Source organism: Topomyia yanbarensis, chromosome 2, assembly GCF_030247195.1.
Source record: "Topomyia yanbarensis strain Yona2022 chromosome 2, ASM3024719v1, whole genome shotgun sequence".
Lineage (NCBI taxonomy): Eukaryota > Metazoa > Arthropoda > Insecta > Diptera > Culicidae > Topomyia > Topomyia yanbarensis.
Window position 1 is genome coordinate 393,569,585 of NC_080671.1, and position 288,358 is coordinate 393,857,942.

General features: G+C 39.5%; 6 protein-coding genes across 17 annotated transcripts in view; 4 read left to right on the forward strand and 2 right to left on the reverse strand.

Moving 5' to 3' along the window:
* The first annotated feature begins 12,918 nt into the window (after window positions 1-12,918).
* Window positions 12,919-13,412, forward strand: LOC131681767 (cytochrome c oxidase assembly factor 6 homolog). The gene has a single exon (XM_058962799.1). It carries the CDS (start codon window positions 13,075-13,077, stop codon window positions 13,333-13,335), a length of 261 nt encoding a protein of 86 aa, XP_058818782.1. The 5' UTR covers window positions 12,919-13,074; the 3' UTR covers window positions 13,336-13,412.
* Window positions 13,352-13,903, reverse strand: LOC131681766 (N-alpha-acetyltransferase 38, NatC auxiliary subunit). Its single transcript, XM_058962797.1, has 2 exons — window positions 13,767-13,903; window positions 13,352-13,707 (listed from the first exon to the last, which is right to left on the reverse strand). The coding sequence occupies exons 1-2, from the start codon at window positions 13,815-13,817 to the stop codon at window positions 13,432-13,434; spliced, it is 327 nt and encodes a 108-aa protein (XP_058818780.1). The 5' UTR covers window positions 13,818-13,903; the 3' UTR covers window positions 13,352-13,431.
* Window positions 13,904-25,185: 11,282 nt separating this feature from the next.
* LOC131684827 (uncharacterized) lies at window positions 25,186-132,537 on the reverse strand. 6 transcript variants are annotated; one of them, XM_058968019.1, is made up of 5 exons: window positions 132,485-132,537; window positions 131,540-131,874; window positions 26,453-26,648; window positions 25,819-26,386; window positions 25,186-25,754 (listed from the first exon to the last, which is right to left on the reverse strand). In XM_058968019.1, the coding sequence occupies exons 3-5, from the start codon at window positions 26,624-26,626 to the stop codon at window positions 25,528-25,530; spliced, it is 969 nt and encodes a 322-aa protein (XP_058824002.1). In that variant the 5' UTR covers window positions 26,627-26,648; window positions 131,540-131,874; window positions 132,485-132,537; the 3' UTR covers window positions 25,186-25,527. The 6 variants fall into 6 exon arrangements, with proteins under 6 accessions (XP_058824002.1, XP_058824003.1, XP_058824001.1 ...); XM_058968020.1 differs by having other exon boundaries at window positions 132,432-132,532; XM_058968018.1 differs by having other exon boundaries at window positions 132,419-132,532.
* On the forward strand, window positions 59,258-59,968 carry LOC131680824 (PHD finger protein 14-like). Its single transcript, XM_058961535.1, has one exon. The coding sequence runs from the start codon at window positions 59,258-59,260 to the stop codon at window positions 59,966-59,968; it is 711 nt and encodes a 236-aa protein (XP_058817518.1).
* A 12,801-nt stretch (window positions 132,538-145,338) lies between the features above and the next one.
* On the forward strand, window positions 145,339-184,877 carry LOC131684829 (segment polarity protein dishevelled). 7 transcript variants are annotated; one of them, XM_058968024.1, is made up of 4 exons: window positions 145,339-145,658; window positions 165,085-166,920; window positions 181,094-181,405; window positions 184,167-184,877. In XM_058968024.1, the coding sequence occupies exons 2-4, from the start codon at window positions 165,240-165,242 to the stop codon at window positions 184,187-184,189; spliced, it is 2,016 nt and encodes a 671-aa protein (XP_058824007.1). In that variant the 5' UTR covers window positions 145,339-145,658; window positions 165,085-165,239; the 3' UTR covers window positions 184,190-184,877. The 7 variants fall into 7 exon arrangements, with proteins under 7 accessions (XP_058824007.1, XP_058824009.1, XP_058824011.1 ...); XM_058968026.1 differs by having other exon boundaries at window positions 165,085-166,899; XM_058968025.1 differs by lacking the exon at window positions 145,339-145,658 and adding an exon at window positions 164,804-165,000.
* Window positions 184,878-200,916: 16,039 nt separating this feature from the next.
* The window catches only part of LOC131684830 (titin-like), a 650,991-nt gene continuing 563,549 nt past the window's right edge, over window positions 200,917-288,358 (forward strand). Inside the window, exons 1-6 of the mRNA XM_058968031.1 lie at window positions 200,917-201,868; window positions 255,472-258,868; window positions 265,576-265,690; window positions 265,763-266,458; window positions 266,517-266,745; window positions 267,155-267,301. Coding sequence (XP_058824014.1) covers window positions 255,480-258,868; window positions 265,576-265,690; window positions 265,763-266,458; window positions 266,517-266,745; window positions 267,155-267,301 — 4,576 coding nt within the window. The 5' untranslated portion in view covers window positions 200,917-201,868; window positions 255,472-255,479. The remainder of the gene's footprint in view (window positions 201,869-255,471; window positions 258,869-265,575; window positions 265,691-265,762; window positions 266,459-266,516; window positions 266,746-267,154; window positions 267,302-288,358) is intronic.

Here is a 288,358-nt window from a genome sequence, read left to right on the forward strand (position 1 = left end):
GATACAGAACACTAGATTAGGATTGTCGCTGGCATCAGTGATAGGAACATCATTGTTTTGATTCCGGGATATACCTGTCAAATAGGCCAAATAAAAAAAGCAAAAAAATAATCCTCTATCGTCGTTTCATAGCGACGAGTCATTTTTGTTCGTTTTAGCCAGCAACACATTGGCCATTCTTGGCTGATGTATTTTCACTAATTAGAATGCACAAATTATCTAAAACTGTACTGAATTTGGTGAATTTTCATTTCCTTGTACGGTATATACAAACTCTTTCATTTCATAACAATAACAGTCGAAAATTTACACCGAGAAAATTCGTTATATTGAATATATTGATTTCACACATAATTTTATGCAATTTGTAGTACAACATAAAAATTATCTGTCACGCATAGATACCATGTGAAAACTAATGAAATTATAATAGTATGCCACATAGAAATTTGTTTCATAGCAGATATCACATCATTTTTCTTTTAGCCTATTATTTATTCTGGTGTAAATTTTATACATTGGACATTTTCGGTTTTGAATGCTTAAAAGTCACAGCAGAATAAACGAGACTGAAATGAAAAAGGTAAACTCTGCATTTTATTAATTTGAAGTTCAACTAAACGGTTTGTGGTTACAAGCAGACCATATTTTTCTGCGTGTACCAAAAATGCGGACCAAAGACTTTTACTAGAGAGACTTTCGATACCTTGACAGATATATACCGAAAGCAAAACAAACATGTTCCGAGACGACAACAATGGGAACACCAGCGACAATCCTAATCTAGTGTTCTGTATCTACTGGTTGAATCAACATTATACGGCAGTGGTTTATTATCATGCGTTCTATTATAGAAAACCATGAGCTGGAAGCCACTTTTAGAATGTCGATGGTGGTCTTCAGATATTGTAATGTAGCGCAGCGATCGAGGCTATGCAGCTAGAATACAACAGTCATCTATGTGTAGTAAATAGTGTAGAACATGGCAGTAATAAGTTACTGATTTTCAACGTATACTTATTATAAAGAGTATACAGATGTATACTAGGGTGACAATAATTTATTTGAAAAAATCTTACAACCAACACCACCTGGCGTCGTTCCAAATCATGAAAAATTGACACTGTCAAAATTTGGTTAACTCTAACCCCTTCTCCAAAGAGCTTGAAGTTTGTATGGGATTTTTGACCAAAATGTATTCTCAGTTTCAAAAAATCGCCGCTAGACGTCGCTGTAAATATCCGAGCGTGGACCTAGGAAGGAGTTAAGCTTTTGCAGATTTTGGCTGTGGTCCACTGGGAAATTGATAACAGTCTATTATCTTTCTCCAAACAAAACTAGCCTAGATGTCGTTGGTTATCCTGCGGGTTGAAGTATCTCAACCAAGAATTGATCCGCCGGGTTCCTGTTCCCATGTCGTAAGAGGCGACTAAAACAGGAGTCCTCAAGTCAGGGTGTTTCTCCGTGCCGAGGATGGAATGGCTTTCAGGACTAAAATACGCCAGTCGGGCACTGAGTCGTCGTGGGTCTTACCCTTGCTGTGTTACGCGAATCTCTGACACGGTGGACGTTTGATTCTTCGCAAATCGTGGGATTCAAATCATGGTCAGGTCCCTAATACCCGCTTCGGGATTAGCTATAGGCGATTATAAGTCAACGTGCTTTGTATTTTCTAGTTGCTGCACAAAAAGTGCCGATGATGAAATGTGCAGTGCTGTGATCGAGTATGGTTAGAATAGCACAAATTAATCTTCCGCATAAACGTACAGCAATTATTAATCTATACCGCCTTGTGCAGGAAGGAAAAGCTTCCATAGCTTTGGTTCAAGCTTCTACAGCTACTTAACCACGTCTGCGTAGCTTTCAACAAAAATGGCATGACAAATCCACGTAAAATGCCTCGTGCATGTATGCATGCGAATAATGCTATTGACGCATGTTTTATAATCGATCTCACGACTCGCGATATTTGTGCTGCCACGGTCAATATGAACGTTGATAACATAAACAAGAAATACGTCTATTGTTCAGCATATTTGCCGCACAATGAACCATCACCTTCTGATGATTTCAAAGGCAGAAATAGGTTTCCCCTCATACTCGGCAGTGATGCAAATACCCACCACATAATTTGGGGTAGCTCAGATATCAATTTGAGAGGCACCGATTTATTGAAATACTTTACCCTCAAAAAGGCAACGGGTCTCAGGGGCCCGGCTAGGTACAGTTCCTTAATTTCAAAGAACTTGTAATTTAAATACGAATGATCGAGCGTTTTCGGGCTTTCGATTTTCTCTCTGATAAAACGACAAAAAAGAGGCATTTGGTTTCATTGGGTTTTAGAAATGATGCTTCTTGAAGTCACAATTTTTCTTGCCTCAATGTAGGAAATCGCTATACATGTTGGATGTAACTCTCTGCTCTGACGGTATTACGCATGATTTGGCAAGCTGGCTCGTACCAAACGAGCTCAACCCGTCGTTATCTGATCATAAGTACACTACCGGTCAAAAGTTCGCCCTACAATGTTAGGGGGGAAGGGGTGGTAAGGGTTTCAGCGTAAAAAATCAGTTTTTTTTTGTCATTTTTTTCGAAAGTTGGGTGAAGCGAATTGATTGAAGCTTTTATACATTAAACCACGTCATTTCAATAACATCCTGTAATTTTTTTTATGCAAAAATATCTACAAGCGATTCGGTGGCGATTTTTTTTTGTGGAGCGTGTCTGGAAAAACACGATTTTCGGTGTTCACTACCATTCAAAAACGATTTGACCGATTTATTTCAAACTTTGCATACACATTCTATTTTAAAAATAGTTAACCCCTACGTTGAGTTTTCGTGATAATTTCTCAATTAAGCGGGCTTTCTACTCATAAAACGTCGGAATTTCTCTTGAAAAATAGCAATTCCGCCATTTTATTAGCAAAAAAAACCCTTTATTGAAAAATTATCTAAAAAACTCAACGTAAGGGTTAGATATTTTTAACATAGAATGTGTATGCAAAGTTTGATATGAATCGATCAAGTGGTTTTTGAATAGCAGCTAACACCGCAAATAGTGTTTTGCCAGAGATGTTCCACAAAAAGCGTCGTCACCGAGTCGCTTATAGATATATTTGCATGAAAAAAATACAGGATGTTATTGAAACGATGTAGTTTAATGTACAAAAGTTTCGATCAATTCGCTTCACCCAACTTTCTAAAAAAATAACAAAAAAACTGTTTTTTTACGCTGAAACCCTCCTTAACGTAATATTGCTATGATTTTCTTAATTTATTAGTATTAATTATTATTATTTATAATTATTTTTCGATTCATTTCTCTACGATATAAAATATGTAGTTTTTTTTCACTTTTCAATAATGAGACGATAATCTTCGAATTAGCTTAATTTGAATAGATTTTTTTTCGATAGTTACGATTTTCAATATAAAAATTTTTGTACTCATTTTTAATAAAGAAAAACATAAAAAAACATTTTGGAATATAATTCTTGGAGAAAGCTCTCGCAGCACTAAGATGTTGAACGTATTATGTACTCGACGCCAGTGCGGTAAAATGTCAATTTCGAACGAAAATATTCGTTTCAAGTGAAACTGCGAGTGAATGCACTGTAAGCATATCACCACTATATCAGTTGACTTCTGCTGCCGTCTTCGTTTGAATCACTCAGAGTTCACTGTCAAATGAATAACAGCTTCTGGTTATTTGACGTTTTTGCCTGTTTAGTTTCTATTGAAAACCAACGTCACATTAGCACGGTCTCAGCTTATGGAAGTGAATCATTCCAATGAACCACACCCAAATGAATATGAATGAACACTCACTGACATTAAAGACGCTGAATTAGTGAATAAAGACTCGCCATCTTATCCCAACTAAATAAAATAGCTTGGCAACATTATTTTCTGCAAACTAGCACTACTGTCACAGCGTTGACTTCAGTTGACTCGTATACCACAGGTACCACAGAGTTTCAACGTCGATAATTTTTTCATCATGAAGTGCTGTGTGAAGTTTTGTACCAATAAAACTACCGACGGTTTAAAAAATATTGGTTTTTTCGCTCCCGGTAAACTACGACCTTCGTGCAGAATGGGTCCGGCTCTGTGGTTTACCAAAAAATTACAACATTATGGAGAGCTGCAATGGATGAAGCAACTTTTAGTAGGCACCGCAATGATAAAAGTTATATGTTTTACCTTGCCTTAAAGATTCCATTCAGAAATTTATTCAAAATATTTTAACTCACTATCACAATACTTTCCAAAATTCATTCATCAGATTGAAACATTTGACAAGTCTTCTATTCGATTGGAATGGCATTGACAGGTCTCGTGCTGACATGGAAAGGCACTGACAGATAAATGGTAAACAAACGATTGACGTGTCGAGTCTTTATCCAGAGGGATACAGCGTCGTTAGTGAGAGGATTCAGAGGGTTATAACACAGACTAACAGACATAACACTCGAACATAATGCTTCGCCCACTATAACAGTAATTTTAAATATATTTGTAGTTGGGACTGTGGCCGCTTTTGAAATTATGGCGTCACTGACATATGAGCAAGTATACGGGGGATACACCACTAGTGAAAAATTGTTCCCAAGCCTGAGGGGCAACCCACCAGCAAATAAGTGTTTGGGACCGTGAATAAAAGGTGGAGCTAGTGTTCTGGAAAAATTGCCGGATCGATATTTTTTAAGAGAATTCCCACATAGTGTTATGTCTGTTAGGCTGTGGTAAACTAGCAACAATGAATTTAAAACTGGCATCACGGAAGATCCCATAAGATTTGCATGGGCTTCCTCCTACACTTCCCCTCACAAAACCCTCAGGCTTGTTTGGCTTCGCTAGTTTGTATATAAAGTGTCTGTAACATAAACAATCATTGCATGAACGGTGCCTTGCATCTTTCCCCATAGGTACTAGACAATTAAAAGAACGTCGATTTTTAGTAATTTATGCGCCCTTAATCCTGCAAAAAAATAGTTTTATTAATGGGTATATGCCCTACAGTCATTAAGGCTGTGAACCATTTAACTGCTATCAGCTCTAGATATTATAACTATCCAAATGTCAACATTTGAAACGGGTCGCTCTCCTGGTTAACCGTTGTGTGTCCGACGCGGTACCCGGGTACCTTTTTAAGTTTCAATTAATTAAATTCCTATGTTTTATCCATAGCTGGACATTGAAATTTTGTGACATCTTAGAACTTCACTAAGTCAAGTTTTTGGGTTAATAATATTGTTGATATAGTAAGGGTGGGAGTGAGGAGGGGCTCCTGAATTTTTTTACTACGTAACAGGCCGACGTGGATACCCGGGTACCCACAAAACTAAAATGCTCGTAACTAAGTTAATATCCAACCGATTTCGATACTTTTGACCGTTTTAGATTCAGAAACTCACCCACTTTTGGACTTGGTAAAAATGCATCGGGTTACTTCATTCGGTTCCCGGGAATCCGGGTTTCCGGAAGCAGGGGTGGCATTCCGCATCTCGATTCGAGTGACTCGATTCGAAACGTTTTGAAGTCGTTTCGACTAAATTGTGGCATTACGTATCGCATTCGACCAGAGATGCCAGGTACTTTTTTCAAATGTCTGCAATAATAATTTCAAAAGTCTGGGAAGAACAAGAAATGTCAGGAAAGCTAGTGTAACCAAAAGCCTTTATATTCAAAAATCTGCAAATATCTGCAACAAAACTAAAAAATCTGCAAATATCTGCAACCAAACTAGAAAATCTGCAAATATCTGCGTCATCGAAAAAATCTGCAGCTTAAATTAAAAGTCTGCGAATTTGCAGACTTGTCTGCAAATCTGGCATCTCTGCATTCGACCAAGCGTTCGAGCTTGTTAGATTTCGGTACTAGATTTCGACTGCCTGTTCGAGCGCAAACTGTCAAATAAGAGTATACACTGAGAAAAAAATATTTTTAATTCTGCTACGAATAAGTTTCATAAAACCAACTTTGGTAAAATATAGGAATTGTTTTAATTTATTTAGTTTTTAGTTGCTTATTGTCGAAATACATATGGATAAGTTTCGCAAATATAACATTTTTTTCTAGTACACAATAGGGGCGAGCACTTTGAAATAAAATCGATGTTGTCAAACATCGATCCAAAAAGATCCGATGTTATATGGAAATGCGATTTTTTTTCTTTTATGTACGAAAAAAAATCTACCCTTTCTAAAAATATTTATACTATATAAAACAATTGATAAAAGAACGAATCATTTCGTTTCATTGACGAACAATAGTTTAGACATCGACGATAACTTTCATGCACCGTACAGGCCAATCAACGTCAAATTTACAAATAAAATTTTAGTTCATTCCAAATTTTTTCTTGCATTCTTTAGCTTAAAATATTTGACAGGTATTTTTGTTATGGCTGAATATAATATTTACTTCAAGGTATGAGCTTTCAACTTTTGAAGTTAGAAAAATTGAACATTGTTGAATCGCTGATAGCTCGGAAAGTATTTGATGCATGGAAAAAAATAAATATAAAAAGTTGCATTTTCGCATGAGCAATTTTTTAAAAGTTGGATCATTTTTTTGCTTATTTTTTCTTCAAATAATAAAAATCATTTTAGAAATAGTGTAAAAATTTTGCACTGGATCTCAAAATGTTTTGCGAGATAACATTAAAAAGGGCAATTTTACGTTAAACGCCATGTTATGGGTCAGCTTTAACTGAAATATCTCGTAAAGTAATAAGGTTCTCAATATAATTATAAATGTTTTCATAGAATAAAAAACTTATTAGTCCAAGCTTGTTTTTTCAATATGTTTCTAACATTTGCAGAATTCATAACATAAATAACAATAAAAACTATATCAGATTTTTATTGGTGAGTTCATTCGAAAACGCACTTTTTATTAATAATAAATTTTTTCGCACAACTAAGCGTTATCAGTGGTTGAAAAATGGTTCAATTCATAAAATTCAAAAGCTCATAACTTGAAAAAAATCTATCGTATTCAGCCAAAACAAAAAATAGATGTCAATTATTTTGTGCTAAGAATGCAAGAAAAATTTTTGGTAGGAATTAAAATTGTGGTTGTAAATTTGACGTGGAATAACCCGTTCTTTAAAAAAGTAAAACTACTCAACTTTTCGGTCATCAAGATGCCGTGAATTAGACGACAATGCACGAAAAAGCTTCGTTGCAGAAAACGAGTAATGATCTTGTTCTTCGTATGATAATTTTAATTCCACCGAATAATTTTTTTCAGTGTAAACAAAATTGCAGTTTGTTTTGTTTTTTTCCGATGAGCGTCAAATTCACAGAATAAAAATAGTCATAGTGGTAAATAAATTGACCCAAACACGTTCATAATGTGTTCACGCCACTCACCCTCACCACCTTTTTTCAACGCTTGGGCATTATTTTAGTTTGATATAACTATATTCTTGAAATTCTTACCACAAAATTTTAATCGCTGTTTAAGTTGAAGCACCGAAACATCGAAATGCCTAGCTGGTAGAGTCTATTATTCGGACCTCAGTCGCATGATGGAATGTATTATCTGCAGAATGGGTTATACACAATTTTTCTTAGATTAAATAACATATTTAATATCTAAATAATTGTTTAAAACAACACAACTTCAAAACCGCTTTTCTTAAATCTTTTGGAAAATAATCATTGCAAGTACTGCCCTTTTCAATAAAAATGGCTAATTTTGCATTAAAATTTTGGTTTTCAGTGTTTTTTTTAGGAAACTGATAGCTTCCAAAAGAAACAATTTTTTTCAGCAATTAATAACGCAAAAATTTAAATACTAGTTCGTTAAAATAGCCATTTTTAGTTCAAATAGTCAAGACAGAAATTTGTTTTCGTGTTTTTGGGGTTTTCCGTGTACTTGTTAGTTAATTATTCTATTATAGCACACAATTAGAGATAGGGAGAACACAATCAAAATGAAGTGTTTCCAGAAAGCAATTGAGGTATAGTTGGGAGCAAATGCATCAATTAGATTATAAAATTGTTTGAATCACCACTTTGAAATCAAGAATGATTGTGATTCTTTACATCTATCAAATAGCGATTAGACAAATCAAGGTGTCTTCAATTTGCTCCATCGATTTGTTTTAACACTTTTTTATAATTACTTGGTGTAAGATAATTTATTATCAATGTTTAGTATTACTTTTTTCAAAAACGTTTGTTCCTGATGGTGAAAATAGATATAACATAAAGTAGTTCAAAGGACGTGGGAGCTTTTTACACATTTTGGTAATTTTATATCCTCTAAGTATTCCGAAATAGAAACACAAATCATAATCTCGAACGACAGTCGAATGCAATACAACTATCGAGCGAATACGTTCGACTCGAGTCGCTTTCGAGTTCGATTGTTATGGTTCCATAATGCCAACACTTCTCGATAATCTAGTACTTTTTCGAGCGAACTCGAACGAAAATTTACTTTCGAGCTTGGTTCGAAATACATAATGCGAAACAAGGTCGAGTCGATAGAATTTTGATCGAATCGAGATGCGTAATGCCACCCCAGGTTCCAGTGCTGGGGTACAATTTGCGAACTTCAATGGAATACTAGCAATATGGGTATCAAAATTCTTGGAATTGCATCAGTAGGCTGTATCTCGTGGTTTTGGAACCATTTGGTGATTTGACCCCGGAACGGACATTCCGGAGCAGGTTCCCGTGGGGCCGTGAGTGGCAATTCCATTCCAATTCCATTTTTCAAATTGCCATAGGGTCCTGTAACAATAAAAAACAGACTTCCGAGACAATTTGAAGAGTTTTGATACTCATATTGCTAGGACATTATTAAAATTTACAAATCATATCCTATTACTGGAACATTACTCCGGAAAATCCGGATTACCAAATACCAGATCCATTATTCCGGTTCTACCGTACATAATCAAAAAGTAGACTAGTTCCTGAATCCAAAACATCTAAAAGTGTTCAAATCGGTTAAAGGAAGCCATAGTTATGAGCATTTCAATTTGTGGGTACCCGGGTACCCTCTTTGGCCTGTTAAAGGTGTTCTTTTTGTTGGGCACATAACTGTTAAATTCAACCATTTGAGAAAATAACTCTCAAACTGTCAAATTCTAACTAAAAATTAAAAAAAAAGTCAACTGATTCCCAACCTAAGCGGTTAATTTCACTTTTGTAAAAAACTGGTTATATTTTACGTAACAATTTTTTAGAAAGCGATTTCTGCTATCCAGAGGTTCATGGTTCGGCTTGAGCGAGACGTTTTTCTTTTTGAATTCGAAGACCATATCTGATACAGTCGTGATTCGCTGGTTGAACATTTTTTAACTGGACCGCTTTTTAGTCGGACCTCCGCTAGTTGGACCATTGTCCAACTCAAAAGCATCTGAATGTCAAAACCTTATGTCAAATTTACTTTGACAATCAATCTGACAATTATTAGAGATGTGAATAGATGCAATTACACTACCAACGTCTCCTTTGTTGAGTTTTTGACATCTGTCAGTCGGTCCAACTAACGAATCAAATTCGTTAGTTGGACAGAGGTGTGGCCCAACCAGCGAATCACGACTGTATCTGATCTGAATCATCCACCGGGAGATGAATTACTTTCATTTAGGCAAATTAATTAGTTTAACCCATGCCAGGGGGATAATTACGTTGTTTACTTGTTACACAGCAACTGTCACTAGATACGGTGAACGTGTAACTCACGATGACATCCTGTTATCAAATTCCAATCATCTATAATGCGCTGGGTTGTCAGTGCCTGTGGATATGTGTACATGTGTGTTGTAAAGCCATCATGGTTGCTAATCAAAATTAATTAACAATAAATCACATAACAATGCTGAGATGACGCAGCTTTCATGTGCCGTCATCGCGTGTAAAACAAACAAGACTTTCTGCTAGGGCTATACAGCGATAAGTGTATAATTATGCTTGGCTCATATCGATCATCGCCGCGTGGCAACAATGAGAGCACCCATTATCATTGTCTAGGCTGAAACATTCACGCGATAATTGCATTTGATCAATCACAAAGAAGAAGATTTTAGAGAACAATCGCCCATGCTTTAATTTAACGACACCCTGATGCTACACGGTGTAGCCGAAGTTATGCAAATGCAACACATAAACATCATGTTGGACATTCTGATGAGCAATCCCTGTGTGGCATGTGTTGAAACCGCGAAATGTGGTGGGAGTCGAACTCAAATTGTTTGTCGGGGTCAGGGTAAAATATATTCCGTTGATACGTGCAGTGGGTGGAGGCAAAAACGCGAGTGAATCTTATTGTATGCACAATCCAGATAGTGCAGTGGATATCTTGATCAAATTACCATGCGACCGCGAACTGTTTGTGGATTAGTGGTTGTGGGTTACGTGCGAGATCTTCTTTGTCAACCAGCGAAGGTGTTGAAAATTGAAACGATTTGCGGCCTGGCAAGATATACATTTGCCAACGTTTGGTCTATAGTTTCTGGACCATCCCACAAATTACCTAAATCAGTAAATTCAATTCTGTTGGGTTTATTCCAAAAACAATATTGTTACTAAACTGATCTGTTGATACTAAATTGCATCAAAACATTATATTGTCAAAAGATACGTAACAATTCTACGAAAATGTAAACACCTACTCGTGTGGCACTATTGGTGTTCCTTGGCAGTGCATTTAGCCACATGGGTTAGCATTTCTGACAGTGATCCCAGCAAAAGAATAGGAATCAAGGTATTTCAATTGAAGGAAGGTGTGGTCGTGATAACACAGACTAAGAGACATAACACTCGAAAACAATTCTTCGACCGCTTTAACGGTACTTTAAATGTATTTTTAGTTGGGACTGTTGCCGCATTTGAGATTACGGCACCACTGCGCAAGTATACGGGGGATAGACCACTAGTGAAAAATTGTTCCCGAGCCTGAGCGATAACCATGTTACAAATGAGTGGTTGGGACCGTGTATAGAAGGTGACGCTAGTGTTCTAGTAAAATTGGCTGATAGTTATTTTTGAGGATTTTCCTCATAGTCTTATGTCTGTTTGTCTGTGATGACAATTCAATTCTATAAAATAATTACGATTACGTATCTCTAACATCTACATCGGACAAAAAATCAAAAACAGTATATGGCTTAATGACCCAATTCTCGAACGCCTGAATATGTAAGCCTGCTTTCGAGAACTATGTAATAACTCTCTCCTACGACCATCTTTTAGGAGCAGTTGACCAACTATTTACGGTCGCCATAGCGCGGTTATAGAACTTAGCGTGTATTCAATAAAACTACTTCAGCATTTGACTTCCACTTGTCACGAAATACGATTAATGCTTCTATTTTGGCCCATCATTAAGTATATAACCACAGATAACAGACGTTTAGGCTCGATTCTAAACGTGTGTAAATACCCGATTCTGAAATTCAGAATAAATCAGACGTCTGAAACATGTTTGCAAACGTTAGTAGGTGGCGCTGTGATCGATGCAATGCAGTAGGAGTGCAGCTGTCAAACACGCGTAGCAAACAGTTGCGTAGATGGCAATAGTGAACCATGGATTTCCAACGTCTATCGATTTGAAAGTTCACACAGGTTTTTTTAAATTTTGTTCTAGCCTAAATGTCTGTTATCTGTGATATAACTAGGTAAAGTATCTGTTGGTTAGGATACAGCAAATAAACTGAACTAAATGAACCAACTGCGCATTTGATCTCCATCCACACCACGCTTACTTTAAATACTCGTTCATTCTTCCATTTCCTCATGAATGGCAACCTGTCATCGATCCCAGTCACTTCGACTTCCAGCTTCGGCAATAGTGCTCGGTAGATTCTCAACGTAGCTTGTGGCATACAATGTTTATACTGCATAGTCCATTTCGTAGTCCATGCGTCACAATGGAACAGTTCGATTTCGTAGTGCGCTCCGATTGGCTGCCTCTTTCAATCTGTTTCCTTTGTCTTACACCTCCGGTTTTTCATAAGATTCCGGCTCATCATCGCGAAAGCTTTCGAACTCTACGCCCGAAACATCTTTATATACCTGCGATTTCACCTCCTGTGCAACATCATGCGTGCCGATTTCCGAATTCTTCACAGGAACAAAGAAAACATCACTCGGTGAGATTCCATTGAATTTAAACTCATTTGCATTCATCTTCATCCGCTGTTCAACGTGTACAAACACGGTGCACCCGAGCGTTCGAACTGTACTCATATCGGGTTTGCATCCTTCCCATAGCTCATACGGTGCCACACGTCTGGCTCGATTGCAGTTGTTGGACTACGGTTCACTAAATAGGTAGCGGCTTGATTCGGCTGATCCTAGAACCACTTGTTTATCCCCGAACCATCAAGCACGGAACTTGTTTTTTTCCACAAGAGTTCGGTTGATTCGCTCGCTTGACCTATTCTGTTCCGGTGTATACAGAATGATCCATTCCATCTCGATACCTTAATGAGGCGACTGTCGAAAGGTTTTAAAACAAATATAACTTACATTAGAAAACAATTTTGGATTTGCTGAATTGTTAAGTTGTCAAATTATAAAAATATCTGCATGCAAGAATATTCCCATTTTAACTCATTCCGGAACCGGTTCGGTTTTCTGAATGGAGTCATTATGGATTCCAAATCAAATGCAACAACCGATTCCGACTCAGAATCGGTTGTTGCATTTGATTTGGAATCCATAATGACTCCATTCAGTATTTCGAATCAAATTCCGAATGGTTTGACCGGATTGTTTTCAGTCATTTATAATAATGCCAGAATCAATTGTACATTTCTATTCGGGATCTCATTCGAACAGCTTCCTTTTATGCGTACAGCAGCGCTGCATGTGTTCGGTGTTCTAAGCGAACCCCCGCCAAGATCAAATTCATAGCCAACCTACTTCATATCCATCAACCTATACTATCCCACAAATGACAGTCCTCACGTCATCGCTCTACCGCTCCGGCACATGAAGATAAACAAACCAACTTGAAAAAGTGACATAAGTTCTAGTCACCGAAATAAAAAATAAATTCACGAAACCGGTAAATAATAAAATAAATCCCGCTTCCCGCTGCGATGTCTTTCCCCGACAAGGAAACCCGAACCGTGTGTTGGTCTGCCCGGGACGAATATTGGGCCTGTCTGGAGCAGCACGCACCAAATCACAGTTCAACATCGGGTGCGCCGGAACCAAAACAGTGTGTAGCACTTCGAAAGCTATACGAGAAACGATGCCCGTCCCAATGGGTGAAGCACTTTGACCGGAAGCGGACTTTCGAGCAGTTTAAGCAGAAAATGGCCAAAGGATACGAACCGCTGGACGATAAGAGTAAATAACATTATTACTACGGTATTCGTTTTTTGTTGTACTTAGCAAACTAAAAAAATATATTTAGATCGTTCAAATAAGTTACGTCCTAAGGTCTAGCCTAATTAATCTACATCAACTTCATCGATTTCAATTGAAACGATGTACCGGCCAGGAATCATGACTAGTCCGAGCACCCGTTCTTCGCCTTCGTTTTCCGTAAATTCGCTGGTTAATCCCAGAATCACATTCGCATCAGCGTCCGTACAGACGAACATTCCGATCAGTATCCTCCCGTCGGTCATCTTAACTCGGAATGTTTTATTCAGCCAGGACTTGAGCTGCTTCCGGCTGGGGTTAGTTTCCTGCTCAACTTCGGCCTTGTGGATATCGCGCTTTTCCTGCAACAGAATTCCACTTGAATGAACCATGGCACCCGGATAGGAATGATGATAATTACCTGAATTTTTCCCCACAATTCATCGCTGCTGTCTTTTTCGTCGCTGCTCATATTTTGAGTTTAATATTGTGTTCGCTGCGAGCAAATTTTAATTGCACGGACGGACAATCGTTTGTTTTGATGTTTCTGCTGCTTGACGTTTATCTGCGTTTGAGTTTTTCAACACCAGCGCCAAAGTAAATAGTTGTGGTGATTTCTGGAAGCTTCGCAACCGTCGTTAAACCCAATTAAGCTCAGCCGGAAATGAACTGGAATTCTGGCTGGTTCCAGTTCGTATTCCGGCTCCAGTGACACAACTGATTCTAGTTAGAATCGGTTGTGTTACTGGAGCCCGTGTGCGAACTGGAACCAGCCAGAATTCCAGTTCATTTCCGGCTGAGCTTTACTGGGAACTTGCTCTGCGGTGTTGGATAGAAGGTGGGAACATTTTTATATCAGTCAGCTCGGATTTATTTTGTTCTATCATGAGCAAGCAACTGAGAAGTAGGAAGTATTGGGTCATTAAGCTATCTATAGTTTTCCGTTCCATTCGATAAATTTTAGGTCCAATATACATAAAATAATATTATTTCAAAAAAAATTTCGTTGTAGCACGTAAAAACGATTTTTTTTTGTTTTTTAAAATAAATCTTATGTAAACATAGACAATCATACATAGGAAAATTTCGGTTGATTACATCTGGCCTATCAAGACAACAACCAAAATGAAAAAACTATATACATTGAATGAAGTTTATGTCAAATTTAAATAACTTTGCTGGGGTTTTGAACAGCAAACCGTTCGGTAATCAATTCAGTAAAACAATTCGGTTACCGAACTCTCCGCAATCCGTTCTCTCCAAACGGCAAAAAATACTGGTCAGTCAGCAGTTTCCTCTGAAAATGGCGACTTGACAGATGATTTACTGTACCTGTTCTGTAAGTTTTTGACGAGGTTCGGTAATGCTGGTACAATTTTGCTGAACAATCAGTCAGTATTTTACTGGATAATGTTTATGTGCAGAAAAAACAGAAGTGCTGATAAATTCAGTGAAAATTATTGCGGGTTTAAGCAAATTATTCAAAAAATTACTGAAAAACGCGAAAAAATGAAAACTTTACCGCAATTTTTTAAACAATTTGCTGATAGCTCCGTAAAAATATCACTTCACTGTTCAAGTCGTCAAAAGAAATTACTGAACAACATTAGGCTGGCTTAGTGTGTGCGGGAAAAACGGGAAAACATGTATTCGTTTTTTCTGACAGGGCATCATTTGTCGTGAAATTCGATATGTCAAATGCTTTTTTTATTCAAATCGTTTATTTGATAAGGCACGTTGCGTTAGCTTAAAGGTACCAATATGTCAAATGCTTCTGATAGTGTCAAATCAAGACTGTAAACATATTTCTTTATTTTAAATTAAAATGTTATTTTCACGTTTCTTGAGTTGGAAAAAATATTGTTGTGATCACGAAAATCAGCTTTATCGATGTATGTAATAAACAAAACGATTTTTTTCTCATTTAATGACCCAATACGCGAACTAACGCTGGATGTCGACCACAAGACGGCATGAGAGTGCAATGATGTTTTTATTTTCATCTGTCAAAACACATTGAAAAGTAAATTTTGAATTTTATAAACTAAATCAATATGAATTAAATGTTATTACTTCTAATGAAAAGTTATATTGATGAAAAATATATGTTTCCTACCTCTAAAAAATATCTTTGATTTGATGGTAAATTTATTTTTCAATCACTAAGAATTCGTTCTTTCGGTTACGGTTTATACTAAAAAGAAAATCCAGAGATTAAAATCTCGGTAGCAAACACGATAGTGGGCCACTTATTATCCATTTATTTTTTTTGATTTTTAAAATAACACCGAAAATAATCCATCCCTAGCGATATCACTACCATCGATATCGCTAGGGATGCCATTGGGTTTGACTGATTTGACAGTCGATGACATACTTATACAGCAGCGTTGGTATTGTGCCGTTTAAACGTTTAAATTATTGGAGGAAAACAAATCGTTTATACGACGAATTGGGATGCAAACAAACCGCTACTGGGATAAAGTCTTAAGTCTTAAGCGGTAGTATAAAAATGCGAGATCTCAGTGTGTTTATTTAAAACGTAAAATATCTCAACAGGGATTACAAAATGAGCGACTTAGTTATATTTTATCATTACTAACGACTTACCTTTCAGTATAGAAGTCCCTTTCCAAAACCCAGGAAGAAAAGTCGTGCAAGGTTTGGATCGTTTATATCTTTTTAGATTTAATCAACTTCTTCGCCATTTTGTCAAAAATATGTCCAGCAATGTTGCATTAAATTTTAGAGTATCTATGTTTATAAAAATATTCCGAAAACTACTTGGATATGGTGAAATGTTCAGCTCATCTCGATCAGAGCCGTCAATATGGTGCACCAACCGAACACTTAAATGATGGAAAATTTTAAATATATGTCCACTGTAGATTTGCTTCATTATCATTCTTGTTGAGCAGTTTAGAGCAAACGTAGCGTCTGCTCAACGGTTTGTACAATACCGAGAAGGAAATATTTGTGAGCTGTACACGGCTGGTGGATGAATCAGTTTGTGTTACCTGTTACTAGCCGAGGTAATTATTTTCATTTCTGATAGTTAGAAAGGAGCATATACAATAAAAATTCAGATTTAAAAACACCCGACCGAAGCCAGTTCGTCATTGGTTTTTGCTAATTTCATGCACCGAGCCACAGCCATTTTGAACAGAAAGAATTGTGATTTTAGTCTGCTTCTATTAGTCAACCTTTTTGGATAGCCGGAGCCTACAGCATCAACCAAGAATTAAATTTGGAAATATATTTACATAACCAACTATTATCTTTCTTTTCGATGGGTGAAAAGTACAATTTAAATCATCTGACTGAAGCTCGTTCGTGATTAGTTCCCGTTGATTATATGCACCGAGCCGCAAATATTAAACAATTTTTGTTCGAAGTTCCACATCTTTGGCGATGTAAGTAAACTGATTTCGTTCGATGGCCAGCCGATTTGACTTCGAGGGTAAACCACAGACTAACAGACATAACACTACGAAAGAATTATCTCAAAAAACATCGATCCGGTAATTTTCCCAGAAAACTAGCTCCACCTTTTATTCACGGTCCCAAACACTCATTTGCTGGTGGGTTTGAGAACAATTTTTCACTAGTGGTTTATCGTCCATATGCTTGCTCATATGTCAGTGGCGCCATAATTGCAAATGTGGCCACAGTCCCAACTACAAATATATTTAAAATGACCGTTAAAGCGGACGAAGCATTGTTTTCTAGTGTTATGTCTGTTAGTCTGTGCTAGTAGGTTGAAATATCGCGAGAAAAGTGTGATTTTGCATAGAAAGTTGTCGTTACAACTTTGCATTTGAAGTATGTGAAGCAAGACGCGAAAAAATACGCCCGTTCGTTCCGCTTAGCGCCTGCAGCGCCGCCTGGACCTGAGTAGCTGATGCAACAATTTCACGGATGGAGGAGAATTCTTCACAAAAATCTCATGAATTTATATATTCAGAGCTGGTGAGATCGTTTCATGTCATTTTTCAATGCTTGTCTACATAAATATATCTTTTTGTAAACACGTGCCAGTATTCTGGAAGTGCGAATATATTGCAAATGTCCCATTGATACGTGGATGTATTCGCGCGGAGCTTATTTTATATGAAGGCGGCCTCAGAATGCACGTGTAGGAACAGGCATTCTTGAAATGGGTCGTTGGATGCACAATAGAGCTATCGCCTTTCATTTCCAAGGCCAAACATGTGTACATCTATCGATGAAAACAAATATATCATTACATAGATGCCGAGAAGTTTCTTCCATAAAAGCACTGCCGGACAGTGGGAAATGGATTGTATACACACAATACCAATTTCACTATAGATTCTTCCTATAGTTTCTTTGGGTGCATAATGAATCCGAAAGTAAGCGGCAAGCAAGGGCGCTTAGGATGGCGAAAAATGACAGCGAAAAATCGCCCAAATCTTGCATTTGATAGCCCCCAATTGCCGAGTATTTAGTGGTAAATTAAAGCGAAATTAGCGCATCTGAGTTGGCAAATAGCCCTCAGTTGGCCAGCAACTTACCCTTTTTGACTGGGATCCAGTTTCCTAGCGATCGAATCCACCGTCTGCTGAGAAAGGGCTGTTAAGCCCAGTGTGTTGGTCCCGGAGCATCCGACTAGTTGACTGCCGTAATGGAATATCTTACCACTGAAATATTGGACTGGCAGGAAACGAAATCCGTAGAAAAAAACACCAGGATTACCCCCCGACAGCTGTAGCTGGGCCATTCGAAATGACGAAGAGCCGCGCAGTATCAAGATTGAAAATAATTCAAGTCGGTAGAATAGAAGGGCGGGTAGGATTTGTTTTGTAATGCAATGTAAAATAAAAATATCAGATAAAAATCCTTACTATAATATAATTGATTAGCCCTGAAAAGGACCATTGCAATGGTTTGTTTTATTGTGGGAGACACAATAGGTCCGTTAACAGTGGTCTATCCCTGAGACGGGACGTGTAAAGTGAAATAAAGTAACTGTCACCGCGAACCGGCACTGGCCTGTCATTGCGAACCGGAATTTTCTTGACAATTTTTATTTTTATTTATTTTTATTTATTTATTTCTTCGTCTTTGGCTAATTCTGCCATACATACTGTTACTTAAAATTATTTAACATGTACAGTAACAATATATAACAAAACAGACAATCGAGCAACATGCAAAGGTAACAATACAGTATTCCAAATAAAATTTAATTACAAATTCAGCGCTGTGGGAGCTCCCAAATTGTCAAACTTTTCGTGAAACTGTCGGAAACAGAGTCCTAATGGCCATGTTGATGGAGATAGTGCTATTTTTCTTAGCCTCGCGTCAATTCCTACTTTGAATGAAATGAACGGCATTAATGCCTCGTCCTTCCATTCAGGTATTCACAATTGCAGCATTAGTTCCGAGTGATTCTGCGACCAAAGTAGCTATATCTTTCTCTTTCTTCTTGACACGCTTTAAGAATAGCCAGTAAAGATTTGTAGAATTACTTGACTCCAAAGAACCAGCAACCCTACACCCTTGTTTCAATCGAGTGAACGACATTTGCGGGATTGATTGAGCTAGAGGTGAACTTGTTTCCGTGAAAGAAAAACGCGAACCAGCCATTTCGGTAATTAATTCACGAATTGCAGCGATTTCGTGTTTTATGTTCGACACTTCTTTGATTATATCAGCACTGTATTTGTCTGTCTCAGTATTCATCGACATCAACAGTAGCCGCAAGAGCAGGGGTAAATGAAGTAGCATCGGTGATCGTCTCTCGTTTATCTCGAAAAGCCTGCATCTTGCGAACGCCGTCCATGATCGTCGTGCACGGGGTACACATCCACCAGATATTCTTGTACTTGTTGCACCAGGTGACCTCTGCAGTAGTCAGCACAACACATTCTGCATGATAATTATCCTGACAAAATCCATCACAAGAAATGGTTATCTCTCCAGCCATGATAGGCAAGGCACATTCGCAGCAAAACATCTACAATCAGCTCGACTTTCTCTTGTTCAATGCAGCTGGTATGATGAAGAATAACGTTCTATTGTTTTCGACTGTATAGAAGCGGTAGTACCGAATGATAGAACAAACGGATAGTTCGTTTAATCGGGCAAAAAATCGGCTTTTTATATATAATATCACCAGCGATGTAAAATGTACGATCCGAAAACAGTGCGCTATAACTGACAAAAGCGAATGGCAACAAAATACGATATGGAAATCGATCGCGCGACTATTTTCCAAGAAAAATCGAAAGCAGCTGACAAACAACCGGTCGGAGGGAATACACATAACACTATGAGGAAATTCCCTAAAAAACACCGATCCGACAATTTTCCCAGAACACTAGCTCCACCTTTTATTCACGGTCCCAAACACTCATTTACTGGTGGGTTACCCCTCAGGTCTGGGAACAGTTTTTCACTAGTGGTCTATCCTCCATATGCTTGTTCATATGTCAGTGGCGCCATAATTTCAAATGTGGCCACAGTCCCAACTACAAATATATTTGAATTGACCGTTAAAGCGGACGAAGGTTTGTTTTCAAGTGTTATGTCTGTTAGTCTGTGGTTAAAGTTCAAGCCATTTTCTTGTAATGGACAGTGTCTGGGTAGTACAGTCGTGATTTGCTGGTTGGATACTTTTTAACTGGGCCGCTTTTTAGTTGGACCTCCGCTAGTTGGACTATTGCTAAAAAGCATCTGAACGTCAAAAACTCGTGTCAAATTTACTTTCTCCTTTGGAGAGTTTTTGACATTTGTCAGTCGGTCCAACTAGCGAATCAAATTCGTTAATTAGACAAGGCTGTGGCCCAACCAGCGAATCACGACTAAATTTTAATATCCTGGCTATAAACAAGGTGTTTTTAGGAAATATATGTTATATGTTGCTTAAATGCATGTACATGTGCAAATATGCAAAGTGCAACGACGATACGTGTAATCACAGAGAACAGACATATAAGCTAGAACAAACATTCCCGAAAAACCTGTGTAAACATTTAAATGAAAATACGTTGAAAATCACCATCGCATACAGATTCGCATGTGTGAGTCGCCGTTGTATCCAAGTTTGCATACAAGTCCCATATAGAGATTGCTGGCTGATCGAAGCGCCGACCAGTGGCAAGTTGCTACTTGCTGTTGTCATTTCAAAGCGACAGTTAAGTTTCTTACACAAGTTGAAAACTTTACTTGTATGTCAGTTCTCAGTGGTGTAATTTTATTTTTGCTGCTCAACAGTTATGGTTAATGTTGTTTTGCACAGCTCAGACAAACGATAACATAATTTATGTCATGTTTGAGCTCTATTATTTTCGGCACAAACCCGTATCTCATCGGCAGAAATCTATGCCTCATCGGAACAGCACTATCACCGGCATTTTCTTGAAACTATTTTGCAAGCGGATTTTTCCCTGCAAAATAACATCAATATCGGGAGGGGAAAAGAAGACCCTCTTCGCATGTCCCGTCCCAGGTCTATCCCCCGCATGCTTGTTCATATGTCAGTGGCGCTATAATGTCCAATGTGGCCACAGTCCCAACTACAAATATATTTAAAATGACCGTTAAAGCGGGCGAAGCATTGTTTTCGAGTGTTATGTCTGTTAGTCTGTGGTACTGCTTCATATCCCCGAACACACCGTCCAGGTGGGCCTTGCTGGTTTCTTGGGGGTCATTACGGCTGAGCTCTGGAAGCGTTGATCGATTTTGAAGTCCTGCGCCATCTCATGACTCACACGCCTGAAGGGCAGGTTGTCGATTAGTATCTCCGTTGCCTACTGATGGCGACGAATTTCTCACAGAGCAATAGTTCCTGGTCGGTAGCTAGGGCAGCCTTCGTTGCTAACCGCTTTCGGCGAGCCATGGCACAAAAAGTTCTGCTCAGCTACTCTCGATGCTGGCTGGTGGCGCAACGACAGTCAAACGAATGATGAGGAAAACCGACCGACCATTGTATAGTCGCGCGAATACGCGCCACTATCGCTCTTTTGTTCGTTGTCATGTCATGTACCTTTCCATTCCTTTCTGCTACTAATACTACCCTCTAAGAACGGTTGGTTTCAAAATCGTCCAATGAAGGACGTTCGTTGGACCAAGTTGGACAACGTCCAAATAACCGTTCAACAAACGTCCATCGTTGGACCCGTGTTGAACGATTTTGAAACAATATTTTGGACATCTCAGTGGGTAGTATAACCAAAACGAATATGCGTCTTTCCCCTACCACCCATTTAGTGACCAGTGTTGCCACACCTGCATTTTCAGCTTTTTATCAATACTATTTCAACAAATGTTGCAGATTTCCGCAGTAAAGTTAGTTCCTTTTAAAGTTGAAGTTGGTTACTTTTAAAAGTAAATAAATATTAAAAACGCTTTTAATCCACCTAACAGTGTGATGAGACATTTCTTATAACTCTTATCACTCTCTTCGGATATTATATCGTTTGAGAACATTTGATGCTTCGCGATGTTTTTGATAACACATACTACATGGGATAGTGGCAGGACTCAGAGAATCACTCAAATCATCATAGGACAACATCAGTGCTAGAAATGTCAAACCAAATCAATGGGAAGGCGAACAAATGGCCCATAAAATAGACATACAAACGAATTATTGCTAATGCTCTGTTAATAAAATATCTAAATTCCTCAATCAATGCATTGTGGTGGGAAAACTGATTTTTCTATAGGGGTTATGTATATTGTACTGAGCCAAATCGATTTTTTTTTAATCGATTTGAAGTTTATACTTTACTCAAATTTCCAACGCGACTGAGAATTAAGAAATCAACGCTTTTTCTTGAAAAAACCCACCATTCAAAGAAAATCAACAGTGCATATTTCCAGACTTGGTTTTATTTCCTATTTAAGAACTATTGTGTTTTTTACATCCTAGATTGCATGATTCAGTGATCGAAACCCAAAACTTCATGAAGTATTTCAAATTATTAAATTAAAATTTGTGTTTGCTATTGAAATTGACAAAATGATTGTATATATAGTATATAGTCCCTTTGGCGATTGTTTACTTTTTCGGTCCCACCATTGAAGTATCGCCATTACGTTTTTTTACAATACCGATTTTACAATTGGTGGCGGTTTGGTGAAAATCGATCTTAATGTCTAAACGGCATAATTCCGAAACTGGATTTTTTGAAGTTTTAAAATTATGCAGAATTAATTTTTCAGAAAATAGTAACAGAGCAAAAAAGTACCAAAGTCCAAAAAAAACAATTTTTGTCAAACGTTTTTTTTTTCGAGTTTACATCAAATCTCAATGTTTCATGCATTATAATGTCATTTGGCATCAAAAATACAAATTTGATTTTGAAAATTTTTCATTTCAGTTTATATAGGAATTTGCTGTGTGATTGCACTCTTCAACTCGTAACTCCGGAACCGGAAGTCCAATCAATAAAAAAATTCAATAGCAGCCGATGGGAAGATTGTACCTTTCATTTGAGACTAACTTTGTGCAAATCGATCCAGCCATCTCTGATGGTCACATTTTTTTCCACATACATACACACACAGACATTTTCCGATCTCGACGAACTGAGTCGATTAGCATATGACACTCGGCCCTCCCGGTCGGGATTAGATCGACGAATTTTAGAATGAATGAGAAAGGCAAAAACATTTTTAGCAAATGTTGAAATTTATGAATTTTTTGGTGAGCAGCTCTATGTTTCATAGACATTAAATCAATTTTAACTTCGCTTCCTAATAAATAAAGACCCTTATTACAGTACAAGTCTACAAAAACGAGATCAATTTGAGGATTATGATTGATTACAGAACTCTGGAATTTTCTATTGTAATGTTTTTAGGCATGAATTTGATATTGATGCTATTAGACAACTGTGAAATCAAGACCAAGAGATCAGTTACATATCAGGACCCCATTCCGACAATTTATCAAAACTCCTAATGATGTTTACAACAACAGGTTATCAATCTACGGATCAGATAATTGTTATTGTAATATTGAATTAAATCAGTCTGCATCAATAAATTTTCAACTTCAATCCAATATTTTTTTTGGGTGTTGTGGAGGGTATGGTATTAAACCCCAAAACCTTCTCTTGGCTACGGCGTTGCTAGGGGTTATTTAATTCGCTTTTCATTTTGCGATATGTTTCAGATCGATCCGATGGTTATAAGTTAGAAAAAATGCAGTCAGAAGGTTCGCACAAATGAACATTTTTGTACTGATAAGTTATCAAGTTCCTTCCAGACAACTTGGATTATTTCTAGCGGTTGTAGATAGTAAAATGAAATACAAAATTTGTTTTAACGAAATAATGTTTGGCTTATTTCAATGGATTATTACTATATTGAACAATAAATAGGCGACAAAGAGTAATCAACAAACAACAAGCCATAACTTTTAAAGTATTCAAAATAGATATTTGAAGTCTTCAGTAAAGTTATTTGCAAAAGTAAGAGCTACAAATTTGCTGAAGGCATCATTTCGATATAATCACTTCCAAAAAAATTTGTGAAAATATCTCACTCATAGGGGGATTAATCAGCAAAAGCACAATACCAAAAGAAAGAGAATATTACCTCCATTAAATTCTCCGAAGATACTATTGATCTAAAATAAGCCGTTTTGGCGTTAATAATAGATTACATGTTTTTGGTCATATTTCTGGCAATGGGAAATGATAAAAATCTTTCGTCCGCATTTAATGTTAAATATCTCTTTTGATAATAGTCCGATTTCAACAATAAATAGCGTGTATGAAAGGTATTCGTTGAAGCTGTCTAAAAACATATAAATTGTTAATCTATATTGTCAATTTCGGCAGATAATTTAAAAAAAACTGCGAAAAACGCCATTTTTACGCATTCAAACATTCATATCTTGGAAACTAAACATCAGAATCAAAAACAAATTAATAGCGTTCATACTGTTTTTTAGTTCTTTCATTTAAAATTGGTTTGGATAAGATCGGTTCAGCCATTGCTGAGAAACACGAATGAGAATTTGTCCGTTACATACACACACACAGACACACACACACAGACATTGTCCCAAATCGTCGAGCTGAGTCGATTGGTATATAAGACTCGGCCCTCCGGGCCTCGGAAAAAATCTTGAAAGTTTGAGCGAATTCTATACATTTCTTTTATAAGAAATGTAAAAAGATGGGTGGGGAAATCTTATGATATTCAACGGAATCATTAGATTTGAAATAACATTTAATGTTTGTATGTTACTGTGCTTCAATTGCCGCAAGGTTCTATCACAGAGAACAGACATATAAGCTAGGCCGAACTTTCCTGAACATCCTGTGTAAACATTTAAATGAAAATATGTTGAAAACCACCATCGCATACAGGTTCGCATGCATGAATCACCATTGTATCCAAGTTTGCACGCAACGTCCTTATAGCATAGACAAACAGACATAACACTCGAAAACAATTCTTCGCCTGCTTTTTAAATATATTTGTAGTTGAGACTGTGACCGCATTTGAGATTATGGCGCCACTGATATATGCGCAAATATACGGGGATAGACCAGACCAAATTATTGCTAGTTGAAAACTACTAAAACTACTGCGAATCAGTTACAAACTTAGAACGGCAAACTAGGACTAAGCAGGCTTATATGGACATGATCGAAAGGAAATGTGAAGAAACCTTTGCCTTCTGTTAGTAGGAGTTGGACGCTCCACCTAAGTCTACCGCATGGTCGTTGATAAAACATAAAACGGCGGTAAAACATGATTATAAGAGAATATGAAAATTAGTATGAATTAACCGCACTAGAGCAAGAGTGTTAGCCTTACGAAGAATTCCGGATAAATATAAAAAGCAGCATCCATTTATTAAGTAGAAATCATTTTCGTTTATTTTCAGTATTTTACATAAAAAAAAGACAAGACTTAAAACAAAGCTCTCGATAGACGTCCTCGTCAAGCTGCATCAGCACTAGGTGCATTGCGGACGCTGATGTAATAATCGGTGTTTACAGTTTGTTCTTTATTTTTGAGCACAAAACATTTACAACAGAGACTTGATTCTGTTATTTAGCATTCCGAAAAAACGGAAGTAAAGGCACAAATTGAAATCTTTCGCTCTCGGAATCCACGGATGGGCCTAAAGTGGGGTGATACACGAAGAAGCGAACAATAGTGAAGTGAATTCGGAACTGAAAAATGTGTCATCAGACACTCTGTACCGACTTCGGCTCTTGCTTGCAGCTACTGCCGCCGGAAATCTTGAACGATGATCGACACGGTAGCCTAACTTGGAATTTTGTATTGGGCACAGATAGACAATAGGTCTCGCTTGGTCGTGTATCGTAAAGGGCTCGTTCGATCACTCCGAGGGCGGAACTGGTCAACACTTCAGCGCTATATTGAGTGGGAACTCCTTCCTCATCGGAGATTGCTTTAAAAAAAATAAAAACAAAAATGTAAAAATTTGCTGGTACCCCCGAAATGTATATCCTTACTGTACGGTATTGGAGCCTTGAACAAAGCCTCGGCAGGGACTCCTCGAGAATCCAACGTTACCACACTAACTCCGTACGGTTTAAGCTCCTTTCGTAGCGCATCAGCACAACCCTGGACCGCATTTCTGGTTGCCGTAAATACCGTTAAGCCATCGTCTTCATTGCCCGAACCCAGCAAGATCAATCGACCTCGGGTCGGTCTCAACAGCCCAATGAAGGCCCGAGCCGTTCTCAGACAACCCATGACGTTATTCTTGAACATGTTTTCCCACTGCAACGAATCCTGCGAATCGATCCGGCCACGATACACCGATCCAGCGGTATTGATCACGGCCAGGATACCCCGCTCGCCGGCGTTCAGATGTATGCCCATCGCTTCGGCCGCCTCCCTCAGTATATCCTCTCGAGTGACGTCCATCCGGAGCGGTACCACCGAGCCGGCAACCGGGGTATCCGAGCTTTCGCGCATCTTCATCCAGCCTCTCAGCAGTTTGGCCGGTAGGGATTCAATGGGATCTTTCATACCGGCAAACACCCGGTGGCCTTTGCTGGCGAAAAAGGTGCAAATCTGTAAGAGTGGGTCATGATTAGAACCTAGTTAAATAGAGTTTAGTATTTTTTGACGAATATCAACCTGCAATCCAAGTGCGGTATCCGCGCAAGTTACAAGAATAGATCCTTTCTGCGACGCGTTACCATCATCGCGGGTTCCACGGACCTTGCAGAGCAGATAGAGCAACAGCGCGCCAGCGATCGAGAAGAGCGCAATCAACTGGATCGTCAGTACCAGAGCCGTCTGGGCCTCCATGATGTTGGGCCAGCGGGTAAACCTGGAAAAATTGAAAGGATAAAAGTGATGGTTTTATTAACATAGCTTCAACATTCTTATAAACGTCATAAGAATTTTTAATGCCCTACGAAACACCTTGAACAATTAATTTATTAACCAAGCAGGTGTTGCTCATTGCATACTGATGAAATCCGAACTCCTTATCCTCTACTGACAACAGTAATAGATTCCTATTATGAAAACATCTATTCCCCATTACGGTTAGATTGCCACGTATAAGATATAGAGATCAAAAAGTGTGATGCGCTAAAACCTCACGATCATACGGAATAAATCGGGAATCAATTGTCATTGGACTAATGCTTCCCAGTATGTACATACGCTTTACGGTCAGGCCTGCCTTATTTTATAGGTAGTTAAAATCAGAATCAGCATTCATAAACAATGCCTTCATTAAAATGCGATCACAGCTTTGTGATTTATTGGATTTGCATTTTCTGCGTCATATATCTCGAGAAGCAATAACCAATTGGGTCGTTAAGCCATATGCTGTTTCCGATTTTTTCCGATGCAGCTAACGTTAAAGACGATGTTTTTCACTATTTTGTGAGCAAAATAAAACATAAAAATTATTTTTTTTAAATTGAATTATTACGACCACACCATCCATTGAACTACCTTGATCCCTATCCTTATGCTGGGTTATCTGTCAAAAATGCTAACCCGTGTGGCTAAATTTACTGTCAAGGAAGATCGATAGTGTCAAACGAGGACGCATTTACAATTTTTCAGAAAATCAATTAAAAATCCTTCTGAAGTTTCAAAGATTGTCCTTACATATTGTTATATTTAGAAAGATGAGCTCTATCGGTTTATGAAATAAAAGAAGAATGTTATTCTTCATTTAATCACAGACTAACAGACATAACACTATGAGCGAATTTCCTCAAAAAACATCGATCCGACAATTTTACCAGGGCACTAGCTCCACCTTTTATTCAAGGTCGCAAACACTCATTTGCTGGTGGGTTACCTCTCAGGTTTGAGAACAATTTTTCACTAGTGGTCTATCCCCCGTAGGCTTGTTCATATGTCAGTGGCGCCATAATTGCAAATGTGGCCACAGTCTCAACTACTAATATATTTAAAATGACGGCTAAAGCAGGCGAAGCATTGTTTTCGAGTGTTATGTCTGTTAGTCTGTGATTTCATGACCCAATTTCAATATTGTTCCTAATTGGGTCATAAAATGAAGAATAAAATTATCCTTTTGTTTTCATAACCGATAGAGCTTATTTATCTAAATATAACAGTACAGTCGTGATTCGCTGGTTGGACATTTTTTAACTGGACCGCTTTTTAGTCGGACCTCCGCTTGACAATTGTCCAACTAAAAGCATCTGAAAGTCAAAATCTTATGTCAAATTTACTTTGACAATCAATATGACAATTATTCGAGATGTGAATAGATGTGCAATTACACCACTAACGTCTCCTTTGGAGAGTTTTTGACATCTGTCAGTCGGTCCAACTGACGAATCAAATTCGTTAGTTGAACAGAGGTGTGGCCCAACCAGCGAATAACGACTGTATACATGTTCAACCTTTAAATCTTCAGAATGATTTTTAACTGATTTTCTAAAAATATGTAAATACGTTTGACACCATTGATCTTCCTTGACAGTGAATTTATCCACGTGGGTTAGCATTTTTGACAGTTATCCTATCAAAAGGATAGGGATCACGGTATTTCAGTGGAAGGTGTGGTGATGATATCACAGACTAACAGACATAACACTCGAAAACAATTCTTCGCCCGCTTTAACGGTCATTTTAAATATAGTTTTATATTTTTAGTTGGGACTGTGGCCGCATTTGAGATTATCGCGCCACTGATATATACGCAAGTATACGGGGGATAGACCACTAGTGAAAAATTGTTCCCGAGCCTGGTGTATAACCATGTTGCAAATGAGTGCTTGGGACCGTGTACAAAAGGTGTCGCTAGTGTTCTAGTAGAATTGGCGGATAGTTATTTTTTGAGGATTTTCCTCATAGTGTTATGTCTGTTTATCTGTGGTGAAACTCCAATTTTTTTAAAAATCATTTAATTGTTATTTTGCGTCCAAAAATTGAAAAAAAAAGTTCGATTACGCATCTTTAACGTCAGCGGCATCGGAAAAAATCAAAAACAGTATATGGTTTAATGACACAATTCTTATTAGTTTCAATTTGCGCCAGTAAACGAGGTTTCTTGTTTGACACTATTGAACTAACTTCACAGCTGGTTCAAACATAAATGATAAGATACTAAAAATAATAAAAGATAACGTCTGCTATATCTAAAATACCAAAAACAGCTTAATGATCATACTCTGATCTAGCTACTCTATCATATAGCGTGACCACTGACCAGTTTGTCAAGCAGAACATGGTTTGTCAGATCTTGTTTCTCACCCAATATCAATAAATTCAACTACTTTCAACGACAGTCAATTGGACAATGAACTTGTGGGTCCTTCCTGTCGCAAACAGGTAGACTCGACGATCGTCTTTTCCTAATTATAAACCATTAATCTTGGATGATTTTGTCGGATACCCAGCCAATTAACTTCAAAGGGAATAAACAAAAAAACAGCTGATCAGAAACATCTGTTGGAATAGCTATATAATTGGAGATTTTGGACAAATACATTCCTAGACACAACTCTACCATCTGTGAATAGCCCTGCCAGAGAATTACACAATCGTACTCGAGTCTACTCTCATGACTTAACAAGTTTATTCCTCTCTACGGGTAGTTCGTAGGCTTCTTACCGTCAAAGTGGCCAGACCTACCGATTTATCGGTAGTCCTACCAATTTTGGTCTTCCCTACCGATTCACAGACAACCAATGGAAAACTATCGATATTTTCTTATCCATACCGAAAACTACCGATTTTTTATGGATTTTGACCACATCCTACATCAACATTCATTTTTGAGTTGGATTTGGTCTGAGATCTGTGTTTTCAGTATTTTACAAGTCAATGTCAAAAATACGGTTTTGGGACAACTACCGATAAACTTTTAGTGACTTTACCGATATTAAGGAATTCTATCTGGCCACCCTGCATACCGTTGCTTCGCAAGCTATTTCACAATGGTGTGTGAGGACGTTAAAACCTATTAGAATGAAATACATTCAATAATTAACCATAATTTCAATTCACTTGGATTATCATGTACGCGAGCTCCAATCGATTGACAACCGCCGCTTTGGGCGACATCTTTGTTCCGACCCACGAACCGTTGCGTTGCAGCGATAAGTACAGACTGCAGTCAAGCAGCAGCTTGCTCTATTCGCTTCAAAGCGGCGATGAGTGCGACTCATTACATGGATACTTGCACAATGCGAGCATTTAGCACAGACCGCGGGCCGCCGCCGAGGGTGGTGTTTCGAGTGGTCAACACACTTATTTGATTGAGTTTTTCACACGAGAGTCATTTCACTAAGCGAACTTTAGTGAGCGCAATAATTGGCTGAGTTTGCTCTTTTTATTTATCCAGTAATTTTATGGCGTCTCCTCGAACAAAGAGGATTATCACTGAAATATTTGATAAGCAAATTTTCCAATTAAATTAATGACCCTGCAAATCCGCTGTCCTAACTAAACGGCTCAACGATGCATAATTGGGAAATGCTCCGGTAACTGTTAAGGAGTTACGCCACTGTCGAGCACGAAAAAATAGGCATATTCTGGAATTTTTTCTTGACGCAACGAAGAGATGAATCGAATTCCTGTAAAATGGGATTTATAATACGAATCGTGATGCACGAAAATATGGTTTTCAAATGATTTGATCACAATATGGCCGCTGTGTAACATTTCAGCGATTTTTTTTACAGCAAAACTATCTGATAATGAGTTGCAAAGAATCAATTCATCTGATCGAAAAAAATACACTGGCATTTTCAAAAAAACAAAAAAGTATTAAAAAATGCAATTACAAGCAACACTATTTATTTTTATTTTTTGGTAGGGCAAAACTAAAAGGAAATATGTTAATTGTAATTGAACTAGGAAGAAGCTATCCGTAAAAAAGTATTTCTAACAACAACTTTAAATATGCTAAAAAATGTCAATCTATTTGCAGACATAAATATATTTTTTTATGGAATATGATTCTAAATGTCATTTCAAAATAAAATGCTTCGTCACCGAGTCGTTTGTCGATATTTTTGCATAGAAAAATTACAGCACGTCATTGAAATGATGCACTATAATGTACAACAGTTTTGATCGATTAGCTTCACGCAAAGTTCTAAAAAAAGTCGCAATAATTTTTTTTCATGCTGATACCCTTACCCCTCCCTTAAAGTAAAGAGCGTAATTTTTTTCTCTCCAAGAGAATTGCTCTCTGGACTCCCTAGAAATGGGTGGCATGTTTCTTTTTGCTCGGGTGCTGTCAGTTCAATCGAAGATGGCGTCGAAACAGCAAGCACTCCGTAAGCGTGCTTGTTGTACTGTTTTACGAAACGCATGGACATAATGGAAAAAAGTTTACGGTAGGCCACTTTCGAGACGAAAACACGCTCGTGAGTACAGTTTACCGGATCCTGGTATCCCTGAGCGTGAATTGGAAGGCCGGTAGCAACCGTCCACCGAAGATAATGATGAAGAAGAAAAAGGAAGCGTTGAAAAACCTGTTCGACAACAAAACGGAACGAGTTTGCTTCCATACCTTGATTCACCGAACCCTCAAGATGCAGGACATCATCTATCGGAAGAAGACTCGGTCCCCCGAGTACACAGACGAGCAGATAGCAATCGTGAATTTGCAGTGCCGGTGGATGACGAAGAACTACCGCGGGACGTTGTTCGTGCTGGACGACGAAAGCTACATTCCGCTCTCGAAGACCCACATTCCAGGAAATGACAGCTACTGTTCTGGCGACACCCCCAGAAGTAAAATATAAGTTTCAGCATAAATTTGACAAAAAGGTAATGCTGTACATCGCCATATCGGACAGAGGGATTTCAAAGCCGTGGTTCAAGCCGAGCGGTCTAGCCATCAATCAAAAAGTATACCAGGAGGAGTGTCCTAAAAAAATTCTTCTGCCGTTCTTAAAGTAGCATAATGCGGATGGAAAGTACGTCTTCTGGCCGGACAAGGCTTCTTCCCATTACGCCAAGAAGACGCTGGAGTATCATGCGCAGAAAAAGATACCGTACGTGCCGAAAGAAAGGAACCCGACCAACTTGCACCAGTGCCGTCCCATTGAGGATTTTTTCGGTTCCCTCAGTGTCCTAGTGTACAAAAATAATTGGCAGGCCAAGGATACGAAGCAGTTGACCACCAGGATCCGGAATTGTATCCGGAAGATAGACGTCAGTGCCGTCCAGTGCTCTTGTGAGAGCATCGCGACTAAGTACGGCTGACCAGGACCCCTTCTCCAATAATAATAATTGGTCATCAGCAACCTGAAAAGTGGTTTTCAGCGAAAACCGGTTTTCACCCAGTGAAGAAATTGGCCGTAAATAGGTTGATGAGATCATCGTAGCAGGAGATTTCAATCTCCCCAGCATTTCGTGGAGATCTTCCCGCAATGGATTTCTTTACCCGGATTCCGATCACTTCGTTCTTTACTCAGGGGTGGTGAGGCTTCTTGACAGCTACTACATCAATAGTGATGGCTTCCTCTCCTCTAGTGAAACTAGTAGCGCAGCACCCACCATTGATCGCCACGATCGATCGCACCCTGGCGCACGATTACAATGTCCCTCCGGTCCTCGTCTCATACGACTTCCACAAAGCTGATCATCGCAGTATCGCAAACCTCTTCTCCACTCTCGATTGGCTAAATATTCTGGACCCCGAAGATGTTGATACGGCAGTTCAAACATTTTCCAACATTTTACGTTATGTTATTGACAGGCACGTCCCGAAGAAAGGCCTTAACAGTTGATCAAATTGAATTCGCTGTTAGTCAAGTTCCGGTTGTGAGCGAAACTCTAAGCGCTATCGATGTCAATGAAACGATGATTACCAGAGCTTGTTCTCGGTTAAAATCGTCTTTCAATCACACACATATTTAACCTTAAAGGCACACATTAATTTGTGACGGTGATCAGCGAAAGCAGCGGAGTTGGACTTACAGGTGAGTTAATCCTTTTTCCTTTTTTCAGGTACGGCAGATGCAGGTAAGTGATGTTGGTACAGGTGTGACGGACTTTCGGCAGGAACGCCGGCTCAAACAGCAGGTAATTTAAACTAAATTTTCTTATTTCAGCTTTTCTTCACTTTACTACATAATGTTCTTCATATAACTTCAAAATAAAATAACTTCTAATATAAACCTTATGAAAATGTTCTCTATGACATCGGATGACACTGACGTTTCACTTTACGGTCGGGCAAGAAGGTTGCCCAATGCTGTCATTGCTCCTTTTATAGTGGCTCAGTCGGAAACATGTTGTCCCGGAAACCCTTCTCTCTGGTCTAATTTTGGGCATTGGTAAAGATGTCGATGAAATGTCGATGATTGGCGAATTTTGGTGACGATGACAACTAGAAGGCGCTGGATTCTTCTTCGTATGCGAACAATTTGTTTTTTGAAACTCTGTGAAAGTTGTCTCAAAACTTCAATATGTTATTGCGAAAATTTTGAGATGGTTTTCGCAATCTTGTTTTAAAACGACCATACATAAATATTTATATGTATAAATATGTCCAATTCCTTCTGTAAAGAACTGTATCGCAAAATCATAACCCAGTCAACACTTCATCAAAACCTATCACTGCAGGCTCGTTGGACAATTGGTCGCCGGCATGTTAATGAGCTGATCACGACTTATCTACACCAACTGATTCTCCACTTCTTCTAAAAGTTATTTTCCGCTCGTCGTCATCTTCATCAACTAAACCATCGCCATCACCATCATCATTACCATTAACACGCAAGCCGGTTAGTGTTTCTCTGTGTTAGCGTAAGGAATGCGGTAAATTACTTCGTCGCAAGACCTAAAGAGACACCGGTGAGATCCATAGGTTTGCTGGTAGATGCTGGCTTATTCCGCGCACCGTTCAGATACTAGGTTGTCAATGTATGAAGCAAAAGGTGCGCCTTCCAGATCACCCTGATCAACGACGTGCGACGATCAATAAAGGTACACGTTTGTATGCGTGCCTATTATCTCATCGCTCATCGTGTGCCCGTGAGGTGAGGTTCGACCGTTCTGGTCGACAAAATTTTACGACAAATTTATGTATTAATGCGAAATGCCGATCACCAAATCGTTTGTTCAAGGTCACACACTCGCAGTTCCAAAAATTCATTTTCGAAAGCTTCGATAACGTTCTGCGCATTTATTTGGCTGTCACGTCACGACAATCGACGAGGAGCACCTTGAGGGTTGTATTTTTTACATTTCTTATAAAAGAAATGTATAGAATTCGCTCAAACTTTCAAGATTTTTTCCGAGGCCTGGAGGGCCGAGTCTTATATACCAATCGACTCAGCTCGACGATTTGGGACAATGTCTGTGTGTGTGTGTCTGTGTGTGTGTGTGTATGTAACGGAAAAATTCTCATTCGTGTTTCTCAGCAATGGCTGAACCGATCTTATCCAAACCAATTTTAAATGAAAGAACTAAAAAACAGTATGAACGCTATTAATTTGTTTTTGATTCTGATGTTTAGTTTTTAAGATATGAATGTTTGAATGCGTAAAAATGGCGTTTTTTGCAGTTTTTTTAAATTATCTGCCGGAATTGACAATATAGATTGACAATTTATATGTTTTTAGACAGCTTCAACGAATACCTTTCGAACAAGCTATAGATTGTTGAAATCGGACTATTATCAAAAGAGATATTTAACATTAAATGCGGAAGAAAGATTTCTATCATTTCCCATTGCCAGAAATATGACCAAAAACATGTAATCTATTATTAACGCCAAAACGGCTTATTTTAGGTCAATAGTATCTTCGGAGAATTTAATGGAGGTAATATTCTCTTTCTTTTGGTATTGTGCTTTTGCTGATTAATCCCCCTATGAGCGAGATATTTTCACAAATTTTCTTGGAAGTGATTATAACGAAATGATGCCTTCAGCAAATTTGTAGCTCTTACTTTTGCGAATAACTTTACTGAAGACTTCAAATATCTATTTTGAATACTTTAAAAGTTATGGCTTGTTGTTTGTGGATTACTCTTTGTCGCCCATTTATTGTTCAATATAGTAATAATCCATTGAAATAAGCCAAACATTATTTCGATAAATCGAATTTTGTATTTCATTTTTCTATCTACAACCGCTAGAAATAATCACCGAACACTTCCAAGTTGTCTGGAAGGAACTTGATAACTTATCAGTGCAAAAATGTTCATTTGTGCGAACCTTCTGACTGCAATTTTTCTAACTTATGACCATCGGATCGATCTGAAACCTTACGGAAAATGAAAAGCGAAATAAATAACTCCAAGCAACGGCGTAGCCAAGAGAAGGTTTTAACACCATACAGCCCCCCCCCCACCACACAAAACAAAATATTGGATTGGAGTTTACTGGAGATTGGAGAAAATTTATTGATGCAAACTGATTTCATTCAATATTACAATAACATTGTCTGATCCGTAGATTGATAACCTGTTGTTGTAAGCATCATGAGGACTTTTGATAAATTGTCGGAATGGGGTCCTGATATGTAACTGATCTATTGGTCTTGATTTCACAGTTGTCTAATAGCATCAATATCAAATTCATGCCTGAAAACATTCCAATAGAAAATTCCAGAGTTCTGTAATCAATCATAATCCTCAGATTTCTTTTCAAATTTTCAGCTTTTTTCCTACACAATATTACGAAAGCTTATTACACAATTTTTCCTAATAGGTTTGTGAAAATTATAAACTATTTGAAATTTTTTAATAGTTTTATTTTTTATTTAACCGTGATTTTTTAATAAATAGTGATCATCGCTTCACAACGTAGTCTATTTTTCATGGTTTGCAGTGAGCACGAACTCTCGAATTGCTGAACTGAAAATTATGGAATAGAAATTAATTTTTAGTATTCTTTACAGACCCGCTGGTGCCCTAAGACGATTTCGCTAGATTTTTAGAGCACTGTGCACTAGACTGCCTAGAAAAATCATGAATTTTTGAAAACTCAATCGGCCCACCCCTGAGTCGATTCCTAGTCCCACCAGCAGTACTTGTACCAAATTTGAAGCAAATCGGACAAGTCTAACTACCGGACCAACGTGCCTGAAGTTTATATTGGATTTTTCAACAATTTACATGGAGAAAACTCACTAGCTCGTATTTTCGCCGCTAGGTGGCACTGTATGCATCGTATTATCACTGTAAGTGAAAATAAGAAGGATAATTGAATTGTATACAACTTCGTCGAAGACTGCAAGTTAATCCGACTTTGTTAAAAGAAGTTATTAAACTTTTAACGAAGTGATGTGTGAGTCAGTTTTGCATTGGGCCTAGCAGTGCATGGTTGTGTATCAGTACTCGATCCCGCAAACTATATATTTTTGTGAAATAATGGTTAGATTTAGCCGAATAGTATGTTTACAAGAATTATAATAAATAATACGAGTTATGTTTTGGTTAGAAAATTTTAGTTCCACCTGTGACCGCATAGAGGGCGCCACTACTAACTTTTCATAGAAGAGAGATAGAGTATCAAGATGTTCAGAAGAAATACTGAAAAATGCTTGTTCTATAACTTTGTAGAAGACACCAAATTCCTATCTCTCTCCGTTGAAAAGTTAGTGTTGGCGCCCTCTATGCGGTAACAGGTGGAACTAAAATTTTCTAATCAAAGCATGACTTGTATTATTTACTATAGTTCTTCTGAACATACCATTGAGCTAAACCTAACGATTATTTCACAAAAATGTTTAGTTCGTGTGAATCGAGTACTGATACACAATCATGCACTATGAGGCCCCATGCAAAACTGACTCAGACATCACTTCGTTAAAAGTTTAATAACTTCTTTTAACAAAGTCGGATTAATATGCAGTCTTCGACGAAGTTGTAGACAATTCAATTATCCTTCTTATTTTCACTTACAGTGATAATACGATGCATACAGTGCCACCTAGCGGCGAAAATGCGTGCTGGTGGGTTTTCTCCATGTAAATTGTTGAAAATTCCCATACAAATTTCAGGCCCGTTGGTCCGGTAGTTAGACTTGTCCGATTTGCTTCAAATTTGGTGCAAGTACTCCTGGTGGGACTAGGAATCGACGCAGAGGTGGGCCGATAGGGGTCATTTTTTGCCTGTCACCCTACTGTGCACCCAGTGCATTAACGCAAGTGACGGAAGGTTATCGAAAAGATTCGTGAAAATGAAAGTTCCAGTAATGATGATGATTTTCCCAAACGGTTCGTTTTCGTGAGGTTTTTATTTGTTCTTTGGCATTAGCATTAACGATAATAATTCAAATCAAGAATACTACTGGGAAGTCACCTTTAGAAAAAGTCGATGTCGAAGTAAAATTTGAAACTATGCACGCATGTACTTCAGAGATAGCGTGATATCAGGAGCTGCGATTTCATTTCAACGCTTTTTTGTGAAAAGGGCGATACTTACAAATGTAAACATAGGGCTTTTTTCTTACATGCGAATAAGGGCTTTGAAACGCAACAAATTAACCTAAAAATTTTGATTCTGCGATATTGCTTTCTTAAGGCTCAAGTTACCTCAAGGCTTGGTAGTATGCGTAAGAAAAATTGTGTTCAGCTTTGCCACCAGATTATCCATTTAAACCTTTTCAAAACTCTAAAAGAAGAATATCAGTCGATTTATTAGATCATCACGATTCAATTCATGCAAAATATCTGCTGGAAAAACCATCGGCTTAGCTGGATGGTGCTTTTGAAAAAGTGGCTGTGATTTTTTATCACACTACCACACCGAGCTGGGGTACGCAACACAACTGCGCAATGAAAAAACCACAGCCACTTTTTCAAAAGCACCATTTAGCTAAGCCGATGGTTTTTCCAGCAGGTATTTTGCATGAATTGAATCGTGATGATCTAATAAATCGACTGATATTCTTCTTTTAGAGTTTTAAAATGGTTTAAATGGATAATCCGGTGGCAAAGCTGAACACAAATTTTCCTACGCACACTACCAAGCGTGCAATTCTAACACATGCTTAAAAAAGGTAACTTGAACCTTAAACTACAGCAAAAAATACAACGGGCGAAACTGTATTTTTGTTTGTTTATTTAAAGTTTCGCCCTCCACGCTCCATGCAAACAAACAGGGCGATACTTTTTTGCTAGCAGTTTAGAGGCGATACTGTTATTTTCGTATTTTTTTTAGGATTATCAAGCTGATACCAGCTGTAAATAGTAACAATGATCGCTATTGAAAAAACACGCACGAAATCGGTGGTGCAGAACGGTAGTTATTGTAAAAAACGTAAGGGCGATACTTCAATGCTGATAGGTGGGACCGAAAAAGTAAACAATCGCCAAAGGGGCGATATTATCATTTTGTCAATTTCAATAGCAAAAACAAATTTTAATTTAATAATTTCAAATACTTTATGAAGTTTTGGGTTTCGATCACTGAATCATGCAAGCTAGGATGTCAAAAAACACAATAGTTCTTAAATAGGAAATAAAACCAAGTCTGGAAATATTCACTGTTGATTTTCTTTGAATAGTATCACTGCTAGTATCGCCCTTTTCAAGAAAAAGCGTTGATTTCTTAGTTCTCAGTCGCGTTGGAAATTTGAGTAAAATATAAACTTCAAATCGATTAAAAAAAAATCGTTTTTTTGTTTCAGTACAATATATAACCCCTTTAGGAAAATTCAGTTTTCCCACCACAATATAGATATTTTATTAACAGAGCATTAACAATAATTCGTTGGTATGTCTATTTTATGGGCCATTTTTTCGCTTTCCCATTGATTTGGTTTGAGATTTCTAGCACTAATGTTGTCCTATGCTGATTTGAGCGATTCTCTGAGTCCTGCCACTATCCCATGTAGTATGTGTTATCAAAAACATCGCGAAGCATCAAGTTCTAAATGCTCTCAAACTATATAATATCCGAAGAGAGTGATAAGAGTTATAAGAAATGTCTCATCACACTGTTAGGTGGATTAAACACGTTTTTTTTCTTCTTTCGGTCCGACAGTGTCACGCTTGAGCGAAGCAATATTTTGAAGGTTTGCGCTTCACGCTCGTTTGGCTGCTAACGTTGACCGGATTCGGTGGTTATTGTAGTTAATTTTTTTTTTTCATTTTGGCTAAACCACGGAATGGATACAGGAAGTGTTTCACGCCATTGCACCATCGCCTGCCGATTATAGGGTATTGGAAACTTGGCGTGGTGCTTCGTAAGTTGAAGGTGGTGTTTCTGTTTAGAGCTTCTCAGATTTAAAGTGAGTGAACGTGCAAATGTCCAGAATGTGTGAAATTGAAAGGGTGGAAAAATTTTGCGATGATTCATACCGCTGAATTATCAATTGAGTCGACAGCGACTGATATTGATAACCCGCGTGTTGATGTTTAAATAAAAATTTTATCCCGATTTTTGCTGTGTTAAACAACCAGCAAAAATCAGGATAAGTTTTGTTTTGTTTTGATTTAAGTTCTTTTTTCCATTGCGTTAATTTGACACGGCAATTGCGAAAACTTTTTACGCTGGAGTTTTTTTTTACAAAAATATCCTAAGGTTATCAAAATAGTAATTTGTCTAAAACTAACGCAACAATAATTATCATCTTTTTAATCTTCACTTTTTTATTCCTAGCTTCTTTGATTTCATTGTGATCTTATGTGTTTGAATATATTCATTAACATTCTTTTCTGTTATTCACTGAATTTAATACAAAACAGAAATTTTAGAAAAACATTTTGTTTATGCGTAACTTGGGATGAGAGCATAGGATGAGAAGTATAATTTAATTTTGATAAATATTGTTTCTAAAAAATGTATATGAACATGGATTGGTCTTCCTCGGACTTGTAAATAACATACATTGGTCTTCCTCGGACTTGTAAATAATATACTAATTGGGATCTGGCATAACGATATTCAGTGCATGACCAAACAACATGCTCAATGTAGAGGTAATCCTCTCCGCAAGCACGATTATTACTCTCTGCGAGCCACATAGCATCACTGCCGCGCTTCTAAAGTATAATGATTGAACATGAGCGTAGACATCACGCAAAGTCCCGATCATGCCCTTTGAATCATACCTTAACCCTTATATCCTAGCGTATGAAATTTCATACGCAGGACTATCCATCGTTTAACGCGTATATACTGTGGAATTTTGACATCTAACTGCTTTATTATTGGCACTAATAGGATCATTACACCACATGCTTCATTGTGAAGTAAGACAGCTGCCCATTTTTGTCATTTTATTTACATTGTTGAACCGTGTATTGTTGAGGCAAATGGCGGCGGAAAAGTAAGCAAAACATTTAATTGAATTTTATTGTTAGGATTAGTGCTAATAATTCCATTATGTGACAAAACGTTGTCACAGGTGTAAAAGAAGTGTTGTCCATCTAAAAATCCGAAGAAATATGCGAAACAACTTAAAATTTGTTGTTTTTATTTAAGCGTACGAAATTTTTTGCATGAGATATATTCAATCTCAAAACCATTTTAAGCGGTGATTTTGTTTTTCCCATAATCTTCGATACATTTTTTGATGGAATTGAGGATATGACTGCATTTGGCTCACTTTTTGAAACCCTTGGGTTATAATGGGTTAAAGGGTGTACTACATCGAATTTCATCACAGAAAAAAACGCTGTATAAAATAACCCATTGGGTATTTTCTTTTTCAAATTGGGTAGAAGTAGTTTCGAGTGTATTATTTACACTGTATTTTAGTCGCTGTCAGTTTCTGAAAAAATTGAAAAAAAAATCGCGTCCCTATGAAAATCTCCAATTCGCTCATAGGGACATCGGAAAACAACTCGAAATCGTGCAGTCAACGGTGAATCGTGTGATTAAACCAAACTTTGAGCATCGAACGGAAGAAGAAATGCGGTTAGAATGGATGTTCTATTAGTGATAAGGATCGCAAATGTGTAGTAAAAGCGAAATCCCAATGCTTCGATCAGGGATGTGGTCAAAAAGTTGAATCTGTCCAAGTTATTCGTTCAGAGAGCCAAGGACCAAGAGGGACTGCATACGTACAAATTTCAGAAGGCTTCAAATCGTGACGAATGGCAAAATACGGTGGGAAAGTCACGGGCTAAACTGTACACCTAGATGCTAACGAAACCTCATTGTCTCATCATGTATGATGAGACTTACGTCAAGGCGGACTTCCGGGACTACTGTTCTTCACTACCCAGATCAAGTTTGATGTTCCAGAGGAATTGAGGTAGCAGAAACTTTCAAAGGTTTCCAATTAAAACATGATTTGGCAAGCGATCTGCTCATGCGGTAAACGAAGTGCACCGTTCGCGACTACCGGGACTGTAAACGGGGAGATCAACCTCAAGTAGTGTCTACAGAAGCGCCTACTTCCTCGTTGAAGCAACACGAGGGCCCTACGATCTTCTGGCCAGATCTAGCTTCGTGCCACTATTCAAAAAATTTCTGGAGTGGTACGAAGCCAACTGGGTTACCATCGGACCCAAGGCCATCAAAAACCCCCAACGCACCGGAACTAAGGCCGTCGAAAAAACTGGGCAATTATGAAGCAGGCACTACGGAGACATCCGAAGGAGGTCAAATCTGAGGTAGACATGAAGAAAAAGTGTGTTTCCGTACAGAAAAAGCTACAGCCAGAAATCAACATGCCAAAAGCTTACTAATTGGTTATATTTTGTTATCTGAAAGTTTGAAAAGGATCGGTAAACTAGGTAACATTCTACAGCGTTTTTTTCCGTGTTGCAATTTGATGTGGGACACCCTTTATCAAGATAATGTGCAAATAAATTACGGAAATCCTGATCAGGATCCTAAAATCAAGAACATGAATCACTCTACTCGTGACTAAAATATCACGATAACGTGAAAAGAACTTTCCCAAATTGTGATTAAGATCCTGAAATCATGAATATAAATTACACTACTCGTGATTTAACCATCAAAAATCGTAACAAACATCTTGAACTCATGAACAAAAATCACTACTCGTGACTACAATATCACGATAACGTGAATAGAAATTACGAAAATCTGAAGTCCTGCAATATATCACACTACTCTGACAGAAAAATCCGATAGTAAACCCATTAATAAACTATCACGGTTACATGATGAAAAATCCCTGAAATCGCGAATAAGCTCCTGCAATCATGAACATCGCTCTGTGTATGGTCAAATTATGAACAAGGATCATAACAACAACTAAACATGGTTCGAGCTAGTTTTTTGGAAACACAAATAGTTTCATGAGTACGTTGTCTGCTATTCATAATTTCAGGAACTTGTTCACGATTTTCGTAAACTATTCAGTTCACGAAATCGTGATCTTCTTTTCTTGAATTTTTAAACGGATTTTTTCCGTGTACAACTGTGTAGTGAGCTAAAAAACAAGCCGGCCTGTCGACTTACAAGAAGGGCGTAACTCCAAATCGCAACGATAAACAAAACAAGTCGGTTAGAGAGCAACCACGGAAGCTGTACATGAAGATGCTGACGAAGTTTGATTGCAGGTGACGAATTTCGCGCCAAATCGTATTCACAGTTGGCAGCACCCTCTCAGATTTTAATGAAACTTTCTGTACATGAAGACTTTATCACAAACAGCCACTTTGCATACTTTGTTTTTCCAAAAATGATCTAGACTATCTTTTGAAAAGAGTCAAACTTTTTTTACCAATTTTTTCAAATGGCTGTAGTCTAAAAATGACAAATCCTACAAAAAAATGTTGTAGGAGTGATTTACACAAAATCAGTCAATTTTTTTAATAAAAATATTGAAAAATTTCTTTATTGATTTCTACCCTGAAAAAAATCGATTTTAAAAATTTTAAGTCGATTTAGAAAAACCCCATTTTTGATTTGGATGAAATTTTATTCCAAGATAGGTAATTATGTTCCCTACCTACCATCAAAAATCAAGTTGGGCACTTTGAAAGAAAAAAAGTTATTTGAAAAAAACTTTTCTTTGTCCAAACTGAATTTTTTTCTTCAGTGTAATTTTATCGAAAACTAAACCAATGAAAGTCATAATCATCTCAGAATCCAATAATAAAAACTCAGTTCGTGAGAAGATATTGTCTAATTTGGCAGCTAGGAATATTTTTATTAAGGGGCTACATAACTTTTCATTTTTCATAATATCGATTTTTTTATTATCCTTGATAATGTTTTCCCAAATTTTTATAGGGATCCGAGAAATGGATCGAAAGTTTCAGCGCTTCCAAGCGCGCTTCGTCTACCAAGAGCAGTGGTAATTTGAAATTTTAAACTCGATTATCTCGAAACGTCGTTTTACTAAAAATTGTTTTCTGTGATCACAATTGCCGAAAAAGTACTCAATTTATTTTCTCAATCGACCGTATTTAATTTTTCTCGTACTTTATCGATTCCTTTTTTATGCATAAATGTTTGTTTAATGGATAAGAATTTTGTAGTACAATTTTTAGAGCTTAAAACAAATATCACGTGTGACAGGCCATCTGTTCCTGTGGCTTAAAGAGCGACAGTTACATCGTAACCAGGGCCATCAACCAGGAAAGTTAAGTGCAGGAGTGTCTGGAAAAACGTATGTTGCCTTCCTTAAAGCAAAACAATTCTTCCGTTCTCTTTTGACCGGATTACATACATATATAGGCTTAAAGTCAATTGTTCAGGAGGCCATGATTCTGATGTTCAATTTTGAGTGCACGGTTTAGATGTGGGGGCGTGGGCAACTAATTAGTATGTGCTAACACGTTCGCTCAATCGACGGGACGTTCTTTATGATTGCGAGATCATGGACGTATGTGACCGGGTTTGTAATATCGCGAAACGCTTTAGCGTTTGAATGTTATCTTGCGCGTTAAGTTCAACGCGTAGGCGTTTTATGTTACGTGTACTAGCTCGTTTGTTTTTTGTGTCATCTAATAAATATTCTCATCAGCTTTGGATGTGCGCACGATCTTGTATATGTGTAATAGAAAATTGTGTGTGTGTATGAGAGAGAGAATGAGAGAGAGAATAATCTACGAATAATTTAAAAATGGTTTTATTTTTATAACTTTTACTGCATTGATTTTTCGTTCAGATGACTTTAGAAATACTTTCAGATATTTTGAAGGAAAACAACTTTTCTCAATATACTGAACCTTTAGCTTCCTTCGTTATAATGTTATTTTAACTTTTTACTAAAAATAAACTATTTTTAGTAAATATTGCGAGTTATAAAAAAATATCGTACTACCCATTTTTTTATTTTGTATCTTATGAAGTAAGGGGCAGACGTAGCGTAGTTAGTAAATCGATTGCTTTGCACACAGTTTACCTGGGTTCGCCTCCTAACCCCGCCCATAGGGTTAGAGAATTTTCTATCCCGAAAAACGAGGCTTATAACCCTATCGTTAACACCTTTATAATCGGAATAAAAAAATACTGCAAAATATGATATTTTTTATGGCAGAAATGGAATTTAATATTAAATGTTCTGGCTGAGCCGATTTACACAAACTTAGTTTTCAAACGAACGGTATAATGGTCCTTAAAGAAACTATTAAATTTTTAGTTGATCGGACTTTCGGTTCCGGAGTTACGGATTTCAGAGTGCGGTCACACAGAAAATTTCCATATAAACTGGTAATCAAATGATGTCCGAATGATGTAATACATATTCAGATACGTTCAACATTACTTGGATTTGCGGGTCTAGATCACTAATGACCAATCAAAGTAGTTTTGACCACATTGGTCACCTATGACAGATCTTGATGCTCCCGGGGAACTCGCCAAGTTCCCGAGCTAATGTCACACAAATTTTTTTTGCAAACTCTTAACCGATTTTTACAAACTTGAATTCAAATGAAAGATATAATACTTTCAATGACTGCTATTGAATTTCATTCAGTTCTGACTTTTGGTTCCGGAGTCACAGGTTGGTTATTGTGGTCACATAGTAATTTTGCATATGAACCGATACAATCGTAATACCTCATAGGTTTAAAATCTATTGAAATTAACATCAAGTTACTTCGATTCGCATGTCTAGATCACTGATGGCGAATCAAAGATTATTGGAATATATTGTCCACTATCGAAAATTCCGGAAGCCCCGGACTCCGGGGATATTTCTAATCTTAAGCCACTTCGGTGATGACTGAACCAATTTTCACTAACCTAGTCTCAAATGGAAGGTATAGTTGAAGTTCGGTGTTGAACCCTTCATCTACTCCTCCACTTCCTACCTGCAACCCCTCCCCCCCCCCGTCCTTCTTTCACCACCACCACTCTCAGGCCAACCTCCCTTATGCATTCCCTTCATCCATCCCGTATCCTAAAATACGCTAGATGATTCCCGGCGCATCCTCCCCTTCCCACTAATTATATCCCTTCCCTTCTCCGCCATGAAGTTAACATGAAGACAACATTGAACTCACGCTGATTAAGCTTTATAAATATTATATTTTTGTTTGTTTCAAGTATGTCAGTGTCGACATGTTACTTATCAGGTTCGTGACAGTCGTGCACTTATATATGCTTATCAAGTGTGATAACAATATAATGGACATTTCCACAATCTTATATTGAACGTTACCAGGCATTAAATCATAGTTTGGATAAATGAGAAAGGCACAATCGCACCGCTAGGTGGATTAAAACAGGTTTTTTGTGTACTGTTAACAGACAACAGACTGTACCAGAGGACGTGGTCAAATAATTGTAAACAAAGTGCCGATTTTTCTCAAGTCTGCCAGAAAACAAAGAAAAGTGTTACCTCGCATCACTGCTAAGGCCACTGCAAGTCCAGCAATGAGCAGCATAAAGAGCCGTCCAAAGTGTGACCATCATCATCATTTAAAAGGCTGCTCTTGTATGCGATGAAAAATTCTTCGCTGTATTATGTTGGTGAGTTTCAGCCGTTTACGAGAAGCGCAAGCACAAACAACTCGCACTCCGTTTGTAATGATGCATAACCTTAGATCATATCGGGCAGACCGGTGGCGCATGGAACGACACTGGTGCGGAGCGGCACCAGGCACCGCCGCCGCCGTTGTGGTAGAAGCGTGCCAATGTCGAGAGTGGCATGTGAACAACAGGCCGAGAACGAATGAGGGTATGTTAAACATTAAATTTTATTATATGTGGTTTATTATTTACCCTTACACTTAGCAGCTCAACCGTAACACACGACTCACGGCTGTTCTGAGAGACCGGTTTTTCGAGGAACCGTCGCGGTTTAGTATAAGGGGATTGTCTATAGTGTTTCCCTTGTCAAAATAATTGTTGAGAGAACTACAACGTTAATAATTCATTGCCAGGAATGGATTGGGATGAACTGTATGTGTTCGAAATACCCCAACAATCAATTCACTGTGAATATATTGAGAATGGTAGATTCTCAAATCCTGCAATCTTTAGTTTTGTTCAACGGAATATGAATCATAGCCCATAGGTAGAACTTTACCAAATTTGTAGCTACCGAGTAATCAGTGAAACGGTGAACGGATACCATTGAGAATAGTTTGAATCAGTTAAGACCATTAGATATGCTGCTCCTAACATGCAAATTGAGGTTTTTCAATTCCCCTATACATATCTATGCACGCAATTTTTTAGCTTCGTCACACTTCACACCGTACTAATAGTTCTTTTGTGCGAAATTGCCAAGAGAAAGGCATGGCATTCCTCAAATCATCTGGAACGAACTGAAGGTTCAAGAACAGTTTGGTGTTTTTGCTGTTTTCTATGTTTCGTTAAAGTTTACTGTTCATAGCGTCGCCCCGCCTCACATTTTCGTGCGGGGGCCTTTCGCAGTCATTACCGTGAGAATGGCGAGAACAGTGCAGGCTCAGATGCCGCGAAAGTCGTCATCGGTCGGTCAAGAGTATCTCAAGTTCATTGTGTACTGTGTACTGTGGTGTGGACGAGGGACGGTAGTGAAAAAAAACGGTTAGAACCGACAAACGAAAGAGCACTCTATATGCTTTTGGCATTTGATGGGTACATTTTCATGTGTAGATAGTGCTAAACGGTATTTCTACGACGGCGCGGTCCAACTTGAAGATTCAATCGAGATATGTGCGAAACAAATGAGGCATTTCATTTCCGTTAGATGACCGCTCTAGGTTGGGAGGATTTTTTCTGTGTTCGTTTTAGAACGATTGCTTCTAATGGCCTTATAACCCCGAGGAAATAAACAAGAAATCGTAAATAGAAATAACACTTTGAAATATAGAACCAGACCAATTCAAATTTCACAGTGATGCGCATTTCTAATTTAATTAATCCTACGATCATATACAACAAAGTACCTTGTTTCGAATCATTTAACGTTAAACATAGGTTAGTGATTTTCAGAATTCAGAAAGAAATTAATTGTTTATTTATTTTTAATTTATTAAAAATAGTTTTTCTGTGGAAACAATTTTAACAATACTTGTCGGGGCTAGTGAGTGAGCCAAAATACACTTGGAAACCATAGTTTGAAATGAGAAGAAATCTATTTTACGCTTTACTTTCAATTATCAGTTTATCCAAACAAAACATCAATGGTTCTTTTCACGAAGAAGTGAATAACAACAGGGGCCCGTCCCTTGCAGTTCTATGGCTCTGAGCCACGGTGTGCGGATCAAGTTGAGTACGTTGGAGTTATATTGGATTTCAAACTGGACTGGTCCGCTCACATTGTTCAGTCAAGAAAGCGTGCATGGCCTTCGGGTAGTATAAAAAGACTTTTGTGGTCTCAAACCCAAATAAATCTATAGAATTTTTACGACAATTGTACGTCCAATACTGTCATACGGATGCCTTGTGTGGCGGCAGTGGGAAGAGGTGATGGCGGTCTAGTCAAAGCTATCCCAACTGGCTTTTGTAGCGTTGAATGGTCCTTTCACGACAACTCCAACTGCTGCCATTGAGGCCCTTCTAAATATCAGACCATTACACATACATCTTAAACAAGAAGCACTACCATGCGCATACAGACTGAAGGTTACTTGTCTTTGGAACAGAAACCATGTTTTCCCCACAGGGTATTCCATGTGAAGATTCTAACACATTGGACGAAATATGCATGGAGCTCTGTCTGATCAAGTGAGTCGGTTGGTCCAAAGGCGTTGTGAAGTATGAAGTGAAGCCACATCTACCTATCGTAGAGTCAGATATCAGGCTACCTATCGTGCAAAGTAAACAAACATTCTTCTTACGGAGAACATGCAAGAAAAGTATTAGTGTCGAGAAAAATATTGTATTCAGTTTATTATACTTTTTTGTAACAATGTAAAATAAATTACATGGAATAGTATTATGAAAAAAGTGCTATAAGCCACGAAACAGTAGGTTTTCAAATCACTCCCCTGTGTAACTAGGTTGAAGCAGAGTGTATGTAAGGAGAGTGTAAGAGTGTAAGACAACTGTCATGATTATCTGTCAGTAATATTCCAAACGAACAAATGACCTCTCAAAATACATGGATTTGTCTCGTTTGGAATGACACTGACAAATAATCATTGTTCCAATTTTGACAGTGTAGTCACTCTCCTTATATGCACTCAGGGTTGAAGTCACTCAAAGTTACAGCAAAAACTGTGGGTGCCAGGAACAATGATGAGGACATCATTTTAGGCAGTGTTGCGCATTCCTCAGTACGTGACTCTATAATACCAATGCCTTAGCATAAAGGTGCGCAAGGAATCAGAATATATTGGCTTAAATGGCACGTTCCCCGTATGTAGTCGGTTAGAATCCAGCTTTGCTGCAGAGGTATCAGAGATGGATTCCAATTGTGCTCGATAGGTAGACTTTTTTCGACTTCACTCTTTGCGCAACTGTTCTCTATAGACTGTGTATAATACCACAGACTCTAGATCAGTGGCGGATCCAGGGGGAGGGTCTTGGGGGTCCGGACCCCCTGCAAATTTTTAACATCTTGAGAATTTTTAAAAAAGTTTCTTTTTTAAATTCATTCTAAGTTCAAAATCTTTGCAAACCAGATTCGATTACCAAAACTGAGTTTAATTAAATGAGGGTATTACATATTACGTATTGTACAATGAACATTTTAAAGTCGAAATTTTGGACCCCCTCCAAAAGTTTTTTTTCTGGATCCGCTCCTGCTCTAGGTTGGTCGTGTGTGAAGTGAAATCCCCAAATTGCTGTCATTTCGGGACGTGTTTTGGCCGTTTATTCGTTGGAAAAGTGTCCAAAGAATCGTCGGATAGTGGGACATTATGGAATACGGCGGAGGGAAAAGATTCCTGGAGTGTGACGACACGAAAAATCGCTTCTCGGAGGTTTTTCTTCACTGCAGAAATCAGGATCGAAAACAAGCCGGGCGAACGAATACACCTGCGCGCCCTGCACTCAGCACTTCTGTACGGATGATGTTACCGAAAACGAAGGTGAGAATAATCAAGCTATTAAGATTTCTGACAGCTAATTTACAACCACAGATGCAATGTATCGCCAAAGGATTTTGGCAACCCAGGGACAACTTGACAGGTAGTGCTTGTTTCATATATGTACCACCGATTTGATGGTGGCGCTAGTTTGCCTTCTCTATACGAGTACCATCAACAACGAACAAAAAAGTTTCAAGAGAAAAGCGTGTTTCGTTTGTTATGAACGTCGTCATTGCGGCTAGAACAACATTTAGAAAAAGCGTATTCCAAAATGTGGATAAATAAAATTATTATTAGATAATAAATTTATCCCTAACTGGAACCGGCGGCAAGGTTACATAGATCTTATTATAAATTTAGCTGGAAGTCGTTATTTTTAGCAACCGGCTCGCTTGCTTCCTAAAAAATGTTTTGGTTTTCTTGTTGTGTGAAGTTTGTAGTCGGTAAATCATTGGTGCTTTTTTCACGAGAAATATAAATGAAAAACATTTTGGCCAATGAAAGTAAATCGCCAAGTTTAACAATTCGTGAACCTGCGACATCTTGTTTCAAGTTCATTAAGATCGTCAAGAATTCTAGTATTTTGATTTTGAAAATAAACAATATGTAGGATTTTCTGATTATTTATCAAAATTCGATTTGAATAGAATTTGTGTACTTTTATCAGAATTCTGGCAGTAAACCGGTAGTGCTCGCTTTCAGCAAGAATGCTGCCGGGAATGCACAATTTTGTTCTACTCCTGCCAGAGTTTTGTTCGACTTTGGCAATGATTTTGTCCGGCTGATATTGCGATGGTTTTGGTACGGCTCCCTTCAGAATTATTCTGGGATTTTACTCCAGTCTGATAGAAACCTAACGGAATGGCATCTACCAGAGGATTTCATGCCTGGGGAAATGTTGATTCAATCGGAAGATTTTTGGAAATTCCAGTATAAGTGGTAGTGGCTTGATTCTGAAAGTCATTTTCTTGTATTTCCGAAAATCGAATTTATTTTATTCTGGATTCTTTAAATTCAAAATGGAATCTATGTTTCTGTTTAGGCATAGCGGAATGAGAACAGCTTCTAATTTGAACAGTGAAATAAATTTGATGATAGAAATACTTAAATGTTGTATTTTTTACGGATATGGAAAATAATAAATGGGAAGCGCCTTTTTCAAATTTTGGTTCATTCGAGCCGCCATGACATCACAAAATTTGCTTATGAGTTCAATATATGGAAGCTGTCGAATTGTCTCCGCCCTCCGGGCTGCATTTTGGTTTGTTTTCCTCACGAAATACCTAACCTCAACCGGTTTTTGCAATGCAAAATGTTTTCCTCCCGCCTTTTTGGTTTTTAACAGGAATAGAAACCCAAGCAGAGTCTGACAACAAATTGAAAACTAAACATAATGTTGTGATGTTCGGCAAATGATTACTCAGGTTGTTGTCGTTTTGGTCCTTTTAACGCTTAAAAGATCGAAATTGATAGCACCATAATTGTCCCATGACATCAAACAGAAAACTAATTCTACTATCAGTGAGAGTAAATTGATAGCTCATTGAGACGTTAATTTTTTTTTGATAACAAAATATGAATTCACTTTGATGTTACACCAAAGAAATATAAACAAAGAAAATTCTTCTTAGAAACAAGGATTGCAAAATAAGATCAAAATTGATGTCATATTTTAAAAATCTAAAACTGATAGCAAAATAAGATTTAAATTTGATGCTATTATCAAAATATGATTTCTACGTGTTGTAATTTTGATGTTCAACTTTGCTCGGGAAAGTTACGAAAGTGAGACGGACCAACCCACTGAAAATAGCGTATGTATACTATACGGAGAGCTTCATAGCCGGCATGTTTTTTTCTGCCTGTCTTTCGTTGTTTCTGCTATGGAATTTGTGCGTTGCACGTTTTCGGTCTGTTCACTCGTGAGTACTTGCTTGAGGCAAAGAGAATAGTGAAAGAGACGCAGAGTGAAAATCAGTCAAAACGGCAACACTCCCTTTACGATGATTTCAACACTAGAATTTGGTAACCGTTTCCAAAGGCAGCACTTTAAATGACTCCTATTATATTTTGAAAACAAACCTTTTGTCGATCGTTGAATTTGTTTATCAAACGATGTGCATTTCGAAACAAAGAGATGAAATAATTCTAAAACTTGTTTTTACTCATACATAGACTCTAGAATGCACCTTACAATCACGATTGCACTAAATTCTGACGAAAATTCAAATTTTTTTTTGATAGATTTACAATACTTATCTCCTCCAACTCAGGCATGAGTAATGTTTATTTACATTGCACGATTGGTCTGCTCAATAAGGTATTTTTGGCTTCACACTATTCGTCTCTTTTCCTATTCTCTTTGGCTTGAGGTTGTATTCTTGGGTGTGCATGGAAATCGTGGTGGAGAGTGAGTGACGGGAGTGAGTGATGAGCGGGCTCTCAGCTCTGTATGTTTTTGTTTCTGCACACTGAGAAACAGAAATATGCAGAGTTTACATGTTTTCTATTAAACCGAGTATGTCCAATGCGTGTGGTTTGTTGCGCGACAAACGAGAGGTGAATTGAGGGATATGCTGCCGAAGATTAGATGTAGTTCAGGGGGTGTGCGTAGCGTAGTTGGTAAATCGATTGCCTTGTACGCAGCGTATCTGTGTTCGAGTCCCAACCCCGCACATAGGGTTGGAAATTTTTCTAAAAAAATTTCTAACCGGAAGAGGCATACATATTCTAATTTATATACCAATTATATTCAATTAAATACACTAAATACGTGTCGATTTCTTACATCATGTAATGAATCTACAGTCTTATTGTAATGTTATAATCCATTTGATACAAACATTACATTAAAGCGGGGCTGGTTAATGGAACGATTACCTAGGAACACGGTTTGCCCTGTATACGAAATGGGTAATCGTAAAAACACCTACCTAAATTCTGGAATCAATTTTTTTGCAGGTAGGTATATAAATACATGGAAATAATTTTTTTCTGTAAACTGCTGCCAGACAGTTGGAGATGGTTAACACACACAGGGTATTCCATGTGAAGATTCTATATTCCTTCAAAGCTGGAATTGCGTTCTTAAGAATCTTGGAAAGCTTCCAGAGAGGTTTAGAATATGGCGTGATTTGTTCAACCTCTTTCGCGACATTTTCATTTCTTAAGAGTGTGAATCTATGCCTAATTACTTTTTGTAGATCCTGATAGATAAGCTTCATAGCAGGATAACGAGAACGTTTATATTGACGTCTTCGAACATTGTTCAAGCAAATCGGAAGTTGAAGATCGTCATCAATAATAGGAGTATTAAATTGTATCTGTGTTTTTGGGACTGATAAATTTCTAGCATCAACTGTAGAATCACTTAAATTTTGTAATGCCGTATCAATGTCAGATTTATTTTGTAAATCATGATCATGATTAAAATTATTCTCTTTTTCAAATCGCTTTGAGATAATTAAACACTGAGCTAATGGGATTGGAAACAGCTTCTTGAGAAAATGAAAAAATTCTGGAAGGTGATCAATTCGCAGATCAATCATAAAAACTAGTTTACCGTTGAAATTGCTTTGGACATTATTCCAGGATCTGTGCTTTGCCTTAAAATCAGCAACTATAAAGAATTTCGACCGATTTCTGGTAAGTTAAGTCTCCTTTCAAGAAACTAGTTTGCTCACTATTGCATTGAAAAAGCAAATACGCCGCAGCAATAAATATTATACCCAAATCGGTTTCAACTTCGGTACCCAAGCTCTCGATCACCTTGGTGTCAAGAGACGGTAAGACGCAATGTTTGATTCTGCGATTAACCGCTATTACGATTCCTTTGCCGAATCCAACAATTCGATCAAATCGATGAATAATAAAATTAGAGTGACGCTTCAATTTAATATCTGATTTTTAAAAAGCTTGTATCACAACGGTTATATGCACATTATGTACTACCAAGAAGTTGAAAAAATCTTCTTCGCACATTTTTAATGAGCGAACATTCTATTAATATAATTTAATAAATGTAATTTATTATTTAAAGTCATAATTAAATTTATTTATTGCAATTTTGTTAGAGAATTCCCACCCAGTTTGAATAACTTCAAACGTGGAATTTGGCATTCCAGTCGTCAATTGAAACATTGATTGCCACAAGAAAATCATTTTTTATTCCGCAATGCTACCTAGATCGATTGGAACAGAGGAAGCGTTGTATACAAACGAAATTGGAGGCGTGGCAATCATAGTTCTTTTAGCCGTGTTACCTGCCACTGATGCATAAAATGGTGTGACGGATATAATAGATTCTTGTATAGGTAGAGAAGTTGTATTTCTATTTTGAAGCGGATTAACGCGTTTAAACAGGTTTTCGTGAAGTGTACCTGAAGAAACAGGTACATTTTTTATTTCTTGTTTTTGTTGCTTTGTACAAAAAATTATAATTTTTTTCTAATAGGACAAGCCCATAAATTCGGTTTATAGTTTCCGCGACTTTTAGCGAATTTTTATAACTTTCTGTGCTTTCTTTCACTGGATAAGCGTCCTTTGTATGCAAGTTATCATCACAGATCATACATTTGGAAACTAAATGACAACTTTTAGTGCCGTGCTCAAAGCCTTGGCATATACGTCTATAATGTTCCCACTTTACTCGTGCTTGGTACATAAAACTTGCTTTTTCGACTACTTTCAAATTATTAACCTCAGTAAGTTTAAATGAATTAAACAAAGCTCCTGGATAATTCTAAAGCGTGCTGAGGTTTTGTTGCCGCTAGTCTTTCTCTTCATAAGAATAACTTAACAAGGAAAAAATCAAGTAATTTTTTCAATTTGTTGGTTATTTCGTCCAAGCTTTGGTCTTGCGGTAGCCCTTTCAAGATCTTCCGATCAAGGAAATGATGTGAAGGCACGGCAAGGCACAAATTCCCGACTACACACGATGAATGGGTCATTTGAGCCAACGGGTCATTTGAAGTGTTTCATTTTGGTCCCAACATATATATCAAAGTGGCTGTCATATATTGATGAAAGTAATTTGAAAGTTTAATCTCAATTCAGTATTTTATTTTGTCTGAATATTATCGCAATAATTTTTTATTAAATATTTTTACATGTCGATTTTCAAAAAAATACTCAAGATCGTGAGAAAGATCTAAGAACTTAGTGAGCATTAGAAATTTATCATCTTTTAGAGCAGTGGTCTGTGGAGACATATAAACAAGAAAGGCTTACGAAAAAGAGTGTATTGTTTCAGTGCGGTGAAAGTTACCATGGTTCGACCTTTGATTGTTCAAATAGTTACCTAGTGATGTTCGAGTATATTATGTGTGAATCTCATCATGACTATAACAAACCTGAAAGAAGAAAAAATCCAGTAAATAATTAGTAAAGATATAAAATGGCTATAATTTGGTTTATATGGCTTGTATGTAAAAAAAAATCTCCACACCCCAACTTTGAAACCAAATCGAATTACATCGAGAAATTTGAACTACAACGCTACCGCCAGCAAATCAATGGCAATCGAATTTAACACGTCGCATTAAAAATCAAAGAGAAAACCTCGCAAAAAATGCAGCTTTCAGTTTGCGCCGCAGTCAGTCGTCAACCGAAAGTAAAATTCGTTCACCAAATCGGACACACTTTCATTAATTGTGTCCATTTTCGGTAGGCAGGTAGGTCCACCACTCACATATCTATACTGACTGAGTATTCAGTGGAACCGTGTCGGAGTAGCCAGGAGCAGTGCCGGTGGAGCCTACACGGACCGCTACACCCACTCGTACATCAACGAGGTCCACTCGCTCACTCTTCCAATATAGTAGACTAGTTGCGAATTCAACCGATGCAATGCAATCATATTTTCGGGGGTTTATTTTGGTACGTTCATTCGACCTTCAGCAGCAGCAAAAAAGCGGGAATCGCGCGGAGAATATTTAATTGTACGAAACGAGTGCTGACGCATGGAAAGAATATTTCATCATATATTGGCCCTGGGGTGGTGGTATCGATGGTTTTATCATAAGGCAGGTACCAGTTTGTGTCGGATCAATGTACTGCCTCTGGAATGCCTCCTGGACTTAACGAATTAAGTATATCGAGAAGAGCAAGTTTTGAGACCAGATGTAGAAACAAGGTTTTGTGTAATGATTTACGTCCAATAAAAAATTACAATGACAATTCGATTGAAAAGAACAATTGGATTTGATGTTTGGTATTCAACTCGTTAGTAACTAGCACCAATTTGGGAGCAATTTCGTTTGTCTGATCCAGTCCAAATTCAACACAGGTTCAATTAAATTACACACTCGAGAGGAAACTAGTTTGTCAAGCATGTATTCAAAATCTTACTTCGTTCCACCGATGAACTTTTCGTTTCTTTCGACTATATGTTTTTATTTTTTTCCCCCAACAACCTGTCCGACAGCCAAATGACCTTTCTGCGCCGTAAAACCTGTCGTGATTTTTATTTTCATTTTCTCTGCCAAGAAGTTGAATCTGGCACGAAACGGAAAGTGATACTGATGGAAGTGATTCGACATTCGATTGATTGAAGTATGAACAGGTTTGTGGTCGCACCGCCTGGTCCAATAAAACAACAAACCTTGTCACTACCCAAGAAGACGATCCATAGTTGATTTCCTGTTTCAGCCGTTTACGGTTCAATTAATTCGCTTCTTTTCCACTCCCCGCTCGGACAGCTTCCCCTCGGATGGCGCAATGCTTCAATTCAATCTACCGACTTGCCAGGTGATTGCATAATTTTCGCTTTGCGCGATCAGTTCGTGTTGATTCGTAATTTAATTGATCTTACCGTCGGCCGGTCCATAATAAATAAAATATCTGGCCACTTCGTTGGAGATGAGATACATCATACTATAAGTACATAAATATAATATCTACTTAGATGAAGCGCGCAGTACGGTGAAGATCAATGGCCTGCTGCTGGGGTCTTTTTGTGGCATAGCATTAACCTACAAGTAGTAGTAAAATATTAACAACCCACGTCGGACTGAAATGGTATCGACCTACCTACACCATTTTGGACACTATCGCTTTCATCTGCTTAAAATGCGATCGCAAAACCACGCCGAGTTTCTCGCCTATAATAGATCAGGTCTCCATCGGAGCGCAGCGTTAGAGAAACGTTTTTGCGTGAGCTATCTATCAATCGAATGACGAAAGGGTAGGGAGCGGGGTCAATGCATGCAGTGGTGCGCGATCAAAACAAAACCAAAAATCAAACCAGGAAAAAATGGTTTATTTACAAATGAAAACATATCGATGTGGGGTAGCTGAGCAGTTACGTCTGGCTGAGCTGGGCTCGGTCGGTTACACGTAACTTTAACTGCCTGCGTAGCTGCTTGTGTGCGTAAACGTTACATGCGAAGGGGTTTTTTTTATTTGCCCCTCTGTGGTGAATTACTCAATTTCGGCACTTCGCATGTTGGTAGCAGTAAATTCGGAAATTAGATAGTGAATGTGGAGTTGCAATTTTCGTAGATTTATAAGGCCAGAGAACGCAAGTCGAACTAAGAATTATGTGTAGGCAAAAACTTGAAAAAATCATGTAGGTAGTAGGTAGTGCTCAGAACACTATCACGAAACGAGTGAGCAATGGGCAAATTTCCTCATACATGTGGTCAGTGTTATGTCAGACCGGACTAAGTCGCAAAACTTAAAAAAATGAGATAATGACACTACTGGATAAAGAATTCCTTCAGCTACATTCAACTTAATAACGCAGAGGATGCTGCAATTCAAACTTTAAACCCGGTTTTCTCGAAATCAATATTTTGTCATTTAGTCCGGTCTGACTTAACACCGACCATGTGATAGCGTAAAAGGGTGGCTTCTCAAGGAAAAAATAGGTATGTTTCAACGTTGGACACTATGATCTCCGCTTGAATAACTCAGGCACATAACCAGTGGAGGGAGAGGGGAGCTGGGGGGTTGAAGCGTCTCCACTCGAAATTTCCCTGAAAAAGTATGGAGAAACATAAATCTCAGCGACTCTTAACTAACAAGTGTCTTGAGAATAGGTTAGATTAAAAATTGAAGAGAAAATGTTGAAGTTTTGTAGAAAACCGGACACTAAAACTCTACGAAAATCAGTTTTTCCTCACTAGTGATTGTCACGTTTAACAAAATTTGGATATACACAATGCTTTAACAGGTGCACTATAATGTTTATCCTGTTTTCTGATACATTTCTAATTTTTTTCTCGAAAACGGAAAGCCAGAACTTCAGGTTTTTCAGGTGCATATTACAAAACGCACTTTAGTCTATAATAATTGTTTTTAGTTACATCCGAAAACCCTTCCACCCCCCCCCCCCCTTCGGCTCTTTAACCCCTTCATGGTCATAATTTTTTTTTATTTCAATTATTGAGGTTTTAACCTTAAGGTCATTCGCCTCTTCGGGTTAGAAAAATCTCTTGGGAAAAATTTCTAACCCTATGTGCGGGGTCGGGACTCGAACCCAGGTGCGCTGCGTACATGGCAATCGATTTACCAATACGCTACGCCAACCCCTTCATCAGGTCATAATGTTTAGAAACAACAATGCTTTTGGATAGCTATGTCTTCTTAGTTTGGTAGAATTTAATCACAAAATAAGTAAGGCAAATAATTAGGAATCTTACCTTTCATTTGAGCACTAACAGTTATGAATATTGTCAGTAAAACTGAAGTTATCACAATTACTCTGAGTGGATTGCGCTGTAGCAGTGCTGACAGGGATAGATGACGACTACGTTAAATGTAACGTAGGTGTAAACATGACGCGACTACATATAGTGCAGAAAGACATCAATAGGTATTTGCGGAGAGCGACTAAAATGGTGCGACTGGTTACATCTGTTTTCAGTGGCAAACTTGTCCACAAACATCATAGGATTCCAAAAAATAAAACAACTCAAATGTCCTTAGACCACATATTGTTTTTCTAAAAATAGAAGGAAAATAACGAAAAATGGCGTTTTCCGTTTGTCTTTAGTACGTTAAGATCGGGTTTAATGAGCATTTGTTAATTTTTTGTATCACCAATTATAAAAATAAAGATTACTTTGCTAATGACGTCATGTCTGTAAATATTTTTTGAAGAGTTAATTCTCCATAATTACTTCTAGTGGGCTTCTTTACCAAAATGATTATATCAGACGATTTGTTGTATTCTGTTACAATTTTTTTTTCGAAAATACAAATCATTTAAAATTGACTTTTTCGGGATTGTGTGATCTAAACTGTAAATTCTTCTGCGTTTTTCTTCACCCTAAGGTACCTAATATGGAAATAAGACTTTTTTCGAGAGTTGTCCAACTGGAGCTGTAGAGCTAGGTTCTCGGGAGGGCTCCCACTAAAACACTGCTTTAGGCCGATTGTAGTGGGCCGTGATTCTGAATGCGATATTTATTGTACGGTTCAGGTATGTGTGGGCATAGAGACTTCGCGATCGCGTGTATCATCGCGAAGGACTCGAGCATTTGTATGTTAACGCGCTCGATCGCGTGTGCGTTTGTATGTCGCGAATGTTAACGTGTATGTAACTTCGCGTGTATAAATTCTATATTAAAACCGTGTACCTTTCGCATATTCGCGTGTGTTCTAGAATGATCGCGCGCGGACCGTGAATCTGATACCTGATTTTTCGTGTTCAGGCTCTAGAAGAAAGACTCCATATCACTAGAGTTCCCAGTCATATCGCCTTGGAACGTGTTGTCTAGTGGATATGAGCTTTATTTTTTATTATTATAACTAAATGTACGGACCTAGGTTGCGAGAACGGAGGGTAAAAATTTCCAGACGTGACCGATTCATGATCGCACCCTTTTGCGAGGTCGCGTTTGTAACTTCGTAAGCACTAAAACGTTCACATTATTATCGGAGTGTTAACAAGTTTGCGCGATTGCGGGTATAGGTTTGCGTAGATAATCGCTTCAGCCTTCGTGTGTTGACGTGTTTGTCGCGCTCGCGTGTATCTGATTTCGCGTGTATAGATTCGATTTTGTAACCCAGTGGCACATTCACATATTCGCGTGTTCTTGGATGGCCCGCGGATTGTCATTATCCGGACGTTGACAAGAAGCGCAATTGTAGCCTGACTGTTCAGGATTCTCGAAAATTTATAATGATTCGGTCAAACCCTAACCCCGAGAATCCTGAACAGTCAGGCTACAATTGCGCGTCTTGTCAAGGTCCGGATAATGACGAAACGAATATGGTGTTTTGCGACCATTGTCAGCGGTGGTACCATTTCGGTTGTGCTGGTGTTACGGACGATGTGCGTAACGTCTCATGGAACTGCCAGGATTGCGAAGAAGGTGAAGCGGATGGTGCTGGTTCGTCTGAGCTGCTAGAGAAGTTAAAACAGCTCGAAGCGGAAAAGAAGAGTCAGAAGGTTAAAATGGAACGGGAGAAGATTCTGCACCGGAAGCGGCTGGAGATGCAGCAGGAGTTATTTGAAATGCGCCAGCAACTGGAACGGGAAAAGCGAGCGATGGAATTCGAGTACGAGAAGGCGCAAATGGAGAAGAAACTTGTGGAAGACGAGGACCACCAGAAGAAACTCGACGAGATGTGGACGGAAATGGAGGATAAGCTGTTGCAGTTGAAGCTGAAGCGGAACAAGGATACCGGTAGCAGTAGAATGCCGGAAGTCGATGCTCAATGTGTGGGTAAGGACGACTCAAAGGAGAAGAAGCAAAAGAAGACGAAGTCGGAAAGCATACAACCTGGTAAAACAGAGCCTGAGAAGAAAAAGTCGGGAAAAGGCCTGGAAGTGCAGATCTGGCAGTGGCGACTCTTGCTGATATTCGTGGAGCGTACCGTAGGCATATAATACCGAAATTGGAAGACAAGCATACAAGAAAGCTAGCTGGAGGTCCGCCGACGCTTCCGGACAGTTTCCTGCTCGGTCGAGACAAAAATGAAACGCCCTTTGGTCACCCGGAAGTCCCAAGGAAGAAGGGCAGTAGTAGCAGTAGAAAAATGAAGGAACTGAAAGAAGTTTCGGAGTCTGAGAGCGGAAAAAGTTCCGAAGAAAAATCTTCGGAAGAGAACGAGAGCGGTGAAGCAGAAGAGAGTTCCGAAGAGGTAGAAAATAGTGCCGAGGAGGAGGAAGAAGCGGAAAGAAGTGTCGAAACCAAGGAAGAGAGTTCCGACGGAGAGGAGGACCGAAGAGAGTCTCGAAGTAGAAGCGGAGAAATGCAGAGACGAAATAGCCATCATCAGGAACTCACGAAGTCCAGTTGTCCTCGCGCCAGTTCCTTTCCAAAAAATTGCCTACCTTTCTGGCAAGCTGGAGGAATGGCCGATGTTCATAAGCAGTTATGAGACATCGACGAAAGCGTGCGGGTTTTCTAATCTCGAAAACTTAGCGCGGCTTCAAGAATGCCTGAGAGAAGAGGCATTGGAAGCGGTCAGAAGCCTACTTCCATTACCAAAAGCGGTTCCAAACATCATCGAAACTTTACGGATGTTGTTTGGACGCCCCGAGAAACTTCTCAACATGCTGTTTAAAAAGGTTCGAAATGCAGCACCACCGAAAGCAGACCGCCTATCGAGCTTCATTAGCTTTGGGATGGTAGTACAACAATTAACCGATCATCTCGAAGCTACAAGTCTCACCGCTCATCTATTGAACCCGATGCTGATACAAGAGCTGACAGAGAAACTACCAGCAGGAACTCAGCTGGAGTGGGTGCGATATCGAAGGAAGAGTAAAATGGTAACGTTGCGTACTCTATCGAACTTCCTGTCAAACATCGGGAAGGACGTAAGCGAAGTGGCGTCGTAAGGAGAAGCAACCCGGTTCATCGAACAAGGTTTGCGAAAAGATAAATCGAAGCGAGAGCACGAAGGATTTCTGCACGCTCATAGCGTAGAGCAGAATAGAAGTCAAAGTCCACCGGCCAAGGAAAGAAAACCGTGCCGAATTGTGGCAGAATCGACCACCGAATAAGAAGCTGTGAAGCGTTTCGTCGATTACGTCTAGCCGACCGCTGGAATGCGGTCCGAAGGTGGCAGCTATGCCAGATGTGCCTGAACGAACACGGAAACACTCAGTACAAACTAAACTTCCGTTATAATGTCGATTCGTGTAAAGAGCGACACCACCCGTTACTCCATTCAGTGGTATCTGTAATCGGTTCGAACTGCAACATGAACGCCGTCCAACCGAGGCATTCAGTCATCTTTCGCATGATGCCTGTTACACTGTATAATAGAAATTGCACAGTGGATACGATCGCATTTTTGGATGAAGGATCATCGTACACGCTAGTGGAGAAATCACTAATGAACGTTCTGGGAGTTCAGAGTGTGACTCAACCGATTCGCGTAACATGGACAGCCGGAGTTTCACGACTCGAGAAGGACTCTCAAAGAGTAGACCTTAGCATCTCGGCACGAGGATCAAAGCAACGTTTCCGCTGAAAGGTGCACACACGGTGGAAAGTCTAAAGCTTCCACAACACACGCTAAATGTTTCGGAGCTGGTAAAGGAGCACTCTCATCTTCGTGGCCTTGCAGTTGCCGAATTTCAGCAAGCAGCTCCTAAGATTCTGATCGGGCTCAGGAATATTAACTTGTATGTACCGATCAAATCACGAATAGGTCGACCAGAAGAACCAATAGCAGTTAGGTCGAAGCTTGGCTGGACTGTCTACGGGCCGACGGGCATACACCACACGGACACAGGATTAATCGGACACCATGAATGCAGAGCTGTGTCGAATCAAGAGCTTCATGACCTCCTGAAGAGCCACCATACGATGGAAGAGTCAGGGATCTCCGCAGCCTTGCTTCCTGAATCGGAAGAAGACAGCGAACGAGATCTTGAAGAGTATGACGTCTGCTGTGGAAGAAGGATGACCCAAGCTTTCCCGACAGCTTCTCTATGGTGATGAAACGGTTACGGTGTTTGGAGAAGCGCCTTAGTAGGAACCCCGAACTGTACGACAAAGTTCGTGGTATGATAGCCGAGTATTTAGGGAAGGGATACGCATATAAAGCTACATCGGCGGAATTGCACGCGTTCGACAGTAATAAGGTTTGGTACGTGCCTTTGAACATCGTGTACAATCCGAGGAAGAAGAAGCATCGTTTGGTTTGGGACGCCAGAGCAGAAGTGAAAGGAGTATCGTTGAACTCGAAGCTGCTGAAGGGTCCGGATATGTTAACCGCATTACCGGCGGTGGTTTGTTGATTCCGCGAGAGAGTCATCGGATTTGGTGCAGATATAAAGGAAATGTACCATCAGCTGAGGATCCGCGAAGCAGATAAGCTCGTACAAAGATTCCTGTTCCGGAATACTCCCGAAGCGATCCCAGATGTCTACGTGATGGACGTAGCGAGCTTCGGCTCTGCCAGCTCGCCGTGCTCCGCACAATACGTGAAAAATGTGAACGCGAAGGAGTTCCCAAGGCAGTTTCTGGAGGCAGCGGAAAAAATAATAAAAAAAACCACCACGTCGACGACTACTTCGATAGCGCAGATACAGTCGATGAAGCAGTAGGCCGAGCGAAAGAAGTTCGCTTCGTTCATTCCAAAGGCGGATTCGAACTGCGAAACTGGGTGTCGAACTCCGAAGAGTTCCTTCAGGCCATGGGGTACGTTTCAGTGAGGACAAGGAAACGAGTCTTGAGCGAGTATTAGGCATTGTCTGGAGCCCTGCCAGCGACGAGTTCTCGTTTTCCATCGAGCTGAGGGACGATCTTGTGCCGTACATGTCAGGCGAGCGGCTGCCAACAAAGAGAATCGTGATGAGCTGCGTCATGAGCTTCTTCGATCCGCTAGGACTACTGTCTATTTTCACCTTTTACGGGAAACTTTTAATCCAGGACCTGTGGCGCAGTGGATGCGATTGTGACCAACAAATAGCTGGAGAGAATGCGGAGAAATGGAATCAGTGGATTGCGAGGCTTCCGGAGGTTAAAAATGTCTGCATTCCCCGGCATTACTTCCGCGGCGGACGTGACTTGGACTTCAGTAGCGTTCAACTTCATGTCTTCGTCGATGCCAGCGAAGGCGCTGCAGCGTATCTGTTGATTGAGACAGTTGATGGTCTGATGTGTTCCTTGGTGATGGCGAGATCAAAGGTCGCACCCCTGAAGCATCTCTCAATTACTAGAGCTGCAAGCAGCAGTGTTGGGAGCCAGACTGGCAATTTCCGTCGTTGAAATGTTGTGCTTTGACGTAAAGCAGCGATACTTCTGGAGTGATTCGAAGACTGTGCTGTCGTGGATTCATTCAGACCACCTACGATACAAGCAATTCGTCGCCTTCCGGATTGGAGAAATCCTCAGCCTTTCAAAGCTGAGAGAGTGGCGATGGATTTTGACTAAGCTCAACATAGCAGACGATATGACGAAGTGGAACAAAAAGCACTCTATGTGTTCTGATGGGCCATGGTTTCGAGGACCGGGTTTCCTGTATTTTCCGGCAGAGAAATGGCCAGAGCAAGGTGAGATTACGCCGAACGACCAGAAAGAATTGCGGGCATGCTGCCTTTTCCACGACATCAGAATAACAAAACAAGTCGTAGACCCTCAGCGGTTCTCTCGATGGAAGGTTTTAGTTCGGACAGTGGCGTGCATCTACAGATTCGTGTCAAACTACAAAAGAAAACGAGAGGGTCTGAAGGTCAAAGCGATTCCGACGACCGCGAAAGTGAAGAGGCACGTGAAGGGAAATGTACCTACAAATACGTCGTCGCTGACTCAAGAGGAGTACCAGGCAGCGGAGGCGTATCTCTGGAGATCAGCGCAAGCAGACAGATTTCCTGGCGAGATAAAGGTGCCGAAGAAGAACCGAGAGCTACCGTATGAAGAGTGATATCGGCTGGATAAAGATAGCTATCTATACAGCATGAGTCCTTTTCTAGACGAACAGAATGTGCTCAGGATGGCAGGAAGAGCGCTCGAGGATCATCGTTGCCATTCGAGCTCAACTTTCCGATCATCCTGCCAAAAAGGCATCCGGTAACCGACAAATTGCTCGAGTACTACCATCAGGAAATAGCACATGGCAACATAGAAACCGCCGCGAACGAAATTTGGCAACGTTTTCGTGTGCAACATCTGCGGGCGGAGATGAGAAGGATAGCGAAATCGCGCATCTGGTGCAAAGTAAAAAGGTGCAAGCCGAAAAACCCTAGAATGGCACCACTACCAGTGTCACGCATCACGCCATATCAGCCGACGTTCAGCTGTACGGGCGTAGATTTTTGCGGACCGTTTACCGTAACCGTTGGCCGTAGATCAAAGAAGAGGTACGTGTCTTTGTTCACCTGCTTGACAACGAGAGCTATAACCTTGAGTTCGCTCATAGCCTGACGAGTCAAGAGTGCTTGATGGCTATACACCGTTTCGTGTGCCGCAGAGGCAAACCGATGGAGTTTTTTTCGGACAACGGAACGAATTTTCCTGCAGCCAGCAGAGAGTTAGTAAGACAAATCGGAGCCGAAGCAGCAGAAGCGTTCACAGACTCTACAACCCGATGGAACCTTAAATCCGCCCAGCGCACCGCACATGGGCGGGGCTTGGGAGAGGCTGGTACGTTCTCTCAAGAGTTGACCGTGATCGACGATGGAAGAGCGATGAACGACGAAATACAGCTGACTCGTAGTACAAAAAGAGCTGTTTCGAGATTTTGTTTTTGCTATTAGGCACGTCCGAACACTGATATTTCGTTTATGGTGTACGGATCACACTCTGACAGGGAGTAAGTTAATCCATATCACTAGAGTTCCCGGTCATGTCGCCATTTATTAATTGACATGGACCTAGACTGTTTGTACCGAGGATAGAGACTTCCGGAGGTGGCCAATTCATGATCGCGCAAGCGCGGGTGTTTGTAGGTTCACGCTTGCGATCGCGTTTGTAAGTTTATGAGCGCTGAGACGTCTACCTTATCACCGGGGTGTTATCATGTTTGCGAGATCGTGAGCTTGAATAATCGCGAGTGGGTCAAACGTTTGTATGCTGACGTGATTTTGTAACATATTTGCGTGTGTTCTTGAATGGTCGCGCGAGCCGTGAGTCTGATAGTAAATTTAAGGTATACGGTTCAGATTCTAGCAGAGAGTGGGTTCCCTTATAACGCTAGGGTTCCTCAAGTCGTCATCATGAGACGTATTGTCTAATAGGTATGAGCGTATTTTCTTAATTGGTCCAGCTGAAGGCACGGAACTAGGCTTCCAGGATGGAAGACAGACTTCCGGCCGTGACTGATTCGGGATCGTGTGCGCGAGGGCATTTTTGTAGGTTCCCGCTTGAGACCGCTTTTGAGAATTTATGAGTGCTAAGACGTTCGCTATCACCGAGGTAATTGTGTTTGCGAGATGGCGGGGTTAGGTGTGTATGGGTGGTCGCGAAGATCTCAAGCGTTTGTATGTTAACGTGTTTTTCGCGTGCCAGCGTGTATGTGAATTCGCGTGTATACACTCGATTCTGTGACCGTGGTACCATTCACATATTTGCGAATATTCCTGAACGATCGCGCGAGTCATGAATCTTATACTAAATTTCAGTGTGCGGTTCAGGTGCTAGAAGGGAGTGATGTCACCATGTCCTGGTCATGTCACCATGGAATGTGTTATCTGGTGGATATGAGCGTTATCTTTTACTGACCCAGCTGAAGGCGAGTGTAGAATGGCAGTATTAGACTTGGAAAGAAGAGAAAAACCTATTTTAATCCACCTAGCGGTGCAATTGTGCCTTTCTCAATCATGAATCACGAGAATGTGTGCGTTGTTTATATTCATTAAAAGCTTTTAAATGCATATATTACATTTTATTATTATACATCACATGACAACTATATACAGGAAAATAAATCATTATTCGAGTTCTAAAATTTTGAAAAAGAAAAAACAGCCACGGTAATATTGAACTGAAAAAAGGTGCAAAATCGGCAAAGTCCCAAAAAGTCGATTTTTATAAAAAAAAATTTTCGAGATAACATAAAATCTCGACGTTTCATGCATTTTAAAGATGTTTGGCATCAAAAATACGAATTCGATTTCTGAAATTTCATGGGGTCCCCCCTTTGAGAAAAAATTTGAGTTCCGGCTTATATGGGAATTTCATATGTGACCGGACGGTTTAGTCTATATTTCCGGAACCATATAAGCGATCCATACGAAATTTTATAGACATCTATGGGGATATTATAGCTATCATTTGGGACTAAGTTTGTGAAAATTGGCCCAACCATTTCCGGGAAACTGATGTGAGTTCGTAAATTTTGAAAGATGGCCGCTTTTCCCGGGCACTTCCGGAACCGTCTATGGTGGTTAATGTAGTCAACGAAAGTTTGGTTGGCCGTCGGTGACCTAGAACAGCAAATTTAAGTTGTTTGAGAGACATTTTAGCGAAATTTTTACCTTTTTTGCTTTCATCGGAGTATCGGTTTGAATCACAATTTGCTATGTGATCGCACGCCACAACCTGTAGCTCCGGAACCGGAAGTCGTATCGGGATGAAATTAAATAGCCATTTACGGGGACGCAATACCTTTCATTTGAGGCCAAGTTTAGTCGAATCGGTCTAGCCATCTCCGAGAAACCGATGTGACTGTTATTTTGAATTTAGATACTTCCGCCGGGGCTTCCGGAACCGAGGATGGGGGCCAATGTGGCCAAATAGACTTTGAATGGATGTTAGTGACCTAATACTACAAATCGAAGCAGTTGTGGTCGTATTTTGGAAAAATTTTCACCTTTATACATTCATTGCAGAATTTATTAAAATCGACATTTTCTGCGTGTTCGTACTTATCACCCTGTAAATCCGGAACCGGAAGTCGGATCCATTAGAAATTCAATAGCAGCCTATGGGAACGTTGCACCTTTCATTTGAGACTAAGTTTGTCAAAATCGGTTCAGCCATCTCTGAGAAAAATGAGTGACATTTTTGGTCACATACACACACACATACACACACACATACATACATACACACATACATACACACACACAGACATTTGCCGAACTCGACGAACTGAATCGAATGGTATATGTCACTCGGCCCTCCGGGCCTCCGTTAAAAAGTCGGTTTTCAGAGCAATTGCAATACCTTTCTATTGAGAAAGGCAAAAAGACAATAGATGAGAGATTTAATAGATTAGACAGGTACAAGATATAGCTGAAGTTATGATGATCACATGACAAATATAGATTAGTACTTCAAACTCTACTAATACTTGAATAGCCAACTACCACACATAGCACATCCTTTCTCAATTATCTAGTTGTTATTGGTTGATTGTTGGTTGTGAGCTGGTAACGAAAGGAAAAGTATAGAACAGAAAAAAGGTTTACATCAGCCCTCCCGGCCTCCTCGATACGCCACTATCGAGGCGTATTGTAATCAACATGTTGAAGCGGGCTTCTTATATAAATCATCTATAAATATCCTGAGTAGTCATAATGATTGGTGGATTCTTAACATGAGAACTAATTAACCTCTAGTAGTAGAACTTGCTGCAAATAGAAACTAAAAAGAGCGAAGGTCCTTATATTTAGATAACTCTATTGAATCTATTGTGGCTTGATGATGTTTACAATACCGTCAAGCTCATCAAACTGCGAGAGGGTCCTAATATGGAAATAAGACCTTATGTACAAAATCTGAATACGCCAAAAAATTCAATATTCAAATATAAACTCGACTTGTTACTAACTCGACATATTTATTTAATTATCGTGATTCTCAACCCCGCTCGGTGGTTATTATTATATTAAATAATTTTTAAAAATCATCAAATGCTTATAAAACCGATTCTGATGTGCTACACTGCCCATGATCGCAAATCAGTCCCATAAAGATAAGAAATCCCATAGAAAACGGGACAAATATGCGATCATGGGTAGTACAGACAAACGGAAAACGCCATTTTCCATCATTATTCTTCTTTTTCCGAAAAACGAAATGCGGACTAAGCATACTTAAATGCAGTATTAGTGCAAATATATAGCCAATACTGCGCAATGGTTATGGTTGCTTGGATGGAAAGACTGCCTAAACCTGTCATTCCAGACTTGGGAAGCGAAACCTTCGGTGTGCGAAGGCATGGTATTATGACTATGTTATAAATTAATCAATTTTTTAATACTTTAATGCCAAACATTTGAAGTTTCATCTACTGGCATCTATTCTTAGAAGAATATCTGAGTGATATAGTCCAAATTTTCGAAAATTTATAGTGAAATGGCTGACTTATAAGCGTTCAAAACCTAACCACTTTTTGATACGTCTGATTTTTGTTGAATTTGCACCAATTGCACCCACATATGAGCGACCCGTTTCAAATAAATTAGAATATAAAAATCGGAAATAAATTTCAAGTCAGACAGAGATCATTCAGCATAAGAATGGCTCAAAAAGTTCTCACCCGTAAAACCCGGCAAAGTTGCACCTCCAGTATTAAAACCGGTTAAAACTAAACAAATCGGACACAGAAGCATCCGTATATCGTGATATTCATGATTAAAAGTCGGTAAAAAACTACTTAGTAAGAGTCGGATATATTTTTTCCGGTTTTTATGCTGAAGTCTTTTTTATCCGACTCTTACAAAGAAGAATCTCAGTCCGCTTTTTATACTTGAAGTTTATATCCGGTTTTTATATTCTAATATATTTGAAACGGATTTTACGAAGCATATTCTGTTCTATCGACTTTTTTACGGTCGCAAAATCGTAGTCCTACGTCAAAAAAACTAAAGCCTATTTTTTAATAAAACAACATGAAAAGTTTTCAATGAATCCAAATAAAAATGTTGTTCAAGATGCTTCTCAGAGCAGTTATTTAAACAATGCTTAAGTTACAACTTATCCGTTTGCTATTTATTAGGAAGAAGCACCGAAAAATTCAACTTTTGTTATAATATCTAGAAAATGATAAAATCGCGATACCGGTATTTATTGCAAGGCTACTGAATTTTCTAAATCCCAAATTTAAAAGGGCGATATTTGCGTCCGGTTGGGCGCATCTCTGAACAAAAATAGATGAAAAATTACTTCCATATTAATTTTTATTAGGGCTAATCACATTTGTAAATGAACTTTTGTTTTGCTGATTTCTCTAAATCTGTTATAATTTCAACACAGAAAATATATGAATTTTATTCTATGAAGGGTAAAAATGTGAATAAATGTGTTTTTATCCAGAAATTCCACTCGACAGCGGAATAATAAGCGAAACAAGTTTACAAAAATCTCTTTAGTCCTTTTGAAGAATTAATATTGACGTGTCGCTCAACTTTACTGTCGCGCCTTGTGTTTACTTATACTGCGTCATTCTATTGTAGGGTCTTTCATTTCACACCCGTTATAACCTGAAAGTTTTCGTAAGAAGGCCATGAAAGTCTTGTGACGAGATTGCTAATTCTCAGTTCTGACTGGAACTTTTTCCGAGGGCTCACATTTCGCCAAATATGCGTGCAATTGATATCACCACTTTGATGTGAATGAAAAGTCTATACTCAAGCTACACAAATACCATGCATTGGAGTCAAATTTACTGCGATAAACTATGCAAATGACATTGTGATAGGAAGTAGCTGTTTACTCACCTACACCTCCGCTCACGCGAAGATTTCCACCAGTTTTAACAAACATACAAAAACTAAAATATAAACTTTTATTCAGGCTGACATCGGTTACTAACATAAACATCAAATTACCGTAGGCAAACCAAATTGTTGCTTTTATTAGATTTCAATCTAATTTGAAGCATTCATGAAAAAATTACACTTAAACCAACTCATGGCCCCTAATCCACCAACTACACCACCGAAACTGTAGAAACCGTGAAATTAGTGAAAGGGCAACGTTTCAGCGTCTTCTGCATATCTGATTCTCGCATCGATTCATAGTCAATTAACTCAAATTTCAAACCAACCTTCGGAGCTGACCTCTGCACCAGCTTCTAGTCTCAAATTACATCACCCTTGTTCAAATAAAATTCAGTCATCGTTTGTGCTGCCGTTAACCGATTGTCGATGCCAATAAAGACACTGTTGATCGTGGTGGTGATATTGGTTTGATGAAGCGATTGGCCGTGCTGGCGTCTTATGAAACCTGTCTTATTTTTTTCTGCAATTAATTTTTCGAAGGAGGCACGTTCGCGCAAATACACGCACTTGTAGACTGCGACTGATGAACGCAACGACACACCTCACTCGTTTTTTTTGCCTCCAACCGAATGACAAGAGTAGTTCATAACTAAAGGGTACCAGTGAAGTGGTCATATACACATTGGCACTGAAATGATTATAAAATACCACCTTCTGTTCCGATGGGTATGCGGCGTATGGGTACTAAACTATACTCCATCAGCCGCGCTCTGAGTTATGGTTGATGAAACGACATAATAATAACTACATTATTAAAGGCCGGTGAGAAATTGGTTACCGTGTAAAGTAGAAACGAAAGTCAGTTGAAGTTGATAGCTATGGCTAAGACGAGCAGTCAACATGTTATGAGTGAATTTAAGAAACTATTAGCTGTAGTAGTACTTTATGATTAGTTTAATTCCGTCAGCTCCGAATGATCATTGACTTTGGTATTGTTTTCTGAAACGTAAATCGATACTCCAACGCTTTCAAAATAAACATATCCAATGTTCATCCGAATATAAGCGCCACGCCAGTGTTTTAAATCCTGCATCTAACGCTGGAATGTGAAGCGCAGGTTGTCACATGATCGTCAACCGCTGCACATTTCGAAACATCGGCGGATGGGTGCCGCACATCGAAGTTACGAAATGTGAAACCGAGATACAGGCCAAGCCGACTAGTGCATGTCAGCGAAGGGAGACGAAAAAATAATATATGATGGCTCTAAAAAACAAGCAGTAACCATAATAAACAGTAGCGCTGTCCAGTGCCATTACGAGGAACTGGCCTCAAGTCTCAACAAATGCGCATAATCAAAAGTGAAACACGGTGCTGGAACCGCAGTCTGCATGGGGTTTGTTACGGCGACGTCCGATAGTGCGAAGTGGCATCTCATTTGGAAATCAGGAAGTCGCTGCGTGTTGATGTAGGTAATTGAAACTGGAACATCTTGCAGGGGAGGACATGGAGCGTCCATATAATAACGAGTTTGATGTAACACTGCCCATAAAGTCGCGAACCGATTCATCAGAGACCAATTATTGTGCATAAGACATGATATGCATCCAACATAAAGAGCTCATTTTAAATACGTTGTTAGTTACTATGATAATCGCTGTTATTCTGTATATGTGCTTGTGATGTACTGCGTGTTTTGTGTAATATCACCAAAAACGGGTTTAAGAGCTAAGATGGACCCGCTAAAATTGTCGCCTATTAGGACAAAAAAACTGATTTCAAAAAGACCTGTAGGACTAGATGGGATTTATTTTGTCTGAATATTTCAAATAATCACTGATCTCGATAATGAACAGAAAATAAGCTTACAGCAAATATACTGTTTGTTCCAATTCTAGTACCTCAATTGTTTTACATTTACTTATGGAGCTACTATTTATAATCTATATGCTTGTTTGTCAATCTGTTGCTGCTTTTGTCCGAGAAAGAGTTGAAAACGACCAAAGTGAATAACGACTAGCAGCTTCTCTAGTGTGCATTGTTTCAAGAACAAAGGAAACATTGTATTTATTATGCTCACGAATGTCACTTACATTCAGATTCATCACCTGCGCCATTCAGTAAGACTGATATCATTGAACACGTTAGCCCAATTAGAATGTTTTGCAAAACACCCTCAAACACATGGTTGCCAGTAACGACACTGGAAGAAAAATTCCCGTCTTTATGGTAGACGGCAAAGTAGTGATAAGACCACTCGACCTAATACTGCGTATCTCCGTGATCCACTTGTGAAATAAATGTCTCGACACAGAACAGTAGAATTTGTCAAAAAATTACTTGATTCAGTTTCAATTTGTGACAATTGGTGTTTTGCTTGTTTGAGATTTGTCCTACTGGAGCTATAGAACTGGGTTCTCGGAGGGCTCCCTGTTAGAATCGCTCACTACAATTGCAGACGAGACGGGAAATATCACCCTAAAATACTGCTTAAGGCCAATTGCAGCACGCCGCAATTCTGAATGTGATATTGAGTGTACGGTTCAGATGTGCGGGCGTAGGGACTTCATGATCGCGTATATCATCGCGAAGTGCTCAAGCATTTACATGTTAACGTGCTCGATCGCGTGGGCTTTTATATGTCGCGTGTACTAGCGTGTATGTGACATCGCGTGTGAATTTAATTTTGTAGCCACGTGACCATTTGTATATTCACAAGCGCCATTTAGCACATTTCTAGAAAAACGATTTTTTAAAGCTTGAGGCTAAGTATCAGGAATCTTAAAAATGGTTGAAACAACTAAGAGTAGTCAATTGATGCTTTTATCTATTCTGTATTCGTTTCTCAAATATTACGAAGATCGGTTGACTATATTGAGAGTTTTTACAAAAAATGTACACAAAATTTGCACTAACACGTGTCATAGGTGTCTGTTGCTGACAAATTTTGTAAGACGTGTCATAATTGTGCATGGAAAGTATTCGACACAAATAGAGCATCAATTATTAACTTCGTTTGATATATTCGGCTTAATTGGTCTAGAATCAATCAGTGAGCTGTATTTGGAAGGAAATTGGTCAAGAATTTAGACAAAATAGTATTTGGTTACAGTATTGCCAAATATGCAATATTTTCAGTTTAAAAAGATAACTGCATCTTTCTAATAATACATCATTTCAATTTTGAAAATCATTATCCCATTGTGTTCCTCAGAGATTTTTACACATTAAATCATTCAAACTTCAACGTAACTTGAGCCAATCCCAAGATACAGTGATTTGAAGCAAAAAGCTGACAATTTCTCATCGCTTTTCAGGCTATACCTCGATAACCAAGCAGAAAGCGCTATTTTGTAGACATTTTTCAGATTAGTAATGTAGCATATCTAACTCAGTTTACCCTAAAATGGTGTTTGTCATAAGATAGCACAACAGCGACGATGTGTTCTTGAATGATCGTATATTTTTTCAGCGCGCGGTTCAGACTTTTCAAACGTGTAATTGATCCCATAAGAAAAGCTTTAATTAGTAGTACGAGAACTACCTACTTTTTAAAAATATACCAGATGTATAAGCATAAATCGACTATTCGCTCATAGATAGCGGTAGTGAGAGTATTACCATAGATAGGTCATTTTTTGGAGTTTGCTTTCCTTCAACCAAACATTAAGGCTCGATTAAGAAAACCTCAAAAAGTTGGACCATTTTGATAACAAAAAAGGGGATAAAAAACGTGCATGAGCATGAGAGAGAAAGAGTTAGTATTGGGCACGCTTTGCGTGACATAATTTATGAATGGTCCACAATACTGCTTTTTCAATTTTCTGAAATTTATATAGACTAACACATCCCTTTAAACTCATTATTTATGGTCTATTTCATATTGTTGACAACACTGCCGACGGCCGGCTGTCCGGAGTTCAAGTTGGTTTTCATGAAACATACTTTTGATAACCGGTTATCCAGAATTTAAACGCTTTAATATCTACAACATTTACGTATCCCACAGTAAACAAACCATTCAAACTTCTTATGCACGAAAACACAGTCTCAGTCACATCGCTTGCTTGAAGCGAATCCTGACTAACTACCCACCCACTACCCAATTCGTGGTACTTATGGGAGTGTCACTGAGTCGGGACCTTCCGTTAAGTAAGTACCACATCAACATTTCCTTTCACATATCCCAAGTTACGGAAAAAAGGATTTCGGCCGGCAATGCTGGTTCTCAGGCGAATTTCTCGCTTGGACTAGATCAATTGTTATTACCAAAAAATGTTCCTCTAGTAGTCTGGCTGGAAATGAGAGTCATCAGTCAATTTACGAAGTATACCATGCTTACGCAACTCAACACAATACAGAAAAGTAGAATCTGTAACCAGATACTTGAAAAAATCCGGGTATTCCTAACGGTATTCTTGTGGTTAGCACACAGGTTAAAAGCCCTATTCTCTCCTATTTGACTATAAAATTCAAAACACGCCATAAATTACAAAACAAAAACCACGCTATGTAGAATGCACCAAAATCGTTTGCTCACTCCTGTGGGTAATAAAATCCAAATACAGTCTTCATAATCGTCTTCTGGACAACGAAAGTTTACTTAATTTGTGGCTGCCGTTTAGACTATAATGGCAATTCGTAAAAACTGCATTTAGCCCCCCATAAGCCAACAGCCGGCCTTATCAGCTAGAAAGCTAATACTATTGACGGCAGTCTATCTTCTGACCTCGCATAAAGCAGAAGCAAAAAAAAATCGCTACGCTATAACAGGCTATAGGCACCAGTGAATCAAGCCAGCTTTTGTTCTATATCAGTGCACAAACAAATTGCGGAGTGAAATGAGTTTGCCAAATAAAACAAAAGTGCCCGTGCTACGGGATAACACGATTTCGATCGACTTTAATAAAATTCGTGTTAGACCCACAGTTCAGGAAGTGGAATAATTAGTTAAAGTTAAAATGGAGCTTAATCTCGCTGAAGTTACGTACATTCAGCTACACCATGTTAAAAACTGTGTTTTGATCACGTTTAGAAGTTTAGCACAGGCAGAAAACTTCATTGCAAAGAACAACATGCAACACGAAGTCGAATTTAATAACACCCGAATCAAGATCTCCGTGCATATGGAAAACGACATGGTGGACGTGCGTATCCATGATTTGGCCCCGCTCATTACGGAAGATTACATCAAACGAATCATGTCGAAATATGGAGAAGTAGAATCTATTACGAAGGACACCTGGAGAAATTTTTTCACCGGAATTCCAAACGGCGTTCGTATTGTGAGAATGCGAGTGACTAAACCAATACCTTCTTACATGACTATCGTATGCAAATCACCAAAGAAAGGCGTGACCTATAAGCAAACAACGCTAATCACATATCCCGGGCAGACCCCAACATACCAATTCTGTAACCATACAGACCACTGCGGAACAACATGCGCCGAAGCAACTAGTCAAAACTCATCTACTACAGCCAACTCTAACAAGTAGCCACCAACGCCTTCAGATAAACCAAAAACAACAATCCAATTACCCAATAATGCACGAACACAACAATCGCTCCCAAACCAACAACTACCATCGCCAATAAAGAAGCAAATACCGATGAAGACGGATTTACAACAGCGACCCGTAAGAACAAGAAACAAATAAGAACCTCTGATCGTGAACAGCAAGAAAGCAGTACCGATGATGACATGGACGGGAACACGCAGCAGCAAACTGCGTCAACAAGACCTGGCAGACCGACATTCTTAACTTTTTTTTTAATTTTTACTTATTGTAAAGCTTGAGCTTGTGCGACCACCCCTGGCTGCTACTCCGTTATCAATCGGGACTAGCTGAAGTTGCACCAGAGCTGCAAATTTTCAACAGTTTGTTTTGAACTTGAAGAAGGAAAAATTCTCAAATCATGCCCTACTATGTTCAATTCGCAGTAGTTTGTTTCCATTATTCATTCAAACAGCCGACCTGCTCAATCATTTTCCATTCATTTTCAATTTCATTGACCCTATGAATATCTCTTTACTGGGGTATTGACTAGGTTTTTCAAGCAAAACTACTCTGAACATAGTTCTTACTGTCCATGTAAGCTTGAAAACGCAAAACATAACGACATTTAACCTAAACTGGCCTTTACAGAGCAGATGGCAGCTTTGGTTGGTGAATGAAAAAGCATCAATTTGAAATGAAGACGTACGATTCAGTTATGAAAATCCCGCCAACTTGAAAGTGAATGATTGAGGGAGGCTTTGAATTTGAATCATGGTTGCGTTTGATTGAACTGAAAGTTGGCATTTGAAAATGAAAATTTGCACCACTGAGTTGCACAGAAAATCAGTAGATAATTTTATGCTTGGAAGTAGCGAAACATCTTTCATTGTGCAACACCTGGTAATCCTAAAGTATTTTTCATCAATACCGGCGCCGGCCAGGCCCGAACGTAGATCGCAGAAGGAAAGGGTAGGAATGGTTAGTCCTATACTTGCTTTTGCTAGAGGCCGTGTATACTACTGCGCTCTCCACAAGTATCACGGGAGGAGGATACTTTTGTTAGTAAGAGTATAGAAGTTGGATCTACTTCTTCTTTATCGACGTCAGAGAGGTGATTCCACTACCTGGACTAGATATCGATCCACCAATTTCATGGACCGGGGACCAACTGCTTTACTTCCCTTCCGGAAAAAGACTTGACCACAGATTTTTTCGACTCAGAAAAATCCCAACGACGTCGGCTGGAATTGAACACAGGCCAACTGGAATGAGTGGCGGTCACTCTTACCACTCAACCACCGGCGCCGTCATTTTTTTACTTTTAATTATTGTAAAAAAATTAAAAGACCCACGGCTCAGTTGTGCTAACGCATTGAGCCGTTTCAAGTAAACGTTTATATTAAAAAAAATACTATTGACGGCGAGTTCGCGCTCGTGGCTCGTAAATGCAAAAAGCAAAGAAGAGGATCGTGGTCACCAATACAGTTTTAACGATAATGACAGTAACGTTATCGACAACAAGATAGAATTGAATGACCCCATGACGCAGTAGGCTGAATACTCCTAGCGCATTATATTAAACGCACGCTAAAATATGTATTAGCATTTTTTAAGAAATGTCCTGCACACAACCCTCCTTTTTAAAGAAATTAGCTGATCAAAGGTTTCATTGGCGTCATTTTTCTGATTTAATTTAACATCCCAGTTTAAAAATGTTCTATTTATCTCCACGAATTTGTGGAAAAAATTTCAACTACTTTGACTTTAAACGTGAACGCAAACATTCTATTGGTCGCATAGGAACCTCACTTGCATTTATAAAACTATGCGACTAAACCGCACCAACAATTCGTTAGTATTGCTACCAATCGCTCAAGCATACTTGCAATGTTTGCTGGTGTTACTCAAGATATTCTCTTAGGGTCACCATTTATTGTCACATTCCTCAGCGATCGAATACAAATTCGCTCAAAATAACGTGGTTTTGTAATTTGTATGCCCTTTCAGCCTAAGTGATCACATCATATGAGCTGTGTTAAGCCAAAGAGAACCATTTTAGATACTTGATCAAAAAACGCTATGGCATCCAATATAGCTCTGGAAGCACTCACTTCAATTTAGGTTACTCTACCCTAATTCATCTTAGCTCCTGTATTCATCCCACCCATTCGAATACATTAATTAGAGCAGTGTCTGCTATCTTTATTCAACGCATTAGGTCAAATGTTAGGATGAATAAGGGTGTGTTGTACTCGAATTTTTGTTCCGCCCAAATGCAAGTATTTTACATTTTTCAAACCAGATTTTTTATGTTACTGCTTCTAAGAAACGAAGCAAGGCTGCTGATAGGGGAACTGGGGGTAAGCCCGACACCCTGGGTAAGCCCGACACCCCCCGACTTTTCCCAGATATCAAATTTTAAATCATACAATAATGACAGGATATTATTAGTACGATTATTTTAGGCATTTCGATACACATCGATGCCGTATGGATTCATTACACGTCAACAAAATAAACAAAACAAGCGAAAGCAAAGTTGATGCGCATTTGGATGTTATTTTTAGTTGATACATTTTAAGGTTTCAATAACACAAAAGCGTTGAAAATGACCAGTTTTTGTGTCACACATTCTATTCTAGTCTCCATATCGTTATTTGTGTGAATTGAAGATAAGTTTGAGTATTTCAATACTGTTAATTGAGCATTTAACGAAAATGTTCGCTGTTGGGGTAAGACCGACAGTTTATGGGTGGGGTAAGACCGACACGGTGTTAAGTTGATTGGGTTCGTTTTTGAATCGATACAAACAACTGGGTATATTTGTTGTGTTCAATTAGACTATAATTACGTCATGTTAATAATTGAAATACACGGAAACTATGTTTTTTGTCTTTATTTATCAGTATTGTCTAAAAGCCGACCAAAAAAATTAAGAATTAAATTGAACGTGATTCATAGTTATATTACAAGCAGATACGAAAAGTATAATCTAATATGAGATTTTGAAATGATATTCATGAAAAATTTTCATTGACCGCCGGATTATTGATCAACAGTGTTCCGAAAAATCACAACACGAACCGGATAGCTTACTACGAAGCGTGCGTCACTTTTAAGTGAATGAGTCCTAGTAATAGCGTATATAATCTGCTTGCATAACAGCTCTTCCTACTTAGAATGGCTATACAAGTGGCAATTAGGCTCGAAGGAATTACTTGAGAAAACCCGTACCATAATATAAACCATGCGTTAAACATTATTTATTCATAACACCACGCATTCGAATGCTCTTCCTCTTGCTACGCGATGAAACTACAGAAAGCATGCGTTTGCATCACACATACTCATATACACATAATTACACTTTATCACACATACACAATACATTTTTAATGGAAAAAAATTGACAAAAAGAAAGTTCAAAAGGGGGTCGCTTTGGGGTGTCGGTCTTACCCGCAGCGTTTTTAATATGTCATTTTTCTCCATTTTTTGGCAACCAATAATTTTTATTGAATTCAATTTTTTGAAACGCTGAAAAAATATATTTTGTTAAGAACCACCTAAACAAGGATTATGCGCAGAATATAAAATTTTAGGAGCTTTGTAGAATTTTAGAAAAATTATTGCGCTTAAGGTGTCGGACTTGCCCCGCGGTCCCCTACCTATTTTAGCGCAATCCAATCACTGTAAGCCGAGTTACAACCAAAATAGTGTGACATTCTGATTAATGAAATGAATAAGGGTACGTCTACCCTATTTATAGATTTTTTACATCGTTTCCCAACAATCAGAATGACCACAACCGAATTTGACATACTAAAAGGTTACTGACTAATAATTTTAAAATACGACACACTGCCCCTCAAATATATCAGACAGTCCGGAACCATAATCGTTAAATGAACCACTCGATCGAAATCCGTTTCGCATTTCAGTTGAACACTTTTCACACGATTTACATATAAACCTAAATGGCGATTAATTTACCGTTCGCACAATCACCATCACCTAGCAAACCTGTTCGGTCTTATTCAGACTGAGGATAGTAGCCATTCATTCATTACTTATTTCATTCCACTTTCACGCTTCTTTTCATGCACTATTACCTCGGGGGAATTTTTCTTCCTGATAGCCCCGCTCGAGAAAAAAAACATTCCACAACACACGCAGGCATCGTGGTTGAATGCATCATCCCATCATCAGCCCTTTTTTGTCCGAATGAAAGTATCCGTTCAAGTTTAATAATTTAATGGCTTCATTCCAGGAAGTTCCATCAGATTTTGACTATCGGCGAATTGCACCAAAAGCAAACGATTAGTCACAAAACGTGAAACGTTAAACAATGGCCTGTAGAGAAGATACAAACCAATTGGATTGGTTATTGGTTTATTGATAAACAAATTACAAATGTGGATTCACTGAAGTAGAAAATGTATAGCACGAACGAATCGAAAACATGACCCTTTCACTTTTCTCTCTCTCTCCGATGCCGATTGAGTAAATATAGCCGATCGACCAGGACCAAACGAGCCAACCAAATCAAATTCCATCAAGAAACTTGTTTTCACAAAATAATTATTGTACTTGCATTCATTAGTTTGATGGCACTGCAATCATTATATCATTACGCGCGAATCGATTAATAATTATAACAGGACTCAATCAGTTCAAAAATGCATGGATATTACAGGTTCGCGAAAAGAACTGCATTTTGAATGTCACCGCAACCTTGTTTTTACTGGCGTGTGCAAAGGACTAGAAAGATCAGCAGGGGCGGCGAAACACTTTACGCCCGAGTGGGGGGGTAGGGTGAGGGGTCCATTAGTAAGGATTTTTTCCCTTTTCGCAATGCACACGCTTACATTACATTCACATTAAATCACGTTCGTTTATGCAAATGGAATTGTGGCACATCGATGTTTTCAAATGTGTGTAGTGCGAGATACATGCGTTGCACATCTAAATTTTTTGAAATGGCACAAAATTTCGAATGGGTAATTACCCACTCGGTTATTTTCGAGTGGGTAGTACTACCATTACCACCCACGCTTTCCGCCGGCCCTGCGCATCAGTATTGTCACATTAGTTAAAATGTGATAGAAACAAAATCCAAAAAGCTAGAAATAACTATGTAATTCATTCATAAAGCGAATATGAAAAAAAATTGAGCGGTCCAAAAAACAAACATATCATGCAAACACCACATATAACTTTAAAATACACAAAAAGCGCCATCGAAATACCATTGAACTAAAGCTCCATAAACGTTTACTAATAATACCATTAAAGCGCCAGCAAAGTACTATAAAAATCATAGCATATCATTGAAAATTTACTTCTCGTTGTTTATTGAATTAAAATTTCCCATCAAAATACCATAAAAGTTCATCAAATGCGATCTAAATTTTACCTGATTTCTATAAAAATTTAAAATTTACAATTAAATACATTGCCTTAAAATACTATCAAATTACCATAAACCCCAAAAGTACTACAAAAACCATACAAATGTAAATTTTAATGAAAATCGATAAAACACAATTATAGCTCTACTTCATTCGAACACAAACAAATCTGAGCACTAATTTCTGACAGTTTTGGAAATTCGCGAATTCCAAGCGGAAGTAGAACGGATATGATCTTGGAAGATCAGACCGCTATTCTGGCTTCGGAGAAGTATGACCTATTTGCCACTCATTTTTAAAGCGCATTTAATAAAAGAGTGGAATGGGGTCAAAGAGGTATGGGGGTAAATTAGGTATAAGGCATTATCTTTGCAATGTTATTACAGAGGTCATTCAATTAGATACACGCTAGAGAACATCGTTGATGGCGTCGTATATGTTTTCGTGTGTTATTCTGTGAAAACGTGTGAAACGTATTACATTTTGTTACCTGAATGACGTTAATGAATAGTATGTGTTATTTGTGTTATTAACTTTTTTACGTTTTAACGACATTCAATTAGCTAGAGATTACTGGGTAGGGAAAGTTATGAAACTTAGAGCCATAGTACTCAAGTGAGAGCAAGGATGTGAAGTAAATAGATCGGAAAACTAGAAGTGGCAGGGTCATTAGAACAGGCTTAATATCGTACGGGCTTAATCTTTGCCTTCTGTTACTGAGGGTCGAGCTTAGGCAGAATAACTACGAATCACCCGAGTTCACTAACATGTGTCCTGATAAAGGTAGACGTATCTATCTTTACCGTGACAACCGGCCTTGTTATTAACTTTTAGATAGTCATGCTCTTCAAATAAAAACTGAATCGCTGATTTAGCGAGAAACATGATGAGAAATTGTGAGTTTTTTGCTTCAAATCACTGTATCTAGGGATTTGCTAAAGTTATATTGAAGGTTTAGATGTTTTTATGTGTGAAAATGTCTGAGGAACACAATGGCATAAACATTTTCATAAGAAAATCACTCGATTTGTGAGAAAAACACAGTTTTAGTTTTAAACTAGAAATAAAGGATATTTGGCAACACTGTAACCAAAAATAACTATTTTTTCTAGATTCCCTGACTCATTTCTTTCAAAATGCATTTCACCGTTTGTTTATAGACCATATGAACGCAAAAATAAATAAAAGTTAAAAATTGATGATTTTTTTCTGTGGAAAATTTTCCATGCACGATTATGACACGTCATACAAATTTTGTCATCAATACACGCCTATGACACGTGTAAGTGCGACTTTTGTTTACATTCATAGTAAAAACTCGCAACATAGTCAACCGATCTTCGTAATATTTGAGAGATTAATGCAGAATAGATAGTAGCATCAATTGTCTTCTTTGGATTGTTTGTACCATTTATAAGTTGCAAGATATTCAATCTCAAACTTTAAAAATCGTTTTTATTGAAATGTGCTAAATGGCGCTTGTCATAAGATAGCTCAACAGTGACGTACTGCCATCGAATTCTGTACAGCCACCTCGTCGACTCTGTTCGCCATAGCCAATTTACTTAAACAGTTCTGGACTTCTTCAGGTTCCGCTTGATGATGGCCCAATATTCCTCGATTGGGCCGAACTCTAGCGCCTTGCGAGGGTTCTTGTACTTAGGCACTACCTAAATATGGTTTGCGTCATACCACTACATGTCCTTTTTTCCGGAATGGCAGGATTCAAAATCCAGCCAAAACATTAGAAAACAATCCTGTTGCTTCATGAAAGGTATCAGACCTTTTTTAGATGCACTCTTTCACGTTAATTTCCTGGTTGATGGTCTCGGCTGCAATGAAAGTTTCGCTTTCCGAACCACGGGTACAGAAAACCTGCCAAACCAGATATTTCTGTATGAAGCTTCATATGTGTGAAAATATCGGCTACTTTCCCTTTCCGGTTGCCATTACGCTGGTGACAGTTGACACTTTTAACGATTTCGTTAAATCGGCGTGCAAGTAGTTCGGAATCAGGCGATACGCAAGCAAAATTTCGCAGTGTTGGCATCTTTTGGCAGGCAGGCAAATAAGGGGTTTTGTAGATCGTGCAAAGAAATACGTCAAATCGACCAAATTTTGATGGAGAAACCTAAAAAAATTTCAGCGGATTTTAAGGGAGCCGATTTATCAATAAATAATATTTAAGCAGGTACATGAATTTGTCCGGATCTTAGTCATGTTTCACCTAGACTGCGTTTAAAAACAAAAAGAACATTCAATGAAGGGAGAATTTTAAGAGAGAAAAACAAAAAAAATGAAGTACATGCCAAGAAAAAATACTAAATAGATAACAATGAAATAAACGTTGAAAGTTGAAAAATGACATTTAAAATAATGGAAAAAGATTAATCATATGAAAATAGTAAAAAACCTACCAATATCAACTATAGAAAAAACGGAGAAACAACAGAAAATTGACAAAATAGAAAGTATGTACACAATTTGAAGAAATAGCAAAAACAAAATAGATTGAATTGAAACAATCAAATTAAACGAACCAAATAAAAAGGGAAATTGAAAAAATAGAAAAACATTGCAAAATGCTTAAAATAATGAAATCGCAAAATGAAAAATAAAATATCATAAACATGAAATATAGAACAAAGGCCAAAAAGAAAAGTGAAAACAAAAAAATATAAAAACAAAACCACAAAACATACACAAATATAGAAATGACCAAAATTGATCCACTAAGTTAGACGTATAAATAATAAAAATATCAAATGTTTAAAATATCAAAAAATGGAAGGAATGAAAACATGAAAAATGTAATTAAATATTTCAAAAAATAAAATGACCATGAAAAATTAAAAAGTAGACAAATCATGTTTTTTGAATTAACTAATTAAATAAATGCAATGGAATAATAGAAATAGAAATAAATGGGAAAAATTAAATTAGATCGATTGAAGAAAAAAGTAGTAAACTCTTCCCAAATTTTATATGGAACTAGTCCAAAACACACAAAAATGGAATCATAAAAAATATGTAAAATCAAAATGGATAAAATGAGTAAAAATGAAAATTCTAGAAGAAATAGGAAAAATAGGAATATTACAATAATAGGAAATTTAAAGCCATAAATGGGTTAAATAACGAAATAAAAGTGCAATAAAAATTTAAATTAAACAAAACACAAAGAGATTCAAATATGTTGCCGCTCACCGAGACCCCCACGGTGTTCTAACGATCAGCAATGGTTTAATGGTGGAAACAGAGGCACCAGAGATTCACTGGTGGAATAATTTCAAACAATTCTTTACTTCCCATGAAGGTCGACTGAGGAACAATTTTCGGTACTCGACCACGAAAGACGTTGGATGGTTTACTTGTTATATTGGACAAATTTCAAAAGCAACTGTACAACTGCACATGCAGTGGGACTCCGGAAGTCGCGCAAACGGTCCATTGAACGAGCAGCCGATTTTCAGAACAGCGTGCACTCAGTGCACTAGCGCGACTTCCGGAAGGTTAAAAACGATTGCACGATGCCAGTATATCAGCTCTGTCGTCTGTGTTAGGGAAACCCAGACCAAGCAAGCAAATGTTGAAATGAGCTCCAACAAAATAAGATAGTGAGAATGTTTAAATGTTTAAAACATTGAATTCAAAATTGCTTAAATGGGTAAAAAAGGAAATTGCTAGTAATAACATAACAATGAGAAAAATGGGAGAATATTGAGAAAAAAGCAATACAAAAGAAAAGTATAAACTTCAAAACTGATAAATGGAGTATAAAGAAAACAAAAAAAATCAAACGAAAGCAATAAAAAATGATTTTTTTAAGAAAAAGAGAGAAAGCTAAAAATATTAGATATGGAAAAAGGGCGGATATCGAAAATACAAAAATAGATTTATTGGAAAATAAAAATTAAAAAAACACAAAAAGCAATATAAAATAAAACATTAGTGACATAAATTAAATAAATTTCGTGAAATCTATTGAACAAACGGATGCAAAAGAAACCAATCAAACGATAGATAAAATTTAAAAAAAAAAACCTGTTTTAATCCACCTAGCGGTGCAATTGTGCCTTTCTCATTTCTCTAAACTATGGCACGGAGGCTTTTTATGTTCAACATAATTGTGGAAATGTCCATTACATTCTTAGTACACTTTGCACTTATACACAATGGCATGCCAGCCACGAACTTGATGAGCTACGTGTCGACGGTGAAACACTTGAAACAAAAAAATATCATACTCCATTAGCCTAATCAGCATTAGATCAATGTTATCTGCTTGCTAACTCATTTTGTCATGCGGGGATGGGTATGTGAGGAGGGCGAAAGTCCCATGAACGAACGACTCCCCAGCTTAAATTGGTATGCTTTGTAATATAGTGGTGGTTTAAAGATGATGGGGTTGAAAGGGAGGGGTATGAGGTGGTGGTCTGAGGGGTGATTTAAGGAGATTTTTAAAGGAGGGGAGTGAACAGTAGAGGGGGAGTGTAACCCCTCTCCGTAAACCATCAACTACGCCCCTGTTAAAATGCAGAAACCTTAAGCGAGTCGAAAAAAAAATTTGGCCGGGATTAGGTTGACGTTTTTCAGAGTGATTGCATAACCTTTCTATATGAGAAAGGCAAAAACACAAGAGATTAAACGAATTGAAAGAAACGGGATAAATTTTAAAAAATGCACGAAAATGATAAAAATAAAAACCTATTTTAATCCACCTAGCGGTGCAATTGTGCCTTTCTCAATCATGAATCACGAGAATGTGTGCGTTGTTTATATTCATTAAAAGCTTTAAATGCATATATTACATTTAATTATTATACATCAAATGACAACTATATACAGGAAAAGAAATCATTATTCGAGTTCTAAAATTTTGAAAAAGAAAAAACAGCCACGGTAATATTGAACTGAAATATCGGTGTGAATCACAATTTGCTATGTGATCGCACGCCACAACCTGTAACTCCGGAACCGGAAGTCGGATCGGGATGAAATTAAATAGCCATTTACGGGGACGCAATACCTTTCATTTGAGGCCAAGTTTAGTCGAATCGTACTCATGACCCTGTAATTCCGGAACCGGAAGTCGGATCCATTAGAAATTCAATAGCAGCCTATGGGAACGTTGCACCTTTCATTTGAGACTAAGTTTGTCAAAATCGGTTCAGCCATCTCTGAGAAAAATGAGTGACATTTTTGGTCACATACACACACACATACGCACATACACACACATACATACATACACACATACATACACACACAGACATTTGCCGAACTCGACGAACTGAATCGAATGGTATATGTCACTCGGCCCTCCGGGCCTCCGTTAAAAAGTCGGTTTTCAGAGCAATTGCACCTTTCTATTGAGAAAGGCAAAAAGGAAAACAAGGAGCCAAATGTAGAGGAATCCGCAGCTATTCGGACCTACCTAAACAAATCGTCTTTTAGATAGGTAAATGTGAACGAATTTATCAGTTAAAAGTCCTAAATGTTAGTTTGAAACCTCAGCTAGATTTTTCAAACCACAAATATAAATTTGTATTTGATTGAATTAATCCAATTGTGAAAATCATATATTTGCCTTCCAACATGCTGCAATTTAGAATTTAGGCAAGCTATCCTAATAAAATTATACTAATATTGAAACTCTAATTGCATTTTCAAATAAATTGTTATTGAAATAATATTTTTCAGAATCAATTCTTCTGTTTACAACCCGGGCCCCCTCTGCATATACGGGCCCATATATTTGCGAATTGGAATGATTCAATACCCCAAGAAGTGCGAAATCGCATTCACCATTCGCATATCCCCTGTATTCAAATGCCTACTTTCAGACCATGCAGAAGAAGTCGAGAAAATCCAACTTCCGAATAAATTCACAACATTTACATTTTATGATGGACATCACTTCTCTTGGTTTACATTGGAGTACACCTGAGTTATGATGAGTTAATGATAAACTCTTGACAGTTGGGCTTAGAAAGCATCAGTCAAAATCTACTTTGAGGGGCAAATTTCAGAGAAACCGGTTTTGACCAAGCGCAGATCAGTTAACTTTCAAATTATATTTCCAAATTATATTACAATAGCATTACAACATTATGATCAAAATATTTAACAGTATTTCAATCCTACGTCAACAGTTCATACAACCCCATATGACTGTTCCTTGTAGTTTTTTTGTGCGGAGGAGGTTAGTTTCATAGACGGTAAAGATATATGTATATAAATTTCCCACTGTTTTTTTTTATTTCTGACATAAATTGGTAAAGTATTTGGCAACTCGTGTAATAAATCAACCATTTTAAATTTTTTATCCAAACTTCACCGAATATAGATTACACAATTGTTCAAATAAACTCGGACTTTGACAAACTCTTCCTACTGTTTTCATTACGCCGAACTATGCAAACAGCCCCATATTCCGACCTACTAGGTCTTTTATTCGACCAAACGCTTTTAATGAACATCAATACACGGCCGTCTAACTAAACCCAAACGCAGCTTTTCCACGGCTTTCGTAAATGGCAAATGCTACCAACCTATCATCTCTGCAATCAGCACTCGCCGACGGCTACAAGCCCAGTGGCAGGTGCTTGTTTTTGAAACTTGTTTGACGACATTTTTGCGCGCATCATTTCCTCGTAAACTTTGGCATTTGGTAAACGCGAAAACTGTTATTAAGTTGGTGATCAACCATGTGGTAAAGATTCTACATGGATGGTTATTGGTAAGCGGTGTTTTTTAATCTGTACTGAACATACGCGACAAAGGATGCCGAAACAGTACGGTAGAAGCAGATTTTTATGGAGAAATAGCCGAACACGATCTAGTTCGAATCTTTCGAGCAGAACTGCAACTCACTGCCGCCCGGTGCAGTTCAATAATAATCGCCAAGAGCAGTGGTACAATGAAATCGCTATTGAACTGTGTAGTAGTCTCATTTTCCTGGGCCCCCACTGAGTCACCCAGGCGAAAAATCGAGTATCAATTAGATCCGCCAGCAGCAAGCAGCGGGCGGTCCCCGGTATCTCCCAGTTGCAGACAACTTACAACTAGATCATGGCGCAACCGCTAAGTTTCAACGTGGACACCCGATGCTATGGGACCGAATGGTGGCTAACTTTTACCTCGCGACAACTATATGTAGGTACGCGAAGGGGGGATAAACCCAGCGAAGCTTCGCTGTGGCGTTTGTGCATTAGGAAATGTTGTGAGCAAAAAGATTTTCCATTAATGGCGAATGCAATGGGCTTTGTGATTTTCTATGGACTATTGAATAATGTATGTAATCAACTTATAAGGGATTTTTGCTTATTTTCCTACGAACAGCATAACGTCAAGCGTGACAACTTGAAATCGGGCATTTCTTCGAGACGCGGGATAAAACAGGCGGGATGCAAAACTAATGGGCTAATGGTTATTGTGTTCGCGGCAAGAGTCTTTCTTTTGCTTGCTAGGTAAAAACAGAAAACTTAGGTGCAACTCGGTAAGATGAAAATACATATAACCAAGGGAAAAGCTGATTCAGTCCGTGCGCGGGTCATCGATGTAACTTTGCGATTATAAGTATTTGCTGTACAAATAATATTTGTTACATTCGTTGGCGCATTGAGTAACAATCCGTTCAATCTCGATGGATTTGTAGCACTCGCGACTGCGCAATAAACTTAACATATGTTAAATCGTTATTTGTATTGAGACAAACAGTCAATGAGCTTGAATACATCTCTCGGAATGGCATCTGTTTTGCACGATTGTTGATTTTAAGCATTGTATAATCTGTCCGTCTATTCGAATTGTGATTAGTTCTGAACTTTTAGAAGTGCACTAAAAATTCCATTCGTCAAATTTTATATTCTATATTAATTTCATTTTACATGTAAATCTTCTTAAACTGTTCCATAATTTAAGTTACAGTAAATGAAAGTTCAATAGCAGCCACCACACGGGGCAATTAAACCACACAAACCAGTCAATTTAATCAAAATCTTTGCATGTGCTCCAACTCTCTACATTAATTACATTTGGCGAGTAGAAATGTTTTTTGTGTCCGATGTTCGATCATGCTTACATGCCCATTAATAAAATCAAAACCGCAAAAACTGGATACACTTTCTACGGCAAATGATTTATTACCACTTACATATCACGCGAAATGACTAGAACATGATTCTACTAACACATGTTCCAGTTTCTCTTAATTGCCTCCACTGCCGGGGATCTTCGATAGAAAGTAACTTTCCTAGTCCGGTGCCTCCACTCCGAGATTACCCAAACACATTTATCAGCAAAGCAAAGCAATTTTCAATCCTCGTACCGAACGTGCACATCGTCGGCGGCTTCAGTCGGATCCTCCCACGACATCGGTTAAACAGGCTTGCGAATTTTACTATCTTGTAAAATGCGCCGCGGAGTCAGGCTTTTGCGAAACAGATCTGGTCTGAGGTGATTGGGAAAAGGTGTTCGAGAGAGTTAGCATGTACTGGCTGGCACCACGCGCAGCACAAATCTGCGTGAAAGCAGCTTGGCCGGTGCCGATTGCACCTGTGCGGAACGGATTTCCAACGCTTTTTTTCCGCAGGTAAGTACCAATAAGCACTGCAGCGGTGCTCGGTACCTCAAAGATACAGAATATGGAGTTGCTCGGCAGTGGTTTGACTTGCTATGATCAATTAGGGTGATTATTTAAAATGCCACTACACACTTCCCTTTGGTTTCATTTGTCTTTGGATACTCATATTCAAAATAAACCATGCGTTGGTTATTTGAGCAATTACCTTCCTGTATGCAAAATTGTATTCAAATCCATTATGCTAATTATAATGATATATTATCAGAAAACACATGGAGAACACAAATGAATTAAAAAGATGAAAATTTTCGCGGTTTGAAATGAAATATTTTATAAAACTAAAAAGATGTCGACATTCCAGGATATTTTTGATAGATATCGAATTATATTAGATTCCAAATAAATTCCTAGAAAGTACAATAAAACAATTGCTATTTAAAATATGTATCTTAAAGTTTAAAATATGTATCTTAAAGTTTAAAATATGTATCTTAAAGTTTAAAATATGTATCTTAAAGTTGGACAGGTTTAAAATATGAAATAGGGAAAATCTGAAATCATGTCATGCTATCTTCAAACCGCAGTTGTTAGTTACATCATCCATTCAAATAGCTCAGCCACTCAATCATTTACTATTCATTTTCAATTTCAAGGGCCATGTCAATATCTCTCTTCTGGGGTGCAGACCAGGTTTTTCAAGCAAAACTACCATGAACATACATCACACCATTCATATATGCTTGACAAGATTAAACATGTAAGTACTTAACCAAAACTGGCCACCACAGGCTAGATGACGGCTTTAATTGCTGAATGAAATTGCTTTAATTTGAAATGAAGGCGATCAGTTTTATCATAGAAATCCCTCCCTTGAAAGATTAAGGGAGGATTTTATTTTGAATCTGGGTTGTAGTAGATTCAACTGAATGTTTGCATTACTGGACAAAATACAAATCACTAAAATATCGTTATAACATAAAATACAAATCGGAAACTAAACTTGTACTGCCCAAAAATAAATACACTCAGGTTTTTTTTACGCGGGGGATACGAGCCGCGTAAATGAAAACCGCGTAAATGAAAACCGCGTAAATTTCAAAATCCGCGTAAATGAAAACCGCGTAAATTTCAAAATCCGCGTAAATGAAAACCGCGTAAATTTCAAAATCCGCGTAAATGAAAACCGCGTAAATTTCAAAATCCGCGTAAATGAAAAACGCGTAAATTTCAAAATCAGCGTAAATGAAAACCGCGTAAAATTCAAAATCCGCGTAAATGAAGACCACTTAAATTTAAGAATCCGCGATAAAGGGAACCTGATTGATGGATACCGCTTAAATTCCAAAATTCGCGTAAATGAAAACCGCGTAAATTTAAAAAACCGCGTAAATGAAAACCGCGTAAATTTCAAAATCCGCGTAAATGAAAACCGCGTAAATTTCAAAATCCGCGTAAAAAAAACCGCGTAAAAAAATACCGCGCAAAAAAAACTTGAGCGTACGATTTTCTGAAATCTTTATCGGCCCACTCCTGAATGAATTTCCAGTCTTACACCAGCTGTGTCTGCTCCAAATTTGAACCAAATTGGACAAGTCTAGCTACCAGACCAAGGGACCACTGATAAGTTACGTATCGCTATTATTGACGAAAATTGACCCTGTAACAAATAGTCATTTTTTATGCCCCGCTCTCAGCACGTTACAAAATCATTAAAAAAATTGTTTGGTAAAAACATGTTACGTTCTAACTTACTACCCCATATGTAAAAATATGTTATAATTTTTCGACAATTTTCGGTTAAGTTCAGCCGGAAATGATCTGGAATGCTGGCTGGTTCTAAATCATATTCTGGCTCCAGTGACACAACCGATTCTAGTTAGAATCAGTTGTGTCACTAGAGTTGGAATACTAATTCAATATCAATTCTTCAAAAGGGCTAATAAGATTTTTATAAACAAACTTATTTCGCTCATTACTCCGCTGTCGAGTCGAATTTCATGAAAGATACACATGAATCAACTTCTTTACCCTTGGTAGAATCAATTTCAAATGTCTTCTGGGTTGAAAATATATCAAATTAAGACAAATCAGCAAAACAAAAGTTTGTTTACAAATCTTATTAGCCCTATTCTAATGTAGATATGGAATTAGAATTAGCCGGATCCCGGTTCATTTCCGGCTGAACTTAATTGAGCTTGATGATTAATTATCTTCGAAACATGGCGATTTATCAGTTACCTCAGGATATTATAGAACGTCTGTGTGGCTATGTCTACATCGTCGCGTCGATGTATTGCAACACATCCAGAATACTGGCAAAATCGCACTTGAAGTGGCAAGATATATCAGCCAAGGCTTCCAAAAAATTGAAATATGAACAATTGGTCGATGATAAGTCGGACCGGACTTAGTGACACTATATTGATTTCGAGAAAAACGAGTTTAAAGTTTGAATCGCACCATCCTTTACGTTATAACTTGAAATTTACTTTTGCCATAATTCTTGTTTATTGTAACATATTTCAAATTTGGTAAAAGTCAAATGTAGCTAAAGAAATTATTTATATACCATTATCTCATTTTTAAAGATTTTGCGACTTAGTCCGGTCTGACTTAACACCGATTAATTATCGAGTGTAAGATGCAAGGGAGGGTGGTATGAGGCGTGCTTCACTAGCGTTATCAACTTGTATCGCAGGCGCTGACGAAGCACAGATCCAATAAGCTGTCGCTGTCATTTGTGATATTGTTGATCTGCTGAACATAAATTTACTATGGAATTCGTGTTTCGACTATGTCCCATCAGAACCCTACACTAACCTAGTGACAGGACTAAGCCGGGTTGACGCTAGCTCCAAAACCGAAAACACTATTTGTGTTTCTCAGCAGACATCAAGTCCTCCGTGATGTCCCGCAAGAAAAGGAGTTCTGGTTAACCTGATGATAAATAATTAAATCGAAACTTGGCTTGGCTTAGTAAGCTAATGCAATATGCATTATGCCAGTGGTTCTCAACCTTTTTCGTACCACGGACGCCTTAGAAATCACCCTGGGTTGCTACGGATAAACGTCGATTTGGTATGCTATCAATATGTTATTTTCAGCTTGTTAGGAAACAAAACTTGAAATTTCAATAAGCACTCGGGAAATATATTTTTCTTCGCGGTTAGACCATGCACATATATTAAGTTGGGTTTTTAGCTTTATCTCCACCCACACTTGTTCGACGCTGTTCCATTTATCGTTCGAGATGTTTTGAACTTTGAGTCCAACGCGCACAACTAACTAAACACCTCTACCTGAGGTTTTACGGCTGTTGAATGGACATCGATCGCATCGCAGGGCTTTATAACCAGGACCGATCACCTGATTTGATGAGGTTTGGTCGTTGAGCCATGTTTCGGTGAGTTCGATTATGTCGTAGCAATGATTCACACCATCTACATTCTGGTAGTACATTTGCACCGGCGACGAAGCTACACCAATGCGTTGTCTAGAAGGTAGATTCGTATAAGGAAGTATGATAAACTCTTCAGTTGATGAATACTTTCCTGGGGGTAAGGCTGGAAAAATCCCCTCTAAATGTCCCGACACAGGGCCGGGGTGACTGATGACGCTTTCTACGAAGGGCGCGATTGTGCTGGAGGAATTGCAGGCTTCCATTGTACTAAGTTCAGTGCATCCCGACAGCCGTACTTCGTCGAAACAGCAGAGAAGGTCGAACGAGCTGCGGGATTGGATCGATGCTGATGTTCTCCGAGCAAACGAAGTATGATACCATCCGACTTCCAGATAGTGCAGGGACGGCACTGCCGAAATGGCGATGCCTAGATTACCGCATAAAGAAGGATTCACTTCAGGAGAGGGAACTGAACGCTAAAATCCTGAATCACATTGACAAGAAACCCATCCACAAGTTATCTTCGAAAGAGTTAGAAGCTACCAACGGGTTTGATATGTCCAATTTTCAACCCGAACAAGCCAGACAAGACATTGCTAGCATGGGATACAGAAGCCATCGTTTTGACGTAGGACTACGTCTTTGACAAATTTATGGTCATTTTTTGTTAATAACGGTTTTAGGAACACCGTGCTACGTTTGCTACAAGTGTATATGGCCTGCCAAATCAGGTACTTCGGAGTAAATTTCTATAGCTTCATCTGTTTAAAACAGTGATCCAAAGCAAGCCCGTCCTCATCCGTAAAATATTCCTTTCTCGGAAACTGCTTAAAATCCGTTTTAAAGTGGATCTTATCATCAGCGACGCAGCGCTGATGTTTCGTTAGTAGCGTCACAGAGAACAGACAAATAAGCTAGAACAAACTTTCTCGAAAAACCTGTGTAAACATTTAAATGAAAATACGTTGAAAATCACCATCGCATACAGTTTTGCATGCGTGAGTCACCATTGTATCCAAGTTTGCATACAAGTATCGTATAGCGATAGCTGGCCGATCGAAGCGCCGACCAGTAGCAAGTTGCTACTTGCTGTTGTCATTTCAAAGCGACAGTTTAATTTCTTACACAAGTTGAAAACTTTACTTGTATGTCAGTTCTCAGTGGTAGCGTCGCGTTTTGGCAAGATTCTGCTGGTGTTCGTCCCGATTTGGGAGATTCCACATTCCACACCAACATCTAGTTTGTTGGGCCAAGTAGCGCGTCGAAACGTTCGGATCCTATTTGGAATGAACAATCAGCGCTCTCTCGGTTTGTTTTCACGTTCATGGGTTTCATCCTGCTCCTGGCTTGTGGTTCACATCAGATCTCCCATGGCGCGATGCGCCAACCCAGTATTTAGAATGCGAGTGCCCAAAATCCTGTCGGTTTGCTGATTTGTTTTCTATCTGACAACTGACTGATGGATGTAAGCAAACCACTCTAAAGAGAAATTAGGCAAAATTTGATTAATGTTGCTCAAGTTTGAAAAAAATACACAAATTTGAAGGTGTCGTTATTAATATCAACTCACCCTTCATTTAAAATCTGTAAAGAGAATCTTGCTGTACGTTACGATAAAAATGTCAATGTTTTAAGGAAGGTTTAACTGGTGTGATAACATAGAATAGTGCATACAAGATGAACGACGATAAATACTAAACATAATTTGTACAAGTTTCTGGAAATCTGCGGAACATTCAAATGAGGTCTTATTAATGGAACAAAATGAGAGTATAAGAGCAACGAGTTTTGCAAGTGGTACAACCACTATTCAAAACCAGTTCCGTCACCTGGCGCACCTCTAGTGACAAGGACGACAAAAGCATGCCGATGCCGGAGAACAGCTCGATCAACTGCGTTTTTATGAAAATATGGCACCCTTCATATATGGTTTTAAAATCACTTGACAGCTTGATGGCATTTATCACCTTCGAAGGCAGTCAGCAGTGAACGTCTCATTAAACTGGACAGAATATTAATGTGATCAAGTAACTCTTTCTGCGGGTATATATAAATATTTTTGGCAGATTTTTCCCTTTTTTACTAGTTTTTATTCAAGTTAAGATATCTCTCATTTATTGAACAATTTAACATATTTTAATTTTATTGTTTACGCTACAACTGTTAACCCGCTTTCATCACACTAATCTCGTCTCGTGTATTCAAATCATTGTCCCGTTCGGCGGAGCACAGCTAAGAGACACATCTAAACTTTGAAATCTATGTCACGTTGCCGCTTCAAAGAGACGGAACGTGACCAAACGACCGCACATACTACCGTCCGGAGCGCGTCTAAAAATTAACATACCTGTTGTTGCTGGTGACGGGGCGGCCGGTAGTGGACCGACAAGAGTTGGCTGGGGAATTAAATATGTACCTACGAACGACGATCAACCGAATGACCAAAATGTACTTGCCGTAAAGGGGGACGAAAGGGGTAAACAAATAAGTCCCCATCTGTTGAGCTTAAAACCACTGCTGGAAGCGTCCCCGCAGTGCAGAGAGGTTCCAATAAGGTCGCGAACGGTAAAAGACTACTCATCGGCCGAAAGTAATGGTTGCCTGGAGTTGTAAAAATAAAATAAATAATCTAAAATGTGTGTCGCCGAAGCCGCCATCGATGTGAACGATCTGACTAGCTTTGGTGATACGATGGCCGACTTGGAACTGTGCGATTGGATAGTGATGGAACATAATCGTTAAAAGGAAAACTGGGCCAATAGCCCGTGGGGACAGGTTTGAAGCCATGGCACGTATTGAACCAGATATAGAAGTGGCTGGCAAGGAAAAGCTTTCAAACTGCTCTTGCTCTGGACGGCAACTTTGATGTGGATTTTGCAAGCGGTTAAAAGGAAAGACTATCTAGTATGAGAGCGGAAACGTTAAAACAGGAACAGGATACTCCATTACTGGTGCAGCTAAACGGTTCAAAATTCAAGACTTGTTTAACCAAGTGGGCTTTCGGGCTGCATTCAATGAAGTATTGAGTTTGGTTCTATTTTGCAAAATAAACTTGAGTATAGTGCTATTTTTGGATCTATTAGGAAGAATGCCTGACTATTTCGTTAATCACTCAGTCTTAAGAAAAAATATATTAATTAAACTGACCGGTAAACGGTGAAATACTCGTGTTTGAGTGCAACGGAAACTCGAATCGAGTACCCCAAGTATCGTCCTACCACTAGACCCAATGCATTGAACAAAGATGGCAGACGCTGCTCTAACCATTGGCTTCTAATGGGTATGGTGCTAATAAAAACAGGATGAAAATAGGCCCATTGCCCTATGTTTCAATCTCGCTATGATCTCATCAGAAACAGAACTTCTCCGATCTGTGCTAGCAGGACATCATTCATGACCAGTCGTTGGCATGTCAACACAAGTAGTGTTTCTTCTTGGTTTGTTGGTCAAGTTTGCTGCTTTATACTGATGAATAGAAGACATCCCCTAACTTACTACTAATAATTTAGGCTTCACAAATATGCTTCCTGAGGCATTAAACAATTTGATTTAAGTCAAATTTTCTTTTAAGGAGGAATCTTTGCATAATTCATATTTTGTAAGGGTCAAATAATCTTTTTCAGTACGATTCCGAGTCAATGAACTCCTTCCCTGATTTACCCACAAAGTTCGAATTCCGCCCCACTCACTAGCGGCATCGCGACCATCTATACGCAAACACTACACACCCACTAGCATTCCGTAGTGCAAATGTTTACATTTCGACATTCGCAGGCCCATGTTGGCACCGCGTAAAGCATCAAACGTGTACACACCGGCCGCCCCTTGGTTTGACTTCAAAGCGAATGAATGCTTCAATCGAAACGGTACGACGCGACGTACCCACCGCATAGATCAGAAACCGACACAGGTAATTTTCAATTTCCAGCACGATTTACAGTGCTTATAGGCTTCTTTCTTGTCTCTCATTGCTGCAATGCCACAGCGTTCGAATTATACCGACTTTTCTTCTTTATTTAAACCAAAAACACAACGGTCGTGGACGATGGATAGTTCCACGATCGCCGGTGTCCTACACAGGTCGAAAAGTGTTCGTAACTTTGCAACTTATTTTTTAACTACTTTTGATCGCATTTAAAAATATTCGTCGATTTCAATTTACCTGCAAGTGCAACAGGGTTTACATAAAAATACATTATTTTATGTTGTAAGATTTATCGCCAAACGAGAAAATAGGTCATAGCGTTAGTTCTCAGAAATGTAATTTCAAGTGTGTAGATCTTGGACGGTTGTGTCTCGAGCGGTACGCGGACGGATGCGAACCAAAACTATGGAAAATAGTGAATTCTAGCAGTTGTGCTTTGAATGATCACCTGCAGGTTTAATTGGCAATGAACATATTTTTAAGTTCCCTGAGCGTGCAGCAAACCACAGTGAAACTGTAGCTCTCTTAAGATGAATGGCATAAAATAATTTTTCAATTGGGGGGCATTAACTGAAGAAAATATCAATTATTTGTTTTCTTGGTGAACTGGGAGGATTGCAGCGTACTGCTAAATGGTTCGGGCAGGACGAATGAATGAGATTAAAAGTCACGCAAATAAAAATAAGCAAGTTACGCTAATTTAATATCAGTCCATTCCGAGAGATAAATTTTGGGAATTCTGACGAATTAGCAGCTGTCTATCAAATAAACGCCGGTCATCGGTAGCAAATTTTTACGAGGGTTTGTTTAAAAATGCGAGAAACTGAATCAGTTTATCTAATACTATAAAATCACGAAAATAATATAAAATCGTCATTGAACCCGCTTCTGGTTAGTTTTCTGTTTTTCTTTTATCAGCAGCGCAGTTAGAAATTTGATTAGGAAAAAGGGGGTTTGCTTTCGAATTATTCAGCGTTTTATCCGAAATCCGTAGAGTAAATCTAGAACTGCTTCTCAGTCTATTAAAATAATTAAATATCTAATATGTTACCAAAAAATTCTTAGATTCGTTTAAAACCGTATTCTAACGGGAAATTTTTTTCAGTCATGCAGTTAAAAAACAAAAAAAAATCAACGCATTCAGTATTTTGTATTAAAAACATAATGTTTATTCTTCAAAAAAAACGTCAATGAATATTGGATAAGGAATAATGTACTATGAATCAAGAATGCTTTCTCACTACGACGAATGGTAAGTCATGACTAATATACTTGGAATCAAGAACTAGTTCACGAATCTATGAATAATATGGCATGCTTTTGTGAACTATTTCACGACCCCATATGGTGAATCATGACTACTAGGGATCATGAACTAATTCTATAATAACTGAATAAAGTTTTATGATTTTGTGAACTGTTTCACGGGCATGGATATTGTATCGTGGGTAATGTATATTAAGAATCATGAATTAGTTCGAGCGGATTGGAGAGATTCCTGAATAATATTCCAAGTTTCGTTAAAGAGTTCACGAGAAAATATCCAGGTTGATTTAATATTATAACGTATGTGGAATGAAATTTGGACAACGCTTCCAGCATTAAAACAAAAATGCAACCCTGCGCAAGCCACCATACTAAACGTCATACTTTCGGCACAATTATTTTAAACTTCCAGCGTTAATGTTGACCTGCTACCCAGTTAAACTCATTCCGGAACCGGTTCGGATTTCTGAATGGAGTCAGTATGGTGTCCAACTCAAATGAGTCAACCGATTCCGACTCAATCGGTTTCAGAATCGGTTGTTGCATTTGAGCTGGAATCCATACTGGTTCCATTCAGGATTCCGAATCAAATTCCGAATGGTTTGACCGGGTAGGAGATAACATGTGAACAAAATGGCAGCGAACGCCCAATCTGGCACCTAGCTATTATGCCAGAAAAAAGTTTTGACGCAATGGAGAATTATGGCATACCTTTTGTACAAAAGGCTGATAACCCTCCAAATGTACCACAACTGCATCCAAATGAGGATTTCTGGGATAATTTAAAGCAGAGAGTATATACCAATAATTTTCGACCTAAGACTAACAAACATGATAATCAAAATTAAGAAAGAAATTAATAAATTATCAACATCAATTTTTTCGACTACTTTGCAAAAAGTTTAGAAAAGGTGTTTTAACGAAATATTTATACCAAAAGCTATTCACCATAATCCCTATCCAATAAAATATACCTCACGAAGATCGGTGATTTTGCGAAAAATTCGAGGATCACTTGACATGGCTTTACTCTTCTGCAAACTATCGTAAAGCTTCTCGAATGGGCTCAAATGTGTTTCTACATTAAGTTAATATGCTGACAAATATTTTCATATAGAGAAAACATTTAATAAAGGGTTTTCTACAAAAAATGCCTTTTGAATTTTGTCCAAATTTTATTCCGCATACGTTAGGCTAATTAACAACCACGAAAACCAGATCAAGAATCAAGAATCCAGAGACCCGAGTGCAGAGCCTAAAGTTCAGAGTCTAGAGTCTAGTCTTTTATAGTACTGTTATTTAGTCAAATGAGTATTGATGCAGATAAGATAACCAGGGTAATATGCCAAATGAATTCCAAATTCGTTACTGATACTTTTTGCATGTATCAGGCAACTAGCAGTTGGAAAATTGCATTGGATTTCATTGGTTTAGTTTTCGATAAAAATACACTGTAGAAAAATTCAGTTTGAACAAGAAAAAGTTTTTTTCAAATAACTTTTTTTTTCTTGAAAGCGCCCAACTTGAATTTTTGACGGTGGGTAGGAGACATAATTACTTATCTTTGAACAAAATTTCATACAAATCAGAGATGGGTTTTTTTTTGTAAATTGACTTTAAATTTTTAAAATCGATTTTTTTTAGTGTAGGAGCCGATACAGAATTTTTTCAATGTTTTTATTCAAAAATTTGACTAATTTTGTGAAAATATTTCCTATAACATTTTTTTTTGTAGGATTTGTCATTTTTAGACTATAGTCATTTGAAAAAAATTGGTAAAAAAGTTTGACCCTTTTCAAAAGACAATCTAGATCATTTTTGGAAAAACAAGGTATGCAAAGTGGCCTTTTGTGACAAAGCTCTCATGTACAGAAAGTTTCATTAAAATTTGAGAGGGTGCTACCAACATTTGCTCGAGTTGGCGCGAAATTTGTCACTCGTGTATTTTCTTAACAAATGGTTTTCAAAATATTTCAAAACCTGTCTTCAATCTAAAATTTGATTCAGTTAAAATCAATACACATAATTAGAGCATCAGAAATCATATGATTTTAAACATTCATCGTTATGATATTACACATCACTTTCAACCAAATTGGATAAAAATATTTTAAAACGCTCTGTTTCTTCAATAATTCAAACTTTCGTAACTAGTGCTGATTTGGACTTATCTAACTTAATGGTGTTACTGTCGAGGAGAATCCGAAACTCTATAAAACCAGACTCTAATTTTCGTGTGAAGTGTTTGTGGAAATATTTAGTTTTACATATATTTTCATACTGAAAATATGTGCATTAAAATAAATGTAAATTTTCAAAATATTTTTTCTGTGTAATATCTTAATATAATAATATTTTGGAGATCATCCATAAATAACGTAGCATTATATGGGGGAGGGGGAGTTTTTAATTTGGTGATGATGTGTGGCGACAGGGGGGTAGGGGGTCATGTCATGCTACGTAGCTTTACCCGTTTCATCTAACTAGCATCGATTTTTTATTTTTTGCGGGGTCAAGGGGGGGGAAGGTTTACCGTCATGCTACGTAATTGCCAGGGGGGGGGGGTATTTAGGGGTTTGTGACGAAATACTACGACGGGGGAGGGGGGGGGGGGGGTGTTAAAAATCACTAAAAAATACTACGTCATTTATGGATGGTCCCTTGGTGTAATGCTGTTCAAACTACAAATCGCAAACTGCCTTCGTGTGAGCTAGGATTTGTTCATGTTTTAACTATTTTTCATTTGTGTCATCCGGAATTTACATTATATTCAGAGCCATAGCGTGGTGTTCTGGCGCCCTTGGCGGAGTCTCAGTTGTGCGCCCCTTTGGTGTTTACTTTGGCTTTCTTTTTCAGTTCGACCTTCATTCATGTTTGACTGTCGTTCATTTCATGTAAATTCCAGCCACAAATCTTTTATTGTATATTTATGAAATCAGTTGACGCCTGGTGTTTGAAGGCAACGGAGAGAGCATCTATTCAGAAGACTGTATATTAGAGTGCCAATGGCAGATATGGAAAACAGGTGATCGTCGAATTAAATAACCAGACGCACTTCAATAGCATTAGCACCTCGAAGAAAGTATCTTTGCAAAAGTTTAGCTCAATCGGACACGATTAAGGGGTTGTGCAAAACGGCCAAAGTGCAAAAATTTTCATCCGTGAAAAACACAAAAGGACCCAGAGAATATTCAAAATATTAATTCGATTTTTTATGCTTAGGATGTAATGAAACGTTCAGATCTACTACCACCCTGCATTTTTTGGAACTTGGAAAATTCTGGATTTAAGTTGATACTGGGGTTTAACAAAGCTGCTTTTATTTTTTCTCTATGCCATATGTCTTCGAAATGCATGAAACAACATATCTTGCATCTTCTCATAAAAAAATTGTTTTGACGAAGTTGTCTCTCTGCACCTTTTAATTTTTAAACTGAGACCTTCAAACAAAAATAAAAAAAAATGTTTTTTTAATGTGCACCAGATTTCGACATTTCATTGATTTTTAAAACATTTGACATACAAAAAAACTGCATTTAAAACTCAAGTTCCATCTCAATTCAAGAATTTTCATATATCGTGCAAAGATAGATGACCACTTTATTCTTCAAACTTGTCTTTCAAATCATATCCCCCATGATTTCTCTTTCTTCCTTCCTATTCTTCAGTTTTCACTTTGCGTCTGGCTCTAGGTCCGTGCATAAATAAACCTCTCATGAATTGACCCAAATAATCCTAAAATGGATGTCGAATAAGATTCGTCGCCACAAACTCAGAGCTTCCCTTTAAAATCAAACACATTGAACTGGGTTCGTCCGAGATAGTCCACGAAATAGTCTAATGATCCGCAAGACATTTTGATATTTCGAATGTTCGGTCAGAATTGTGATATTTTGTCTAAAGCAAACAATAGACTTTCATGAAGAACTAATGCGTCTACATGCACGCTCACAAAGTTGAGATCGATGGTGTAGTTATCGATTCAAACTTGGCACGCGTGGATCTCCTGAAGAACGGGATTGTGTGTTTCAATGACCTCTTGCTCCAGCGAGCGAAGATTTTGAATGACAATCGCACTGGTCGGGACAAAATGGAGTGTTCCTTCAAAATAGTGTCGGGTGACCCTTAAATAGAAATTCTCGACATCACTTGCTTCAACGACATATTAAAAATTCATCCAATTGACATAAAATTTTGAAATAATTTTATTCAAACCGAGGAAAAAATAAAATAAACATTTATAAAAGTACTGCAAAACATTGATTTTTAGGGTTTTGTCACTCGTCGTGCCACTGTGCGACTATGCGTATATGTCAGCCTCAGGAGACCTAAATTTATACGATATTTTCTAGGTGTGTACGGTATCTCTTTTGAATAACCACAAAAGGTATTTTTGCGTGAGCACTACAGTTCAATAACATCCGACATATAGGAACAGATATTTTCACAACTCTGTAGGGGAGCCCGGAGCTAGTTGCCGGTTTGGGGTAAGTTGGCGGAATCCCCTTTTCTCCGTTTCTACTAGACAGCGCTGTCTCTCGTTGTGAACCTCAAGTAATGTGAAACCCATTATCCAATGTGTTTTTGTTGCAAAACATTTTGTTTGGTAGAAGCTGTGAGCAATATTGTGTATTTGAACATACTTTGTAATTTTTCTTAATTTTAAACATTTTGTGTTATGTAAGGTGGTTTTCAATCTATTTCCCGAATGATTATATTTTCCGATATCGCGTGAAAAGAGCTTTCAATATCCGTATAGATATTACACCTATCCATACGGGTCATTCCACGTCAGATTTACAACCAAAATTTTGATTTCTTCCAAAAATTTTTTCTTGCATTCTTTAGTTAGAAATATTTGACACGTATTTTTTGTTTATGCTGAATATGATATTTTTTCCAAGTTATTAGTTTTTTAACTTTGAAAGTTTAATAAATTGAACATTTTTCAATCACTGATAACTTCGAAACGATTCGATATATGGAAAAAAATATTAAATAAAAAAAGTTGCATTTTCAAATGAGCTTACCGAAACAAATTTACAAAAAATATTTTTTGTTATATAACTTATGAAGTTTGCAATTTTTTGAAACAAATTGAATTTTTTTAAAGTTGGACCAATTTTTTTTTACATATTTTTTCTTAAAATATTAAGAATTATATTAAAAAGATTATATCAAAATTTGGGAGTGGATATCGAAATACTTTGCGAGATATTACAATTATAAACTTAAAACAAGGCAATTTTTCACTAAACGCCCAGTGATAAACCTGTTATAATTGAAATATCTCGTAAAATACTTCAAGTTCCATACTGAAATTTTCAAATAATCTTCCTTGTATGCTTATAAAAAAATTGTTTTCAGGGCGGCTTAAATTTTTTTTTTTGCTTCTAACACTTGAATACCATCAAAAAAGTCTTAAATTTGTAGAATGCGAGTCATTCCATGTCAGATTCACAACTAAAATTTTAGTACCCTCCAAGTTTTTTGCATTCTTTAGCTAAAAGTTATTGACACGAATTTTGGGCTTTGGTTGAATTTGATATGATTTTCAAGTTATGAGTTTTGGAACTTTATAAAATATTTAATTAAATTTAATGAATTTAATTAAATTGAACATTTTTCAATCCTTGATAACTTAGAAACTATTAGACTAGTGGAAAAGGCATTAAATATAAAAAGTTGCGTTTTCGCATGATCTCACCGGATTTTTTTTAAATATTTGTTTATTATGTAATTTATGTATTCTGCAAATGTTAGAAGCAAAAAATTTTTAGGGCCACGCCAAAGAAAAAACATTTTTTTAGCCTTTTCAAATAATTTATAATTATATCGAGAAGATTGTGTGAAAATTTCAGAATGGAACTCGAAGTATTTTACGAGATATTTCAATTATAACAGGCCTTTCACTGGGCGTTTAGTGTAAAATTCCCTTGTTTTAAGTTTACAATTGCAATATTTTGCAAAGTATTTTGATATCCACTTCCAAATTTTTATAAAATCTTTTTAACATTCTTCTTATTATTTAAAGAACAAAATATGTAAAAAAAGTTTGGTCCAACTTTAAAAAAAATCAATCTGTTTCAAAAAACTGCAAATTTCATAAGTTATATAACAAAAAATATTTTTTTGTAAAAATTTTTGCGTAAGCTTATTTGAAAACGCATTAAAAATGTCTTACTCCACTATCTGGAGCTGGGTGTCATTTTAAATTTTGAAAATCTCCTATGTAACGAAACTATGTAAGGTTTGTACGGTTATAACTTCGCAATTAGTTGATGGGTTTCAATAATTTATACACCAATCGATTCAGAAACACCTGACTTGAATATAGTTGCTAATAAGTTTAATGTACTATATAAATATTCTATTGAAAATCGGTTGAATTGAAATTGAAAAATTTCACGAAAAATGGTAATGTGCATACACGAGGCGGCTATTCCGAGCAGAGCCGTCAATACAGAGCATTTAAGAGGTCAATCAAACAAGGAAAAGTCATAAATATATGTGCTGAATTTCCTTTTTGTCTTATCATTCGATACTTGATGGTAGACGAGTAGTGTACGGACGATTCTCATAAACAAATGGCCAATAATTGCCGCTGTACTGTACGGAACAAACAGATTCTTGCGTTCTTGGTTTGGGAAATAATCATAACAATTGTGTAGCAGATTCCGTAGAGGATACGATTACCGTAAATTTTGATAGAAATTTTTTTGTAAAAGTATTAATTAGCCGTGCTTTGATTGGTGGTTTACTTGTTAGCGCTGCCTTTTGACGATCAAATCAAGGTAAAATCAATTGTCTATAGGAAAATGTTTTCAGTTTGCATTTGATCATCGTTGAAATCAGTCCGCTTGTCGCCGGCGACTCGCTTCGTTAGTTCCTGGAAGGAATACTCCCCGTTACCAGCATCAAACAAAGGCGCTCTCAAAATTTCCTCCATTACTAGACGTATACAGCAGTCGCATTATTATTGGCAAGGAAACGTCGAAATAATATTCACAACAAACGGTCCTTATTAGGACCACAAAATCGTTCTCAGAAGAATTACAATTAAAATTTCCATTTCGTGCTTTGGAAAATAACTTCCCTCTTATCGGGTTAGTTATTTTTTATAATAATATCCGAAAAATGTACGATAAAACCATTAAACTGGCCAATTGGACGGAATCAAAAAAAATACCTACAAAAATTTGAATCAGTGACATTGACGGAAAAAAGCTTCAGTGTTTGGCAGCTGAAGTTGCCGATTTGTTTCCAACGTCAACTATTTGCGTGGTGCTGTACATAACAAACAGATTTTTGCGCGATTTGTTGGGAAATAATCAAAACAATTGTGTAGTAGATTCCATAGAGGATACGATTTGTTACCTTTTCACGGTGTATTTATTAGAACAATTTAATGCAAAAAAAAATCAGCATCTCTGAAACTTCGGAATATGAAAGAATGGGCTTTCCCCTTTCATTTGAAACTAAGATCAAAATAATCCGTCAGGGGGTCCAGAGCAACTTTTTTTTTTGAAGTTTTTTTCGTAACAATATAGGTTTTACTACTGGAGATAGTTCATATTTCTGTCCCTAGATGGTGCTTTATACATTCGAACAACACTAAAAGTGAGAATTTGATAGAAAATTTAATTGTCTACAAGTTTTTTGACCACTAAAAATTGATCTGAAATCATCCGGAAAAGTTGTTTAAGATTTTAACAAAGTTATAACTAAGATAGTTTCACACGAGGCCTGGTGGTTTGGAAATATGTTTTCTCGTACTTATTACATTACCAAAAAAATAATTGGGTTTAGTGGCATGAAAATATTAGACGGGATTCATTGCGTTGACAATTCTAATTGAACTTCTTAAAATTAGGATGTTTGACAGAGTCAGAAAACTATTTGTGCTTTTGGTTTGTAATCTTTCCCGATAGGTTCGAAGGGACTACCATTCATCGGAAAGTATTGCTTGGTTACAAGGGTTTGCTTGCATTTATATTTTGTTACACGGGTGTTTTAGAAAGGACCATACGTTGCATAATTTAGATTATGATCGCTTAAGTCAGCTATTTTAATTCCGTTCAAGACGAAATGTTGGGACACCCCGTTTCTAATATAACGCAAATCACAGCAGTAACTGTCCAAATTAGTGGTTAGTGTGAAATGATTTATTCAAATTTTCTCCGCAAAGCATATTGTGGCAGTTGGATTTTACGGCCATTTCCTATCAATTATGCGAGATATCGTTACTAAATTGATCCTATATTATGCGATATGTATTACTTTTGAAAACAAAATATGATTTGAGTACAACAATAACCTTATATACATAGAAGTCCTCGAATATATCCCAAAAAAAATTATTTTGATCCAAAAACTCAAAGTTTGTTGTTCACTGTTTGTCACATTGAGTTAATTTTGAAAACGGATAATCAGCGTTTTTAACCAAGCGTTGCAATGAAATCCGCAAAATATTGCAATGGTGCGTTAAAAGTTTCATTGAGTTTGTTCAAATATAAAGGTTGAAGTTCAGGACAAGTCAATTTTATACGAAAACGCTAACAGAGTAGGAGATTCATGTAAGAATAGTTATCAGTCATCCCTGAGAACAATCGAAAAAATGAAAAAGAAGGCATACATAATTGAAAAAGCCGTTTCTGCGGGAATCACTTACCATCATGAAAAAGAATATTAATATCATACTAGTTTGGTCAAGACTTATCTAAAACTTCTCATCCCAAAAATATGAATGGTGCCCTGTATCAGGAAATTATAATTTTCAGCTAAAAGATGACTTTCCAAACTCTCAAATTCCGCTGAATTCACTATTGAGCTAAAAACAACTATTTAGCAAACAAAAAAGTGCTTCGGAATATGAAAGTGTGAATTAACAAACCACTAAGTCTTCTGTGAAACTAACTTAGAATTCGTTAAAATATTAAACTACTTTTCGAGATAATTTCAAATAGGTTTTTAGTTGGTAACAAAGTTGTAGACAATTAAATAATCTATCAGATTCTCACTTTTAGTGTTGTTTGAATGTCTAAAGAACCATCTAGGGGCAGAAATATGAACTAGTTCCTTTGTAAAATCTATGTTTTCACGAAAAAAAACTTCAAAAAAAAAGTTGCTCTAGACCCCCCGACGGATTATTTTGATTTTGGTTTCAAATGAAAGCGGAAAGCCCATTCTTTCATATCCTGAAGTTTCAGAGATGCTGATTTTTTGCATAAGGTGTTAAAAAAAGACACCGTGTTTTTGTGTGTAGTCCTAAATAAGTCGATGGCATTACAGGATGTATCCACGAATATGGCTGACTCACAAAAATAGTCGAATTTTTAATGTCATCGTGGTCGTGTCTTGTACACAACCCTTTAATTTTTTATTTAATATTTTTTCCATATACCGAAACGTTTCCGAGTTATACGTGATTGAAAAATGTTCAATTTATTAAACTTCAAAAGTTCAAAACCTAATAATTTGAAAGAAATATCATATTCAGCAAAAACAAAAAGAACGTGTCAATTACTTCTAGCTAAAGAATGTAAGAAAATTTTTTGGAAGGAATCAAAAGTTTGGTTGTAAATCTGACGTGGAATGACCCGTACACAAAAGTAATTTTTTGAATCCTTTTTTATAAAATGTGCGGTTGGGGAAAGTTGGCGGTGACGCACACGGGACAATTTGGCGGTACTATTTACAGTGCAAAAATAGTCATCAAATATTTTCATTTCTGGAAGTCAATCCAAAGTAAGATAAACTTTTTCTTGTGTCTCTCGTCAATGCAGGGGACAAATATTTCGGACAATCGCATGAAGAATTTCGAAAGTTTGCTTTTGAATATGGAGTACGCGTCGAAGTCAAAACGACGGGGTATTGAAACTGAAATATAATGAAAAGTGTCGAATAATATATAGCATTATTGAAAAGACAATCAGTACATTTTATATGGTCCACTGATGAAATCGAATTTCCATTTGAATGCTTATTTTCTGGCATTCCGCCAACTTACCCTGGGCCTGGTGTAAGTTGGCGGCTTTTCCGCGTCACATATTTTTGTCTCTAGAAATGAAGACAACGTAGCAAACATTTTCATAAAATTCAGAGATGTTGCCAACAGTCTACCCTTTCATGCAACGTGTTCTAAAAGCGGTAAAAAATAAAAACTGAAAACACCGCCAACTACCCCCGGTTTCCTCTATTACGCGATTCCAGTTCATCTTAAATTGTTTACCCTATTCCACCACGATGAATCCATTCAAATTTTTCAACGCCAATAAACCCATCAACGATCCCATTTGCAACGATAGCTCAAACGGTCATAATCATCAAATCTTCCCATTGAAAAAAAACGATCTCTTTCACTTCGCTAGCAGACCATATCATCCGTAAATTGGTTCGATTATTTGAATATTAGCAACCACTTCGTTCTCCTCAGATGATTCCGACGTGATATGCGCCACCCGTATAAAGTTGTTCGTCGATCGAAAGTGGAAATTGCTCCCTAATACGAAACGACACACGATACCTACCAAAGCCAATCGCGAAAATTGGTGTAGCGGAAAATTTCCCCCCGGGGCGCAGCGCAGCGGGTGGCCGAACTGGGTAAAACTTTTGCTTTCAAACCAATTCACTGGCCGGAATAGGATCGGTTCTGGTTTTCTAACCACACTGCTCGTTGAAATCTCTCTCCGAGCTCTGCTGGGCTGCCATGCCGTAGACTCTCGCGTGTATGTGCGGTGATCGGATTGAATGTGTGATTACAGGTTTCATTACATGGCCACCCCAACCGTTTCCAGCTCGAGTGATACGTAAATGAAATTTTGCATACTTTTTAATTTTTCTGCTTCGAATCGAATGCACTTTCGGTTATGCCATTTCCTGGTGCGCGAAGATGCCACATGCTAGGGATCGTCCGTGAATGACGTGAACGAGGGCTCATTGTCGGTCTAACGAAGATTGATGCCTTTAATTTCAACGATTTACTATTTTGTATTATCTAGTACATACTAACAAGTAAATCAGATTAACCTGACTGGCATAGTTTATGGAGGACCACCATACGAGAGAATGCAATTTTTCGTTTGTTTTCTGCTACCGCTTCAATACGTAGGAGATCGGAGTTGCCGACGGATGAATAGAGTAAGTGAAATGAAGGAACAACAATAATGAGTCCCCAGTCCAATTAAATTACATAAGAGATGTCTCAGATTGATAGGAACACACAGCTGATAATCGAATGGTTTCGTCATCGCAACGAGGTCGTTGCAAAGTTTATCGGTGCGCCTCGATGTGGGTCGCACCCGGTCAGTGTTGGTCATTACGATTCTATAAACTAATAGTCGTCTAAAAAGCGTTCAACCGTTGCAAGCATAACTAGTGCCTTTAGCAGAGCTTTCAGAGTGTCATGAAACCGTAATTGGCATCCATTCAAAATTGTACTATTCTCCAATTAGATAATTTGGCAGCTCATGTTGGACTCTTGTTGATAATTAGAAAATAGTAGCTACCATGCCATGCCTGGCAGCAACCACCGCTCTGTGCAGTTTAGCATCGTGTTCGTGTCAGTCCGAAAAAGGAAATCGATTTTTAATTGCATCCCTGCTGGCTGTCGGACCACAAACCAAACAACCACACGCGAGTGGTCCAATTAAGCAGTCCTCTCGTATGCGCATTGGTTATGTTAGGCTGATAGAAGCCTCTCTCTATTGTGTTGCTTTGCGTCCAACGTGAAATAGTACCTTGTTGCTATAGCTCATACCCTAACAGTTTTACCAAAATAGGAATAAAAAAAACAGTTTTCGCTTTCGTTTCGTGTTTTCAATTTTGCTCGTTACCTAGTGTATGTGTTAGTGGTGTGCAGTTAACTATGCTGATTTCGAGGCTAGTGCCATTCGCGTTTCGCGACCAAAAGTGCTCGAGTAAGCACACGTCGTCGTCATCGTCGTCGTAATAATAATTATTATTGTTTTGGTTGGAGTTTTTCGCAGCCAAGCGCCTTTTGTGACGAATTCGCTTGTTTTCGGTTTCACGCAAGTTGCCCACCACCGTTTATAGGTAAGCTGCCATCACACGAACGTGCGCGGTTGGTTTCATTTGTGGTCAACCGTGCCGTGCGTTGGTTCGGCGGGGGGAGGTAATACCGGTAATTGCTTCCTAAAACAGCGCAATGTGTGGGTAGTAATCAAACGCCAGCTAGCAATTTGTGCAGATCGCTGCTTACACAGTGGTCAATTATTGTTGTGGTTTCAGTGAGTTTGTGGGATTTGCGATGGTTTATTTTCGCAGCGGGATTAACCTTGGTACGGGATATAGTCGCAATTATTAGGACGTTTTGGCACTTTCCACGTAATTATTGATTTGAAACATATTAACTTGTGTAGTCATAAACAGTTGATTATTCAAAACCTGGTTTGGGAAAGCCATTCCAAATTAAGAAAAAGTAACGAAATTGAAAACTGCACAAATACCTCAAATTATCAATCGAAACATGATGAGACTTGACCAAAGGAGTAATTGAATAATTTCTCGTTGTAAGGATTTTAAATTTTTAGCTTAAACAATTGAGTATTTTTTCGCTGGCCGCTGGATGCAAGCTTCCAGAATTTTGTTCGTTAGTTTTCCGCATTTTACAAACACTTCTTTATTCTTTTGCCTAGTGTCCATGCAATGTGAAATTAGTTGTTAGTTGTTCTCGTAGAACACTTACGATTGTGGCCAATAGACTAATCTTTTGAACACAATGAAAAAGGCCTCTTGCCAATGTTTTCTGGAGATTCAATCCAACGTTTCATTAATTCCTTCTTTACTATAGTTTGAATATTCTAATTTCTTTGACCTACCCACATAGAAAAGAAACTCTTCCTAAATTCGTGAATAAATGCCACGAATTCTGAAACAATGACGTTTTTGCGATACGAGAGTAGCACTGAAAAAAAAGTAATGAACATTGAAAATATGTTCAAATTTTCTTCGGTTTGTGGCGATATTTGTTGTTTTTGTGAATTTCAGTTACGGTTTTCGCTGTCATATAGCTTTTTCTGTCCGTGAACTAGTTCACAACTTTATAAACATTATTTTGAAACTGAACGTTAACTCGTGACTTTTATTCATACATTTAAGAACATTGTTTACAATCCAACTATATTGCGAGATTCATGTTTCAATACATCTTAATCATGATCTGGTCGTCGTAGCTGTGAACTGATTCACAAAATCTAGGTTTCACACATGAACTATATCTCAGGATTCAGAATTTTGATCATGGATTCCTGCCTCATGAACTGGACACTGATTCATAATATATTGGTAGGGATTCACCATTCATACACCCAAAACAATTTCCCAATGCAAAAAAGGCATTACCTCCTTTCGTGCATATTCCGAATTAGAATCATGCCTTCTTCGCAGTGTAGACCAAGCATAGCTACGGCATTATACCAACACAGCTTGATTCATGATGAAATAAATTGATTGGGAATGCACGCTACCATATTATCTGCCCGCATGTAAAAGTATTAGTTGGTTTTGCTTGCTGAGTCTGCAAAAAGGTGGTATATTCTATACATGAATACCTATGTGGTGTTTGTACGAACGATATTCTATACATGAATACCTCTGTGGTGTTCTTCAAACACAGTTACGCTTTTTTGTCTGCGAACAGCTCAATTCCAACCACACTAAACACTTTTGCCGTAAAATTATCGCTCTCTTATTCTGTGCTTTAGAGAAGAGTGGAAAAAAATGATTTGTGCTCAGATTGATTTGCGATGATCGTTGACCAGGGCGATGATGTGCGCTCAAGAGGATGACATGGCGTCATGTTGGCGTAGTCAACATAAAAACTTTATTTGTAACAAAATTAACGAAATTTGTCTAAATACAAACGAAAAGCACTTTATTTTCGATCAAATTAGAGAAAGTGTGCATTATTTTCTATTGTATACTGCCACTGCTATTTGTTGATGGCATTTCAAGCGATTTTGACGTTGTCAAACTGACCTCCATTGATCGGTTGAAAAACGATGTTACCTATTAGGTTCTTTACTGGCACAGTCAACCCGAGGGATTACCCTTCTTATGATCATTCTCAGGGATAGACCGTTCCAACATCAGTCTTGTCAATTTTAGTCTTGTCAAACTGCAAATGACGTTTAAACCCAAGATGATAACCAGATAAGGTATACTACTTCACAGCCCAAAAAAAGAGATTATTAAAAACGAAATTAATTCAAACAAAATTTTGAATATAGATATTAGTGCTTTCAGCCTTTTTGAGGTTCTCAAGGCGTTTGCCACCAATAATATTATTGTACATACATGTAAGAAGGAAAGGGTAGATTGTAGAGGAAATACTTTAAACATAACTTTATTAAACCGAATTCAATATAACACGAAGACGTGACGCGCTCTGTGCAATGGGTAATTCAAAACTGTTTATTCTTCCACATTTCTCCAAGGGGTCTCACAACCGTCCCACACGGCCTTTCCTGACATTACTTCCGGCCCGGAAGTGTCCACGGTTTAATACGATCGCCAGCAGTAGATGTTGTTCTTGGTCCTTCTGCATCTTCGTCAAGTTTCCGTACCTCGTAACGGTCGTTGTCCAAAGTTTTCACAATTTCATATGGCCCAAAAAACTTAGGCTTTACTTTTTGACCCACACCAAACTGTGTCTTCGGCACGGCCACCGTATCACCAACTTTGTACTGCTTCGTTGGTTTTCGACGAAGATTGTAGAATCTTCTATTCTCTTCTTGAATCTTATTAATACTCTCGTGCGCCATGTCCCGCAAAACATTACGATCTCTGTTGAAATCTTCACGGATCTCCCGATCCAGCAGCTCTTTAAGTATTTCATCCTGCTTTGTACGCATTTTCACTCCAACTAGTAGTTGAAAAGGAGTGGTCTCTATAGCCCGTTGCCAGCTATTGTTAAGGCATTTTTGTACTTCACCAATATGTTTAAACCATTCATCGGGTTTTTCGTTGGACAGCTTAGTAAGCATCGGGATTATTATACGATGGACACGCTCCACCTGTCCATTCCCGCGGGGTACGCCAGTCACGACTGTGTGCAACTCTATCCCCTCATCATCGCAATACTTGGTGAACGATCCCGAAGTGAACGCCGCACCTCGATCGCTTATAATTCTTCTCGGGTTTCCAAAATGATCCGATATCAATTTCAGCTTCTTTAGCGTCTCATCGGCTGCAGTGGTTTTAGTTGGAAATAACCAAACAAACTTCGTGAAGGCATCAACAACAGTTAAGATGTAGCTGTACGACTTTCTAGTGGATGGCATCGGTCCTAGATGGTCTACATGGAACGTATCCAAAGGAATATTTCCTTTTGGTATCGGATGAAGTTCACCTTCAGGTTTGCCTCGCTTCTTCTCGCCGATAATACAAGGAACGCAAGTAGCAATGCATCGTTTAATCTTTTCTTCTATACCGGGAATGAAATAATCAGTACCAACCCGCTCTTTGGTCTTCTTTACCCCAAAGTGTCCTTTCTCATGCGCAGCTCGAATTATTGCCGCCTCCATCGACTCAGGTACGTATATTCGCCGGGATTCACCGTGACCTTCGTAAAGCACGCCATTGGTCATGCTGTAGCCTTTAAATGAAGCGCTTCGCCCAATAGCTGCCACAATCGCCTTCACCTTTTCATCGTCTTCCTGAGCAGCGCGCAATTGGACACTGATAGACGTCGATATGGTCAGTACATTTGCACGGGACAGCGCATCAACGTGGGGCATTTTTCGGCTGGGCGATGCTCGACTTCGTATTCAAATTCTGCAAGAGCAACAACCCATCGGGCGACACGAACGTTCATCTTACGTTTCATCACCGTATCCTTAAATGCGCGACAGTCTGTTACAATTTTAAATTTGCAACCCAGCAGATAACATCTGAACTTCTTCAAAGATTCGACAACCGCTAACGTTTCCAATTCGTAGGAATGGTAATTGCGTTCGGCACCATTCGTTATCCGACTGTAATAAAAGCAGGGATGGAATTTACCATCATCCTCCGCACGTTGCATCAGTATTCCAGCTAATGCGAATTTACTGGCGTCAGTATGCACTTCGGTGTCACCATTGGGTCGAAAGATTCGCAACACAGGATAACTTGCCAACACATCCTTGATTCGCTTGAAAGCACTCACAGCCTCTTCATTGAAATCAAAATAACTTCCCTTTTTCAACATACCTGACAACGGACGGGCGATATCAGCGAACGACGGTATGAATTTTCGAAAATAACTTGCCAATCCATAAAACCGTTGTAACTGCTTTACTGTTGTCGGTTGCGGGAACAACTTTAGCTTTTCAACTTTGCCTGGTGCTGGTTCAACTCGACCGTCGTATACAGTGTAACCGAGATACTCGACACGACGCTGTAGGAACACACATTTTTCCAATTGAAATGTAGACCGGCTGCTTCAGCGAATTTCAACACTGTTTTTAATATTTCCAAACCTTCCTTTTCATCTTTGGATGGGATGATTATATCGTCAACAAACACAATCACTTTGCCTTATTTGATCAAATCTTTAAGCACTGTATTAATAAACCTGCCAAACGCGTTTCCACTGGTGCAAAGACCAAACGGTGCACGCAGGAATTCATACTGGCCATCACTGGTCACGAACGATGTGTACTTCCGACTATTTTGCTCGACCGGCACGTGGAAGTAGGAATTTTTCAGATCCAGCGTAGTAAATACACGGGCCTCAGACAGCTGATCTATTTGTTCTTCCAGATTCGGCATTGGGAATTTATCACGAATCATTCTCTTATTAATTTCACGATAATCTATACACACACGGCGCGAGCCATCTTTCTTCGGCACAACTACAATCGCACTAGCATATTCGCTGTTAGATGGTTGAATTATTCCGCTTTCCAGCCACTCATCTACCTGATCCTTCACAACTTCTTTTTCTAACGGCGCCAGACGTCGGGGATTTTCACACACTACATCGTTATCCAATAATTTGATCGTTAATTCATTTGTCGCCTTCACAAACTCTGTGGGTGTGTAGTTCTCAATTAGATCCACAACCTGGTCGCGATATTTATACGGTACCGTTATCTCGTTCACGTCAACATATTCTTCAATACGATGGATCCATTTTGCGTCACACTCTTCTGGATCAGATCCTTCTGGCAACAATTTCCATATACGAACACCATCGGGTGTAATAGCATAATCAACGCTTCCAAGAAAATCCATTCCGATCAAAAATTTCATATCGATAGAACCAGGCGGCACTACATAAACACGAATTTCATGCTCGTCGTCTTCGAGCAGCATTTTCAACTTAGCTTCACCGCAAACAACATTGACGCCCCCACCATAACCGCGCACTCTCAAGTTAGACATTTGCATCTGCAATCCACTTTTGGCTAACTCTGTCCATAAATCCATTCTTATTAAAGACACTTCACTGCCGGTGTCAACAATTGCATCAATTTTCAAATCATTCACTTTTATTTGCACACATGGCTTCATATTGTTTACAAAGAGAATAGTGAAAGAGACGCAGAGTGAAAATCAGTCAAAACGGCAACACTCCCTTTACGATGAATTCAACACTAGAATTTGGCAACCGTTTCCAAAGGCAGCACTTTAAATGACTCCTATTATATTTTGAAAACAAACCTTTTGTCGATCGTTGGATTTGTTTATCAAACGATGCGCATTTCGAAACAAAGAGATGAAATAATTCTAAAACTTGTTTTTACTCATACATAGACTCTAGAATGCACCTTACAATCACGATTGCACTAAATTCTGACGAAAATTCAAATTTTTTTTTTGATAGATTTACAATACTTATCTCCTCAAACTCAGGCATGAGTACTGTTTATTTGCATTGCACGATTGGTCTGCTCAATAAGGTATTTTTGGCTTCACACTATTCGTCTCTTTTCCTATTCTCTTTGATTGTTTACAGTTTTCACTACATTTACTTTTGCTGCCTGTTTCTTCTCAGTTTTTCTCTCGCTTTTGTTGTTGCACTCTTTTGACAGATGACCGAATGTGTTACAACTGAAACATTTCGGCCCGTCGTTCTTCTGCGGGCATTCGCTAGCGACGTGCGAAGATTCACCGCAATTAAAACAATGCCGTTTCATGTCAACTTTTTCGCTATCCTTTTTCGATTCCACTTTCCGGTGTTCCTTTCGATTCGTGTATGGGTCGTTCAAATGTGATTTCTTATTGGATTTTCTTTGCACTTTTTCATAGTTCAAAAGCTTCTCCTTCAACTGGTTGATAGTATTCGCTTCGTATAAGAGAGATCGGTGAAATTCGTCGTCTGTTATTCCGTCAACCACATACTCACAAATACTAGGTTCGTCAAGGTCTATAGGGAGCGCAATTCGCTGCATCTCGTATATGTAATCTCTGACGGACTCCGTCTGAGTCTTCTTTCGTGCTGCCAATCTTCTGTGTACATCACTTGCTCGTACAAGCGGACCGAATTCTCTTATTAGCGCTTTTTTAAGTTCCCCGAATGAACTAAAATTTCGTTGTGCGAACACAAATCGCCTGGCAGTGCCTGTCAACTTCTTACGACACATTATCAGTTTCTGTTCATCGTTCCAATGTGCTGTTCTCGAAATTGCCTCAAACTGCTTCGACCAAATTTTCACATCTTGGCCTTCCTCAGCACCGAAAGACTCAATGCTATCTTCAACATCACGGAATGAATATGGCTTTTGATTTATCTGCTCTCGAGATTTTTTCGGGGTTGACGTCATTTTATCATAGACTGCGGTGTGAAAACGTGTTATGTCAATTTCGCTGCTTCTATCATAGTCGTCGGTTCTATCATCGAAAGAATCCTCTTTTTCGTCGTTGCACTCTTCTTCGCTGCCGTCATCGTCGGCAAAGCAGTCATCGTCGTTTTTAATGGCTTCAAGTTGCTTCTTACGTTGGCTGTCGTCGAGCGCCTCTTCGTTGACACTCAGACTAACATCCTTTACAGCCGTGTCGTGCGAAACAATTCTCTTCGCCATCGCCTTTTTCTCTCCCGTCGTGGAGATACCTCGTTTCTCACACTCTCGCATCAAACCGATTTTGGTAAAATTTTCACATAACTCGATAATGCGGTCGGCCATCTTAATATGATTCGTTGATTTTTTTAAAACAATTATAGGTACTGTTTTCCACTTTCCGATCAATTTCCTTGCAACTCGATATTCCTGGACGAGCCCCCATGTAAGAAGGAAAGGGTAGATTGTAGAGGAAATACTTTAAACATAACTTTATTAAACCGAATTCAATATAACACGAAGACGTGACGCGCTCTGTGTAATGGGTAATTCAAAACTTTCCATATTTCTCCAAGGGGTCTCACAACTGTCCCACATACATGCATATACCTTATGTAGATTATATTGAATCTCTTTTGCGTCTGTCAAATCTGCGACTCTTCGTATTCTTATACGGATACGCTCTTCTTCCCTTTGAGGCAGACCCTCGAGTTAACCTCACTTTTCTTGACAGTTCGCTTGTACTGTTTACATAGACTTAGAAAAATTTGTGGACGACTAGATTCGCTCGAAGAAAATCGTAAAGAATTTTTCTAAGTCCATCTAAATAGTACAAGCGAACTGTCAAAAATGAACACTCAGTTCATTTGTGACGTCAGCGTAAAGTATTCAATTGAGTTCTACAAGATGACGACACGAATGAACTAATGATGAATGAAGTTCATGTTTGACAATTCTCGGTGGTTTGTTTACTTTGTCAATTGCGTGAGTGCGAGTGCAACGGGTGCTCATCTGTTATATTCACGTAACTCCCATTTAAACAAACCACCGAGAATTGTCAAACAAAGTTCATCCGGGTCATGTTGTGGGGTTATGTCGGTTGGTGTAAAACCTAATTGTCAAACTCTGTATGTAGAGATAGGGATGCCAGTTACCTGTGTGCGCTGGATTCGCATGTTCGGGAAATAATACAAACTGAAATGAGTAACTGCCACTGCTGCTCAAAAGTGCAAAACCATGTCATCACTGCCCTTATAGTTTATGATACTTTAAACTTAAATACTTTTACTGCGAAATACTGATATGATATCACCTGAAAGTACTGTTGATATGAGAAATGTCAGAAATGATTGGCGGACGGCTTCTATCTGACAAATGTTGAAATTTGTTAGCCCAATGTTCCCATATAGGGAACTTTCTCCTGCGTATAGTGCGCTTAAAAAATCATTAATCATTATTAACATTTATGAACCTATCTAGTGGCTTCAACTCGCATATCGCTGGAAAATTTAGGGTTGAGAGAACGCCGAAAGCTCAACATAAAATCAACACATAATCATCACCCACACCCCATCAATTTGACCAGTAGAAAAGCGAAATGGAAACCGGTCCTTGAGCAGGTATTAGTATTTTCAGAGCGCACATGTATCCGAGTGGAGTGTCGTTTACATGTGTATTGGGGCGGAGTCATTTCAATACTAATACTCCGATATCGTTAAATTCACTAATATATTCCCAACTGTGGGTTTGTGTAAGTTTCTGTGGTGTAATCGCCATTTAATGCATTTTTGTCCGGGAACAATACCGCTTTCTATGCATTACACCAGTTACAATGCAAAATTCTCATTAGAATCATGCTTATTCGCATGTAATTCATACGGTTCGAGTTTTGGGTGTACGCATGAAATATTTTACAAGATCATGAAATGGGTCTTCAGTTTTATAATATAGCTACAATCTCTCCCTAATTCTTTATCACCGCTTATCACTGTTAGCAAGAGAGTTCGTAGGCTAATTTCAAGTAGGTAATGGTGCAGGCACCACTACGGACTAGGGTTGTGGTGACGGTATTACCGGAACCGAAAATCCCGGGAATACCGACCCATTCTTGGTACCGAAATACCGGTACTGAATAGATATAAGTGCCGGTATTTTCGGTACTATTCAAAGCTTTTGATGAGCATGGAATTTATTAACGGGGCATTAGTTGTGCTTGGGGAGGACGCATGGTCGTGTCTGAGCGGAGTGATGGCTTCAGTATCAGTCAGGTATGAGGGTTGAGAATTGACCATTCACGATAGGGATCGAAGACCAGGTTATCGCTGTTCCTCAGTCATATCAGCAAGAAAAATTTTTTATGCGTCACGAAAACGATCGATATTGTTTAGTTGCGGCCCTTGCTCGTTTCCACTCTTGTTTTTTTCTCTTCGAGAGTTTTCGTTGCTTTTCCTTTTGCTGATTTGTCTTCTGTAGGAACAATGTCTGAATTAACTGTTTTCTATATCTTCACTCAGAACTGTAGTACTAACAACTATGTCATACTGTGTTGCGTTTCGGCTTCGCCTCATCAGAAACCAACACTAACTTATTGTCGGAATAGATTAGCGCCGGCTTGACGCAAATCCCTTAAAACAAAAACACACTTTGTGTTTCAATCGAACGACTGATCAAACGTGATGTCCTGTTCGAGCAGAAGTTCTGTTTATGCCGATGAGACACAGTGAAACCGAAACTTGTCTTGGCTTAGCAGGCCTATGCGAAAGCACTATGCTATATTTCACCCTTTGGAGGAAAATTTGATAAAAACCAAAATTTCTCGCTAGGGTGAAAATTTGTTGGTAAAAACCAGTCTTTATACAGGAGGGCACAAATCCTTATTTCATACTGCATAGCATAGAACTATGTCATGTTTTTAAACTTCTTTAGCACTTACTTGGCATCACTAGTAGTGATCGTAACAATATATAAATCGCACGCGGAAGTGATTGTTTAGTATCGGCATTCCGCTATATTTATGCTATAGAAATAACTTATTTTCCATTTTTGTTTTCATCTTATTTTTGCAGTTTAATATTTAAACCCCTCTTACCTCGAAACCATAATACGTTTTATTGCAATTCCAACTATCTACAATAATACTACCTTGCACAAGAAAAAATTAAGACGCACATAAATACCTCTTATGTAAGATTCCGCATTTTATTCAAGTGATCGCCGGGTAAAATCAGCACCGGCAGTCGGCTATCCGGAATTCAAGTTACTTATTTGGCGAATCATATTAATACAAATGATAGATTTCCCAAATTCTCGGCAGCCGGCTGCCCAGAGCAATTAAACGCTATTGGCACACCTAATAACAACTTTCCCCTTCCCGTGATACATGTGGAGATGCAGAGGAATCCTCGGTCTCTAGCAGGAACGTGTATTGGACTAACATTCCTTCCTTTCTCAGAAGACCTGCATTCGGACGTGGCCGGCGTCGGTATTGATCAGCATGCAGGAATTAATATAGATTGCACAAAAAGGCTCATCGCGTTATTCCCAAGCAATTTCAATTCCAATGAACATTTTACAATCTCAATTGGTCCCAGGCACGTAGCCAGAGGGGGGGCTAGGGGGCTAAAGCCCCCCCCCGAAACTTTTCAAAAATAAATTTAAGAAGCAACATGTTTTTCGGTAACTCGTAAAAAAATTGTATCTTGTTTGGTTTCAACAAATTAATGGGAGAATGGTGAGGAAGATTGCTATTTCGAGCCACCGAAGACATCGGTCACGATATCTACTCAGTATGCCGAGTCTGATAACACACTTCCGTTCATATTGTGTGACTCGTCGGAAGAACAAAAGAAACTGTTACTTTAATTCTTGCTGGGGTGATCCGTCGGATGATTGAATCGTAGAAGCAAGAAGTGGTGCTCCAGCCAAACGTGGAGGCTATTGACTTCTGGAATTTTTGCATAACCGAATTTCATGATGGGGAATATTTGCTGAAGGTGAAAATAGAGGTTATGCTTACGAACATCGCCTTTAACGAGTTCTACCTTGTCAGGCATTCAGTACTTATGTTACTCAACAAATTAGCCTAGGCGAAACCAGTCATTTTGCAACTTGTAATACGTGGTTGATTCTCATATATATGGATGATGAGAAAATCAATGTTCGTCTACAAGATCTGATACCTCTTACTTGAACCGCGGGCGAACGACCAGGAGGTTAAAGCCCCAATAAACAAACTTAACTTCTTTGAACCGTGGCCATTAAAAGATTCCTGTCACATTTGGAAAAAAATGTAATTTATTATAAAGGACACATCTAGGAATTAGACGGTTCATATAATATTGACGGCAAAAACTGCGTCTAGTATCTCAAAATTAACAGTCAGCATCATCATTGAGGAAGTCGACACTGGTGGCCCGTAAGGGGACAAAACAAAAATGAAATCAGATATTCGCGAACTGCCATGTCCATGGCAGTTACCACGATAATAATACGGAAGTGTACAAGATAGATATGAACGACCACCAAGACGCGGTTGGTTATGAAAAATATTTCTCAATCAGTAAACAGGTCAATCGCACGAGATCTGTTGGACAACCATTAGCGTTTTATCATTTTCATTGTTTACATCGTGGAAATATATTAAAGACTCAAGGCTTCATTTAGCTAATGCATTGAACCGACTCAAGTAAACGAATTGTATAATAAAAAATTAAAAGTTTCATAGAAAACTGAGTACAAAAACTGTCCCAAAATTAACATTTATCGCTAGTAATGGTATCTAACAAAACTCATTTTATGCTAGATATTGGTCTGAATAAAGAAAGTTAGTTAAATCATACGCAAATTGAATTTCTGTAATAGATTAGAGCAATGTGCGCTTAATATAAACGTCAAGCATCTTCCAAACTGTTTTCTTACATTCTTTAGCTAAAAATAATTGACACGTATTTTTTGGTTTGGCTAAATATTATATTTTTTTCAAGTTATTCGCTTTTGAACTTTTGAAGTCTATAAAATTGAACATTTTTCAATCACTGATAACTCGGAAACGACTCGATATATGGAAAAAAATATTAAATAAAAAAGTTGCGTTTTCAAATAAGCTTACCAAAAAAAATCACAATTTTTTTGTTATATAACTTATGAAATTTGCAATTACTTGAAACAAATTGAATTTTTTTAAGGCTGGACCAAATTTTTTATTTATTATTTTCTTTAAGTATTAAAATCGTGTTAAAAAGATTGTGTAAAAATTTGGCAGTGGAATTCTTTGCGAGATATTACAATTATAAACATAAAACATGGCAATTTTACACTAAACGCCCAGCGAAAGGCCTGTTATAACTGAAATGTCTCGTAACACTTCGAGTTCCATTCTGAATTTTTCACATAATCTTCTTAATATAGTTATGTAATCAAAAGAAATTTGATTTCGGGGGACTTTAGAAAATATTTGCTTTTAACATGAGAATACCCCCAAAAAAGTCTTAAATTTGCAGAATGCGAGTCATTCCACGATTTACAACTATAATTTTAGTTCCCTTCAATTTTTTTGCACTCTTTAGCTGAAAATTATAGACACGATTTTTTTACTTTGGCTGAATTTGACTTTTTTTTCAAGTTATGAGTTTTTGAACTTTATAAAGTACTAGCTAATACCCATCGCACGTTGATGCGACTTTCAACGAAATAGGAGGAAACCATAATTTGTTCCGAAGCGCCTTCTTGTAGGCAGATAATCCCCACCAATAGCACACAAACACGCTCCATAACAAATTCCTACTATGCATAAATTTTTACGGCAATTGGTTAAGCCGTTTGGGAGTCCATAAATCACATACATACAAATATCGACTTTTAATAATATAGTGATTTTTTAAAGTTTTATAAATTTAATAGAATTGGACATTTTTCATTCCCTCATAACTGAGAAACTATTAGATTTCTGGAAAAAAGCATTAAATAATAAAAGCTGCGTTTTCGGAAGATCTCGGCGGATTTTTTTTGTAATATTTGTTTTTGTTAAATAATTTATGTATTATGCAAATATTAGTAACAAATTTTTTTCAGGGTGGAGCCAAAAAAATCTTTTTAGCTTTTTCAAATAATTTATAATTATATCGAGAAGATTGTGTACAAATTTCAGAAAGAAATTCGAAGTATTTTACGAGATATTTCAATTACAATAGGCCTATCACTAGGCGTTTGGTGTAAAATTGCCTTGTTTTAAGTTTATAATTGTAATATCTCGCAAAGTATTTTGATATCCACTCCCAAATTTTTGCACAATTATTTTAACATGATTTTTAATATTTAAAGAAAATAATAAGTAAAAAATTGGTCCAACTTTAAAAAATTCAATTTGTTTCAAACAATTGCAAATTTCATAAGTTATATAACAAAAAGAAATTGCTATTTTTTTTCAGTAAGCTCACAACTTTTTTATTTAATATTTTTTTCCATATATCGAATCGTTTCCGAGTTATAAGTGATTGAAAAATGTTCAATGTCATAAACTTCAAAAGTTCAAAAACTAATAACTTAAAAAAAAATCATATTCAGCCAAAATAAAAAATACGTGTCAATTACTTTAACTAATGAATGCAAGAAAAAAAATTGGAAGGAATTCAAATTTTGATTGTAAATCAGACGTGGAATGACCCATATATTTTGATCCTATTGATCACCAAAGATCCTCCTTCCTAACTGGGGTATGCCAAAAAATTATGTTAGCATGATGCATTAGAACTGGTAATAGTTACAGGACGCCAGATCAAGAAAATAGAAGTTGAACCATCTACAATTCGTTTGCTAAATCAGAAGATTTTGTGCAAATTTCGACATTCTCTTCGATCGAACATTTTATGGATATTTTTCTACTCATTTCGATTTAGCGTCATCTACACCTTTGAAACGTGTAGCTTAGAACACCTTGCGTTTTCCAGCACCGTCAAGGATTGTCATATTCGGTTAGCGCATAAATACTGAGAACTCTAGAATATCCATTGTTGCAACGAGAGTAAATTGTAACTTGTAAATAAAAATAAATAATAAAAATCAAATTAAACATCAATAATTCGTTGATGTACTATAGCCTTTCTTGTGACGAAGAACATGGATTGTCTTAGATTTGGCTTTGTTTTCATTAAGAACTTTTCAAAATTTCGTTTAGTTTCTAGTGACAATATGAAGTAATTAGAACTAAAAGCTTTATGCAGGGGCGGGTAAAGCGTAGTTGGTAAATTGATTACCTTTTACGCAGCTCATCACGGTTCGTTCATCAATCCCGCACATGTAGGGTTAGAAATTTTTCTAAAGAAATTTTCTAACTCAAAAAGAGGCGAATAACCATAAGGTTAAAACCTGTATAATCGAAATAAAAAAGATTTATACAATAATTTTTTAAGCCCCTCCCGAAATAAACTCCTGGCTACGGGCCTGATTGGTCCTGGTCAATAACGGAGTAGCACCCACTGGCAATCTCTTATGATTATGCTTACTCTCGTTCCGAATTGGGCACGGGGATCTAACTCGAGTTTGTGATTAGCGTTGTTTGATTATATGTGAGTTCCATCCTAAAGAGGTAAGACGGAATATGTTTCGTCATCTGCATTCTCACAACATAAAATGTTGAAAATATGAGCTTGAGCTTGTGCGACCACCCCTGGCTGCTACTCCGTTATCGATCGGGACTAGCTGAAGTTGCACAGGGAGTCAGTAGATAATTATGCTTGGGATTAGCGAAACATCTTTCAATGTGCAACTCCTGGTAATCCTAAAGTGTTTCTGATCAATACCGGCGTCGGCCAGGCCCGAACGTAGATCGCGGAAGGAAAGGGAAGGAATGGTTAAGCCGATACTTGCTTTTTGCTAGAGGCCGTATATACTACTGTGCACTCCACAAGTATCACGGGAGGAGGATATTTTTGTTAGTAGAGTATAGAAGTTGGATATACTTCTTCTTTACCGACACCAGAGAGGTGATTCCACTACTTGGACTAGATATCGATCCACCAATTTCATGGACCGGGGACCAACAGCTTTACTTCCCTTCCGAAGGAAGACGTGACCACAGATTTTTTCACCTCAGAAAAATCTCAACTACCTCGGCTGGAATTGAACCCAGGCCAACTGGAGTGAGTGGCGGTCACGCTTACCACTCAACCACCGGCGCCGTCCAACATAAACTGTTGAAAATATGTGGGAAAAAGTTAATCCAACTGATGGCTCCAAATTTTCTTTATTTCGATATGATTTCTAACTCCAAGTTAGTGCGCGGTGCAAATCGAAGTTGACAGTACCGCATTACACTCACGATGTAGCCACTTCCGCCAGGACTATCGCCATTATCACCGTTAGGAGCTGTTCGACCAAGCGCACATTTGGTCCAATACGAATTTGTTTAAAGTCAGTCGTAATAGTAATTCTGGTAGCAGAGGCACGTTTCACTTCTATGCTTATCTGATGTCACTGCTCAGCAGAAGGAACGATGCTGTACTGCCTGTGCAGTGGATAAGCAACAAATCAGAAAATATTGATTGCTTGGTTTATTGACAAGAGTATTTTTTTTTTGCTTCTACTCTGGACGAGATTAGTATGTAAACTGAAGCATATAAAAGCTTACCAAACGTACATAATTTAACATATTTTGTCGCTCTTATTTTTTTATTTATTTTTTTTTTTTTTGATAAGAACATTCCAGTACCAGTATTTTGCCGGTACTGAAGGGTACGGTACCGGGGAACCGGTTCGCACCAAAAACAGCCGATACTAGGAACCCTACTATGGACCGAATATTCGCGATTCGACACTTCCTACAAAAATATCGTGAATACAACGTGTCACCTGTTTATAGCAGTGACTCTCAAACGAAATATATATTTTCCGAGTTGATATTGAAGTTTCAAGTCTTGCTTCCTAACAGATTGAAAATAATATATTGATAACATACAAAATCGATGATTAACCGAGGAGGTCCGCTGTTTCCCAGGTTAATTTGTAAGAGGTCCATGGTACGAAAAAAGTTGAGAACCGCTGGTTTATAGATTTCAGAGCCGCCTATGATACTATCGATCGATATCAGCAATGGCGTATAGTGAACGAATACAGGCTCGAATGATGTGTTACATCCAAATATCAGGGGCTCTCTCGAGTCCTTCTGAAACTCAGATACGGGGCTACGGCAAAGTGTTGGGCTCTCTTGTCTACTGTTCAGTATCACTTTGGAAGGTGTCATGAGAAGAGCAAGGATCGACACGAGTGGTACCATTTTCCAGAACTCTGTTCAAATTTAAATTTTTTGACTAGTGTCACACATTCTGAGCTGGCTACGGGCCTTTACACACTTCATTTGATTTACTGGGTACAGTAAAATTTTACTGGGTTTTTGAACAGCAAACCGTTCGGTAATCAATTCAGTAAGACAATTCGGTTACCGAACTCTCCGCAATCCGTTCTATCCAAACGTCAAAAAATACTGGTCAGTCAGTCGTTTCCTCTGAAAATGGCGACTTGACAGATGATTTGCTGTACCTGTTTTGTAAGTTTTTGACGAGGTTCGGTAATGTTGGTATAATTTTGCCGAACAATCAGTCAGCTTTTTACTGGATAATGTTTATGTACCGAAAAAACAGAAGTGCTGATAAATTCAGTGAAAAATATTGCGGGTTTCAGCAAATTATTCGAAAGATTACTGAAAATCGTTAAAAAATGAAAACTTTACCGCAATGTTTTAAATAATTTGCTGACAGCTCCGTAAAAATATCATTTTACTGTGGTAGTCGTCAAAAGAAATTACCGAACAACTTTTGGCTGGCTTAGTGTGTAAGAAGGAATAAAGAATATATGTACCAACTAATCGGATTGAAGTCTGCGGGGTCGTCTCTGATTCGAGTTTGAATTGCGCGGATCTTATAACACGTGCGGTTGTCTATTTTAAAGAACCAATGCTTCAGCCAGTTAAGGTTGGACAGAGAATGCGCAAAATTCGCAAACGAAAAAACCAGTTTTTTTTCCACACCGTATGTCAGATCTTCATAAAAATCAATCAGCGTATGTAGAATGTTGTTACAGTACTGCTGAGTGATTTTTATGAAGATCTGACATACGGTGTGGAAAAAAACTGCTTTTTTCGTTTTCGATTTTTACCCTTTCTCTGTCCAACCTTAAGATATTGGAATGCAAACGTTTGCATGCAGTATCAGTCTCAGCCTCCTATCGGGCGACCTTCTCCTTGTCAGCTCTACTCAACTTCCTCCTCTTTGGCAAGGTTCGTCTACCTGTTCGACTTTTGTACCGCGGATCATAAATTGTACTAATTGCAAACAACTGGGACACACAGCCTTCGTTGTGGGAAATGCGGCGGGAATCATGTGGATGACAGTGCCAGGAGAAACTAATGCTTCGTTGTAAAGGACAGAAGGTGTCTCTTCAAAGAATTTGGCACCTTTAAGGATAGCGTCTGGTGTAAAGTGCTCAAACCGAGAGTAATTTTGTTTTGCGATTCTGAAGGCAAGGATGGAATGGGTCTGTTAAGACCTTTTTATACATTCATTGTGCACAAAAAAAATATTTTCAGTCACGCAGAGCCACACATACGAGCGTTCCAAGAGTATTTAGACGTTCAACCATTTCCACGTCGAGGAGCGCCGCGGCGCGCACGATAACATTGTCTAACACAGTAAATTCAATAGGATTTGTAAAGCTTAGACTACCTCGATGGACCAAAAAAGAAGAAAAAGAATCGAGTTTCGGGAAATGGCATCATGAAAACCGAAAAATCTCATGTTTTACTGTAAAATTCGTTTACTTTCCTTCAAAATAATAGGAAGAAAAAAAATTCTTTAGTTTTCTGTGGTTTACCGATAGGCTACATATATCGTGCATTTTCGCGCACGCTGTTTCGAGAAAAACGCTATTAAAGGGTGTCCCACATCAAATCGCATCACGGAAAAAATGCAGCAGTAAATAACCAATTGAGAATTTACTCTTGAAAATTTGGGTAGAAGTAGTTTAGAGTGTATTGTTTCCACTGTATTTTTATCACGGTCAGTTTTTCGAAAATTGTTGCCGATAGATTGAAATCTGCGTGTGTTATAGCAAATACGCGCCAAGAATGCATGGCTGTTTGAAAGAAGTTCAGCGTGGCCACCGAGATTGCAGGAGACTATTCTAGAGACTCAATTAAGCAGATACAGAAGAAGACGATTTTTTTGCCCACTACACCAGACGCCCCCCTTTTAATCTAACGCAAACGCAATCAAACAAACAAATTAAAAAAAAACGAAAATCCATGTTCAGAAAGGAACTGGCTGGTGGATGTTCAGGGTGCATATCATTAGCACCCACCCAGCTTTTTCAACAAGTAAGTGCACCAAAGATGCTTTTGTGATCTATTGCTGATTAAGTTTTTCACATATTCTTCGTTCCAGTTTCTATGAAAATAAGATGCAGACAGATGATCACATTATTCTTTTATTCAGACCTGTCTTTCAAATTATTTTCCCCATGATTTCTGTCTCTTCCTTCATATTCTACAGTTTTCACTTTGAGTCTGATTCTAGGCCCGCGCATAAATGAACTCCTGGAATGACTCAAATGATCCCAAAATGAATGTCGAACAAGATTCGTCATGAAAAGACTCCGAGTTTCCATTTGAAATCAAACACAGTGAACTTGGTTCGACTGTATCCGGATCGGATCAAAGATAGTTCGCTAAGTATTCTAATATTCCGTGAGACGCAGAAATATTCTGCTGTGCCAGATATCTTGAAAGTTCACTTAGATAAGCTCAGAATTGTAATATTTTGTCTAAAGCAACCAAATGACGCTATTGGCGACAGGATTTTTATGAAGAACTAATGCTTTACATACCCGCTCACAAAGTTGAGATCGATGGCGTTGTTATCGATTCGAACTTGGCATACATGGATCTGCTGAAGGACAGGATTAGCTGTTTCAAAGACCCCTTGCTTCAGTGAGCGAAGATTTTGAATGGCAATCGCACCCGATGGGTCAAAACGGTGTGTCCCTTCAAACTAGTGTCGGGTGACCTTTAGCGAGTATGCTTTGCGTCTTCTACGATAAGGATCGTTTGCATGTACGGTTGTTTGTGCCGCGCGTCATGCATGCACGTACTAATTGCCAGCGAATGGGTTTTTGCAGCAATAACTTTTTTTTCTTTCTTGAGAGGTCGTCAAAAAAACAGCAAGAGGAAGCTCTGATACAAATCCGAAGCAAACAGCAGCTAGCAAAGGTAAAACTTTTAAGAAGAAATAAGGACTTTCCACGCTTCCAGGAACACCGAAAACCTTGTAAGATGTTTCAACGAGAGAGTGCGGGATTGGATGGACCTACACACTTAATTTTGTTCTACCGAATCCCAGCTTTTTACCGAGTTTTGCACAGCCGAACACTCAGCTAACAATGCTTTTACCGAGATCTCAGTAAAAGTGTCGTTTGTTTTGCTGGAACTCGGAAAGTAGGGTAGACGAACCCTTATTCATCTCATTAGTAAGGATGTCACACTATTTTATTTGTAACTCGGCTTACAGTGGTTGGATTGCGCTTAAATAGGTATCAGCAGCCTTGCTTAGTTTCTAAGAAGCAGTAACATAAAAAATCTGGGTTGAAAAATGTAAAATACTCGCATTTGAGCTATACAAAAAGTCGAGTACAACGCACGCCTATTCATCCCACCATTTGACTGAACGCGTTGAATAGAGATAGCAAATACTGCTCTAACTAATGTATTCAAATGGGTGGGATGAATACAGGAGCTAAGATGAATTAGGGCACAGTAACCCTATATCGCTGAAAATCAGTAAATTGGAGCCACTTTGCTGAACTATCAGTTGAAAAATCTTGCTGACTGTTCAGCTGTGCGGAAATTACCGAACTGAATTGAGTGTGTAAGTTGGGAACCGACAACTTTAGGATATTGCCGAACTCCTCCTGGCATCGAGGAGACTTCAGTTTTCACGGAACGATATGGGGTTATTTTGTCGATCATCATTAATCTAGCGTACTCTACGATCTTTGCCACAGCCTTAAAAAAGTGGCCTGGCTTACTGCCCATGACCAAATTTCCGTTCCCCTTGTTTCTATGAAACTGAGAAAACGAGCGAAAACAATTTTCTAACAATTTTCACTATTTTTGTTGAAATTTGAAGTCTTGGTCTTGGTCTTTGTTTATTCTGGACTAACATGACCGTAGCGTAGTTTTCTGGCGCCTTCGGTAGAGTCTCAGTTAAGTGCCTTTTTGCTGTGTACTTTGGCTTTCTTTTTCAGTTCGACTTTCGAACAATAATTTTATGTTTACCTGGGAATGATACTCCTGTCCTAGCTTATTTTATGACTTAACCTCACTTTTTTTATAAAGCAGACCAAAATTTCAGCCCCCCCTTGGCCGACCGCACGCTACGGCTCAGGGTTTCCTTCAAACATTCCTGTTTCCTTCAAACACCCGTTTCCTTCAAACATTCATCTACACGCAAACATAAAACAACCCACAGAATGAGTTCTTTTAACTTAAATTTGGATACTTTTCAGTTGTGCGTCGCTTTCGCACTTATTAGTGTTGTCAAAAACAAAACGAGAGATTCGACTCAGTTGAGGTCTTCCGTGCAGTAAGATACTTTTGAGTTGTTTGGGGGTATACTCAAAATTAGGTAAATTCAACTTAAATTTAAGTGAATTGACCTCAAGGCTATGATTTTTGCCGTTGTTAAATGGAAACTACCTTCAACACGGTTTACCTAATTTTACCTTCCTGCACGATACCCCGAGATTGAGTCAAAAGTACTCAATTTTAGGTAGTTTTTCGTTTGCATGTATATTTGCCACAAAGAAAAGGAGAGAGCGGGTTACCCATTGGAGCACCCTTAGTTTGTATATAGAAGACACCCCGGAATGTGAAATAAGTTTCTTCTATGCAAAGGCGTGTGAGTTTCATATAAGCTCTAAAACAGTGACATCATTTGTAGAACAGTTATTCTCATCCTGGGATCCGCGGACTCCTAGGGGGCCGTGAAGTCGTTGCTGTGGGTCCTCGAAGAAAAATATATGTTGCGAGTGCGGATTGAAATTTCAAGTCTTGTTTCCTAACAAACTGAAAATAACATATTGATAGCATGGAAAATCGATGTTTATCCGTGGCTTGGGGCACCTAGCACCCCTGATTTCATTGCCAGGTTTATGAATTTTTGGAAGTCTCTATATACCGGATAAGGGACCATCCATAAAGGACGTAACTTTATATGGAGGAGGGGGAGTTTTATGTTTTGTGATATGTGACGACAGGTGGGTAGGGGGTCATGTCATGCTACGTAGCTTTTTTAAAGGGGAATGGGGGTTGACTAACATCGTTTTTCATTTTTTTTAATTTTTGCGAGGACAAGGGGGAAGGGTTAATGTCAAACTACGTAATTACCAGGGGGTATTTAGAGGTTTGTGACGAAATGCTACGATAGGGGAGGGGATGTTGAAAATCACTCCAAAAATGCTACGGCATTTATGAATGATCCCTAAGAAGGGTTTGAAACATTCAGTTGAGTAAGATTTTCTCTGAGGATTGGTTTGCTATCTTTGAGGGATTTATTTAAACTCGTTTGATCATTTCGAAGAGAGGATTGAAATGGCGTCTATCGTTTATCATATTCGTTTGATGGTAGACCGGATCGATGATTTAATTTGGTGTCGAATCCACCCGAGAATGTTCATAACCAAAAAAATCAGATGTCTCATGGGATGGCAAATGACGAATCAAATCTCGAACTTTTCATTTAAATTGTTTTCGCCGACGCTGTACAATATTTAGGAATACCAAGACATAGACTTGAAAAGCATCTGTCAAAATGTTAAATTCAGTATTGTGTTTAGTATGTACGTGCTGCTGCAAACCCTAGTTGCATTAGCTAAAATAGAAGAAAATCTCACAAAGCACCGAATCACTCCAGAACTTACCTTCTAAGTTAGCAATGCACCGTAATCCTTCGTCGGTTATTGCTGGTATAGTCCAGTACGTGTCACCGAATAGATTGCGTTCCAGTGAAAACGCTTCAATTCCAAAACTTTGCTCAGAATCCGACGTTTCCGGCTTTTTCGCTATCAGAAATTCACTACGGGTAAAACACTGTTATTTAGCTGCCCTCAACCTGGCAATTATTCACGAGAGTTTACGTTTTGCTACCCGACCTTCGATAAAACCTTTTAACTGTTATTTCAATGCAAATACCATACAAATCATACACTCCTTACTGTTGCAGTTAGCAACCACTCTAAAACTGCGTTATTCCGAACTGGAAATAAAAATTAAAAAAAAAACAATTTTTCGCATCTAACATTTTTTTCGAGCTTCCATTTTCCGTTTCCGCACTACTGAGCTGCGCCCCTTGGTTCGTATTCGTTTCATATATTTTTGCACAACACACCCCAAGACGCAGGATAATTTCATTCCATAAATTCCATCACTTTTTCACTCTACTCTACTATCAGCTTGTTTTAATTAATGCCGCGAACGTGATTGGATATTCACTGTGGAGAGTTGTATAGCCATCAAACGATCGACCGAGGGTTACATACACAGAATAACAAATCGGTTAAAAGGAAACGCCAAAAAATAACATTAAAATTTTTACAATATTAATCCCTCTTCGAGCAAGTGGCTTTCTCCGAGGAATCTCATATCCGTGTCGACCAGACAAACTCACACATACACGCAAAAGTTCAGTCGCGCAAAAACCAGTTCCCGCGAAACGGTCCCGGGATAGTCAGAGCAGGCCCTTAGGGGTCGTCGTCTATCTGTAGCACAACACACCGCAACCCCGCGGAAGAGAAACCCACCAGGAAGACCAACCTCCCCCCAAAACCACCGAACCAAACGGCACAAAACACACCAAAGCAACTCACAATCGCACGCGCACAAAACCCGACCGAACTGATCGCAACGAACGTTGGAGATCTACTGACGAGTGGCTAGAGTCGGCGCCGGTGGTGGGTCGCAGGCTTAGCGATCGAGCCCGAAGATGCACATTCACATGGGCAAAGCGAAGCGGCCGACCCGAGTGCTTGTGATCACCAATACTTAGTGCTGGATTGGGATCGACGAATCGGACAGGAGGATCACTTTGGAGTCGGATTAGCTCGGTTTATGTTGGCTGAAGGCAAGTATGTTGGGTGCCCTGGTGGATGGAGTGGGTCCAATTTAAATGAGGAAAACTAATTTTGAAAAAATGTTAATGACGTGAATAGAGATCATCGAAAATTGTGTGATCGGATTGAGAGTCCTTCAATTTTATAATTGAACGTGCTATTTCAAATTGATCACGCGTAATTAACAAAACGACGCTCACATTTTGAGTGCGTTACAACAATGAACGTAATTTCGACTGATAGATTTAATTAAGGAGTTCACTTTAGTCGAGTTGTCCTTGACTTGATTTGTATACATTGCGAACGTAAAATTTGCAAGTGGATTCCAAGGTGGCGTTTGATTCAGTTAAGCGCAGTAGACTGTTGCTCTCTCGGTTTTGATTTTTGGCGCCTTTCTGTTTACAGGCCAACCCTATCCGAAATGATAATTAGAATAATTGCACATAGAACGAAATGATCAAAAGAAAAAGAAAAAAATCCTTCTGGAAGGGTTCGGATCGCATTTCCGAAGACACCTACACACATCGAACCCAATAACCTATACATATCGTCAGTAATCTCGTTGTCGAAGCAAACATAGCCATCTAAATCCGCCGGACCACCTCGCACACCCCAGATCGTGTTTGTTTTCCTTACGTTATTCAACAACCAGTTTCAGCTTTTGTTTAGCAGCTCGGTGTTATGTTTCCATGTTTTCGCATGTTTCACGTTCCTGTTATTCTTTGACTGCGTTGGACTCCAAATACAAGCATTTAAACTGCAAACTTGAACTCGTGGTGTTTGTCAACGTCGATTGGCACGATCTTCCCACTACCCACTGCCGATAGAGCATTTCATTCAAATTAGCTTCATCAGCAATGCAAAAATCGCACTGAGATAAGAAGTGCGAATTGGATCGAGTAACTGTTTCTACTTGAATGGTTTTTCTTTTAGTAGGTCGATGTTCTTTTGCGACAAAAATTAGAACCCAACCGCAAGGTTGGTTTCGTTTGAACGAATTTGATCGAGCGAGTATGAAAATATGCACCGTTTCCATAGAATGCTGGATAATTCGCTGCGTCAATATCTATTGCAAGCCCAACACAACTAATATTGTTCAACGCCGGTGGGAGTCAATCATCCGGAAAGTGACTGCCGGCATCGATTTAAAAATTGGCCGTCTGAATTATTTATTCCACCATTCGGACGGATGACAGCTAGCTGCAAACAGTTGTTCGCGGTTGACGTGCGTGGGTCGTCTTTGAACCGAACCGAACCGAAAGTGTGAGATAAATGTTGCCAGCTAATAAGGAACTGAATGACAGAGGCGACTGTGCGTAGGTTTATATGGAAAGACCGGTACTGGTTCGAATCAGAAAATGGGTCAACGGTTAACGCTGATGGAGACGCGTTGGTAGGTCAACAAACCTGAAAGTGAGATTCATTGGCCTGGATGTTTGCAAAGTTTATCTTTCGATATAACTACAACTTTCTTCGGAAGTCCACTCGGGGCTCCTGGTAGCTATTGAACTAAGAGTGTAAATAGATTTAGATTTATCTCATTGAAAATCGCAGCAACGCGCGATGGGTACTAGTTAGTATTCAATAAAAATGACAGAAAATACTTGTGAATTTTCAGTATTTATCGTGTTTTATTTGTATATTTTACTCCGATTTCCACAGAGATAGTTCACCAAATTAGTCTCCTGCCAATTAGAACAGCTATAAGCAGTTTACAGCTGATTCGGAATTCCAAACGGAACATGGCGTCTCTTTGTTATTCTAGTCTCTTTACCCTGCAGTGTTGTGCTGGTTTGCGAACTAATCGCATGAGATCAAAGATTACCTTTAATGATTTGTTGTCCGAATTGCGAGATCGGAATCACCACGAACTTCGTGAAATTCCCATAAAGTTTTAAAGTAAATTTATCTCATGGGTAATTTCATTTCTACGGGAAAAATGAAATTACCCATGAGATTTAATTGCAAGACATGTGATTCTCCTGTTAAAGGGATCGCCTAAATTACCTGTCGTTGCAATTACCAATCCGTTTTACACCGCAATTGCATACCTGGTATACAGCGATCCGCACTACATCTGTTGTCTAGTTTTAACAAGAACCTGTACTGGCAGTTCGACGATTTTGTTTACAGTTTCATCAAGTGGGAGTGGGTGTTGTAATCCGACTCCGTCGCTTCCATCGTAGACACTAAATAGTGGTGTAAGCTTGTAAATAATCTAAACATATTTTCCGGGTAATTCTGGTCCTGCAGCTTAAAGGGGGCTGTTTGTCAAACAACATCCGGGGGATTTGTCCTCTCTAAAGCGAAGTCGTGAGTATTGTTTCTAGAAATAATGTTACACTCTGGGATCACTGGGCGGAATATGTGTAGAAAAATAAAAAGAGAAAAAATTACGAACAATTAGTAGACGTTGACGGCGCCGGTGGTTGAGTGGTATGCGTGACCGCCACTCACCCCTGTGGGTCTGGGCTCAATCCAAGCCGAGTTCGCTGATATTTTCTGAGATGATAAATCTGTTGTCACGTCTTCCTTCGGAAGGGAAGTAAAGCCATTGGTCATGGTTCATGTGTTGATGGACCGATGTCTAGGGTTCAAATGCTGGAGTCACCTCTCTGGCGTCGGTGATTGGCACTCAGCGCGGACTGAGGCCGACGGAAAATGAACAACAACAAAATTAGTAGACGTACGCGTGCGTTTTATTGCGATCAGGGATGCCAGTTGCATAGATTAATCTGAGTTACACAGATTTTCAGTGTATTGCACAGATTTTTGAAAAAGGCACAGATTTTAGATTCAAGTTATTATACAAAAACAAATTTAGATTCATAACAATGACATAAATTAATTCATACACTGAAAAAAATCCAAACATTAATTCTATTAGCTTCAAACCACTTAAAATCCATATGAAAAAGAAAAGCTAATGTTATTACGCGCACACATACCTTCTATTTGTCAACTTTATAAACTAGGTATGCGCACACATAAGTTATATGTGCGTATTGTTATAGAATCGGATTTTATGTGCCTTACAGTTATGAAATGTGAATGTAAGATTATTAAGTCTTATAAATACACACATTAGGTTTATTTGCCAGCAAATAATGTCTATCTGCCTCCGCTAATTGCAAAAATATATGTGTAAAATCAATAGGCATAATGTTTAAATTTTTTTGAGTGTAGTTTTCCGTGAACTAAAACGGTGAATGATCACAGCAGACCTGTAAACAAAGGTATGACAAAATCTGGATTTTGAATCGAGTTGAGTGAAACACTGATTTTCGAAACTACATGGCGTACCCTTGTTCCGATTGTTTCTTTCTAAATACAGATCGCCCCCAAAATCCAAACTTCTGTTCGACTCTACTTATGCTGGGATCATATGAAACCTACGGGTTTCTAGAATGACGCCATCAGACCCGTAGCGTGCGGTTGGCCCATGCCAAGGGCGCCAACCATAGGGGGGCGCTGAAAACTTCGCTCCTTGTTTGATCTCAAATTTCTAAGACCAGAGGCTGTTTGCTTCGGCTTTATGTCAGCGCTATCTCGAACTGTTATATATGACGGTCTCTCAAGAGGAAAATTTCAGCCTATGCAAGAACTGTCATCAGCTTATTAGGTTCTTCACTGAAACAGTTAACCTCACTTTTCTTGACAGTTCGATTGTACTGTTTACATGGACTTGGAAAAATTTGTATACGACTAGATTCGTTCGAAGCAAATCATAAAGAATTTTATGTTTATGAAAATAGTACAAGCGAACTGTCAAAAATGAACACTCAGTTCATTTGTGATGTCACCGTGAAGTATTCAATAGTTTTTAGGAGCAGTTACAGATGTCCTCACAAGGAGATTATCAGAGCCGAACTCTTCCTAGGCCGAGATAGCATAACGGTTTATCGTGTATTTTGTATTTAGTTAGTCTTTAGTATTACTGCAAAATAGTGCTTATAGTATCTTTTAAGAGAACGCTTCCGATTCTCCAGACGCAATATGTACATACGTACATATATTACGTGGATTCACGAGTCCTTCTATGTTTTTTCTGAGCACTTGACACATCGGGAACTTAGTGCTACAATGATCCACTCGTTTGTGTTTAGTGAAATGCAAGATGCATGATACTATCATAGGACCATACTAATACCGCACACTTAGCGGTTCTCTAAAGTCCTTTAGACTTAGAATCGCCCTAGGGATGTTTCTTCGGTAAGTGGTATTTGCGACTGTTAACAGTCGTAAATCACTTCGATTAAGCCCTGGTCTCTGGTTTGACAAAGACTGTCCTTTATTTCTCAAATAGTTCGGATTTTATAGCTTACAAAGCTAAGTTTGTCTATAATTCAATGTGTTAAAAAGAGAATTGCGCTGGTTATCGTTGACATCATCACCAAGTCATTCACCTTCACCGGCTCCACTTCTTCGAACCATTTGGTTCTATTCGCGATAGTTGGGAGATATTCTCTGATCCACCGTCTCCAAAACCGGTCCAGCAGTTGTCTGGCCATGCTCCAATTTGTACGAGTGATCTTCAACGTTTCGGGTATAGTTCTGGGCGGCTGTGTGATTCCGCTCGAGCTTAGGAGGATGAAGTGATTAGGTGTACGTGCTTCCTGGTTAGGGTTCTCCGGTGGAATAGTGGTTAACGGCCTAGAGTTTACTATAGACTCGGCCTCCGCGACGACGGTCACTAACGTTTCCTCATCTGGATTCCGTTCGACGGTCATTGATCTCAGAGCCGTCTTGACCGATCTCGTCTAAGCCGACATAAGAGAATGGAAGCACCGAAACAGCGAAACGAGACTCTGGCAGGGGAGCCATCCTCGCAATAGCTGGTGCAGCCTTAAAAACCTTGCAAACTTGACAATTCTTCGCTATTCTTCTAACTACTGTGCGAAGACAAGAAACGTGGAAACGTTGAATAATTTCGTTGTACACCTTCGCGAGGTTGGCGTGTAAATATCGGCGATGGTACCATCCGACAAGTAATTCCGTTACCGGGTGGTCACGTGGTAAGATGATCGGGAACTTGAAATCGTTCGTAACAAAGAGGACGGTGTCGATACGACTGGTGACCCCCATCACACTATGCTCATCCAGAAAAGGTGTCAGTTTGTAAACGGGACTTGTTTTCTCGATATTCCCTTTGGAGTTCTCGTTTCGATGCTTAAGCACCGCTACTTCGTCCGAGTATACTGAGGCTTGCACTAAACGCCAGAGACTGTTTTCCGCCCTCTGCAATTCCTCTTGCTTCAGGATATCCGCCACTGGTGGCTGCTTCTGGATTCGATGACGGCAGTTAACTGCGAAGCGAAAGACGTAAGCCACCGCTCTCAGCACATGCTCCCATTTGGAGAAGTTGCTCCAACGGATGACGTCATCGACGATCAGTCCTCGATATATTAGGCAAGGCCGTAGCTCTTCCTCCGTCTCCGGCGGTTTCCTTGATGTCCTTTTCGGCCATTCCACTTCCGGCAAGTATAGGAAGTCCTGACCGCGAAACCAACGCGAACGGACATCTGTACTGGGACCTTTTCCCCACTTGGTGACTTCATCAGCTACATTGTGTCGTGAAGGGAGCCACCTCCACTCGATTGCTTCCGTCTTGATAAAGATCTCCCCTACTCTAAAGGCTACGAATTGTCTGTAACGGCAGTGTTGGGACTGAATCCAAGCCAGGGTTGTTTCTGAGTCAGTCCACATTATTCGTCGACAAATAGGAAACGTATGATATTCGCAGACTTGCTTTGCCAGTCTTGCCCCTAGCAGAGCACCCATCAGCCCCAGGCGAGGTACTGATAAAGCCTTTATTGGTGCCACCTTTGCCTTAGCCATAACTAGCGTGACGTATACGTTACCGTTTATCACTGCCCGGAAGTAAGCAGTAGACGCGTAAGCTTCCTCGCTGGCGTCGGTAAAGACGTGTAGTTCAATTGGCCCGGTTTCTGCGGCGGAAAACCCGGGAAAATAGGCCCTTTGGAGTCTGATCCGGCCCACACCGTTTAACAGTGTGATCCATTTTTGCCAGCGCGTCCGAATCGTTTCAAACACCTCGTCGTCCCACTCGGCTTTGCTGCGCCAAATGTCTTGGATAATCGTTCGGCCTTGAACGGTAATGTGTGATAGCAGCCCTTGGGAGTCGAACAAGCTCATAACACTGCGCAAGATATTCCACCTCGTCGGAGAGATTCCGTCCAACTGCAGCTCGGCTGTAAAAGCCAGGACATCTTCTTCGGGCAGCCACAGTAGACCCAGCACTCTTTCCGCTTCACTCTCCGCGGCGACGCTTATAACCTTCGCTTGTAGTTGATTTGACTCTCCAACCCGTTGCAGCAGGGTTTTCGAGTTCGAATGCCAATTCCTTATCTCGAATCCTCCACGTGTGTGTATCTCCTTAACTTCTAAAGCAACCTTAATTGCCTCTTCTTCCGTATCGAAACTGTCGAGGTAGTCATCTATACAGTGTTTCCTCAGTACGGCCATCGCAGCCCGGGGGAAAGCGGCTTCGTGCTCTCTAGCATTTAGGTTCTTCATATACTGCGCTTGGCATGGAGCTCCAAAGCTACCAACGTCGATCGCGAACGTTTTCACCGGCAACGATGGGTGATCACGGTAGAGAAAGCGCTGGCTGTGGACATCTTGTTGGCGTATTCTGAACTGATGAAACATTTGTTTCAAATCTTCACAAACTGCTACCGAACGCTCCCGAAAACCGCAGAGCACCGCTGCGAGGGGTACTAGTAGATCCGGACCTTTGAGAAGCATGGCGTTCAATGACACATCTCCGACTTTCGCCGCGGCATCCCACACCAGTCTGATTTTGCCCAGCTTCTTGGCGTTTCTCACTGCCTCCAGTGGTAGATGCCACACTTTTCCTGGGTCAGTAGACTTCAGCTCCCAGGGAGTAACTTCGTTGATGTAGTTGCTCTTCAGATACTCGCCAATTTGGCGCTGCACGCTTTCTCGTAATTTCAGGATCCTTCTTCATTTTCCTCTCGAAACATTCCAGGCGGCGCATGGCCATAGGAAAACTATTGGGAAATTGCACTCTGTCATGACGCCACAATAGCCCCGTCTCAAAACCCTTTGAAATCCTTTTGGTCGTCCCTTCCGGGATGTTTATCTCCCTTTGACTCCGGGCCTTTGTCTGCCGACACGCCCACATTTTCGACTGTGAAATGACGCTTAACTAGATCGTGTAACTCTTGATCAGCTGTACATCTGTCTTGATAATCACAAACATGAAGAGTGTAGTTCGCTGAATTATCGCCATCCTCAGTATTTCCGTAGATTAACCAGCCCAGACGCGTCTTGGTCGCCAGAGGATCGCCTAGTTGACCCTCGCATACGTCCAGTGCTGCTATTAAACCAGCATTTTTCGATCCAATTAAGATTCCAGGTGAAACCGATTCGTAGCTGGCGACCGGCAAGCCTCGTAGATGCGCGTACTTACGTGCTAATTCTTCATACTTCACTGTCTGTTTCGGAAGGTTCAGCCTATCTATTGTCCTAGTGTCATTCAAGGAAAACCGTTCGTTCTTTCCCAGACCGGAAACATCTATGCAAATACGCTGTGAGTTAGGTTCCTGACGAGTCACAATACTGGTCCAACCTAGACAAAGGGGAGCTGCTTCTCCGTCATCAATACCCAAACTCGTCGCAATAGACTGCTCGACTAAAGTCATTGCTGATCCGTCATCAAGGAACGCGAAGTTTTCTACCGATCTCCCTTTCCAGAAAAGTTTTACTGAAAGTATGCGAAACAACGTTGACCTCTCGGTAGTATGGTGCGCATTCACCCCGCCCTCGGTACTTCTGTTATTGCTGGACGCTTGCTGCCCTTCTCTAATCTGGCTCTGTTGTTTTTGACATCCTGAGTGTAGCATCCGATGATGTCGTAGCTGACAGCCGTCCACTCCGCAACGAACTTGTAGCTTACACGGGCGCCTTCCGTGTTTCCCCAGACACGTCCTACAAAGCCGATGATCATGGACTATCTTCCAACGCCTATCCGGATTCCATTTTCTAAAGGTTTCGCTATCCTTGACCTTGTGGTTAGCATCATTGCACGCCAAGCATAGCATCAGTGCAGGCGCATTCTTTTCGTCGGGCTCTTTTTGAGACTCGCTCAAGAAGTTCCTTTCTTCAACTCGTTCACTTTTCCCCGATAGTGACTGCTTACAATCAGCAATGACCGTAACATCCGAAGCCGCGACCACCAGTGTGGCCATGTAGGCTGCAAATATTCGCAAATCAACGGCGACGAACTGACGTTTATACAGCGCCCTGTCCAGGCGCATCTGCGCCGGGATCTTCTCCACCAGTTCCTAAAATAGAACCGGGTTGCACACGTGCGCCAGCTGTCCTGACGCTTCGAGATGGTCGCAAAGATTCTGAACAGTCATCCCAAACGATATAAGTGTATCCAGTCGGTCTGATTTTGGAGCCGGGGTCTCACGAACATTGTTCAGCAGTGTTTGGATGATCAGTTCGGGTCGTCCGTACAGAATGTAAAGCGTAGACAAAACCTGAGGCACACACGCTGGGAGCAGCATGTCGTGAATTTCAGAAGCTCAGTTCCCCACACAGCAGTCGACTCTTCACCGATTCGAACGCCTTGCCCTGCAGAGCTCTTTGAAGTCTGGCCAAATTTTCGACGTCCGAGTAACCACACCCTGTTGTCGAATTCATATAAGCACTATAGAATAGAGGCCAATCCTCTGGGTCTCCCCTAAAAGGCGGGAGGTCCTTTGGCTTGACCTGTCTTGTCATCAATTGTTGCTGAGTGGGGGTCGCTTGTGAAAGAAGAACTGGATCATACATCCGTGGAAGCTCTGGAACTGGGTTCCCTAGCACTGGCGGTCCGGCAGGGGCTGCAATGGCGCTCGCTGTGCGACCAGGAAACGGTAGTGGATGTGTAAACTGTTCACCGCCAAAGCCTCCATCGATAAACATACGCCCGGGGGGAGGGGTGGTATTGTGGGAGCGGGATGGTTGACTGAACCCCACTCATTGAGTCCACATTGTGAAGTAACCCGGGAAATTGTTGCGGTTGCCGAAACAAACCTGCTGGCAGGTTGCCTGATCTAGCTAGGCCCGTACTGGCCACCAATCCCGAAAAATGAGAGGGATAACTAACTGTTTGATCGGAACTTCCGTGGCACGTCATTACAGGTACTCGACTACCGAAACTAGTTGATATTGTTCCAGGATAAAGAAAATAATCACTCGTGGGCTGTGTGCACACTGGCATTTGTGATGAAGCAATAGTAAGCTGAACGGGGGAAATTACATTTGGAGGAACATACGTTGTGCCAGCTCCAGCACCCAGTAGTGTCGGCGAAAGAGACGGATCAAAAGCACTTATATTAACAGCCCCTGTGGTCGTCGGTGTGGAACTATGGCCGTACGTGGACTTGACCACCCCTGTCGCCGTGCTCCCCTGAGCAATCGATAGATTCTTCATCTCATCAACCATTCTTCTCACCCACTAACTAACGACGCCGGTCGTAGCAGCACAGACTAACAGACATAACACTATGAGGGAATTCCCTCAAAAAACATCGATCCGACAATTTTCCCAGAACACTAGCTCCACCTTTTATTCACAGTCCCAAACTCTCATTTACTGGTGGGATACCCCTCAGGCTTTCGAACAATTTTTCACTAGTGGTCTATCCCCCATATGCTTGTTCATATGTCAGTGGCTCCATAATTTCAAATCTGGCCACAGTCCCAACTACAAACATATTTAAAATGACCGTTAAAGCGGGCGAAGCTTTATTTTTGAGTGTTATGTCTGTTAGTCTGTGGTAGCAGGTTCATTCATGCCCGTCGAAGGCTCCCCCAAATATCCCCATAATGGCTTTGTTGGCTAGCCGATGCAGCTCCAACTTCTTCCGCTTCGTTTAAATTATAAGATTCTCCTCTATCTCCGGCTCAAGTGTACTTATCTGCTCTTGGATCCATTGGAGGTTTGTCCTTGCCTGCTCGGTCAGTTCCGAACGACTGGGATTTGTCGTATCGGTTGTTGTAGCGATCGTCGGCAAGCCGGACGGTATAGCGAGAGAGTTAATTGCGGGAATTCCTGTCGCCGATGTCACGTGTTCCGATGCACGAGCTGAACATTTTTCGCACAGCCAAATTTTGTCTGCTACGGTACTAACGACACCAGCGCACTGGTAGTGGATCCATTCCACACATCCCGGACAAAACACGATATCGTCCAGGTTGTTTGACCGGCGGCAGACTTTGCAGTCGAATTTATCCGTTTCCGGCATCCTTTCCTCCAGAGGTAACTCGATAGCAAACTCTTAAAGCTTGTTAAGTTAGATTTTCGGACCTCTAATTAGAACCGCTATTTATGCCGTGTTCTTTAAGCTGAACGAGAAAAAATATATTTATAGTTTACATCAAATACAATATTTCATTTACCTACAGTTTGGTCTTCTAAGTAAGTAACCCAACAATTCAATATAAAAAAATTCCCTGTCGATGACTTTTTGCTCGTTGCACCTGATAGAGCTAGTAACGTTTCGGATCGGCATCATTCGAACGCAGACTAGCGGTTTCAGACCGACGCACAGTGGCGGGTCTTTAAACAATTGTCGGACAAAACCTCAAATGTTACCTAATTTGGCTGAAAATCACAATTTAAGCTAATTTTGAGGTGCTGAGCTCATTTTTGATGTCAAAAGTCGAAAAATATTAAATGCATTTTTCCATACAATGTCATTAAACCTTTCTTATAACTATGATCCCGTTTTCATGATAGATTTTCCGTTACTGTTCACCAATGACAGCAATATCATAAAAAATGAAGAACACTAATTTAAACCCATTGTATAACATGTTGGTTTACTGCAGATTGTTTAACTATTTTACACAAAACACCATGCACCTCCATATCAGCAACAAAGCTTCAAAATCTCCTTAAACCTTTTTGCGCACCTATGCGCAGAACGAGACCATGATATTCGAAAAGTAGAGGTTATTTCCCATAGAATGTATTCTATGTGACCGTTCCGAAATGATTCCGAAATTTGTACAGAATACATTAGTGAAAAAAGTATTTGTGATCTGACCACCTCAAACATATTTCAACTAAAAAGTCATAGTTCCAAGCAAATTTACCAAACTTATTTTATCCAATAATCAAGCTCTTTCGTTCCTCTATACAATGAAACTAGTTGTGCTAAAATCGGACAAAAATCATAAGAGCAACATGCATTTGAAGTGAACAGAGAAATGGTGGTTTCGGAAATGAAAATCATTAAAAAGTCTGGACTTTGCTACGTTTACACTCATGTTAAAAATTGTGTTCTTATCCAATGATCACAAAATTTTGAATATACGTCATTCAATACATGAGAAATTCAGGAAAAATATAAAATATCAATATTTCAGAAATAAATTTTTGAGGTTTTGGCCAGCCTCCAGCCACTGTGCGACGTGAGGTGGGGGGGGGGGGGGGGGGGGTTCGCTATGGGCTTTGCCGTCAGTGCTGCCAGGTTTGGTAACAGATTTATAAAACGAGTCTGAAAGTTTCTGGGGAAGAAAAGGGCAAGGCAAAGTTGCAAAATGATCCACTGGATTCTTTCGGACGATACCCGAAATACCTGAACGAAGAGCTGGAATTCACCTTCAAACACCGGAGTGGAAGCCCTAAACAAAGGGTTGAGAAGTTCCCTTTTCTTTCTATTAAGTACTTTCGATGATAATCCAGCAGTTATGATGATAGGAAATTCAATAAATTAAAAACGTCGCCAAATTTGGTTTCATTTATTGCACTCTTGCTGTATAGGCTTTACGATGAAAATTATTTACCGGACTTTTTGTGATTTCGCTTTCTATCAGTACGATATATGAGTTTTTGACCCTGATTTTCGCCAAAAAGCCTTACCAATTTGTTTCGATGATAGATATTTTAACCTTAGAGTCATTCGCTTCTTCATTCGGGCTAGAAAATTTTCTTTAATTCTTAAATGCATGAAACTCATTTTTCCTTGATACTCATTTTCCTGGATGGATACGTTATATACTTCTTGTTGAGGCTTTATATCACGGAATCCGGAATGTTGCCAAAAGGCAACAGTATGCATTTAAGGGTTAAAAAAATCTCTATCCCTATGTACGAGGATCGAAATCGAACCCAGGTGACGCGTGACGAATGAAAAAAATTTAAAGTAACGTAAATAAAGAAAAAAAAAAAAAGAACCCAGGTGAGCTGCATACATAAAAATCGATTTATCAACGCCCGCCCGGGTCTGATGTGATTGGGTTTCTACTGCGAGAACACTGTGTCGAACAATGTTGAAACAGTAATAACCAAAATATCTATTGTTTTTAGGGAATGTGTTGTAAATTTCTATCCGGGGTGATTCTTACGTTTACCTCTTAGTGCGGTTACAGCACCACCTCTAGTCAGGGGAAACCACTCCGACCGTAGTACATAAATAGAGCTGTGCTGAATGTTGTCACATTGACATACGCTTACACAACCCTGCAATAGGTAGACAATTCGATTCGGCCGTCCCTGTTTCACACGATTTCGCCTCGCCCCGTCTGACAGTGAGAAGAAAACGTCAAAAAAAACTCAGTCGCCCAAAGAGTAGCAGCCCGAGGAAGTAAAAGAAGTAAATTGGTCTCCGTTTTATCTCGAAAAACTAGCCAATTACTTAGTGAATTTCGGCCGGAAACTAGTACCGAAAGGTGCCCCGTATTAGTGGCCAACGGATGTGATAGATTTTCTGTAGCCATGGACGGCTTCGGTGCCGGGAAAAGTGTTTTCCAGGCAGCGGTCCAGTTCGCTGTGTAGAGGAAAAAGTGAGCCGAGAAGAAAAAAATGTTCCAGCCTGACGTCACACAGCTCACCAGCAGCAGCAGCCCTCGTAGTCGTAGCCGTCGTCTTCGTCGTTGTTCTCGAAAGGTGTGTATACATGGCCGACCGCTGTGCGACTGGAGGAACGAGCTCTGCTTATACTTTCTGGTTCCGTTAAATGTGTGCGTGTTTTTACTCGTAAAATTAACCGAGGTGATTTTTTAACTTGAATTCCGCTGCCGGAGCGGAGTCTGTGCCCGTGCGTTGATATTTTCACAGAATGAATTTGTATGAATGTACGATAACTGGTGAGAAAGGCCAACCAACCGGTCGGGAAATTTGCATCGGTCAGTTGACAGGTTATTGCTAATTGTTTGGTGGATCCTTCAAATTACCAGTGACGAGATCGATTCGGTTGTATCCGTGGCGGTGCGTCTCAAGTGTAAATTTGTGTTTTTTTTCCCAATCAAAGTGTCGGTTGAATGTTTGAGGATAGGGTGTGATGGTCGGTCAAAATGTGCGTAGGAAGGGAATACTAAAAGATTAGGATTATCAGAAGTAACTATTAAAGAGGTGGAGCGATAGCGCAGAACATGTGTAACGCGGTTCCGTGGACGTCAATGTAGTTTATATTTTTCGATTCCCAAAACCGCAATAGGTATCTATCAAATTGAATACCACTCGTGGGACCCATTGGCACCAGGAAAATATCTTACAAGCCAGGTGAAATCCTCTATATTGAGATCCGAATGAATGACTGCAAAAATGGCTGGTAACATAAAAAATGTATTTAAAATGTGTTCACAAACAAATATATTCGAATGTTTTTGAAAATTTCAGTTTACCTAATCTCAAATTACAGTTTAAAAGTTGTATTCACAGAAAATCACGGAATTATAACTATTTTATTTGCTCTTCTTGATATTCAATGTATTATCGAAAAAATGCCACCGTCTAATTTTTTCGTCGAGTTCCCGGTTCATTCCTCTAGATTGTGTCGAATAAAGTTTACATTTTCATATCACATCTCAACTCAGTTTTCTTGGATCCAGAAGGCGCGATTTTAAAGGGAAGGAATTTCTTCGGGACGACACCGGGTTTCAGTGTTTCATGCATTTCTTGTCCATTCGGCGTTGGCGTTCCTTTTGCATTTCTTGCGGCTGTGGATTTTCTGACTAACGCTTTGAAATGCTTTTTTACTGTGCCCTATTGCGCTCAGGCTTCGAATTGGGATTCGCGGTGCTCTAGTATCCTTTTGAGATTGCAGGATCATTTTTATTGGTACCCTGCTGTACATCCCGCCACCCTGTTAATATCAACGAATTCATAAACACGGCCTCAACCGCGATAATTCAAATGCTAATTCCCACGCGATCGCAAATAGTGCGCGCCCGGAAGCCGCAACCCTCCGTCTTAACAGCCTCGGTACATACATTCAATAAGCCCACCGAAAAATAATTCTACAAAAAATTGTATATTCGAAACACGGCCACGCGAACATGCAAAAACCTTTGCGAATATGCAAACCACAACACAAATAAGTATATAAATGAAAGTATATACACGCTAGCACGCGGGACATGCCAACGCTAACGTAACCAAACATACTAACATACAAAAGCTCGTGTCCTTCGCAATAGTACAAATAGTACAATATACTAATATTATAACTAGAGGACTTTCAATGATCCGTCCGAGAAGCGATGAAAAATTGTGGTTTCTAGGCCAACTGAGGATGCATAGGCTGACACAGGGACTTCTAATGATGGATTATAGTCGGTCAAGAAGAGATCCGGCAACAGAATCTGCTTGAATTTATCAAATGCGGTCAGCCATTCCGTTTTCCAACTAATATTGGCTTCTGACTTCAGCACATCATCCAGATGGTATCGAATAGCTCGCCTATTTAAAAAAAAACTTCTTCAAAAATCATGGTTTCGAGGAAAAAATGACTTCTGATACGTTCGTCGGTGCAAGCAAGATCTTGATATCTTTTACTTTGGGTGGGTCGCAGCGGACTCTGCGCTAATCAAACAAATGGCCCAGATATTTGATCTGAGAATGCCTGAACGAACTCTTGAAGACGTTAGAAGAAAAATCGAATTTTACCAAAACTCTATTAATTGAAAGAAGCATACTAGTTGTCCCATCGACGCCAATCTGAAGACATGATTTCGACACGTTACCGAACACATTACAGTTGGTAAGCTTCATGAAAGTGTCCAGCGGTAGCGGGTATTGATGCAATTGGCATGCGTCACTCAGTTCTACAGAATAGTCGCCGCAAATTCGAATACTACCTTCGTCGATGGTTTGATATTTTGCGTATGCCACTGGACGTTTTGCTCGGAAAACTGGTTTCTGACCCGATTTCAAATCCAGCGCCACTGTTGGTTTTGTATACCGCCCCAAAGTTCTACTGAATCCTTTAGGAAAATCGACTTTGCGTCTGTCAACCCTGGTGGTGCAATCGCTCATTTGGTTGTAAAACACTCATCGGAACCGAATCAAGTGGGAAAGTTTTGATTAAATCATGTCCCAGGATGTGAAGATTCTGCGCCGCCACGAAATTTGTACCCAAGTGTGTTACGCCGTTGATGCTGATCGAGCAATCAAATTCCGAGAGTAGTTTCAGCTGATGCTACTGGCTTTCCAAGCTGTTCCCATGCTTCGACAGGTATCACGAATATGTCGTCAGCAGTATTAAAACTGCAACCGTACTGGGATACGGTTCAGCTCGATCGGGACAAAGTTCCTGCGACGCTGCACCGCCATTATGCTCGATTTACTTAAAAAATGGCGCCTAGAAGGCTTTCTTGCACTTAAATAAAATAGTAGTCTTCTTTGTGTCCCTACTTACTGCATTCTGAGCACTGGTGGTTCTTGAATCTGCCGTCCCGTGCGTAGTGCATCATCTCGCCTTTTCAACAAATGGCTTCTTTTTGCCCTCTGAGGGAGATTTGTGCGGTTTTGGAGTGATCTCACGGCTCTGCTGATGTCGCTTCGGGAACTAATGCTGCATTCTGATTATCGCGTTTCCCGTTCCTTCGATAATGGCGGTGTGGTGTCGAAGATACATTATACACTGGCACTCGGACGATAGTTGTGCAAGCCGTCCTCTCCTCGATTCGACTCACCAACCTTGTTCGAATTTTTGCATCCGCTTCCGATAAGACACAATCGGAGATTGCCGCGTTGAATTATTCTTCAAACAAACATCCAACCTCGTATTCTACATAACTTTTGTTGACCTGGTACGCATATGTTACGAAATATTCGGTCGGGCTCCTGGGAACTTGAAGAATGCGATAACTTCTACCAATGGTCGACTCAGTTGCCCCAAGCAAGCACTTAAGCTTGGTCATCGTCTCTTGAAAGCGAAATCCTTAGTCATTTTAGGCATGATAAAACTTACGTAGCGCTCGTGTTTAACCTAGAGTCTGTATACAATATAGAGTCCCGTACAGAGGAATGCGCAACACTGCGTAGAACACACCCACTGAGACGTCCAAAAATTTGTTTCAAAATCGTTCAACACGGGTCCAACGATGGACGTTCGTTGAACGGTTATTTGGACGTTGTCCAAATTGGTCCAACGAACGTCCTTCATTGGACGATTTTGAAACCAACCGTTCTTAGAGGGCAGACTATTTATTTTTTTCTGGCAACCGGAATATTTGCTGTAACTTTGAGTGACTTTGATCAAATCACAAAATAAATTCATACTGAATGAAAAATTAAGCAACTTTATCGTAGCAAACGGAACATCCCAGTGAAAACCATTTCAAACATTATTTCATCTGATTTATTGAATGCTATTTAATCAATGAATAACGTGTTTAAATTTATTCAAAGAATTTGAGTCAACGCAGGACGCAGGAATTTAAGCGGATTTTTCTCGGATGAACTTGACACTCGAATAGAACAGTAACAAAACCATGTGACAAACTGTGACAGAACAATAATAACCATTTGCAGTGAAGTCCAATGTTATATTATAATACCAAAACAAGACTTTTACAGTAACTAGTGTTGACTATGTGTTGATTTTTATTTTTTTAATGTTGTTTAACAAATCATTTTGTTCCACGCATTTAACATTTAATGTTAATTTACTGAATCATTGTTTGTTGGAAAATGAAACTAATTGTTACTTGAAATTTTAGTGTAAATTTATTGCAAGAACACTGCTTGAATAACGTACAACTGCTCTTCAATTTAAAGATAACTTGAAGTTGCTTTCTTTATCATAGTTCCTATCTGAAATTCTTTCATCTTATAAGTTGGACGATATAAAATGGTTAATGAACTTAACCTAAGTCATCCGTAAATCAAACAAATCAAATCAGATCAATATATAGTATAATGAACAGATGGAAGAAAAATTAAACCAGGTGGTACCAAATATAGTCTTGGTCTAAAATGTCTTCATTTTTTCACGTGGATCTTGTGAAGTTGGAGTATTCTGAAGATTTTTGACGATAGCCTGTTCGATAACTCAGAACGTAATCTAGTGTACCATATTGCAGAATACATTCTTAAGAGGGCTGGATGTTGTTGGTTCGAATCAAAACTTGTCGAAAGTAAACAAAGTTCATTTCATACCGTCAAACTGGCGCCCAGGTGGTGAAATCGTTTGAATTCAACGGGGTGCTGGAGCGTTGCCAGTAAGTTTTTATTCCCCAGATTAAATTTTCGGAAACTGCCCGGTTAAACTCAGCCGGAATGGCTGGCTGGTTCTAATTCGTATTCCGGTTCCAGTGACTCAACCGATTCTAGTTAGAATCGGTTATGTTACTGGTGTCGAAAAACGAATTGGAACCAGCTAGAATTCAGGCTCCTTTACAACTTTCCGGTAACCATCCGATACCCTTCAGGAACCTCTGTTTAAGGGGTACCATTTCGATGCGGCTTATACGCATAGCTGAGGACTAGGAACCGAAGCGGCGCAAAGCCGCTTAGGATCCGCCGGGCGAGGTGGTCATCGACCCGCCGTCGGATCGTCCGCGCAAAAGCTACGTCACATTCACATTGGGTGGTGGAAACAAAATAAAATTGGCAGCGCTAACAAAATGTAAACACAAATGAACACTCCGGATGAACCTATCGTCAATTGACATTTCGATGAGTTTTGATTCGAGCCAATAATATGGCCCCCTTAAGATTGTCTCGAAAAATTATACTGTTTGTGAGGCATGCTTCACACCATGTATTAGTACGATCCCACTTTACTTACAAAGTATACTATATTTAAGTATACTATATTTAAAGATTTTAGTGGGGAAGCACAATTGTATGTAACAAAAGTTGTTTATTTGGGGGTGGGCGTAGCGTTGTTGGTAAATCGATTGCCTTGTACGCAGCGCACCTGGGTTCGAGTCCCGACCCCGCACGTAGGGTTAAAAAAATTTCATAAGAGATTTTTCTAACCCGAAGAGGCGAATGACCTTAAGGTTAAAACCTCTATATTCGAAATAAAAAAATAGTGCCCTCATGCACAAAGAAATTGGTCTTGTCCAAAAAATTTTCCCACTTGGGAATTTTGCATAATTCCAGGCGTTTGGTACTCATACCAAAAGACAGTTTCGGTTCATATTCCTCGTCGGCAAACAGAACCGCTGTGCTTACTATCGAGACATCACTCGGTATAAGCCAGTGGTTTAGTGTTCACGCAAGACGTGTGATTTTTTGGAATTTAGTGTCTAACTAGTGCTAATTTTGGTACTAGTTCAGATACATAGTCTAACTGGACACCCAAATGGTGCTAGTTACTGACGAGGAGAATCCGAAACACTAAAACAAAAAAACCATACTTCATGTAAGGCATGTGCCCTCATGCACAAAGAAATTGGTCTTGTCCAAAATTTTTCCCACTTGGGAATTTTGCATAAAAAAATAGTTGTTTATTTGTTTTTTAGCGCGCTGTAGAGGATATTTCGAGACGTCACGAGTCTCGTTACTGGTAATGAAAACGTTTCATCAAACCTGAAAACACTCGAAATCACTTACCATAAATATCTTTGAAGAAGAATGTCATAATATTCACACTTAGATAATAAAGCGTTTTGCAACATTCCGTTTGTGAATTTATCAACTATACAAAAAAGAGAAAATAAGCCTGATAGTCATTCAATGGCACTGTAGAGGTTCGGTGAATCAATTAAAATATGCATTCATCATGTTCTTGTTAACTTGCTGATTTTTGTAAGCAATATAAGAAATGAGAAAAGGTAAATGTATAAACAAATAGTTTTTCACTCCTATTATTGTAAGATTTTTCCTGCCAATAACAATACTCCCCTTGCGAGCACGCATGAGGGCATAGCTAAAGAAGTATGTTTGTTTACTTTGCACGATAGGTAGCCGGTGACATGTTCGATTGGTAGATTTGGCTTCATTCTGTGCGAGCCTTTATATAAGTAAACAACGCCTTTGGTTTAACCCATTCATGCCCATGTTGTTTGTGGACAACAACGTTTTTAACCCATTCATGCCCATGTTGTTTGTGGACAACAACGTTTTTAAACAGCTATAACTTTTGATTAAGGCAAAATTTGCTCACAAAAACAAGTAAGGCTAATAAATGTGACTATTGCCTTTCATTTGAGTATTAAAAGTTTTAAGTACCAGATCTAGAACTGAATCATTCTGATTGGATTCCGATGGAGCAGTGCTGCCAGGAACAGTTTACGTTGACGACGGAAAATGAATTTTTCATATATCTTCTTTATGTTGCAATATTATTGAAAATTGATAAAACTTATCAATTTAGACTGTCTTTGGCTACATTTTTCATGCAATTGAACTATTGTAAAAATTCTAGGAGAATTGTATTGAGCATTGGAAGATAAAAATTGAGCAGCTTCTAGCACTGCGAGGAAGGCACCTATCTTTATGAAAAAAGGCTTTTCGTGTTTCTTGACCCCACCGTTTTCAAGAAAAGATAGTTTTGAAACCCTACATGCACTAGAAAAAAGTTGGGCATGAAAGGGTTAAGCAGCTATAACTTTTGATTGAGGCAAGATTTGCTCACAAAAACAAGTAAGGCTATTGGCTTTCATTTGAGTGTGAACAGTTACAAGGATCAGCTCTAGAACTGAAGTTATTGCAATTAGTCTGATTGAACTCCGATGGAGCAGTGCTGCCAGGGACAGTTTACGTTGACGACGGAAAATGAATTTTCCATATAACTTTGTTAAGTTGCAATATTAATGAAAACTGATAAAACTTATCAATTTAGATTATTTTTGGCTACGTTTTCCACGCAGTTGCCAACAGCGTGAACGAGTACAACGACCAAATGGCGGTTCTCGTGGCCAAGATACGGCATATGCGAGTGTCACGGAGGGATTCACAACGTACCGGTTCGGCGTCTAGATCGTCAAGAGAAGAGGAAATTTGTTGATATCATCGCAAGTATGGCGGACGTGCACTAAAATGCCGCGAATCCTGCAAGTGTAACCACTCAAAAAACTAATCAATTGTTCATCCGGACCGACGGGGGTCAACGATTCATTTACGAGTCGCCGCATATTTCTTCACGACCGTACGAGCAATTTTAAATTTCCGATTGACACCGGTTCCGACATTTCCATCGTACCGCCTACAAATAATGATAGATCGAAAGGACCTACTTCGTTTGATCTTCACGCTGCAAACGGAACTAGAATAAAAGTTTACGGTAAATGTTATTGTAGGGTATGAGCCAGCATAAATAAAATAATAAATCATTATTGAACCTCAATATCTACTCAACCTCCATCCTGTTCTTGTCTTGATGCAATAAAATCAAACGGAAGAATGATTTTAAGTAAGCAGGCCTTGGTTGGTGTGACAGACATTCTAGCTTCAGTTTTTGGAAGGAAATAGATGAGAGCAGACGCAAAAACTCATTCATCGCGTCCAAACAAAAGCTCCTCACGTGGCTTTTAAATGTCGCAGAATGCCACCCGACAAGCTGGAAGCAGTAAGACAGGAGTTCCGGCAGCGCTTGGGCCAGCCCGCTGCATTGTGTACGGAAGAAAAACGGTGATCGGAGATTCGTTGGAGATTACCGTGCTTTGAACCAAATAACACTACCAGATCGATACCCAGTCCCACACATCCATGACTTACTGAACAGCAAGAGCATACCATCAGATTCCGGTCGAGCTGGTCTTCGAATTCACTTGTATGCAGTTCGGTCTGTGCAATGCAGACCTTCCAACGGTTCATGCACAAAGTGTTCGCCGACCTAGATTTCGTAGTTGCCTTTGTGCATATGGGCTCATCAACGTAGCAAAAAGTCGATTTGCAGAGCCTAGCGTCGAGTTTCTGGGCTATTCGGTAAAAAAAGCTGGTTTCCCGAGCGTGTCCGAGCAGTAACAGACTTCCCGTTGCCTTCAATCGTTAAAGAACTACGACGTTTTTTAGCTCTTGCAAACTGCTACATACGCTTTATTCCTCGAGCTGTCGATGTCCAAGCTGAACTGCGACGATTAGTTCCCGATAACCGCAAGAACAATGTGAGGAAGCTAGTCTGGTCTACTCAATCCACTGAAGCGTTTGAACGGTGCAAGCAATCATTAGCACTACTACATTACCCTGATCCAAAGAAGCCGCTGTGATTGCTTATATATGCATCGAACACTGCGGCCGGAGCTGTACTTCAGCAATTCGACAACGGACATTGGACGCCGCTCGGTTTTTATTCCGAGAAATTTGCGCCAGCCCAAGCAAAATATTCAACGTTCAGAAGAGAGCTCACTGCAATGAAGATGTCTGTTCAGTATTTTTGACATATGCTTGAGGGCAGGAAGTTCGTTATTTTCACCGATCATAAGCCACTCACACACGCAGGGCCGCAGAGAGAAAATACGGGCCCGGGGGTCCAACGTACGGGCCCTACCACTATGTATTGCCTGCGCATAAAAAAGTTAATGTTTGAAATCCATTGGAGTTCACTGATACTATGTATAGTACACTGAAATTTTATATTTATATACTAGTTTTTAGCTCTAGTTGTTGCCAATGAAGGAACAAAAAGTAGAGTTTTTATACTTTGGGAGTTTTTTAATTTCGCTTCGATAGTTTTGGTGACTTTGAGAAGCGCCAAACGGCGACTAACGGCAAAAGATAAGAAACCAATAGGAAAACTAAATATTAAAAGAATGTTCAAAAGAGCTAAAAACAACAAAATCAACCAAATAAACAAATTAATGTCAATGTCAATCAAAAAATGTTAAATCGAGAAAAACCAAAATGAAACCTATAAAAAATAGATAAAAGAAAACAGGAAACAAGAAAAACATATTGCGAAGATTAAAGAAGTCGAACATTATTGCACAACTGGTGAAAATAATGAAAAATCGACAAGAAGGTAAGAAAAATTTCAAGAATCAATGAAAATGAAAAAAACTACTAAAAAGAATACAAACATTAATTTAAAAATTGCATAAAGCTGAAAAACGCGATAAATCAAGAATAATAAAATTTATTTAACAAAAAAACAAGTAATATTTAAAGCAATAGAAAAAGTAAATAAAACGTTAAGAATGCATAAAATTAGAGGAGTATGTATAAAAGACAAGAATAAAATAACTATAGAGAAATTTAAAAAAAATGGACGAACCGTAAAATTTATAAAAATTGGAATGATGAAAAGACGAAAAAGTAAAGAAAATTGGAAGTATTGATCAAAAACGGAGCAAACAGACAAAATGGAAAACAAAAAATAGTAGAAAAAGCCAACATGGTATACTGTAGAATAAAAAAATTGAAAAATTAACACGAAGAAAATGAATAAAATGGATTAAATTATTTAAAGAACTGAAAAAACACTAGAAATGAAATTTGAAACGAATTCAAACAACGAACAAAACGTAAAGTGAAGAACAAGTGCGCATAGTGTCAAAAAAGATAAATCAAATGTTTTTTAGGAAAATAAAAAAAAAATCAATGTAAACGTATAGGAAAATGGTCAACAGAAAAAGTTGTTTCAAAATAGGTTAAATGGAAACAATGAAGAAATAACAATAAGAAATTAAATCTTAAGAAAAAGGTATAAACAATAAATAAAATTATATTAAATGAACAATGGGTAAAAATAAAACTACGGAAAATGAAAAGCTAAAAACTAGAAATAAGGAAGAAAATAGAAAAAAGGTAAAAAATTAAACAATAAGACAAATTGGAATTGAATTTTGGAAATGCAAAAAAAAAAGAAAAAAGGGAAATAGAAAAAGGCTATTATAAGAATAAATGTAGTAAATAGACAAATTCTAAAAATGAGATGGAATGACAAAGGAAACAAACAAAGAGCAGGGTATTAAAATATGAAACAATAAGAAAAATAAAATAAAGAAAGCAGAATATTCTCGAAAAATTTCGAATAAAATGAAATAACAGAGAGAGAACTATAAACTAAAGTAAGTTATAATGATAGTAATAGAAAAAAAGCAAAAGTAAGGAATGTAAAAAGATGGAAAAAATAAAAGCACGAAAATAGATAAAAAAAGGCATAATCTTAAAATTGTAGAAATACAAATATAATCCACACCTTGAAAAAAAGATCAATGAAATTTCAACAAAATTAAAAAAAATCCATGTATGAATAAAAAATGGAAAAAATGAGAAACTTGGATTAAATTTCAAATAAGGGTTGTGGTTGAATTTTACGCTATGCTGCTTTCGAAAACATTCACAATCCTATAAAAACATGAAATATTCTCTTATTTTTGTTGGTATGTTAGCACACCTGTTATAATGAAAATGTTGATAAAAGGCCGTATTTGAAAGAATTGTAAAACGTATTTTTTCCTATCCCTGGCCTCTTTGCGAGGGAGAATTGGTAGTCGAAAATCGCAGAAAAAAGCTCCGTCATTTGAGTACGATCCCTTGACAAAAACGTATCGCTATCATCTCGTATCTAAAAATGATTTTTTTATGGATTTTGTAACAATGAACGGCGTACCAAATATATTAGATTTTAAATTTTAATTTTTGAATTAATTCCGAAATATTTTTGGTTTATCAAGAGTTTTTTATGACTCATTTGGCCAATTGAGCTCTCAAATAGAGGTAGGGTTACCGCCTCTAATGGTATTTTGACCAGCAGAGTTTTACTGAGCAGGGGATAGACTTCAAGAGACACATGGGTATGCGTTGAAATTAATTAGAATTTCGAATTGAAGTGATCACTCGACAGAATTTTGGAGCGCTTCCATTGCTATTTATTGTATAAATCGCTTAAAAACAAATAAATATGCATTGTTTTATTTCTTAAGTAGCTCGTAGCACTAAGAGGAAAAATATCTTATTTTCTTCACATTCAGCGTAGAGTGTATTGTTTTGGTCAGCACTCTGTGCCGTTCACATTTAGTTGTATGTTTTTGCATTTGTTAACAGTTTTGTTGATTTAGTTGGGTGTAGTACTTCGCTTCCTCAGATATTCACAAAGAATCTAAAAGCACCAGCCACTCTCGCTGTGAAGGATAATCCGAGCGAGCTTCGCTCTGCTCCTCAGTAAACAAACATGGGGTGTGAAATCACACTCCAGTTTCTTTCGAGAATCTTTGTGAGGAACATTGATCCATTTAAGCCAAGGTTCAATGGGACAAAGTAAACCCAAATGGCGCTTTTAAAATAATATTTGTCAACGCCAAGAGGGGCCCTCCTTAAAAATCAGGCCCTGCAACCCGATTATGATGTTTACGAGTACTGGGTGCTGGACGATTCCTGGTAGAGAAAAGGGCAACTCAAAATTGCAAAATAATCTAGTGGATTCTTCCGGGCGAATTCGAATTTACCTGAACGAAGACACGGAAATCGCCCCCAAAAACCGGTGTGGCAACCCTAAGCAGGATTTCAATAATAACTTTCGATACTAATCCAGCGCTTTCTAAAATTGGAAATTCGATAGATCAAAAAAATCGATTTCATATTGGCAAAATTTGAAGACAACCTCATGACTTCTAATCAAACCATTTAAATTTAAACCCTTACAAGTCTGATCATATTTTTGTTTCGATTATGGAGATTTTAACCTTAAGGTCATTCGCTTCTTCATTCTGGTTAGGAATTTTCCTATAAAAAATCTCTATTCCTGTGTGCGGGGTTGGGATTCGAACCCAGGTGAGCTGCGTACATGACATTCAATGTACAAATTTCGCTATGCCCGCTCGAGTCTGATCTTGTTTCGATGCGAGAATTAGGTTGGTTAGTTGATACCAAATGTGCAGTAGTTTAGAATTTTCGCTATTCTAGTTACCTCATACACAAGATATTGAATTTTTAATTGCATTCTCAAATAATTTTTTGTCGAAAAAGTATTTGTCAAATTTTAGTTTCTGGTAAAAATCCGGGCCCCCTTCAGAACTCCGGGCTCGGGGGGAAATACCCCGCCCCCCCCCCCCTCTCGGCGGCCCTGCACACACGCCCTTACATCGAACGCAAACTGTAGATTACCACATAAGGAACGACTCCTTCAAGATTTTTCGTAATTTACCAACGACATACGACACATAAGCGAACAGCAAAATATCGTAGCGGACGCATTGTCGAGAGCAGAGGCAGTAAGCAGTGTGCCCAAATTTTTGTGAAATCAGATCCGTAGATTTTGAGTTTACCCGCCAAAGTCCAATTTTTTAACGTAAATTTGGATTCTTTTTCAATCCCGATTGATGTAGCGTTTTATCTTGGAATTAGTTTTTAACTTTCGCGTGTTATTAAAAAGCTGAATTGGAGCCCTGGGGCGTTTTTTCAGCAACTTCACTTAACCCTCCGTCACTCGCGCGAATGGCTCCCCGAATGAGCAAGGAAGAAAATTTCGCTTTGGAAATAGTTGATATTTTCTCTTTGGAAAATCCGCGTAAATGAAAACCGCGTAAATTTCAAAATCCGCGTAAATTTAAGAATCCGCGTTAATGGGAACCTCGTTAATGGATACCGCGTAAATTCAAAAATCCGCGTAAATGAAAACTGCGTAAATGAAAACCGCGTAAATTTCAAAATACGCGTAAAAACCGCGTAAAAAATACCGCGCAAAAAAACCGTGTTGAAAAACCTGAGTGTATTAATCAGTTTTTCTGTTTACATTTGAATTATCTGAAACAACATAAGTATGGTTAAAATATTCTCTTTATAAGGTCAGTTACATTTCTATGTATTATCGCGAATAATTGAAAAAGTTACTTCCTGATTTGATTTGCATATTATACTTTACATATAAAAGAACTAACACCGACTCTGTTTTATAGGTTAAAGTGCCTAGTTTCACCCTATTAGGCCTAGTTTCACCCTATTAGGGAATGCGAAACGAACAGGTGTGCTGCAGAATCTCAATAGCTGGTATATGCGAGAAACCGAAAATATGGAGGTTCAATTTCTGAGAAATAATGGACTTTAGAAAGAACTCACATCAGCATATTTGCGATCTTTAGAAAACAATAGATCAGCGACATGAATGGCAGATCCCGGCTGACCAAGATATCACGAATATGGACACTGAGTGATCTAGCTCGGACATTTAAGGAATCTTATGACCAAACAACATGCTCGATGTCTTGGTAACTCTTGCCATACACGCATATTGCACTATCAGTGATTCTAATATGAAAGAGATGTGCATAGTGTGTATAGCCAGCGAACGTAGATGATGTGGACTCCTGCGAAAATTCTCTTTCATGGACGTGTATTCTATGCAGAACGTGTAATCTGAATTTGAGAGAAACACACGTAAAGGTATTAATACTTTCCGCACGTGGCTGAAGGGATATCCCAGAATTCGATTTCGGGCAATACACAAACAACGCTACTGTATTGGTTCCACGTTGATATAATATTTTTAAGTTTCATAGGTAAACACTCCGCCAAGATCAAATTAATGCGCAAATAAAATTAATTCCTTGCTGACATTTAGTCTAACGATATCGGATCCGGTTGTATCTTTTTCAAATCCATTATGAATCGAACTACCCTTCAGGTACTGAAATGCGAAACTTCAGCGATCATTCTATCCTTTATTAGAAGTTGAAGTTGAGCAGGACCATGCTTCATTGAAAACCAGCTCAATTTCCTTCTTGGGAAACTCGATACGCGAATTTCCAGCCAGAGTTCAAAAATGTTCAAAGATACCTTACATTGTTTTTCGCAAATCTGTAGCTCTGTAACAGAAGCCACGGGTAATGAAAACAATTTATACAAATAGTTATTTAAAATTGTACGAACTTATACGAATAGTTACTTAGAACTAACGGTGAAGTTTATTCGAGATAACAATTGCTACAGAATCGTATGGTCCTTTATTGGCCACGAATACACAAACCAGTTGCTCTTTATTGCGTATGCTAGTTGGTTATATATGAATAACAATCAATGTTACATATCTCCTGTCGCGTGGACCAATGCCTTTCTGCTGAAATCAGTTGTATGAATTCAACTATCGACTCTTTGTCGGATCAGCAGGTACTTCAAAAATTGAGTTTGATTCTGTCAAGATCATTATTTTCGCATGACGCTAGTGCATCTGGGAATTCATCGTTGCTTTTGAGTAAATTATGTAATTCCTCGGAGGCATGTCACGCACAATTTTCTGCATATAAACGGAGTACTGTCATACCTTTCTAAAGTTCATCTCGTCGAACTACTTCGTGTGCTCGAAAAAAAACTTGTTTGAAGAAATCCAATCATCGTTTCGTTGGCATGACGATTCTTGCCTAAGGCTATATTCCAATTTTGAGCGAAAAAGGCTCACCTATTTCTCGAGTGCGGGATCTGCACCAACGACATCCAGGTTCACAACTGAACAGAACTTTAGTTGTTTTCTTTTCCTGCAAACTAGCTACATACCCGGTTATTTGTAGCCTGCTGTACTTTATAAGCCTTGCATGTTTGCATACCAGTTGATAATCAATTTCCGTCAACGACCGCACCTCATATCTGAAAAAAGCAACAGGGAGTATCAGAGATATGTATGAAAAGAATTTTGTGTGTGTCCATAGGCTGCGGGACTTTAGTTGAATACGTAAATTGCCGTACGTTGCCTGTCTAAGTTACCCAGAAACCAAGAAGCATGCGGGATCTTTTAATGATAGTTGTGTTCCTTTCATACAGCTGTTCTTGGCATCGCACTTTCAATCACTCTTCAACAACAAATCAGGAAGTGCATTGCTCAGCTTCAGTACAGCAAGCGTCATAAACGAGTCGGATGTTTAATAGCCAAAGATATAGCCTGTTTTTAACCTAAACTATTCAATTTGTCGGGAAGTCAAGTTCAAACATTATCTGGGACCATAGCTGATTTTATTGCACTGAATCATGGACTACCTTGAATTCCACAAACAGATGATAAGTTCACAAGTTGTATTCCCAAAATATAGGGTTAGTCTTCTAAAGAGCAATTATTAAAATCGAGAGCCCTTACCTAGTTGTAGGGGTTCGTATTGGTGTAAAAATTCAATATTGAATTTCCGGATATAAATGTAGATAGATAACTCAATACAGATATCCTAACAACTTCTTCGAACATGTTCAAAGTTTTTAGAGTTGGTTTCAGTAACTGCACAAATTTGAACAAGATTTTCTGGTTCCACAAAATATCCCCATGTTTGTTTCAGCTTCAGTCTTCTGTCCTATAATACTAATCCGATTTTCTCGATGCGAATAATCTGTTGAGTTTATCGGTGATCTGTCACACTAACACAAGAAACAAAATTAAGTTCAGTTACTGGCTCCGATAACATTTTATGAATTTATTTATCATCGAAGAAATTATTCACGTTTTCAACCCAGAGTTAATATTGGCTCAAAGGTACCAATAGTATTCCCCATTTCGTCGCTGTTGTGCTATCTTATGACAAGCGCCATTTAGCGCATTTCGAGAAAAACGATTTTTGAAGTTTGAGATTGAATATCTTGAAACTTATAAATGGTATAAACAATCCAAAGAAGACAATTGATGCTTCTATCTATTCTGCATTAATCTCTCAAATATTACGAAGATCGGTTGACTATGTTGCGAGTTTTTACTATGAATGTAAACAAAAGTCGCACTCACACGTGTCATAGGCGTGTATTGATGACAAACTTTGTATGACGTGTCGTAATCGTTTTATGGAAAATATTCCATAGAAAAAAATTATAAATTTTTAACTTTTATTCATATCTTTGCGTTCATATGGTCTATAAACAATCGGTGAAACGCATTTTGAAGGAAATGAGTCAGGGGATCTGGAAAAAAATATTATTTTTGATTACAGTGTTGCCAAATATTTCCAGCCAAAGCTTCATTTCCAGTTTAAAACTAAAACTGTGTTTTTCTCACAACTCGTGTAATTTTCTTTTGAAAATGTTTATGCCATTGTGTTCCTCAGACATTTTCACACATAAAAACGTCTAAAACTTCAATATAAATTGAGCAAATCCCTAGATACAGTGATTTGAAGCAAAAAACTCACAATTTCTCATCATGTTTCTCGCTATATCTAAGTAACCAAGTAGAATTTCAAAATTCTGAAAACGCCACCTTGTAGAGATTTTTCAAACAAGTAATGTGGCATATCTAACTCAATGGCGTTTGTCATAAGATAGCACAACAGCGACGATTTGCCTTCGTGAGAGAAAGCCCTCATCGTCCATTATAGGAATTCGCGTTGCTCTGTACTTCAAATGTACGAACTATACGAACTTTAATTTAAATGTTCTAGATTGAATACCAGTCAAATTTTGCAAAAATATAATTCTGGATTCTTGTGTATTCCTACTCAAATTCATCAACCGATTACGATTCGGTTGGCTTCAGAATTCAAAACATACATGATTGTCTATTTGATGTCATGAAATAGAATACGTATTCTTTTTACTAAACTTCCGTAGAATTCTGAAGAAATTTTGAAAATTCCGTAGATCTCACGAGTTAATCCGTAGGTCCGTAGAAAGGACAGAAATACGTAGATCTACGGGAAAATCCGTAGGGTTAGCCACCCTGGCAGTAAGCATTCATTCGCCGATAGATTTCGGCAAACCCCACTGGCCGGCAAGTTAATGTACAGCGATATTTCACGTAGTAGGATTAGGTCGTACATTCTTTTTCAATTATCGAAATTTTATTTTGAAGCACATGCACGGATTAGTACATCCCCAGGGTATTAACAAATATGTGCGAAAATGTATTCAACGTCAACAATTCAAAGTACTCCCGACATACTAAGGCACCATTGCAAAAGTTCCCCGTTCCTGGTGCGCGTTTTCATCACATCTAGGTATGTGAATTTAGTATGACCTCTGTCACCGTCTGGTGGACATCGTTACCTTTTAACAATAATCGATTCACTCGTTGACCCGAAGTGGTGCCTCTACCGGATATGGCGTTGGAAAGTGTTATAACAGCCCTTGGTGTAAAGTGAATTACCCATTTGGGCTTACCTGAAACGATTACTTCTGATCAAGGCAGGCCATTTGAGTCAGATCTGTTCCATGAGCTGCCGAAAGCTTTTGAATCCAAACACATTCGAATGATCGCGTAACACCCCCAGACCAACGGTTTGATGGAACGTTTCCACCGAACTTTAAAAGCAGGTATCATTCTAAACACTAGAACGACCGTTTCCCGTCGATAATGCTGGGACTCCGGACAGCTTTCCGCGAAGATTTTCAATTCTCGATCGCCGAGTTAGTGTACGAGCATGCAATACGTCTACCTGGGCCACACCTCATGCAAATAACCTTGAGCGCTCTGATATTGCTACTACTAGATACGATGAGTAATCTAAAGTCAACTTAATCTCACCATCTGGCAAAGTGCACTCACATTTTTATTAGACACTATGCTGTAAAAGGATCGTCAGTGCGCAACCGAGCTGCGGGGAAGGATTTATCTTGATTAACACAGATTTTTTTTCATATTTTTCAGCCCCAACAATCCTAAGGAAAAAAGATTTGGAATCCTACGCGCGCTAGAAAAAATTTGGGCATGAAAGGATCAATTTTGAATTTATCATTTCCGAAGAACGTAAAAGCACCGAGTGACTTGCAAGATGCAAAAAATCTCAATAAATACTATAAGATTAACCATGGATACAACAAAATAATGCATAAAAATTAGTGTCCTCTGTACATAATGTACCGAAACTTGCAGCTGGCAATGTAGCCGCGCAAATATTGGTGCAGCAGCGTTCCCTTTGTAGAGACCCATCCACGATTGAATTGAACCCAAAGAAGAACTGGCAAAGTAATAATAACACGGCAGGCCCCTGCATTTACTATCATTGCACTTGATTTGCATAGGCCAGCACGTCCCAGTGCAGGAGCCTTTCAGCGATCAGGTACAGGAATTGTACCACTTCTTGGAAGATTCCTGTTCGGACAAAAAAAAAAACAAAAAACATTACAACGTTGAGCTGGCGATGATCACCCACACCAATAAAGTAGCAACAGCTCTGGGGAAGAAAATATGAAAAATCATCCGAAGCTGCTGCCTGCTGGGCACGAAAGTCAGTCGACCTATTTTGAAATTAAAATAGGTAGCATTTATCTTACGTTTCACTGTAATATTAAAATTGAATGAATCTACCACAGCTATAATGCTAAAACCGGAGTTGATCATCCAGTTGAACAGGTCTTTCCAACTAGAACTAGGGCTCCCAATAACGTGCTAATCAATGTGCCATTTAAACTGCACTTAGCAGCTGCGGCGTTCAGTTTTTCAGGCAACGAGCTAGTGTGTTTACTGTAATCATTAAATCATTTCCTTCGAAAAGCAAAACAATTCACCGATCTCCTCACCAATCTTAAGTTTCAATTAACTTTGCATAAGCGGCGTCCAATTTTGTCAAAGCAATCGCAAATTCACCGCAATACGCCCAACCCTCGCCTAGCAGTGTTCAGCCAGTTTCTGCTTCGTCTTATTTCCTCCAGTACCGGAAAAAACAGGACGCTGGAGGAAAGCGCAAAACAATCTCATTCAACTTTTCTGCTGATAAGTGTCTGCACTGGAAAAAAAACTTACACATTGACTTCACGTATGAGAGGCTTCGTACGTTTCGTCATATGTAAACAATGCCATTTTTTAGAATTTATAAACGCACATACAGTTGATATTTTATTTCACACAGCTAGTTTAATCGTACGGACTAGTATCAGTGTAACGTTGACTCACAGAGATAGTTGTTGAAGTGAACCATGGCTTGTCACACCGAACAGCCATCACGGATGATAGTGCGTTGATTGTGGCCTGCGGCCAACCGGCTAGAAATGTTTGCGCTCGCTGCGGTGAGGCTGCACATGCAAAATATGCCTCTCTACAACGGTGCGGTTTTCTCCCATTAGTTTGCTGCATTCAGGTCGCAACAAAATCCATGCTCCTTCGCTGCGCTACCACTAATCTCGACCAAGTTGCTCTGCAGCTGACAGCATGGATCGGGTCGAAAACTCTCATCCGTTAGATTAGCATTCGCCTGCAAACAACACCCTAGAGGTTTATTATATTATACATCTACTCAGTTCGCAGATATATTTGTTTCAACAAAACTAATTTCTGCCTTTTCGTTCCTCTTTTCAGAATGTGCAGCGAACGAATGTGTTTGATATGAAGAAAGTGACTAACAAGTGAATCTAAAAAGTTTACCGAACGAGCTTAAAGTCGTGAAAAAACAAACAATTTTCGAACCCCAGTGAATTGTGTTTGTGGCAATCAAAAAATTAGCAACATCCAGCATGTACACGATGGATGACAAAAACTCTTCCGGCAGCGGTGGCGGAACGAGTGGCAGTGGCTGCGGCGGAGAGACCAAGGTCATCTACCATATCGACGACGAAACGACACCGTACCTGGTTAAGATCCTACTTCCATCGAGCCAGGTCACACTGAAGGATTTCAAGCTGGTGCTGAACAAACAGAACATCAACTACAAGTACTTCTTCAAATCGATGGATGCTGACTTTGGGGTAGTGAAGGAGGAAATAGCGGACGATTCCACCATATTGCCATGCTTCAATGGGAAGGTTGTGTCCTGGTTGGTGACGGCCGACGGTTCTAACCAGTCGGACTGTTCGGAAATGCAACCGACTGAAATGATCGACGGTAGACCGACACTCGCTCAGTTGCGAACCATGAACAAACCGATGAACAACATGATGAACATCCCGATGAACCCGCTAACGTACCAATCGGCCTCGGTGGTGTCCAGCGATCTGGACTCGACCAGTCTGTTCGAAACGGAGAGTGAAATCACACTAGATAGGGATATGACTGAATGTAGTAGCGTGCAACGGCTACAGGTACGGAAAAAGCCTCAGCGGCGCAAAAAGCGAGCGCCATCGATGTCTCGAACCTCCTCCTACAGTTCCGTCACCGATTCCACAATGTCCCTCAACATCATCACAGTCCAGATCAATATGGATACGGTGAACTTCCTCGGTATATCGATAGTCGGACAGTCGAATCGAGGTGGCGATGGTGGAATCTACGTAGGAAGCATAATGAAGGGCGGAGCCGTCGCACTCGATGGTCGAATCGAACCCGGTGATATGATACTACAGGTGAACGATGTTAACTTTGAGAATATGACCAACGACGAGGCGGTTCGTGTGCTGCGCGAAGTGGTTCAGAAGCCTGGACCGATCAAACTAGTTGTTGCCAAATGTTGGGATCCGAATCCCAAAGGATACTTCACGATTCCTCGCACCGAACCGGTTCGTCCGATCGATCCAGGTGCATGGGTTGCCCACACGGCCGCCCTTCGCTCGCAGGACACTATCAACACCGATCTTCCCGAGTCCGTGCTTGAACGGCTACATGTCGATATGGACATGAAAGAAATTGTACGTGCAATGACCAAACCCGACAGTGGTCTTGAGATTCGAGACCGGATGTGGCTGAAAATCACAATTCCTAACGCATTCATCGGCGCCGATGTCGTCAACTGGATCCTGGACAATGTGGACGGAATCGGCGATCGGCGGGACGCACGCAAGTACGTCTCGCTGATGCTGAGGCGGGGCTACATCAAGCACACCGTCAACAAGCTGACCTTCTCCGAGCAGTGCTACTACGTCATCGGCAACGGTATACGGCAGGACATCTCCAACATGTCGCTGGACGATACGGAGAGTATGCTCAGCGATATCGCACCACTGCCAAATCCACCGATCTACATGACCTACTCGGGCAACTACAACCCGTCGCACGGCTACCAGCCGATCCAGTACGGGTGCACCGGCGAACGGCACCCGTCGTCCGGCTCGAGCAGTTCCGACATCCTCACCAGCAAGGATACGTCCGCGTCGCAGAGCGACATCGCGGCCGTCATTCAGCAGACCAATCAGATGACGATCGCGAACGCATCGAACAAGTCGTCCGGATCCTCGAACCGCGGTAATGAGCAAGACATGTCAGGTACATTGTTTGGAATTCATTCGCTTCCGTGAGATCCTGTCTAGCTTTTCGGGGTTTTCGGTTTCTGTGGGGGGTAGCGCGAACAGTGTGGTTGGTTTTCTGAACATTCGGGTAAGTGTGGTATTTGAAGCACTTGCCATACTGTAGTTGAAAGACCTTGCAATATTAGGTCAGTTAGAAGGTTGTACGTCATTTCCCGGAATACCATTCCCCGGAATACCAATGTACCATATCCCGGAATATCGTTTCCCGGAATGTACCATTTCCCGGAAAACTGTTACCCGAAATGTATCATTTGCCGGAAAAACCATTTCGCGGAATACCACTTCCCGGTAAATAAAAAAAACTCGTACCTCACCGACCAAACTTATTTTTAGAAGACCTGGTATGCAGCTAATTGTGTTCTAGGAGATTTTACCTACTTTAGAACATGAAAAGTTGTTTGAAAATATTTTTAATTTTTTTTTATCTTGGGTGGTTTTTGTGGTAAAATAAATCTTTTCGATTCCGCGATGTTAAGAAAATTAATTTAAATTGATCATTATATAAACAGCTTAAAAACGACTTTTGGTTTTGAACCAAAAAGAAACTTGGGAGGATTTAAAAAAATCGAGTGGAGAATAAAAAGCACACCAATAGAAGGGATATCAATGAATTAAATATACCAAAATAGTAACAAATACTTCCAATTTTCCCACCGTAGTGAAAGGGTGAATAAATTCATGACCGCCCAATTCCTGACTAACAGGCCCTATATTTTGCCTGATATTTGTTCAAAATTTTGCGGATTCAGTTAAAATGATATATTTTCAATTCTTTTACTATTTTAAATCGATTCCGTCGGGTAGTAATTTTCGGTGAAAAGCATAATACACCACTGTAGAATTTTTAAGATTTGGAAATTTTGTTATGGAGGTAAAATGATAGAACATGGAAGGCGAACAGAATACCTAATTGTATGTATTATCAATACTGTCCTATCGTTTTTAACTAAACTCCAAGGGTACTAAAAACTTCAAACGTGTTTTTTCAAAGCCACTTCAAACCACGAGCTTTGAAATATTCACAGCATATTCTAAATAATTTTCTCCAGCGACTTCCGAAAGTTTTTAGTTAATAAATGATGTCTGTATCGATTTTCTTGGCTATTTTCGGCAAATTTAAGACTAAGAGAAATGAAAGCAATGAAATTGAAATACGGATTGATATTCTATAAATGATGGGGTGTTGATTTTAATGGTACTTTCAGCGTTTCATGTAAAATTAAAATAACGAAAAATATTGGGGAGAGTGAGGACACTTCATCCTTGGGAATATTTGTTTCCCTGGCCATATCTCATAATCAATACGAATAAAGTTATCACAATATAAAAAGAAAATGAAGTATTTGCTCGTTTATGAAGTTTAAAAAGCAAATCTGATGTATTACATTTGGTTTGGATAAGTTCTGATATATTTTAGAAAATATGTGTTTAAATCCATCTCGAAGATCTTTTTACAATTTTTTGAGCGGTTGTATGAGATAGTCGAACTAATTATTTATTAATATTTTCATTTACGATTACTTTCTAAGGGTTTTTGTCTAGAAAAACACGTTTTTTGAATAAAAAAATTCACAAAACATACAAATAAATTTTTATTTTGTTCACCTTATACAACAGGTATCTTTGACCCCTGGGACAATTGACATTCTTGATCCCTATCACTAGTTCTCTCAGACACTTTTGAAATGTATAGAAATAGAAAAGCATCATTTTCATAAAGTACCAGGCTCTATTATCCAAAATGTTTTTTCCGTGAACAAATCATGATATAAGTTATTGAAAGTTGGAAAAGCCAGTTAAACAGCACTGATTTACTGTAAATACTCGTCTTGACTTTCTGCTGTGGTTAAAGTATGTCGTGCATCTAAAAAGGTAGTATCATTAGTTAATTTGTCAGGACAGGTGGTTAACTAAACTTTCGTGTCTATAGGTCATAGTTTGCTTTGTTTCTTTAGCCCTAGTAGGCGGGGGATCAAATTACCACACGTTTTCACAAAAACCTCGTTTTGACATGATTTTCAAAACTGTTCATATTACTGACAGGACATAGTATTCGGATTGACACATTATTCATAGCGATTCGAATTGACTACAAGATGGTGAATTTCGCAATAAAATTTTTTATTTCGTTGAAAAGTTATTAGAAAAAAACAAAAGTGGGATTAAGCGTACCCACTCTCCCCTACTACGTAAGTCACTTGCTATCGTTGGAAGGTATCAAGAAAAAACTTTAGTTTTTGACACTAGGTCAAACATTACAGGAGATAGATTTTGGGCCCGGATTCAAAAAAAAAACGCTGGCGGGAAAATGCTGAACAAATTACTTGAAATTGATATTTTTGTGCTGCATAAGTCGTATTATGAATCCCATTTTTGGGATTTTGATTCATTCCATTATTACGCAAAGAAAAATATGCTTATACCGTACTCTAGAATGGTGTAAATTCGTAACGATCATTTTAGAACGCCTCGAAATGCGCCCATCTTTGAAATTGAAAAAACAGTGTTTTCTACAACGTTGGCAATATTTTTATGATAATCAATCACAAGTACTCTAAAAATGCCCTGAATACGTTGATTAATTTTCATGAAGATTAGGTAATCGGTTGCGAAAAAATATAAACATTTCCTAAAATTTATTCATAAATATTCCTGGAACCTTTGAAATTTTATAGATTGTGAATGTATCTGTCTGAGATGCTGCCTTCTTATAAATATGTATTTCTTCCTTGGATTTTTTTGTAGAATGTTGTTTTAATCTATATGAAGTTTCTCTGAAAATACTCTTGGACTTGATTTTATTGATTTTTATTCTCACTAATATTTGTTTACAGTAACAGTGCATTGAAAACGCCTCCAGTTATTTTAAATTTCACATCGTATTAAAAATTTGTGAATTAGCCTTCTTTGGAACAAGAGCAAATCAATGGAAATAATTGTAGAATTTTATTGATTCAAATACAATAAATAAAATGAAATGGATTTGCCTTCTTTAAAATTTTCGTAGCATGTTTTTGAAATGCTATTAATTTTAAATTAAATTACGACCTTCTTTGGTATCGCCTTCTTTTTAGCATGATCTGTTTTCTGGACCTTCGATTGATTGATAATGATTTCAAATAAAATTACAGATGCATGAGAATTAGTTTTTTTTTTAATTCAATAACATGATCAACGAGCAAAGACAAGCTGTGAAGGGTACCAAACAAATATTTGAGTAGCAACATAGTTCTAAATGCAAATGTTCTCAAAGTACTTCAGATTTCAATAGCATAACGACTTGCCGAGAAAAAGTACGTTCCGGGAAATGGTACATAACGGGAAACAATATTCCGGGAAATGGGATATTCCGGGAAATGATATTCAGGGAAATAGTGCAATCCGGGAAATGGTTTTCCGGGAAATGGTATTCCGGAAAACGACATACAATCCAGTTAGAACGTTGAATAACTTACACCTTCACAGTATCCTTACTTCAATCATTGAAGCGTTACAGAAAAAAAAAACGGGTTTTAATGATTTTAAAGTTCAGGTGATTATATTTTATTGTCTCTGGTAATAACTGTAGATAAGGAATCCCAAATAACACGACAAAAATGCGATTATGAGCAGTGACAGGTAGGGTTGGGCAAACCGGACGATTAAAAAAACCGGTATTTTCGGTATTGGAAATGAAAAAACCGGTAAAAACCGGTATTTTAAGAAAATTCAAACTGTGTTTTCAAAATAATCACTTAACATACAAAGCATCATTTAGCAGAGAGCATGATTTGCTCTCAAAGTACTACAATATCGAAGAAAGCTTTATGAGTGTTGATTTGATTACTCTTATGCTATTGTGAATCTTTTCCAAACCCCACATTAAGGGGCGGGAATAGCGTAGTTGGTAAATCGACTGCCTTATACGCAGCTCACCTGGGTTCGATTCTCAATCCCGCGTATAGGGTTAAAACTTTTTCCAAAGATATTTTTCCTAACTCGAAAAGAGCCTTATCTCCCTGAAACCTTCATGCCTTCATCTTCGGAAGGCATAGACCTTCGAAACGTTGGGGATCTCTCATTACTGAAAACAAAGTGGTCGTTCATCTTTCTATCGGTTAAAACCTATATAATCAAAATAAAAAAAATGGAATGTGATTCAGCATCTGGTTTTTGGAATCGTAGGATGCAAAATGTCGTCTTTTATTGGTCCAAAAAGCACACTGGTTAGCTAGATGCAGTCGGCGTTCCGAGATTTGAAAAACAAATTCATGGAAAATCAGAGCTGGTTTATTGTTTTCTGGTTATCCAAATGCTCGGACATAAAGGTGGTGTTCACCAGAAATTAAAACGGGTTTCAGTCTGTCGAAAACGAAAACGCTGTAGGACAGATTGATCAAGGTCAGATTTGTCACTGGTATCCAAAAATGCTATTCGAATACTCATACTCAATTTATGAAAGCGCTTGAGCATAAATTCCGCCGAAAATATCGGTTTTTTATTCTTCTAAAATCGGTATTTCGGTATAGGATATTGGGACGGTTTTACCGGTTTTCGGTAACGGTAAAACCGGTACTTCCAACCCTTCAAGAAATGAACAGGTTTTGGAAAATAATGCAATAAATATAAACACAGGAACTTGACACTCTTTCGTTTTCACGCCCGCATATACAGCCGTTCCACGCATAATTGTCCCATATATAACTTACAACGGCCGGGCGTCTTAATTTGTTTAGTAATAGACCTTTCTCGTCAAAAAATTTTATATGATAGGATGCTTCCTTTTTTATCCCCAATTCGTTACTTCCTATTGCCGCGATGATTTGGTACCTCTAACTATTGAAAAAATCAAAAATAGTGCAAGCTGCTCATTTAACCCCATATTCTGAATACCTATCTTGCCTTGTTTCCCCGTATTTTTACACCATTTGGATGAATTCCCTGTGGGGAATACTAAAAGGATGCCAGATCTGCATATATATTAGTAAATCTGTAGATTTTGCGTTTTCACTGCAGATCTTTTGCAGATTACAAATATTTAGCAGAACAAAGCCTATGCCAGCCAATTTATACACCAGCCTTCAACATTTTTGATCATTTAAATTATATACATACTACATTTCTACGTCGCATTTATTGAAGATTTTTGTAGCAATCTGCAGACTTTTATATTTTTACTGCAGGCTATTGTTTAAATAGACCTGGCATCACTGATGCTGAAATGATTCATTCATATACCTGTCAAAAATATAGAGCATTGTATGAAAATGTATAACCTCACTTTTCTGACAGTTTCGGTGTGCTTGTTTACCTAAGACTTGTTTACACGGACTTTTAAAATTTACATTACTTCATTAAATTTACAATACTTTCGATGCTCTTTGAAAGAATATCAACTCAAGAGGGATGAGGATTGGAACAATGGTAACCTGGTTCATACATACATGAATCGCAAGATCAAGTATTGGGCTATAAAACGATTGCTTTCTGGATGATGGATAAGGATTTGTACACATTTGTTTGTTTGCTCGTGGGTTAATTCCTAACAAGATGATCCGATTGATTATTCATTTTTAGGTGGTGAAGTTTACCTGAACTTTATAGGTAACGAATTCGGTCGATGATAAGTTGTTGAAATGATTTTGATCGTTCAATGCTCATATCGAAGAACGTTTCCATTGGTCAGAATGCCTACCAGCGTATGATAGCTGCAAACATGAGGACAACAAGGTTATCGCTTTCGAATGGAACTATCATTTATTATTCGGTTTCAAGTTCCATTACAGTAAAAGTTTCGTCGATTATCGCATTGTCGTTGATTTAGCCGGAAAATGCAAAATAGCGCTCGGCACTGACGACAAGGAGTAAGAAGGAATTGATTGGAGTGATAATAATGCAGAGCATTATATATTCTGGTAGAATATCAGGGAGGAGAAATTATATGTAAATTTATATTATATCCCGAGTTGCATTAATTTTGGCACCGCAATAAAGCTATCTGCAACTGCTGTCTTGTTCAAATTTTCACGAAATAACTAGGCAGCGAATGATAGATTTCATAGTCAATTTATTTACTTTTTCTGAAGGATAAGTAATTAGTATGTTGTGAATATATGTGTCGCCGGTGCCGTGTGTTATGGTGGTACCGGACGGAACCGTTGGTCAGATCTGTCCTAACGCTCTCTACTTAGCGCAGGATACGCGAAACCGCTGCTAGCTTTCGAAAGAAAATTCCTAGCTGCTGCTACTCTATCAGTCTCTCTCTCTCTCGACTGAGGACTACAATTTCGGTCGATTAAATTATGCTATGAAAATTGTACTTCCTGGAATTTCATCTAACGAGATCAATTCATTGTGAGGAATTTCGCTGCGTTCCAATATTGCTTGCCTCTGTAGGTGACGATGTGTGTGGATTCACTTCGGCAGCCAGCTCTTATGTTTTGTGTAATTTTGCTATCTTATTCTGCTGAATAAATCATCTGCCTAAAGCCTCTACGTTATACTACGGTCACTTTAAAAACGCCCTGCTATTTAATCTTGTAGCTCTCGGCAAGTCAGTCCTGGCACTCTCCTCGACTATTCCTGGCACTATACCGCTGACGTCGCACTAATCACGGTGATCAAACTTGGCGAGAGCGGCAGTGGTTTCGTCGGAATTGTTCACTCGACAAGCAGTAAGTGCAAGGACTCTGCTACTTATGCCTGAGCCCCTCATTGAAACCTTCGTCCTGCCGGAGTGTTAGCTTCGTTCGATACCAGAGCGTATTGTTGAACCGAAGCAGTCTGCTACTGGCGCTGCTTCCTTCGAATTGGAATCGCTGAATATTCCCGTTAGCCGAATGTCCAACGTGGCCGAAGGCAAACCGATTGCAGCAACACCACCAGCCGTAGCTGACATTTTAGCCTTCAATCCAAGTACCTGCCATTGGCATAGCGACAGACGAGTGCGGTGCAGGCTGGACATCGGTTGACTCGGTGCCGGACGGGGCGAAACAACTGCAACAGGAGCGGACCTAGTATGGGGTGTAAAGGTCATCAATTGCCATAGATCACCAAAATGCTCTGCGGCTAACATTGTGAACAAAACAAACCAAATGAAATTGATCGCAACAACGATAAAATAATCTAAATTCTACCCAAACATTTGAAAAGGGTCACTGCCAAACGTAAACCTTGAGAAAAAGGTAAAAGAAGTTTTGGTCTAATTCATTATAATTCTATTTAAAAATTTAATACTGTTATATTTAGTTTGATTGCGCAAATTGTTTACATCAGACACTCCCCTTAATTCATTGTGTACGTATTTCACTGCCTTTATAATCCTTTTGGAATCAGTTACAATAATCCTTTATAATCATTTTATAATATGTGTATTGCTAGTTAGGACTTTTATATCAGCCGGGCCCTTTTATAATTTGTTATAAAATCATTATCATAATTCTTCATAATCCATTGTTGCGTTATGTTTATGCACATGGTCAGATGGATAGTTTTTAACTGGGACGTGACGTGTGGATACGAAAAAACCTAATGTCAATTGCAGCCAGGGGGAGCTGTCAAATACAGCCAAAGGGAACCGTCAAATGCAGTGAGGGGGAACTGTCAAATGTAGCCAGTCCATTTAAAATATGTGAGGAAGAAAGAGTGGCTATGCAAGACAAGAGATCAAATGAACAGAAAAAATGAAAAAGAAAACATCTATCCACAGGTTTTGTCCCAGGATTTTAATAGAGAACATGAAAATTCGATTTGTTTGCATTTGGCAGTAGGCCTTTTTTAAATGTTTGGCTAGAAATTCCTTACTTCTTCAATAAATCAAAAATCAAAATTACAGCTGAGCGACCTTGTTTGGAAAGTGTTAACATTTGGCAGCGAACCAAACCAAGTTTCTCATACTATGATCGAATCAACAAAAATTCCAAGACTATGTAAACAATCTCTCTGAACTGTCAAAAAAGTGAGGTTAAACATTATCATGCAATGTTCTCCACCGAGAGGTTCACTTTAGTTTGTTTACATAATCAATGAACTTTGTACCGCGACTCACCACTTCATTTGCCGCGTTGCCAGGAACTCAAGCAAAAATATACAAAACAGTGTTGCCCAAACACACATTTTGAGTTTCACCATTCTTGCAAAGGTGAAAAAAATACTCAACATTCTTGCATTTTTCAAATTTAAAAAAATCATTAAAAAATCACGATAGCTCCAAATAGTCTCATTTCAACGGCAATATTCTTAAAAATGTGTAGTCTTTTGAATAAAAATAAGAAAAAAGGGGATTAGGTCGGACGAGAAAGGTCTATTCATGAAGATATGTACTAGCTAAAGCATTGCTCTTCACAAGGTCTCAACGAGATGTATGTTTCACGAGTCTGTGAAGAAACATGATTCAGATATATTAATTGTTGCGAATATGATTTTTTAAAAGTACTGCTTTCACCGTGCTTCGTGTGTATGCGAAGCAAAAGTTTTCATAATTTATTTCTTTATTCCTTTCATTTATTTGGAGGAAATCTTAAGCAGCATCTTCTTAAAAGTTGTAAGAGAATGTGCCACTACGAGCTCAAGAAGATCGTACGGACATCAGAAAAATTCGTTTGCGTTTAACGAAAGTTTAACGTAGCATGAACGTCTGCCGACGCGATAACCCATCTGTTGAAATCGGTCAATTTCAACCAATTAATTCCGTCAATTAGTTGGTAATTTAGAACGGGCATCCGATTTATACAGATCAAATCTGTTGATTGATATGCTGACGAAAATCAACCGTTCATCGACGAAGTCCAACTTTGTGTGTGAATTAATCGATCTCGAACATTTTTTAAGCTTCAAAGTGTCCATCGGTTTACGAAGTTTGTTTACTACTCAACTAAGTTCTACGAACTTAAAAAAGGTTCAAGATAATGTTGGTATCTTGAGAGGAATCATTCAACATTCATTTTTTAGAAGTCCTAGAAGCTTCAAAAATGTTTTACAAAACCATATGAAGTTCTACAAACTTTTACGAAAGTCCTTCGAGTTTCAAGGAAATTACTATGAACTTCAATCGAAACTTTTAGCGAACTTCAGCGAAGTACTTCGAATTTCAAAACAGCCTTACAAATTAAGGGGTTACACGACTGCAGAACACGAAAAAATGTGCATATTTCAGGATTTTTTAGACGAATTAAATAGGTGAATCAAGATCTTGTAAAACGCAATTTATAATACTAATGAAGCACAAGAAATATTTTTTTCGAGTAATTTTGTCATAAGATGGCGGCCGTGCAAACTTTCCTCATAGGCACCTCTTTTTGGAAAGAGTCCATGGCCGGAAACCTATCTCACGTAATTTTTAAGTTAGAGCTTCAAACCAAATTTTTTTTGCGATATCTTATAACAATAGCAAGCGACGTATGTAGGATTTTTTCGATACTTTTTTTTCACGAAATGGCGCTCTTTTTAGTAAAAAAAACGCTGAAAATGTCATAAAAATCGACACAAAATTACTGATTGAAAAAATTAACCAAATAAAAAATAAATTCCTACGTCCTTCGCTGGAGAAATCAATTTTGAATATGCTACAAAAAAAAGGGTTTGTTCATAAAAGATGTCGAATATTGACAGCTGGGTGGAGCGTATACGTATATTATATCCTTATGCCCCTCCTCGCCGCAGCGACGACATAGTTTGCTCCTGTCTGTGCCCTTACACTCATAAGATTTATGGCCGGACTCAAGACACCGATAGCACATATCCACTGAAGGCGGCCGGGGTATGCTAATTGGGCATACCAACCAGCCGATCTTCAGTTTACCTTTCTCGGTAACCTTTTTGGCATCCGCCTACAGTAGCCTAAGGTAGGCTACTTGGGTGTCGGAGGGTCCCCCTCTAAAACGCACAGAGGCCCGCTCGATTGTCACGTCGCATTGCTCCTTGACGGCTGCGACGACATCGTCTGCAGTCGTGAACTCGTCCAGATGCTTGCACTGGAGAGTCATTTCCGCCCCTAACCGCACTAGATTGTGCGCCTCGCTTCAGCACCAGAAGCATTTCTCCTGTGTTGGTGCTTCTCACGCTGCGCACGTCTTGCCCGAGGGCCGAGAGGTTTTCGGCCGCCCTAATCGACTTTAGGATGTCGGCGTATTTGTCCTTGTCGGTTTTTAACCACAAGGCCTCGCCTCTGTCCTTGGCCTTCTTCATGGGCCGCGGTACATCCGGTGTCGATGCCGACTCCTTCTTGGTAATCAGCGTCCAGGGGTTTACGCCCCCCTGCCCGGTTGCACCGAGTTGCTGGTACCTTCTCTCTGCCCAGCGGGGACATTCTCGCCCCGGTTTACCTCGACCAAACGGCGTTTGGCCGTAACGGTTACACGCCGTGTGGTGTTGGTTTTTTCGCCTTCGCCTGGTGACCTCCTAGAGCGCTTAGCGTTCGACGCCGTGCGCTTGCCCTTGCCTTTGCCCTTCGCGGGGAACTCAGCCGCCGCTTCGAGCGACATGGCTGCTCCATAGAAGGGGGAGGGGAGGGCCCCTGTCTGGGTACCTATGTCGGCCTTCTCTCTTCCCTCCCTCTTGGAGGCCACTGTCTGGGTACCTATGTCGGACTTCTCCCGACATTCCACCCTCTTGGCGTAAGCCTGCTGTTCCTGTCTTGCGACACGAACAGCCTTCCGGAGCATTAGCAGGTTCTGTGTTTCAGCTCCTTGCTAATATTTTGTTTCGCGCTAGTGAACTCGATTATTGCATCGAGCTGCTCCACCACTTTGCGCATCGCGGATAGTGGCCCGTCCAGCGCGTTGGTAGGGCTATTTTCTACCACTGCTGGGGGGTCACTGGTGCTATCAGATGCAGCACTCGTCGCTCCACTACTCTCCCCACGGGGGGGAGACCTCGCCAAACCTCCTCTAGCAAAGGGATTCGGCACCTCCATTTGTTTATTTTGTTTATTTTTATTCACTTCATTCATGTTGATTCCCACGAGTAGCGCGAGAAAGAAAAGTCCGCCACGCCAGAGCTCCGCAGTAACGTGGTAAGGGACGCTTACTGTGGGGGTTGCCCAGGTACCCCAGAGGCTCCGTTACCGATCGAGCATCTTTTTCACCCCCTCGATCACTCATCCCTCGGCACGGGTCGCTTCACGCCTTGGAATTGAGGTTATGACCTATCTTGCTTTACGTGGTGACCGCGGCCCAGATCATAACAACCATCCTCCTTTACCAGGGCTTTGGACCTGTAGCTCTGGTTCTGAATAGTTCCAGGTACGTATGTTATTACAGACATGCCACTATTGAGATCCGTCATTCGCTAGCGGAGTTCGCAAAAGTATGTGGCATCGCTGAGCGTAAACGTAAAAATAATCTAGCGGAGATTAATCCCAATAGCAAAACAAGTATTTTTATCTTGTTTGTTCGACCCCTGGGTGTCTGTTCTATGTGATTTCGCTGTTACATATTAATGTTTCTAATTATTTCTAATTATCAAACGCTCAACATAAAATGTATGGAGTTGCTGTGTTTCCTTAAGCTCAGCGGATTTTACCAAGAGAATTTGGGTACTAAGACTACAGGTAGTTGAACACATTAAAGAAAACGCGGAAGAGTTCAGAGCATCTCTAGAGGACACCACAAGGAACATGAACCACCTGGGGCACAGGAGCGAGACCAGAATAGCTGAATTTCTGAGGTGATTAGAGCACACCAATACATGGGGAGGTCAGGTAATAATCGCGGCAGCGGCAGCTATCTACGGAAAAAGAATAGACGCTTATAACGAGGATGGCCCGACAATACACTTCAACAGAAACAGTGCAGCAGTGGGTACATTGCGTATCCAGCTTTTTACGTGCCATAATGGCGGTCTCAATTGTTCAGTTCGTAATACGTTTAATTGCCCTTTTTTGACAATGATCGTATTTTCAACAAGACGAGGCCATCTTGCCACACCGTAGCCGCTACAATCAAGTTCTTGCAGAGCAAATTCCCAGGACGCGTTGTCTCAAAAAATGGTGATTTGGCCTCCTCATTCTCTGGATTTATGCGGTACCAGACTTTTTTTCTGTGGGATTACTTGAAAACTAACGTTTATTCTAGCAAACCTAAGAACCTTGACGAAAAAAATGGTTTAAATTATCCTAAACAAAGCTTATTTACTTGTGAAAATCGGCTGAAAAATGGCGGAGTTGTTCAATGTTGAAAAAGGATACATCCAGCTGGCGCACCCTGTTCATGGGACAATTATGCGTTGAACGGCAGCGCAGGTCTTATTTGAACGTTCATATAATTCATCTTTTACTCATCTGGTTTGTCGGCGAGTAAGCGTCAATCAAGCTATAGTTGAAGAGCTTACTTTTTATTCACAGCACGTGAATACGGTCATTTACCGACCTCCAATTAATATCCCGTCGCTGCTACTTACTAAGCACTGCAAAGCTACATAAGTTCAAGTAGCCCCCTGTATGGTTAGCTCGATTAGTTCAGTCAGCTTTAATATGCACACCCGTGTTGTGAACTAATCACAGACGATGGCACACACTCAGTGGTTCTATTCACACTCGTATGCTTTCCGTCGCTCAGTGTTACTGGATAATACATGGGTAAGTTACCTCCATGTTCTGTCTTGTTAAAGCCACTGTAGTGGCTCTTGAACGAGATACCCGTATTTGGACTTGCTGCGAGATTTTCGTTATCCTTGTACCACACTATCGAACTGAACAATATTCGCACCGAATTATTCGATTGAAATATTTGTTTGGATTTAGTAGACATATCTGTAGTTAGAGAGTAATTTTCTAGATCACGTAAATGTCTTTTCAAGAATTGAGGCAATTTTTTAACATAGGCGAAAGTGATTTTATAAGTTCCTGGCCTAAGTGATAAACCGGTGACGAAAAAAATTGTTCCCAACCGCTGATGAGACTGAACGATTTTTTTGTTTTTTTTTTTTGATTTTCATGAGCAACGATTTCTCTGTAGCAGCGAATTTGACGTGTTTTGCATTTCGTCATCTATGATGCATCTCGAGTATAGAGTTCATTAAATGTTGTTTCTCTATTTGAAACGGTTGCAATTATCACCAAATTTTATCTTGTGCACCTTGAAGTCCCTATAAATATGGCTACTGTGAAATATTACATGGCTTTGTAATGTTATAAGAAGAAGTCACCGGTAATAATTGTAAAATTTTCCCAAAATTCATCATTCTGCACCACTAACTTGAAAGTAGTTGCTCTTAAAACGCTCATTCTGAAAAAAAAACGCCGTGTTGAAAATCTGTGAAAATCTAAAAATTAGTTGGGGAAACCTCCAATAAATCATCAAAAATTCCTTAGATTTTCTAAAATTTGCGCTAAGTTGGCTCTAAGATTACTCACTCCAAGATAACGCCAGACCGCACACCGCTAACATCACACTACAGAAAATACTCGAAGTGGGGTAGGTTATTTTCGTACATTCTACGAAACGGGCATAAGCGAACTTCCAATTCGATGGGAAACATTTTCAAAATGGAGGGGACTATGTAGCAAAATACTGTTTACGTTTCTTATCCTTTTTTAAACTTTTTGTAATAAATTGTGAAAAATTCGGTTGGTTAATATGTAATCCTTCCTCCTATAATGAATGCATTTAGATTACATAGAAAATTCTCAGAACTCAGAAACCGACCACACTTGTCGCCGCAATCCTTTCTTCCTGCCTGCTGCCATCTATCATTCACAGAATTCTACTAGTTTATAAGTTTCCGCTTGCCACACGACAATGCGATCAAAACAGAACATCATGTCTTCAGTTTCTAATTATATCACAGATCACACTCACATCCCCCATTTACACCGGTTTTTTATATTCTTTGTTTACTTTCAGTTTTGAGCTATTTATGAGTTGCTTTAATTTTAATGCTCTTTTAATTAATTCTTAAACAAACAAACAAACAAACAACAAAAACCCGAACTACATATTTACTACAACTATCATCATCACAAATCATCGTCACCAAATACCATCTACGTCATCGTCGCCGTCTTCGTCGTGGTCGTCGTCGTCATCGTTTGTGCACGGTCGCCATTTCGCCTACTGTCGATCACATATAACCAATCACACTAACGTAAAACCACCAAATCGGTTATACTAACGGTAAACCGTTACCGCACACCGTATTTTCCACCAAGGCAGAGTTTAAGATCGGAGGAGGAGGCGGTGGTACTGGCGGTGGCGGTGGAAACATCGGAGTTGGACTAATTCGAAATACCATCACCAGTTCCGGCAAGCAGGCGCAGCTAATGCAACAGCAGCAGCAGCAACAGCTTTATCCGAACCTACAACTTCTGAACAGTGGTAGTGCCAACGACGACGAAGGTTATGAGGAAAGTTTGTACTTCCAGCCAACGCGAACCCTCCGGAAGGATCAGATGGCGATGATCTACCAGCACAACAACAGCAGCAGCAACAATAATAATAACAACAACAACAACAGCAGCGGCAACAGTAAGTAAAGAAGGGTGTGGTGAGAGAGAGAGGTCCCGTAGAGCCCCAATGATTGTAATGATAGTTGGGTGTTACTTTAAAGTTGGTTGGAGCAGTTTCTCAAGCTAAATTGTAAAGTTTCTGAAAACAAAAACAGAAGAAGTGCAAGATATCTGGCAAATGTCACTGACGCTGGAGACGTGATTTTTCGGGACAGTGGAATTTGGGGGCAGCCTTGGCCTACTACTACCGAGGTAACTCGCTAACATTATAATGCGACAAGTGACCTACCATACTTTACAAATTTCTTTGAAAACTAATAAGGTTGCCATTTCACCAATAACTTTGACCAGTTTCATTTTTGGTGAGTCCATTATATCCAAGGGATATAAACACAAACACATGCGTCTTCGGATAATGTCCCTCCTTTCTGACGATATGTCCTGCGACTTATCTTTGCATTTATCTTAGCAAACTGTACAAATTTTAGAACAATTCAAGTTTAGTTCCACGGAAAAAATGCCGACTTTGTGAATCAAATATTCAAAATGACAAAACTGTACATGGGAAGGTAGGAGGACACCAACCTAAATCACTTGAGGGAAACCTCCCAATGATTCATGAGCGGAAAATCCGAGAGACTTCCAGGGAAGGTTTGCCATGCGGAACTAGTCCTTGAAATCCGGGCCTGTCCTGCCTAATCGGATCACTTTAGTTAAATTTCAATAAATCCAATGAAAATTTTAATAGAGTTGGATACCGAAAGTTCAGCGAATTAGTTTTGCTGGGAGTTTTGACTAGTGTTTCAGCTCGACAAAATTCAGAAAAAAATTACTGAATTTTGGCAATTAAAAGTTATATAGAATCGGGCATCAAGTACCGAAGCATCTCCTGTTGGGAGACGCTCCCAATTGCATACCTACAGACTAGAAAAGCATACTATCTACCATTATTTCCATGGGAACAAGGCGTCTCTGGCTCCAGTGCAACCTTGATTCAACCTTGCAATGCTACAAACAAATCCTACCTTTTTGCAACGTTTTCAAGTCAATGTTCCTACCACCAACTGGGGAGACAGTGGCGGGTGGCTTTAAAGCATAAGTTCTGCTAGCCAACAGGATCTAGGCCAGCTGCCAGCAGAGCCAACGACACGACGGCAAGCTATAAAACAAGATACACCTACGTACTCTAAACAAATAATGTCGGAATGCAAAAGCGAAAACTGTAGCAAAGCGTAAAGCCAATGTTGGCTTTCGGTTGGGTGGCTCAGCGAGGATGGAAAGGATTAATGTGAAACAAAGTAGGAGATAAACAAATAGTAGCGAAAACAAATTTATTTTACATCCAGCCGAAAAAGTTTTGTCGTACCATGCCAGATAGTGGCGTTGCTCGTCGCATTAACCATCCAGGCTGCTTTTAGTTTTAATTGTGCTTTTATTTTGGGTTCCTTAAGAAAGGGGGTGGAATTCACGGCTGGCGTTTTAGCGTAGGTGGAATCTTAGGCAAAAAATTACAAGATTTTTAATGGATAACAAAACACCGTTCAGCTAAAAGACAATCAAAAAATTCAAAATATACTGAAAGATGCACATTCAAGTCTACACGGTAAATTGGGTCTACCGTGGATTTCCCAAAACATGTTCTATTCATTTGACTTCTATTTTAGGTCGCTCAATTGTCAACACGCTTACCCCGATCGATGCATCGTAGTCCGGTTTCTTTGCATTGAAATAGCCGTAGTAGACTAACACTACCAAATCGAAAAGAAAACAAAATTATATCAGTTATCAAAATTTCATCAAAGCAGCATTTGTTGCGTTCTCACCTTCTCAACCCCATATACCAAGAAGAAGAGAAGCGTTTGGCATAGTCCAACATCATCCTATTGCTATTGTCGTATGGAACACGAATAATTGAACTTGAGCCATAACCTAGATAATTGGCATGTGTAACGACCAACTGGGCCGGATTCCGTTTTATGAAAACAAATGCTATTATCTTGATAACACTTCAGAATCTACGAACCATTGCATTGTGTCGGAACTGCGGCACACATTTTCCAGCTCCGGTCCGAATTCGAACAGCATTCAGTTTCGACGTGGGAGCTAGATAATCATTTTCGATCTGTAATATCGTCTAAATGATTTAATGGAAGCATTTAACTACCAATGTTATGCAATCCATGCACTGGTACTGTTAAGTACTTGGGACATAAAAACCGATCACTTCGTCCTTACATAGGAATATTGTAAATCCCCTAATTGCGCAGTGGACAAAGCAATACTTTTCGTTGAGTTATGGTTCACAAACGACCTTAATACCTTAACAGTTTCTGATCTCGTCAGGATCTAGGAATAATGCTTTGACCGGTGGACTACCAACATAATGTAAACACTTGCCAGCATGAAAATGTCCAACATTTCAGAATTTTATGCTAGCAAACGATGCTGGTAGACAAATCCAACTTAACGAAAAATTGGCAGCCGCTGGTTTGCCAGCTGATGGCTCCAGCATCTACCCTTCCAACCTGCCATCCATAATGTATAAACACTACATTACCAAGAAACAAACTAACCTCTCACCATTTCGCAACTCTGCTCCCAATCCAACTGATATCACTATTACCATTAAGGGCCTGGAACCTCTGATCACTGATTGAAAAAAGCTGGTTAAGCGTAAGCTTAAACTTAAAGAGATAGAAGTAGAGAAAAAGCGGCCCAATTCTATTTGGAATAATTTTACTTTATGCAAACATATTTTATTTTATGTTTTATATTTTTAGAAACTCTATGTGTACACGAGTAAACGACAAAAAAATATACGGATTCTATATATATTTTACGGAACCATTGTAAATGTGTTTTTCTTTTAAAATATGCTATATTTATACCGGGCAGCAATCGAGATTCAACTATTATTATTATATAGCAAACAAAAAAAAACAACAACAAAACGGTGAGTTTGAAGGGAAACCACACGAGAATTGAAAGTATTAATTCAATTGTTTAACTTCTGACGACACATGGTGAATAACTGAAAACAAACACGACTTGGCATTGTTTATACTGATGCATTTGAAAATGCCATGCGCGTAGAAGCTACCGTGCATAAATGTAGTGAAACAAAAATACAGGAAATTGACTCGTTTTAGTTCGTTTCGTTAACGTTTGGTATTAATCAGAGCTAAAAATCAGCGTTTAAACAATGTAAACAATGAAAATTAAGGTATTTGGCATAAAAATAAAATAAAGAAAAAAAACTTATCCTTTCAAATTGGCACATACACACAAAGAAAACAGAAGCTACTACCACCATGCAGCCAAAACGAATTTATACGAAGAGAAGACTAAATCCAACCATACAGAAGCAGAACCTGGTTGAAATAACTGGAACTAGTATATGTATTTGCCACAAGAAAATGGCCTCTGAAGTTGTGCAGTCAGAAGTTGGAAGTAATTTAAATAAATAATTGCAAGACTAATTGATAACAAAATTTGTTTGAATGATCCGAAACGCCACGATGCTGTTGCCCTTCCTATCTACAGCAGGGAGTACCAGCGTGTTGTACAGGGTAAGCATTATGCGCGTTAGTAGACACGAGACTAGCTGCGAGCGTCAACTGTATGAAGCCCTCTACGCAAGCTGCCATTGTACCACGAGGGAAAACATGATTACCATTGTGATTTTCGATTGATTGACACCGATTTGCACTTTCTAGCAGAAGCGCAGAAAACTGCGCATGTTACATTGACACTTCTAATAGAAAGTTCAAAACCAGTGCACTCCACTACACCGGTGCACATCAATCGAAAATCCCACATATATCGCAAGTAATATCTCCTTGTGACCTTACTGTTTCTCTGCTTTTGTGTTGGTAGTTCCACAGATAACAGATATTCCGGATCGCTTTCAAAATTTATGCAAACACCTGTAACTGGTATTTCAGATGAAGAGTGTGATTAAAACACTTAGGCAAGCGTTTGTAGGTGACGCTGTTGTTATTTTATTCAATTTGACAAGGCTTGTTTGTGTTAGCTTAAAGGTGCCAATTTCTTCGTTTTACATTTTAAATTTTATAAAACTATTCCTATATTCAAGAGGGTGAAGATTTGGGTGATCAATTAGAGCTATTTTTAAGAATAGTAACGTTATTTGGGATTTTTTAGCAATTATTATTGGAGCAATTAATTATTTAACCAAGAGGAACAATTATATAATCATCTTAAAACTAGGAATAACTAAAGGGAGTAATTGAATTTTATTAAGATTATGGGGTTTAATTAGATGTATTTTTATGAAATACTGTTGAACATTTTTTAACGAGATTATGTAATTTAAGGCTGTATGCACACGAGGCGACAAGACACACGCCACAAAAAATATTCACTATGGATTTGTATCTGGCTATTCCAACGCGGCAACAGCAACAGAGATAGAACAATTAAAACTAGAAAAAGAGATGGCAAATATGCTGCGGGAGGATATTCAGGGGGAGGCATGGGGGTTTGTGGGTGGACAACGGCATTCCTCCAACCGATTTCGTAGTACGGCTCAATTGCGGATCGGCAACACCGAGTTCATGTGTTTGTGCTGTAAGTCCCGTTTGTTAGTTAACTCCTACAACTTAGATGATGGTGAACCTTCAGGTTGCATCAAACCACGACTTTAACAGTACAGGCAAAAAAGGCACTTCTGAAATCGATAATAAAAGAAAAGAGGCTCTTAAATTTAGTTTTCAGAAAGGTATGCGCTAGGGATATATAAGGGAGATGGCGGCTTGCCAGTACATCCGGAACCAACAAATTGGGTGAGATCTGGCGGAACAATACTTGACAAATACCCATAAAATAATGGACCCTGGGTGGTCTATTTCCGGCCCATCACGAAATCGCTTAATATTTTACAGATCTCACGGAAGCTGACTGCTAACTACCCGGCCGTAGCTCAGATAACACGTGTTAGAGCTAATAAGATACGCATATTAGTGAATGACCTCGACCGGGCAAACCAGATTGCTCGCAGATTTAAGGCGTAAGTACCTTGTATGGCAGTGGAGCTCGTCACCGAACCGGGTTTGAAGTGCGAAGACGTGTTAAAGTACGGAGTTGGTTGCTTTAAGGACCCCTCACTTCAACATGTGAAGATTCTGGAATGTAAGCAATTGTATTCAGCAACAACTGAGAATAATAAGACAACTTATTCATTGTCAGACTCGCTTCGGGTGACTTTCTCCGGGTCTTCCCTCCCCAACTATGTCCTCCTGGATAAGGTTCGTCTACCTGTTCGCCTGTTTGTACCGCGGGTAATGAACTGCAGCAATTGCAAGCAGCTGGGCCACACAGCCATTGTGGAAATAGGAAAAGGTGCGGCAAATGCGAGGGAGAGCATGAGGATGACGCTTGCGGTAGAGAAACTGAAAAGTGTATTTACTGCAAGGGCCTTCCGCATGATCTTAAATCATGCCCGCGTACAAACAGCGCGGGGATAAAATTAAGCGCTTCATTAAGGAACGCTCGAAGCGCTCTTATGTCCCTTCCGAAAATTCCTTTGCTCTTTTGGCTGGCGTTGAACAAGAATCTGACGACCCACAAGAGGGAACATCTTTGGTTAATCCAGAGGAATCCAGGAAGCGGAGAAATCTAGCCTCCCCTAGATTCCCTCGTAAAGGTGCCAAGGTGTCGTCCCCTCAGAGTGCGCCAACTACAATCAATAAATCCAACGGAAGTGATGCACTAATGCTGAAGCAATTTGCTCCAGGACTTGGAAATTTTAATTCTAACAAGGAGTATCCACCACTGCCAGGGACACCAAAAACCCCAAGTGTCTCCTTTTTTCAAACAGATACTCAGTCCAGTAACGGACTAATGAAGCCCCTCCTTGCAGCGATCGTATCCTTCGATGACAAAGTCATCGAACGAGGTCACTGAATCGATCACTGTCCTACAGTGGAATTGCCGAAGTATCCTCCCGAAAATCGATTCCTTCAAATTTTTACTAAACAGTTTAAAATGCGATGTTTTCGCATTATGTGAAACTTGGTTAACTTCCGATATAAATCTCAACTTCCACGACTTTAATATAATTCGTCTGGATCGAGAAAACCCCTATGGAGGAGTACTTTTGGGGATCAAAAAGTGCTATTCTTTCAACCGAATTAACCTCCCTTCGACACCATGCATTGAAATTGTCGCTTGTCAAGTTATAATCAAAGGTAAAGACCTTTGCATTGCTTCCATCTACATTCCTCCTAGAGCCTCGGTAGGGCACCGAACGCTTTGTAATATCACGGAATCCTTACCGGCACCGCGGAGACTTTAACTCGCACGGTACGGTATGGGGCTGTCTTCGTGATAATAATAGATCAACATTAATCCAAGATCTTTGCAGACAATTTCAACATGACCATCTTAAACACGGGAGAAGTGGCGCGGATTCCTACACCACCAGCACGCGCGTTAGATTTATCGCTATGCTCGACATCGCTACAGTTAGATTGCATGTGGAAGGTGATCCCTGATCCCCACGGTAGCGATCATTTGCCTATCGTAATTTCAATTGCTAACAGTTCAAGACCATCAGAAACAATCAATGTCTCGTATGACTCACACGGAACATTGATTGGAAGAGTTACGCGACCGCGATATCCGTTAAAATCGTTAAAATCGAAGAGCTTCCTCCGGAGGAAGAGTACAGGTTTTTGGCTGGCTTGATTCTCGACAGCGCGAATCAAGCTCAGACTAAACCAGTACCCAGCGCGAATACGCATGGACGATCTCCCACCCCGTGGTGGGACAAAGAGTGCTCGGAGCTGTACGCGGAGGAGTCCACTGCATAAAAGGCCTTCCGGGAAAACTCAAACGGGTCGTCGACGGGTTAACGAGAGAAACAGCGATGAGCACTCTTTAGAGTACGGCTCGACGTATGCGTAACCGAAACAGTACCAACGAGAACGTGGAATATTCAAACCGTAGGTTATTCGATTTCACCAAGAAGATCTGTCCGGACTCTGTCCCGGTACAGAAAATGTACCGCGCCGCGTCTCCGCACGATACCGCGAACGAAACACCGTTTTCGATGGTTGAGTTCTCACTTGCTCTCTTGTCATGCAACAATAACGCCCCAGGGTTAGACAGAATCAAATTCAACTTGCTGAAGAATCTGCCTGACACTGCAAAAAGGCACTTGTTGAATTTGTCTAACAAGTTTCTTGCGGATAACATTGTCCCTCATGATTGGAGGCAAATGAAGGTCATCCATCCAAAAACCAGCCTCCGACCACAACTCGTATCGACCGATTGCAAAGCTGTCCTGTATTCGGAAGTTGTTCGAAAAAATGATCTTGTTTCGCCTCGACAATTGGGTTGAAGCAAATGGCTTACTGTCAGATACACAATTTGGCTTCCGCAAAGGCAAAGGGACGAACGATTGCCTTGCGTTGCTTTCTACAGAAATCCAAATGGCCTATGCCAACAAAGAGCAGATGGCATCAGTCTTCCTGGATATTGACTTTTGATTCAGTTTCTATCAACATTCTGTCAGAGAAGCTGCACCAGCATGGTCTTTCACCAATTTTAAACAACTTTTTGCTAAACCTGTTGTCTGAAAAGCACATGCACTTTTCGCATGGCGATTTAACAACATCGCGATTTAGCTACATGGGTCTTCCCCAGGGCTCATGTCTAAGTCCCCTGCTCTACAATTTTTACGTGAATGACATTGACGATTGTCTTGGCAATTCATGCACGCTAAGGCAACTTGCAGACGATGGGGTGGTCTCTGTTACAGGGCCCAAAACTGCCGACTTGCAAGGACCATTACTAAATACTTTGGACAATTTGTCTGCTTGGGCTCTTCAGCTGGGTATCGAGTTCTCCACGGAGAAAACTGAGTTGGTTGTTTTTTCTAGGAAGCGTGAGCCGGCGCAAATCCAGCTTCTATTAATGGGTGTAACGATCAATCAGGTCTTCACATTTATATATCTCGGGATCTGGTTTGACTCTAAAGGTACCTGGGGATGTCACATTAGGTATCTGAAACAGAAATGCCAACAAAGGATCAATTTTCTCCGAACAATAACTGGAACATGGTGAGGTGCCCACCCAGGAGACCTGATCAGGTTATACCAAACAACGATATTGTCGGTGATGGAGTACGGGTGTTTCTGTTTCCGCTCCGCTGCGAACATACACTTCATCAAACTGGAGAGAATCCAGTATCGTTGCTTGCGCATTGCCTTGGGTTGCATGCACTCGACCCATACGATGAGTCTCGAAGTGCTGGCGGGCGTTCTTCCGCTAAAAAATCGATTTTGGGAACTCTCATATCGATTGCTGATCCGATGCGACATTCTGAACCCGTTGGTCCATGAAGGAAGAGATTTGTGGAATCCCGGACCATATACGCCCGCAGGTGATCCCCAAAATATTTTATAATAAATTCCGAGAAGTCGACTGCGACAAAATGTTTTACACTGACGGATCAAATCTCGATGGGTCCACTGGCTTCGGTATCTTCAACAATACTATCACCGCTTCATTCAAGCTCAATGATCCCGCTTCAGTTTACGTCGCAGAGTTAGCTACAATTCAGTACATCCTTGGGATCATCCACACTCTGCCAACAGATCACTACTTCATCATTTCGGACAGCCTCAGCTCTATCGAGGCTCTTCGTGCGGTGAAGCCTAAAAAGCAATTCCCGTATTTCCTGGGGGAAGATACGGGAGTCCTTGTGTACGTTATCTGAAAAATCTTATCAGATTACCTTTGTTTGGGTCCCCTCTCATTGCTCTATCCCGGGCAATGAAAAGGCCGACTCATTAGCAAAGGTGGGCGCTTTAAATGGTGACATATACGAAAGACCAATCTGCTTCAACGATTTTTTTAGTATTTGTTCTCAGAGGACACTCAACAGTTGGCAAACCTCGTGGAGCAATGGCGAACTTGGACGATGGCTACATTCGATTATCCCAAATGTATGAACGAAGCCTTGGTTCAGGGGGATGTATGTGGGTCGGGATTTTATTCGTGTAATGTCCCGACTTATGTCTAATCACTACACGTTGGATGCGCATTTGCGGCGTATTGGGCTTGCGGAGAGTAGTCTGTGCGCTTGTGGTGAGGGCTATCACGACATCGAGCACGTTGTCTGGGCATGCGCCGGGTATTTAGACGCCAGGTCCCAGTCCGAATATTTTTTTGTGTCGTATGTCCTACCGCCTCGTGTGTGAACAGCTTAACAATTAAAACTAGTAAAAGACAGAGATGGCAAATATGCTGCGTAAAGATATTCAGAGGGAGGGATGGGGGTTTGCGGGTGGATAATGGCATTCCTCCAATCGATTTCGTAGTACGGCTCAATTGTGGACTGGTATCACCAAGTTCGTGCAATGTTTGTGATGTAAGTCCCTTGTTTATTAACTCATACGACTGAAGGCGTTGTCACCGATGAGAGTTTGACATGCGAGGATCTGCTGCAGCACGGGGTTGGCCGTTTTAGAGACTTCAGCCAGTGAAAATACTTCAGTGCAAGCGTTTGAACTCAGTAGTAGTTGCGGGAGAAGGTTTAAAAACGTACCCCCAATCAAACTTTTATCGGGTGACCTTCGCTGGTACCGCTTTGTCAAACTACATCCTCTTGCACAAGGTTCGTCTCCCTACCCGATCAGAAACACATAACAAAAATATTTCAAAACTATATCTCGCGCTGTTACTTGTTATAATTTTCTGTTATTTTAACTACTAACGAGACCAGATTTATAGCATAACTTACTATGAAAATTGCATTCTGTTATAATCTTGTTATTTCATTCTGATCGGGTATGCGTCTGTTTGTACCAACAAAGTGTAAACAATTGGGTAACACAGCCAAGCATTGTGAGAATCATATGGATGATTCGTGCAGTAAGAATGCTGAAAAGTGTACTTACTGTGCAGAGGTTCGGCACAATATCTCGGGATGTCCCACGTACAAACTACGCGGTGATAAACCAAAACGTTCGTTTGCGGGACGATCCGAACGTTCTTTCGCAGTAATGCGCCACCAACCTCAACAAACGTCTATGCTCACTTGCCGCCTGACGAAGGCGAGGCTGATGACCCACAAGAGAGAACATCTACTAAAGTGCCTAGAAGTTATAGAAAGAGGAGGAACATTTCCTCTCCTAACGTTCCTTGTTAAGGCCAGAAGGCCAACCAAACCGAAGCAAGTAGCCCTGGTCTCGGAGGATTAAACTCAGAGAAGGAGTTCCCAGCACTTCTCGGAACATCAAAAACCCCAAGTGTTCCTCTATTTCAGTTCGGGAATAATTGCGGCACTGGAATTATCAAATTCTCGGACATTGTGGACTGGATAATAAAAACTTTCATTATAACTGATCCTATTAAAAGTCTTAGCTCTTCTACCTACAGTAAGAACATTTTTAAAGCTGTTGACTGCTAAATGGTCCCTCCTTTCAGCGAGTGTATCCTTCGATGACTTATCGAACGAAGTCACGGATTTGATCACTGTTCTACAGTGGAATTGCAGAAGTATCATCCCAAAAATAGATTCTTTCTAATTTTTAATAAATAGCTTGAGATGCGATGCATTCGCTTTATGTGAAACTTGGTTAACTTCCGATATAAACCCAAACTTCCACGATTTTAATATTATTCGCTTGGATCGAGATACCCCCTACGGAGGAGTACTTTTGGGTGAACAAAAAGTGCTATTCCTTCCATAGCACAGTCAGGTAACAACCAAAGGCAAATATCTTTGAATAGCTTCCATATATATTCCCCCCAACACCGCGATCGGGCACCGCAGGCTACATGACACCATAGAATCCCTACCTGCACCGCGACAAGTTTTAGGATACTTTAACTCTCACGGCACGGAATGGGGTTGCCTTTATGATGATAACCGTTCTTCTTTAATTCACAATATTTGCGACAACTTCAATATGACAATTCTTACCCCGGGGAAATGACACGGATTACTCTCCACCAGCGCGTCCAAGTGCATTAGATTTATCCCTTTACTCGACCTCGCTACAGTTAGATTGTGCGTGGAAGGGAATCCCTGATCCCCAACGGTAGCAACCATCTGCCGATCGTAGTCTCGATCACCAACAAGACCGTTGGAATCAATCAATATTTCGTATGACCTCACATGAAATATCGATTGGAAAAGCTATGCGGCCGCGATATCCGACAACATCGAATCTACCCAAGAACTTCCTCCGGAGGAAGAGTACAGCTTTTTGGCTGGCTTGATTCTCGACAGCGCGAATCAAGCTCAGACTAAGCCAGTAGCCGGCGCGAACATACAAAAACGTTCTCCTAATCCGTGGTGGGACAAAGAGTGCTCAGACTTGTACGCGGAGAAGACCTTCCGGGACGACGGGTTACCCGCTAGCTATCGACAATACGAAACGCGTATGAAGAGTTTGATGAAAGCCAAGAAACGTAGTTACTGGCGCCGGTTCGTTGACGGACTAACTAGAGAAACATCGGTGAGCACTCTTTGGGGTACGGCCCGGCGTTTGCGAAACCGAAACAGTACCAACGAGAGCGTGGAATATTCAAACCGTTGGATATTCGATTTTGCCAAGAAGGTTTGTCCGGATTCCGCCCCGGCACAGAAGATCTACCGCGCCGCGTCCCCTCACGATAACGAGAACGAAACACCTTTTTCGATGGTGGAGTTCTCACTTGCTCTCTTGTCGTGTAACAATAAAGCTCCAGGGCCAGACAGAATCAAATTCAACTTGTTGAAGAATCTGCTAGACTCTGCCAAGAGACGCCTGTGGAACTTATTTATTAAGTTTTTTGAGGCTAACATTGTCCCACACGATTGAGGACAAGTGAAGGTCATCCATACAAAAATCAGGCAAACCAGCCTCCGACCACAATTCGTATCGACCGATCGCAATGCTATCCTTATTCGGAAGTTGTTCGAGAAAATGATCCTATCCCGCCTCGACAATTGGGTTGAAGCAAATGGCTTACTGTCAGATACACAATTTGGCTTCCGCAAAGGCAAAGGGACGAACGATTGTCTTGCGTTGCTCTCAACCGAAATTCAAATGGCCTATGCTAGCAAAGAGCAGATGGCATCAGTATTCCTAGATATTAAGGGGGCTTTTGATTCAGTTTCTATCAACATTCTTTCGGAGAAGCTGCACCAGCATGGTCTTTCAGCGACTTTAAACAACTTGCAAACGATGGCATGGTTTCTGTAACGGGACCCAAAGCTGTCGATCTACAAGGACCATTACAGAATACCTTGGGCAATTTGTCTGCTTTGGCTATTAAGCTGAGTATCGAATTCTCCACAGAGAAAACTGAGCTAGTTGTGTTTTCTAGGAAGCGTGAACCAGCACAATTACAGCTTCTATTAATGGGTCAAACTATAGCTCAGGTCAACACAGTAAAATATATCGAAGGTTGGCAAACTTTATGGAGCAATGGGGAGCTAGGAAGGTGGCTACATTCGATAGTCCCTAATGTATCGACGAAAGCTTGGTTCAAGGGGATGGATGTGGGTCGTGACTTCATTCGTGTAATGTCCCGACTCATGGCAAGCCATTACACGCTTGATGCACATCTCCGGCGTATTGGGCTCGTGGATAGTAGTATCCGCGCATGTGGCGACGGCTATCACGACATCCAGCACATTGTCTGATTGGGTATTACGGGGGATAATTTCTGAGAACCCAATATTAGCGCATTTCCCCAAAATTCCACACGGCCTTTCCCGATTGAAAGGAACGGCCGCGCTCCGTGAAACATCGTGCTTAGCCCATCTGTCATAATACTGAGATTTTACATAACGAAGAGCTGAATGATAACACATGTTGTTCCAAAAAACAGCCCTGCGTTATGCAACGTTTTGTGCAGCTTGATTATACCAGGTGCAAGTGGTGCCAAATTCACCACGTTCAGCATAATTCAAAAGTTCTACATTAGATTACAGATTTGATAAAATTGATTAAATGAGATAAACTAATCAATCAAATTCTGTTTTTAAAAACTATACTTGCGCTTAAACCAAAATGGGAGGCTTATTACTACCGCTACATTACTCAAGTGCAAATAGCAAATACAAGTGCTTACACCAAAAACTTACTGAACACCTTACAGCGGCATTTAGGAAGCCGTTGGTGCGTCGTGTACGTTTCTGTGAATCTCTCGATATAACTAACCTTAAATCCGGAAAATGATAAGTATGGTTAAATGATATTTTATTGACTATAAGTTAAGAGCTGAAAATTTGATGCATACGAAATTCATACAAGGCCGCGATAATCAACACGGTACTTTCGAACCGGATGATTTGTTCAAATTCAATGCAGTTTACTTACTATTTCTTTGCGGGCCATTCTGCCCCGTTGTTGTGGAGCGTTCTGCCCCGTTGTTGTGTGGCGTTGTGCCCCTTTATTGTCGTGCATTTTCCCCCGTTGTGGTGCATTTTACTCCTGCATTAGTGCATTTTGCCCCGTAAATATATCAATGTAAAGTTTTTCGTTGATTTTTTCACGAGATTTCAAATATTCCCCATAACATTATAACTACTATTATAGGGGAAAACGTTGGATGATAATTCCTTAGGGGGTGCATTTTACCCCATTTTTCCTTACGGATGTTCTCTGCGGCCATTTAATATATTTTCATTATTTTTCCAAAGTTTAGCTTCGAGTCTGGTATTATTACAAAATATTTTTGTTATGTTATCGTATCCCTGTCAAAAAAATGCGGCCGAACATGGTCAGGCGATTCCAGAAATCTGTGAAAATCTGTGAAATTTTCATCACAATGCCAAAAATCTGGCATCTATGAAAAAGAATCTGTGATCAAAAATTGTGAAAAAATGGGTGGGTAATATCAGAGACATAACCGGAGTGAAGTAGAATACACTTAGGATTATTTATATGGATATGTAGGTTATCAACGGGATTTTGCGGAAAAGGGAAAGCCTTCTAATTAATTCTTCATTAAAATAATGGTGGTCCTGAAAAGGACCGTTTATGTTCGCTTTGGCGAATGATGCGCTGAATTTGATTCTCGTTGGATGCTGCTGACTTCTGCTCTCTATTTCCGGATTGAACTGTTGTCCATGGGTGCGATACTGACATAATTGACTGTAGCGTTATAAACCGTTTATGATTTCTTTCTGCATCGTATGGTGAAAATATTATTGCTATGTTATGATAATTATGGTTAAGAAATTAAAATTAAAAAATTAAAAATGGGAAATGTTTTCCATCGTCAACTAGTTTTCTTCTTTTCAAATCTGCAACATTCTTTGAAAATATTGTTGAAATTTTATTGATGTAACTCTGAAAATGCGTTTGGCAACACTGCCCCAAATAGATGGTGGGGGAAAGACGCGTATTCGTTTATGTTATGCTAGTATTAGTAGCAGAAAGGAATGAAAAAGTGCATGGCACGAAAACGAGCGAGTAAGAGAGTGATAGTAGTGCGTATTCGCGCGTAAATATTGGTCGGTCGGTTTTCTCATCATTCGTTGTACACCAGAATAGCAGTAATTTCCGCGCCATAGCCCGTACCAAACAGATCGTCCGCAAGCAGACAGCAACGAAAACCATCCGCGAAAGTATCTCAACCGCTGGTGACGTTGAGGAGCCAAATGCTACGGAACAGGAACTGTCACCCTGTGAGAAATTCGGCGCTATCGGAAATGAACGGTATTTTCCTCCCACGATAAAACAAACCAATGGTCCTTTTCAGGACCAATAAATTATAATTCAAAAATTTTTAATTGAAACCCCATACCACTTCGGTTGTCAGACTTTACATGCTCGTCTTTTTTATTGGAACTGAAAAGTGCATAATCTGTTTGTCGGTAAGAAAAATCCGCTAATTATTATTATCACAATTTGAATTATTGATCATCGTAGAAATCAGTTCGCTTGTCGCCGGCGACCCGCTTCGTTAGTTCCTGGAAGGAATACTCCCCGTTAGCAGCAGCAAACAAAGGCGCTCTCAAAATTGCCTCCATCACTAGACGTGTACAGAAGTCGCATTGTTTTTGCAAGGCATCGGCGATATAATCACAACAAACGGTCCTTATTAGGACCACAAAATCGTTCTCAGAAGAATTACAAATGAAATTTCCATCTCGTGCTTTGGAAAATAACTTCCCTCTTATCGGGTTAGTTATTTTCTATAATAATATCCGAAAAATTTGCGATAAAACAAATGAACTGACCAATTTGACGGAAGCAAGAAAATACCTACAAAAATTTGAATCAGAAAAGTGAAATTGACGGGAAAATGATTCGATCGTTTCTAAGTGTTTGGCAATTGAAGTTGCCGATTTGTTTTCCAACGTCAATTATTTGCGCGGTTGACGAAAGACAAGATTTTCAAATTTATTTTTTTCTAATGGAATGATAGCGCTGATAAGGGCTAATTTGTTTGCCGAAGAAAATATTCTCCGGGTGGGAGATTTTTCTTCCAATTGTTCCTGCCTTCTAATACGGAGCTGCACAAATTAATCCACGGAGATGAATCCTAATAATCACCTCTCCCGGTATTGACATCTGACAAGTGGACTTGCTGAAACCGACTGAAATGACAATTCTTTCTGACCAGATTTGCGGCTTGGTTCATGAAATTAGCGGGAACCAATCAGGAAAGAGTTTCAGTCAGATGATTTGAAATCGGTTTTTTTTCGTGTGTGTATGCTATCTTACATCCATCAGAAATGAAAATGATGGTTTCTGCTGGTAGCACGTTTCAACACAAACTGATTTATCCACCAGTCGTGTACAGCTCACAAATATTTCTCGGTATTGTACAGCCATCCGTTCGCGCCAAGAAACCAAATACGAATGTTGATAGAAACAAATCTGCAGCGGACCTATATTTAAAACTTTTCATCATTTAAGTGTTCAGTTTGTGCACCATATTGACGGCGCTGGCCGAGATGAGCTGAAAATTTTCACCATTTTCGGCAGTTTTTGAAGATTTTTTTTAAAACACAGTATTTTCGGTATTAATGCATGTTATACATACTCCAAATTTTAATACTACATTGCGGAACATACTTTCGATAAAATTGCCTTAAACCTCAAATCATTCTATTAAGTATGATGGAAGTTATTAACGTTCAAAATCTGACGCGACTGCCACAGCCGATATTTTTAAACGGGTCCCCATATTGAAACGTTAGAAGTATTCTATTTCAAAAAATCTGTGACAATACAGAAAAATCTGTAAATATGGTAACCCTGCTAACTAATTAGATATACCTACTTACACGTATTCGCCTCAAACATTTAACCCAAGCGCACAAAGTAAGATACGTCAACGCTGATGATGATGGGTAGAGCGAAAGGGACAACTAGTACCACGACACTATGTTAACCGTGTTTGCAAATAGAGCTCGAATTTACAAGCGATTTTGCGTACGAATAATATAATTATTGTGTTCGAGATTGTACATAAAAGTGTGCTAGAAACGAGTGCAACACAAAAGAAAACATAGTGTTTGAACGGACAAGCTCAGTCGCGTGTTAGAGGGCGTGGGAAACGCACCTCCACAGCCAGTGTAACGGACTTCTAACTCAGCTACACTTGCTGGTAAAGCACACAGCGTAGTGATCTGCTCCACCTGCCATTCAACAGGCAACTGGGCTTGTCGGGCCAAATTCATTCTTTAAATAGTCGATGATGACGTAATTCATAGAAGCGTAATGCGCTAGGTACACAAATGTGTCGTGCCGGACTTGGGAAGCGCTATCTTTTGCGTGTAAATGCACGATATTTTGACTAGATTGTACATTATTTAAATTTTTAATGCCATGATATCAAAAATCTTTGGGTTAATCTATTGGAATCTATTCTTAGAAGTATTTTGGGCGATATGTGCAAATGTGCAATTTGAAAATTGATCGTGAGATGGCTGAATCATATGCGTTTAAAATTGGACCACTTTTCGTTACATACCATTTTTGTAGAAATTGCAAAGTGCAGCTCCATATCGAAAACAAAGACGTAGTCCTACGTCAAAAGTTTGACGTTTGACTCAACTCACCTGTGCTAATTGCCCCTCGGAACAAGTACAATTTGCGAATGCGACTTAAAGGCAATTTCAATACTTAGACAAATTTTCTGGCGGCTAAAATGGACTTGGTTGTTTTTCGCGTTTTTCAAACATGGCGGTTCATGTTTGGCTTAAGCTTAAAATTGTTTTTTGAACAACTGGTGTGTTCTCCCTTGTACTTTGTTTGTCTAGTGAACTTCATTTAGCCAAAGAATGTGGGAAATTGTGGAATCGTGTGTAAGTATAGTGGAACAAGATCTCTGACCTAGAGTCTTAATGAACGGCAGAATGTGGTAAGTTTTGGAGTGCAATACCAATTTCACCATTGATTCTTCCTATAATTTGGTGGTGATTGCCTAGTATACTGGTAAGTATATGTGAGTAGATAATGAATCCGAAAATAAGTATTATTTGTAATTTTCACATTAGCCCGCGGACGAACATGGTCAGGCGATTTAAACAGTTTGACGTTTAACTCAACTCGTCTGTGCTAATTGCCCCTCGGAACAAATGCAATTTGCGAATGCGATTTAAAGGCAATTTCAACACTTAGACAAATTTTCTGGCGGCTGAAAAGGACTTGGTTGTTTTTGCGTTTTTCAAACATGGCGGTTCATGTTTAGCTTAAATTAAATTAAATTAAATTAAATTGTTTTTTGAACAATTGGTGTGTTCTCACTTGTATTTTGTTTGTCTAGTGCACTTCATTTAGCCAACAAATGTGGGAAATTGTGGAATCGTGTGTAAATATAGTGGAACAAGTTATCAGACCTTAATAAAAGTCAGATTGTGGCAAATAGCCCCCCGTAACCCAGCACTTGCCCCTTTTGACTGGGATATTTTAACGCTATGAATTCATTTTGAAATCAAATAGGCAATTTTCGGACAACATTTATACCTGTCATGAAGAAGTTTATCGATGATCTATGAACAATGTAAACATGAAAAGTCATCTGGGGTTACGGGGAAACCTTTGGATCCATTCCATTAAATCCCGATCCAACGGACAAGAATTTAAAATAAATACTCCAGTCACGCGGCACATCCAATTACATCAATTCGATTTTCGATGAACAATGAAAACACGTCACATGTGAAGTCATCCTGGCATACGTAAGCACTTTATAATCGATTCCGGTTATTCCGAAATCCGGTTTTTCAGACGAACTATTTTTTATTAACATTTCTGCCATACGGCATATCAACCCTATTATTAAAGAATAATGCAGTCATCAAAACAATTTATTGCCGATTCCGGAATACGGAAGTTTGAACCACACAATTCTCGTAATTATTCCTGTCAACGACCGGTCCCGGTAGTACAGTCGTGATTCGCTGGTTTGGCCACAGCCTTGTCCAACTAATGTATTTGATTCGCTAGTTGGACCGACTGACAAATGTTAAAAACTCGTTAAAGGAAATGTTGGCAGTGTAAATGCATCTCTTCACATCTCTAAACATTGTCAGAATGATTGTCAAAATAAATTTGACACGAGATTTTGGCGTTCAGATGCTTTTTAGTTGGACAATGGTCCAACTAGCGGAGGTCCAACTAAAAAGCAGTCCAGTTAAAAAGTGTCCAACCAGCGAATCACGACTGTACCAGATTCCGCTTCTTTGGCAATTTGTAGTGAATATTCCTGTCACACGGCACTCTAAATTACATCAACTCGGTTTTCTATAAACTCATTAAAAGTTATTGATTAGAGCAGCGTCTGCCATTTTTGTTCAACTCATTGGGTTCAATGGTAAGGCAACAAAAGCGATTCGAGTTTTAGTTGCGCTCAAACACGAACTGAAAATGGCGAAATGCTCGTGTTTGAGCGCAACTAAAACTCGAATCGCTTTTGCGTTATTATCTTAGTTCTTAACAACGATGCAATGCTGTTGATGTCAATTTGTGCAATTGTAGGCCGAGTAACTCCGTAATAGAGTGTGAATAGGCTCTTTACCCTTTATCTGTGGGATTGTTTGGTTAAAATTGATTTTGAATTTAGATAATTAGAAAAGTTTAATCATTAAATTTTGAATCTGATATCTCGGCCAACAGTCGTTTGTCTGCTCATTACTGTTCGATTTTTGCTAACAATAGTTGTAGCAAAAAATATTTAGATGTTCAAATTAGGCAAAAACTAACTATAAATGTGAAGACGATACCTAACCCCACGGTGCCAATGCGGCAAATTAATAATGGTTGAATAGTTGTAATAATACACGCGAAGGAACAAACGATAGAAAACCCTATCGCCAAATGACTTTGACTCACCTGGAAATATTAAACAATACATTAGCCCATTTCCCATCTCGCGATAGCTAAGACACAAACACAGCATCCGTAAATGTCCCCTGTGGAAAACAAAAATCAATTGCGCTAGTCACACCTTCTTCCGCGAGACGCACATTAGACGAGTCCACCGACGGCACGCACACCAGTCCAGCGCCCGAACGGCCCTTCGGCTCGCTCAGATTGAAGTATATTGTTCTCGCGACGGTACGACCATTGCATTTTGCTCCGTAATTTTTCGAAAATTGTGCAATTTAAAGCCCCCGGTGGCACCCGAAAGTGGGCTCAACCGGTATCGGAAGTGATTCGCGATCGGGACGCGTTCGAGTGCAATATTATTGCTCCACCAGCGAGCAAATTTCTGTGAAAAACAGTGAAAAGTTTGCCGTCAAGGAGTTTTTCCATCTCTTTTTTCGCTTGCCCTAGTGTATGCGTCTGACGTTGGACGCCTGTGCAGGTTTCAGTGTGTGTGCGGTGTGAAACTCGTCTAAAATTTCGTACGTTGAAGCGAACCATCGGCGAATAAGTGAAATTTGTTTACAATTTTCGTGCGCGTGTTGGTGCGGTTCGGTAGTTGACATTGGTTCGGGCAAAATCGCGGCTGTCGTTCGGACCCGAAGTGGCTAAAAACAAACGTCCGATCCGGAGGGTTCGGAATTCGGACAACTTTCGTGCTCGGTCGGATGCTCACGATTGACATTCGGTAGGGTTTCGTTGTGTTCGCGATTCGTGTAGCAAAGTTTTTTTTTTTTATTTTAGACAGATAAGTGATTTAAATGATCTTGTGTTTACGCGTGTGTGTTTTCGTCGCGTCTTTCGCGTGAAGGTATTGTTGCTTTGGTGGTGACGGATTTGGGATTTTCCGTACACACTCTTTTATCGTCCCGTGTGCGTTTCATTGCCTGGAATAGGAAACGAGAAAAGGCACGCAGAGAGGCACAAGCATACGACTCAATCTGTACCGATTGCGGATTCCGCAGAAGTGTGAACCAGTGAAGGAATAATCGCGGCGAATCAAGCGATTTTCCGATTAGTGGAAGCATATGTGAGACCGAAATGTGTGAAGAGTAGACACGCGCCCTGCGGAAAAAAGCGGAATTCTCCTATTGCGGATTATGGATTACAACAAATCGACCAATAAATATTAGGTACGCTTAAGCAAATATGCTCTCGATTTACTGCCACAAAATATTTGAGCTCCATGCGATTATTTTTTATCCATCAGAAAGAAATCCGTCGGAAGCATCAGAACAACATTGGAGCGATTGGAAAATCAATAAAATTACAGGGAATATTTCTATCAAGGGTATCTGGTTTGAAAACGCTGAAACATTTTGTCACCCCGTGCGAGGCTGCGGCACCTTCTCAGAGCTAGAGATAATAATGAGCACATCGTTTTCGTGGAGAGTTCGGATCGGTCCCACCTGAGGTCCAGTTCCAATTAAAGTATCAATACGAATGTTGCTGCAGAAAATGGAACGCTGAATACATGTCCAAATGAGCCAGCGGGCGTTTTACTTGATATCCGTTGCATCAGAACATGTTGCTTTAGTATGCAGCAGAAGGCGCTTATTAACGATAAGGTCATTCGGTTAATGATTCGATGAGCACGGTTTGTGTTTCAACGTTCCAATGCTTCAGTATATGGCGAATACCGTTTGATTGCACAACTGGGTTTACAAGTAACCAACATTTAGGGCTTCAGGTTTAAAGTGTTCATACCCATTTGCATAATCGTATCTGAAACGATTCGGAGCTTGTAACTTAGTTTGTTTTTGCGACAAATGTCATTTTTAATGCACATTCAAATAGTCTTCAGTTAAGGAAATTATTTATTGCGGCATCTTGTGACAAAAGAATTGATTAATGTCAGCCTTGCCTATCTTGGTAGTAACTATTTTTAGATAAGAGAAATTATTATAACTCGAATAATATTCAGAATAAAACGTTTTTTTATTCATTTCATTTATTTGATAGGCACAAATGCGTTAGCTTGGCGGTGCCAAATTCTTATGTTTTTACATTTGGGATACCTTAAAACTAGGAGATAACAATGTAGAAATACTTTTTTATAAAAGAGAAAAATTTTACAACTATCTTAAGACTAGAAATGAGATTCTATATACAAGAGAGGGGCCAAAAGATTTTTTTATGAAAAATTTTGAAACAAGGAATTCAGTTTGATATACAAGAGGGGGAGTAATAGTTTTTTTACGAAATATTTTAGTTATCTTAAAACTAACAATATAGTTGGTACACAAAAGGGGAAAGAAATATTTATGAGAAATTTCACAGATGTCTTAAAACTACAATTCTATTTACAAGATGGGGGACAATAATTTTAACAAAGAGTAAAAATTACAGCTATCTTAAAACTAGGAATACGGAATACAAATTTGATTTTTAATCGGAGACTTATGCTTGGTCTAGATATTCAGAGGGGGGCTTATTTCGAAAATCGGTGTAGAAGCAGTTGTATCAAGGACAGGGTAGAGAAGGCGTAGATGGTGACCGGGAGAGAAGAGCAAAACTGGCAACTTTCGGGCAAACGGGAGATCACCAAAACAAATTAGCGCCTCAGTCTAGCAGGTCGGATTGGCGGATGGTATTCTTCGGACCCGCGGGGAATCCTTAAAAAGTCATCGGACCTCGAGTTGCTCTCGCTTCAGTTTCCATAGTAGTAAGGGCGACGGCGGTTACATAATGGCACTCTGGACCTGATCAGTTCTACAAGGCAGGAGGAAACTTCTAAAAACGAGAAATAAAAGAGAAGGGCTAGATTGGGATATTTGTCGTTTTTATAAAAGCATAAATACGGGACATATAGTGGAGATCGCGATTTGCTAGCATATCTCGAACTGGGACATTGGGTGGTCTACCTCGGGCCCGAAGGGAATCTTTTAAATGAGACCTGGCGTCCAAATACTCGGCGCATACACAGACAACGTGCTCGATGTCGTGATAGCCCTCGTCACAAGCGCACAGACTAGCTTCCGCAAGCCTAATACGCCGCAAATGCGCATCCAACGTGTAGTGATTGGACATAAGTCGGGATAGAATAGAAAACATACATCACAAGTCGTCTTTGAAATAAACATGCCACTGTAACTATGTTTGTTTGAATATTCGTTTGAATGTCTGCAAAACCTAAAACAACATGTAGAAAGGGCATATATTTATGTTTTCTGAAATATTAGTTAAACAATCTTTATTTCTCGATTCGATGGAGGTGAAGTTCTATTGATGTAGAATATTCAGAGTGGGTTAACAAGCGCAGTTTATGAGAATTTTTTTTATTCCAAATGACGCATTCAACATTTTGCTCATGAAATAATAGTACAATTCATATTATCTCTTGGGACCTTTCGAGCATCGTTGGTCCAATGACCTATATTAGACGATTTTGTTCCATCCTGATACGGTGTCAGCAAACAAAAAAATTCTAACAAATCAGTAACTCGTCTATACTTCAGGAGTGACAAGTGTGACATATCGATGGATGCTCACCGATTATTGTGTTAAGTAAGACCGGACTAAGTCGTAAAATCTTAAAAAGTAGGATAATGATGGCACTGGATAAAATAATCTCTTAAGCTACATTCGATTTCTGTCAGATTTAGAATATGTTACAATAAATAGCGAACATTCTCTCCGAATTAGAGTGATGAGCCCATTTTCGCTATGTTTCTATTATCACCCTACTCATTTAAAGCCGTTGGTTAGAGCAGTGTCTGCTATCTTTGTGCAACGCATTGAGTCAAATAGTTGCGCAACAATAAGAGCACTCGATTCGAGTTTTCGCTGCCCTCATACACGAGAATTACACTGTTTTCAGCGTATTTGTGTTATTATATTGATTCTTAACAACGAAGCAATGTAGCTAATGTCAATTTTTACGCATTCCATTAATTGTAGGCCGAGAAATTAATGAATTAGTGAGGCCTATATCATAAAGAATACCGCAATTCAAACTTTAACATTCTCTCGAAATTAATCCAATGTCACTTAGTCGGGTTTGACTTAACACCGACAATTTGTAGTGATTTAATTACAATTCTTATGTTGACTCTAATATTCTTCCAAGAACCTCCGCACTATTTCAAAAAGCAGTTTTCTGTTCATTATTTAATTATCACAAAGCGAATTGGAACAGATACGAAACTTATTTCAAAAAAAGTTCTATTTAAGATCATTATTTACAAAAAAACTGACATTGATACAGAATTATAATATTTCAATGACTATAAATAGTTCCAACAACACACACAAAAAATCTAATGCACCTATTATTGACGACAGTTTTCAACTGCTGATTCGCTGGAATAGTGTTCGATCATGCTATGTAATTACTCGTTCAGGATCTGTAAAAAGAAATCAACCTCACAACTCTTTTTAAAAAATGAATAAATAATCCTTTAGCTAAGACTGTCACGACACCCGGTACTATAAGGCATGACCATACAACGTCCTCGATGTCGTGAACACCGTTACTACAAACGCAGAAACTGCTTCCAATAAACCTAGTACGTTTGAGATGTGTATTCAACGTGTAAGGATCAGATTTAAGTAACGAATATCCGAATCAAATTCCAAGCCCCATTTACACTCTGAACCAAAGCTGCGTTGATTTGTGTAGGATAACAGAATGTAGACAACGTACCTCATTGCTCCATGAATGTTACCAACTTCCAAACAACGTCTGACAAAAAACAACAAAAAATTCATTGAAGTGAATTGTAGTAAATTTTGCACGAAAAGAACAATGTGAAGGGGCCCAAATCAAGAGAATCGGATGAGATTTTTTTAGAAAAATCACTCAGATAATCCCATATTTTCCACTGGATTCCCAGTCTTCGGCTTCTATGGAGCTGAGGCTGTCCGAACGACGAAGTAAGAAGTCCACAAATTTCTTAGTTCATAGATAAGTCGAATAATACAGCTGGATCAGATAGACTAGTAGACACAGTTAGGATTATACGAAGCAGAATTAATGCTCTGCGTCACGTAGAAGAACTCCAAGAAGAAAAACAGAAGATAAATTTTCTATAGACTGATACAAACACTGAAGTGCATTTAACTAAAAACAAACATAATGTAATTAAATGGTAGAAAAACCTATCTAAAGATAAACCGGGCTTAAGAATTCGTCTAAACAAGCCTCTCGAAATTTTCTGTCGGGTTCAAGATTTTTCTTCGGATGAGCAGTTGATACGGAAGATTCCACAATTGATTTTGTAGCGAAAGAATACCCTCCTATTCTTTGAGACTCGTGGTTTGGGACGAGTGCATGCAATCCAAGGCAATGCGCCAACAACTATACTGAAATCTCTCCAGTTTGATGAAATTTATGTTCACAGCGGAGCAAGCGCCGAAACGCCCGTACTCTGTCACCGTCAATATGATTATTTGGACCAATCTGATTAGCTGTCCTGAGTGAACACCCCACCATGTTCCGGCAATTGTCCATAGAAAATTGATCCTTCGTTAGCATTTCCGTTTCAGATACTTAACGTGACAACTTCACGTACCTTAAGAGTCGAACCATATTCCGGATTGTGAAGAGTTGAGCGACCCATTTTAATTATGAGGTTAAGGTGCTTCCTAGAAAAAACTAAGACTCTCTAAGTTTTGTTCAGTGAAGAATTCGAAACTCAGTTGAAGAACTCAGATGCACAAATTATTCAAAGTATGCAGCAATAGTTCATCAAAATGGACAGTTTTGAGTCCCTTAATTGAAATCACGTCACCATCTGTAAGTTACCGTCAATTTATCACAGTCATTCACATACCAGTTGTATAGAAATGACTTTGATAGACGTATGTGTAATGCATGTACTTTTCAGACAACGAATTTGCTTAAACGAAGTTCAACTCGGTGAAAGATCATGCTGATGCAGCTTCTTTGAAAAAAAAATGGTATAAACTGTAGAAACACAATCCATATAGCACATCCATATAGTAAGCCATTTTCCTCGAACCAATTATTGAGACAAACAGAAACATTTTTGAAAGCTACTTTCGAATCCATAAAAGCATTTCAATAGACCGATACGAATAGTGATCGGAAATTAGTTGTCATGGTTTTCAAATGGCAGCGACATAATGAAAAAATATTTTTTTTGTGAAAAGGGTGCTACAAGCAGGAAATCTGCAGTGAACTTTTCCGGATTTCGTTAGTCTATTTTAAATCAATTATGTTTTTACGTTTTATAAAGTGGTCAAAATTGCCGCATCAAATTTTGTTTTTGATGTATAAATAGACTAAATGATAATGTCTCTCTTTTGACGATTATTGAATTGTTTGGTTCCACATTTCAACATTAATGTATTGCCCTTATGTTTTAACAATAACTTCCGTTTCTTTGTATTTTTTACTTTGAGTAAGCAATATCGTAGTGTTGATAACTAGAACACTGACATCTCTGTCAAATAAAAATAACTCTTCCGAGTTAGCGTGTTACTATGTACAAACTTCGGTAAGGGTCTATTCGCTATTAAACGCCTCGATGTATGCACCCATAAGGCCACCAACTTCACGAGACAGAGATGTGATCAATGACACCTGGTTGGTGTTAATCAGACCGGACTAAAACGCAAAACACGAAAAAATGAGTTAATAATAGCACTGGATAAAGAATTTCTTCAGCAACATTTCACTTTTACTAGGATTTCAAATATGAAACAATAAACAAAAATTATTGACACCAATCGTGCGGGTTTACTTTGCACACTTTAGTTTTTCCATATTTCCCTTCGGACGAACTTTTATAAGGTTTAATATACTTTTGGCTTTTGTAGAAGCATATCTTTCAACCATGTTGCATATGTCTTTTGTCAATTTTCGTTAACACTGTTTACCAAAAAAAAACCTCATGGGTCGATAAAAGTGATTGGAGGCGCGTAAAATAAGATTGCTCAACAAAACAAAACATCTTGTGTGTAGCGAAACTACATATTGTTTTTTTGTAAGAAAGAAAAAATGCTGAAAAATGGCGTTTCACGTTTGTTTTTTTTTCTAATATATTTGACACGGCTCAATGCGTTATCACAACAGAACCGTGGGTCTTTCGTGTTTTTACAAGATGTCAAAATAGAAAAAAATATCGTTACAGCCTGTCCGTCGGGTCTTGTTGGCGCATCTTACTGCTGCGTGTTTAGATCCTCTTTTTTGGTGATGAAACATTAGGTGCGTTGCTATCGTGTTTTCGTTCACGTCAATATCGTCATCGGAACTTCATTCATGATGCTCACGGTTGGATTTTCTTGTTTATTTCTTGTACTTATGGGTCGCTGTTTTAAATACTTTCTCGTCTGTTTCTGATTCTTTGTAAGTAGTGTTGGTTGTTGGATTGGAGGCTTTCGGTGTAATCGTTGTTACTTTGATGTTAGTGTAATATTCGAACATGACTATGTGACAAATCTAAAAACTACGATGTTATTTCGATTTGAAATGTGGAATATCATTGTTACACCGGCAGTGTTGGTGAAAAAATGATTTTTGGCATTAAATTCGAACTATCGAGCTTTGAACAGCTGTAACTTATTTTAGAGACGTTATAACACCATACATCCTTCGTCCTAGACTATACTTCTATCTAATTATTTGCATACGTCAGGGAGAATTGTAGCCTGTAGAATTGAAAATTTAGTTCAGAATTCTGTCACTGGATGGCGCTAGTGTATATGTGAAGTGGAGTTTTTCTAAAGGCCTACATTGTTAGACCAACAGCTTTCAAAATACTCCTATGCGTTCAACTCTATACCTTGCAAAATATTTTGAATTTCGTTCTAAAGCTTTTGTAATACATTCTTAGATAGTTTCTTTATTGATGTCAACAATAAAAAAATCTTTTTTTCCATTTTGTGCAGCAGGTCACCGCCTTAAGCGTACTCTACTCGATGCAAGCATAATATCAACAACATTATTGACAAAACTGTGCCAGTACGTCAATACTAACATATAAATCAATAATTGGTTTATTGTGATGGAAAACTTACTAGATGGTTTTTCCTATGCAGTAACTGTGCATCCAAATCAAAAATATATTAATCACTAGGGTTACCATACACACTCAATTCGGCTCGGTAATTTACCAACAGCTGTGAAGTCAGCAAATCCAGAAACTGAAATCTCGGTAAAGTGAGACTAGTTTGCTGATTTTCGGTGTAATATTTTCCGAGTCTCAGCACTCAAACGTCACTTTTACTGAGATCTCAAAATATTTGCTGAATTTCACCTGTTGAGATTTGGGCAAATGATGCAAAAAACCTGAGATTCGGCAGAAAAAATTAAGTGTGTACGTCCTGGTTTCCCAGAACATGTCCTAGTTTTGCATTGACTGTCCTGGTGTCCTGCGAAGTAAGCCTAATATATTTCTATTTATTGAGTCTTCGCTTTTCACTATGCTCCAGATCGCAGTTAGGACCGATCGGAACCATAACTGCAACGTATACTCATTTGAGTGGCTCGAATATGACATTTTTCAGCACATCATTTTTTGAGTTCCTTTTGTGGTCCCAAATGCCTGTGCAAAGTTTGGGAGCGGTCGGTTGCTTCCGGGGTTTGCGCATTGCGTTCAAAGTTTATTTGGGATTTTATATGGAGAAATCAATTATTTTGCATTTACGTTAATAAAGATCGCTATTTCATTCCCTATGAAAAATCAGCTTTATATAACTACAGTTCAAACCTAACAACTTTGTCGAAGACGGTAACTAGCTACGAGTTTTCAAAAAATAGTTATAACGATTTTAAAATTTATGTTTCAATCCAAATGCAGAAAATCATTATTTCTTCCAACACTGTCAGTACACCACGACACCAATACTTTAAACTTAAATAAATGAGAATATAGTCATCGCAGAGACTTGGTACCTTTGAATGAAATGTTCAGTATGAATTGCTGAATAACATAGACCTAGTCAAAAATGAAAAGAAGAGGGGGTGTGGCTTGTGTACTCCCCAGTTCCCTTTTTAGATAGTTTGGTATAACATAAGGAGCACATCTTCAACGCAGGTTTATACCACCGAATTAAAAATTATTCTTACGTGTTTGAGTGCTACTATTTAAGGGCTCTACTGTTATCTTATTTAAAATGGTACAACGGTTCATAAGTTTTACGTATTTTAAAATCCTATTTCTTAGCCGTGCAGAGTCAGAATTTAAAAAAAATTCATATCCATAGATTCCATGAAGTCTCGGAATTGTTTCTATTTAAGTTTTTGTTTGAGAATCTAGGAACGAAACCAGGATAGTTACTTTAAACAAGCGTTTTTTGATTAAATTGAGTTAGGTTCACGCAAAATAGAGGTGATCTGGTGAACCAGAAATATACTTCAGGTTAGAACCCAGCGCGATTTCCAGACCTGAGTTAGTTTTTACCTCAAGCAAAAACAACACATAAATTTGTAGGTGTAAATCCTAAATATTGTAAATGTTAGTTTTCCACAACAAAGATTGTGGTATGATTCATATTTGGGTCTATCAAAATATTAAGAAAGTTCAGTCGTTGATATTTACAAGGACGTAATGATTCTTTGTCTTATACAAAACAATCTAAAAGGGAGTACACAAGCCCCCCCCCCCCCCTTTTCTTTTCATTTTCTGACTACGTCTATGCTATTCAGCAATTCATTCTGAACATTTCATTCAAAAGTACCAAGTCTCTGCGATGAATATATTCTGATTTATCTAAGTTTTTAATGTCGATTTCGGTGGTGCACCGACAGTGTTTGAAAAAGTAATCAATTTCTGCATTTGGATTTTACCATAAGTTTTAAAATCGTTATAACTATTTCTTGAAAACTCGTATTGGACAGTTAGATCGATTTTCACCAAACCCCCACCAATTGTAAAATTGGTATTGTAAAAAAAACGTAAGGGCGATACTTCAATGCTGATAGGTGGGACCGAAAAAGTAAACAATCGTCAAAGGGGCGATACTATAATTTTGTCAATTTCAATAGCAAACACAAATTTTAATTGCAATTCAAATACTTCATGAAGTTTTGGGTTTCGATCACTGAATCATGCAATCTAGGATGTAAAAAACACAATAGTTCTTAAATAGGAAATAAAACCAAGTCTGGAAATATTCACTGTTGATTTTCTTTGAATGGTGTCACTGCTAGTGTCGCTTTTTTCCAGAAAAAGCGTTGATTTTTAGGTCTCAGTCGCGTTGGAAATTTGAGTAAAGTATAAACTTCATATCGATTCAAAAAAAAAATCAATTTTTTGGCTCAGTACAATATACCATTCCCCCATATAAAATCCCATGCAAACTTTGAACGAACGCAATGCGCAAACCCGGGAAGCAACCAACCGCTACCAAATTTTACACAGGCATTTGGGAACACAAAAGGACCTCAAAAGGTGCTGTGCCCGCTAGTTTAAATCATTTTGAAGTTTTCCTATACAACCGCGAGCCACTCTATTACTCATCCTAAATCGTAATGCGGCGAACAAAACTTAATACATTTATTTCATGGACTTGTTGACTTTTCTCGGTGAAATTGAAAACAGCAAATTTTACCATTATTACATGTAACGTTTCGGCTTACTGTTCTTCAGCCATTGTCGGACGCATAATCTTATCTAACACATCCTCCATTCACTCGAACATTAAGTGACTTAAAGAACAACTTTCGTGAAGAGAGCAAATATGTAGATAATCAGGATTCCGAGATACAATCTCATGAATTAACCCTTTCCTAGGTGATGCTAAACTTTCCGAGGTGTTGCAATATTCAACATGGGTGTTGCAATACTCATTGAAGCGATTCTAAACTTTTGACGGGAAGTGTACATTCCATTTAGAGCTTCGGTAGGTCACCAAATGCTTTGTAATATCACGATACTCCTACCCGCCCCGCCACTAGTTCTAGGATACTTTAACTTTCACGGTACTGCATGGGGTTGTCTTTGTGACCATTTGATTTCAATTGCTAGCGTTTCGTTCAATACAATTAGAAGCCAATAAAAGCCTCAAGCGGTTCCTTTGAACAAAGTAAGGTTGACTGGATTCGCTAAGGCCGAATCAAGTTCAGACTAATCCAGTACCCGGTGCGAAACCGGGGGATGATCTTCCACTCCGGGATGGTGCAAGCAGTGATGTGTACGTGGAAGAGCCTTCCGCATATAAAACTATCATTAGCAATAGAACATTGGATAGCTTCATCATACACGCGACGTTTGACAATACAATGAAGAGTTTGATGAATACCAAAACACACGGATATGGGCGCCGGTTCGATGACAGATTAACGACATCGAAGAGAACCGGTCCATAATGCTTCGGTAGTCCGAGCCTGTCTGTGTTTTAATTTTTTTCTATTGACGTTCACTTTCTCTCTCTCCTGTCCCTGATACGGTTGCTAATACGGCGTTGTTGGAATTCATTACCTCCGTGAATGTATGTATACAAAATCATTGTATTTTCCCTAGTTTTATTCACTCGATCAAATACTCTACCGTGTTAAAAAAACCAAATTTTATTTCTAGTCTCTAATCGCTAACTCCCCGTATACTCATAGATTTAAGTTAGTGTCACGATTGTTGTTTAGTATGTCAAATAGTATTACATTAAAAAAACTTCAAGCATTTTTAAGACTTTTACGAGATAAAACAAAAAATAACCCCGTACCGTATCAAATAATCAAACTGAATAATATGGGTTCGATTCTCAATATTTTGCAATAATTTCGTGTTCGGCATTTAGTCTTCTTGATGTGTAGTCTTCGATAATAAAGTTAGTGCGAGTTACGCACGACCTCTCAATCATTTCCGCTGAAAGTGTCTACATTTGCAACGCGCTGAAGCAAATTTTCTCGATTACGGCTAATCGAGCAAAGTTTGATCATCATCATCATATCATCACCGTTGCTGCTAGCGGCCACAATCAATGGCTGCTACTTATTCTGAACGTGTAAAATGCTTGCTAGTGATATCCCCGCAGGATATTAGGATCATAAAAAAGGCGTTCTTTTACTGCTTGGCCTTGTAATACCGTTTACGATGGGTGCGTGACGTTCTTTTGAACTTCGGAGGCGGTGGCTGTGTGGCCGAGCTAGCAATGCTCATCTGCTTCAGAGGGATAGTGTTAATTCATAAATTTGGAATATTTGAATCATGTAAAAGGGTATATAATAAATAATTTCATCTCTAATAAAGTTATTTGCAGTTCATTGTCGCTTTTAGTCGAATGTCGGACGCTTACCTGTACCTGTACCTTGGAGAACAAACAATCTTGTGTACATTATATTATTATAATTATTGAAAAAAGGATCCTTTTTGGGTTTTCTACTGACTACGATTCAAACGACGGATGATTCTATAATTATGCAACGAACTCTGAATAAATAGCTTAATTAGTGTGTATTTCGATATTATGATGCTACTAGCATTTGGAATTAGAAAATAAAAAGTGAAAATTTCTGAATAAACTGCAAAAAACGACTGGATTTACGGTCACCACTTCATTATTATCACTGATTGTTGCTTGTTAAGAGTTTCTTGCAACAAAAAAGTACTAGGGGAAGATGGGGTAAAACGCACCCCCGGGGCAAAATGCACCCCTTGCTTATATCGAAAACTACCGAAAATTTATAGAAAAGGGTAACACCAGTCGGAAGTCCGCCAAAGTTAACATACTTTGTCAAAGTTTGATAATCGTGCATCAATAGCAGCTCGAGAAATAAACAAAAGACAATAACGGGCTCTTCTCATGTCATTATTGTGGATTTTCAGCTCTTATAAATGCAATATGTATTATTATATCAGTGCATTCCAGTTCTATTTATACCGTTGTTCATTATTCTGTTGCACTATATATGAAAAATCTACTAAACAATTCACTTTTTGCTAAATTTATATCTCTGCTCCATCGGGGGCAAAATGCCCTCTTCTTTGATTCGGCTGATTTTTTAATCGATAACAGAAAAATTGTTCTGAAAACCTACTAATTGCATAACCTAAGGCTATTTAATGGCACACTTTTGTGAAATCTCGTTAGAAAACAAAACTACTTGCTTGTTCACCGAGCATTCTGCCCCGTTGTTGCGGTGCATTCTGCCCCGTTGTTGTAGTGCATCATGCCCCGTTGTTGTGGTGCATTTTACCCCCTAACAGGTGCGTTTTGCCCCGCTTATTTTTCGAAAGGCAATTTTTAATGATTTTGAAGAATCGAATATTTTTCATGTTCTTGATTAGTTTTCAAAGTGTTATGATTGTGATTACAGATGAAAATGTTGGTAAAACGATATCTTTAATTAAATTCTCCCGATTTATGTTCTATAGCTGAGTTATGATCATATTTCCTTAGGGGGTGCGTTTTACCCCATCTTCCCCTACTGCACGGTGGCATCAATACATTCCATCAAAACTATTATCTCTCATCCCATCCGTAGTTCGAATGCATCTGTTTGGGCCCTTGGCCGCTGACCTCATTCTCTTCGTCCGCTAAGTGTTTCGGGTTTATCTGCAACCAATACCTTTTATGTCGGTACCTACCTGTTTCGGTTTAACTGCTATTCACCAATCCACCCAATTGATCATTTTATCCATGCCAACAAAGGAGACCCGTTTTGATGTTTCCGAAAGAGGTCTTTCATTAATGCATTGCTGAAATGTAAAAGAAGCAACATATGGTGGTCGGTGTATTTTCAAAATGTTTGCTGATTGACCTGCTGTTGCATGAAAAACACTTTTAGTAGCTTTTTATTATCGGTTGCAACAGATCGTTTCAAATTAGCGTTTTTGCCTTTCTCGTATAGAAAGGTTATTTGGCTAGCAACTGAATAATTAGATGAAAATAACAATTATTCTTTGTTCACATAAATCGATAGAGTTCAACTTTCTAAATGTATAGATATATCTAGGGTGACCATATCAAGCGAGTAAAAAACCAGGACAGTTCAAAGGGAACTACCTACATCCATCACCTCTTAATCGATTGTGCCTGCTCCCTAGATTTTCGACAGGTAAAAAGTTTCAGGTTCTGGCAGGCAGAGCTACTGCAGTAATACATTCCTGGGGTCGGGCAGGCATAGCTCAGCCAAAAAGTCTCATGAGAATTCGATCACCGAGCTCTTTTCTTCAGTATTGTACACACACAGTTTTTGCTTCATAGCCATCAGTGAAGGCCACATGATGTTGTTGGGGAAATCGGCAATTATGAATTTAGCGGATGAAACGAAATCATCTGTGCATGACAGGCGAGGAGTTATCAGCACTAAACACACGTCATTGAAGTAAGCTAGAAACGTAAACGGTCCCAAGTAACTCCCTACGCTATTCCTGATTTAAAAATAAGTACCTGACAATCTCCAATGACAATCATTATATCTCGATTTGAAATTAAGGATCGAAACATCTGCAAAAACTACCGTTGATTACACATTTCTCCATTTTATTATTTATTATAAGAAAAAACAGCGGATCGGCTGGTGTAAATAATATCAGTTTGAGCGCGACCTTCCATACTCCCTGTTATGTATGATGCTAAATTCAGCAGGTTAGTCGCCGTTCAGTGTCCAGGCATGAAGCCATGTTAATCGTGGTTTAGGTACTGTTTCCATTGACCCTGAATTGGTTCCTCAATCACCAGTTAGAGAGAGAGCACTTGGGAACGATTTGTTCACCCTCACTTAACTTTTAAACCGTGTTCACCAGTGCGTTTTAAAAGCCGCGGTTCTTTTAATTGTTTACAATAAGTAAAAATAATAAAATAAAATGCTAAGAATGTCGGTCTTTCAGATCTTGTTGACCCAGTTTGCTGCTGCGTGTTGAGATCCTTTTCCTTGGCGGTGAAGCCGCTTGGGGGTCATTCAGTCTGCCTTCTCTCGCGTTATCGTTCCCGTCCATGTCATCATCGGTACTGCTTTCTTGCTGTTCACGATCATAGGTTCTTATTTGTTTCTTGTTCTTGCGGCTCGCTGTTGTAAATCCGTCTTCATCGGTATTTTCTTCTTTATTGGCGATGTTAGTTGTTGGTTTGGGAGCGGTTGTCGTGGTCGTTGTACCTGCATTATTGGTTAATTGGATCGTTGTTTTTGGTTTATCTGAAGGAAGGTGTCGGTGGCTGCTTGTTAGAGTTGGCTGTAGTAGATGAGTTTTGACTAGTTGCTTCGGCGCATGTTTTTCCGTAGTGGGCTGTATGGTTACAGAATTAGCATATTGGGGTCTGCCTGGGATATGTGATTAGCGTTGTTTGCTTATAGGTTACGCCGTCCCTCGGTGATTTGCATTCGATAGTCATGTAAGAAGGTATTGGTTTAATCACTCCCATCCTCACAATACGAACGGCGTTTGGAATGCCGGTGAAAAAAATTCTCCAGGTGTCATTCGTAATAGATTCTACTTCTCCATATTGCGACATGATTTGTTTGATGTCATCTTTCTTAGTGCGCGGGAACAAATGGTGGATACGCACGTCCACCATGCCGTTTTCCATATGCACGGGGATCTTTATTCTGGTGTTATTAAATTTGACCTCGTGTTGCATGTTGTTCTTTGCAATTAAGTTTTCGGCCTGTGCTAAGCTTCTAAACGTGATCGAAACACAGTTTTAAACGTGATGTAGCTGAATGTACGTAACTTCAGCGAGATTAAGCTCCATTTTCACTTTTACTAATTGCTCCACTTTCTGAACTGTGGGTCTAACACGAGTTCTATTAAAGTTGATCGAAATCGTGTTATCCCGTAGCACGGGCACTTTTGTTTCATTTGGCAAACTCATTTCACTCCGCAACAATACAATATTGTTTGTGCACTGATACGATATGGACTGATTGTGCGATAGGCACCAATCGGCTTGTAGGTAGATTTGACTGTTTCACTTGTGCGGGATGTGAAGACAAACTGTTTCATCGCCATTGATAGCGACCAGTTTGGTCCACAACTGGAATCATTTCGATTTGCTCGACTGTCAAGTTTCCTTGTAAACGGACTACACGTCATTAATATGCTATGTACATACGAACGGCTTGATCTTTTCCTTTTCAATTTCCACGTAAGAGAAGAAAGTTGTGAGATTAAAAAAGACTGCGATCTGAACCTGAGGAAATAAAGCGAAGACTCAATAAAGGAAAATATTTTAGGCTTACAGGGCAAAAACCAGGACAAATCAAGCGTTTTCCTCGACTTCCCAGGACACCAGGACAGTCATTGAAAAACCAGGACATGTCCCGGGAAACCAGGACGTATGGTCACCCTAGATATATCCATCCCTTTGCTTTTCAGATCTATTCCTAATTGGGTTTCTACGAAAATGTTAACACGCCCTTCTTTGACACTATCGGTCGTACTGAGGCCCCTCCCCTCCCAGTAGAGTTTTGAATTACTTTTGAAAATTTTTGACATCCGAATCTGGAAAAAAATTTATACTGCGAGCCGTTTTGACACACAATGCGTTCGGTCATTCTAGAAGAAAGTTTGTAGGAGTAAAAGGATATAAGTCAAGTTGGGCGGCAACGCTAGATCGGTTCACGTCTCGACAAGTTTTGATATTAACAACAGTTGTGAGTAGATCAGTTACACAGCAAAAGTCGGTAAGTGAGCTAGCAACTGCAGCTAAGAAGGAAAAACAACGAACGAACAACACGAACTCAGAGCAAATTGGGATATCGTTATCTAGAGAAATTTCACCGTTGGTGATCTCTGTGCCAGAGTCTCTGATAACGAAATGGCTCACGAAAATGGGCATCGGTATCGGGAGAAATTCCGCCGCCGCGAACCTCTCTGCACCAGCTAGTTGATAATTAGGAACGAGTATCGAACAAGCCCTGCGAAGATAAATGTAAAGAGATATAAGTCATTATGTTCGGAACAATTACAACACAATAAAAGAGCAAGAGCATAATCCCTCCTGAAGTAATTCCTAACGGTGGCTCCGGAAGAATGAGGATTGGAAGGAACAAGAGGTTTAGGTTTAGTCGGTAGGCTTACTACAAACCTCTACAATAAGAATCCGACACAATCCTGAACCAGCAGGCGGTGGAGTCTGATCAATATTGCTTCTCGATAGCAGACATTGCCCGAATTTGTTGAGCCGAGTAGGCACAAGACTCAGCCCTCCGGGACTCGGAACAAATCTTCAACGTTTGAAGGATTCTATACCTTCCTTGTATAAGGAACGGAAAATTTTTTTGCGTGCGACGGACCTGGTCGTCCTTGACAATGGTTTTAGCTACATGGCTGTAAAATTATAATTCCTATATCCATAGTTAGGCGGAGGCACTGGGCGGAGCCAATTGAACATGTTAAATGCCAGGGCTAATCTACCATGACGTCAAATAACTTTTCTCTTGTTACTATGTTTTAATTGCTGCAAGGTTCTATTGTACCGATTTTGTTGGCTATTTTCGGCAAATTTAAGACTAAGAGAAACGAAAGCAATGAAATTGGAAGGCGGATAGATATTCTAGAGCGAATCAGTTATCAACTTAGAACGGAAAACTAGGATTAGGCAGACTCATATAGACATGATCGAAAGGGAATGTTAAGACTTACGACAGTATCAATAAAACTACTAGAATAGAGCTTGAACGTTTGCATTGGATGCTAGTGTTTCTTCCTGAAACAAGAGCTGCCATATTTTTTTGTATTTCGGATTCTCCTCGTCAGTAGCTAATAGCTGACTGAGTCGCTAGCTAGACACTAGATCCAAAAAATGACACAATACTTATGTGCACAGTAAACGACTGATCAAGACGGATGTCCCGGTTTGTACAAAAGTCTTGATTTTTGCTGACGAGGACCAAGTCCTGATTTTTACTGACGAGGACCAAGTCTCGATCAGTCGTTTACTGTATACATAAGTAATGTGTCATTTTTTGGATCTAGTGTCTAGCTAGCGACTCAGCCAGCTGTTAGCTACTGATTTTTCACGAACATGCGAATGGAAAAACGGTTCTAGAAAACAATTTATACACGCGAAGTCACATACACGCCACAAAAACGTTAACATACAAACGCTCGAGTCCTTCGCGATCATCCGTGCACACCTGCGCCGGCGAGCTTGCAAACAAAATAACACCACCCCGGTGACTAAGTGAACGTTTTTGCACTTATAAATTCACAAACGAACCGGTGATCATGAACCGGTTACGTCCTGAAGTCTCTATCTTCGGCCCTGGTGGCATAGGTCCAATGACGCTCATATCTACTAAACAACACGTTCCATAGCGACATAAAATAGACTTTATACACGCGAAGTCACATACACGCGACAAACACGTTAACATACAAATGCTTAAGCCTTTCGAGATCATCCCCGAAACCCACACCCGCGTTCTCGCATACATGATAACATCGTCTCAGCATTTATAAATAATCAAACGCGGTCTCAAGCGTGAGCCTACAAACTCCTGCACTCGCGCGATCATGAATCGGTCACTTCCGGAAGTCTCTATTTACGGTACCAGCAGTCTAGGGCCATGCCTTCAATTTGACCAATTAAAAAGGAAAGCACCCATATCCACTGGACAACACGTTCCATGGCGACGTGACCGGGAACTCTAGTGATATGGAGTGAGTTCCCTGTCAGAATGTGATCCGTACACTCATATGGTCGGTGTTAAGTCAGACTGAACCAAGTAACCAAATCTCGCAAAAGTCGAATGTAGCTGAAGAAATTCTATATCCAATACTATCATTATCTTATTTTTTATGTTTTGCCACTTAGTCCGGTCTGACTTAACAGCGACCATATCTACTAGATAACACGTTCCATGACGACATGACTGGGAACTGTAGTGATATGGAAGAACCCACTTTCTTTTAGAATCTCAACCTGCACTAAAAACTAAAACTAAAAATAAAGTATCAAATACACGGCCCACGCGTGATAATCCAAGAAAAGCGAATATACGAAAAGCACACGGTTATAAAATTGAATTTATACACGCGAAGTTACATTCACGCTAGCACATGCGACATAAAAAACGCCCACGCGATCGAACACGTTAACTTACAAATGCTCGAGCCCTTCGCGATGATACACGCGATCGGGAAGTTTCTACGCCCGCACATATCTGTACCGTACAATGAATATCACATTCAGAATCACGGCTCGCTGCAATTGATTGGCTTTAAGCAGTGTTTTAGTGGGTGACATTTCTCATCTCGTCTGCTATTGTAGTGAGTGATTCTGACTGGGAGCCCTTTCGAAAACCTAGCTCTACAGCTCCAGTAGGATATTATTATATGTAGCTAAAAAATAATCATCTTATTAACAATTTAGTAAAATGATAATTTTTTACCATTTTGAAAAATGTGGTCGGTTGTCGGCACCCTAAGAAAATTTACTAAAAATGGAAAAATATGAATGATAATCATCAAAATTCAAAGGGAAAAGGAAATTTATTCATTTCAACAACCATCAAAGGCATTATAAACATCATTCTTCATCAGAACCACAATCTGTGTATAGGAAAAACTAGTGCGAATATTACGCACTTGTAATGTACTGACTGATCGCATTTACTGCAATTGAGTTAGTTTCAGGCAATCCATTTTTTTACCAAAGCTTCAGACAGACCAGATGGAAGTCAACCCAAGGGAGAGGGGGCCACAGGTAACCCCCCTCCCCCCACCCCCTTAACAAATTGTCTGGTCCTGACAATCTGGTATATACAGTGCTACCTAGCGGTGAAAACACGACCAGGAGGGCTTTCTTCATGTAAATGTAAAATGCTAAACCGGAAGTCGACTTCCTGGTTTTCAGAATGGTGCCAAAGATCAATCTCTGTTATCTATTCGTAAAGCCCGTTCCAAAATACACATATTGATTATTTTTTACATTTTAACGACATTCAATTAGCTAGAGATTACTGAATAGGGAAAGTTATGAAAGTTAGAGCCATAGTACTCAAGTTGTAGCAAGGATGTGAAGTAAACAGATCGGAAAACTCCATCAATACCAGGACACATGCTAGTGAACTCAGGTGATTCGTAGTTATGCTGCCTAAGCTCGACCCTCATTAGCAGAAGACAAAGATGAAGCCCGTATGATATTAATGCCGTTTTCGCTTGATGCAGAAACTAACTCAGTTTCGGACCTAACTGCTGTCAAACCGTTTGTTTGAAGCCAGTTTCCAACCTAGGTTATGCGCCACTGAACTGAAAACCGGGTTGGGTTCCAACCTGAAATATATTTCGGGTTCGCTCACACCACCGCTGTTTGGCGAGAACCCAACTCAGTTTCATTAAAAACGTACGTTTGAAGCAACTAACCTGGGTTAGTTTCTAGGTTCTCAATCGAAAACGACATAAGCCGGTTCTTATGACCCTGCCACTTCTAGTTTTCCGATCTGTTTACTTCACATCCTTGCTCTCACTTGAGTACTATGGCTCTAATTTTCATAACTTTCCCCACCCAGTAATCTCTAGCTAATTGAATGTCGATAAAATGTAAAAAAGAAAATGTGATTAACATAGTCGAAATAAAAACAGAAAAAAAACATATTGATTATGTTATTGACAACTCAGCATTTGCCACAAAAAATGGGGTGCCGACAACCGACCATGTTTGGGTGCCGACAACCGATTTTAGTAACCTTGTTGAAAACTGATCAAAAAAAATTTGTTGCAAACATTTCGGTGCCATTCAATATTGAATCACAAAGTTAAACAAATTCACATCATAAATATTCAATGCACATACTTTATCGATCGATTTACTTCTTTGTATAACACTAAGCAAATCATCCAAAAAAAATGTTAAGTAGGGTTTCACTTGTTCAAAAAATATATTGGTTGTAGGACAGAACATTCAAGTGTGTTTGCTTCAGCAATCGGCACAAAACGATCGTGCTAATATAACACACAAATAATATTTATAAGGATGTCCATGTCTGGTTTCTGTCAAAAGCTACATAGGGGTGCCGACAACCGACCACTTTCCCCTATTGATTTTCCGAAGAACTTCAATCTAATCTCAAAGTTGTCTGAAAACTACTCCAGTTTTAAATCAATACCGCACAAGTTATTTGAATAAAACAGTTTTTCTAAGAAACACCCTAACCATTGATTTTAAAGTTGTTGTAAAATGAAGTGTGACAGAAAGAGCTTACATGTCTTCAGCAAACTTTTCTATAATTTGTCATTCTACAACTCCACCGAAGGGGCTCTAACTAGAATGATTAAAAAGTTAACCAATAGTGTCAAACAAGGGCGTGTTTATATTTTCGTAGAAAATCAGTTCAAAACCGTTCTGAAGTTTTAAGTGCCGAACAAATGCATTGCTATTTTTAGAAAACTGAGCTCTATTGATTTATGCAATAATAGATTTTCTTCTATGCTAACTTTCAGTATGTTGTCTCTGTAACAACATTCTACATACGCTGATTGATTTTTATGAAGATCTGACATACGGTGTGGAAAAAACTGCTTTTTTCGTTTGCGAATTTTGCGCGTTCTCTGTCCAACCTTAAATTCTATGAAGTGCATAGTTTTACCACTTCTGCTTCCACACTGACAGAAGCAATTACCACTGCATCTTTCTTTAACAGCACTGTGGCACTGAAAGAAACCGGCTGATATGCACACTTAGTAGTGCTATTACCATATTCTAATGATATTGGCATTCAATCGGCATCAACTGTTTCGCTTTCCTTTCAATGAAACAGAATAATAACGAAGGTGATTTTTTCCCTTCTCATTAGAGTCAATGTTCATTCGAGTCAATGATCAGAAATAAAAGCCATCACTCTAAATCATAGCTTCAAATGGAAAGGATGATAATATCAACAAGATAAAAATGGGCTTAACACTCTACCTTATTACAAAATGCAAAAGCTAGAAAGAACAAAAAACTGCCCACATTTACCTGTCCGCTATGCATCAGATTCTCCGCTGATATGGCACTCAGCAGAGAGGCCAGAGGGCAAGTAAACATACCGCCAAAAGATGGTAAAAAGCATTGCGGTGACGGAGATTTTCCACAGTCTTACTGGGCCCACACACACACACCCACCTACGAACACACAACCACACTCACGTACGTGTGCGGTCGGCATGTACCACTGCACCTGAGCTAACCCTCCATCGAAAGTCGGCTTCTTCGGTGGCGCTTAGACGCCTAGGCTAAGAAGTTGAAACTCAGCAAAACGATGCTCATGTAAGCCTGGCCCCAGACCAGAGTAGGTACTTTACCTACCTGCCTGCCGGAATCCAGAGTACTTGCCTGAATACATAGTTACACTAACAATTGTGTTGTTTGCACAGTGCCAGTAGTTTGCCCGCGGCAGGGCACCGGCATCGTGTAGCCTGACAAAGCCGCAAAACTACCCACATACTCAAGCTTACGTTTACACTTGCGGTTGGATGGCTTACGTGTAAGAGAATTCGTAATGACACTGTTGGTTGTTCATATTAAAATCACGGACAAAGGGCTGCGTTTTGGGGGTTGATATGTGTAACCAGACCGATTTTTTAGCCCATTCGGGGAATCCCTGGACACCTGGACGAGCCACTTAAATTGCAGCAATTTGAACAAAAACGTGATTTTACGTGTCTACTGAGATATTCGCGAAAGATTATTTTTATGTTCTTCGTTTATCGTTAGTCGTTGTTGAAGTAACTATTTTTTTTAAATATCTAATGTTTCATCTGTATACAAACTTGAACTCACTTCTTCAAAAATGATCGAACCAGATGGTGTGCATGGGTTATCTAGTTCAGTTTATTCGATTGTAAAAATCGAAACAGGTTATGTATAGGGTAGACGTGCCGTTATTCATCTCATTAGTCATTATGTCACACCATTTCGCTGATAACTCGGCTTACACTGATTTGATTGCGCTTAAATGGGTATCAACACCTTTGCTTCGTTGCAGATCAATAAAAAATCTGGCTTGGAAAATGTAAAATACTCGCGTTAGAACGAAGCGAAAAGTCAAATATAATGCACCCTTATTCATCCTACCATTTTAGCTAATGCGTGAACAGAGATAGCAGACACTGCTCTAACTAATGTGTTCAAATGGGTGGGATGCATTGAGGTGCCAAGATTTTTTGTGATCATATCTCCGGTTCTATCTACTCTAGAATCAAACCGCAAGATGGCTTTTGAAGAAAATTGTTCAAGGGAAGTAGAAAAAAATATTATTTTTTGGTGGCAGTGCTGCCAACTATGCGATTTTTAGTTAAATATTAAAAGTTAATTTTTCTCTCAATACATATATTTTAATTTTGAAAATTCTAATGCCATAGTGTTCTTCAGGCATTTTTACATAAAAACACTTATAACCTCAATATAATTTGAGCACATCCTGATTTTCAAAATTAAAATATATGTATCGAAAGGAAAATAGGTAACTGAAAAAATCGCACTGCCGCCAACAATTAATATCACGGTGCTACAAAATAAAAATAATTGAATGTACTTTTAAAGCGATATAGCGAAAGTTGTAGGTCTGGTCAAATAAAACACAAGACCACGTTTGATCAATTTAATATACCCTCAAAATCTTGATATATAAAAAAACGAGTTTTCGGAACTATCGGCGCTAAAATTTTTTTTAAGCGGTCTTTTTTCAACTAATTTTAAATTTTTTGAGTGTTTTGGAAAGAAGAAGAAATGACCTTTCCAACGATATGCTATGTTATGTTCTTTTGTTAAAAGTACTATGTGGTTTTGGGACAACATTATGACAGTTACCATTATTTTGCTAATTTTTGATCAAAAATATGAAAAACGCTCGACAATTTTATTCGGAAATGCCTATGTTTTATTGAATTTAATTCCGCATCCAATGATCTATTTTTGATCAAAATCGGTTGAAAAATGGCAGAGTTATTCATTTTTTCCAAATTAGAAACTTGCCCGGATGATGAATGGCTTTTCTTCTTCATATTCTTCCGTTCCATCGGCTTCATCGAAGAAAAACGACAACCTCACTCATACATAGAAAAAATATGCCCACCTGTATCCGTCTTAGCTCAGGACCAAAAGCAAATTCAGCAGGAATTTAAAATTTTTACTGAAACTAAACAACTTAGCCTTACCATGTCTTTGGAAGAGTTTTCGTTGTTTGTCTCTTGTTTTGGTTTAAGCACAGATAACAGACATTTACTAGAACAAAATTTTCTATTCTAACTCTTACACAGTTCGACTAGAACAAAATTTCATTGAAAACTTGTATGAACTTTCAAATTGATAAACGTTTAAAATCAGTATTTGATTATTACCTTAAACAAGACGTAAAAATCGGGGAGCCGTTTTTGTTCCAATTTTACGTCAGAATGGTCCAGCTCCTGATTGGTTGATTATGATTTTTTTGATTTTTTCACCGTACGCAATGTTACTGCAGGGATAGCGAAATGCTGTTTGGCAGTGTTGCTATATTTATAGAAAAAGATTGTCATTACTTTTGACAAACAAAATTATTATTGTTAAAAAAAGTAAAAATGACCACATTGAACAGAAATTGTGCGGCAATGTGAAACAAGTATTTACAAATACGATATTAAGCCTGTTCTAATGACCCTGCCACTTCTAGTTTTCCGATCTGTTTACTTCACATCCTTGCTCTCACTTGAGTACTACCCTAGTAACAATTGAGGTTTTATGACACTCTTGAAGCCCCTCTTAAAACTTAAAATGCACTTGTAGTGTGCTATAAAACCAGAATTGCTACTTGGGTATGGCTCTAATTTTCATAACTTTCCAGTAATCTCTAGCTAATTGAATGTCGTTAGAATGTAAAAAAGTATTTACAAGTATAGCATCACGTCTTGTCTTGGATTATTACCATCTACGCAGCAGTTTGCTACAGTTGTTTGACAGTTGCACTCAAACTGCATTGCATCGATCCCTGCGCCACCTGCAAACGTTTGCCAAACGTGTTTCAGACTTCAGATTTATTCGGAGTTTCAATAGCGGGCATTTCGAATCGAGGCTAAACGTCTGTTATCTGTGGTTTATGTAACTGTTAGAGTGGTTCTATTTGTACCAAGATCAAAAAAGTTAAATGCAATTTACGCACTGATCCAGTACACGTGCTTAGTAGATGCCAAGCTACCAAACGGAGTGTACTGGAGTATCTGGCACCACCATGAACAAGATAATACCGACTAAACTCCATTGGGCTCCGCCATTGTTCTCCCCAGGGACTACCTCTCGGTATTACTTCTGGGGGATGGTTGTACTTGATGTACTCACTCTCGCACACGCGTTCATACATCCTATATGAGGCTTACTTGGGTGCTCGCTCTGTCACACCCTGATTCACTCTCTAACACTCCATGTGAGGCTTACTTTTGTGCTCACCCCAACCACGCCATGCGAGGCTTACTTGTGAGCTCACTTTTTCGTACCATGTGAGGCTGACTTGGATGCTCACCCTTCACTCCTCTGCCACGCCATGAGGTATCAATAGCTAAGTCCCAACATACTACGCTACGACCCTCCCATTTTGGCATGAGGCAGTCCATATATACGCCTATTCACTCACTCTTCTGCCTTGCTTCGGGGTAGCTGGGTTTACCCCTTACGCGGTTGCCAGTCGCTGCGCCAAACCTGCCTCGGCATGAACAGACCATTCACTCACTTTTTCGCGCTCGGCCCTTTTCGCTCCAACTAATCAATCACTAGTTAGCCGTGCCCGTCGTCTGTTGCTCGGTGTGCCAGATTCTCACTAGCCTGCAAGCAATCTGAGTGGAGACTGCGCTCCACTTCTCCACCGATTGACACATCCGCTGAATAAGGGTATCAGGTGTTGTGTCCAGCCACAGTCAAGCATTGCTCTCCTTTCGACGTCGAAGCGATGACATACGAACAGTATGTGTTCGGCAGTTTCGTCAACACCTGGGCAGTCAGGGCAGACGGGGACCTCCGCGTGCACGAACCTGTGGAGGTACTGTCGGAATTGTGTCAGATGGAAGTGAACTTCCCCATGGGGTCTACCCACCCAGCTCGATATGTTAGGTATCAGCCAGTGGGTCCACCTACCTTTCGAGGAGTTATCCGACTCACGCTGCCATCTGGCGACCGAAGCCACCCTGGTGCGATCGCGGGCTCCTCTAATGCCACGCAGCTCAAAGCACTCCTCATCTTCCCGGATGACCAGCCCGACTGGCATCATGCTCGCTATCACGCAGGATGCATCGTGTGATACCGTGCGATAGGCAGATATCACTCGGAGGCACATCATGCGGTAGGTTTCTACAGGTAAATGGTTACCCTCAGTGCTCTTGACCATGACGGGCCGCCATACCTGAGGATAGATACGACAACGCCTGCCAGTAACCTACATCTACTGGCGCACACCTTTGAGCTGTTGGACATCATCCTCGATAATGCCGCAACAGCAGTCGAAGCTCTTTTGCACGTATAGTCGACATGGCTGCCGAAGGTCAGCTTGTCGTCTATGATGACTCCGAGACACTTCCACCGTGGACTTACGCTATCGAAAACCAAACTGATTGCTTGACACGACATAAAAACGTTCCGGCTGTTAAGTTTACGTGTTAGTACTTACTAATTTACAAACGCGGTCTTAAGCATCAGTATACAAACGCCCACTCTCGCGCAATCATGAATCGAACTCGTCCGGCAGATCCCACTCAAAAATGCGGAACTTATATACACTATACAACAAGTCTCATGACGCTATAGTTGGAATGTCCAACGAGTTGGGAGAGCTCACTTGCTTCTTTCATCTGAACAATACAATCAAAATTGAACATAGGAATGACGGCGCGAATATTTGAAACACATGCGAATATGCAAAAGGTTACACGGCTACAAAAACGAATTCAAACCCGCAATGTTATACACATCCTATTACACGCGTCATAAGGATACCCACCCAATCAAACACGTTAACACAGTAACACTTGTGCTTTTGACGATAATACAAATCGGGTATCGCATGTAGATTAAATCGGTATCAGCATCTTCCACAACTCCGTCAATTTCTCTTTCTGCCGACGGAATATACACCCTGTAAAGTTTGCTAAGAAGCTCGTTTTGGACCGCAAGATTTGCCTCAATACGATCTGAAAAAGTTACCTTGAGTTTCGAGTAATGGACCTTTTCGATAAGTTTAACGGATTTGAACCATTTGTGTAACTCCACCGATACAAGCAGCAACTTGATCAGTTTTTGAGTTTGGTGAATTTAGACCACAAAAGGAGATTTGGCTGTAGATGGATAGGATCTGTGTCGGTTAGTATGAGTGTGTGTGATTTGATCAACTTGATTCGAATCGTTCTGCTGATCGTCGCATGCGAACATGCAATCACGATCGTCCGCGCACGATTAGGGTTCGCAGTACCGACCCATTTTGGCAAGAACCGGGACAGCGGTACTCAAGCCTCCAGTACTGGTAGTACTGGTAAAGTACCGGTACTCGAATATTTTTTTCAAAAGATTGGAGAAACGATTCAAAGTGAAATTGAATGATCAAACTGATGTCTCATTGCAGCAGGAGGTATTTTTCGAACGCGGCACCTTCTTTTATTTCGAGATCTAGGCCACTTTGAATTTCATAACTGGTAAACGGTGCGACTTTCGGTCGACTTCAACAGATGATAAATGTAAGAAATCCTATTATCAACAGTAAATCGAAGCGAGAATGTAAATACGTGTGCGTTGGTCGTATTTCCTCTCGATATTTTTACTTTGCTATAAATTGGTTTCGACTTTTATGCATACCAAGGCTCCTAATTTCCTGTAAACTATGGAGTTTTGCTGACTTTTCCGATCACCAAAATTTACGAATCGCTCCATATGAAGCAGTTCACCAACTCTGAAATGGTAAGCTATTAAATCGCTGTTCGTTCTTTTATAGGTAAGGATTTAAGCGCAAACCAAATACAGACATGACTTAAGGCCACAGCCTTATTACGCGCCATCCAGTGAATAATTGGAACCAATCAGAATGTCCATAATACAACAAATCAAAACAAATTATTACTCTTATACTAGATGTTAATACTTTGAAATTTTTTGGAAGATAGTTGAAATTTTATTTCGACCAGATAGTGCAGGAATTAAAACATATCGTTCAGTACAACGGGAGTTAATAATAGTTAACTTCTAGAATTATTATGATGATGGCCCCACCTCATTTTCCCCACAAAGGCGTAAGCTGAACGATTTATCTAGAATATAATTAAATATAATTAAAAACCACCTTGCAGACCGATATTTGAAAACGGGTTCCTCTATAGAGTCTTCATATTTTTCATAAAACAAATTGTATGGTACCGAAAATACCGGTAGTGGCTTTTGTTCAGTACCGGTATTACGGTACCAATAATGGTTCGGTATTCCCGGGATTTTCGGTACCGGTATTACCGGTACTACAACCCTACGCACGATCTTGCATACAAAAAACTTTCCGGTGATCATGTCAACATGCTAGCTTTTACTAATTTATAAACGCAGTTTCAAGTGCGATTATACCAATGCCCGTTACTTCGCGATCATGAGTTTCAAAAAAATTGTATTATGTACAAAACAATACATTGGATTGTGTACAAGACACAACGGTTTGCTGGCAACATTAACTTGTGATTCGGGTCGAGAATCCTATCGATGAACGCTACTCTTCCACAGCTCATGTTAAATTATGACGTTTAAAACACGGCAACCTCTTTTATCAACTTTGCGATGTAGATGGGAGAGCCGCCTTTTGTACACGAAACGAAAATATTTCCTCATCCTTTTCGGCTTGACTTTCGCATAGTGACATGGTTACCACATAGTTTTCTTTAATATTTTCGAAATTTTTGGACTTATAGTTTTCAATAAATTATGGAATATGAGCACCAAAAATGCTTTATAGGGCCACAAGTCAAGTGTTCATAATATAGTTGTTCACAGAACAAGATACCGCGATTCAGTCGCACTCTTATGTTTCTGTACATATTGTCAAGTTACTCCGAGTTAAAATCCGATAATAACTTAAAATAACAGTTCGCGATAATGCAGAGAGAAATTACGAATATTTTAATAAAACTACTGATGTCATGAACACGAGTCACATCACTCCACTTGTCAAATTCGAAAGTAAGTACTAGAATAAAATATCAAGATAACATGCAAATAAATTACGAAAATCGGGACTAAGATCCTAAAATCAAGAACACAAATCACACTAATCATGTCAAAGATATCAAGAATCGTGACTAAGATCCTGAATTCATGAGCATGAACTCTACGCGTGATCAGGCCCGATGAGAGGGGGGGTCAGCCGGGGCAATTGCCCTGGGGCCCGGGTCGCGTTTGGGGGCCCGCGTTTTTACCCGGAAGATGGGTGAAAACGTCCGGTATTCATAGAAGAGCAATAAAAATAATAATTGTAATGTAATGTAATGTGGATACCAGAGCTTTATTTGATATTTGACTTTTGTTAAAACAAACGTTCTTAGAGGAATTGTCCACTATATGTACTAGGTCACCAAAACCGAGTTTTTTGAATTGACAGAATACTTAACAAAATGTTCAGAAGCCATTTCAATGTATTTTCGAAGAAAGCAATACAGCGCCAAACAGGAATGCAAGCACACGGACGTATCCGTCCTCTTCTGCGTTAGTTTCTTTGCTGGTGGTACCGGTTGTTGGTTTGGAGGAACTGGGAGTATTTTTATTGAGTGAATATTTGTTTCCCGTAAATCTTGATTTTGAAGCTTTTTGTGGATTGGCATAAGATGACGATGTGCTGTTTACGGGTATAGCAGGCGGACTTTTCTTAGCTACTTCTGTACAATGGTTTCCGTGGTGCAGTGTCTTTTTGGAGAATTTGCGTATAGGAATCTGCCCTGGGTGCATAACCGGGGTTTTCTTATGAGATGTTCCATTTTCGGTTAATATGCATAAATTGGTTATGTAAAAAGGAATTTGTTTGGTCACAAGCATTCTCACCACAGGAAAAGGATTAGAATCACCCTGGAAAATGTTCCTCTAAGTTATTAAATCCATTTCTCCGTACCTTGATATAAACTTTTTTTTATCGTTATGTCAGTAGTGGGCGGAGTTAAATCGTGTAAGCGAACCTGTCTAGAGCCGTTGTCTATATATATACGGGGATGCTATAGTTGACATTGTCGCATTCGTTGGCGTGTTGTATGTTGTTTCGCTTAACGAATGACTCCTGCCAGATTGAGCGTCTTCTGTACTTTTAGTAATTGTTTCACTTCTCGAATAGCTGGTCTCAAAAAACATTTCCAAAAACCAATAGCAACACAATTTATCCACAGTGGGGCTAGTTTTTGCCGTGGATCTGTAGCGGAACGATTTTAGCTTGAACTCCGGGCGGGATGAGAAGGTAGACTGACCTTAATTAACAGGTAATTGAAATAATTTTTTATTTGTATTTTTATAGCACTGCCGTTCTACGCATAATTGTCCCATGTTGATTTTTGGTCATTTTTTTCATCAAACAGTCCTTTACAGTTATACGCATAATTGTCCCACTAACAAAAATCCCAAAAAAGATCACAATAAAAAATTACGTAGCGTTTAGTTAAGAAGTGCATTACGCTAGATGTCGGGCACTTAAAAAATTGATGAAAAAATACAGGTTCATTGAAAAAAGATGGGAGTGGTAATATTAATCACAGCAGTGAGAACAATCTTGTATGAACAGAACAATGAGTCTATTTTCGCAATGTTTTTATTATCACGTTACCCAATTGAAGCCGTTGGTTAGTGCAACGTTTGCTATCTTTGTTCAATACATTGAGTCAAATGGTAGGGCGACAAATGGGGCACTCGATTGGAGCTTATGTTGCGATCAAGCACTAGCATTTCATCGATTTTAGGCCATTTGTGTTATTAGATTGGTTCTTAAGAACGAAGCAAGGTTGTGGATGCCAAATTATATGCACTCCATCGAGTGTAGGCAGAGTAATTAATTATTTTATGAGGTACCCTTCTAAATAGAGTAAAAATAGGTACTTTACCCTATTTCCAATTTTGAGGACGCAAAAAATTCCCCAAGTAACAGAAAAACTCACGACATACACTTTTGTAAAAAATGAGTTATGAGCATCGTTTACATAGATCGTTATGGGACTTATATGCGAAGAATTTTCCGGTTTCCTTTCGATTTCTCGGCATTACAGTCCCACTTAACATTTTTTTGTAAAAACTAACGTTAATTGGATCTCTATAATGAAAAACTTGACTGATTATGTTGGAAACGATTGCTATGAACGTAATTTTAGGCAATAAAGCTTTATTTGTTACACCGTTTCCCTTCAGATTGCTAATATAATTTTCATCTTCAATCGCGTTTTTCTCAGTTGTCAGTTTTGCAACATGGGACAATTGGGCGTAGAACGGCAGAGCACGTTAAAATAATTTTTTGCCTAAAATTCTTTGTGTTAAGATGGAACAATAATTTTAACCCTCGTTTGAGATGTTTGTGATATCCATAAGAATCCAATTGATATGTGCGAAATAAAGAAATCAAATCAGTTCAATTCAGTCACCAGTACCAGCAGACGGTTGCCCGCTGCACTCACAGTTGTTTTATTTGCGTTTAATTCCTTATTACTGCGTTCTGCATCATTTTTTGTCTGTTACTACATATTCCAATAGCGTATTAACACCGACTTCTACATTAAAACGTCACATTGCTTTCCCAAAAAAAACCTTCATAAAAGCTATGATTAGAAAATTTTCTCGGTTGTTTTATATTTTGAAATGAAAATTACGAGCTGCATCTGCTACCTTCTCATCTTGCTTACAACAAAAGCTAAAAACTGCTCCACCGCTACCAACAGAAAAATCGTATATCGTTTTGTCTAAACCACAGAAGCAAAATATCGTACTTCAACCTACTGTGTCGAATGTGAATAAAAATGAATTTCATAGTTGGACATAGCGTACTGATTATTTTTTAGACTAGTAGAAGCATTTATTGCGCAAAATGAAATATATCATTGAATGTGGCAACATGAAGTCAGTACCTCTTTGTATATAAAGACGATGACACAAACAAGGTGCGAATGTACGGATGAGCTACATATACCTCTAATAAGGTTGTTAACCATTGAGTACATTTTCAACAGGCCAAAAGAGCACCCGGGAACTCGCAAATTGAAAAACTCGTACCAATGGAAATTTTAGTAACAGCAACATAGTTTGATATTTGAATGAATATATACAATTCCTCTAATCAAGATTCAAATAAGTAAGTTGAGAAGGGCCCGTCAGTAACACTAGCCTTGGGGCCCGCCGCGGCTCTCGACGGCCCTGCGCGTGATGCAAGTATCACGATAACGTGTATAGAAATTACGAAAATCGTGACTAATATCCTGAAATCATGAATATAAATCACATTGCTCGTGATTTAACTACTACTACTACTCTGCCAGAAAAATCCGATAGTAAACTCATGATATTTTATTGATGATAACGTGATGAGCAAATAAGCTCCTGCAATCATGAACATTGTTTAACTGTCGGCTGTATATTCCCATATTATGAACAGGGATCACAATAAAAACTAAACATGCCCAGGAACAACCACAAGTAACCCTACCAAACATTGGAATGTAACGCCATCTATATATTAGGCACGAACTAGTTTTTTAAATTTTTTATGACGCTTATGGGTACGGTGATGATATCTGTTTTAGAGAAAATCTTGCACAAGTTTGTGAAAATGGTATTTTTGCATATTTTTTACAGTTTTATGGATTTTGCAATAGTGTGCTATCGAAACATACAAAAAATTTGACAATTTTTTGTAGATACCTGAATCGATTGGTAGTCGAATTATAAAAATTGATCAACAATTAACAAAACGTATGCAATTTTCTGTTTTTTTACATTTTCACAATGTGCTCACAATCATACCAATTTGTTCAGTTGAAATACCAACATGAAGTTGCAAACACTTCTAAATCGATTGATAAATGACACAAATCCGTCAATGAACAGTTCTACAATCGTTTAAAATTATGCCCACACTTTCGTGACACATATAGTCGAGTGAAGCAATATGAATGCTAAAAATAAGCTCATATACGTTAGAAGTCACAGGGCACCATAGCCGGATACTTTAGTGATATGGACAAACTCACTCCCTTCCAGATCGTTCAGCTCCGCACGATAATACAACGCTGGCTACAAACGAGAACATGCAATTGATATCATCCACGCAAAATTACACTGTCGATCTCGCAAATATAAAAACGCGCCTGTGATTAAATGAACATTTTAACACCTACGAATTTATAAACATGTTCCTGCGTTCAAGTACGATTATGTTCCTGCGTTCCCACGCGATCACGAATCGGTCACATCCGAAAACCCCTACTCTCGGTCTTAGCAGTCTTCAGCTGGACGCTCATATACACTAGGTTAAACGTTTCAGGGCTGACATCGCCGGGAACCGTGGTGATATGGGGGAACACACTATCTTCCAGCCTCTGAATCGTACACTCAAACATCAGACTCGAGGTCTCCGCGAACATTCAAGAGCCCACTTGAATATTCAAATGACGACACGATTAAATAATTGCATTTATACACGTGATGTTTCTTATAAGCTAGCACTAGCGACATTCAAACGCCCACCCGTTCAAACGCGGTAACATACAAACGCTCGCTTCCTTCACAATATTCGAGGTACACCTACTCCCGGGCTCTCGTAAACATGAAAACGCCCCGATGATTAAGTGAAGGTATAAGCACTTATAAATTCATGAACGCGACCTCAAGTGCGAACATATAAACGTTCGTTCCCACGCGTTCAGGACATCTCCACGTCTCTACCCCTAAATCGTACACTCAATATCACGACCCGCTTCAATTGGCCTTAAGTAGTGTTTTAGTGGGTGACATTTTTCTTCTCGTCTGTAGTAACAGTAGTGAGTGATTCTGACAGGGAGTCCTTCCGAGAGTCAAGCTACAACTACAGCTACAGTTCAACCACTATCAAATAAAAACACGCATTTTCAGTTTTTGTTACCATGTTCTTTTAAATGATTTTCAGAGTTTTTAAAGATAAATATTTTCTTTTAACACATCAAAACTCTACCAATGAAATAATATAAGTCCTTTGAGTTTCAAAAATTGTTTTTTTAAACCAATTTTCCGAAATTTAAAAATTATGTGTCTTCGCAATTTTTCCCTCAATTATACCTTGAACTATCAAGCTTAATTTGTGCTACTCTATCCATTGTTAGCAGGTGCGAAACCCATAACACTTCGTGCACGATTGGCACCTTTTGAACCCTCCAGCCATCAAGTCTTTGGCACGGAACAACACCTTGATTTAGGTGATCCTATTTTCCGTCGCCTATTACGTGTCCATTCTTGGCAAAATATTTCAACCCGTCGGATGCCACACCGCTTCTTGGTAGGTTCATCAGAACACTCCAAAATTTGATGTTTGTTCGAAGCCTAGCAAAATTCCACTGAATTTCCATCAGCTAAAAGTTGCAACAAATCCCCCAGTCTACGAAAACTATGCGAACAGTATACAGCATGATTGTCATGCCGTAATGCAGGAAGGTTTTCAAACTGGGGTTTATGTAATATTGACAAAATAAATTGATTATATGTGTGAATCTAAATTTTTAGCTAGTTGTTACCAGCCAATGATGCGATAAGCTGTACTTTTAACTAACATAAAAAGTTTAACGCTATATCAACTAGGTGAAAAATTCAAGATAGCGCACTAAGAGTCAACTGCCGTATGCCGTTTCCAACAGTTTTCGTATGCTGCAAATTACCCGATTCAAACTCTCTGCCAATTAATTTGCACTCTCCGCAAACGGTAAATCTTCACCAAATTAGACACCTCCATCCGATCCATCCAATGAACTACGAAACGATCAACCATCAAGAGCACACTTAACCCCCCTGGCCCCGGGGGCGAATATGTTCGCTGATTACCGCATCGTCACGGGCCATGAATCACCATTTTTCGCACGGACGGGGCCAGAAAGCAATTAATAATCCCTCTCATCGATGCCCGCGGAACTGGGTTTCAGATGACCAATAAATGCAATGTGGCAGGCATCCCGTACGGTACGTACCCATGCATATCCGAACGACTGTTCACACGCAGTGTCACACAGGGTCGGTAGCATATTCCACGCGAATGAATTTTTCATTTCGTTAAATTCCTCCACAGCACGCAACAAAACGCGCGAACATTGGTGGTCGAAAATCGGAACCCACCGAAAGCCCCTCCTCTCTCTCTCTCTAGCGCTGTCATCAACGGATCAAGTCAGAAGCAATATCGAAACAAATTGAATACGAAATTGAATAATTATTATCGCTCCCGATGATCAGGCATTTAATTGCCGCAAACTGGCACTTTTCAAGCCTCCAAAATAACAAACGTGATGAGATGATTATGATACATATGGTTTTCCGTTCGAGTTCGAGAATGAAGGCGTCCGAGGCAATTATTTTGTTTTGAGCGGGTAATCGAACGATGTAGCCTATGGGGTGTGATGCTATGCGATGCTAGCAGATTAGGTTTTGGAAAGCGTTATCGTTACGTTTAGCTACTTTTCCACGCTACGTCAGTGCTTACGAGTGTGTATCATTTTAGACAGCTGAATTATGTTACAGTCGTGCATGATGGACAGGTACTTGGAGCGAATCAGTTTTAAAGTTATAACGGTAAGATAACAGGCAGAAGCATGATCCGTTGGAAAATACAGAAAGCAATGAATTCTTCTTCTCCGGGGCTATTCGGACCTACGTAAGAAAATCGCCCTTTTAGGTGGATAGATGTGAAAAAAATGCCGGTCAAAGGTTCTAATTGTTAGTTTGAAACCTCAGCTACATTTTAGTGCAATAAAAGGTTCATTTACAACACTCAATGGCAGCGCTAGGCAACGATTTGCAACCCTCTACGTTTTTCCATCCTTTTACAATGTAGGGGTAATTCGGACCTCCCTATGGGGCAATCCAGATCGTCATTTTTCTTTAATTTTTTTTTACAACGGAATTATGTTTATCTATGAAATATATATATGAGACACTCTTTAAGAAGCAAAAAAAATTGCTTTAGAAAAACTTGATCTGATAAGTCGCAGCTGTCGATTAGCGGTCCATGTATTTTCTTTGCTGTGGCGTAAGCTATGGTCTGCGTAACCGCAAGCCACTGAACGATGGTTGACAGAATAGGGGGTCCGAATAGCCCCGTACGCTCATTTCGCACAAAAGTGGTCACTGTCTTAATAGCCCCGGGTTCCCCTATACAAAACTGATAATACCCTTAATTCTTCTTCATAGCCATCACAGAATATGTTCCAGAAAAAAATCAGAGGGGGTCCGAAATAACCTTATTTAATTAAAATCATTTTTGGTGGTTGAATTTAATTTAGGTTTAGAACGAATTAAAATAGAAACTATTTTAAAATTTCTTACCAAGTAAAAAAACATTCGGGAAGGGTCCGGACCCCCAGGACCCTCCCCTTGCATCTGCCACTGCCGGTTTGAAAATCTTTTTTCTTGATTAGTATTTTTTCAAAGACTTATATGAAAGTATGTTGTTTGTGAAACAAGTTTGTTGGATTCCTAAGGTCCTGGAAGTAATTGTGTACGAAGACAAACGTATGTTTTTGGTTGTGTTTTTTCTTGCAAATGATGCTGAAATGGGTTGTGCGGTTGTACATTGTAAGATTCGAGTGATTTTGATAGTTCACTTCAAAATCAATTTTTTTATTTAAAAATTCGTGCAAGGCAAGATATCACTATTGAGCGCTATAAACTAGTACACGTGGATATATTTGGGAACAGAAAAAATACTCTCACAGAATTCAGTAAACTCAGTGAACAGTCCTAGCAAGCATCTATGGCAAAGGAGCAGCAAACATGTAACATGTTAAGTTGACGCGATATTTTATTGTATTATAAATTTGAGCGATTGAACTAGAAAAATCTGTCGGCGATTGATATAATTCGTAAGTTCACAAATATAAAAAGTGTCAATGAAAAATTTTGGATTTGTCAAAGAATTTGAATATTTAAATACCATGCCTGTCACTTTAATCAATCACTTGTAAACATTGTAACTTAAAGGGTTAGATAAACTGGTGATTGAGCTCATTCATCTGGTAACATTTTCGACGACGATTTCCGTTTAAATTTAAAAATATCATAAAATTCAATTAACGCCTAATTAGCGCTATGCTATGCGGTAATAGTGGTAAGACGCCAGAGCAAGCTCTAAAAGAGTTGATCCATTCCACCTCAACCACAACCACAAAGATCACTAGTACACTACAAATTTTGTGATATGCAAATGATAGATCTTCATCAGTAGTTGCCCACGGTGCAATAGTACAAGGTGTAAACATTAGAAAAAACCTGCTTTAATCCACCTAGTGGTGCAATTGTGCCTTTCTCATTTATCCAAACTATGATTCATTAGCTGGTTTTGTTCAATAGAATTGTGAACATGTCTATTACATTCTTATTTCACTTAGCACGTATCCCACGACTACCACGAAAGTAGACGCAGGCTGACTTTAAACAAAAAAGTATAGGTGAGACCGGGGCTAGTTTGTGATGTTTTCAGTTTCCATTTTATACTGCTTTGATGTACATAGATCTTGCAAAATATGACATGCTACAATCCAACATCCCTGAATTTCATCAAAGTGTTTGTTGTATTGTCTTTGTTTTACATGTCTTAGAAAAGAAATGTATAGAATTCGCTCAAACTTTCACGATTTTTTCCGAGGCCTGGAGGGCCGTGTCTTATATACCAATCGACTCAGCTCGACGATTTGGGACAATGTCTGTGTGTGTGTGTGTCTGCGTGTGTGTATGTTACGGACAAACTCTCATTCGTGTTTCTCAGCAATGGCTGAACCGATCTTATCCAAACCAACTTTAAAAGAAAGCCCTATCACCCAGACAGAACGCTATCAAATGGTTTTTGATTCTGATGTTTAGTTTCCAATATATGAATGTTTGAAGGTACAAAAATCGCGGATTTCGCAGTTTTTTGAAATTTGCTGCCTAAATTGACAAAGTAACTAAACAATTTATATATTTTTAGGAAGCTTATACGAATACCTTTCAAACGAATCCCCCTAGGAGTGAGATATTTTCATAAATTTTCTTGGGAGGGATTGTATAGAAATAATGCCTTCTGTAAATTTGTAGCTCTTACTTTTGCGAATAATTTTACTGAAGGGATCAAATACATATTTCGAATACTTTAAAAGTTTTGGCTTATTGTTTATGGATTACCCTTTGTCGCTTATTTATTGTTCAATTTATAGTAATAATCCATTTAAATGAGCCAAATATGATATCGATAAAACGAATTTTGTATTTTATTTTTCTATCTACAACCGCTAGAATAACCACCGAACAATTCCAAGTTGTCTAGATTAGAGATTCGGGTTCGGGTTCGGGTTTTTGGACCCGAAACCCGGACCCGACGGGTTTCGGGTCGGGTTCGGGTTCTATAAATTTAAGCTTCTCGGGGTCGGGTCGGATTCCGGGTTTTCAAAATTGAAATTATCGGGTTCGGGTCGGGTCCGGGTTTTGAAAATTTTGAACTTTCGGGCTCGGGTCGGATGTGGGTTTTTCAAATTAAGAACTATCGGGGTCGGGTCGGGTTTGGGTTTTGAACAAAACAACCCAACCATTTCTTGACGCTGTTTGCGTTTGTACACAAAACCCAGCCTCTTTTGTAGTAGTGAATTAAACTTCTTGATACGAATGGATGACACATATAACTGTACTAAATGTTAGCACCTTTGAATCGCTAGAATCCGTCGTATTTTCTGGTGCTCAAATATTGTATTTTTTCATTCTTGTATATAAATTGCCTCCCTTCAGATTCGCAAACTGCCTGAATAGTTCAATTTTTAAACGAACATTCATGAGAGAGCATGCATCAATACGTGTTTTAAATCTAAAATATTTTTGCGATTAATTTTTCATGATAATTAGTAATAAACCAGCTCAACAGGAATTTATCGAAAAATATTGGTTCAACTTTTTATTATCGAATATAAATTTCGACAGGTACTTTAAAACTGACACTTAGGCCGCGGTCGGAGTAAAGGCGTGAAACTCGGCTAAAGCGTACAGCAAATCGTATCTATAGCAAAGCGAATAGAAATCTACGGGAAGTAATGATAATAAAAAAACTATCTATTGATCCGCTCCTGATTGGTCGTTTTGTCACTGAGTAGTAGTACTTTTTGCTACATGTTGAATTATTATTTACAGAAACATGAATTAAAATGATAAATAAATTTCAATGCAGCACGATTGGAATATGCTTGACATAGTTGCAATCTACGAGATGCTTTTCAGCCATTGACTACAAAGGTCGTTGCAGCCCGAGAACGATTTGAAAATGCACATATAATGAGCTCACAAATTTGGTGGTACTTTGGTGGCATTATGACGGCTCAAATTTAAAAGAGGCACTTCGTCATTTATTTTTTTAAAAGCAGATAGTTTAAACAAAATTAATTTTCTAGATATTGTCTTAGTTCCATCAGACCTAAAGAGAAAACATTGTAGATTCAATTTAAAAAAAAACTTCCGCCAGGTTTCGTTGTTCATGACACTCATATGATGATGGTATATTAGCGCCACTATCAAATCAGTGGTTCATATGTGAAACAAGCACTTTCCGTCAGATTGTCCCCGGGCTGGGCCGTTGCATGATCCATAATTCTTCATGAAAATACATGAATTTCCAGGCTCTTAAGGCATTGATTGCAAAAGTCTTGTGAGTTCTGTTGAAGCCATTGACGAATTTTTAAAAGTTTGGAGTTGTTCCGAGAAGTCCATTGGAGATCTCGAAGTACCCATCATACCCCATCATAGATCGCCCTAACGCTAATGATGTGACATAAAGAACGCGTCAGAGAATCTTGTTTGACACCCTTCGACATAAGTTTGACCGTACCAACCAGTAATGTGGGTTACGTCATGTAAACTGTCGAATACGAATTGCCAATTGTCATAGCTTAATTTAATACATGTAATAAATTATACAAAATTGCCTTGAAGAATGGTTTCGACAATGACTGGGCAGTGTGTAAGCCTCTTGTACCTGAAGTCATAAAATAGACCCCACTTGCGGTCCTTAGCTTCCTGCCCAGTAACTCCTAGCCCTGGCCTCCTCGTGGCGTCGACTGGGATACGAGTAACCTTAGTGAAGATCGGGTAACCAACCCCGGTGGGAACTTTGGTCGTATGCTGGCAGGGAAGGGGGGTTACCCTTCTTCGGAAGGTGTAAACCTGTCCTGGTGTCCAGGTGGGACCTTAAGCAGTCCTGGCACGACGGCCCACCGGCGAGACAGGTGGTTGGCGTAGGCCCTATAAGCCGCCCCTTAAAAAACCCACATAACGAACAATACAGAAGATAATACGACCCAGAACAATCGGCAACGACCCAGGCGACGAATAAAGGATCACGATTGGAAACTCGGAACATGGAACTGCAGATCGCTCGGCTTCGCAGGATGTGACAGGGTAATCTACGACGAGCTAAACCCCCGCAACTTCGATATCGTGGCGCTGCAGGAACTTTGCTGGACGGGACAGAAGGTGTGGAAAAGCGGGCATCGAGCGGCTACCTTCTACCAGAGCTGTGGTACAACCAACGAGCTGGGAACCGGCTTCATAGTGCTGGGTAAGATGCGCCAACGTGTGATCGGGTGGCAGCCGATCAACGCAAGGATGTGCAAGTTGAGGATCAAAGGCCGTTTCTTCAACTACAGTATCATCAACGTGTACTGCCCACACGAAGGGAGACCCGACGACGAGAAAGAAGCGTTCTACATGCAGCTGGAGCAGACATACGACGGTTGCCCTCTGCGAGACGTGAAAATTGTCATCGGCGACATGAACGCACAGGTAGGAAGGGAGGCAATGTACAGACCGGTGATCGGGCCTACCAGCCTGCATCCCGTATCAAATGACAACGGCCGACGATGTGTGAACTTCGCAGCCTCCCGTGGAATGGTAATCCGAAGCACCTTCTTCCCTCGCAAAGATATCCACAAAGTCACCTGGAGATCACCGGACCAAGTAACAAAAAATCAAATCGACCACGTTCTAATCGACGGTAGATTCTTCTCGGACATCACAAACGTCCGCACTTATCGCAGTGCGAATATAGATTCGGACCACCATCTGGTTGCAGTATGCTTACGCTCAAAACTTTCGACAGTGCATAGCTCTCGTCGAAGCCGAACGCCGCGGCTAAACATCGAGCGGCTACAAGATGGCAGAGTGGCTCAAGAATACGCGCAGCAGCTGGAAGTGGCACTACCAACGGAAGAGCAGCTAGGCGCAGTTGCCCTTGAAGATGGCTGGAGAGATATCCGATCCGCCATAGGTAGCACCGCAGCCACTGCACTAGGTACGGTGGGCCCGGACCGAAGAAGCGACTGGTACGACGGCGAATGCGAGCAGTTAGTCGAAGAGAAGAATGCAGCATGGGCGAGAATGCTGCAACACCGCACGAGGGCGAACGAGGCGCGATATAAACAGGCACGGAACAGGCAGAACTCGGTTTTCCGGACCAAAAAGCGCCAGCAGGAAGACCGAGATCGCGAAGCGATGGAGCAGCTGTACCGCGCTAAAGACACACGGAAAATCTACGAGAAGTTGAACCGCTCGCGCAGGGGCCACGTACCACAGGCCGACATGTGCAGAGATACAAACGGGAATCTTCTCACGGACCAGTGTGAGGTGATCCAGAGGTGGCGGCAGCACTACGAAGAACACCTGAACGGCGATGCAGCAGACGACGAGGATGGCACGGTAACGCACCTGGGAGCACGCGCGGAAGACATTACACTACCGGCTCCGGATCTCCAAGAAATCCAGGAGGAGATCAGCCGGCTCAAAAATAATAAAGCCGCTGGGGTTGACCAAATACCAAGCGAGCTACTAAAACACGGTGGCGAGCCACTGGCTAAAGCGCTGCACTGGGTGATTACCAAGATTTGGGAGGAGGAGATTTTACCGGAGGAGTGGATGGAAGGTGTCGTGTGTCCTATCTACAAAAAAGGCGACAAGCTGGATTGCTGTAACTACAGAGCAATCACCCTGCTGAACGCCGTCTACAAGGTACTCTCCCAAATACTATGCCGTCGACTATCACCAATTGCAAGAGAGTTCGTGGGGCAGTACCAGGCGGGTTTCATGAGCGAACGATCTACCACGGACCAGGTGTTCGCTCTTCGTCAAGTACTGCAGAAATGCCGCGAGTACAATGTGCTCACACATCATTTGTTCATCGACTTCAAAGCCGCATACGACACTATCGATCGAGATCAGCTACGGCAGATTATGCACGAGTACGGATTCCCGGACAAACTGACGCGATTAGTGAAGGCGACGATGGATCGGGTGATGTGCGTAGTACGTGTCTCAGGGACGCTCTCGAGTCCCTTCGAATCACGCAGAGAGTTACGGCAAGGTGATGGTCTCTCGTGTCTGTTATTCAACATCGCGCTGGAAGGTGTAATAAGAAGAGCAGGGATCGACACGAGTGGTACGATTTTCACAAAGTCCGTTCAGCTACTTGGCTTCGCCGATGACGTTGATATTATTGCACGAAACTTTGAGAAGATGGAGGAAGCCTACATCAGACTGAAAAGAGAAGCCAAGCGCGTCGGACTTGCCATCAACACGTCGAAGACAAAGTACATGATAGGAAGAGGTTCACGAGAAGAGAATGAGAACCGCCCGCTTCGAGTTTGCATCGGTGGCGATGAAATCGAGGTGGTTGAAGAGTTCGTGTACTTGGGCTCACTGGTGACCGCCGACAATGATACCAGCAGAGAGATTCGTAGACGCATCGTGGCAGGAAATCGTGCTTACTTTGGCCTCCGCAAGACACTTCGGTCGAACAGAGTTCGCCGTCGTACGAAGTTGACCATCTACAAGACGCTGATTAGACCGGTAGCTCTCTACGGGCACGAGACCTGGACCATGCTCGTGGAGGACCAACGCGCACTTGGTGTCTTCGAACGGAAAGTGCTATGTACCATAATATGTTAATAAATAAATAAATGGTTTTTGATAAAAAATTCGAAATTTTGGTTAAGTATGACGGGCAAGGTTGTTTGAAACTGTCACCATTAAACTTTTTGTTTCCCCATGAGTAAGCCGCCGATTTATCCTAATTTCCGGTTAAAACATCGACGATTTATAAGTTTCTCAGAACATTACAAATTCGACGCTCAATAATAGTAAATATAAATGCGGATTCTACTCGTCAGTGATTCGTTTTGCCATAGACAGATATAACTCAACGCGTATGGTGCTACTTCAGATTCGAGTGATTCCGCTATTCTAAATGAGCCTAGGGTCCAGCTAGGGTGCCTAAAATGAAAAATCTTCGAAATCTTTGGTTGATTCTCCGTATTAGCAAGTTGGGTTCTCGGGGTCGGGTCGGGTTCGGGTTTTACAAAATTTTCATTCTCGGGTACGGGTCGGGTCCGGGTTTTTCTATTTTAAAATTTTCGGGCTCGGGTTTTACAAATTTTATAATTTCGGGCTCGGGTCGGGTTCGGGTTCGAAAAATTTGAAACCCGACCATCTCTAGTCTAGATGGAACTTGATCACTTATCGATGCAAAAATTTTCATTTGCTTATAACCATCGGATCGATCTGAAACATATCTCAGAAAATGAAAAGCGAAATGAACAACTCCAAGCAGTAGTGTAGTAAAGAGGATGCTTTGGGGTTTTGACTACACCCCCCCCCCCCCCTCACCCAAAAAAAATTGGATAGAAGTTAAAAATTTATTGATGCTGACTGATTTAATTCAATATTACAATGATAATTATCTGATCAGTACATTGATAACCTATTGTTTGAAACATCATGAGTACTTTTGAAAAATTATGGGAATGCGATCCTGATCTGTAACTGATCTATTGGTCTTGATCTCACAGTTGTCTAATAACATCAATATCAAATATTTACCTAAAACATTCCAATAGAAAATCATTCCAGAGTTCTGAAATCAATCAGAAACTTATTAAAAATTTCCTATTATATTGAGTTCAGCTTTGAAGGGGTGCAGTGTAATATGGATTTGGGTCTTTTTTAATAGGAAGCGAAATTGGAATTGCTTTAATGTCCATGAAACTTAGAACTGCTCACCGAAAAATTGCATAACTTCCAACAAACGTTATAGAATTAATAACGAGAAAACAACCATCCAAAAGTAGGAGAATATATAAAAAATGGCGTTTTGCGTTCCGCCAAATTCGCAGGTTTCGTATCTTCGATGAATTTTACAAACGTTAAACAGCACATCATTTAATAAAATAATTTTGGCGATATATCCTCCAAGAAATATTTATGGCGAATATAATCTTCAAACAAATTTCAGTTTCAGACTTAATGTCTTCAGTAAAATTTTGGGGAGTGCTATTACAAACCACTTTGTTGAAGGCATGAAGGCTCCATGTGTTCAAGGTATTAACATATTTTAGGCTATTTCTGTTTAATTTTAAATTAAATTATTATGGTATTTAACGGCTTTCTCAGTCTTAATACTCTAGGCAAACGATTTAATTTCAGATTGCCCGACGTTTCGGCCGTTTTTGGTGGCCTTTTTCAAGGGAAAACTGTATTTTAAACATAGAGAGGTGAAAGATACTAAAACATGGACTTTTAACATTAATATACACATAAACGTTTAACTCACTCTAGTCTTGTCGTTTTGTCGGAGTCGTTTATTACCAACGGTGGGAGGTTCGGTGGTTTTGCGCGGTTCCATGTACTGGATATTGCGAGGATTTTTCGCGATAAACATTCGTTAGCACTTTTTGTCACGGAGCTCGATGTTATCATCAACCGGTTTTGCAACGTCTGGTTTAAAGATGGTAACCCGATGGTAGGGTGATGAGCCCATTATCGCTATGTTTCTATTATCACGCTACCCATTTGAAGCCGTTGGTTAAAGCAGTGTCTGCCATCTTTGTTTAACGCATTGAGTCAAATGGTAGCGCAACAATAGGGGCACTCGATTCGTGTTTTCGTTGCGCTCAAACACGAGAATTTCACTGCTTTCAGCGCATGTATGTTGTTATATTGGTACTTAACAACGAAGCAAAGCTGTTGATGCTAATTTGTACGCATTCCATTGTTTGTAGGCCGAATAATTAATGAATAAGTGAGGCGCCCTTCTTAGTATGGTGAAAATAGGCTCTTCACCCTATCTATCCATCGTGACCCAAAAATTGTGCCATCACTTGTATCTGATGTGATTGTATTATTGCGGTGAGTGTAGGTTGTTTTGAGTGAGTGCAAAATTCCTGCGTAGGTTGCGTTGAGTCCATCCACATTGGTGCGATGATTTACGGTGTTAGCTGTGTTCGTGATATGGCACATTTCCAATATTGGGAGCGCCATCGACCGATAGGTTCTGTCAATGATTTCTACTTTGCTGAGATCGAACGTATGATTGTGTTGTACCACGTGCTCGATGAGAGCAGTTTTCTCTCCGAGACTGATCATCTGTTCATCGTTGTTACATTTCTTATAAAAGAAATGTATAGAATTCGCTCAAACTTTCAAGATTTTTTTCGAGGCCCGGAGGGCCGAGTCTTATATACCAATCGACTCAGCTCGACGATTTGGGACAATGTCTGTGTGTGTGTGTGTGTGTCTGTGTATGTGTGTGTATGTAACGGACAAATTCTCATTCGTGTTTCTCAGCAATGGCTGAACCGATCTTATCCAAACCAATTTTAAATGAAAGAACTAAAAAACAGTATGAACGCTATTAATTTGTTTTTGATTCTGATGTTTAGTTTCCAAGATATGAATGTTTGAATGCGTAAAAATGGCGTTTTTTGCAGTTTTTTTGAATTATCTGCCGAAATTGACAATATAGAATAGCAATTTATACGTTTTTAGACAGCTTTAACGAATACCTTTCGAACAAGCTACAGATTGTTGAAATCGGACTATTATCAAAAGAGATATTTAACATTAAATGCGGACGAAAGATTTTTATCATTTCCCATTGCCAGAAATATGACCAAAAACATGTAATCTATTGTTAACGCCAAAACGGCTTATTTTAGGTCAATAGTATCTTCGGAGAATTTAATGGAGGAAATATGCCCTTTCTTTTGGTATTGTGCTTTTGCTGATTAATCCCCCTATGAGTGAGATATTTTCACAAATTTTCTTGGAAGTGATTATATCGAAATGATGCCTTCTACAAATTTGTAGCTCTTACTTTTGCGAATAACTTTACTGAAGACTTCAAATATCTATTTTGAATACTTTAAAAGTTATGACTAGTTGTTTGTGGATTACTCTTTGTCGCCTATTTATTGTTCAATATAGTAATAATCCATTGAAATAAGCCAAACATTCTTTCGATTTTGTATTTCATTTTACTATTTACAACCGCTAGAAATAATCACCGAACACTTCCAAGTTATCTGGAAGGAACTTGATAACTTATCAGTACAAAAATGTTAATTTGTGCGAACTTTCTGACTGCAATTTTGCTAACTTATAACCATCGGATCGATCTGAAACATATCGGAAAATGAAAAGCGAAATAAATAACTCCAAGCAACGGCGTAGCCAAGAGAAGGTTTTGGGGTTCAACACCATACAACGCCCCCCCCCCCACCACACCCAAAAAAAATTGGATTGAAGTTGAAAATTTATTGATGCAGACTGATTTAATTCAATATTACAATAACAATTATCTGATCCGTACATTGATATTCTGTTGTTGCAAACATCATGAGGACTTTTGATAAATTGTCGGAATGGGGTCCTGATATGTAACTGATCTTTTGGTCTTGATTTCACAGTTGTCTAATTGCATCAATATCAAAATCCTGCCTGGAAACATTCCAATAGAAAATTCCAGAGTTCTGTTTTCAATCATGATCCTCAGATTTCTTTTCAAAATGAGCTCGTTTTTGTAGAGATGTACTGTAATAAGGGTCTTTATTTAATAGGAAGCGAAGTAAAAATTGATTTAATGTCTATGAAACATAGAACTGCGCACCAAAAAATGCATAACTTTCAACATTTGCTAAAAATGTTTTTGCCTTTCTCATTCACTCTAAATCAATCTAATCCCGACCGGGAGGGCCGAGTGTCATATGCCAATCGACTCAGTTCATCTAGATCGGAAAATGTCTGTGTGTATGTATGTGTGTATGTGGAAAAATATGTGACCTCTGTTTCTCAGAGATGGCTGGATCGATTTGCACAAAGTTAGTCTCAAATGAAAGGTACAACCTTCCCATCGGCTGCAATTGATTTTTTATTGATTGGACTTCCGGTTCCGGAGTTACGAGTTGAAGAGTGCAATCACACAGCAAATTCCTATATAAACTGAAATGAAAAATTTTCAAAATCAAATTTGTATTTTTGATGCCACATGACTTTATAATGCATGAAACATCGAGATTTGATGTAAACTCGAAAAAAATAATGTTTGACAAAAATTAATTTTTTTGGACATTGGTACATTTTTGCCTTTCTTTTTTTTTATTTCGATTATAGAGGTTTTAACCTTAAGGTCATTCGCCTCTTCGGGTTTGAAAAATCTCTTGTGAAAAATTTCGAACCCTATGTGCGGGGTCGGGACTCGAACCCAGGTGCGCTGCGTACAAGGCAATCGATTTACCAACTACGCCACCCCCACCCCCTTTTGCCTTTCTCATACAGAAAGGTTATGCAATCAATCTAAAAATCGTCAATCATACCGGCCCGGAGGGAGTATGCAGTGAGTGGTTGCTACTTTAAAAATAAAACTAGTTTAAAATTTCTTAACAAGTTGAAAATTTTCGGCAGGACCCGGACCTCCCGGATCTTACTATGTGATACTGAAACATCGCTTGTAACCAGCGGTGGTCAAGCGATGTTTCAGTATCACATAGTATCTCAAGATCGTGGCTGTCGATCCATTGTATGTATGTGCAAATCGTACTGAACATGAAATATTCACTTCCACCATTTTATTGAACATAACCATCGTAGTCTGGACAAGTGAGACAAGCACAATTGCACCACTAGGTGGATTAAAACAAGTTTATATTTTGGGAATGCGTCGAGTTGAGACGCAAACGTAATATGATTAATAACGAGGATAACACTTTCCGAATGTAGAGAGAAATTTATGAAAAATGACGATTTCCATTCGATTCTAGCAGGTCCTGATCGATTTTGATGAGAATTTGATTTTTGTTGTATGACCAATTATATGTATAGGTCAAATGTTCAAAAACAGTAATTTAAGGTCAAGATAACATCATTTTTAAACCGCCAATTTCGGAGGTTTAGTATCTTCGATGAGTTTTACAAACGTTAAACAGCGCATCATTTGATAAAATAATTTTGGCGGTATATCGTCCAAGAAGTATTTATGGTGAATTTTCTCAGGTTAATATTCATAACTACAATAAAGTCTCAACAAATTCGCTAAAATCACGAACTCTGTTACTATTTTCTGAAAAATTAATTCTGCATAATTTTAAAACTTCAAAAATTACGGTTTCGGAATTATGCCGTTTGGACAGTTAGATCGATTTTCACCAAACCCCCACCAATTGTAAAATTGGTATTGTAAAAAAACGTAAGGGCGATACTTCAATGCTGATAGGTGGGACCGAAAAAGTAAACAATCGTCAAAGGGGCGATACTATCATTTTGTCAATTTCAATAGCAAACACAAATTTTAATTTAATAATTTCAAATACTTCATGAAGTTTTGGGTTTCGATCACTGAATCATGCAATCTAGGATGTAAAAAACACAATAGTTCTTAAATAGGAAATAAAACCAAGTCTGGAAATATTCACTGTTGATTTTCTTTGAATGGTGTCACTGCTAGTGTCGCTTTTTTCCAGAAAAAGCGTTGATTTTTAGGTCTCAGTCGCGTTGGAAATTTGAGTAAAGTATAAACTTCATTTCGATTCAAAAAAAAAAAAATCAATTTTTTGGCTCAGTACAATATACATAACCCCTTTAGGAAAATTCAGTTTTCCCACCACAATGCATTGATTGAGGAATTTAGATATTTTATTAGCAGAGCATTAGCAATAATTCGTTTGTATGTCTATTTTCTAGGCCATTTTTTCGCTTTCCTATTGATTTGGTTTGAGATTTCTAGCACTGATGTTGTCCTATGCTGATTTGAGCGATTCTCTGTGTCCTGCCACAATCCCATGTAGTATGTGTTATCAAAAACATCGCGAAGCATCAAGTTTTAAATGTTCTCATACGATATAATATCAGAAGAGAGTGATAAGAGTTATAAGAAATGTCTCATCACACTGTTAGGTGGATTAAAAGCGTTTTGTTTACTCCATCCGCTTTTAATTTTTGGTATTGGTTTATGTTGGTTTTGCGTTCCATTGAGTAGAGAGTGTGAGGTCCGAATTGCGAATTACCATTGTATCCAGGAACGGTAGTTTGTTATCAGATAACAAACTACCGTTCCTGGATACAATGGTAATTCGCAATTCGGACCAAACACTCTCTACTCAATGGTACGCAAAACCAATAGCATCAAGCTGGCTTCTAAACTACCATTCATTCCACCCACTTTCAATGAAAATGAACGTAGCCGAATTGAGTGTGTGTCCCACATTAATAGGTACATCCCATTTTTTTAGGGAAATATTTTTTTCAATTGCATCGAACTACACCAATTTTTAGATAGTTTTCAAGGGGTTATTTTATCGAACCTATTCCCATTCGTGCGATAGTTTATGTTAAAAAGGTATCCTAAATTAATTGGTAAATTTAAGGGGTTGTATGTTGCAGATAGAGTAAATTCATAAATTTTCAGCGTTTTCCTACACAATATTACGAAAGCTTCTTAAACAACTTTCCCTAATAAGATTGTGAAAATTATGAAGTATTGGAAAACTTTTAATAGAAATGGCGGAAGGTTATCGTAAAGTTTCGTGCAAAAGAAAATTCCAGTAATGATGATGATTTTCCCTAACGGGTTTCGAGAGTTTTTTATTTGTTCTTTGGCATTAGGATTAGGGATAATAATTCAGATCAAAGATACTACTGGGAAGTCATTTTTAGAAGAAGTCGATATCGAAGTAAAGTTTGAACTATGCACGCATGCACTTCAGAGGTAGCGAGATATCAAGAGCTGAAATTTCAGTGCTTAGTTCTCAACCGCGCTGGCAATTTGAGTAAACGCTTTTGAGAGTATGAACTTCAAATCCATTCAAAAAATTGTTTTTCGATTTTTTTGACTCAGCATAACATATATAACCCCTTTAGGAAAATTCAGTTTTCCCTACACAATGCATTGATTGAAGAACTTATATATGTTATTAATGGAGCATTAGCAATAATTCGTTGGTATGTCTATTTTATGGGGCATTTTACGCCTTTCCATTAAATTGGTTTAGGCTTTGAGATGTCTTGCACTGATATTTAGAGCTTCCATCCCGGGAATTTATTTCCCGCGAATCCCGGGATTTTTGAATTTCCCGGGATTCCCGATTCCCGGGAAATTGTGTTTTCTCATTCCCGGGATTCGAGAATCCCGGGAAAAAAGATTTTTATTTTATTCCATAAGACTTAGATTCTCCAAATGAAATTCTGTAGGAAATATTTTTACCGGCAAACATTTGGAGTGAGTAGTGAATGCAGATTGTGCTTTTCCAACTGATTTGAAGATCAATGGACTATATATCTTTAGGCTCACTGATGTTTTCGTGATTTTTTTAGGTATATAGTCCACGCCATACTCAAAACACTGCTAAAGAATGTTGCATTCATTCAAATTTTCATTCAAAAATGGATTAATTTACTGGCCTTTATACCGAACCATTTCCTTACAGTAGCGTTAGTGATGCGCACGATATCTTTGAACCAATTGATCAGATTTTTAACAATTCTTTTAATAGTTTATTTTAATAGTTAGATCTTGAATGAAAGGGCTTGCAATCAAATTAGTAATGGAAATTTCGTTACTTTCTTAAAAAATCGATGTGTGTTTGTTTCAAAACTTGGGATGGTTTGTAGTGATATCATACTTAACGCAAACGCTATTTAAAATAAGGAATGTTTCTAGAACGTCTGCAGAAATATTTGGTCGGTTCATCGAATACATATTTCGTCTTATTTGTTATACTGTAACTGTAATATCTGTAAATTTTTGGATGTATGAAAAGGGATACAAAACGTTGTATCTGTCCAATATACTGCGCATCCGAACTCTTTGAATGCTTTCAAGGATGCAGGTAAGATTTTTGAAGGGATACGATTAAGCAATCCAGATACATGCCCGTAACAGGAAATCGATATGTAATAGGCTTCATCCATCGCTGCACAGTTCGTTTATTATCTGCTTGATTTTGATTCACACTTAATTCGAAATGATGCTGATCTTACTGTGACGGAAATGGATTCCATGTAAAAACTTTCCTCTTTTGATCGGAAGTAACTACACATTACCCAGAAGCAGCTCAATATTTTCATTCAAAATTACCAAAGAAGGTGCTTTGCATTAAATTGATCACATTCCATCGTATCAGAACAACGAATTCCAATTTTGGACAGTAACTCCAGCAGCTGCGTTTAGTATATCGTCTCAATCGTAATCGTAATTACCAAAATTTAGGCTATACATATAGCCAAGTAAAAGTTTTGCGTAAACTTATTGACGAGTTATCAAATTATTGAATGATGTGTAGGCCACCAAATCGCCATCTTCTGACAACTGCTCTACTGATATTGTCCTATGCTAATTTGAGCGATTCTTTGAATCCTGCCACTATCCAATGTAGGATGTGTTATCAAAAACATCGCGAAGCATAAATTTCTAAATGTTTTCAATCGACATAATAACCGAAGAAAGCGATAAGAGCTATAAGAAATGTATCATCACACTGTTAGGTGTATTAAAAGCGTTTTTATAGACAAAACTGTGTGACGCGGAAAACCCGCCAATTTTCGCCGGTCCCGTGGTAATTTGGCGGCATGTATGAATACGCCAGAAAATGGAAATTGTGTATCAACCGACAATCGCCAATATATTTCAGTCTCAATACCCCGGTATTTTACTTTGACGCGTATTCCATATTCAAAAGCATATTTTTGAAATTCTTCAGGCGATTCGCCGAAGTAAACATCCCCTGCATTGACGAGATACACAAAGTTTTACTTTGGAGTGAATTCCAAAAATAAAAATATTTGATGACTATGCTGCCCATGATCGCATATCAGTCCCATAAAGATAGGAAATCCCATAGAAAACGGGACAAATATGCGATCATGGGCAGTATATTTGCACTGTAAATAGTAGCGTCAACTTGCCCCGCGTGCGTCACTGTCAACTTACCCCAACCGCATATTTTTCAAAAAACTATTGAAAAAATAACTTTAATTCATGGATAGATTTAATATCTATACGGATACTGAAAGCTCTTTTTACGCACTATCGAAAAATATAATCAATTGGGAAATAAATTTAAAATCACCCTAAATAACACAAAGTGTTAAAATTTAAAAAATTTACTTGGTATGCTCGAAAACACAATATCTCCCACAACTTTTACAAAACAAAATATTTTTTAACAAAAACACATTGGATAATGGGTTTCGCATAACTTGAGGTACACAATGAGAGGCAGCGCTATATGTCTAATAGAAACGAAGACAAAGGGATTCCGCTAACTTACCCCAACCACCAAATAGCCCCGGGCTCCCCTAATATTTAATTTAACTTAATCAACATGAGTTCAATGTTATCTCCATGTGATTATATTTTGAAATGTTGGTGGAATGCGTTTGGAAGGGGAGGGGGTGGGGGTTTAGTAGAGTGGGCGTGGAGGATGCGTCAGAAATCCTTCATCTTATTTCGGTATACGGGGTGGATGAAGGAAATGCGGTTGTAAGGGTGGTCCAAAGGGAGAGGAGCGATGAAGGAGCGTGGTGTGAGGCCGTGGGTGTTCTGAACGGCAACACAATACTCAACCGCAAATGCTGCCTTTCATTTGAGACTTGGTTTGAGAACATCGGTTCAGTCATCACCGAAGAATCGATGTGACTTAAATTGCCCGAAATCCGAGGTTCCGGAATCGTCGATAGTAGACAATATATCCAAAGAATGTTTGATTGGCAATCAGTGATCTAGACGTGCGAATCGAAGTAATTTGGTGACCATTTCAATAGTTTTAGCCTCTGCGGTGTTACGATTGTACCGATTTATATGGGAAATTCCAGTGTAACCTTACTAACCAACCTGTAACTCCGAAACCAAGAGTCAGAACCGAATGCAATTCAGCAGCAGTCAATGGCATTACTGCATCTTTAATTTGAAATCAAGTTTGTAAACATCGGTAGAGAATTCGCTGGGTAATAGGTATGATATTAGCTTAGGAAATTGGCGAGTTCCCCGGAGGCATCATGAACCGTCATAGGTGGCCAAAGCTGCTTTGATTGATCATTAGTGATCCAGACCCGCAAACTAGTTTTTGTTCGGAACCCATTTTGATACGTTTTACGTCATTTGGACATCATGGTTGTACCAGTTTATATGGGAATTTGCTATGTGACCGCACTCTTCAACTCGTAACTCCGGAACCGGAAGTCGGATCAACTAAAAATTGAATAGCAGCTTATGGGGGCGTTATACCTTTCAGATGAGAAAGGCAAAAATTATATCTTCTATAAGTATATCTTCTGAAGATGCTAACTTTGTAGGTCCCACAGACATGCAGGACCTACAAAGTTTGTATATTCTAAAGATATATTTAAAATGATAGGACCTACAACTTTCTCGAAGACATCACATTTCTGTCTAGCTTTATTAAAAAGTTGATAACAGCGCTCCCCTTGCGACTGAATTCCGAACTAGTATGATTCAACCAAATAAAGCGCTGAATGCCATACTGCAACTCTTCCGAAGACACCGTGATGCTATAACGAAAGATAAGAATTGATTCCACAATTTTTCGACCACAATGTACCGATTTTCTCTTGATCCCTTATTGCTCGGTCAACTTTTAACGTAGAGACATGACATTTTCACTGGAATTTTCAAAAAATTACGCTCAACCATATACGTTCGTGCAAGAAATGTATATTAGATAGAAAATAGCCATACAAAGCAAGTAGATGAGCGGCACTCACCTTCAGAAACGACTGTTTGGGCCGAAACGTCAATGTACAACGCAATTCAATTAAAAACAGTGTTATCAATCTCAACGTTATATGAGCTACAACATAATATTTACTGATGGCGCATCAATTGGCTACTTTTTCTTAAAACCTCGGAAAGCGAACGAGAAAACTCGAATTTCCATAAGACACAATGTGGGGTTAGCCCGTTTTGGACGCCAGCTAGTACTGAGGTTACCTCTATGGTCAACGTTGACTGCGAATAGCAAAAAATCTAAAAATTATTTTTAAATTTCTACGTGGATTACTTTGAACTATAAAAAAGACAAAATTGGAAATTTTGGAGAATAAAATGTGGGTTAGCCCCTTTTGGACGCCAGCCATTTATTTATTGTCCCAAAATCCGTGTGATTTGTACTAAAACGACCAATGCAAATAACACCGCATAGATGGTTAGAAAAATAAGTATTCCGTACCAGGTTCTCGGGTACATTTCTTAACATATCTCTCCTTTAAGATGTATTTTATACTGTGCATGCCACACCTCTAAAAAATGAAATGGTTTTATGAACTTTCTTTATATAAATCAATTGCAAAAAAAAACTAAAGGTTATTCGCCCTGTAAGCATAAATATGCACCTCAGACACTTAACTAACGCTTTCTTGGTTTCTCTCTTTCTTCCAGACTAGCGCATGAAGACAAAGAAACAACTCGCCGCGGCCGCTGCAGCGGCAGCAGCAGCCGCCGAGAAGAGAGCCGCAAACGCCCCCGCTGCTGGCGTTTCCCTAAAAAAGCCGCTCAAACGCCTCCATCCGAAAGGAAAAGAAACTCCGCCGAAGGTGGTTGATTCACAATCGTCACAAGCTCTCCCCCAGCCGTCAAAACCAGTACAACCCATCACAGCGAAGGGGAAAGCTACGACGAAACTCGTCGTCGGTCCGAAATCTCCTGTTCCAACGAAACTAGATACTGCTGGCGTACAAGCCTCGGTACCACCCGGTAAAGTGGCAACCACACCCTCGGGATCGGCTAAGGTAAACAAACCTACCAAGCATGATACCGCCTTGATTCCAGTCAGTCCTACTGGGACCAGTGTAAAAGCTTCGGGTTTATGTTCACCGAAAGGATCCGCCAGCATCAAAAAGGTAGAGCTCGCTAAAGGGAAAAAACCCACACCCACCAACACTGGTGGCAAAAAATCATCCGCCGGAGAGAAAAAGAAGATTCAAAAAGAGTTGAAAAATCTTGGTATTACCGATAGGACCATCAATCAACTCGACGCGACCGTGGTCGAATGCAATCCGTCCATCAGTGAGATGGTGAAAACCAAATCGCGTGCCACCGTCAGTCAGCAAAAGTATAATGAGATTGGCTCGGTGGGTGGTCCCTCTGGGTCGACCCAGAAGACTACCGTGGCTGCCAGTTCCGTAAAACCGGAAGGCTATCCCGCGTTGATGGGTAGCAGCGATGGCAATAAGCCAACAGAGTCCGTTTCGATGGTATCTGCAGCGGCTAATAGAAAGAAAGCCTCTTTTGCCCAGCAGAAGACAAAGGACACGCCACTCGCCGCAAAAGAAGATACCAAACGGGAGGCTGCGGATCGTGAAGAAGGTGCGAAAAACAAAAGCCCAGTCATGGCCTTGCCAACGCCTGCGCCACCACCGTTAGCCGCTAAAGAAGATGTCAAAGCGCCGGCCGGGGCCAAAACGAACGATAGCAAAACTAAGGCGAAAAAACCCGAAAGCAACGACGATGATAATGATAATGGTACAGCGGAAAACAAGACGGTAAAAAGAAACACCTTTGCGTCTGCGGTTACAATGACTGCGGTCCCCAAAGCAAAACCCAGATCCAAGAAGGCTATCCTGGAGGAAAAGAGAGCGGCAGAGGCAAAAGCCGCTGCGGAGGTCTTGGCTGCCATGGCACAGCCTGCTTCTGGGTCTGCTGTTATACAAGCCGAAGATAAACAAAAGGTTGAAGAGGAAAAAACATGTTCCCTTGTTGAACTTGAAACGGACGACCGGCATGAGGCTGACGTCCAGAGTCGCATTGAAGATATTGTAAAAGCTCTGGAGGAGGAGGATGACGAGGAGGAAGGCGGAATAACACATCCGAAAGCGGACGAGATTAAGATAGTGCCCCAGGTGAACGATGAACAATCGCCAGCAGCGAAAGAAAAGAAACAAATAAAAGTGGTGAAACCAAAAAGTTCTAAGTCCGTCCCGAAAAAGCCGCGTAAAGCACCAGCTAAAAAGCCACCGCCGAATGATGAAAAGGTGGAAAGCAATGTTGTGACTTTGAACGATTCAATTAGTTCGGAAAATAATACACCCGCTGTCGGGATGTCAGAAAAACAATTAATCTCTTCGTATTCAGCTGAAAGATCGACTAAACCTTCCGAAATGGAAGTCGTGACCGTTAAAAGTGTTCCAACTTCAACGGCTAAACGAAAATATGTTAGAAAACCGAAGAACTCTGGGGGTGTTGCGATCAAAGTTCCTAGTGCACTGCCACTGGAAACCCAGAAAAGTGCTACCAGTCCCAAACATGCCCCGGAAATAGTTCCAATTAGTCTAGAATCTCAACATACTCCACAGAAAGATGCTTCCGCTCACATTGAACCGCCGGCAAGTGACAAGCAACTACAAACAATTCAAAGCAGCAAATGTTTCGTAAAGACTAACGAGATGTGTCCATTGAAACCGATGGAATCTCCCGAACCTCCGAAAACAATTCGATCATCTACGGAAAATTACGATGATGTCCCGCTGAATCGGCTAAAAAATAAAACTAAACCTCCAACCAATTCGTCGGAAGTATTCACGGTTCCGCCTAAACCACCCATCTCGGTAGAGCCTGCCAGTTCTGGCAGCTCAAATCCGCCGACTCCGCTGCTTGCCAGCCTGTTGAGCAAACCGGTAAAATCCAGGAGAAAGTATGTCCGGAAGAACCCCGTAACGCCGGGACCTAGTGGCAGTAAGAAACAACCTCCAAAGCGCTCTCTCGATACGCCCAAAGAATCCAGCGATAAAAAGTCTGAAAAGAAGGACGTGTACGATTTCGACGATTCCGAGAGTGACATCGACACTCCGGTGAAGGCAGGTAAACCTATTTTTAAGCGAAAGCCACTGGAATCTTCATCTTCGCTGAGGGATGAAGATGAATTCGATGACACGCAGCAACTGGAGGTGAAATCGGCGAAGGAAGTAGAGAATATCGGCCAGATGATGTCCGAGAAAAAGCTTCCAGCAAGTGACAATGATTCTGAACTGGAGAAAAAATCTTCAAAACCGATAAAGAAATCATCGAAATCCGAGGATAGGATCAAGAGCCCCGAGGGACCTCCTTTGAAAATGTCTTCGTCCGAATCGGAACATTCGAATGATGATGACGATGGGGATGATGACGAGGATTATCCGCACGAGCGACCACGTACCCCAATCAGTCGGAAGGTGAAGCAGGAGGTTCGGGACAGCTCGGGCGATGAGAACGACGACGACGACGATGACGATTCGGATGGCTATTCGTCGGAGGAATCGGTACGGACTAGAATTGTGAAGAAACGGCTGACGGCAAAGACGCGCCATTTGAAACTGTACGGATTTTGGTCCGGTCCCAAACGGCATCGGGTGGCTTCGTTGAATGCGATTGCCAAGGTACACTGTTTGTACGAGAACGAAACCCGAGCTGCGCTGGAAGCTAGTTTGACGAAACAGTCGAAAGGCTCAAAGGCGGTCGCAGCTAAGGTGGTGAAAAAGGAGAAAACCGAAGACGATGATAAGAAGAAAGAGGTTTGTGATGCGAAGGAAGACAAGAAGGATGTAAAAAGTGACAAAAAATTAAGTGCACAGGAGAAGAAGGAAAAAGAAGACGATAAAAAGCAAAAAGCGGCCCTAGCAAAGGAGGAAAAGAAGAAAGTGTGTAAACTTGTGGAATCTAAGGAAGAGAAAAAGAAGGAAGGTAAGAAGGTTGAAGTGAAAGAAAATAAGAAGGACAGTAAGAAGAAAGAGAAAGAAAAACCGAAAGAGGAGTCGACTAGCGATAGCGAAGACGATGAATCCGAGGAAGAAGTTGTTACACGGTAAGTTTTGAATGGTTTTCTTGGCCTGGAAACAGATTTGACTTAGACTCATAGTGACCTAGAAAAATATTTTTGTGTATTTAAGTTGAACGGAGACTGGTGCAAAAATCATAAAAAACTGTTTTTCGGAAAAAATGCCAGTCTCGACAATAATGCCATTCTCGGCAAGAATGCCATTCTTGGCAAGAATTCCATTCTCGGCAAGAATGCCATTCTCGACAAGAATGCCATTCTCGGCAAGAATGCCATTCTCGGCAATAATGCCATTCTCGGCAATAATGCCATTCTCGGCAAGAATGCCATTCTCGGCAAGAATGCGATTCTCGGTAAGAATTCCATTCTTGGCAAGAATTTCATCCTCGGCAAGAATGTCATTCTCGGCAAGAATGTCTTTCTCGGCAAGAATGTCATTCTCTGCAAGAATGTCATTCTCGGCAAGAATGTCATTCTCGGTAAGAATGTCATTCTCGGCAAGAATGTCATTCTCGGCAAGAATGTCATTCTCGGCAAGAATGTCATTCTCGGCAAGAATGTCATTCTCGGCAAGAATGTCATTCTCGGCAAGAATGTCATTCTCGGCAAGAATGTCATTCTCGGCAAGAATGTCATTCTCGGCAAGAATGTCATTCTCGGCAAGAATGTCATTCTCGGCAAGAATGTCATTTTCGGCAAGAATGTCATTCTCGGCAAGAATGTCATTCTCGGCAAGAATGTCATTCTCGGCAAGAATGTCATTCTCGGCAAGAATGCCATTCTCGGCAAGAATGCCATTCTCGGCAAGAATGCCATTCTCGGCAAGAATGCCATTCTCGGCAAGAATGCCATTCTCGGCAAGAATGCCATTCTCGGCAAGAATTCCATTCTCGGCAAGAATGCCATTCTCGGCAAGAATGCCTTTCTCGGCAAGAATGCCTTTCTCGGCAAGAACGCCATTATCGGCAAGAATGCCATTCTCGGCAAGAATGCCATTCTCGGCTAGAATGCCATTCTCGACAAGAATGCCATTATCGGCAAGAATGTAATTCTCGGCAAGAATGCCATTCTCGGCAAGAATGCCATTCTCGGCAAGAATGCCATTCTCGGCAAGAATGCCATTCTCGGCAAGAATGCCATTCTCGGCAAGAATGCCATTCTCGGCAAGAATGCCATTCTCGGCAAGAATGCCATTCTCGGCAAGAATGCCATTCTCGGCAAGAAGGCCATTCTCGGCAAGAATGCCATTCTCGGCAAGAATGCCATTCTCGGCAAGAATGCCATTCCCGGCAAGAATGCCATTCTCGGCAAGAATGCCATTTTCGGCAAGAATGCCATTCTCGGCAAGAATGCCATTCTCGGCAAGAATGACATTCTCGGCAAGAATGCCATTCTCGGCAAGAATGTCATTCTCGGCAAGAGTTCCATTCTCGGCAAGAATGCCATTCTCGGCAAGAATGCCATTCTCGGCAAGAATGCCATTATCGGCAAGAATGCGATTCTCGGTAAGAATTCCATTCTTGGCAAGAATGCAATTCTCGGCAAGAATGTCATTCTCGGCAAGAGTACCATTCTCGGCAAGAATGACATTCTCGGCAAGAATGCCATTCTCCGCAAGAATGCCATTCTCGGCAAGAATGCCATTCTCGGCAAGAATGTCATTCTCGGCAAGAATGCCATTTTCGGCAAGAATGCCATTTTCGGCAAGAATGCCATTTTCGGCAAGAATGCCATTCTCGGCAAGAATGCCATTCTCGGCAAGAATGCCATTCTCAGCAAGAATGTCATTCTCGGCAAGAATGTCATTCTCGGCAAGAATGTCATTCTCGGCAAGAATGTCATTCTCGGCAAGAATGTCATTCTCGGCAAGAATGTCATTCTCGGCAAGAATGTCATTCTCGGCAAGAATGTCATTCTCGGCAAGAATGTCATTCTCGGCAAGAATGTCATTCTCGGCAAGAATGCCATTCTCGGCAAGAATGCCATTCTCGGCTAGAATGCCATTCTCGGCAAGAATGCCATTCTCGGCAAGAATGCCATTCTCGGCAAGAATACTATTCTCGGCAAGAATGCCATTCTCGGCAAGAATGCCATTCTCGGCAAGAATGCCATTCTCGGCAAGAATGCCATTCTCGGCAAGAATGCCATTCTCGGAAAGAATGCAATTTTTGGCAAGAATGCCATTCTCGACAAGAATGCCATTCTCGACAAGAATGCCATTATCGGCAAGAATGTAATTCTCGGCAAGAATGCCATTCTCGGCAAGAATGACATTCTCGGCAAGAATGCCATTCTCGGCAAGAATGCCATTCTCGGCAAGAATGCCATTCTCGGCAAGAATGCCATTCTCGGCAAGTATGCCATTCTCGGAAAGAATGCAATTTTTGGCAAGAATGTCATTCTCAGCAAGAATGCCATTCTCGACAAAAATGCCATTCTCGACAAGAATGCCATTATCGGCAAGAATGTAATTCTCGGCAAGAATGCCATTCTCGGCAAGAATGACATTCTCGGCAAGAATTCCATTCTCGGCAAGAATGTCATTCTCGACAATAATGCCATTCTCGGCCAGAATGCCATTCTCGGCAAGAATGCCATTCTCGGCAAGAATGCCATTCTCGGCAAGAATGCCATTCTCGGCAAGAATGCCATTCTCGGCAAGAATGCCATTCTCGGCTAGAATGCCATTATCGGCAAGAATGTAATTCTCGGCAAGAACGCCATTCTCGGCAAGAATGCCATTCTCGGCAAGAATGCCATTCTCGGCAAGAATGCCATTCTCGGCAAGAATGCCATTCTCGGCAAGAATGCCATTCTCGGCAAGAATGCCATTCTCGGCAAGAATGCCATTCTCGGCAAGAATGCCATTCTCGGCAAGAATGCCATTCTCGGCAAGAATGCCATTCTCGGCAAGAATGCCATTCTCGGCAAGAATGCCATTCTCGGCAAGAATGCCATTCTTGGCAAGAATGCCATTCTCGGCAAGAATGCCATTCTCGGCAAGAATGCCATTCTCGGCAAGAATGCCATTCTCGGCAAGAATGCCATTCTCGGCTAGAATGCCATTCTCGGCAAGAATGCCATTCTCGGCAAGAATGCAATTCTCGGCAAGAATACTATTCTCGGCAAGAATGCCATTCTCGGCAAGAATGCCATTCTCGGCAAGAATGCCATTCTCGGCAAGAATGCCATTCTCGGAAAGAATGCAATTTTTGGCAAGAATGTAATTCTCGGCAAGAATGCCATTCTCGGAAAGAATGCAATTTTTGGCAAGAATGCCATTCTCAGCAAGAATGCCATTCTCGACAAGAATGCCATTCTCGACAAGAATGCCATTATTGGCAAGAATGTAATTCTCGGCAAGAATGCCATTCTCGGCAAGAATGACATTCTCGGCAAGAATGCCATTCTCGGCAAGAATGCCATTCTCGGCAAGAATGCCATTCTCGGAAAAAATGCAATTTTTGGCAAGAATGCCATTCTCAGCAAGAATGCCATTCTCGACAAGAATGCCATTCTCGGCAAGAATGCCATTATCGGCAAGAATGTAATTCTCGGCAAGAATGCCATTCTCGGCAAGAATGCCATTCTCGGCAAGAATGCCATTCTCGGCAAGAATGCCATTCTCGGCAAGTATGCCATTCTCGGAAAGAATGCAATTTTGGCAAGAATGTCATTCTCAGCAAGAATGCCATTCTCGACAAAAATGCCATTCTCGACAAGAATGCCATTATCGGCAAGAATGTAATTCTCGGCAAGAATGCCATTCTCGGCAAGAATGCCATTCTCGGCAAGAATGCCATTCTCGGCAAGAATGCCATTCTCGGCAAGAATGCCATTCTCGGCAAGAATGCCATTCTCGGCATAAATGCCATTCTCGGCAAGAATGCCATTCTCGGCAAGAATGCCATTCTCGGCAAGAATGCCATTCTCGACAAGAATGCCATTCTCGGCAAGAATGCCATTCTCGGCAAGAATGCCATTCTCGGCTAGAATGCCATTATCGGCAAGAATGTAATTCTCGGCAAGAACGCCATTCGCGGCAAGAATGCCATTCTCGGCAAGAATGCCATTCTCGGCAAGAATGCCATTCTCGGCAAGAATGCCATTCTCGGCAAGAATGCCATTCTCGGCAAGAATGCCATTCTCGGCAAGAATGCCATTCTCGGCAAGAATGCCATTCTCGGCAAGAATGCCATTCTCGGCAAGAATGCCATTCTCGGCAAGAATGCCATTCTCGGCAAGAATGCCATTCTCGGCAAGAATGCCATTCTCGGCAAGAATGCCATTCTCGGCAAGAATGCCATTCTCGGCAAGAATGCCATTCTCGGCAAGAATGCCATTCTCGACAAGAATGCCATTCTCGGCAAGAATGCCATTCTCGGCAAGAATGCCATTCTCGGCAAGAATGCCATTCTCGGCAAGAATGCCATTCTCGGCAAGAATGCCATTCTCGACAAGAATGCCATTCTCGGCAAGAATGCCATTCTCGGCAAGAATGCCATTCTCGGCAAGAATGCCATTCTCGGCAAGAATTCCATTCTCGGCAAGAATTCCATTCTCGGCAAGAACGCTATACTCGGCAAGAATGCCATTCTCGACAAGAATGCCATTCTCGGTAAGAATGCCGTTCTCGACAAGAATGCCATTCTCGGCAAGAATGCCATTCTCGGCAAGAATGCCATTCTCGGCAAGAATGCCATTCTCGGCAAGAATGCCATTCTCGGCAAGAATGCTATTCTCGGCAAGAATGCCATTCTCGGCAGGAATGTCATTCTCGGCAAGAATGCCATTCTCGGCAAGAATGCAATTCTCGGCAAGAATTCCATTCTCGGCAAGAATGCCATTCTCGGCAAGAATGCCATTCTTGGCAAGAATGCCATACTCGGCACGAATGCCATTCTCGGCAAGAAAGCCATTCTCGGCAAGAAGGCCATTCTCGGCAAGAATGGCATTCTCGGCAAGAATGCCATTCTCGGCAAGAATGCAATTCTCGGCAAGAATGCCATTCTCGGCAAGAATGCCATTCTCGGCAAGAATGCCATTCTCGGCAAGAATGCCATTCTCGGTAAGAATGCCATTTTTGGCAAGAATGCAATTCTCGGCAAGAATGCTATTCTCGGCAAGAATGCCATTCTCGGCAAGAGCAAGCCATTTCCCAATGCTTTTGCTTTTTCGGCAAGAATGCCATTCTCTGCTAGAATGCCATTTCGGTTAGAATGTCGTATCGTAAAGAATGTCATATCGGCAAGAATGCCATTCTCGGTAAGAATGCCAATCTCGACAACAATGCCATTATCGGCAAGAATATCATTTTCGGCAAGTATGCCATTTTTGGCAAGAATGCAATTCTCGGCAAGAATGCCATTCTCGACAAGAAGGGCATTCTCGGTAAGAACAAGCCATTTCCCAAGAATTCTTTTTCGGCAAGAATGCCATTCTCTGCTAGAATGTCATTTCGGTTAGAATGTCGTATCGGAAAGAATGTCGTATCGGCAAGAATGCCATTCTCGGCAAGAATATCATTCGCGGCAAGAATGCCATTTTCGGCAAGTATATCATTTTCAGCAAGAATGCTGTTCTCGGCAAGAATGCCATTCTCGGCAAGAATGCCATCATATTACTGAAAAATTAGTGATTTTATTAGTTTTGTCAACCATTCGATGTGATTAGCATGAATATTAACCATTCAATGACTCTTCTTCGCAAAGGTCCCAGCATCTAGGGAAATCCATTTCTTCTATAGTATCATACAATTCTTTTAAAATCAAAGTTAGGTCGGATATAAGACATATGTCAATAGCACTATTCGCAGGTATATGCACGAGGCATTTCACGTGGATTGTTGATGCCATTTTTGGCTACGAATACGGGATTGAGTAGCTTTGCAACATAGAAGTTACCTTAATGGAAATATGGTTCTTGAATCAAAGCTATGGAAGAGTTCCTGCACATGGTGGGATAGATTCATAGTTGCTGTAGGTTTATGTTAAATATTGAATTTGCAACTTTGACCATAATCAGAACACTACACATATCATCACCAGTAATCGTTGTACAGCAACTAGAAGATACCAAACACGGCTTATAGCGAACCACGAAATAGGTATTAGGGATATTAACATCATTTGAATCCAACGATTTGCGAAGGAACAAACGTTCACTGTGCCAGAAATTCGAGACTCCGTGCGCGACTAGCATGTTATAGTCTTGCTAACTATTGAGTCCTCGGCACGGAGAAACACCTTGACTTGAAGACTCCTGTTTTCAATCGTCTATTGGGATCAATTCTTGGCTGACATACTTCAACCCACTGGATGGCACATCCAGTCTAGGGTGGTTTTATCCGAAGAAACATAATACTGATTATAATAATAATAGACTGTTATCAATCTTCTAGTAACACGCTGCCACACCCTACGCCTTTTTGACCCTCCCTCCTTGAGTTCATCCTCTTTCGCTGGCACTGCTGTACTTTCAAAAGGCAAGATATTGAATTTTTGTACAGTTGAAACCACTCTAGCTAAGATCTACAAGAAATATAAGAAATGTATAAGGTCCTGTACAGAACAAAAACATATCCTATGACAATATTAGGCTAGGTCACTATGGTTTGGTCAAAAATTAAAAAATCCTGATAAACTTACGTGCTAAACTAATGTCTATATAGCACTAACGGTACTTTTTGAATGACTGATCACTGATCTCACTCTTGATACAAAAATTCTTTCCAGCACTCTGCGTTGCGTCCCCGGACTTCGTGGAGTCGGAAAGCACTGGGACCCGAACGCCTCCAGCATGGAGTCGGAAGATGACCTTCTACCGGATTCCGACGAAACATACGCACAGGTAAGAACGGACCCCTATTTTTCCCACGCACGCGCACTATATACTAAACCGAAATACTCTGTACCCCCTTAGGGAAAAGACACCGATCCAGTCAAAAAGCGCAAGGTCAAGCGCAAAATAGTCAAAAAAGCCAAACCCAAACCGAAGAGTGAAAAGTCTGAAAAGTCGGAGAAACCCGACAAACCCAAACCACCGGCCAAGAAGATCAAAAAGGAACTGAAAGCCCTCATGTCGGATAGTGAACGGCAAGCGGAGGACGAATCCGGTTCTTCCTCATCCGAATCCGAGAAGGTGGTAAGCGCAAAACCCAAACAAGCCGATAGCAAGAAGCGCAAACGAAAACCCAAAGAGAAGAAGGAAGTTGTGGAGGTGCTGGCCAAGAAACGAATGGCCAGTTTGAATGCCACCGCAATGCTTGCGGCTACCTATGAAGTTCAGAGGATTCTCTACCGTAACACCGATTCCGATTCGGATAATCCGGCCCACAAACCCAAAACGAAGAAGGCCAAGGAGCAGAAGGAAGCAAAGGAAAGAGAAGCTGCTAAGGCCGAGGAGAAGAAGGAAGCGAAAGAATCGAAAGAATCAAAAGAAGCTAAACGTGAAGAGAAGCCTGCAGAAGTAGTTGAAACGGTAAAATCTCCAGAGATAGATAAATCTCTTGAAAAGGAAGAAACTAAAGAAAGAGAACATGAAAATACTATAACGATCAAAACGGAACTTCTTCGTGACAAGAAAGATGAAACAGAAGTCAAGCGGGAGCTGGAAGAGGTAAGTACGCCGATGGATTTTTGATGTCATGTATTGCATTGTTCGGTTTAACCCACAGCCCCGTCCGATGTCCAGCAACGTTGTCATCGCACAGGATACCGAGGTCACCATTACCGGTGTCTACGTAAATTCCACTCTCGGAGCCAATCAAGAGGCATACTGCAAAATGCAGTATCGTGTTCAGCAAAGCGTTACCGAGGAGCGATTGGTACGGCCAGGCGAAGCACCGCCTAGATCGTACACTCCCCTGACGGCCCTGTCCAGTATGCGGCCACCTAACGATCAAAGTAAGTGTTTGACATCATAAATAAGATGAATGAGGTTCGTCGAGAATTTAAGACCTACTGAGTAGGTCTTAAATCCTCGTATTTTCATATTATTCATGATTGTATGTGAGAAGAGAGATGACACCTGTCAAAAATTAGACAGAGATTAGCTGTCAGTGTCCTTCCAAAAGAACAAACAAAGAAAATCCATTAATTTAAGAGGTGGTCTCTTTCCTTTCATACATTTTGTTATCATCGCCCCTTCTCAAGCACTGACGCAATTTATTTGTGCTCAATATCATCGAAAAATTATGTGTTTCCTTTTATATCCCAAACGAAGTTTTTCATGCAAGTGGGAATTTCTTTTTGCGTCAACCTTTTAAATTATTAATTATAGATAAACTATAATTTCAATTTTTGCCCTCCACAGCCTTAACCACACCGCCCCTGTTCGGTCCACCATCGCAGTGTGATTCGCCGTTGGGTTTGGGACCACCGCGGTCCTTCTATCCACCGCCCACATCATCATCCGGCAGTTCCAGTGCGTTCTGTGCGCCGATTCCGCATGATAGTCCAGGTAGGTTATAGGATCATATTTTTTCTTTTGATACGATTTCCAGATTATTTTAGTCGGTTTTCAAAGGGATCTTATAATACGTTCGAGTACTAGTTAATTTTGATAAAATTTACATCGAATTTTATGATACATTTTTACATCTCAATAATTTGGAAAATAAATAATATATAAACATCTCCAACCAAAAGTAAACATGCGATAGGATACCATGTTATAGTCATTATCAGAAAAAGTGACATTGCCTTTGATTGTAAATGCAATGAAAGTTGTGATAAAAATGCTTAAAAAACTAACATTTCGCTAAAAATAATGTTCCATTCAAACATATGTTCAAACCAATCAATTCACCCGATGGTAAAATGTATGTCGAACAAGATTCATTATCAAAGACTCCGATACTCCATTTGAAGCCCTACTCATTGAATTCTATTGGACCATACGTTATTTTTCTTCCTGGCCAGAGGTAAAGCGGTATTTTGAACATTTATAAAAACCTGATGGAATCATACATGACCGAAAAGTTCGCCCAGATAAGCTCAGGGTTGGGGTTTTCAGACTAGAGCAAGCAAATAACGTTGCTAAAAGTAAGATCCTTGCGAAGGAATAGCGTGTCTATGTTCCAGCCCCCAAAGTTGGGATCGTTGGCGTAATCACCAGCTTTTGGTCTTGGAAGTTTGAGATCAAACAATCAAACAAGAAGTACTCAGTGTTCGCAGGGACCCCAAAATATGCCGCTCAATACTTTTCCATTGATTTTCAATTCCAATGATGATATGAATATCTCTCCCTATGGGTACTAACTTGGTTTTTGTGCAACAATATCCTGAGTATACTTTGCACTGTTTGTATATGCTTCGAAAAAGAGGCGTGGGCGTTTTTGCTTGAAACTCTTGTCAATTTGTAAGTTAATTATGGAGGCAGGTTTTGAATTTGATTGTGATAGATTCAATAAGGAGTTTGCACGTGAAAATAAATGTTGCATCACTAGCCAAAACTACTAAACTAAAAATCGAGTACAAAAGAACACTTCACACACTCACGCGTTTACCTTACATCGGCCACCAGTAAAGCTAACGACCAATACCTACCAAGGAGATAGTATTCATGGAAAGATATAATAATAGTTGCAGTTAGTTTGCAGAGTTGGCTTCTGTTTATTTGAATTTTCTACACTGTGAAAATGTGGAAACACGTGCCATAGTTGCCAGATGGATAAGGAATACTTATATTTGTATCGAGGAAATCGCTCCAAACCCTGAATTTACAAGCAGCATTCAGAAAAAGAAATCCACCGGTGAATAATAATGCAAAACTCTTTGAAATCAAAAAATACCATGCGTCTCCATGGGGAGACTAATTTTACAAATGACCATATATCAACCTTCGGCGCAAAACGACGCAAGATGACGCTATGATTTTTGAAATCTCGCTGAAATTCTACGTCAGTGGTACTAGATGAGATCCTTCAACACGATTTTTTCGATAAGGAGATGACTCTCTCACTGTAAACAATTCCGCGTTAAACAACATAGTTATGTTGATTTCATTGGAAACTTTTTAAATGCTCATTATTTCTCAAATCTAAAAACACCGTTGAATTCCTGAGATGATTTTATATTAGAAACGCCTATATGTGTTGTTAAATTATCATTGTAGTACCTATTAAAGCGAGATGAATTAGAATTGACAAAAACTATTTGTCACTCAAATTCTTGCAGATTTCCAAGACCTTGTGTGGTTCAAAAAAATGTAGCACGTATATTTTGCAATCGATTATCTCTTAAATTTGTCGAGTACAGCTTTAGGTATGGAACATTTAGGAAAAAATATAAATGGTATGAAAATCGACAACGAACTTTGGGGATTTTGTCCGGCCCGGCCCCACTGCGTACTGACTGCTCATGAAATCAGCAAACGCAGTAATTGAATCATAACAATAAAGATTTGCAATATACATCATTAAGAGGATCGTTAAGAATAGGGTAGCTATCCCACGGAGCAATTTTTTTAACTTTTGCTGGTAGGAGTTGAACTTAGATAGAGATATTGCGAATCGCATGTCGGGCATCCAGAACTAGGATGCTTCTTGGGTGGCATTCCTTCGGCCCGAAGACAAACAGAACGATTGTTCAACTCTCTGGAAAATCCGGTGAAAGTTCTTAGGTTGGGGCGTTGATTGGTTCTGGTGAACTGGATCGAAACCAGGACACGGTGTAGAACTGGTCAGATGTAAGCAAGTTCATATCGAGGTGGGCCCTGTTTGTATCCCGTTTATTCTCTTCGGCGGTGCTGGGCTAGTTGGGATTTTTTTGTCTTGTTATCAAGGTTATAGCCTTTCGAAAGGTCAGATTTTTGTCATAATCTTGGTGATCTTTTGTTTTGCCGAGTGCCCTTGTCCGCTGTTGATGCAAAGTTTCTGATTCAGACAAGGATTTTCCTTGGATGTCTCGTGTTTTGAGTGAAGTTCAAGTAGGCGGCGGATTTGGGGTAAACACGAGTGCCGTGCCCGAAAAGACTGTACTTGAAGCACATTATCGGTCGTTGGTAGTATGGGTGGATTCAGTGGCGGCGCGAGGTGTTTTGCCACTCGGGGCCAAAAATTAAATTTGCCGCCTCTTCAATAATGAATTTTTAAGAGTTCGATTATTTTCCACCTATTCATATGAAACAAATATGATAAAAGTGTTAGAAAATGTCTGCATGAAAATCTTCACACTTCTTCACATTTTATTGTCAATATTTTGTTATTAATATTCATTGTGAAGCCATCACTTGTTTATATATTATTAAATTTTTAAATCTTTCTTACTTTCGCTTCATGCAAAAGTTTTACCCATTTTGTCTATGATTGTTAAAAAATTCAGTTTGTTACCGTTTTTCAGTTGATATTTTTCGGTGATAAATAATCAAAACACAGTTTACCATATACGTTTCGATTTCCCCCCAGCGACGGAAAGGCGCGTGAGTGAATAATTCTGAGGATGGCTGAAATTAAATAGGGAAGTAAGCTGAAACGTAAACGCTAAATTGTGGTTTTGATTAATTATCACCGAAAAATATCAACTGAAAAACGGTAACATTCATGAACTGTGACTAAAACCTGGAAACAAAAATTGATTTTGGAATCTGCATTGTATAAATATTTCCGGCTTATCGTTTCACATCACAAATGCATTGTGGTGATAATCTATTAAATTTACCTGAAACTGATTTCTTAGAACAGTGGTTTTCAATCTTTTTCGTTCAACGTACCTCTTTCTGATTTTTTTTGCCATCATAACCCTGTCAGAAAAAAAAAGATTTTCAATCGCATGAAAACATTAACGTTACAATCAGAAACCTGTTCCTGAGCACTCTCAGTAAGTATTTCAATTTATGACACACTGACACGATATATGAAGACAAACATCCGACGGGAACGTATCAGGAATTAGAATATACTGGCTTAAATGGCACGTTCTCCGTATGTAGTCAGGAATTTTGACTGTCTTCGACTACCTTTTCCATTTTTGATTCATAGCAAAAAAATCGTGTTTTATGGGACCTTCAGCGCTAAAAACTTTTCTGCCTGGTCATTTTTAACCGATTTTCAATTTCTGTGTTCTGGAAAGAACGAGAAATGACCTTCCCAACAGTATGTGTTATGTTCTTTAAAATACTGTGATCATAACTTAACTGGCGCCATTCTCCATTTTCTACTGTGCTGCCGCGTATTGAACGCAGAATTCTTCTCTACAAACCGAGTAATCGATAACCTACTTCCTTCAACATCCAAGCTTCATGGTTGTATAGAGCAACAGGGAGTATCAGTGATTTGAATAAATCAAGTTTTGCGCGCATTCTTAGGCTATTGGTTTTTAGCTGACTACGCAAACCATGCTCGCAGCAACAACGTACCTTTTTCCTTTGTGGCTAAAATCGTTATCATATGTAACTAGTATTTGAAGAAGCAGCAGAGGACGAAGGCGGTATAGCAACGGATCTTGGAGAATGCGCAGAAGACGATAGGATGCCGGCCCCTGATCTCCAAGAAGTTAAAGAGAAGATCGGTCGGCTGAAAAACAACAAACCTGCCGGTATAGATCAACTACCCAGCGAGCTATTAAAATACGGTGGTGAAACACTGGCTAGAGCGCTGCGCTGGGTAATCGCCAATATTTGGGAGGAGGAGATTCTTCCGGAGGAGTGGATGCAGGGTGTTGTTTGCCCAATCTGCAAAAAGGGTGACAAGTTGAATTGCTGCAACTCCCGCGCGATCACACTACTTAGCGCCTCCTACAAGGTCTTGTCCCAAATTCTTTGCCGTCGATTGTCACAATTTGCAAGGGAGTTCGTGGTGCACTCCCAAGCGGGATTCATGGGTTCCCGTGCCACCACGGACCAAATATTCGCAATTCTGCAGGTTCTGCAGAAGTGCCGCGAATACAACGTGCCCACACATCATTTGTTCATTGATTTCAAATCGGCGTATGAACCGCGGGTCCGAAGAATACCATCCGCCAATCCGGTACTCGACGACTTACTAGACTGAGGCGCAAATTTGTTTCGCTGATCCACCTCTCCCCTCCCCCCCCCCCCCCCCCGTTCGAGCGAAAGTTGCAAGTTGTGTTCTTCTTTCCCTGTCTCTCCCCTGTCCTTGATACAACTGCTGCTACACTGATGCGGAAATAAGCCACCCTCTGAATATCTTGACCAAGCATAAGTTTTAGTTAAAAAATTCAAATTAGTATTCTGTATTCCTAGTTTTAAGATAGCTATAATTTTTACTCTTTATTGAATCTCTTGTCCTCCATCTTGTAAATAGAATTGATAGTTTTAAGATTTCTGTGAAATTTCTCATAAATATTTGTTCCCCCTTTTGTGTACTAAAGTATATTGTTAGTTTTAAGAATACCGTAAAATATTTCCCTTGTTTTAAATTTTTTCATAAAAAAATCTTTTGGCCCTCTCTTGTATATTGAATCTTATTTCTAGTCTTAAGATAGCTGTAAACTTTCTTTTCCTTTGTAAAAATATATTTCAACATTGTAACCTCCTAGTTTTAAGATATCCAAAATGTAAAAACAAAAGCATTTGGCATCGCCAAGCTAACGCATTTGTGCCTATCAAATAAACGAAATGAATAAAAAAAATCGGCGTATGACACCATCGATCGAGATCAGCTATGGCAGATAATGCACGAGTACGGTTTTCCGGATAAGCTAACAGGATTAGTCAAAGCGACGATGGATCGGGTGATATGCGATGTTCGAGGATCAGGGACACTCTCGAGTCCCTTGGAATCTCGAAGAGGGTTTAGGCAAGGTGATGGTCTATCGTGTCTAACGTTGTGTTAGAAGGTGTAATAAGGAGAGCGGGGATAGACACGAGTGGTACGATATTCAGGAAGTCCGTCCAGCTTCTTGGCTTCGCCAACGACATTGACATAATGGCACGGAAATTTGAGGCGATGTCGGAAACGTACATCAGACTGAAAGCTGAAACCAGCAGGATTGGACTTGCCATCAACGCTTCGAAGACAAAATACATGAGATGAAGAGGACGACACTGTGAACCTCCCATCCCGAGTTCGGTTGACGGTGACGGATTCGAGATGGTCGATGAATTCGTGTATTTGGTAACCACCGACAATGATACCAGCAGAGAAATTCAGAGATAGATCTTGGTGGGAAATCGTGCCTACTTTGGACTCCGGAGGACACTCCGGTCGAACAAAATCTACAAGATGCTGATTAGACCGGTAGTCCTCTACGGCCACGAGACCTGGACTATGCTCGTGGAGGACCCATGCGCCCTTGGAGTTTTCGAACGAAAGGTGTTGCGTACTATCTACGGTGACGTGCAGATGGAAGACGGAACATAACGCAGGCGAATGAACCATGAGTTGCATCAGCTGCTGGAAGAACCATCCATCGTGCATACCGAAAAAATAGGACGTTTGCGGTGGGCTGAACACATCGTAAGAATGTCGGACGACGATCCGGTGAAGATAGTTCTTGAAGGCGACGCTACAAGAACAAGAAGACGGAGCGTACAGCGAGCACAGTGGATCGACCAGATAGAGGACGACCAGCGGACCCTTCGAAGACTGTGAGGCTGCCGACAAGCAGCAATGGACCGAGTGAAGTGGAGACGGCTTCTGCATACAGCAAGAGACAACAAGGTCTGAACGGTAAGGTAAGTATTTGAAGATATGTATATGAATTCGTTGTACCGTACCCCACCGATTTCCACCTCGAAACCAAAACGACTACTACGTTCTCTACCAGCTACCATGTACCTTGTCTTGTCAGAGTTTATCGTCAGTCCGATTCTTGCAGCTGCCCTTTTAAAAGGTAACAATGTTTCTTGCAATGCTCTGCGATCAATACCAATGATGTCGAAATCGTTCGCGAAGTCAAGAAGCATGTGAGATCTCGTGATGACGGTTCCGTTCCTATGCACATCAGATTTTCGTAACGCTTGATTTTATCCTATCCAGCATCATACGAATCAGCTTAATCAGTTTTGTCGGGATACCACGCTCAAGCATTATCTGCCACAGTTCGTTTTGTTTCATTGTGTCGTATGCCGCCTTGAATACACAGATGGTGAGTCCGCAAATTGTTTTCCCGGAATATATCCAGAATTTGTCGCTGGGTAAACATTTGGTCCGTGGTTAACTGTCCTTCTTGAAACCCGCTTTGATATTCGTCGACAAAGCATTCAGCCAACGGGCGCAGTCTACCCAACAGAACACGAGAAACTACCTTGTAGGCAGCATTGAGGATCATTATGCCTCGGAAGTTTACAACCCTTCTCCAAGATTGTGCATATGAGGCCATTCAACCAATCCGAAGGCATTTTTTCTTCCACGCATATCATCCCAATCACGCAGTGGATTGCTTCGCACAGCCAGTCACTCCCAATTTTTAGAAGTTCAGCCGGGATTCTGCCCTTCCCAACGACCTTATCGTTTTTAAGCTTTCGTATAACCTCCCGTCTAGAAATCACTGAACAAAAAGAAATTGCAGGTTTGTTTACCGCTCGCTAATCGCCGGGTCTACTTACTCAAAAAAATCTTCGGTCGAGCAAAATTCGCTACCGCACGAAGCTAAACTTCTATAGAACACTTATTAGACCGTTTGTCTTATCTACTATGCTGGTACCGTACCCGCAATTTAGGAAAGAAAACACCTCTTCAATGGAATTAAAAAATGTATTCTTTATGAGTTAGAGGAATTAAAAGAAAAACAAATAGTTCATAGAAAAGTTCAATATTTCCGTAACAATTGAAATTTCATTATTCGTGTAGAATGGGAGATTCTTAACCATGGACCAAGCCACCTGTATATGATAAAGCTCCCTGGTTTAATCCCAACAAATTAGTCTGCATACTCCCACTATTACTTTGCAATAAGTATATAGTTTTGTTCTATCGCATCCATCATCCCGATCCCCAACCTTTTTAATCGTCAATAGTTGCCAAAATGAAATAAATTGATTTTTATCGTGATTAATGAAACTTGAACAATTACTAAAACACTATGGAAATTTATTGAGTAGGAAATGCCGCCCCCTGATTTTGCCGCTCGGGGCGGTTGCCCCCTTCGCCCCCCCTTAGCGCCGCTACTGGGTGGATTCGTGTGTGAAGTAGGCCAATAAACATATCGTCGCTGTTGTGCTATCTTATGACAAACGCCATTTTGGGGTAAACTGAGTTAGATATGCCACATTACTGGTCTAACGAATCTCTACAAGATGGCGTTTCCATAATTTTGAAATTTTGCTTGGTTACTGAAATATAGCGAGAAAAATGATTAAAAATTGTGAGTTTTTTGCTTCAAATCATTATGTCTTGGAATTGGCTCTAGTTATAATGAAGTTTTAGTTGCTTTTATGTGTAAAAATATCGTAGGAACACAATGGCATAAGAATTTTCAAAATAAAAATACATGTATTGGGAGAAAAACGAAGTTTTAGCTTTAAACTGAAAATATTGCCTATTTGGCAACACTGTAACCAAAAATAAATATTTTTTCTAGACTCCATGACTCATTTCCTTTAAAATACATCTAACCGATTGATTATATACCAAATGAAACCAAAGATATGAATAAAAGTTCATAATTGGTGATTTTTTTCTATGGAAAATTTTCCATGCACGATTATGACACGTGATACAATTTTTTTCATCAATACACACCTATGATACGTGTCAGTGCGACTTTTGTTTACATTTTTAGTGAAAACTCGCAACATAGTCAACCGATCTTCGTAAGATTTGAGAAATAAATACAGAATAGGTAGAAGCATCAATTGTCTTCTCTGTATGGTTTCTACAATTTATAAGTTTCATGATATTCAATCTCAAACTTTAAAAATCGTTTTTCTCGAAATGTGCAAAATGGCGCTTGTCATAAGATAGCACAACAGCGACGATATGTTCTGGAAGAATGGACTCGGAGAAGGGTTTTATTACCAGTGTTGTGTTAGTCGATTTACCATTAAGCATTTTGATAATGCGGCGAACAGTTATGACCCCCTGACTCTTCGGCTCTTTTGGAAGTTCAGCTTCATCTACGGTCTTCGTAGCCGGATCGTATATTTTCCGTATTGGGGATTTGCTGAGAGATGACCTCCACCTTTTGGCCTCCAAATAGTTGATCCAGCTTCTCTAGGGCTGCGAAAGCTTTCTTGGATTGGGTTGGGATAAGACAAGGATCAACACGGGGACGTTGTTCTTCTTTTCCTGACTCGTTGGTAGCCCTCAATAACAATATCGACGACGACGAATTAGCTATCCCAAACCTCTCTTGAGTCTGAAGGGTTTGACGCGAATCAATAAACAGCTGTTATATACCAACCAATCTGTCGAAAATCAATCACGATATCGCAATCGCTAAAATGAAACAATTTGGTTTAAGTGGATTAATTTAAGTAATTTTGTTGGTCGTCAACTCAATGTGAACATTAGAGTGACAAGAAAAAAAATGACCCCTATCGGCCCACCCCTGAGTCGATTCCTAGTCCCACCAGGAGTACTTGCTCCAAATTTGAAGCAAATCGGACAAGTCTAGCTACCGGACCAACGTGCTCGAAGTTTGTATGGGATTTTTCGACAATGTACAAGGAGAAACCCCACTAGTGCGCATTTTCGCCGCTGGGTTGCACTGTATGCATCGCATTATCACTGTAAGTGAAAATAAGAAAGATAATTTAATTGTCTCTAACTTTGTCGAAGACTGCTAGTCAATCCGGCTTTGTTAAAAAAAGTTATTAAACTTTTAACGAAGTGATATCTGAGTCAGTTTTGCAAGGGGCCTAGCAGTGCATGGTTGTGTATCGGTACTCGGTTCCCACCAACTATTAATTTTTGTGAGTAAATGGTTAGATTTAGCTGAATAGTATGTTAAGAAGAATTGTAGTACATAATACGAGTTAGAACATTTTAGTTCCACTTGTTACCACATAGAGGGCGCCAACACTAACTTTTCAACGGAGAGAGATAGAATATCGAGATGTTCGGAAGAATTACTGAAAAATGTCTGTTCTACAACTTTGTAGAAGACATCTAATTCCTATCTCTCTTCGTTGAAAAGTTAGTGTTGGCGCCCTCTATGCGGTCACAGGTGGAACTAAAATTTTCTAATCAAAACATAACTCGTATCATATACTACAATTCTTCTGAACATACTATTCAGCTAAACCTAACCATTAACTCACAAAAATTAATAGTTGGTGGGAACCGAGTACCGATACACAACCATGCACTGCTAGGCCCCTTGCAAAACTGACTCAGACATCACTTCGTTAAAAGTTTAATAACTTTTTTTAACAAAGCCGGATTGCCTAGCAGTCTTCGACAAAGTTGGAGACAATTAAATTATCTTTCTTATTTTCACTTACAGTGATAATGCGATACATACAGTGCCACCTAGCGGCGAAAATGCGCGCTAGTGGGTTTTCTCCATGTAAATTGTCGAAAAATCCCATACAAACTTTGAGCACGTTGGTCCGGTAGCTAGACTTGTTCAATTTGCTTCAAATTTGGAGCAAGTACTCCTGGTGGGACTAAGAATCGACTCAGGGGTGGGCCGATTGAGTTTTCAAAAATTCATTATTTTCTAGGGCAGTCTAGTGAACATAGGTGATGCTTACTCCAAACTGTTCTCCGCCACATCTGGTATTCCGCAAGCATTTAGAGACACTGCTAGTCAATAAATTCCGAGTACACTAATTGCAGAAGACATATAGTTGTCGCTGCTGCTCAATACAGCCGATTGTAGATCGTACAATGAGAAACAGTTTCAGGTCGTCAGCGTAGACAAATTTGCATCGAGGCGAAAAGGCAAAACGAACGTCATTGAAAAAAAGGGTAAACAGCAAAGGCTCAAGATTGCTTCCTTGCGGCACTCCTGAAAAATTGGTGAAGCTATATGACACATTTTTCCCTAATTTCACAACAACAGAACGGTTTCTGAGGTACGATTCAAGCTATTCGATTAAATTAAGCAGGAGCATCGCTTAATTTCATCGATTGGCTTGAATCGTGCCTCAGAGACCGTTCCCTCGCTGTGAAATTAGGAAACAAAAAGTCATATGCCTTCATCAATTTTTCGAGAGTGCTACAAGGGAGCAATCTTGGGCCTTTGCTTTGTGCTCACGCATAGTTTTTATAGTTATAGCTGGACCAGTTCATACTGAAAACTCTTACTTTTTATTGCAACAAGAACGTCTTTATCAAAGAAATAATTCACGAATACGTCAAATATGGCACTAGCTGTACTTGATTCATCGTTTGCAAGAAACATAGTAGTGGCGAGCCCATTTTCCTTACGTTTTCCGTCCACAAATGACCAGGAACGTTTTAGATTCCGCTTGAGATCAGATTGTGTTTACAATACCTGCCTAGAGTAAAGAAAGCGGTTATATGGTTTATAATTGTTATTGGTGTTTTAGGGCAAAGCGACAATCTGTCTACTGCAAAGTCAACAGCAGTTGTTTGATTCAGAGCGATTGTCTGTAGTGAACTAAAAAGTCCAGCGAAGTAGGCTTTCGAAAAGTTAAACTCTCCGTCTTCAGTCAACCCCTCAAATCGAACCTCCGGTAGATATGTCCGCGAACTAATAGCGGAGAATTATGCTTATATCAATGCCAACTAACAGCTCGTGTGCTTCAAAAAAAGTAGTTTAGTGAGGTTACGATGGTTAGTAACCGTTGACGTTTGTAGCATGTTTAACAATGATATCCCGTCCAATATCAGACCTCGAGAAGGTCGATTCAGAAGGATCGGGGACAGCATACCCTAAATGGGAATCTCCAGGTAGATTGTAGTCCCCAAATAGTATATGATCCGTCAGGGGGGGTAGGGATCAAGGGCTCAATTGAACTTGCCGAAACATCTACCTGTCTCAGAGAAAATACGCTTGTTGACTTTATTTCACAAGTTCTTTGAAGGTAGTATAGTCCCTCATGATTGTAGGCAAGCGAAGGTCATTGCCATTGCGAAACCCGTAACACCGATCACAATTCGAATCGGACGATTAAATTGCTGTCATGTATCCGCAAGTTATTCGAGAAAATGATCTGGTTTCGCCTCCACAAATGAGGCAAAGTAAATTTCAATTCGACATCAGCACCAGTTGGTCTTTCACTAGGTTTAAACATTTTTTGCAGAGTTTATTGTCTTCGTTTATGTCCTTTTCGCATAGCAACATGACAACATCGCGGTTGTGCTTATTCCTACGCCTTTTTCTCAACATCTTTCACGCGAAAGACCTTGATGAAAGTCTCATCGATTACTGCACATTGAGGCAGACTACGGAATAATCTCTGTTATCGGACGATTGGCAAGAACTATTTTATTGATGGCTCAGGCTATCGCTCTTGGCAAAAGTCAAGATGACATTTGTTGATTTTGTAACTACGAGCCCGAGAGCTCGGAACATATTCTCTGCCAGTGTGCAGTACTATTTCTTCGAAGGGAGCGATACTTCGGAAGGCATCTTATGACGCCTCACGAGATATGGCATACCTGTCCCAAACGGATCCTCAGCTACATTAATAATGTACTACCCGGTTGGGACGAAACATGTGGACAAACAAACAACTCGCTTCCAACTACATTGGATTCGGGCAATTTTTAACATGTAGAGCAAACAGGGGCAGCCACAAAAGATAACCTGAATAGTGGTCGCAGTGGCAAAGTTTCTCCTAACAAAAAAGCTATCGCTCAGGTTCCAATTTTTAGATTTTTTCCTCATTTCTACTTAACCATCCAACATGCTGGGACAAATAAAAACTCTCGTCTTGTGGAAAATTTTACCAAAACGATCTTCAACGTGAAGCTAACTAAACAGAACACAAATCACATGGTCTATTCTAGAAACATAGTTAACGGGAAGAAGCACACACTACCAAATAAATACGACTAGTAGATAGCAAAAAGAATTGTAAAAGGTTTTTATTGCTAAACTCTCTTCGTCTCGCGCTAGGTGTAAGACACGAATTTTCCTTCCCCCCATTTTACGATAGACACCGATGCAGGCACGTTACTTGCACGCGAGATATTTTTCCCTCTTTCGACATGCCACGAAATCCAATTGGGTTGCATTTCGTCGGATATCGTAGCTGCGAGAAAAAAAACTACTTCAGTTCTAAATTGAAAGCGAACGAACGGAAGGGAAAAAGAGCAGAGCTTTTCCGGCTCGAAGATTCCTGTGTGTTTTTTTATGTGCACTGCACACATACACATTCGTAGGTGGGTGTTGAGTTTATGAACCACAACTGAGCTTGTAACTGTACAAGTTTGATTCGAGAAATGTGATAGCATTTACAACTTACACATCAGGACGGGTGCTGACGTTGCCCTGAACCATCCTTATCAACGCCGGATCCCGGGGCGAATGGGCAAATAGTTTTGAATTACATGAGAAAGTTTTTCGAGGGAATTCCTGGTATGGGGCATGGTTGACATCAATTATTCAATTTGATCTTTATGACGGGTGGCGAAGTTCATCCTTTCATGGTGCAGAGAAATTGCTTCATAAACATTAAATTATGATAACGAGAAGATGGAATTGATACTGATGTCGAACGAGTTTGAATGTTGAATCAAATATTTATTCGTTTTTTGGCAGCTGATTTTTGTTGTAATTCACTATGCGAAGACAGTCTTGTGAACGCTTTACCATTCTGTTTCTTTCATAACCAACCGTTGAAAAATCTTGTTTTCGGTTTACCAGCTATTCTAAAAATCGGACAATAAACCCCGTATGTCGAATTCTTCCTCTTCTACAGACAATTCCTAAACATGAAAAACTTTCCAAGAAAAACATATCAGAGTAAGTCTAGGTTCCACATTTCGGTAAGGAGCTTAACCTTATATTTCGACAGTTTATGCACTCGTTTTATAACGTAACAGTCCACATGGCAATAACGAATCATTCTGGTCGCGGTTCGAACATATGACGACTGACTTATGGCACCAGTTGAACCTAACCTCAATACCCTCAAGTGCAGGGCTTACTGAAAAATATAAAGCTGCAAAGAAAATTTAATTTTCCTAACGAAAACATGCCATTACACCGACTCCCAATCGCCTGTCCTATTTTGGGGAGGCAAATTGTCAAAAAAATCGTAACACCGTAAAGCGTATCAGCTGAAATGAAAAGCGATACTTACAACCTCGAAAAGCTCCCTAAATGCGATTATTTCCCGTCCCTTTTTCATTGTTTCCGAATGGTGCGTAGGGCGGTGAAATGCGAAGCCAGTTCGTTTTGTGATACCCACGTGTGTCACCAAAAGAATTGTTCGCCAGTGACACAAGTGTAGGTCTACGTGCATTTTTACCCATTTCATTGATTCATTGTCGACACTTTGCGTTTTTGTTATGCGGTCAACCCATATGAACGAGGACGAGCGAACAGGAAGCTTTACAGCTTTCAGAGGATCTATTCAGGAAGGGAAGTAAAAAAGAAACCGCTACGCTCCAATCGGTATTTGGTTGTAAGCTGCCGGTTGTCAGGTTCGTTTAGTGGGATGGAGCGGTTACTGAAGAATTTGATCGGTGGGTTGCGATAGGGTGGGTCTAAAGTTTCACCAAACTTTGGATCAGGGTTGCCTTCATGGTCCTGGAACAGTATTAACCTACGGAAACCCTAAATTGAGCTTTCATTTCTTCTACAAAGTTGTTTAAAACATCATTCTCCACAACTTTGTTGAAGGCATAAAGTCTACAACTATATGATACGGATTTCTTAACGACCAGCGCGCGTACAAGCGCACTAGAATTATCTCTTTGCTCGACTATGCTGCGGTTAGATTGCACCTGGAAGGCAATCTCCGATCCCAACGGAAACAATCATTTGCCAATCATTGTTTCAATAAAAAAAATCGGTAAAAGCCACATTGACTCGATTAATTTTTCGAGCCCAACTGTAGCGCATGCTTGGCGCGATGGTAAACAGATGACACCTCAACCCGAGGTGGGATAAAGAATCCTCTGATACTCACACGAAAAAGTATCAAAGCTTATAAAGAATTTTGTAATAAAACGGTTATTGGCGTCGGTTTGTCGATGGTTTATCAAGAGAGATATCGATGTGCCCTTTGCGAAGTACTGCTAAAAATGCGTAAACAAAATATTACGAACGAAGCCTACTTTGCAAGAAAGTACTTTTTCTCCGCCTAGTTTGTGTGACACGTCTCAGTGCGTTAGCCGTGGATATTTTTTTGTTTTTACAAGATGTAAACTGCCTGTGATCGCAAATCAGTCCCATAAAGATAGGAAATCCCATTGAATAGGGGACAGTTATGAGGTCATGGGCAGCAAAAATAAAAGAATAACACAAAGTTACTGCCTGTTCGTCTAATCTTGTTGACGCAGCTTGCTGCTGCGGGTTGAAATCCTTTTTCTTGGTGGTGATGCATTTGCTGCATTGTCCTTGGCGAGTTGGGGGTCAGTTCGTCTGCCTTCTCTGTTGTTGTCGTTCATGTCCATGTCGTTATCGGCACTGGTTTCATGCTTTTCATGATCGCAAGCTCTAATTTGTTTCTTATTCTTGCGAGTCGCTGTTATAAATTCGTCTTCATCGGCCGCTTTTTCTTTATTGGTGATGTTGGTTACTTCGCGTTTGGTTGTGTATATTGGTTTACTAGTATTAAGCACGATCGTTATTGATTTAGTGTTTGTTCCTGTTCAATCCGCAGTCATTAGTTTTGCAACCGGTTGTGGTTTAGTATACAAAAACTGTGTATCTGTTTTGCTTGTAACAGATGGAATTTTCATAGCAGTGTCCGTGCAAGGTTTTCCGTAGTGTAGCAGCTGGTCAAAGAATTGGCACGTAGGTATCGGTTCTGGATACGTAACTAATGTTCGCTGAGTAGGAACCAAACCGAAGGAAGGTACCGTCCCAAATTGGGACTCCCAATACAGAGAATTGTTCACCACATGTCACCGATAAACTGCAAACTTGACTCACTTTTTCGATAATGGAATTCTCAGTTGCACTCCTTCCATGCAAGAATAATGATCCTCGGCCAGATAGAATAAAATTCAACTTATTTCAGAATCTGCCTGACCATGCGAACAGATAGTAGTTGAATTTGTTCAGTATAGGTTTCTTGTGCAGAGCATTGTTCCAGGTGACTGGAGATAAGCATTCCATTAATATCCATAAATTGGGAAAACCAGCCTCCGAGCACAATTCGTATCGGCCGATTAAAGTGATTTTCTGTATTCTGAAATTGATTGAGAAAATTATCAGTTGAGGCGTACGGCTTGTTGTTGGACACTCTATTTGGCTTTCGCAAAGGCAAAGGGACGAACTTGCACTGTGCTCATCAGAGATTCAACTGGTATACGCTCTTAAAGAGCAAAAGGCATCTGTATTCTTGGAAACTAGTGGAGTTTTTGATTCTGTATCAATTGATGTTTTTTCGGATAAACTTCATCAACATGACCCTGTACCAATTCTAAACAATTATTTGTGCAATTTGTTGTCAGAAAAACTTCTCTCATGGCTATTAGACAACTAATCTAATAAGTTACATCGGTCTTTCACAAATCTCATGTTTAAGCCCCCCTTTTGTACAATTTCTACGTCAATGGCGTATGTATAATGGCATGGTTTTTGTCGCAGAACCCAGAGCTATAGATTTGCTAATACCGTTTCAAAATACCTTGTAAAAATTGTCCTTTTTGTCTGAAAAGCTAGGTATCTTGTTCTCCACGGAGAAAACCGTGCTTATTGTTTTTTCAAGGATGCGTAACCCAATTCAACTTCAGCTTCTATTTACGGATGCCCACGTTCTGAGAAGTACCTCGGGGTCTGGTTTGACTCTAAGGGCATTTGTGTCAGATATCTGATAACTAAATGCCAATAAATGATTAACTTTCTTCGTACAATACCAACTCTTTCTGCGTATGCTTCCAACCGTATCAATTTCCGAGATACTTCTAATTCCACTGTGTTCTCCGAAACGTCCCTGTAAGAAGAAAATCGTGGAACTGCGGATCAATTATATTCGCGAAAGATCCCAAAAATTTTCACAAATAAAGACAAACACGCTGCCTACGAGAAAATATTTTTCACTGACGAATAGCGTATCGAAGAGTCCACAGGCTTCTCCAGCAAGCTCACTGATCCTGCTACAGTTCACGTCGCAGATCTGGCTGGGGCACTCTACCCTTAGATAATTATTTCATCTTCACTGATAGCCTAAGTAAAATTGAGGCTCTTCGATCAATGAAGGTCGATAAGCACACCCGTTATTTCTAACGGAACATATGGAAAACTCTAAGTGCATTGGCAGTGATATCTTGACCATGTTAAGGGTTCTTGCTAATTCTTCAATTCTGGGAAACGAGAGTCACTAGCGGTGATGGGCACTTGAACACTTGAAGAAGTGGAGGTGTCGGTGACGGAGACAATAGACGCGATCGAGAACTGGATGAACGGTGTCAAACTGCAAATAGCAGGACGGAGGTGTTGTTGGTCAGCAACCGCAAAGCGGATGCAGATCGACATCTGAGGGCATGTGATTACATCGAAGCGTGCGCTGAAGCAATTGGGAGTGATAATCGACAACCGGTTAAGCTTCAACAGCCACGTTGCTACTACGCCTGTGAAAAGTCGACGAAGGCAACGAACGCAATAGCTAGAATCATGCCAAACGTCGGCATTATAACCGGGATGATCCCCATCTGCATCACTCTGGCTGAGAACGTGGAATGCTACCATCGGAGAAACGCACGTAATGCAAGGAGACAGGTCCAAGCGAACTCGTTGGCTCAATGGCAGCAGGAGTGGGACAACGCGGAGAAAGGAAAGTGGACCCACCGAATCATCCCAAATGTGTCGGCTTGGGTGCTTAAGGAAGCTTGGATAGGTGAACTTCCATTCGACGCAGTTTTTGTCCGGGCACGGTTGCTTCCGGAAGCACTTGCATCGGTTTGGACATGCTTCGTCACTCTTTGCCTGGAGTGTGTGGACGTGAAAGAGACACCGGAACAGGTGGTATTTGAATGCCCTAGGTTCGACGAAGTTCGTAGGAGTATGCCTGGTGCGACAGTGGACAATATCATTGAAAAGATGTGCGATGACGAGCAACATAGTGGTTACGAATGTACGCTCCGAGCTGCAGAGGAAGTGGCGAAGGGACCAACAAAGTAGCGCTATTGGCTAGAAAGCCGCCGTGAAACCACAAATGAGGATTACGGTGTAGACTAGACCCGCCGCCGGGGACCACTTGAATAGTACGCGACGTAACACCGGGCTCGGGTCGTCGGGATGCCAGTGTAGCGGAATCGCTAAACCTACCTCGACACCCTACCGGGTAGCTCGTGAGTAGCCTAGATCCAACGCCGGGAATTAGACTGAGTAGACCGTGTCGAATAGTTGTGGGTCGCCAGCGAACCGGAAGCTACGCTCCATTCGGAATTACTGGATGGCCCTCAGCACCTACGCTGAATGTGCTAGGTTCGCCGTAGGGGATTAGATCGAGTAGATCGGGACGAACCGGGAAGCTGAATGTCTCACGGAAATGAACATCGGTTTCGAGAGAACCTATCTCGCCGGGGAATTCTACGTCGGAGTAGGCTAGATCCATCGTCGGGGACTAGACCGAGTAGTTCGCGAACAAGATTTTTGTAAAGTCGTGAGCTGAATGGCTCATCGGGGATGTTGAATTGGAGCGAGAGCGGAGCCAAAGGGCCTAAAGGAGTTGTGGTGGTAAATGGCCCCGGACAGGGAGCCAAGGGCTCAAGAAGTTGTGGTGCTAAAACCAAAGAAGACTCGGTATCGGAAGAACTTCCTTCGTCGGGGAACTCTCCGCTGACGTAAGCTAGATTCAACGCCGGGGACTAGACAGAGTAGACCACGACTAGACACCACCAGTCGCGGGTTATCGGACAGCAGCAAACCGGACGCTCTGCTCCACTGGAATCGCCGAACAGTTAGTGACCTCGACACCTGGCTGGTTGGCTCGGTTTCGGGAGAACTTCTCTGGCCAGGGAATTCGACATCAGAGTAGGCCATTTGCGTCATCGGGGACTAGACCGAGTAGTTCGGGAGTAAGCCAGGTGCTTAACGAATAAACTAAGTCTCGATTTACAGCTAGCTTTCCGACTGCCATGCAAAAATTTCCAGTTCATGTGGATGGTGGATAACTGGTGGTGTGTCGAAGAGTGGTGCTGTAACCCTACTGAAGGAACTAACTACTAAGTAGTTGAATTAGAGTGGGTGCTATGCACATAAAAAGCCATCCCCAAAATAATGCCGTAAGGTAGCGCCGGGTAGGAATCTGGTTCTGGACAAGAGCAATGGCTTTTAGCGGGTCAGGTGATGGCAGTCCAAACCCGTTCCCTGAGACTTTTTCCTGTCTCAGGGCTTTCTTGGAAGTTTTTTAACCCTAGAACGTTGCACTGGAGTATAAATGTAGCCCACATCTTCTTTGGAGCTGTGTGAAGACGAGAGTTCGGCATTTACCGACCTGGAACCCTAACTATAATTCAATTTAGAGTTCCTAGTAAGAGTAGGAAAAGGTGGTATAATCAGTTTGCTTAGCAGGCGGAAGCAGGTGTCAAAGTTGGCATGGGGTACATTTGTACCCCAGTGTACGGTTGCCGTTAGCGTTTCGTCAGGTTTCGTGCTGTCAGTGGAAATGTGACTAGTGACAATACCAGTTTAAATACTGTTTTTTTACTACGTAAGTAACATTTAGTATTATATAATCGTTTTTAATAATTTATTCAATTCATTTAATTAAATTTTGAAGTATTCTCATTTTATTAATTTTTATTGTTTTATTGTTTATTTTTTATAGTTTTTCAAAACAATGGTTCGCAAGTATTGGTAGAGGCGAGAAGATTCTTTCGGATCCGTATAGCGAAACTCAGGTGTTAGGTTAGAGTTTGCTTTTAGCTGTAATTTTATAAATTTTGATTATGATTACAATTCAATTTTAATTCATTTAATTTTAGAATGACATTTCTAGACCTTAATTTTAATCTGTCTGTCCTCTGTCCAACAATTTTACCGAAAACCGTACTAATTTTAGCTCGCAAGAAAAAAAATATTGTAGCGTTGACAACTGTCGTTTTATATCTGATCATTTCACTAGATTGTGAGTGATCGCCTATATCACCTAGGTAGGGACTATTGCAACGGTTTATATGTGTGAGTTTCTTATCTCCTTATCAACCATAGGGTGACCGGCATCTGGAGAGCGGCTGTTCCGAATAGCAAGTATAATTTGCGCACAGCAACTGCTGTAACAGTAACGTTGAGTGTTACCAATGTATTACTGATCAGAAATATATTTTTCATTTCAATTTCCACCCTATTTCGTGGTATTTTCCAAAACCCGATTTTTAAACTTTCGCTCTTCCAATTAATTGCCCTTTTTTCAAAAATATCAAAATTTATTCCGGTTCTAGACCATTCTTTCAACTTTTAGAATCATTTGATTTTTTTTCACATCGGTTGAAAATTCGCAAAGCTATAGTAATATTTGTAAAAAAAAAGCAAAACCGCGTTTTTTCCCTTTTTCGTTTAAATTAATTTACGTGTCATTGATTCAATAACTTCCATACTTTGCACTTAAACAGCTGTTTTCGCAATTAAAAAACGAAGAAAATGATGTATTTTTCATTTCTTTTGTTTGCATTTTTACCTGCGAAATTTGCGATCAAACGCGTGGGGTACGTTTGTACCCCAGTGCAACGCTCTAGGGTGCAAAACGCAAGTGCAACGTTCTAGGGTTAATTCTCTCCAATAAAACATACATACACACATACATACGCACACACACACACACACACATTTTGCGTTCTTGACGAACTGAATCGAATGGTACATGACACACGGCTCTCCGAACCTCAGTTGGAAAGTCGATTTTAGAAGTAATTGCATAGCTTTTCTTTATATTAGAAAGGTAAGTTCAGTATTACAATCGGAAAAAAAATATCCGGTTCATTCGAAGTAGTTTTCTTTAACTGACTCTTAAACTTGAATATAACAATGAACGGATTTCCCCTGCAAACGAGTTATTTGTTTTAATCGGTTTTTACACTGGAGGTTCATCCTTGTCGTTTTTTCGTATGAGAACTTTTCATGCAATTTTAATGCTGAAAGATCTCATTCTGATTTCTATGCTTGAAGTTTAAATCCAAAATTTTACATTCTAATATTTTAAAGTTGGTTTTACGAAGCATGTTCTGCCGATTGTTTTTGGTCGCTCATGTGTTCAATTCGTGAATCGCTTTCCATTATACTATCGGTACGATGTTTTATACACTGAAATATTTATAGAATTTTTCTCCCGCGAAGTCCACAATGCGGATCGTGTCCAAAAGGTACAAAAGATGTTTGTATTCACAATATTATTATCTAGTGAACAGGCAGCTGTTCAAACTTTAGAACCAAACTAAACAACTGCACGATGATCACACCAACTTGCTCTCTGGTTGACTACAATCCATTCCTTTGGCTATCCAGAAGGGATCATCCTACCGTACCCCTGGGCAAAATGGTGCCGAACATCGACAAAATGTTCCTCCATTCCGGCGGATTA

Excerpts from the sequence above, each read along its gene's own strand:
- LOC131681767 (XM_058962799.1), top strand. The coding sequence starts at position 13,075 with ATGTCTTTCCCCGACAAGGAAACCCGAACCGTGTGTTGGTCTGCCCGG.
- LOC131681766 (XM_058962797.1), bottom strand. The coding sequence starts at position 13,817 with ATGAGCAGCGACGAAAAAGACAGCAGCGATGAATTGTGGGGAAAAATT. Across the intron at positions 13,708-13,766 it reads AATTGTGGGGAAAAATTCAG|GAAAAGCGCGATATCCACAA; the intron begins GTAATTATCATC and ends ATTCTGTTGCAG.
- LOC131684827 (XM_058968019.1), bottom strand. The coding sequence starts at position 26,626 with ATGGAGGCCCAGACGGCTCTGGTACTGACGATCCAGTTGATTGCGCTC. Across the intron at positions 26,387-26,452 it reads ATACCGCACTTGGATTGCAG|ATTTGCACCTTTTTCGCCAG; the intron begins GTTGATATTCGT and ends CCACTCTTACAG. Across the intron at positions 25,755-25,818 it reads CAAGGCTCCAATACCGTACA|CAATCTCCGATGAGGAAGGA; the intron begins GTAAGGATATAC and ends TTTTTTTTAAAG.
- LOC131680824 (XM_058961535.1), top strand. The coding sequence starts at position 59,258 with ATGATTCGGTCAAACCCTAACCCCGAGAATCCTGAACAGTCAGGCTAC.
- LOC131684829 (XM_058968024.1), top strand. The coding sequence starts at position 165,240 with ATGTACACGATGGATGACAAAAACTCTTCCGGCAGCGGTGGCGGAACG. Across the intron at positions 166,921-181,093 it reads TAATGAGCAAGACATGTCAG|AGTTTAAGATCGGAGGAGGA; the intron begins GTACATTGTTTG and ends CCACCAAGGCAG. Across the intron at positions 181,406-184,166 it reads CAACAACAGCAGCGGCAACA|AAACTCTATGTGTACACGAG; the intron begins GTAAGTAAAGAA and ends TTATATTTTTAG.